The sequence below is a fragment of the Thermobia domestica genome, chromosome 3, assembly GCF_964235325.1.
Source record: "Thermobia domestica chromosome 3, izTheDome1.hap1.1, whole genome shotgun sequence".
In the NCBI taxonomy this organism is placed as follows: domain Eukaryota; kingdom Metazoa; phylum Arthropoda; class Insecta; order Zygentoma; family Lepismatidae; genus Thermobia; species Thermobia domestica.
In genome coordinates, this window is record NC_137456.1 from 68,412,399 (window position 1) to 68,700,756 (window position 288,358).

General features: G+C 35.6%; 2 protein-coding genes across 3 annotated transcripts; one reads left to right on the top strand and one right to left on the bottom strand.

The window, feature by feature from the left end:
- Positions 1-8,454: 8,454 nt before the first annotated feature.
- Positions 8,455-229,856, bottom strand: Tsp5D (Tetraspanin 5D). Of its 2 annotated transcripts, XM_081751041.1 has the most exons (8): positions 229,583-229,856; positions 169,835-169,873; positions 79,499-79,594; positions 44,494-44,685; positions 38,792-38,971; positions 35,686-35,797; positions 31,397-31,521; positions 8,455-12,642 (listed from the first exon to the last, which is right to left on the bottom strand). In XM_081751041.1, exons 3-8 carry the CDS (start codon positions 79,559-79,561, stop codon positions 12,550-12,552), a joined length of 765 nt encoding a protein of 254 aa, XP_081607167.1. In that variant the 5' UTR covers positions 79,562-79,594; positions 169,835-169,873; positions 229,583-229,856; the 3' UTR covers positions 8,455-12,549. The 2 variants fall into 2 exon arrangements, with proteins under 2 accessions (XP_081607167.1, XP_081607168.1); XM_081751042.1 differs by lacking the exons at positions 169,835-169,873; positions 229,583-229,856 and adding an exon at positions 89,747-89,766.
- LOC145680473 (uncharacterized) lies at positions 17,524-28,342 on the top strand. Its single transcript, XM_081751040.1, has 2 exons — positions 17,524-20,938; positions 23,818-28,342. Exons 1-2 carry the CDS (start codon positions 18,973-18,975, stop codon positions 23,838-23,840), a joined length of 1,989 nt encoding a protein of 662 aa, XP_081607166.1. The 5' UTR covers positions 17,524-18,972; the 3' UTR covers positions 23,841-28,342.
- Positions 229,857-288,358: the final 58,502 nt, after the last annotated feature.

Here is a 288,358-nt window from a genome sequence, read left to right on the forward strand (position 1 = left end):
GTCTGCAGAAACTGGTTAGATATGCGGTACAAGACCTAAAAAATATGAACACTTACAAGAAGACCTCCACCACCAAGCCTGAAAATCCCGAGTACTTCAAATTTTGTCTTTCCATATTACTACATGCATCATGCACGGATTAGGTTCATGGAGTAGCTGCTTCATGTAGTCTAAAGACTAGACATAAAGAAATGGCAATTTCGAAAAGAAGATAAATCAAGCGTGAAGAAAGGAAAGGAAGACATCCAAAAGAAATTGAAAGCTGAGTTAGGTTTCACTGTTGATGAGTCAAGGCCAGGCGGCAGCGGAACATCAAATAAAGGCAATACCGTTAAGAGTTTTTTTTTTTTTTTTTTTTGTGGAGAATGTGGAAATGGTGACCACGATAAAGAGCCACCATGCGAAACTCATCAAACAATGTTCTGTTTTATTACAGGCATTATCCTCAGATCTAGACATTGACGCAGACAGATTTGAAGAGTAAGCAAATGATATCCAAAAACTATATATTGCAAATTACCGGTGGTTCTACACGCTAGCATCAGTTCATAAGATTCTTGATCATGGGCAGTCCATCATCGTCCATTGTTTGCTTTCGATAGGACAAAGTTCAAATAGGCCCAGGAGGCTAGAAATAAGTACATTAAGCAGTACCGAGAGCATCACTCAGAGAAGACAATGAAAGATGTTATACACCGTCTTTTATGACATCTGATCCCTTTATTTCAACCTTCTGCCACCCATATTTCAACAAAACAGAAGAAAGGCACTATATCAGGAAGTCCGTTCCCTCCTGAAGCCATCCATGCTGCCTGCAACAAGTATTGAGTCTGACTCTGAATAACTAACAATGTAACTATTTTTCCAGTTTCTTTTACATTCAATCTTGAGGGTAATACAAAGTGATAAATTCTATGATGTGAAATGAGAATGTAAAACAGGAAGCACGGGAAATCAGACACGTTTTTTTAAAAAAATAACATGAGAAGCAGGTGAGGAACCAAAAACATAATTTATAAAGACAATTCACACAGAAGAGACAGACTGTTTTGTGATATAGATCGTATAAAAAGTCGCTACGATATTTTGAGGTCTTTTGAAACATAATAATGTATGACAAATATGATTTCACTTGTTACTGTTTTCACATCCTATTGCTCTGTATTAGGTATACTCATATCACACATATATACATATTTTTGCAATTTGTATCCGCCATTTGGAATTTTCCCGTTTTGGTATCAAATTCTCACTGCGCGATTTTCTAAAATTATGTATATCAAGTTTCATAACAATTAAAACACGACTTCCTATTTTGGCCAGGTTTTCGTGGTTCCTGGCCCACCGTACATTGGTGTAAAGGTAACTGTGCGATATATTTCTAAAAAATATAATAAAAAGTTACAGAGTTGCATTTAATTCCTCTGTTTTACCTACAACAAACACTTGGGACTATGCTACCAAACCGCCGGAATACATAATCTGACTTCCCTCAATCAGAATAGGGGAGAGTCTGCTGGCCCCTAAGCCATGACAGGCCACTGCATTGCAGGTCTTGGAGGCGTTACCGTTGTGTCGCTGGTTTATGGTCCCTTTTCACTACTACGGCTATATGAGTAAATAGGAAATTAAACTAGAGATAAGAGAGTTCCTTAGCAAGAAAGCTCGCCCCGTGAGTGATGCACCAACCTATATCTACGTGCACCTTCTACATGTAGTTAGATCTAAAGCAGCGTGTCGAATGTTGTGTCGCGTCGTGGTTTTTACTCTAAGACATTTACCGAACAGAATGTGTGTTAGAGAAGGAAAGAAGAGTAAAATAAAGAAGATAGGGAAGGGCGTGAAGAATTTTGCACCTCACAATTAGCTTGGGTAGTAGGAGGAAAAACCTCTTAAACATGCTCAAGTTATTTGCATGGTAAACCACACAAAGGGGTGGGAAAAGCCATGTAAAAACCATACTTTACTGTTTGTAGTCTATCTTAAAGATTGGGTGTGAATTAAGCTAATATGTTGGTTGAACAGTGAAACCTGCCTATGTTGGCCACCATCGGTTCCATTGAAAAGTGGCCAATTTAGGAAGGTGGCCAACTTACAGAAAATAAGTGTGATTGTTGTATTTTTACAATAGGATTCTAGTAATACTTGATTGTAAAATTTTAATAAGCAATGACACAACAAATACTTTTAAATAATGTATATAGAGTAATCATAACAATATACGGTACTAGAAAATAATTACTACAATATGTTTAATATATGTACAAGTCTGGTACACTGAATTATTCGTATTGAAAACACATTAACACAAACAACCATAAAATAGAAATTGTACGCAGTTTATTGAAATTGATATTGTAGCACTCTGAATTATTCAGATTGAAAATAAGTTAAGCAAAATTATACATTGGACAATTTATATGCAGTTTATACCTTTTTTCGACAGTAATAAATATTTTCTGTAGATACCTTTCGAAAAAAAATAGCAAATCATTTATTACACAAATTTATTCATGGTGGTTCATTCTAAACGTATTTCTTTTATTCTTATCGGCACATATGCACATTCTAATTTTGTAGTTAACTACCACTTGTTAATGAGCTACAAGTGTTTCCCTCAAAATAAAAGATGTTTTGAGAAGGATGGTAAGGAAATTCATATCTCAAAACCTCCGCCACCTTTCGACAAGGCGTCAGGTGCCAATACTTGACAATTGACATGATTAGCTTTAACCTTGAGATTTTTTCAGAATTACTAAAGCTCCTCACTGATGAAAGGAGCCGATATAGCTAACGGTTTCAACAAAACAGAAAGGGTAAACAAATACGTACAACCATTCCCTGAATTCCTGTACTTGCTTTTTCTTATTCACATCTTCCTTCACCACCCCTTTATCAGGGTAGCGTTCTGATCATTGACCTCTAAGAACAAATCGTGGAAATCCACGCTTCTTGTCTCCAGTCACAAATACAGAACATCTGCCTCTTATATGAGAATACGAAAGAGTTTTAAAAAATAACAAAACAGTATTTTGTGTGGCCAAGATACGCAGGTAAATTTGTTATTATCATCACAGGGTAAACATTGCTTCAATGCGGCCAACTTCCAATATAGACAGGTGGCCAACCTACAGAGTAATAAGTAACGAATGTCTTATGGGAAAATGCAGGTTCAAGACGAATCAAGCCAAGATAAGCAGGTGGCCAACTTAGAGAGGTAGCCAAGTTCACAGGTTTTACTATATTTGCTACGCAAGTTGGTTAGTGAGACTTTGTGTTATTTTAGTTGTCTGTATGTGCTATGCAAGGTTGGTTAGTGAGGCATTGTGCTATTTTTAGCACGCATGCTGGCACCCTCTTCTCTTCCTAGGTTTGCATCTGCTTCTTCTGCTTCTTCTGTAGTTGTCTGGTAGTCCTCTGCTGCGATTCTTCTGTGAGGAGATGAACACTTGTCCAGTTGTGTTGGTTATGACATTTACTGCTATATTAACTATCTTCTGTGTGTTTGACCGGACAGTCTTTATGACTTCTGGTCTATTTGCTTGCTGGGTTGTAGAGAACAGGATAGATGTAAATAATGTTACTATCTTATTAATGATATCATCTATTACATCTCTAATTAGTTGTGAGACTTCTTCCTTTGTAATTGATTGGATTACTTTTTATTAGAGGTTGTTGTGTTCTTTTTCTTGTGGAATTTCACCTGTTGACAAGTGAGGGCCGCTGAAATGTTCTTCTTATTGTGTGTGGGCCTGAAAAGGGCCGCTTTGTTTCTCATGTTTGTCACATCTCTGACGATAACATTCGGTTTGTATATTTCAGTTGCTTCCTTCAGTCTAGATGAGCATTGGCAGCTCCCAGCTTTTCCACATCTTCTATGTGTTTTGAAAAGAACCGGATGAGGGGAGCTGGGCCATTTGCGGTCTGGATTCTGGTAATAGTAGTAAAACGAATATGTTGGAATTTAAGAGCAGTTTTTATATCTTGTATGTTGTTGGTGGTAGGGAGACCTGAAATAGCACAAGTGTAAGTTGTTCTTTGATTGTTGTGGATTCTTCTTTGTCCTTTGCGTCCACTCGTCTTCGTTGCATCATCAGTCCTCCCTTCAGTTGTGTTGTCTACCTCTAGTGGAGCTTGTTTTTCTTCTTGTGGTGTATTTTTCTTCCACTTCAAGCACCTGTGTGTGGGTTAATTTTCCTCTGTAATCTTCTGGAATTATCTCTTCTAATTTCTTGCTTTGTGAAGTGGATCAACTTAGTGTGAATGATACTTTTTCTGTGGCTCTCTCTCATTCCCTCTTGGTTGGTGACTGGATGTCCTCTTCTTTTCGTCTTCCTTGACTTTACTTCTGTAATGCCGGAGTCTGGGGATTTGGCTCTTCTCCTGAAGAAGGCCAATTTACTCCTCTTAATTGGAGCTCTGAATTTGCATTTCATCCTCTGGAATCTGCTCTTTCTCTCTGATTTTGTCTTCTTTCTTCTCCTCTCTTTTCTGTTGATTTCTTTCTTGGTTACGGCATCTTCGCGGGGTTTTTCATTACTGTTGATTTTCGATTTGAAAAGGGCCGAGGTATTAAATTTAGAAAAGGGAGCACTGTCTCTAAGTTAAGTGTTTTTTGCCTCTAAGACACTCCAAGAGGAATGTACTGCGTTCACGTCTGTAGACTGTCGGCAAAGCCTGTTCAACCTATATAACCAATGCGAATCTTGGTTCACAATAGGGGGACAGACCGACACAAAACAATACTATTCCTCCCGGTGGTGTTGTGTATTTTTGTGTGCCATGTTTATTATTATTATTATTATTATTATTATTATTATTATTATTATTATTATTATTATTATTATTATTATTAAAGCTCTCTTTCTTAGAACAACTTATCTTAAAAGATTAGTTGTCGTAGATTGCACAGTTTCACACTCGTTTGATGTTCTCGAAGATCTCGAAGTTCTCGGAGTTTAAAACTGAACACTAAATCTTCTTCCTGCAGAATTGTGGTTTAGTGATGCTCTTTTTCAGGCGTCTTCACTCTTCAGTACTCTGTGTTTGACTCAAGATGAGACAGAATGTATTGTTTTAAATGGGATTCCGGCAACTACAGAACTCGGACTTCTATCCCAGGCAAGCACCTCTATGATACTTGCTGTAATCAACTATACTTCGTACAGTGGGATAATGAATGCTCAATTCTCACAGATATGCAGTTATTAGCTTCTAACATAGTACTACTTAAAGAAGTATCATACAGTGAATTTGGTGAATACAGTAAAAAGTGCAAAACTCAATTTAGCTTGCACTACTGCGAAGTATGGCTGTAATATTCTTTTTTTTTTTTCAATATTGAAAAGCCCGTCTCTGACACTTTATTTCACTGACAGATTAATTTCTGCCATGATGCTCCAGAATGTAGCATAGGTAGTAATTTTTTTTAAAAAATTTATTCGTTATAGAAATGCATGTAACAAGGATCTGCTGAACATATCGTCCTATGACAACCAAAGGAACGTAACTCCATTTTCGTAGGTTAACAGGGGAGAGGAGATATTTTTTGCCAAAAATGTTGTCTAAATAAGATGGTAAATACGTTATTGCCTAGCAGACAATTCATGACAAAGTCAGGTTTAATAACACTCAAATGACACCAAATGGGGCTTTCAGAATTATGTTCATAATTCAAGCAAACGAAAATCCTATTCTCCGAGTTACGTTCCTCTGGTTCTCACACTACGACATGCTCCCATCTATTAGAATATTTGAAAATCTCATATTGACATAAATAGTGCTGAAATAATTCCTACAAAAATTAACACATTTTACAGCAGAAGCATGTAGCAGCAAATCCTTTAGTATCATTTTGTGAAAATAACCACTTGTATGTTTTTTTTTTTTAAATATAATTATGTCTCTATTAGTCCTATTTGTAACTAGTAGGGTGGCAAACACGTAAAATAAATGTTAGTCCTGTTGGATCTACTATTAATACTGTTAAGTACCTACGTTATCTTTGCTGTTTTTAGTTCATTGATTTCTATGAGGAATTAATTTTCTATTTTCTTTGAAATGAACTGAAAATGTATTGATGTGATATTACTGATATATTCTTCTAGTTTAGTTAAATGTCTCTTTGTTCCTTAAAATGAATTTGCATTATTTATAAATTTAGCTCTCTGTATCTTACGTCTTGATGACACTGAAGACGTAAATTGCTCGCCCTGTTGGCACCGACATCAGCCCCAGGAAGAGGTAGTTGTGATGACTACGAGAATTACCCAAGATGACATAAAGATTTGTGAGGTCGTTATTAAGGTAATTTTTAATGAAGAACTCAAGAGAATATCACCGAACATGACAAGACAAGATCGGGGGACAGATAGGTCTGTAGTAGAGCGCTTATCTCTGGTGCATGGGATGGATACCTGGTTCGATCCCCTGCCAATAAATTTGTGATGGATATCATATTTTTCTTTAGCATACTCCGTTTCCTCTCACAATCTTATTCCAGCAATCTCTTAGCTCTTAATCATCCATCTCCCTTAGCCAAGAGAGAATAATCGAGGGATGTTAGACCGAAATATTTCATTTCATTTCATTTTTTATAACAGAACAAGAGAGTTGACTAGGATAAGTTAGGAGTTGGGTTTTAATTTGCACCTCTTCCACTGCCCAAAGGACTTGATAATCGAATGAGTGTTTTGTGTGCGTATAGTACTAACCATGTGTGCGTAAGAGGATCATGAACAACCAACAACAGAAGTATACGCCTTAGATTAAGTTGACTAAATTCCCTTCCTTACCTATGCTGCTGTCGAATCAAATCAAATCAAAAGCGATCATGTTTTATTTCAAACATTGGACTTACGCTCTACCATCTCTAGATTAAGAATAAACTATGTTATAGATGGACATGATGTGTTATTTTATAAAGATAAATAAGTGTTGCTCTGCCATTTTAAGTTCTTATGCTAAGTGTTAGAGCTGCAACTTGTCCTATTTCTCGACAGCCATTTTGTTTACACTGCCTACAAAGGCCATATGAATTTTTAACACCAAAATTACTAATTTACCTTTTCCGATTGAGACTCATGCCAGTAGAACAACAAGAATGTATTATTATAACGATCACTTTCAGTGTTTGTGAAAAAATTAGAGTTATTTGTTTGATTGAATAGTGGTAGCATTCTTTGCCGTAAGTGTGGCTGTATAAATGAGACCTACAGTTTAAAATGAGATCTTAACCACTAGAGTGCATTAGATGCTCTCTTCTCTTACTGAAATGGAAGCAGAACCAATTACACCAAAGGCATGCCACGGAACTAGTGATGAGGAAAGATATTTGCGTTGCAATCTACAAACATTCTTAAAGAAATTTATACAATATTATTTAAATGCATGTTTTAAAATACAAGCGGTTAAGAACTTTAAAACATTAGTACATAGAATTACTGGTTAGGTAATTTGTTTCTCAGACAGTGGATTGAAAGAACAAAAAGAAAATGATTCATGGAATGGTTACCTGACATAATCTCATGGATTCTGCCATACAGAGAAATCTGAGGTGTTTCACCTCCTCAGAATTAACTACTTTGACATGTTCTCGTGTTGACGACAATTCAAAGAAACATTCTGATGGAACGTTTGAGAAAGTACTAGACTAATCCCATCTATTTTTCTACATAATCGCAATGTTGGTTGACTATTTTTGTAGGCGTTGTGGCTGTGTTTATATGCTCATATCATACCAGTTCGCCGCCGAGTGATTGAGAAAGCATTGAACCTGATCGTTTGGGCGATACGGAATGCCGCGACTCACATGACTGTCGTTGGAACTCAGGAGTGAAGTGGGATTCACAAGTTTCGACACCTATGACAATCAACTTCAAAATGTTGTTCATTTCATCTGCGTAACGGCGAAGAAAAGTCGTCATGAATTTCAGTACAACTTGCAAACGGCTTTGATATCCATGCACGACTCGCAATATATTTCCAATAATCGACGATGAATTTCAATCGATTTTTGCGTTGCGAAACCGAATAACTGTTCGAGTTTCGCACTTGGTAGTAACGCTAAACAGGAACTCCATTGCCAACGGCTATCAAGCTAAGACTGGGCGTTCCAACGAGGTGCGTACAGGCTTGTTTGAAAGCTGGGAAAAACAACACATAACACGATGTTGCCAGCAGCAGCAGGAACAGTTTCTCTGTGACCCCAGTGCTTTGAAGACTTTACTTTTGGGGTCTCTCCATGTTCAGAACAGTGGTTCGTATGTAGACAACGAGCTGTTCACGCTTATATTTCCGAAAACATGTTGAGAATGGTTATGCATATGTAGTTGTTCATGCTACTATACGATACAAAACACAAGAGGGAAGAAAATTTCCAGTAAAAACTATAGAAATAAAGAGAATACATATTCTCTTCAAAACAACATTATCAACAAAATTAAAAGTATAAAATGATGTACACAAATATTTATTGTGGTTCTATAAATCTTCTACTATAAAGATAACATACAAATTGTTATGGAGCAAAAAGGGGTCTTTTTCTCGTTCTTAAGAAAACAAATCAGATCACATTATCCCCTTTTCTTCATTTTACAACAAAACTGCTCCCGTAATCAGAAACAGCAGTTAATTATGAAAATATTAACAAGTATCTTAACGTACACAAGTTATATTTATATAACAGCTAAGTATGACAAAAATTCTTTAACTAAACTACACACTAACATTTCAATATATACACACAAGTAATATTTTGGTTGTAAAGAAAAACAAAGAACACAAAATATAACATTGTAAATTAATAATGTTACTAATATCAGATAACGTTCATTCTCAAATGATTTTTTTCTTTTAAGTAGGTACTAGATATTTAAAAAAAAATGTATCTACACAATATTGTAAAGAACACTTTTAATAAAATATAATAACATTCATGGTTCCTATCGCATCTCAGGACTGCTTATTATATAGTTTTATATAAATTATTCCCTCGTATTTTTTTTAATATTTGTATTATTCTTTGCAAAGAAAACCAGAAAAAACTAAAAGAATAATTTGACATAATATATTGCCAATGATTTTTTGTATTGATTATTATCTAAAATATCTATACCTACCTACACGATAGGTACAGAATTTTTATTTTTCTCATTTATGTACATCATTACTTTTGTTACGACTATATGAAAAAAGCAACGTATTATACATATGTATGTATACAAAAGTTGTAACCAACCGAAAATTTTCTTATCTGCTTTTAAAATTTTACAAATAGCTAACCTTTAAAATATTACTACAAATATTTTTTTGAATAAATATTGAATTATCAATTCTTATCTTATACAAGGTGGATGAAAACAAAGTTGTAGTTTAGATATTGTCTAGAACATTTTCTTTTTTAAAAATACATTTTCTAAATAAAGTTTGCTACATTTTTTTAAAAAATTGTCTAAGCTTTCATATTTTCTGTTGTATTATTACGAAAACATTAAATTATTGAATATAGTATCCATTCTCAGTAGGACCAGTAACTTCCATTTTATATTTATTTTACTTCCTATCTGTGGGATTTTTTTCTATACAAATCTATATTCTAACATTTAAACACATTTCATCTTTTGTATGGACAATAGCAAAATATAACTCCTATCCATTAGCAAAATGTTGCAACTAGGGTGGAATTTTACGATCCCATGAAAGCAAAATTACTTTTACATTAAAACTGAGATAGATACTATTGACATTTGAAATTTCGTTTATGATTCGAAAATTCATTTTTCAGGTGACGGAATTTACATGGATTTCTTCAAAGGACTTTCAAGAGAATACTAAGGATGTTCTGGTTTATAAATTCACAAAAAGTATTGATATATTACTTTCAAAATCTTTACAAATAAAATAAATTTTCAAATATATATGTACTATATTTTATTATTAGATTCTACATTATGTATATTAATGTATTATCAATGTTAATGTACTACGGTATTTATGTTATATTAATTTTGTTACTTTTCTATTTTAACTATAAATATAAGTGTTTGATAAATCAAATATACATAAACAATAATTGTTACGCCTCTATGCTTTTTAAAATAGGGTTCTACATACATCTAATTTTCTTTTCAAAGTGATAAATATGATATACAGATCTATAATTTCTGGCAGTGTAACTAAAAATTATTTGGTTTTCTTTAAATAACACAGCCGCACTGCATCATTTTTTTGGATTGAAATTAGTATTATTTATTATTTTATAAATAGTTACTTTTATATATAAAATATTCATACTACATACACACTTTACATATTATTTCAACTAAATATATCGCTTACATTGATTTTAAAAATGGAATGTTTTAGAAATAGTCACTAGCATAGTCTAGGAACTTCAGCCATACAATTTAAGAAGTGAGAATTATCAAATTGGCCCCTTGGTTTATATATATACACCTAAATTTCTACGTTTCTGAACCTATAATTACATTTTCTTCAGCTATATAGTGTGATAGTCTGAAATCTTGTACCACTGTGCAGCAAAAGAGAAAAAAATGTACTTATGTCATTAATTGGTGTTGTAGAAAAGTGTTGTTTATATCATGAACAGAAATGAACTTCAACGGAGGCATATTACAAGAAGTAAACAAAAATTGGTGTATTTTTGGCTGCGCTAGGCAAAAAGGTAATAGGTAGTACGGTACCTATTAAACAAAATTAGTATACCTGGAAGTAAAAGAAGAGCAAAGAGTTGAATTGGAAGATCAACAGAGAATTATTTGGATCATATCAAAGGGAAGTCTTAAGAGATCAAATAACTGATATTGAATAAACAAAGTAGTAGATATTCATTGCGCTCAATATTGAAAACAAAATCAAAAAATGCAATTAGGTTCAGAAATGAAAATAAAGTAATGCCAAGAATAAAAACAGAAAAAAATACATCTTTACTAAAATGTTTTCAAAAGTGAATATCTTTGTCTAACTCTGAGGTAAATAAATGGTCCTTCTTTGAAAAGAAACAGAAACATGCATATTTCAATTATTAATTTAGCAAAAAGTATTTTTTGTAACATCAATAAAACACATAAGAAAAATATATATGTTATGGTCTCAAGAGAGGAAGCAACTATATCTTTTGCATTTGACTCCTTTTGTATAGTTGCAAGAAGAAACACAAAATACAAGAAATGGATTGCTTGAAAGCTGGAAAGTATATTTTATTTACATTGCTAGTTTATGCTTTATAATCACACACACACACACACACCAATATGCATACAAACCCAACTTCAACAACATATACGCTCACGAAAGCAATAACGATTTGGAATGTATTGCAAAGCCTTCCCGACTCTTAATAACATATTTATATTTTTTGAGTACAATTAATATTATTATTATTATTATTATTATTATTATTATTATTATTATTATTATGGCAAATAAATTTATAACTGATATAAGTCTTCGGTTAACCTATGTAAACTTACATATTAAATATGAAACAACTTTACTAAATTAACATAAAATTTCAGGGAAGAATGAATTAAAACTCATTTATATAATAATAATAACGCGCAAGCAATAAATACGTACTTTTCATAAATTCAGCTACATTTTAATTGCATCACCTATGGCTAATGAGCAAATAATGCTTCCTCAGTTTTCTATTAATTTGCCTGATAATGATAATTGGTCGAAACTTTCACAGCTAGTATTTTATTTTTCTTTATCCAGACTTTGTGCGTCGTCTTCTTTTATATATTGTTATGTAAGCATATTTCATTTCTTTTTTCTAATATTTATATACATGCAATAACAGCATATGTATTAATAGGAGCAAACATAATTGTTTTCTTCACAACCAATGAAAAATGCATATACATATTTGAAACATAATAAACAAATTAATTGTAATTATTTATGAAATATTTATAACTTTACATTTTGTTTAGCTCTTACTGTAAAACATTGGCTTATTTGTAGATTTAATAACATGTGTTATTATTCAACTCAAATGAACAGTCTCTTTTATAGGATGTTCGGTCCGTGGCACATTTTAACAAAACTTCATATTATTTTCCACGCATTAATCACACAACAAAATATGTGTTATTATGCTTTATGTATTTTATAACAAAATTATTTTACAAACAAATTATATGAATGTTTCCTGTAGTAATAATACAAATTCATTTTCACATTTTCTTCTTCGTTTCCACTTCTTCAAATGCTACTCTAAAATTTGGATTTTCTTCACAATTCTTTATCGATCATGTATCAGACACAAAATGTCCTACATATACAACAAACGATATTCACAACAATAATTTACTAACACTTTATATAATCTTTCTTGTCCAAATATTATTTTCAGTCCGTTTGAAGTTCTTTTTCAGGAAGACATCACTTTCACATCTTCAGTCAGATTATTATTATTTTTTAATGATCAATCAATGTTCCATTTTTATTATAAATTTTTGAACTCTGATTAACATTTTGACCGTAGAAAATTAAACCTCATCAGAGCTCATATTCCTGTAATGGTCAGGTGGTCGGATCGTATGATTTGTAAGTTGATGACGTTCTTCGGTGTCTCACAGTGCAGAACAATAGCATCGATGATATAAGACCAAATAGCTGGAAAATAAAACAGTTAATAAACTATAAATTGAATTTGTTACGACTGTTTTGTGTTTTTAAATAAAAAGATACTGTTTCTGATTTACTATAAAAAAATACTGTTACGAAAAGTAACAAAATCAATCTGGGAATCTTCACAAGACAAGTGAATATGTGCAGGTAAGTAAGCGAAGTATGAGTTAACCCTGTATGCATAATCTACTGGCTGGGAATTGCTTTCCGTCTCAAACATGATGGCTGAAATAGATACTTACAAGCATGTATCTTTACTCCTCACGCATGTATCTTCCCACAAGGACCCAAGTGTTACTTTTGATGAAGAACTCACAGGTACTGAACACGTCGAATTCTGTACTTCAAAGACTATGAAGCTACTTAGTTGCTTTATACTGAAACTTAATACTTTTCAACCTTACTTTTACTAATGAAATAATATACAAGTGTCCTACCAGAAGAAATAGCGTCCCATGTAGTACACACAGAAACCGTGATAACGAATGGTTTCTAATACTGCGAGCAGGATGCAATTGATTTCCATATAGTAGACATACATAAACACTAGCAGAAATCTCATTGGTACAATTTAATGTTATTGTTCTTAACTTATCAACTTTGAAGCCAGGTACGTTGTATTACAAGTGGGGAAATGTGCTTTGTTATCGTATATTTATAAATAAGTATAGTATATTTATTTTTACTCCAATGTAATTTGTGTCCTTTGCAAAGACACTTGTAATATTGTATTTTGAAAATGTAATGTAATAATGAGTCGATGCGTAAGTTCGTGCGGTTTTCTTTTGAGTTGAATGAAGCGTGAAGTGATTGTTTATCGTTATTCCGTTGTTTTACCGTAGTTTGGAGTTTGTGAGTTGTGAAACACAGATTTTCTTAATTGTGAACGTATTATTGCATATATTTCAGACAAACTAATATGGAGTGCCAAGTTGAGAAAAGTGATCATTTCCGTCACATTTTACTTTTCGAGTTTAACCGAGGATCCAGTGCAGCAGAAGCTGCGAGAACAATTTGTGGAGTGTTCGGAAATGAAGCAATTGCTGAGAAAACAGCACAGAAAAGCATTTCTTGACCAATGTCAAACAAATTTCTTCCAGTCAAAACCAAAACAGTTCTACAGGCGAGGCATTGAACTGCTACCTGAACGTTGGCAGAAGGTCATAGATAGTGGAGGTAAATACATCATTGAGTGATTGTGAGTTACTGTGAGTGACAGTAAAGTGTATGCAATGTATTGTTACACTCGCAGAAAATGTTAATGTTATGTCTATGTTGTATTTGTATTTGAATTAACAGAACGGCAGAATAAAAATAAAATATCAAATATAAGAACCGTACGAACTTATGCATCGACCCAATATTTCTTATTCTTTATTAACTTTACTGTTTGTATTACTATATTGAAACTAATAAATATATTCGAAAAATGAGAATAATATACCAAAAATATAATAACAGCAAAAATATTATAATCCAAATATTTTCCCGTCCTACTAGCATGATATTTGTCCTGCTAGCAGGGTTACCATATCGTTCTACCAAAAAAAAAAAAAGGGAATACCTGGATGTTTAATCATTAAATATTTATCTCTCCAATCAAAAGTGCTCTCCTCCTGTGTTGAGTATAGGTGTCCCTACAAATTTGGCTCAAATTGATACCGCCCTAAATTTGTTTCTTGCAGTAGTCCGGTTCAAACTTATGCCATGTCCGATATCAAACCTTGAGTCTGATGTCTGTATTGAATATTAAATCCTCAGAAAGATGACATTGTATGGATAACTTGCCTTATTATTCAAGATTATGAAAGGAGAAACATGTCGGAATTTCTGGAGCCTCAGTCTAATATGTGAACTCCTATTCCGTCATACATAGGCGCTCCACATTTTACACTCTTTGACCTAACTTCAATTCTTTGTCACAGGACACAAGTTTCTTCACCACTAATAGTGATTTTGAAAATTAGATAAACTTATGCAAATATGATACTGTGTTGTACCTTTATTTTTTGCTTTACATTTGTTCAAAATATTTGTGGAAAGTTGATAGTTTTGCAGATTTCCCACTCTTTAGGAAAACAGACACTGAGGTATGAGGTTGTGGAAAATGCACGAAACGTCTTGAGTAACTTCCTATTTTGTTGCATACACAAGAAATATAACTTACGATACGAAACCTGGTTACCAAAATCAACATTTAAAAAGGAAAAGATGATTAGCTGGAACTTCTATTTAGGATTGATGAATTGACTTGCATAAAGATTAGGGAAAATAAAGCAATTGTGTTCTTAGTAAGTCTTCTCGGGTTATCAGCCAGGTGAATATATTGATATCCGATGTTTCGAATACAAACATCGCATTCGTCTTCAGGGATTGTAATGAAGAGACGGAAGACGTGAACATGTATATACAGTGACTATTTAGAGGAAAAGCTATGAACAAGGGCTTGTGATTGTCTGAATGAATGAAAAATAGTCACTATATATACATGTTCACGTCTCCGGTCTCTTCATTACAATGCCCTGAGGATGAATGCGATGTCTGCATTCGAAACATCGGATCTCAATACCTTCATCTGGCTAATAGCGCGAGAAGACAAACTAAAATCACGGCGCCAGGAAATATTCAATTCTTTCTTAAAGGCAATTGTGAAATAGTTGGATTATCTTCTTTTTATGATGCGAAACGTCATATACATACTACTTTGTAAATATAGCATCTAAACATCAGATTTCTAAATCTTACACACTCAAATAAGTTTATTATCTCTCAAAATCAGACTTGTCACATTGTAACAACAGAGAAATGTAACTATATTGTAAGTCTTGGCGTAATACTATCAATCAGGCTGTGTCCAACACTCGTAATTCGTTGGGATTTCCTATATAATAACATGGCATATTTCTTTCCAAAATATTATGAAAACTACTTAATTTATATATTTCGAAATTCGTCCAAATGTTTGTTAGTATTAATATTGCATGTTCACTTTTACATTTTCTTGCTAGAATAATATTAGAGCTCGCTAATTAAAAAATCAATTTTCTTCCATTTAAACGCTGTTTAATTTATGGTCTTCATGTTACAACATCGCAGACACAGCAGATAGGAGGCTAACCAGGTAGGTTTCTTTCATTCTCTGCTCCCCGCTAGGTCACGTGCGTAAACTTCGGTTTTTTTTTCCGGAGAAAAAGAAATCGATGGAATGCAGATTGATAGCAGATAAAACCAAACTCTGTTTTCTCTCTCTGCATAGATCGTAAAGATTCCATTGATTCTACTTAAACATTTCCGCCAATAATTACCTATAGTGGCATATTGGAGCTAACAACGTACGAAAGTTTCTGAAAATCTGTCTATGTTGCTTATGTGTTCATCTTATAAAAACAGTTTGGAACTGTATAGTGTAGAGTAAACTCGTTTATTTGTCGCATCAACTGACAAAAGGTTGCATAGAAATTAAAGACGATTTACCCTGTTATGATGGATATCGAACTGCAAATAGTAATACATGTGTAAGAAGAAAACGACTGAGAATTCATTATTCAAAACTGCCAAAGAAAAAATCTCGCCAAGGATCTGTTCTTCAGAGATATTGGTGGAGAGATTTCCTTCATTCCACCATTTCATTCATTCTCATCATCACCGTCTCCTTTAGCCTAGCCGGCATAACTGTGGGACGTAAAACTCAAAAGATTTCACTTCATTTCTAAATAATAACCTAATGCATTCTACTGTGTTCTATTCTTGGCTAATACCCCAATAATAGCGTACAGATTGATGATACGCTTGCAGATTGATATGCCATAAAATCGATTATATTCATGCAAAAAAATGTAGTCACTACAAGTAAGAGTGATATCTATTTCGTTCAGATAGTGTTCTCCATGAGACGAGACGAGACAAGAAGTAAGGTTTATCGTCTCGTGTAATAAATTTAATAGGTCTCGTTTAGTGTCGATCTTAGAAGGCTTCTTTCGCTCTTGTCTCGAAATTTTGTTGTTCCGTTTTGTTAATTTATGTAATAAAAAAATGCCCTATTTTTTTCACAACCTTTCCGCATCACGATTGGTCCACAAATAGTGTGATATAACAACATTTAAACCATCCTTATTGTGTAATGACTTGCGTATTTTCAACGTAGATAATTGTTCTTCATTGCTTTCGTACCGTCATTTTATCAATTTGAAGTATTTTACATCATATGTATACTAACACTAAAACAGTATCCAAGACTGGGTGACTTGTTCACGAGACTAGAGAAATTACTCGTCTCGAAAATGAGACGATAATTGTTGCGTTTCCTGTCTCGCCTCGAATTTAAAATGGTAAATAGGTACAATATCCAGTTTTTGTTTTTCTTATACCATAGCGAAATATTTTCCAGTATAAACTGACAAGGCATTTGTAGAGATGCTAGTTTTAAATGTAAATTAACAAGTATCTCTGATACTTTCATTCAAGAGGTCAACCCTTTAGAAGTTCGTTCGACAATACAACTACACTTCCTAACATAAAATGTGTTCTTATTTCTGTGATAATTCTGTGACCGGGGCTTGAGAACCAGTAAGAAGCATTTGTGTTGTACGTATAATGCGAAAAAATAATAATTAGATTATTTCGGGGGCCTTGAGCTCGATAGTCCCCTAAATATGCCACTGATCAAAACATTATTGTTATAATTATTAGTGGAAAAATGTAAATTACCCTTCAAAATTTTACTAAACACGTTTGTTCATTGCACTGTTCACACAGATCAATATCACGGTGATGGAGCAAACTTTTCAGTGTTGTTGAGTAACAAGTTATCCGCCTACTGTAACCCACCCAAGTTTCATAATAAAATGAAAAGTTGTAAAGGAAAAACTTTTGTGAGGTGAAACTCCAGTTTACTGTTAAGTTGGTTCTTTCTCTTGGAGTTGGAAGCACTGCTTAACCTTCGGTTGGATTTGCGCGAGTCGTCGATCGGGATGACGTCACGTTGCAGCCGAGGTTCTGGCTTTAAGCCTGAAGCGCTTTGCAGTGTATAAAATGAGGTAAGAGTGATAGGTCCTCTGAATGAAAATGGGTCGTTAAAATTAATATTCTTTCCGTATAATCGTATAGTTTAGTTAATTTCTTTTGAAATCTATAACAATTCCTGACTATGGTTATTATTTAGAAGACATTATTATTATTCAATATATTTTGGAAGCACTTATTTCTAAAACATTGCGAAAGGAAAAGTAAGAAAGTAAAATAGTTAATTGAATAGTTCATGTTACTGGTTTTGTGTAGGCAGAATTAAGCCTTGAGTTAAAACATGTTGATTCTTGTTTTTCCTTGATAAAACTAAAGAAAAGTCGCCAGTCAGGAAGTTTAATATATTGAAATTACGGAAAATATTAAGGCTAGTGGAGACTTCAAATGAATGATTTATGTCTTTAGTCCGCTTTGAAAAGGAAAGAAAAAAAATAAGAGGAATCTATAGAGTTACAGATGAGCTGATGCTCGTAACTCATGTATTTTGACCCATATTTAAGGAATCTTTTCCTCCCACATTTTCATTCCAAAGAAAGCCACTTTGCAGTAACTTCGAGTTCCATACATTTTAATGATATTGTCATATAGGTTTCTAAATTCTATATTTTGGATTTACGATTGGTTATAGTATTTACTTCAGAAATTTTGTTACTTGGAAAAAAAAAAAAATCCTTTTGGGAAAAATGTTACTTGCTAACGGCGATTTCTATTAATGATATTATTACTTGTTAAAATTGTTGAATGTTTTCTATATTACTATTTATATAACACGTTTCGGATTTGTTATAATAAAATTTTCCATTTTGTTAGAAAACTTTTTCCATTTTCAAGTAGTTGTAGACAAATTCCTGATTATCTTAATAGTGATATTTTTGCATACAGTATAAGCCTTTTCCAGTATTGAACCTCACTCTTCACGTCGTCATTATTCTCAGCCGTGGGGGAGTGGAATTCTCCTTTCTCTCTCCTTTTAAAATTCTTATATTCTAAAGGGGGAAGTGGGGTGACGTCCGTTCTCGCAGGACTGTGGGTAGTGGGGGCTATTTAAAGATTATATGTGTATCGTTCATCCGTTACATATATAATTTTTAAATTAAAAATAAATTTTATACACTGCCCTGGAAAGGCAAATTTATGCTGGCTTCGAGGTCCGGTTCGGGGAGGTCCAGCAAAAGTGTTCCCCTTTATATTCTAAAATTTATGTGTATTTCTTTGGTGAAATTAACCTCTAAATTAAATAATATATTTTCATTATACTATGCCTTTCTTGTTGAGTTAATATAAAAGTTGTTTATGAATGTTAATGTAAAATTCTTAATACAGTGTTGCCGGGGTCGGATACAAAATTTATGGTTTAGTAGGTCATTGTGTAATAAGCAGATAATTATTGATAAGGTTGTAAAAATAGTAGTAATTATTCTTTTGGTTTCTTTGTGCTTAATATTTTGTGGTGTGCTTGTAAGGATGGCACAGTCAAAGGAGACGCATGTAAAGTATAGATTTTCGGATTCTTCAAGTTCTAGTGGGGATGAATTTCTTGGATATTCTTATGAATTTAGTAATCCTATGTTTGATCATTTAAGGCCTTCAGCCCATATTCAAGTGAATCCTCACGAACCTTTACTAGGTGGTCAAAGTAGACCATTTCAGAATCAAAATTTTAACGTGGATCCACAAAGTAATGTGGGACACAGTACACAGTTTGCGAATTCCTCGCCTAATTTAAGAGCAGGAGGGAGTCAGAGCTTTCAAAATAAATATAGAGATCGACCATTTAATATGGCAGCTTCATTAAATTTAAATTTTGATAAATTTGCTTCGGAAGGAATCTATAAATCTTTGTTGCATGATATTAATAGTCTACCTATAATAGATGGTACCAATACTGAGTCTACATTTCAGTTTTTATTAAAACTTGATAGTATTGTCAGAGGTAAGGGTTTGCCTTTAGATCTTGTGTTAGTAGCTTGTCTTTCTCGTACAAAAGGAGAAATGCAAGAAGTTATACAATCGTTTATTGGGGACGCTTCCCCTTGGCAAACAGTTTGTAGACATTTAGTGGTGCGATTTATTTCCACTATTGGTAGAACACAATTCATGCGACTATTTTTCTACGTTCCCATGCGGGAGGATCATTCATTATATGAGTTCGTAGATAATAAATTATCGATTATTCACGTACTTGATATGTCCTTTGATGAAGCCACCATTTGTAGTTTAATCACTAATATGGTAACGCCTTCTGCCCATCAATTTCTAGCTGAAAGAGGTATGCCTATCGATTTAAATCAATTGTATTTAGCTGCAGAACACTATGACGCCTTGCATAGATATAGGAAAGATTATTATCGATTACGTAATCAAGGTAGTAGCGTACGGGACTTGGTACCACCCCGTAAATCATCTTCCTTTATCGGAGCGAAAAACACAAAACAGCAAGTAGTGTTGCAATCTCGTGAACCAATAAATTTACATAAAACTTTAGTTTCTCCAGCTATGTATTCTTTACCATCTAACTATAAAAATCTTGATAAGGCGGAATTTTCTCATAACCATAATTTAGAATCTCAGTACTTAACTCAAAATAATTCAGATGTAAATCAAAATGGTAGTAAATTGGAAAATTTATTAGCGATTCCTGTTTACATTACGGGTATGCGTTTTAAGTGCTTAATTGATACTGGGAGTACGAACTCTTATTTGGCTCGACATCTTTATGATGAACTTAGAAAAAAATGTAAAATAAGAGCAGAAAAGGTGAATGTTCAGACTATAGGCTTAGGAAATGTACAAGTAACAGTGGATATGAGAGTAAGACTATATTTTAAAATTGGAAGACACCAATTTAGTGAAATTTTCTTCATCGTGGACTCTAATGAGTTTGGTCTTCTGCTTGGAAATGACTTTCATACAAAATACAATTCCGTGATAGACATTGCTGGTAATTTATATAATATAAAAGCTCGGAAGTTAGTGGTTCCTATGATCCGAGCTGATGAACTTTTGTGTGCCCAGACTTCTCTCGCTTCTGCATATACTTCTAGGAATGGGGTGAGTGGAAAGCAGCCGCTATGCGACCTTGGTTGTCCGAAAGCTACACCTCAGCCTAGATCTTTTGGTAATTTCAATCAGAGTTTGACTCCATCGACATCAGTAACCAGAGACAGCGGAGTTAATACCACGTTTGACCCAGGAGTGGAATTCGTTTTTGATCAGTCCATATTGCATCCACCGGAGACTAAACCGGAGGAATCTCAAGGTAATTATACGGTTCCTGATCAATTATTACTATGTGATTCTAATTTACAGGAATATGTTAATAACTTGTTAACTTCATATTCTGATGTTATTGGAAACAAAATTGGTAGAGTAAAAAATTTCACTTACAAAATTGAACTTGCCGATAAAACTCCCATTCGATTGCAACCTTATCAACTTCCAACGCATAAGCAAAAGGAATTAGATTCTTTTATTGCCCAGCTTTTAAAAGACGATATTATAGAGGAAGTAGATTATTCTCCCTACACGTCACCCTGCTTTCTAGTAACAAATTCAGACGGAAGCAGGCGGCTTGTAATTTCATACGGAGAAGTGAACAAAAAGGTTATGGTAAACAGCTATCCTTCTCCTAACATGGAGAATGTAATATCTAGTATTTCGGACAATAATATCTTTTCAAAACTTGATTGTAAATCTTGTTTTCATCAAATTCCTCTGTCTGAAGAGAGTAGAAATATTACTGCTTTTGTGACAAAAAACAAAATCTATCGATATAAATCGGTACCAATGGGATTAGTATTATCACCTTTTGTTTTAAGTAATTTGATGTCAAAAGTCTTTGAAGGGTTAATTGGTAAGAATTTAGAGATATATTTTGATGACATAATTTTATTTAGCAAAGATATTGAGAGTCATAAAGCTCTATTAGAGGAGGTATTATCTCGACTAAGAAATTGGGGAATTACTATTTCAGAAAAGAAGTCCTGTCTATTTCAAACTAGTATTAAATATTTAGGGTTTCGTTTTGAAAATGGCAACATGTCAATAGACCCTGAGAGAATTAAAGCTATCCAGGAGATACCAAAACCAAAGAATAGAAAAGGAGTGAACAGAATATGTTCATTTTTCTCGTTCTATTCTAAATTTATTTATGGGTATTCAGAGTTAATTGCTCCCCTTCAAGAATTAAGATCTGTAAAAAAGCCTTTTAAATGGACTAAAGTTCATGATGAAGCCCTACAAAAATTAAAGGATGCCTTTTGTAGTCAGGTTATTTTAAAAGTCCCAGATATGAATTCCAACTTCGTAATACATTGTGATAGCTCTTTGCGTCATTTTTCTGGGGTTCTCAGCCAATATGATTTGGAAGGGAATCTTAGACCTGTATCTATGTTTAGTCGGGCAATTCCACAATCTGATTGGAGTAAAAATATATACGAGTTAGAACTTAAGGCTCTTTCTTTATCTTTGGAAAAATTTGAATATTATTTGGCAAATCCCTTTGTAGTATATACTGATAGTAAGAGTTTAACTTGGTTACTTAATAACCATAAAAGACAAAGGAGATATGGAACCATGTTAGAGAAAATCTCGAGGTTTAAATTTCGTATAGTCCATGTAAGATCAAAAATAAATAGTATAGCCGATTTCCTTTCAAGGGTTGGAAACCATCTAGAATTCTATACAAAAGATGAAAATACAATGGAAGTCGTAAAAGATCATAATAAAACAGTAAATTTGTCTTTCATTAATTTTTGGCAAAATCCTGTGTTTAATGTGCCTCTTACAGATCACCAGAGGAAGGATCCTGAATTAAGAGAGATTATCAATAGGTTAGAGCAAAAGGAAGAAGTTCCTCCGTATGTATTAAGAAATAAGATCTTGTTAAAAAAGACTAAAGGTAAAGGGAATAATGGATTTAGAATTGTAATACCTAATTCTTTAATTCAGTCGATCATTGAGTATTCTCATTGTCCAATAATTCATGGTGGGCATATGGGATATCGAAAAACCATTGCTAAGGTTGCTGAAAAATATACCTGGCCTACTTTATATCCTGACATTAAGAATTTTATACAATCTTGTCATTTGTGCCAAACCTGTAAAGATTCTAATCGAAAACCTATGGGTCAATATTTTACAAAAAAGGTAATGCACCCAAATTATACTTGGTTTATTGATATTGCAGGGAAATTGCCGAGTAGTTCTGGATTTGAATATATTTTAATTGTCACTGACGCCTATAGTCGTTTTGTCTTTTTAGAACCTTTAAGACGACTAACCTCAAAAATCATCTGTAATAAGTTGCAGGAATTATTTCTTCGATACGGCTTTCCTGGTAAAGTCCTAAGTGATGGCGCTTCTTATTTCGTGAGTGATTACTTCTTGAAATTCTTGTATAGCTATGGTATACAGAGTGTAAAATTCTCCCCATATAACCCACAATCGAACAGAGCCGAACGCACGGTGAGATCGGTTAAAAATTTAATTCGTATTTATGTTGATAAGTCTCAACAGAATTGGGCCCAATTACTATCTAAAATTGCTTTTACTATTAACATAAGTATGAATGAAACTACTGGGACCAGTCCATGTGAACTTTATATGGGACGGAAATTTTACCATCCATTAGATGTTAAATGGTTGATGGATTTAGATCTTTTAGACGACGACCAGAATAAAGAGCAAAAATTAGTCAATATAAATAATAACATTGAACGCGCTTGGAAACATAGTGCGAAGGTATATAGTCAAAAACATAATCCTGTTAATTTAAATATTGATGATTTAGTATTGGTTAAAAGGTTCATGAAAATTTCAGCAGAGAAACATTTCAATCCAAAAATCGCCCCTCAGTGGGAAGGCCCATATCGCCTTATTTCTAAACCTACACCAAATACAGTTTGGCTAGAAAATATTGAAAGACCATATGTTCATATAAAACGCCATGTTCGTTTTTGTAAGAAATATTTTCCACCGAGACAAGTTAATCAACCTAACCCATAAGGTAACACAGAAAAAAAGATTTGATATGAGAATTGAGGTTAAGTAAATTATTAATATTGTACTTATTTATATATTTTAGGATGTTTGTTCGAACAAATTTTGTGTTTTGTATATTTTTTTTTATTCCTGCAGGAATGCCTCGTCCGAGAAAGTGAGAGGTCAACCCTTTTCATTTTGTAAATACCTCATCATCATCCTTTGTGTATGTTATGTAAGGAATTGGAAAATTTACTGTAGAAGTTTGTAAAGAAGGCGTTAGCATTTGAATATTTATGGAAGATTTGGTAATGTATTGAAATTATTTTATTATTCAACTTGGGATTTGTTATGGTTAGGAATTTTTTTTTGACCGACCCTCGGATATTATGTAACCCACCCAAGTTTCATAATAAAATGAAAAGTTGTAAAGGAAAAACTTTTGTGAGGTGAAACTCCAGTTTACTGTTAAGTTGGTTCTTTCTCTTGGAGTTGGAAGCACTGCTTAACCTTCGGTTGGATTTGCGCGAGTCGTCGATCGGGATGACGTCACGTTGCAGCCGAGGTTCTGGCTTTAAGCCTGAAGCGCTTTGCAGTGTATAAAATGAGGTAAGAGTGATAGGTCCTCTGAATGAAAATGGGTCGTTAAAATTAATATTCTTTCCGTATAATCGTATAGTTTAGTTAATTTCTTTTGAAATCTATAACAATTCCTGACTATGGTTATTATTTAGAAGACATTATTATTATTCAATATATTTTGGAAGCACTTATTTCTAAAACATTGCGAAAGGAAAAGTAAGAAAGTAAAATAGTTAATTGAATAGTTCATGTTACTGGTTTTGTGTAGGCAGAATTAAGCCTTGAGTTAAAACATGTTGATTCTTGTTTTTCCTTGATAAAACTAAAGAAAAGTCGCCAGTCAGGAAGTTTAATATATTGAAATTACGGAAAATATTAAGGCTAGTGGAGACTTCAAATGAATTATTTATGTCTTTAGTCCGCTTTGAAAAGGAAAGAAAAAAAATAAGAGGAATCTATAGAGTTACAGATGAGCTGATGCTCGTAACTCATGTATTTTGACCCATATTTAAGGAATCTTTTCCTCCCACATTTTCATTCCAAAGAAAGCCACTTTGCAGTAACTTCGAGTTCCATACATTTTAATGATATTGTTATATAGGTTTCTAAATTCTATATTTTGGATTTACGATTGGTTATAGTATTTACTTCAGAAATTTTGTTACTTGGAAAAAAAAAAATCCTTTTGGGAAAAATGTTACTTGCTAACGGCGATTTCTATTAATGATATTATTACTTGTTAAAATTGTTGAATGTTTTCTATATTACTATTTATATAACACGTTTCGGATTTGTTATAATAAAATTTTCCATTTTGTTAGAAAACTTTTTCCATTTTCAAGTAGTTGTAGACAAATTCCTGATTATCTTAATAGTGATATTTTTGCATACAGTATAAGCCTTTTCCAGTATTGAACCTCACTCTTCACGTCGTCATTATTCTCAGCCGTGGGGGAGTGGAATTCTCCTTTCTCTCTCCTTTTAAAATTCTTATATTCTAAAGGGGGAAGTGGGGTGACGTCCGTTCTCGCAGGACTGTGGGTAGTGGGGGCTATTTAAAGATTATATGTGTATCGTTCATCCGTTACACTACGTAAATAAGTTCTTAGGTTCTGAGTTAACACGTTTTACTTGTAAATTTTCCAAAAAGAAAAAGAAAAAGAAAAAGAAAAAAGAAAGAAAGAAAGAAAGTGGCACCCGTTCTTTGTTCTGCACCTCTACTTAATTAAATTATCTGGTGGCGTTAACTGTGAAGATCTCTTTTCGATGCAAGTGTTATATTAGTAATCCAGGAACTAATTATTACCTATCTTTTCCTCTGTTAAAAATTAATAAAATCACTTATTATGTTCTGTCTTCTCGTTTATTTATAATAATAATTATTACTTTCCAAGTGTACAGTGAATATTTTAAATATATATTTTAAACATTCTACACAGAAGAAATCACTACTGTAAGATTTGGTCCCGCGAGATTTTAGATGGCTAAGTTTTTATCTTGCAAGGCTCTGCCCAGGATAGATTTCGCCCGGCAAGATTTTGATTACGCGAGATTTTGAACCGCGAGGTTTTCGCCAGGCGAGATTGTAGGCCGCGAGATTTTGGTTGAGATGTTTCACCCGCAAATCATCAATAGATCAAGTATTAACTCTCTTGTGATGAATGGTCAACTACAAAATAGAAGTATGCACAAATGTGGATATATAGACAAATATAGATTTGTGTGGATATATTTTTATTGATTCCGTGCGATTTGTGATCATTTCAATTTGTGACGAGGCCATTACTGTTTATCGGCCAAATTTGATTGAGAGTTTGATAAGATTCCTCAAAGAAAAATAATAATTTCAGTTTGCGACCAACCGATAATTGGTTCATTAAATGAATCAGGAGAGTTGGTATTATGAACTACGTAGAGGAAACAAGGTTAATCGTCTCTTTGTTCAAAAGTAACATAATTGTAGATTGCTAAGATGTAAGGTAACGTTGGTCAGGAAACTCAGTCGAAATACTATATAATGCACCAGTAAATCAAGTTTCAGTGAAAAATATGTGAAAAAATATTTCACTTACCTTTGGAATACCAATACCGGGTCCAAATGATCTAGACCCTCAGAAACATTGTAATATTTATTTATTTATTTTTGTATATTACTGTTACGCACACGCCTGAAATTCCATGATTTGTTCTTTCATCTTGCTGTTGGGTTCTTCCAGACCTGTGCCGTGTACTTAACCGCTGATTGTTTACTATTAAATTTATCCGTATGAATAACTACTATTGTACTGCCAAAATGTCTTGAGCCGTGGCAAAAATGCGAACTAAAGCTCACACCCTCACACACTCTCGCGTTGAGCCAATAAGGGTTCAGCTGTTGCTAAGCGAGAGAAAGTAAGTGGAATTCCTTCCGACGATAGCAGCGCTTGCAACGGAAGACTAGGGATCAAGTCAATGTGGTATAATAATAACGAAATTCTTCTCAAGCCTATTTCAATCTTTAATATGCGTATAAGTCTCTGGATAAATACACATACACATGACAACCACTAAGGTTCAGAGACATCAACTTCTCAAATAATACAATCTTGTATTTTATGCTTTGTAGCTACTCATCAAATGATTAATACTCAAATGTCTATAATCACTTAAACCTACTACCAAAACTTGCCAAATATTTCTTTTAAAATTATTAAGTTTTATATTTTAAAGTTACATTTCTTACTTTAGAAAGCAAAATATTGATGATAATGCTTTTTTAGTTTTGTGTTCTCTCTGTCGTGTCTCCTTTTTTCAGCGCGCAAGAATCAAGATTTAGGATCAAATATGGTTGAAAAGTAAAAATAGGGAAAGTGCACAATACAAGTAAAATACAAGTAAAAAGATGTGTAGGTAGATAAGGTTATCTCATTTCTGACAGCAGCCAGTTTTGCCTCCCGCAAACTTTTGTTCTTCCGACCATATGATCAAGTAGTCAATTAACATAACTTCGAACATATGCATTCTCCACATTTTTAGATAAACTATTTTATCTCATTTCGTAACTTGTTTCCCTTCCCTACCAACTTTTTGAAGATCAGTGAGGAACAATGGTGTTAATGAATCAGGTATCTGCACCTCCACGAACAGGAAAAGAAACCCTGATTATGTGTTTTCCAACGCTGGCATATTTCCTTGTAAAAAAAATAATATTAATGAACTATAACAGCTAGTTTAAAAATGAAAACGTGAACATGTAGTATTGGGGTAGGATAACATCTGGAGAAAGTTTGAACTGCATAAGACAAATAGTTTTCATAATACCGGTACTTTGGAAAGAAATTCACCATGTTATTATATAGAAATTGATGATTGCAGCTGAAAACGTTACATGGGCAAAACTACAGTCTAGCTCAGTGTTTACATATATGTCTCTCATTCACTTTCCATAGCCGGTGGTCGGTTCCCCTTTTGTGGAAAATTTATTCAGGTTCGTATCTAACAGAAAATATTATTAGTGTGACATCTCGTTGATTACATTTTGAAAATCTTGTATGTTGAAATCTGTTATCAGTTCTGTTGTTTTGCAATACTTCGTTGATGAACACACGATGAATGTTTTGTGGTAAGATTATTTTACTTTTTTCTGTAGTAATACATAGAGGAACATAAATGAATGAAAAACAACGAACATTGTAACAGTTTCACCCAATGGTGATGATGATAAACAACTATTGTATTTTCTCCACATTGTGTTTCTGTTATTTAAAAAAAATTATAAATCATGTAAGTGAAAGACCACTTGTTTGAAACAAATCCACCCATCAAAACAAACATATGTTCTATTTATCTTAAAATATAATGTTTAAAGATGTATTTCTCATATACTTCGCATAGTTACCTTTTTATATACTATCAGATGTACATTTTTAAAAATGCATGGAAACTGTAATTTGCATAGGTTACGTAAGCCTAAGTGGTTAAATATCTGGTTGTTAACTTGGTAAGAAGTTAAAGTGCCTTACTTCGAAAGAACATTAATTAACAAGGGCATCTAAATAGCTACATAATAAAGTCTAGTTATCAGTAAACTTCCTATTTTTGCATATTTGCATGTTTTTGTCCTAACGTGATATCGATGTGCTTATATATATATATATATATATATATATATATATATATATATATATAAAGATGTAACTGCCGAAAATTTGGAGTATTTTTTTTAGAATTTAGAATTTTTAATATTACATGTGATTACAAAAGTTATTTAACAATAAACTGATCATAATTCTATGCATATATAGAAGAAATAACAAAAATTTCATAGTAGTACATATAATGCATATTTGGGAGGTTAGTGCATATTTCTACCATCACTGCACATAAAGTCATAATTCATACAATAGTTACATTTGCCCATTTTAAAAATTTCATTCACTGAAATCAATTCATGGAAAGAAGAGTTTTGACTTCATACTTAGTCGATGACCAGGATTAGAAGTTCAAAATCTCCGTTTATTAATTGAAATATCTCCGTTGAATTTCTACAGTTTTGTTAAGAAGGGTAAAGGGTGCATGAACCACAAGTAGTGTCCAAAACAAGATTTATTATCTGTTTGATGGTGGGCATGACACCTCAATAATAGCAATATTTTTTTCCAGTTAATTAATTAATCTAGTTGATAAAATTGTTCTGTTGTGTATGTAGTGTACATCGTATTTGACATTACGATGGGAATGAAAAGTCTTTCAAATTATTGACTTTGAAGGAGCGGGTTGTTGGCAATGAAATTTTATCAATTCCTGGTGAAAATGTATTCTTTAAAGACTGTGATAAATAAGTATAGCATACTTCGGGAGCACGACATATAGGATTCCTAATTTTTGATAGTGTGTAGTACATCTGTCCTGCAGGCCGAAACATGTACACCTCTTAGGCGTCAAAAGTCAAATATTTTTTGAAGTCAAAACTCATAAAGTTGTAGCCATAATGTACCCACCCGCTCAAATTTTTGAAAGGTAAAATGTTACTGCCGAAAATTTAGTTTTTTTCAGCATTTTGAATTTATTAATATTGCATACGATTATAAAACAGTTATTTAAAAATAAACTATTCAGGAAAAGACCGAACTTCTACTGTTTCTGATTCCCCTTTTCAGAAATGTTTTACATATTATAGGATGGCGAGTAAATGCTTAGTAGGCCTATATGTAGCTAACACAAAATTACGTGAAGTTATAAATACTTAATAAGTTCATAATATCGGCATACTTGAATGGTAGTGTCTCAATTTTTAAATACTCCTTCAGCTGTTTTTTTTTTTCTTTTTTAATTTGCTAAAAGTTTGTAGTTCTCTGATTCTCAGTAGTAGGGCGTTCTAGGCCTTAATACATTGGTATCCAACATTTTTGATATAATTTAATCGTGGTCTTGTTTTTTAAAATTCTTTGTTTGTCTTTGCTCGTGTACTAACTGAGTGCCTTATTTTAACAAATTGTGGTAAATATATAATTGCATCTTTCTTGAGGATTCTGTACATTAGGCAATTTATCGTATAAAAATAAAGTTTATCCAGGAGCTAAGATAGCCCTACAAAAATTCAAGGAAGATGCTATTTAGGACTACATTTATATCTATAATTTTGAAAAGGGTGCGTTTGCCTAATAAAGCTCCAAGTATTACCGGCGGATAACAAAATTAAAAGAATGTGGCATAGAACTCTCCACCAAATTGGGAGTGTTTCGATCAGTAATAACGAAAATTCTTCTTCAAGAGGCAGTTGGAAAGAATTTAGACAAAAGGCATTTGTTTCAAAAACATTCGCGTCTAAAATTTATATCAGATGTTAATCATAATTGTTGCGAAGAACAACTACTCAAGAATTTCCTAATTTCTCAGCATTAGACATTTAATCATTGAAACATTGCCTTTTAACTATGTGTCAGACAAAAAAAAAAAAAATATTTTCTGACTATATAAAATTCATTAAGCGACATTGCAACTCAATAATTCAAAAATAAATGCGCGCGTGGATTTCAAGACCAATCGTTGTATTACCACAGATAAAGACACAGTTCTTTGTATTGGTTTTTCTACACATACTCCAATTTCTTGTGTTGTAACTCTGCATGTTTGCTTCTTTACTGCATTTTTTTTTCAATTTTTTAGACACAGTTCCATGCATATTTTGACGGTTTGTTTTTTTAGTGCATATCGATCCTAGGTTTAACTATACAGATTCGTATAGTATTCGGATATTCCCAATCAAATTCTCAATCTATGTCTGGCGGCAGCTCTCTAATTTCAGTTTTATATATATTCAGTTTTCAGGTTTACAAACAAGATAGAGATAGAATAATCAATTTTCAACTGCTACGGCTGCAATCTTCCTCCGAGACAATGCTAGGATGAGATTTGAAATTTGGATTAGTTTTGGACAATCAAATTTAGAATGACATAATTAACTGAATTTCAAAATAAATTTTGATTGTTAAATCCTAGCGGTGGGAGAGCATTGAATACATTATGTTGGTTTAGATTCCATCTTAAAACGTAGGTCCATGCAGAGCTGGATTAAAGGGGGGCTTAGGGGGTATCTAACCCCGGGCCTCCAGGTGGATAGGGGCTTCTATTCTGATCAAAATCTCAACTGGCTATCTAAAAAGAATCATAAAGATAGAATCATCATCATAAAATAAAATATGACCAAAATATGAAACTTATTCCCTTTCTAGCCCCGGGCCTCCAGATAGATTAAACCGGTCCTGGGTCCATGTCTCACATAAACTCAATGCTAGAAAGGGACTTTTTAACTTACACAAAAAGAAGAAACAAATCTATAATTCTACTTTCTTGTTATTATATCATTGTTTGTTTGTCGAAAGGAGAAACAAATAAGTACAAGAATTATAACCAGATAGGGTCGTGGCACTTAACAACTAAAATTATTTTGAAATTAAGTACTCTTAACATATTGTATACACAATTAGATTGAAAGCGAATCTAAATTCCAAAAATCATCCTATCATGGACTCAGAACGTAGCAATTGAAAATTTAATCCACTGTTTCAATACGACACACTTGCTATTGACAAAAATTCTATTTCGTTTTGCTATAATATGATCATACTTGTGTATGATGTATGCAACTTTATATATATATATATATACATACCTGAATAAATGCTACAACTAATCCAACAATGCCAACGATATGCAGTCGTTCAACAAACCACATTTGTACTTGTCCTGCACAGCCTTTTGGATACCACATATCAGCATCCAATGAGCGACCACATTCTAAAAAGGTAATAAATAAATAAATTTATTTATTTATTTATCAATGCAACAGGTATTACTCCCCAATTACAGTGTCTACATATGATATTTGAATACATAATGTTAAAACTAATGCTTGAATACTAAATATTAAAATATAATGATACTGATATTTGAATACAGAATATTAAATTAAAATAATACATATTCATTTGAAACTTTTTTCTACAAAATACTCAATATTTGTCTTTGAACGACTTTTCAAATAATTAAATATGTCTACATTTTTATAAACCTTACTGATTTTATTGTATGCAGCACTAATTATCCATGTAGGTGACATATGCAGTGCATTTGTGCATGCCTTCCTGCAGTAGAACAGACTACTATTTCTCTTGCATGTTTTGAAGGATGGTACCTGGATCAATAGCTTTGCATTTACGTCTGAACAGTCTATTTTGTTGAACAAAAGTCTGCATAAGAAAAAGAGGTCATTCAACGTCCTTCTTTATTCAAGTGTCTGAAGTGTAAGTTACCAAATAAATTATCATACGGTACGTACTTTAAGTAAAATTCTATCATTTTTGTATGTGAGGAACTTAAGAATTTGCTTTGTATCTGAATAGATTTTTTTTTGACTACGTGTTTTCACAGAATTGTTCCAAATAAATCGGCATATTCAAGTTTGGATCTTACGTAAGAAAAGTAAAACGCTTTTGAAGTGTTATTATTCGTAAATTCTTTAGTAGTTCTCATAAGAAACCCAAGGTTTCTATATGCATCCTTGGTGATACTTGCCAATGATACAAAAAGACTAATTTTTGGTTAAATATCACACCTACATCTTTCATTGTACCTATTTTTTTCTAAACTTATCCCATTGATAGAGCAAATGAAGTCATATACGAATTTCATTTGTTGTTTTTTGTAGTTAGTAGCCATAGAGTGTCGAATAACACGTGATCGTTATCTGTTTTCTGTACGGGTAGGAACACCATTCCCTATCACCCTGATCAACCATTCCCTATATTCCTAACGGAAATTCAAATCGTTCCCACAATGCAACAAAAGTGACTCTGCGACACTACCGGCCAGAGTTGTAACTAACTGCATCGTCTGCTACTGGCAGTAGCGAAGTGTATCATCAGCTAATTCTATCAGACTCGCACTCTGAATGATTTGATTCGTTCTTACTTTTAGTAGTTCGTAGTACCCAACTTCCTTGAGTGGCGGCGCCACAGTCTCTCCACAGTTTCAGCGGGAAGAGCAGCTGAAATCTCTTATACTATATTATTACTTTATGGGTAGGAATTCACAACATTCACGACATTTGTAATAAGTTCCACTATGACAATACGCTGTTCCGTCGTGAAGCGTTCTATTCCTACCCGTACAGAGAATAGATGACGATCATACCATGCACTATTCGGCGTTTCGTAACTGCTAACCAGAATGACAACAGACGAAAATTGTGTAACGTTCAATGGTGCCAACTTACTAGAAATGAAATGGCGTACATTTCAAAATGTGCGTTTTCTATGGGACACTCTTTACTTTAGTTTCATCTTAACAGATGGCGTGGTTATCGCATAGCGTAAATTCTTAGCTTTGCAGATAAATTCATTTCTTCGTATGATGATTTACACTCAGCCATATTATTTTGTACAGCTTGACGAGATCTGTTGATTGGTATTTGTCTCATCTTTGGAGTTCTTTTTACTTTGTTTACGTTAAATTCTAATAATATTCTAGGATTTTTGTTTTTCGTTCTGAGTATATGAAATGTGAAAAATAAAAAAGCATAGTGTCCAAAATTAAATGAAATGCTCTTAATGTAAAATGGATTCAATTCTTTCACTGAATCACTAAATCAAAGTAAGCATAGTATTATGATGATATAGTACATCTTTCAGAAAACTGACCGATAAAAAAATATATATATCTATTAATCCTTAATACACCAAGCGTGGTCCTCTAGGGAACTCAGAGGGTGATATTTGGTGATACTGCGGCAACTATAAGAATCTATTTATTATCGATTTCTATGTGTGCCCTGCATCCCTTTGGGATATCTGCTACATAATTAGATCAATGATACGTTCGTTAAAAAGTGCAAAAAATAAGTTGAAAAATTAAAATAATACTTGGGGTCCCTAGAAGACCCCAGCTTGGTAAACAACGTTGACAATTTAGGCTTAGTGCGTTGAAGATTAAAGTGAATATTTGATTGTTCATTCACAGACGATTCTTTCATATTTGGTCTAGGAATTAATTCGTGCGGTTGGTACGCACACATTGAAGCTGTAGTACAAACACAAAATACATAAATACCTTAAGAAAAATATTGTCCATCGCTAGCCACCACTTTCGCCCATCTGTCAGGCAATGTACGGATTCCGTGGCGAAAGAAGTCCTCATCCTTGGAAGCGATCCAGTCAGAGACCCATGTTTCGATATCTTCTGAAGAAGTAAACCGCTGTCCAATCAAATCGTTGTTCATGCAATCGAACAAGTAGTAGTCCGAAGGAGCAACGTCTGGTGAATACGGCGGGTGGGGTAAAACTTCCCATCCGACATTTTCTAAATAGGTTTTGACCGGTTTTGCGACATGTGGGCGAGCGTTATCATGTTGAACAATAAGTTTATCATGTCTGTTCTCCCATTCTGGTCGTGTTCTGGCCAGAGCTTGCTTCAAACGCATTAATTGTCGTCGATAACGTTCTCCATTCATAGTTTCACCCGGTTGCAGCAGCTCATAGTACACCACACCTTTTATATCCCACCATATGCACAGCATAACCTTTGCACAGTGAATATCTCGTTTTGGTTGTGATGGACGTGGTTCACCTGGTTTCACCCAGGCCTTTTTTCGTTTAGGGTTCTCGTAATGGATCCACTTCTCATCACCCGTAATAATTCGATGCAGAAACCCCTTTCTGCTCTGTCGTTGAAGCAGCAATTCGCAAATGGTTTTTCGTCTTTCAACGTCTCTGTCTTTCAATTCATGTGGAACCCAATGTGACACCTTTTGAATCATTCCCATGGCTTTCAAGCGTTTGGAGACAGTTGTTTGATCAACGCCTAATGCTGCTGCAAGTTGTTCCTGCGTTTGACACGAATCCTGCTCGAGCAATGCTGTCAATTCTTCGTCTTGAAATTTTTTTGGCTGTCCAGCTCGCTCTTGGTCTGCCAAGCCGAAATCACCACTTCTAAACCGTGCAAACCACTTCTGACACGTTCGCTCAGCTACAGCATGGTCACCATACACTTCCACCAAAATACGATGACTTTCAGTCGCACTTTTCTGCATGTTAAAGTAATGCAGCAGGACACCCCGCAAAAACACTTTATCAGGCACAAATTGCGCCATGTTCACTTAACTACAAACTGGTGTTGTTGACGCTTTAATCCACTGCCCTATACTACGAACAATACGCGATGACAGGGGTTTGCAACACATGTGTGGATACACGGAACTGTGGGACGCTCCGTTCGTTGCGCCATCTCTTGTCCACCCGCACGAATTAATTCCTAGACCAAATACTATATGTTGTAAATTTTGTATGGAGTATTAATCGAAGATAGAGTGTTTTAACAATGAAATTTCACCAGCCCCGCAACCAAGGGCGCCCATGTTGTGGTTTCCAAGGGGGAGCAAATATAAGCGAGGTTTCAAATATAATTTCAAATTTTGCTATAACTAATGTAAAAAATTCTATGTTGTTGTTTCCAAGGGGGGGCAAATATACGCGAGGTTTCAAATATAATTTCAAATTTTGCTATAACTAATGTAAAAATTCTATTGGGCTTTCGATATTCCCAAGTACGATTTCCTCTTAGGGGGAATGAGCGCCCCACCTTGCCCCCCCCCTGATGGGCGCCCTTGCCCGCAACTAGAGTTTGTGTCACCAGGGACAAGAATAAAATTCGACGCCCCCAATTCATATATAGGCTTATAGTGCCCTTATAGGAGCCCTTCTAACCACGCGCCCGGAGCATGTACCCTGCCTGTTCCTTTCTAGTTACACTCTTGAATTTAACAAACTTTACTATATTATGTATCTTTTCATATTAATTGGAGTTGGCACTTATAAAATATCTACGAATTATGTATCTCCAAATTTAATTTATTCTCAATTAATTTTTTTTTTAAATCTAACTTTTTATTATATTCTAATATCTTACCTGAGTTATTTTTAAATTGAGGAAGACAGCAAGAATTGGGGACATATTTCTTGTCAGGCCAGGCACTTATATGATACCAATCTTCATAATTGGTTACTCCACAACAATGGAACTGGAAGAAGAAGCAAAAAAGTGCAAGATTAATCGCTGTAATAGCGAACATTATCTTCTAGAGTTATGAAATTTAATCTAGAAAATAAAAGAGACCGTATATTGCATGTAGTCAATGCAATGGCAGATTGCAATGCAATGTGTGATGGCATATTGCATGTAGTCATGTATAGAAAACAAATCACCTGATCAGCTGATGCCTAAAAGGGAGTGGTAGAAGACAAAGGCTATTTTTCTTGAAGGGGAGGCCACCTTATGCATCCTCTTGCATTTTGTTTTTAAAAAATAGATGGCCAAACATGTCTTGATGATGTGAACAGTGGCACCTTTAAGTACTGCAAGCCTTGGCGTGTTGGAGATAAACTACTGGAAACCCGAATCATATTTTGTTGTGAAAAGTCTGTTTCGTGTTTATTTCAGTTGCAATGTCAAATGACTTTGTTGCAACTAAGTCAATCAATTCAAGAAAGGAAATGTGATGTAGAAGACAAACGCTCGTTTTTAAGAGCAGTCTTATGCATCCTCTTGCATTGTTTAATATATGGCCAAACATATCTTGAGGATGTGAACTGAGGCATCTTTTGAGTATTACAAGCCTTAGCATGCTCGAGATAATCTACTGGAAAACTGAATACAATTTTGTTGTGAAATGACTGGATATTAGACCGAAGTAAGTTTGTTTTGTATTCGTTGCAGTTACAAGATTTTTTACAACTAAGTCAATAAATTATCCATTTTCCTGCAGGTATTAAAAAAAAAAACACATTAATCTTTACTAAACTAGATGTGAATAACATTGCTAATAACAGAACTGTATCCTACTTATTTTTCTGTATATTGTATATTGTAAGAAAAACTATAAATATGTACTGTACGTACTTTCCTTTGTTAAATAAATAAATAAACTCATGCCTGATTATCCTCACAACTTTTGATCCCAATTAATGTGAATAAATGACCCTCTACGTGTATATTAAAGCCTATACTAGATCAAGCATCCCAAACTTGCGGCCACCGACTTCTTTTCCCTGTACTTTACCTGTTTTAGCCCTGTTTTGCAACCCACGTTGAAAAAGAGCCAGCCCATTTACACGTAGAATTAAGGTTGGTTTAAAGGGACACGTTCTGCCGGTAGGTGTCACTACAGTCTTCGTATCTCTCTCGTGTATTTTTTACCTTTCACGAAAATTTACAATTTCTCTTACAAATTTCAACCTAGAGACTTCAATTTTTTTTTGGAGAAGGAACTTCATACCCTATCAAATACAACAGTCCGTGCCGATTTTTCATTTAGAATTTTCTTCATTGTTGAAATGGTTGGATTGTTGAAATGGATATTCAAACCTTTAACAATCCAGCCATTTCAACAATGAAGAAAATTCTAAATGAAAAATCGGCACAGACTGTTGTATTTGGTAGGGTATGAAGTTCCTTCTCTAAAAAATTTGAAGTCTCTAGGTTGAAATTTGTAAGAGAAATTGTAAATTTTCGTGAAAGGTAAAAAATACACGAGAGAGATACGAAGACTGTAGTGACACCTATCGGCAAAACTTATCCCTTTACACCAACCTTATTCAACGCTAAAAACAAAAAATATAGTGAAGTAGGTAGTATCAATGAATTTTACAAATATTTCCTTGCATGGTTCCCAGAAACTCAAAAACTTACATATTAATGCAATTTTCATGTTCGAAAGTACGTACAATTGTGAATACAAGTACTTTTCTCGTTTATGAATAAACATTCTCAGCAACAGTCATTTATCTTCAGTGTTTCTTTCAGAAAAAATGTTCCGGGGGGGGGGGCACACTTAGTGTTAGGAAGGGCACTACCGGTATTCTATTTATTATTACATTATAGACGTATTATTTTGGTCTCCACCTGGGGCGCACTCTCAGAGCTCCGGGGGGCAGTGTCCTCCCAAAAACATGTCTGAAAGAAACACTGTTTAGCTCTGATTTCTGTTTTAAAAATCGTTAGTGCAAGCAGCATCTCTCGAGACATTCGCAAGCTTGTTGCAGGAAAAAGACTTTTTTTTTTTTTTCGTAAAGATATAATAGATGCCCATCTACTTTCCGGATTTCCCTATGTTCCTTTTATTTTTTAAAGAATTTATTTGGTAAGATTTTATCGATTTATTCACCTTTTAGATGCAAAATTAGATATGATTTTTCCCCTTGTAGTGCGCCTTATTGTACGATAATGACTATTATGCCCAATTTATATACTGAATTTGACATAACTGCACTAGATTCTCTTGAATAGTACTAGAGAGTTACGTTATAGGCATACATACTAGATCTAGAGCTGGACATAGAATTTAAGAACCGGTTCCTTCAAACCAGATCAAGTCGGCTAAGTGATACCATTGTATGTACTATGTTATTTCCATTGTGCTTCTATAGTAATTACTAGCGTCAATTAACCGCTTCGGTAGGTTCAAATAAGAAAAAATCAGTAATATGTTTCGTTAGTCAGTCACTTTCTACTATTACTGAAGTGCTCTGTGATATCGGTCATTTCCGATCAATTTTATATGTTACTCCCTCCCCAAGTTGTGGGGCTAAATTTAGATTTAAACGGCATCGGAAGTACCACTGTTCGTCTCAGCCACAACAAAAACTATGGATTTGACACTAATATTAGTCATTTTCAATCACTTTAAAAAAAAAACTACCCCCTTCTCTGCCCTTAAGTTGCACCGTCAAAGTGAAATGATAAAAATCATCCCAGATTCGAACCTCATCTATATTGAAAATTTGATCGCGATCGTCGGGTGGTTTAAGAGATATGAAATGAAAAACGTAAGTCACTTTCATTTTTATTTAAATAGAAGATAGATAAGCTATGTGTAGGTCAACATATTATTATTATTATTATTATTATTATTATTATTATTATTATTATTATTATTATTATTATTATTATTATTTGTTAATTACTTAACTAATTTACTTGCAAAGTTCTAAATTCAAACTCCTTCCAAAATTCTTACCTCATTATGAATATGCGTCCATATAATTTCCAAACTATTTGATGACGAGGAGTTATAATGGTGTTCAATTCCTGCTTTCAATTCTTCTCGCAAGGTGTCGCCCAAATGCTCTCGGAAGACAAACGCTAGAGTCGCTATCGTGAATTCCACTACGAACATAAATATAACGAGACTGAAATACTGGAAAAGAAAAAAAATTGATTGGTTTTAATAAAATTATACATAACATACTCCTATAATGCACATACTGATTGCAATTTATTCATGTTTTGATTCTACGAAATAACTCAACAATTCGACATACCGTAATACTGTAAGTAACTAGTTTCACTAACCATACAGAAAACAACCTTCTAGAGTAGGGTGACCAAATCGTCAACTTGCCTCTCCGTTCTCTCTCTCTCTCTGTATCTCACAAAAAATTGCAAATTTACACTTTTTCGTTTTAAAACCTATTGAAAAGGTGTGGAATTAATTAAATAACAAGTAACTATCAGCAACTAACAAAAAATGAAATTTTGAAAACATTGCTAAAAAATATATGAAACATTCATCAATATCTGTCAATCAACAAAATCTGTCACCGGTAAAATTTATAACGGACTACTATCGGATTCCAACTCCCTTTATTTGGTTTTTCTTACTTTTCAACATTGTTCCACTTACAACTAGTTTTCTTTCTATTTTCACTTTTATAGTTCCATACTTTTGTTCCCCTTTCGTAAATGACAGTATGTTACGTCTTAGTCAAATCACGGAAACACTGTACTGTACTGATGACAGAGATTCAGGCTTCCACTGCCCGAAACAGTGAGTAAAAACAGTTTGTTTTTCATATCATCTGCGGAGTGGGAGTCTTGGAAGAGGAGGCCTGGGAGGAAAAATAGTGCAGCCACTACATCCAATATCGGAAATGTCGTAATGACGTTGCTCAGTAATTAGACATATTCGAATATAATCACATAGCTTAGAAAATAATAATATAAATTAGAAAATTTTAGATTGAAAAGTTTTTTTTGCTCCCAATTACGTAAATACGGGGACATTTTGGCGTCCCGAGAAAATTTTTCGGGACACTGGAAATGGTGGTGAAAAAACGGGACAATCCCGTTTTTACGGGACGGTTGGTCACCCTATTCTAGAGGTCAATATATTTTGATGAGAATCGAATTCCATTAAGTTACACAGAAAATGAAGTATGCAGTATTCCACATAACAACTTATCAACTTATCCTCGATCTGTACAATTTAATAAAATACGATGAGGAATTAAAGATGTTGAAGTATACTGGAATTTAAATGATTTCTCCTTCAAAGTATCCCTTGCTTTTTCACGATGATTTTGCATTATATATATAAACGGTTAAATATATAATCAACACTAGCAGAATACTAGCAGAATATACGTTTCATTTTGAGAATGAAGAGATGAACTTGGATTTAAACAGCATTGGAAATGTCACTGTTCGTCTCAAATAACCTTTAAGTTATTGATTCGTCACTAATATTGGTCATTTTATATATATTCCCCTCATCCTGCTCCAAGTTGCGGGGCTGAATTTGGATTTAAGCGGCATCGCAAGTGTCATTGTTCATCTCGGCGACCCCGAAAACTATGGATTCTATACTAATATCGATCATTTTGGATCACTTATATATATAGGCCTATATATATATATATATATATATATATATATATATATATATATATATATATATATATATATCAACTGCCCGAAGTTACGGGGTTGAATTTGGATTTAAACGGCATCGGAAGTGTAACTGTTCATCTCAGCTACAATACCCCGAAAAATATGGGTTCGACACTAATATCGGTCATTTTTGATCATTTTTAAATATATGCCCCTCCCTTACGTTGCAACGTCCAAGTGAAATGATAAAAGCCATCATATGCCCGAATCTCATCTATGTTGAAAATTTGATCGAGATAGGTCGGGTGGTTCAAGAGGTACGAACTCAGTAATCTACTGGTTAAAGCGTTTGGCTCACGTCCGCGCAGTCCCGAGTTCGATTCCCGGCTGGTTCTTCCGAATTTTCGTCGTCCACCTAGCATCGTGAGGCAAACTGGGGAGTCACGTGAATAAAAGACGCGACAGAGCCACTAGATCTAGAAAACTCCTAAAGACATACCACATCGACTTGACACTTAGTCTTCTGTTCCAAGCGCTGCTATCGGCTGAAGGAATTTCACTCCCTTTCGCTAAAGCTCTCTCGCTTAGCAACAGCTGAACCCTTATTAACTCAACGCGTGGGTGTGTCGAGGATGTGAGCTTTAGTTCGCATTTTTGCCACGGCTCAAGACATTTTGGAAGCACTATAGAAAGCTCCCGATACGGCTGTTAGAGACATGGCGACGCAGCGCGCTGACGACGTTTGTCGCTCTACTGAACGTAGTTCTGGCGTTGGAGCTGCTAAGGCCTACAAAGGGTTGTCACGGCAAATGGTTTGATTTGGTTTAGATCAGTGCTATTCAACTATTTTTTTCTCGTGTACTCCTAGATACAGTACGCCATCCAATTGTACCTCTGAAGCTGTGTAAGAGAAATTAAACCGAAATGAACTTATTAAACTTAGTACACATTTCCTGTTGATTAAAAAGGGGGATAAACAGAGACCAAATAAGAGGACGCCAACTCCTCGATTCTCAGTCAAATCTTCGAGAGTGGAAGAATCAGAGCTGATTCTGGACTTAAGCAATTTCTATGCTTCATTTTTATTGATGTTATCGCAGAGAAACCATAATTCAATCAATATTGGAAATATACATATTTTAGGATTATGTACCCGCAGAAACATCTTCGCGTACACCCCCAGGGGTGCGCGTACACCCGGTTGAATAGCACTGGTTTAGATCAATATTGAAACCGGAAACTGTAGTTGATTTTTTATCACTTCCGGTTTTAGTAGAAAGTTAAGGATGGTGATAAGATGCATGCTTGGGGCGGTTAATCAACTGCAGAAAACCTTCCTTGTTATATATTACCGTTTTTGCTCTATAGTGATCAACGCTAAAACCAGCAATGGTTGATTTGTATCACCTCCGGAGGATGGATCACTTGCATCAACGAACTCAATTCCTAATTTTTCATCTTGAACATCCTGAACAAAATGGCGGTGATCTTTCAAGTGGTTTCTGAATTTTTTTTATCTCTCCGCAAGGGCGCCGATTTCTCTGTAAATTTGGAGAAGGGGGGCATTCAGATGCAGAAAGCATATGTGAGAATTTTAAAACAAATTGCATTCAAATTATGACAAATATTGTAAATTTACAAATACAGTATGGGGGCCCACATGAGCTTTAGGGGGCCCGGACCCCCTGGGTCCTCCCGGGATCGGCGCCCTTGTCTCCCTCACAGACTGATGAACGGACAGAGTAAAGGAGTTTTGGTAAACCAAATTTCTTAAAAAAGAAGTTAAGGGTCTTCACTACAGCGAAATTAAACTACCGCTAATTTTCGAGTTTTTCTGTAATATCTTCAAAACAAATAAAAAATATTCGAAAAGCAGAAACGTAGTGAACTAGACAATATAATTTTGCATGTGATACCTTTACCATAATTCACTTATCTGCTTTTGGTATGCCGCTATTTACAGAACCCGCAAAAAAATGCTAAATCTATCTACAGTTGCAAATCGAAAGCAGATAGATGAGTTGTGACAACGGTATTATATGCAAAATCGTTTTGTCTAGTTCACTACGTTTCTGCTTTTCGAATATTTTTATTTGTTTTGAAGATATTACAGAAAAACTCGAAAATTAGCGGTAGTTTAATTTCGCTGTAGTGAAGACCCTTTTTTCACCTCCATTGCTACAGCCATGCCTCTTCATCGCAGGTGCGACCAAAGACGACGTTGACTTGTAGACTTTATAAAGTTAAAAATTTGGTTCTGGATGGCGCTGTCAATGCTCTCCAGATCCCCTGTATGTCAGTGGTTTACTGTAATATGATTTTTCTACGCGAATCTTATATCTCCGTTGAATTCCTTAGTGCATGATATAGCTAAGCAGTATATGCTAAGAGTGCAATGAAGGTAGGCATAAACGAATCATTTTAATTACCAATGTCATCCAGGTGAGCGTTTACCCTTTGAATCACCGACGTGATTCATCTTAACCAGGAAACTTCGCATCAGATCCACTATACCTATAAGTTAGCTGGCTGCATGCTCGACAACACAATATCTGAGTGCGTTCCTCCAATGTAAACATCACCGTGACTAATACCAGGGGTAAAAATGAGGGGGAACGCGGGGGGGGGGGGACTTTGTGTTCAAGATATTTCTCAACTCAGAGCGTAATGGACAAGTTACGACGGAGTTTTCAGCAGCTAGGAATCCTTAACGATTTATTCGTACATGTTTGTCATCGTACAATATGTTTCAAACTTCTACTGTCTCTCCGTAATCCATATATTCTGTAAGTAAATCAATTTTTAAATACAGAATTATTAATAGCTAGAATACAACACGTTTAATAAAATCACAGGATATATATTTGGGGTAACTTTCAACATGCCTTCTCCTTTTTCTATACTTTACTAAATTTTACAAAACATCTTTCGGAAACTATTACACATATTAAAGTACAAGAATTAATGATTTTTTTTTTTTTAATTTAAAATTGTTAATAGAAGAAAGGTTTGCTCAAAGTTAACTTAAATATTTCAAATTCAATAAAATGCAATTTAGTATAATGCCATCTTATGTTCTTTCTTAGTAGGCGACTATTTGAAGCGTTCGCAAAGCGTTTTTATTGCTCATGAGTACGCTTGGAATACGCTATGTATTTAAATGTGGATGACTAATCACAATACGCTGCAAAAACGCGAAAGCAATAAAAACGCGAGGAAAACGTCAGCTCGAGCGTATTTGGTGCGATTCGGAACAATAGACCGACTGCTGTTTCGGAATCAGTAAAAGATGTCTAAAGGAAGGAAAAAAGAAAAGACATGTTGCCAGGCAAGGTTTTTTTTTCTTTAGCAAGAAACAGCTGCTTGGAATATGCTTTGTGCAGAGTAATGGAATTCTGCTATTATAGACCTGGACCTAGCCTGGAAACCCTAACTGGCTCACACTATGATTTATAACTCTAACAAAAGTAAACTTACCGAGTAGCCACCTAGGTCGCATTCGCTGCGGGAGGTAACGTATCAAAAACGCATTCTCGAATAGCCATACGCTTATATAAATAACCACGGACAGTGCTTGATTAAAAAAAAAAAAAAAAAACATTAAATCTAACATTTTCTTCAAGGATGTTATAAAATACAGAATCTGTCCATATGTGTCTTCACCCTATTAACTTAACTTAATGAAGCCAAAAACCAGCAGAATATCGGCACGTGTGATTGATTACTCTCGTTTCCGCTATGACTATCTGCTCAAAACATTGCGATCTTATTGAGCGGAGCGCACAGAGTAGGGGTGGCGATCTGGCGAAACTCTGACGTATGGCTTCACAAATTTGTTGTATAGGCAGATCTATTTTATAACATCCTTGAATTTCTTACTCTCCGGGACGGAGCTGCTAAAACAAAAGTCAGAGTTTATTTTTCTGAAACGGTGCAAGCCCAAAATTGGTCCGTTACAATGTGATCACCATCCGTTACAATGTGATGTGTCCGTTTGTGACTATTGAACAGTTTATTATGTCGATATCTAATGGTTGTAAAGTAACTTACAGTTATGAGCATGCATCTACTCTGGAACCATGATCCACAGCATCCGAAGAAGGCAACAATAAACATGATGACTCCGACGGTGATGCACAAACTGTCTGCACTGATCATGCTGTACTGTGGCAGCAATGACGTGTAGCCCTCGTATGCCAATCTCAGCCATATTCCAACACCTAATACTCCACATCCAACCAGCTACAATAAATAATAAAGAAAAGAAATAAATTAAAACAAATAACTTAACTGTAGTAAATATAATTACAAAATTATTTTAAATTATCTACAATCAAGGAAAATAACAGTTCGTATCATACCACTGAGTCTGAAAATATAAAAGTAACCAGGAGAGTTCTGTCGCTTTTTGTGGAAGTTTGTGTTCAATTGGCCCTCACACCATGCGAATGGAGGTAAGGCGGTCATTTGTTGGTGTGGGTATATCGAACATACCACCTGGTTCTGGCAGTTCAGTTACACCGTGAACATAAGGACAGAGTGAACATGGGATCTCCATAAGGGCGTGTATGCTGTACGAGTTCAAACTGGGGTTAAAGCGGGGCGGAAGATATGCCAGGCCTTTGGTGAGGGAGTCGTGACTACGCGGCAGTGCAGCGGTGGTTTAATAAATTTAAGGACGGTGACGAAACACTCGAAGACGCACCACGTGCCCGAAGGCCAACACATGTGCAAAATGAAGATTTTCAGGCAACAATTGAGGCGAACAGTGACCTGACATATGAGGAACTGGAATTACAATTCAATATGAGTGAATAAACCATTCGGCAGCATCTCCATCAACTTGAACACTACAAGTTGGGTCAATAGTCCCACATGAATTGACTCCGGGCCAGAAGGAAACGTGAGCAGACATTTGGGTTTCTTTCATGTCTCGTCTCAGGAAGGAGAAATTTCTGGACATAGTGATGACATATGATGAGAATTGGGTCCTGTATGAAGCCCGACAGCGCCTTCATCATTGGGTAGCGTCCCATAAACCGGTTACAAAACAGCGGAAACCAGCACTGCACCAGAAGATGGCCCTCCTGTGTGTTTGGTGGACTACTCACGACATCGTGTATTGGGAACTTCTACCAGCTGGTCAGAGCATCAATGCAACTGTGTACTGTCAACAGTTGAGCCGTGTCCAAGAAAAACTCAAAACTCTGGAGCCAACACTTCTGAATTGCAAAGGGTCCTCCTGTTACAGGACAACGCTAAGCCCACGTGGCTAGAATGACCCGAGACACCGTTCTATGCCTTGATTGGGTAACACTATTGCATCCGCCATGCTCCCTGGACATTACACCGTCCGATTATCACCTATTCCATTCGTTGAACAATCACCTTAGATAATGCCAGTTTAAATCCCTAGTAGAGATGCAAAATGCACTAGATACCTTCTTCCCTTCACGGCTTACCAAGATCTACCGCGATGGAATCCATGACCTTTCAGAACTTGGCAGAAGGTCGTGGATGCTGGGGAACTATTTTTGATTTTCCAGATACGCCTTAGGTGACATATCGATGTTCGAATGTGGTGGGTGAAAAAGCGACAGAACTTTCTTGGTTACCTTTATATTTATTTCAACCCCCTGTGCCAAGCTGTTTTAGGTGGGAAAAGATTTATAAATGGAAATTATACTTAAAATTCGATCATCATTGTGGATGTTTAAACCATCTTATCTTTAAACCAGATCACAACGAATACATTGTTCCAAATTTTACACTTTTATTTACGGCTCAGAAGTTCTAAAAATGATGAAACCTCATAAAGATGCTGTTCAAATTTGAACGGTTTATTATTCGAATATTCATATATATTCGTTATTCAAATATTTATAATTATTCGGACAAATTATTTGAATAATTGTTCATAATATTATGACGAATATGTGAATGTTCAGCACGAAAATAGTGGATATTATAAGATTGCAATGTTATCAGGATCACGTTAGTGGGCCTTATAAGATTGTAAATTTTATTAGGATCACGGTAGTGGGCCTTATAACATTATAATGTTAGTAGGATCATACTACTGGTCCGTATAACATTATAATGTTAGTAGGATCACGCTAGTGGGCCTTATAAAATTGTAAATTTTATTAGGATCACGCTAGTGGGCCGTATAAGATTGTAAATGTTATTAGGATCACACTACTGGTCCGTATAAGATTGTAAATGTTATTAGGATCACACTACTGGTCCGTATAAGATTGTAAATGTTATTAGAATCACACTACTGGGTCGTATAAGATTGTAAATGTTATTAGGATCACACTACTGGTCCGTATAAGATTGTAAATGTTATTACTAGGTAGGATCACCAGTGAGCCTTATAATATTGTAAATGTTAGTACGCCAATTCGTTACTCTACACGATAGCTCTTGAATGAAAGCTAATATTATTAATTTATTTATTGCAATAGATAGATAGAGCGATTATTTTGTCTGTGTTTCGTTTATGGAGTCAGTCTGATAAGATCATCACCGAACGGTGACTTCAACGGTGGCTACCCACATCCTTATTTGTTTTGCATAATCCACTTCACTGTCCTTAGCAGAATTTATTATTTGAATAAAATGAACGCACCATCCGACACCAATAATTTCGAACACCGATTAAACGTCTTTCCTCTTGCTATGTGAATTAAGTTTTTGAGCATCTTTGCATATGAAATAAGAACGAACAAACAAATAAGCTGTATAACATTTGAATGTCATGTCTTGCGAAGGACGAAACGGAACCTACTACGTATTAATGGGAACAGACTATTAAATATTTTTCAAAAGCTAACAATTTTTCTTTTGCCCGTTTCTCGTAAATGAAAAGAGATAATGAAATGTAACTTACCACAATAACTTACATAAGTTATTACAGAATAAATAAATTATTACAAAATAAATACAAATATTATTTAAAAAGTAGTTAACAAGAAACAAAGAAGGCATGATAAATCATCAGTTGCAGTTGAGTTCATTTTTCTAGTCCCTGCCTTAACCTAGATTTTGGGGTAATTCAAATTCTGGTCACATTTTAATTTCTATGGGTGGCAACACTGAAAATTGTTCCTATTCATATTTTCGGGTATAGAATAGCATTATCTATTATTGTGGAAAGTTACATTTCAATATCTCTCTTCACTTACGAGAAATGGGCAAAAGAAAATTTGTTAGCTTTTGAAAAGTATTTAATAGTCTGGCGCCTTAACGTGGGTTTCGAAGCCCAATACTAGGGCTTAAATCCAATGCAGTTGAAAAGTACACAGACCATCATGCAAGATTAGCCCTCAAAATTTGGGTCGCTCCCCATTACACTATCTCGCCTCCAAGGGAGCCGTATTACAGGACCACGCGACCACTAGTCCGGGAATCTGTGTACTACGAATGAACAACTGTATAATGAATAAATTAAGTCTATTTTAATATGATAGAGTAGCGTTAAGTTATAACTATTCATTTCGATCTTATAACTAAGTTAGGGTGGTTCACTTTTCTTAATGCATATACATGAGATTTCTTTGTTGCTTCTGCATTTCATAATATAAGATCAATGCTAGAATACAGGGTGGCCCAAAAGTAGGTATACACCTCTGCATTGATCAATTTTGTATAAAATTCTAGCTTATGGGTTTATTTGCTTCGGCTGTTTCGGACTTAAGTTATAAGTAAAAAGAAGTTATAACAAATAATAAAGAAGCTAGGTCTACCTGTTTGATAACAATAAGAAATAATATGAAATACAGTGAGCTGATCAGTACGGGACAGTACCTACTTTTGGGCCACCCTGTACAATTTGTGTGTTCCACATACAGAAAAATATAGTATGAATATACAAGATGTAAACACAGGCCAGAAGCGGATCTAGTTCGGGACCGGGGACGCCTCCCCCCCTGTTTTTTTAGTGACAAAAATACTTGAAACTATTACTTATATATTTTTGAAAGTTATAGTAAATTCATGATATACTTATGGATTCTGGTTGCACCCCAGTTTTTACCTTCTAGATCTACCTCTGATACAGACAGAGTATATGTCACCAGTATCATGTGTGTCTCACTGTAAAAAAAAAAAAAGAAAAGAAAAGAAAAAAAGAAAAAGAAAAAGAAAAAGAAAAAAATAAAAAAGGCCAACAACAAAAACAATCTACTAACTTATTTAACAGTGAACTTTTTAAATATACAGTAGGGAGACCTGGGTTCGATTCCCGGTGGAAGCTCATGTGGTTCGGATCCTACGTTAAGCAATAGGTCCACGTCACGTATAGCCTTGCTGCTGAACGGGATGCTAACCTGGAAATGAAATCAAAATTAAATGCACAGTGCATAAATTTGTAATCTGTTTAAGAAGAAAAAAATACCAAAAATTATTAGCGATGAACGACATAGCAGCATAAGTTTTTTTTTTATTTTTTCTCGATTTATCGAAAAGTACGCATGAGAATCCACACTGAAACATCTCATTTTGTTCAAATCAACTTGATGCGGTTTATCGATTATGTCTTATGTTTGTACAACATTATAGTTAAATAAAAAAATTAAAGTTGAATTGCTAATTATAATTCCCTTCAACTATAGCGTCATGTTGCTAATGCCATAATGAAAAGATTGATGTGGGTAATGTATACTTCGGTATTAGTTTCGTGTTAATAAATGGTGTAGTTATCGTACAACTTCGGCTTTTTTAGGGTTAAATTACAATTCTCGAAAATTACGCATGTGGATTTACACTTACCCATATCATTTTTACAACTCAATGAGATCTCGTAATCATCATCATATTCAAACATTATCAATCCACTATTGGGTGAATGTCTCTCCAATTCTTCTCCTCTACGAGGGTCAATCAAAAAGCAATGGCAATTTTTGCGTAATATCTTTATATCCACACAAGAAGAGCTACATACACCATTTTCCTACATATGCCTCCTGCACGGCAATGCTCTTTTGGCATTATGTAATCAGATCCTGTATCCTGTTCACGAAGGTCTTGGGTTTCTCATGAAGCCACGTCAGCACCACCTACTGGACCTTGTCATCTAACCTAAACGGACGATCACGCAGCGTTTCTTTCAAAGGATAGAAGATGGGTTAAACCGATGGTACTAGATCAGGGCTGTACGGAGGATGGGGGAGCAACTCAAACCCAAGCCAGTGCACATTGTTTACTATTTGTTGTATGAGGCATGACACGATTGTGGAGTATGAGCAGCCTCTTAGACAACAGTTCTCGTTGATTTTGATGAGTTGCAGGTTTCAGTTTGTCTTGCAAGAAAGAAACAATAACTTGCACTGTTTACAGTTTCTCCGTGTGGGTATACGACACGCTGTTCCTCTGTGCTCCATTGGTGGACAGGTGAGTTTATAGTATGGCCTGGCCTATTTGTAATGCGACAATTAACTGAGTGCGGTAGTGGTGCATAGTTCTATTTTCACGTCACTCCAAATATACAAGTGGTGACGTCAGACACACCAAGTCTTGGTTTATTTTTGCGAAAACGCCAAATAACCTTTAGCTTTTGATTTATCTTCGTGTCTATGAAAATTCTTTTCTAGATAACTCAGCAATGCTTCTTGTATTAGGACGTTTCCTACATCGTTTCTTATCGCTTGGTATCCAGCCAAGTATTGATTCTGTCTATTGATCATTTATTCTTCTTGTAATATATCCAGACCATGCCTTTATTTTCATGATAATATAAGTCACTTCTACCATCCTTCTGATCAATGTGATTTTTCTATCTTTACGAGTGAATCCTAGCATACATTTCACCATGCTTCGTTGTGTCAATGAAATTTGTTGATTTGTGTAGGTCTCATCTGTCGACTTTTTTCTTTTCATTACAAGCCAATAATGTTGGAAGAAGTCTTCACTGTTACAACCGTATATTGTTCTTCAACGAGCGGGAAACTAGATTATTTTATGAAAGATGTAGAAAAACAGCGTATCTTAAGAAACTTTATCCAATACACTCAGAGGAAGGACTCTATTCCGCCTTTTAAATCGTTATTTGGTAAAGAGTCATTACGATGATATGTCATCCTAGAATAAGGAATAACTTCTAGTATGTAAAATAAATAAGCTGTGCTAAAAATAGTATAAAGGATTACGCGATTCGATGTCTAGTATATTCGGAGGGGCATTATGCAGTAAGACAAGCCACATATCCTTTGATCGTATGCAACCAACACTTCTTTGCTACTGTGCAGGTTGCATAAAACCTAAGGAATTTAAAGATTTATAAGCAGAATATGGATAGCAACGTTAACTGTGAAGATGTTAACGTTGACTCCATTAACAAAATGGGGTGAAATAATTGCTCTAACTGTCTATTGCAATAAATAAATAAATCGCTTTCGTTCAAGGGTTATTGTGCTCAGTAACAGACGGACTAACAGTACAATGTTATAAATGGCACTACTGAGACCCTAATAAAGTAATTTACAAATTATTAACGTCAGAGCTATTTATATTTGTGACGAAAGTTCCCATTTTTATTATGGAAACACCAAGTGAAGAGAGCATGCCAAATTGTTTAATCTCTTCGTGTCAATGATATCGACTGTAGGCAGGATTAAGCATATCGGCTATTAACTATGTATTTACAGTGAGACCCAACTGATCTGATTGATTACTGAATTTTTGGAGAATCTAATTATTTGCTTGTTTTATTCAGTAACTCTTTATTTCTCAGACTTTAATAACCACAGACATAGGCTACATTTCAATATCGTCTTTAATATCCAATATCACACTGTATAAACAAACCTATTATAGATAAAAAGTAATTTATAACTCTTATATCATACGAAATGACCCATATGACCCATATCAACTTATGTTCAGCTGCAAATATGATAAAACCAAGTTTATTGCGACGGATTTTCCATAAAAATCACTACGAATTACGAATAATGGATGATATACAACTTCGCTCTACTCACATTCCTCTTATGCTTTTTAAGCGAAAAAAAAATTATAGGCGTGATTTGTAGAGAAGAATTAGATTACATATTTCTGGTTGCCTAAAATGAACCGAAAATTAAAATAAAAACTCAATGAAGAAAAAAAAAGGATGAGAATTGACTTTTCAGCAAAAAGATGGAAAGAACTGGTCTGTATTAATCACGGAAGTAGGAGGAGAAAATGCAGAGGAAGGGATTATAAATATTAAATGAAATCTCCAATTTAACGTCCCATGCATTCTACAAAAAAAAAAAAAAAAAAAAAAGAAATGAAATCTGTAAGTTTTACATCCCACGGTTATGCCGGCTAGGCTAAAGGAGACTGTGATGATGAGAAATGAATGAAATGGTGGAATGAAACGGGTGAAACCCAGGAAAAATCAAGCACACGGTGTTTGTCCACTACAAAGCTCACTTGATGCGAGCTGGAATCGAACCAAGGACCCCATGCACCAGAGATGAGTGCTCTACAACTAAGCCACCCCGGCCTTGCGTTCTACATTTACAAGAAATTACATGCCATACCACTTAAAATTCTCAATTAGCCCACCGAGACCCTATGACAGGAGTACCTACAGGGTAAAGAGAATTCCCATTCGATACACTTTCTGACATTTCCCTATGTCACTTTTCGCTTTTGTCCTTTTATCTCCAGTGATTTGTGATTTACAAGCATTGTACGTTTTATCTGACTGTGCGAGAACTTATAATTAAATGAAGGCCATTTCGTTAACGGTATACCACAACAAAACTTTTTCCAACAAAAAGTTTCCATGATCTTTCTTACGATGTAAAAGAAAAATGTCACATACTTTTTGTTATTTAAAAGTTTTCGGATCCCGAAACTCCTCTGTAAAGGAAGAAGAGAACTTACTTGTTGCACCTACTCACATTTCTCTGTTTCACTATTTTTATATCATTCTTTCATCTCTAACTGCTTGTATTTCATACACACTGGATGTTTTATCTGAAACACCTGGTATGAACGAGTAAATCCCGATCAACAAACCCAAAAATATATTAGGCGTAGTACCTTGAAATTTTGAATACATATTCCTCATGCGCCCGGGGGCCACTGTGGCTCAGTAGTAGAGCGTTCACCTCTGGTGCATGAGGTCCTTGGTTCGATCCTAGCTTGTGTCAAGTAAGATTTGTAGTGGACAAACACTGTGTGCGTGGGTTTCCTCGGGGTTTTTCCGTTTCCTCCCACTTTCATCATTCCATCATTTCATTCATTTCTCGTCATCACCGTCTCCTTTAGCCTAGCAGGTATAGGCGTAGGACGCAAAAATTAAAGATTTCATTTGTTTTTTTTTTCTCATGCACCCCAAGCTTGACGATAAAATGGAGTTTTACAAAATGTGAATCCTAACGAAGGAAGTAATAGTGAACATTTTAAGTAACTCCAGTTGAATCTATTTTTTTTTTTTTTAAATGTATACCTATATCTTTCAAATATTTCCCATAAACCTTATTCTCCCATGCAAAGAACAAAAATTCTGCTACTAGATTTATGTATAAAGCGCCACGCAGAAAAAATTGAAGTCTATATAATATTAACACCTTATTAAGAGATATTAAAATAACTAAATTATACACGGCCGGAAGATAATCATTATACGTACAGTTAGACGTTAACGTTTATAAGTATTTATAATTCATCTTTTAAGTGTTAGCCAAGTGTTATTAAATGACATGAAGCTAAACAAGTTTAAGTTAAGAACTGAGGAAAAATAAAAATGATTCCGGAAGTATGTTCTTCATAAATCAATGTGATGGTGTGCATTTACAATTTAAATAATCAAGATTAAATCGTGACTTAATCCGATTAAAATCACCTTCACTTAATTATCTTAGAAATAAGTGTTATCATTAGGGTTTCACTCTTTAACAAGGTGGTCACTGGATATGCAATACTGGATGTTATTTTCTTCCTCTTTAATTTTAATTACGGAAGTCTTGTAATTTATTGAAATAGGTTATGTAATGAAAGCAAAGCTTTTTTTAATAGAAGTGGGTAAATATATAATGCATAATTTATATAATATAAAAGTTAAGTAGACCTCGAAGATTAGGATTCTACATCTGCAAAAATTAACTATACCGAAAATACAAGTAATTCTCTTTTATCAGGGATGTCATTTAGAGTTGTGATTTGACAATTGCCTCCATATATACATTTTAACACATAGTATAATAACAACAATAAACAGCTTGAAACTATTTATATGTGGGTTCGCTCACCCTCTCCCTCCTCTTCCAAGCAAAACCTGAAGTAAGATTACTTCCTTTTCTTACCAAATTTCCAGTTTATGTGGAAGAGAGCTCATTCGTGGTTCAGCGGTTAGCATACGTATGTGCCTTTGCAGTGGGAAACCCGGTTCCGATTCCGGACTTCACGTTAATCACTAGTTCCACGTCTTACAAAGCTTCGCTGCTGAAAGGGACACTAAACTAAAATCAACTCAACTCAACTCACAAGACTCTAATATGAACACTTGTAGTTATTACATGCCGTCCCTCAGGGCCGGCGCTATAAGTTTTGCCGCCCTGTGCGATACTTTGACATGTCTCCCATTTATTATCTTCTTTCTCAAATTTTGCCGCCCCTGTATTCTTTTCTTTTTCAAATGTTGCCGCCCGTCAGACTTGCCGCCCTGGGCGATGGTACGGCTCGACCCCCCCTCGCGCCGGCCCTGTCGTCCCTCACCACATTATATCACCTGAGCAGAGAGCTTAATCACAAAATCACGCATCGGTCCCTCTTTTCAAACCGGAAGTGGTAGATATCAACTGTTTTCGGCTTCAACGTTCATCGCCATAGAACAAAAGGGTAATAGATAGCGATAAGCAGTTTTCAGCAATTGATTTAGTGTCTCATTGTTAGGAAAACAAACCATCACCATCCACAACACAGTACCAAAACCTGCACTGGTTGAAATTCACTAATACTTCCCGTTTCAATACTTATTCCATACAGCGAAACCGGTTAGAGATGGCGAATAATGGCTTTTTGATGTGGATTCATCGTCCGAGGAACAGGTCTTATTTTTCAGCTAACTCCTTTATTGCGACCAGTAGTTATAGACATACTATCTTCAAATTTGAGTATTGAATTCACATAGTTTGGAAGTCTAGCATAATTTTGACACTGTGAAATGAAACGCACTTTTGTTTCCTTTTAAAGAATTTTTGTCACCGTCGGCACCTTCCAAACCACAGAGACTGGTATTCCATACTTCCAACCTTATTCCATATTTAGGCACTTCCCTATATTTGTGACATGATCTAAATAAACTAACATAATGTATGTGAATGTGAAAGTAATTTGGATTCTAGAAACCAAAAGAATCAATATACGAGGAGGACCCAAAAGAAACCGGATTGAAAGAGCACCGCCATTCCTAAGCGTAGTAGAGAGTTCTCCTGCTAGGTGGGTCTAGTAGAGACCTTCCCAAATCAGCTAACCAAACGGCGTCTGCGTAGAAGGTTAACGTTTGATCGTATTATTGTTTTTCTCAACTGTTCTCGTTTGCTGCCCGCAAAATCATTATAGCAGATTCAAAGGAACAAAGAGTGTGTTTGAAATTTTGCTTCCTACTTGAAAAATCAGAAACGAAAACTTACCAAATGCTTCAACAGGCTTTCAAGAAGGATACATGAACCGCACTCAATTTTTTGAGTGGTTTAGATGCTTTAAGTGTGGTAAGATAAGTGTTGAAGTTCATGTTCGTTCTGGGTGCTCTTCATCATTTCGAAACGACGAAAACATCGAAAAAATTCTGTCAAAAAATCAACAAGGATCGTCGTTTTATGATCGATGATATTTCAAAATAGACAGGAGTGAGTTGGAGCTCGTTCCAGCGTGAGGTTGTATAAATGAGACGTGTTGCCGCTAAGTTTGTTTCCCGCCTGCACACACAGGATCAAAAATATTCGTTTGAATTTGAGCCAGGACTTGAAAAATCAGATTAAAAGTGATCCAAACTTTTTGACCAACGTGATGACAGTTTCCGAGAATTAGACAAAAATCTAAAAGGAAAGTGTTTTGATGGTGTAAAAGCTGTACAAAGAACTTCGCAGAAAATCTTTGAGTTTTACGTCCCACGGTTATGCTGGTTAGGCTAAAGGAGACGGTGATTATGAGAAATGAATGAAATGGTGGAATGAAGAAAGTGGGAGGAAACGGGAGAACCCCGAGAAAACCCACGCACACGGTGTTTGTCCACCACAAAGTTCACTTGGCGGGAGCAGGGTTTGAGCCCGGGACCCCATGCACCAGAGGTGAACGCTCTACCACTGAGCCACCGCGGCCCACCAGAAGAACTTCGTAGAGTGCACTGGACGATATAAAAATTGAAGAGTTACATAGGTGCTTCAAACAGTGGGAAAGAGGATTGGAGAAATGAATCGCATTTAAGGAGAGGACTTTGAAGGAGACTGAAAGAATTTTGTAAAATAAATAAATAAATAATATTTTTTATTAGAACAAAAGTTCGGTTTCTTCTTTTGGGTCCCCCCTCGTATACTGAAAAGTCTACTCGTAAATTAGTTTTTTTTTTATTATTAACTTTTAATTCTCGTTGATTAGTCGCCTTAATTTTGTAAAAATAATATATTTTTGTTTGCGTAAAAATATCATAATAAAAAATTATGAATGAATAAGCTAAATTTCAACAGTATCATTCTATCGTTGTTAACGACATCCTATCATGTCGCCTTTTTTGTTTGTAAGTTGTTTTGCACATTCATTCTTTTGTAGCGTTATTTTCTTTTTTGATTCTTTGCCAAAGAAGTAACCACGCACCAAAAATGGGAGAATTACTTTTGACAACAGCCAGGTTCATTTATAACGAAACAACAACAACCAGAGAATCTACAAACAGGCAGTCTGTGTTGTACGTACGTACGTACGTGCTGCGCTGTGTGCCTACTATTCCTTACGACATTTTAACATATAAAGACAAAAGAAGATCACGCAGCGAACGAACACATTTACAACGAAAGCTTATGCATGCATGTTCGTTCTTTTTCATATCCAAATTAGGTAACGTTGCTTTACATAATAAAAGAAACGGATTACTAGTTTCTTTCTTTTCTTCTTCTTTATTCTTTTTGAGATTGTAGAGATTTCGACAAGGATATTAGAGATAAATTACTGTATGGCATAAAAAGAATTATCATTATTATACCTAGGTAATAAGACTCGAGTTACCCTTGCTGCTGGTCTAGTGGCCACCAAGAAAGCGTAGGCAAGTGGTTATTGATCTCCGTTTCACAATAGGGAGGTCCTAGGTTTGAATTCGATGGCCGGCCATGCTGTCAGTTTGCAACAATGGAGCTCGTGTGACGTGATTTTCGTGCAATGATCTTTTACGAATTTTAAGTACTGTTTAACGCAAGAACAGTGCCATGATCATTTAGAAAAGTGTTCCGGGGACTCTGCCTCTTCACGCGCAACTGCTATTAGTTGGTTTGCAGAATTTAACATGGTCGACAAAGTTTGACAGATGAGCCTCGCTCTGGGCGCCCTAGCACCGCAGTTACGACGAAAATGCCACAGCAGTAGGAAATCTTGTGAAAGAGGATCTCCATTACGAGGAAATTCAGTCAATCCAGAAGATTTGGTCAACTGCAGCCCAGTCCATAATAAAAGATTATCTCGACCTTTGCAAGCGTTGCTGTCGCTGGGTCCCACATGAGCTTACGCCAGAGCAAAAAAGATGACTGCATGAAATGATGCCGCTATATGTTTGAAAGACTTTCACAGGGGCAAAGACGTTTATAATATCATCACAGGTGACGAAACATGAATTCACAACTATGGCCCCGAAACGAAACAGCAGTCGAGAGTATGGTGTTTTCAAAATGAAACTCCATCTTCGAGAGTTAAACAAGCGCAGAGCGTGGATAAAGTTATGGTGGCTTCTTTTCTTCTCTAAGACTCGCCATGTAGCAACTATACAGTTGGTATAGTGACGATAGACGTACAGTGACAGCAGAGAAGTACGTTACTTATTGCCTTCTGACTGTCTTTGAAGCTTAGAGATTTGCTCACCGAAAGTCTTCACTATCTTACTTTCTTCTCACAACAATGCACGGCTACACATAACAGCGAAAACGTTGACGTTTCTACAGAAAAGTGGAGTCCCTATTCTACCGCACCTGGTTTATTCTCCAGATTTAGCTCCTTGTGCCTTTGCCTTCTTCGCAAAACTCAAGAAAAAGCTTCGAGCATGACGCTTTCAAACAAATGAAGAAGTTAAAAAATATTTGACTCGTGTTTTTATAAGAATGCGAAAGTGTATTGATGCTTGTAGGCATCTTTGAGAAATTGTAAATATATATATATATATACATTTTCATGTAAATAAATTGATTTTTAAGGCAGGGATGCAAATAAACAACAAAATTTTACTAGCCCACATTCCACAATAGAAATCATTTACTCACCTTCGGAATGATATTAAATACTCGCCCGCAGCAATGAACCACTCGCCCCGGACGAGTGGGCGAGTGGTCATTTGCATCTCTGTTTTAAAGAGTATCTAAAAAAAAAAAAAAAAAAAAAAAAACTTTTGCATGGCCCTAATAAATATTTTTTTTTCTAATTTTAGGATACTGAGTAGTGCAAGTTCCATTTCAGTTCAGTTATGTAAACCCTCACACAATTGTTCCTAAATAACTTCTCACAACGTCAAAGCTAAGGCAAATGATTTTCTGGCACCCCAAAGTACTGGTCTTATCCCAGTAAAAGGAGATTGCAGATCGGAATGACGTCCAACGACAATAATCTTTTAATATCAACGGTTTATTGGCCTCAATTATTAGAGCCGTAGCTCAGTCTGATCTGAAGTCACTACATAAGCTTACGATACGTTTCCAAGTTTAACACCTATAATATTTGCAAGCAATTAATTTCAACACAAAAGTAGAGTATTTAATGGCGTCATTTGCATTCAATAAATCTATTAAATTTTCTTCTTAAACTTCTGTTTGTTCATGTACGGACAGCCTTATCAATAGTGTGGGAAGCAACTCACATAACTATTCTAAATCTAAACTAACTTCTATAACAATTTTTGATCAAATATTATACTTTACAATGCGTTAGATGCAGTCTCGGACTGAGAAGGGGGGGGGGTACAGGGCCCCGGCAGGAGCCTCACTTGGAGGACCCCATCTTCCCTTCCCATGATGGTGGGGGAGCTGGCTTTTCTTCATGAAGCTGCCAGCTTCATTTACGCATGTGAATGGGACTCCAGGGGGGGGGTCTCTTTCTTTACGATATTGGAATAACTTGTCAAACAACTAACAGAAGGCCCTCAACAGGACTATAAAAGTCAATCCCATTTCGGTATTCAAAGAGCCCCCAATACACATTTAGAGAATATGATGCTGGGGGGCCTATTCTTCATATTGTTGAAATATATTCTTACTAGGTCCCAAACAAACGGCCCCAAACAAAACTTCATAATACTGTTAGTTTCATTCCAATAATGGGACCCCTAAGACTACACTTAATGCTGGGAGCCACCAAGCTCTGAGAACGGAACAAACTACAACGTGTAACTATAGAGAGGGCCCCAGCAGGGATCCCTGCCCTCCGGCCCTGGCCAGTCCGAGCCTGATTAAATTATGTACACTTATGTCCAAAATTGTTGTCGCATGTCTTTAGAAATTACATAAATAGAAATAACTCTCTTTCTTGTGATACAAAATGTCATATTTCTTCTTGGAAATAAGCAGAAAAACAAAACACATATTTCCAAAAAATATTTCAATAAAAAATTAAGAAATAAGCAAGTTATAATTTAAAAAAAGAAATCTCCGAAACTTTCATCGAAAAATTCTAAGTTCCATTTTCGTAAACGTGGCAAACGCGCAGCGAAATTTACAAAGAGGGAGGGAATTTTATGCTTTCTTAGTAATACAACGTAAATCTGTCATAAGGTTAGTTACTATACATGTGGCACAGCTCTAACAATCATTGCTATTAAGCATTTTACATTTAAACAAAGGACTAAATAGAAATAAGCTACAAAATGTGCGAAGCGATCAGGCATTTTGTGTTAGTGGTTTCGTTACATGCGTCTGCCAAGGTGCAGTTCTTACCGTGCTTTCGTAGAGTAGTCGGTTAAAGCTTCTTCTTTACATACTTTATTTTTCCACGATCATGACTTCGAATCCCATACCCTATAGTAACTTTTTTTTTTTTTTTTTTTTTTTTTTTTAGAAAAGCTTGATTCTGTGAATTCCTTAAGGAACAATGTTTTGTTCTAATAATGCTCGTTAGTATTATTCTCTTCATTCGAGTTTATTTGAATATTTCCAAATAATTTAGAATTATGTCTTTAATAACATTAAAACTGTCAAGAATTTTATAAAAAGCGGAAGCTTCATTTATAATCATTTTCATAACCGAAATGAGAAACTTACAAATAGTGGAATTTTAATTAACATATGACTAAACTTTCATAAAACAGTAATTAAATAAAACATTTACTCCGCATAGTTTCTGCAAGTAATATGCAGGTAATAGACAGAAATAATGGACGTAAACTATTAGATGTCGATTAAAAATTAGTAGGGATAGTTCTAAAGCCAAGTAGAAAATTCTCTCTGCTTCATGAAAATAATGAACATTTTACAAAAATAATGGTATTTTTACTATATCGGAAATTTGTTTAGTAAATGAACAAATAAATAAAATACAATTATATAATTGAATCACTCTTACTCGATAGCTTGAAGAGAAACTGTGTCGGCCGCGATCCTTCGGTTTTCTTCGTAGCACACGAAGGGACACCAAGTTGATCCGAACCAAGGGAAAGGGTGTAGAAAGAAATAGTGGCACGCTACAGAACGGCATGATATGTGTGAATGGTCACGGCAGCGACACGGACGGATCATGGCAGGGGAATGACATGGGCATGATACACTATGTGTGAATTGATCTTTAACTGAAAACTGGCACATTCAGAGCATGAGGGAGTCAAGTTCACTTTTGATATTTTAGACATGTTTAAGATCTCTACTTGAATCTCCTTTCAGAGCGCATAAGGTTCAAAGATTCATGTTCAGAAATTGTTAAAAATGCAAAGTATATCTGTCATAATGTTAGTTACTATACATATGGAATAGCTCTAATAATGATATTAAGCATTTTACATGTAAACAAAGGAATAAACAGAAATAAGCTACAAAATATGCTAAGGATCATGCATTTTGTGTTAGTGGCTTTCTTATATGCGTCTGCAAAGTAGTCCGCTCTTAACTTACCTTTGTAGAGTAGTTATTTAGCGCTTGTTCTTTGTACTTTATTTTTCCATAACCATCAGTACAAATCACATACCCTACAGTCTTTTTTTCTTTTTTTAAGAAACGCTTGTTTTCTCTATTCGTTATAGTGTTTTCCAACAAGTAGTAGGGTGATTTGTGAACATTTTACAAAAATAATGGTATTTTTACTATATCGGAAATTTGTTTAGTAAATGAACAAATAAATAAAATACAATTATATAATTGAATCACTCTTACTCGATAGCTTGAAGAGAAACTGTGTCGGCCGCGATCCTTCGGTTTTCTTCGTAGCACACGAAGGGACACCAAGTTGATCCGAACCAAGGGAAAGGGTGTAGAAAGAAATAGTGGCACGCTACAGAACGGCATGATATGTGTGAATGGTCACGGCAGCGACACGGACGGATCATGGCAGGGGAATGACATGGGCATGATACACTATGTGTGAATTGATCTTTAACTGAAAACTGGCACATTCAGAGCATGAGGGAGTCAAGTTCACTTTTGATATTTTAGACATGTTTAAGATCTCTACTTGAATCTCCTTTCAGAGCGCATAAGGTTCAAAGATTCATGTTCAGAAATTGTTAAAAATGCAAAGTATATCTGTCATAATGTTAGTTACTATACATATGGAATAGCTCTAATAATGATATTAAGCATTTTACATGTAAACAAAGGAATAAACAGAAATAAGCTACAAAATATGCTAAGGATCATGCATTTTGTGTTAGTGGCTTTCTTATATGCGTCTGCAAAGTAGTCCGCTCTTAACTTACCTTTGTAGAGTAGTTATTTAGCGCTTGTTCTTTGTACTTTATTTTTCCATAACCATCAGTACAAATCACATACCCTACAGTCTTTTTTTCTTTTTTTAAGAAACGCTTGTTTTCTCTATTCGTTATAGTGTTTTCCAACAAGTAGTAGGGTGATTTGTGAACATTTTACAAAAATAATGGTATTTTTACTATATCGGAAATTTGTTTAGTAAATGAACAAATAAATAAAATACAATTATATAATTGAATCACTCTTACTCGATAGCTTGAAGAGAAACTGTGTCGGCCGCGATCCTTCGGTTTTCTTCGTAGCACACGAAGGGACACCAAGTTGATCCGAACCAAGGGAAAGGGTGTAGAAAGAAATAGTGGCACGCTACAGAACGGCATGATATGTGTGAATGGTCACGGCAGCGACACGGACGGATCATGGCAGGGGAATGACATGGGCATGATACACTATGTGTGAATTGATCTTTAACTGAAAACTGGCACATTCAGAGCATGAGGGAGTCAAGTTCACTTTTGATATTTTAGACATGTTTAAGATCTCTACTTGAATCTCCTTTCAGAGCGCATAAGGTTCAAAGATTCATGTTCAGAAATTGTTAAAAATGCAAAGTATATCTGTCATAATGTTAGTTACTATACATATGGAATAGCTCTAATAATGATATTAAGCATTTTACATGTAAACAAAGGAATAAACAGAAATAAGCTACAAAATATGCTAAGGATCATGCATTTTGTGTTAGTGGCTTTCTTATATGCGTCTGCAAAGTAGTCCGCTCTTAACTTACCTTTGTAGAGTAGTTATTTAGCGCTTGTTCTTTGTACTTTATTTTTCCATAACCATCAGTACAAATCACATACCCTACAGTCTTTTTTTCTTTTTTTAAGAAACGCTTGTTTTCTCTATTCGTTATAGTGTTTTCCAACAAGTAGTAGGGTGATTTGTTAAAGCATGATTTAGTGCCCCCCATTTTTTCGATGATCATTAGTTTCAGCTCCGTACCTACAGTATTTTTAAAATTCTGTTCGCGAGATTTCGTTATACAGCTCTCTTCCATTAATAAAAGGTATTTGATATTATTCTTTTTATGTTAGTAATTTAAATATGGGCAAACAATTCAAATTTTTGCCTTTAAACGTGTTAAAATTATCAAGAGTTTTACAAAAGTAGCAGCTTCATTGTCATAACGCGAAAATGAAACTTTAATAAAACTTAATCAACATATCATTAATTTTAATAAAACAATACTTTCGTTGTTTTTTTTTTAATCACGAAGGGGCTAAACCATGGCTATACAAAGGATGGCCAAGAATTTCGCATGTGGGTCATACTCCTTTATTGGACAAGTGTCATCTTACTTTTCAAAAGGAGTTTATAAAGAAAATGTAATCTGCCTATTTAAAGAGTTTCGGAAGATGCTATATTTTTATCATAAATTTGGAGCCGATTTCTCCCTTAGAATACCGATTCTAATGAAAGCAATATGATAAAAAAAGAAAACTGATTCGACTATCTTCGAAGTCATTATCCGTGATGAAAGTGATGAGTACAAACTATTTCTCCCGGGGGAGAATTTCAATACACAGGGTAAAAGTAGCACTGCAAAAGTACTGGTTTCTTCGGAAGTTTGGACGGCAGTGGTAAGAATTTCATTGGTCCCAGGAGAAAATGTGTCCCTTTGCTACCCCCTGAAATCATCAGTAAGTGGTAATGAGGCAATCAACATCAACTTAATTTTTACAAATTGCCCTTTCTCCTTTTAGAAGCCAAGCTATGATAAACGCTGGAATAAGTCTTCACTTACTTCATTGACGAATTTATATAAGTAGATTCAAGTCCCTAATGACGGACTTGCAGGATATACTATTTTATCATGTATTTTGAATCTCCTTCTGCTTTAGGATATATATTTTGGCGACAGTGAGGTGGTGAAATCACGACTCTAGCCAAATGATTTGGCGTGGGAGACCTGGGCTCGATTCCCGGAGGGAGCTCATGTGGTTTGGATTCCACATTAATCAGTAGGTCACGTCTCATATAGCCTTACTGTTGAAAGGGACTTTAAACTCAAAATCAACTCAACTCTAACCAAGTGATTCTGATTTTCAAAAATTCGTTTTACATAGTTCAGCCTTTACCTGTGATCAGGAGACAGAAAACTTCGATTCATATTTATATGTTGAGAAAGTATTATATAAATTACCTTTATACCTTTTCCTGTAGATGCTGAATATTCGAAAACTCGATTACACCGAACCATTTATTTTAGTGAGGAGTTTATATATCAAACTTCATCTATATAACATGAGGGACTTTTGAGATGCTTTATTTATAGGTTAAATTTTAAAATTCCATTTCCCCCCTAGGATGCAAATTTTAACAAAACATTGACAAGACGACACTGCTAATTATGTTCAGAAAACCATTTAAATAAACTAAAAAATGAAGCAACCACCCCTTTTCGTATAATTTGTTTATATGTGTTATCGAGATGTATTTAATAAACTAGCAATGGTGGAGCAATCAATTAGTGTGCACCCACTAAATGTTCACGTATGGTGATGATCAGCAGTTCAAATCCGGCATACTAGTTTTTTTTATTATTATTATTTATTATTATGTTCATATTTTGTTAGTGATACTTTGTTAAACAACTCTCTTTTAATCCAGCGTGGGAAGCCCGGGTTCGATTCCCTTTGGGAGCTCATGTGGTTCGGGTTTCACGTTAATCAGTAGGTCCACGTCTTATATGGTCTTGCTGCTGAACGGGACGTTAAACTCAACTTAACAATCTCTTTTAATCCAAAAAATATTTCTCAATATTACTAATTTAATGCTATTCAATTTGAATATGTGCATAAAGTATAATTCAAACTTTTATATTTATCAAATATTACAATTAGCAAGATTTCAATAAAAGGAAGGAACTTGATTGTCACAACCTGAAAATGAAACTTTAATAAAAGTTTAGTCAACATACCCGCAACTTTAATAAAACATTACTTTCCTATTTATTGTGCTACTATATTTGTTGTATAATTCTGCAATACAAATTAATTTAAATATTCTAGAAAAAGTAACTACATTTGTTAATTCCTTTTGTACACAATGCTGTGATAAATCGATACATTACTACATAAACAAGTATGAAAGTATCAAAATTATTTTATCGAAAATTTCTTCTAATTCAATGCAGAATATTTTAAAATTATCATTCAATGTTTCGTTGCATAAAAATGACCATAATAGGATTGCTTTTTTTGTTTACTCTACATATGCACTGCAAGTTAAACGTAAATGTAGTTAAAATAATTACTATAATATAAAAAATATATATCAATTGGCGATTTAAAAAAGTGTTGGTCAATATGAAGATCTACAAGTATCATTTTATGCGAAGTTGTCTAATATATACGTGAAATTAAAATTAAATATTTTTAAAGACAGCACTCCAAGTTAATTTGTTCGAATGTAAATGTAATATTTAAAAAAAAAAGCGCTTAATACTCTTTGATGAGGGTGAAAAGGCGACGTAAATAAGTTTTCGGTTTGATGGCTGATCTTGAGTTTGTCGTCTCTTTGAGCACTGAGGCTATATGAGACGTAGATCTACAGCTTAATGTGGGTTCCGAAACGCATGCGCTCTCACCGGGAATCCGAACTGGATCTTTTGCGTCGAAAAGGCGTACGTGAACCTTATAATCACGAAGGAACAGTTTTCACTTCAAGGAGAAATCCCAATCGGAGGTGACTTGAAAGAGTTTATTTCGGAAGAAAGATTAAATATTTGCATAACTTCAGAATGGTTAACTTTTTCAGGTCTGAAAAACCTATTTAGTTGCGTTTGAACTTTTGGAAATGTCATTCTGAAGGTAGATAGAGTCTTGAATGTGTGTGTTTCATAATGTATTTTACAGTGACCTTATTGTTTCTCATAGCCATTCTCTGAAATGAAGTTTTTTAAGTGGCAATTTTAGTAGAAATCTTTTATTTTAAGGTATATGTATGAAATTAAGTTAGAAATCCCCCTTCAGTAGTGTTTGAAGGATTGACCTTAAACGCTTCATACTTAACACGTTGTCTTTCACCCAGTGCTTCTTCCGGACAAGCTCTGACAGTGCCCTCCCCGTAATGCTGACAAGGAGAAGACAGAGTTTGGTAAGTGAACTTAGGAGCCATTTTTTAGGGGAGGTGGTATGCACATTTAAAGAGTTAATATTACAAACTGGGAGAGCGCAATGGCCAAAAATAACGGAGAAAAACCGTCTTAAAGTTTTCTACTCGCTGCATATATCGTACGACGTACGAATTTACCAATTGACGGTGTGGCAGAATGAGTAAAATCTGTAGCTCGTGTGTAAAGTGTCCCGGGTTCGATTCCTGTTCGAGCCACACATCTCTTTTTTTTCTTCAACCAATAAAGTAGGCATTTGTAACTATAAGTAAAATATTAATTCATCGTAAGTTTATAATGAATAAAACAATAAAAATTTTCAAATCACTTGTAAAATCTTTGAATGTTCCATGTTAGCTGGCAAACCAAATTTAATCTATTCCGTAAATATACTGATATCACGAGTTATATTATGGTTACGACCAGTGGCGTATTTGCAATTTTATTTCGGGGGGGGGGGGGATTTGCCAACTTTAGTCCTGGAAATGTGAAAATTCTCGAAGATATTTCATTTACTTTAATATAGTAAATAATATTTCGGGGGGCTTAAGCCCGGAAGCGCCCCCAATAAATACGCCACTGGTTACGACAGTCGTTGTGTAATAAGTGTTCTTGACGCTTCGTATCTACATCTGTTGACAATGCACGAATTTCAAAGGAGTTGAGAGGGAAATCCCCTTTGCTAATACTGGATGTTGCTATAACCAAAGGAGATTTCCTCCTCATTCCCTTTGTAATTCGCACACTGTCTACAGATGTAAACACGAAGCATCAAGAACATTTTTTACACAACGACTGCGGTAACAATAATATTTACGGAATAAATTAAATTTTGTTTCTACCGTAGTTAAAATGGAACACTGAAAGATTTTACAAGTGATTTGAAAATTTCTATTGTTTTATTCATTATAAACATATAATGAATTAATATTTTACTTATAGTTACAAATGGCTACTTTATTGGTTGAAGCAAAAAAAAATGTATGATTCGAACAGGAATTGAATTCGGAACCCTTTACACATGAGTCAAACATTTTCCTCACTTTGCCACGCCGACACTTGGTAAATGTGTGTGTCGTACAATTTATGGAGCGAGTAGAAAACTTTAAGACGGTTTTTCTCCGTTATTTTTGGCCATTGCGCTCTCCCAGTTTGTAATATTAATTCTTTAAATGTGCACTAACAACTCGCAAAAAGTGGCCCCGAAGTTCACTTACCAAAGTCTGCCTTCTCTTTGTGAGTGTTCCTTCCGCCCGGAACATTAATTCTGAAAAAAAAAAAGTGCTTTCACCGAATACTGATTTTTGTTTCTAATCTTGTACTACCATACCTGCTGAGGTGGTAGTCATAATTTACGTTTTAGCGAAATACTTCTGAATAGAATTTCGTTCAGACAAAGGATGACTTCAAATCTATACTTCGTACACATTATGGATTACAGGGGATACCTAGTACTTTGCCGTACTATGTAAGGTATGCCGAACAATTGTATACTGATACAGTAATCAAATAATTTCCCTAATTTCAGAGATTCAGTTATCCAGATAAGATTGAATACTAGCATGTGCAATCCTTCTAGTTAGTGATTTTATACAGGGTGTGTGAAAACAACACCGAAAAAATATTTGGGATGTGATTAATGACACCAAGATAGGACAAAAAGTATAGACCAGTCTGGGTGCACAAATGCTTCCTTTCGGAGTTATAGTATGCCAAAAATATGAAAAATGAACTTCAAAGGTCCATAGGTCCAAACCTATGGCACCTACCGTGATCGGGTCAAGACTTCACTTAGGAACTATATGTGCTCTCTCCAAATATCCAACTTTCACAATCCTGCGGTACTTCCGCAACAATTTTTATAGAGGTAGTTGGTGAGTATTTCAAATTATATGCCTTTAGCCAAACTCCCTCTATAGAAATTGTTGCGTGAGTACCTTAAGATTGTGAAACATGAATTTTTGGATAACGCACATATTAGTTTCTAAGTGAAGTCTTGACCCGACTACGGTAGGTCCCATAGTTTTGGACCTATGGACCTTTAAAATTCTGTTTTTTTCATGTTTAAGGCAGCCTATAACTCCGAAAGGAAACATTTCTGAATCCAGGTTGGTCCATATTTTTTGTCTTGTATTGGTTCAGGAATCACCTCCCAAAAGTTATCGTGTTGTTTTGAAACATTCTGTATATTTGATACCAAATAATAGGTATGGTTCAGAAGTGTAAAAAAGATAATAATCAAAATTCAGTAAGGTTTATCAAATTTGCTTTGGAAACACGCGAAAATCTAGTTAAGAATTTCAAAAGTACTTTAAGAAATTTATCCCAATTTAGAGATACGAATCCACTTTATTTTAATGGCGTAGAGGACTCGGATTCGATTCCCGGTGGGAGCTCATGTGGTTCGGATTCCACGTGAGTTAGTAGGTCCACGTCTAATATAGCCTCGCTGCTGAACGGGACGTTAAACTCAAAGTCGACTCAACCCAACTTCATTTCAAGTTTGGTTATGAATACGAATTTGCTTAAATCACTTGCAAAGAAAATACAATTTTCGACTATTGCATTTTCCTTTTTCATCAGTCAATAATGAAGTCCTATGTTTTCAATGCAAGAGACGTCTTCTTAACAATGCCAAACAATGGTAGTAATTAGGTATCTCTCTTGTATATAGTTTTTAATTACGAAGGAATGTTACATATGAAATTTTGGCGGCTTGGCAGTAATTGTGCAAGGAATTGGTAGGTGTAACCGCTAGTGAGAGACTAGAGTAGAGGTAGCATTTCGGCTTTGTGTAGTGAGGGTTGTGACATCGAATCCCACTCAAAGAAAATTTTATTTTTTAAAAATATATTTCGATGATTGCATCACAATTTTTTCTGCATGCTTAATCACATATTCACATAACATTTTATGGATGAAATGTAGCCCTTAAAAGGGCTGTTTGAAACTAAACACGTTCTTAATATGATGTCCAGTGACCACCTGCTTCAACATCTGCTAACATTCGACGAGGCATTCTTTCTATCATTCGACGGACATAGCCCGTGCCATTCCTAGCAAGATCTTCCCAAGCATTAACGACCGAATCCCAGAGCTCATTGGAAGTTCTAGGAACTTCATTAGCCCATTTCTCCCTCAAACACCTCTTTACCTCTGCCCAGACATTTTCTATTGGGTTAAGATCTGATCCGCGTGGAGGCCAATTGATTACCTCTACATCATTTTGCTCTGCCAGACACTCTTGGACAACTCATGACATATGGACTAGTGGCCGATCGTGTTGAAAGTGAATTGCTCCCTCAGGATAAGTTCGCGAACAGATGGCAGCATAATATTCTCCAAGATGAACTTATACTGCGCACCTGTAAGACGCCCATCAATCCTGTGAAAATATCCAAATCTATCTGCAGAGATCCAGCCTCAGACAGCCACTGATATGCGCTGGAACGCTTGTGCTATATGTATCGAGGATCGAACCTGGAACCTCTCTCACGAAAGACACAGACTGGTCCATCATTTGCAGAAGAAAATATACATTCATCGCTGAAAATATCACTTGTCCAGTTCCGATGCATATTTTCCTCTGCAAATTGACATCGTCGTCTGATGTGTTCCGCAGAAAGAAATTCCTTAATAGCTGCACGCCGAGCGAAGAGATTAGCCTCCCTGAGTCGCCTAATAGCTGTTTGACGTGATCCAGGAAAGTCAGCGGCTTGTCGCAGTTGACGCGAATTTGAATGGGGAGTTTCCTTGGCTTGTTCAACCAGACGACGGTCTTGCTTGTTTGTGGTAACTCGCCGTCTCCCATTACTACGACGACGAATTGTTTCCCCGGTAACACGATATCTGTGTGCCCACCGCTGGCCTGTTCTAGGGTGAATGCCTACATGTTCCGCGGCTTGCTTAGCGCTGTAACCTTCATCAAGAAGCGTTATGAAACGAATTCTTGCTTCCTCCATGACGCCTACCACTCAAATGTAAGTGAATGTCTATCTAAAAGAAATCCCATGTATTACGTGGCATTTACTAGACACGAACTCCCTTTTATCGAATTTTGATTAGTTGTCATATCAGATATTTGGTAGTGTGAATTGAGTCCTTACTTAATAGCCCTACAGTATCACACGAAACACAGCCAGAGGCGTTTTCTTTCAGCTTTACCTTTGAATCTGCATAATGTAACTTGTATTCTCTAGGCGTTTCAATAACCAAACACACTTAACTTCAGAACTAGTAACAGTATATATGTATATCTCTCAGTTTCATTCAATGACATCTAGAGCACTGAGGTTATATAAGACGTAGACTTACAGACTAGCGTTTAATTTGAACAAATACACATTCACCGATAATCGAATCAGGCCCGTATCCAGGGGGTCTAGGGGGGATCCCCCCTAAATTTTAGCTTCCCCCTAAAAGTTTCACGGTAGGCTTGCAAATGAACTATAATATGGTTGGATCGGGCCTCCCCTAACTTCAGCCGGACCCCCTTTACATTTTTGGGCTGGCTACCGGTCTGAATCGAATCCAAAGAGCCCCCATTCCTTTCACAAGGATACCCCTTAGCCGCAAGTGAACGCAACATTCCTTTAAATTATATATACCTGAACCACATTAAATCACATATAGACTCTATTTGATTCATTTTTAATTTTTTTCGTAAGAATAAATTCTATTTAATGTATGTATACAAAATACCGGTAAAATAAGTACAACTGAAATAGGAAATAGCGATGGCCAATTCCAGAATTTTTATTTTCCGGAATCCGGAAAGTAAAATCGGAAACATTCTAGATTTCGGAAAATTCCGATTTTGGAAAAAATCGGAATTCGGAAAAATTCCGGATTTCAGTAAAATTCCGATGTTGAAAAAATTTCGTATTTTTTCCGAAGTCCGGAATATTTCTAAATTCCGGAATTTTTCAGACATCGAAATTTTTCTGAAATCCGGAAAGTAAACTTACCGATTCCGGAAAATAAATTTTCTGGATTCCGGATCGCGAAAAATTTTGGCCATCGCTAGGAAATAGTAGGCTGTAGTCTATTTATCAAGGGTGCATTTCGTGCTTGCGTTTTAACCTGCATCTGATTGCTTCAAAGAAAAACGTAAAATTTCTATATTTATTTCTTTAATAGCAAAGATGTCCGTTCATGGTACGGGAAAAGTAGTTTTATTTGAAAAATATTTTGAAGGTTGATTGGACCTTCTTTCTCCTCTCAGAATGCATATTTGAATTGAAGTGAACTGATGAAAACTAAGCTCGACTCAAGTGCTTACTATGTGCACAAATTCATTTCAAATGGGGGGGCGCGGTGGCTCAGTGGTAGAGCGTTCACCTCTGGTGCTTGGAGTCCCGGGTTCGATCCCAGCTCCCGCCAAGTGGACTTTGTGGTGGACAAACACCGTGCTCGTGGGTTTTCTCGGGGTTCTCCCGTTTCCTCCCACTTTCTTCATTCCACCATTTCACTCATCTTTCATCATCACCGTCTCCTTTAGCCTAACCGGCATAATCGTGGGACGTAAAACTCAAAGATTTCATTTTTCATTTCAAATGGTTGAGTCGTTTTTCGTGGTGAAACAGAAAATATCGATGCAATTTTATACTGTTTATTGCGAAAACATAGAGGAATAGTTGCGCTTCCTCCTAAAAGCGAAAATTTCGGAAACTTTGGCTCTTGTGTCCATCGAGTTTTAACAAGGAGTTTATATACCAGATTCCATACTCCAATCATTTGGGGTTCGTGATATACTATATATATATATATATATATATATATATATATATATATATATATATATATATATATATATATATATATATATATATTGCATAATTTTAAAAACCGACTATCCTTCTAGAGCATTTTAATGAAATTGACATGACAAAAGCGATGTCGAGTTAACTGTTCATAACTTCAATTTAAATACTTAAGAAATTTTCCTATCATGATGAGACTGTATTGTGTTCGAATGCGAAAAAAGTCATGGTAGAAATTGCTCCTTCCCTACGGGAAAACGGAATTGTTCAAAATACTAGAACGAGTGCCTATATATTTTAAATTAGGAATATATACGATGACTTTCATATTCTTAACTTAAAAATCTCGTAAGATACTTTATTTTTATGTATACTTTGAATCATGTTGCCCTCCTTAGTATATGTGTCCGTCCTTATTAAAGTAAAATAAATAAATAAATGAATAAAACATTGAGGTGGAAGACAGTGCTAACTATGCGTAGCTATTATCATGTTAGCTTCATTGAAATATGTTTGCTAAAAGATTAGAGATATTCAAAATGTATGCCAAAAATATATCTTGGAAATCACTCAAGTTTAACAGATGAAACTCAGTATATAAGATCCTTATTAAATCTAAGCTAGTATGAGTCCCAGCGCTTTCGAACATTTCGATTTATGGGTATGAGGATATCAATTTCTATATTATTCTAGTTTCCCATAGTCTGTTCATAAAATAACCAAAATGTGAAAATAGTTACATCGTTTAAAATGAATTTGTGACTTGCGTCTACCTGAGTTTTTATCATCTCACTTTAATTCATAGAGGCATCCTAAAAGGGGAAGAGTCCCCAAATATACCTTTCAAATATATTCCATACATCTAATCTTCCCGTGACAAGAACCGGCATTTCAACTAGTATATTGCATAAATGAAATCAACCTTGACTATATCGTCGAAACGTAAAAATAAAAGAAGAATTTTAGGAATGATCCAAAAAATGAATCAAAAGATTGCGATCTTGGCCAAGAATTAATTTCTGAATCAAGGGCACAAAATTTTTGAATGGTCCCTAAATCAAGTGTATTTTCGACAGAATAAGCACATTACACTGAGTTATGTGATAGTTTGGATTTGGCTACACTAAGGAGCATCATTAGAACAAAACATTGTTCCTTAAGGAATTTACAGAATCAAGCTTTTCTAAAAAAAAAAAAAAAAAAAAAAAAAAAAAAAAAAAAAAAAAAAAAAAAAAAGTTACTATAGGGTATGGGATTCGAAGTCATGATCGTGGAAAAATAAAGTATGTAAAGAAGAAGCTTTAACCGACTACTCTACGAAAGCACGGTAAGAACTGCACCTTGGCAGACGCATGTAACGAAACCACTAACACAAAATGCCTGATCGCTTCGCACATTTTGTAGCTTATTTCTATTTAGTCCTTTGTTTAAATGTAAAATGCTTGATAGCAATGATTGTTAGAACTGTGCCACATGTATAGTAACTAACCTTATGACAGATTTACGTTGTATTTCTAACAAAGCATAAAATTCCCTCCCTCTTTGTAAATTTCGCTGCGCATTTGCCACGTTTACGAAAATGGAACTTAGAATTTTTCGATGAAAGTTTCGGAGATTTCTTTTTTTTTAATTATAACTTGCTTATTTCTTAATTTTTTATTGAAATATTTTTTTGGAAATATGTGTTTTGTTTTTCTGCTTATTTCCAAGAAGAAATATGACATTTTGTATCACAAGAAAAAGAGTTATTTCTATTTATGTAATTTCTAAAGACATGCGACAACAATTTTGGACACAAGTGTACATGAGTAAATGACAAAAATATGATAGAGGAATAGTAATAAAGTGATGTTGGAAACAAGATTGGTCAACATGATATGTGTCTACCACCAAACGTGGCATGACATTAAATTTGCTCCTTCATTATCAGAAATCCTACTTGTTTCGATGTGCTCTTCTACTGTTAATGGCGTGCGTAGAAGTTCGTCAATAAGAGGAGGGGGGTTAAAGCTCCTAAGTTCATATAATTTCAGGTGTTTGTATACTTATCTTAATATATCTTTCTCAAAGGGGTTAAAACTCCGAAACACCACTTGCGTATGCCACTGCGTGTTGCAGTGAAGTCTCGGGAGGAGGCTTACTTTAATAATACATCTGGCACCAATTTTAGATGCAATATTCTTTTCAGCTTGACAGATAACTTTTTGGATTCCATTTAATTTGCGACGAACAGGAAATTATCCACCAGAAGGATTCATCTTGGCAACATCTTTCTCAGTGCATGCCATGAAAGTGTGCCATATATATATATATATATATATATATATACAAATTTCTTGTGTTATTTCTTTGTCTTATTCCAACGAATTGTACCACTGCAATCAAAACTAAAAGGAATTAGCTTATACGGAAGAAAATATCGAAAGGAGAAATGCTGATGCTTCAGAACTTCGTTTCATACATTACATTACATTTAAACTAAATATATGAGAGTCATTTATTTAAACTAAATAAATGGAGTTTAATATTCCACGATTATAGCTTAAGCGAAAGTAGACATAGATAAACAGAAGCAAATGAATGATTTTGGAAAGTTGATGGAGTGGGAAATCAGGATGAAATGAGAGTTTCTCGAGAAAACCTACCTTCACGATCGCAGCCGAGTGGCTAACGTGCGTGCTTTCTGTGAGCCTGGTCCTGGGTTCGATACATGGGAAAACTTATTACTTACTTCGGACTCTACTTTCAACAATAGGTCCTATATCATATAGCCTAGGTATTCAAAAAGGAAGTTAAATTCAAATGAACCAACCAACATGCTGACATGTCCTGAGATCGAACTAGCAGTCCTTTACACAAGAGATGAACGCCTTATTATTGAGACACCATGGCTTCCAGCAGGGGCGTCATTTTGGAAGGAAAGGGAAGCAATTGATTTCCCTGAGTTGAGTAATATATACATTTTAAGTAATTGTATACAAATACACTAGTAAAAGAAGTGAAACCTTTATGTCTGTGGAGAACCTTCCCCCCCCCCCCCGTCCACTCCCCGCAAGCAAAATCTGAAATTATGCTGGTGCTTCTAGCATTCTTGTGTAAAAGCGAGGCTATAAGAAAAACATGATTTATTATGAGAATGATTTCCAAATTAGTTCCTAGGATTTGTAATTCTAGTGGTTGAATTTTGCATCATGGTTTGAAACTGGTAACAAAATTCATATGAACCAATCGCGTTTGTTGTATGGCTACTGAGTAGTCTAATCTATCTCGTGTTTTATGTGTACTACCCAATTTAAATGTAATTTTACTTCCATATGCCTTTAAAACAAATACGTATAAATGGCACATTAAGATATCATGAGAACCTCTTTGTAGTACATTACAATTTATCTCTGTAAGAAATCACGCATTGTACAAGTACAAAATACTCTTGTAAAGAACAGATTTAACGTTGATACGTTGCTTTTGATACCTTTATATCGGATGAGAATGATCTGGACACGGTGAAGATTTATTACTCAGACTATCTAGAGATGGTTATATTTAAGATGAGAAAGACATGGAGAGAGAGATCTATTTTGAAGACAAATCTTCTCCGCCTTACTGTCGACCTAATTAGAAGCAAGAATGGCCTCGAGATATAAACATAAATAACACGTAATCAACATGCCACTCACAATGCAACAGAAAAAATAAAAAGAGATGAAACAAACATGGCCGAATTAATTATTCTGGTATTCGATTTCATTTGTAATTTTTTTGTTCCAAGGTAAAGAAGAAATGTGAGTAAAAAGTAATACAGGATCGGTTAAATAGAAAATATACTGTTCTATTATAACTCATGGTTAATATCATATACTCAAAGAATAATATAATATATATTCAATGAATGTAGTGATGTTCAACATACGCTACATATAGGAAATATAATGTCATATGTCAGAGACAATATTAAGTATAGGTTGAAGGTATAATAAATGATAGCTCCAACCCACTTAATATTGTTCCTGACTGTACATTTTACATGGAATACATATGAACTACAAAAGTTTTACATTGTTGTCACAAATAAGCTGAATTTCTATATTATAAATTCCATTTTTATTTTCATAAAATATGGGTATTTGTTTAAGTTGAAGATATAAAATTCAGTATCTAAACTTTTCATTAAAAATGACCAAACAAATTTCAGTTTTTTTTTCTTTAAATTTCGCTCCTAAGATCGGGAAATGCAACTTCTGTTATAATTTCCAATCTTATTTTAAAAACCGCCGATATTTAATCATCATCATCATCATCATAGGTATTCTGCCATTATTGACAGGTCACTTGCCGCAACTGAGAAGCTTCAATGTTCCACGGTCATCTGCTAATCTCTTCGTCTTCACGTACGATTTTTCTGTTTTGATATCGTCCATTAATTATAGTCTTCTTCGCCCCCTCCCTCTCTTTCCTGCCATCATACCCTCTAGCAGTCCCTCATGATATAGTTCCTTCTTAGCCAATGCCCCAATCAGTTTCTCTTCCTCTTCTTAATAATATTTAAAATTGTTCTTTTTCTGTCACCATTTCTAAAAAACACACACTCGTTTTCCGCTCGACTCAGCTAATTCTCTTAATTTTCTCCATACCTACATTTCGAAAGCTTCCTGTCGCTTTTCATCATTTTTGCGTAATGTCCATATTTCTGGCCCATACAGTACAACACTCCACACGAAGCATATTACGGGTCTTTTTCTCAACTCTTTATTCAAGGTTCCACAAACCAGTAATTATTTTCTTTTTTCGAAAGGCTTCTTCCGGCATTCCTATTCTTGCTTTTTTTTTTTTTTTTTTTTTTTTGACGTTCACACTTCATATAATCAGTAATAATACTACCTAGGTATCGAAAAACTAGTCACCTGTTCTATTTTCTCCCCTTCTATTTCTATATTTGACAATGACCCCTTCCTTCCCCAAGTTTTCTAACATAGGAACATTAAATTAAAAAAAAAAAAAAACATTGTTGCAAAATCAGAATATTGTTATGATTACTTATGAAATAAAAATGTACATTTAATATGATGTGTTACTTTCTTGTGTAAAGGTATCAGTGCATACTGTAAAAACTAGTGCCGTGCTTTTGATGTACGAGTCAAATCCGCTTTGAAAAAGGAAAAAAAGAAGAAAGAAAGAAAGAAAGAAAAAAGAAAGAAAGAAAGAAAGAAAGAAAGAAAGAAAAGTGGTCGATTGTCCTCAGTTTGGAACAATAATAAACATGATTTGAATATTATCAATAGCTAGAAGCACTAAGTTGCAACTCTGTATGGCGCAGAGCAATAGTTTAAATATATTGGCATCAGTCAAAACACGCTGCAATATGTCAGAAAATGATAGGCATGTATCACTATTCTTCACTTCTTATTCTTCGATGCATTTTGATGGATTTAATTCATTCCTACTCACAAGAAAGAACAAATAACAGAACCCTATTTCTCTTTGGTGTAGACCCCTATGTTGGCACTAGTGGTTGACACACAAACTAGTTTTTTTGGTTTTCGATTAAAAAAAAAAAAGAAAAAAGAAAAAGAAAAAACGCTGTTTGGATTTGTATAAAAATCGGCCTCGGTTTTCCAAAACTGGATCCCTTTTCTATTCTAACGTGCTTAGAAAAGAACAGTAGGCGGCTTCGGTGAAAAATCACACTGGCTTCAGTAAAATCTCAAAAACTCTTTAGGAGAAACGGAAATCAGTTTAGGGGAAAAACCGAAATTATATAGTGAAAAAACGATCCTATTTTTGAAGAAAACCGAAATCAGTTCCAGTAATGAAAAAGGAAGCCGTTCGGTTTTCGGATAAAGCCGAAACCGGTTTAGGAGAAATTGAAACGTCGTTTTTTTTTTTTTTTTTCAGAAACTGTTTCTCGGTGTTTATTTTAAAAATAAACGGTTTTGTCCAACGTTATCTACCACTGTGATGTCACTTTTACATTTTTGCTCTACTCACATGCAATCATGGTGATAAGCGCTCAAGTTTGCACTGTAGCCTGTTGGTCACTCCTTAAATCATACCTAAAATTATCGCAAAAAAATTGAGATAATCACGCACTTCCTCTCCCATTTTTTTAGCGATTTTTATTAGCCTTCTATTGAATCGCTCTAGCAACAATATTGGGGATAGTAAAAAATTACAATTAAATTTGAACCTTTAATTTAATGTTCTACGTTTATTGTCCTTTAGGCTAAAGGAAACGGAACAGGCAGTTAATGAAAGTAAATGATTCTGAAAGAATTGGTAGCATTAGAATGTAAGAGGAAACGGAAGAACCACGAGAAAACTCATAGACACGAGGTTGTCCACCACAAATTCTCATGGCCTGCCAACAAAGGCTAGGTTCCCTCTTGTACCAGAGAAAAGCGCTCAGCTACTGAGTTATCGTGGGCCACACTCAGAATGACTGTTAAGTTATTCATATTTAGAATCAACAAATTTGATGAATACCAGGTCCAGTGAAGGTCCAAAAACTCAAGTAATGTTACAAGGCCTTGGTAATAAGTTTAACCACAACTTTTTTTTAAAAAAAATAAAATATATACAGTATAGATACGTCCTTTGTTTGCCGAGTGAAATTTTGCCAATTAAGCTAACAATTATATATTCCACTTCAATACAAGAAACACATATTTGAATGGCTTTATATATTATGTTGCTAATTCAAATTAAATGAAACAACTAATCTAACTAATCTACCTTATAACAAGTAACAGCGTTGCGTGTACACCACATTAAGAAGTTTGGTTAGATTACTAGAACAATCTAACTTGAACTTTCGGTACTATCGGGTTGCATACTACCAAGGGACAATTCAATCTATAATCACCCTCTATAGCAGTGCTATTCAACCTTTTTTTCTCGCGTACCCCTAGACACTGTTCGTCATCCAATTGTGTGCCCCTGAAGCTGTTTAAAATAAATTAAATCGAAATTAACTTATTAAACTTAATACACATGTTCTTTTGATTAAAAAGGGGAACAAACAGAGACCCAACAAAAGGACAATCAGTGTGCCAATCAAAAGATTATTTACAGAGATGATGGCTTTCAAAATTGGGGGATGATTTACAGAGGTGCACGAAAATAGATTCATGCTGTGTGGGAAAAAAAAAATCTGATTGTGAGACTGTATGCAATAAATATTAACCAATTACTTGGAAATATTAGACGCGCTTCACGTCATCTGTAAAAGCATCCATTGGAAAGAAGAATTTTTTCTCCAACTATGATCATTCAATAAATATTGGAAATATTCTTATTTTAGAATTACGTATTCCCAGAAACATCGCGTACCCCCGGGTGAATAGCACTGCTCTATAGGAATATATGGGAGACCACATCTTCGGATCAACTGGATAAATCACTTCCGCTAATGAACTCCATTCTGAACTTCCGATTCTGTACACCCTGGCCAAAATTGATGGTGATCCCTTAAATATTCTTGAGATTTTCTTTTTTTCTCCCGAACTGACATATACACAGACAGACAGGGTAAATATGTAACGGAGTATACGAAACACCTTTAAAAACATTTCAACAACCGAAAGAAATATGATAAGTTTAACTTGCCCTGCTCACACTGAGAGAAGACATGTTTACGATATTAAATTGCTAAAACTGAAACTTGGCAACAATATTTTGTTGCCATAGTCCATCTGGTTCTTCCATTGTTATGAAGTACACTTTATAACAAATATCTTATATAGATATGAAAGTGGATGCACTTAAAACAAGATGACAACCAGGTTGAAGTGATGGTAGTAGGTGGCTTAAAAGCGATCAACACCCAAAAGGAACAGGTACCACTAGGGCGTAGCCACCATGTTAGTTTCTAAACACTTGGCATGCGTCTGTCTGTATAGGGTAAGAACAAAAAATAGAGAAAGAAGGAAAGTGTATATACATCTCCACCCAGATGCACAACACACACACACACACACACTAATATCGTATGGACATATGCATCTACTATCATATATACTCACCCACATAAGGACGTTCAAAGAACAGAAGGTGTGACGGACACAAGTGTAGCCGCTTCGACTCATCTTGCCGCTCTTGAGCTTTCTTTTAATTCACACCTGAAACGATTTTAATAAAAAACAAAATGTAAGATTTTGAGTTTGTAAGTACATACTTTCATTCATTAATCATGTGAGCTAATATCAGAAATATCCTACACAAAAATCTACAACATGAAACCTTTAGTTATGCGTTTGCGTACACTGTAAAAAATAAAACAGCATTTAAACACTTTTAGAACACATGTTGAGGGGAAAATACAGTATATATCAAGTGCGTATTTGTAAAGTGTGCTTCGTGTGTCCAAAAGTGTTCATTCTCCGAAAACAGTTTAAAACAATTCTTCTAGGCAAACAGTTCGAAAACAAAGTGATGTCATACATTTTACACATTTTGTACATACATTTGGGACATATTTAGACAACACAGTATCTACAAGGGGTCAATATGTTTCCTCTGGAGGTGTTTAAAGAGTGTTGGTAATGTGTACAGTGTCCTACTGTGTCTAAAAGTAGTTTCTGTATTTTTTATTTATTTTTTGCAGTGTACATTCAAATTAAAGACAATAAATAATAATAAATGTTAAAAAAAACTTGAACACCCATTTCTTCAAGTTAATCTCGATTCGCACTTGTACATAACTAGCAGAATATCCGTTCTTTGCCTGGGGGGAATAGGTTTCATTTCGGACATAAAGGGATGAATTTGGATTTGAAAGGCATTGGAAGTGTCACTGTTCATCTCAACGACCCCGAAAACTATGAATTCGACACTAATATAGGCCATTTTCGATAATTTTTAAATATCTCCTCATCTAAGTGGCACCGTCAAAGTGATATGATTAAAAAGCATCCCAGGCCCAAACCTCATCTATGTGACAAATTTGATTAAGATCGGTCGGGTGATCCAAGAGTTATTAAATCACAAAGGTAGTCAGTTTCATATTATATAATTTTATATATCCCTCTCCTCTCCCTACCTTACGTTGCACCAACAAAGTGAAATTATAAAAAACATACTAGGCCCGAACCTCTTCTATGTGGCAAATTTGATCGAGATCGGTCTCGTGGTTTAGGTTAAGTAACAAACATAATGACTTTCATTTATATAGTATACGTAGATAAGTTTTAACTGCCAGCTTTGGCGGAAAGTATGCGTTTAAGGAATAATGCGTTGTTATTGGAATAATTTATTAGAATTTTCAGTGTTGGAATAATTACGTGGATCTTTGTTATTGGAATAATTTATTAGAATCTTTGTTATTGAAATAATTACTTCAAACTTCGCTATTAGAATAATTAAATTAGAATCTCCATTATTGGAGTAATTACATGAATCTTCGTTTATTGGAATAATTACATGAATCTCCGTTGTTGGAATAATTACACGAATCTTGGTGATTGGAGCAACTACATGACTCTTCGTTATTGGAATGATTTTGTGATTTTTTTGTTATTGAAATAATTTATTTGAAGTTTAAATGTTGAAATAATTACGTGAAAATTCGTTATTAAAATAATTTATAGGAATCTTTGTAATTGGAACATAATTTATTAGAATTTTCGTTATTGGCATGAATTTTCCTTATTAAAATAATTGTTCGAGTATTCGTTATTAGAATAGTGTTTTCTATCTTGTTTGAATGTTTATTTATTTATTTATTTATTTATTTTATTTAACAATCACCAGATACAGCTCAGAGGCCATTTTATACTGGATATCTTAACAACAACAACAACAACAAAAATGGAAAGGATTTGGGAAGGTATCGGTCAGGGCCTATTTAGTAGGTACCATCCCGGCATTTGCCTGGTAGGACTGAGGGAAACCCTGGAAAACTCCAGTCAGTTCCAAAATACAACTTATTACTCGTAAATGATATAATTATTCGAAAATCGATTTTTATTAGAATATTTGAAAGAATAATGTATTATTAGATTATCTACAGCACTATAATTCAATGTGTAATTTCATTATGAATGAAAGATGTAAATTACAAACTTCCTTTCAAATGCTTATATTTTTTCTCTCTAATCCTCATCTTACTCATAAGAATACCTTTAAACCGCTTAAAGTATTCTATACGTCTGCAATAAATATGAAATAATAAATAATAATTACATTTTCGTAATTTATCCTGCTTGAAGAAGAAAAAAAATCCTTGCAGATGACAATGAATGAATGTTGTTATTAAAAACATAGCTATAAAACAATAAAGCCATCTTATTCTTCAACTGCATTTTTAAACGTTAATATGTGATAACGAACATTCCCATGTGTGACATACGTATTAAAAGAAAAAGAAATGAGTAAAAAAGTTATGAAGTGAAGGAAAAAAAAAAGACAAGAAAAATTACTTCTTAAGATTTACGAACAGATAGATGTCTGTAGTGTTCACACGCTCCATTTGATAGCGGAAGATTTTTTTTTTTTTTAAAAAAAGCAGAAGATTGCTTATAGCTGGCCGGATGATAGTGAAGAAATTAATGTTTTTTCACACACGCTCACACGTGCTTATACATTGACTTACGTAAGTTTTTCCGTATATGCATATAGTTGCAGGGAAGAAGGAAAGAATGTGTTCGTTTCAGCTTATGTTCCCTGACAATGTTAATACAATGGCAAATATACCATATTTGAATGTATTACACTTTTTTATATATATAAAAAAATGTCTTCTTGCAAACATCTTGCTATTCAACCCTTGTTAAATTAACCTTTACAGGACCAACGGTTCAGGGGCTGAGTCAGCAGTTTAAACCTCCGCAGCTCGGCTCCTAATTAACCTACAGCAATCATTTAAGTGTCTATCTCTTCAGGAGGGACGAAACTTTCCAACGGTGTGCATTTCATCCACATCGGGGATCCCGCGGAGGAAGGAAAGAGGGATAGTTGGATGCTTTAGTTAACCCTCCCTCTCAGCATTTCGGAGAAAACTGCACCCCCAGAGGAGCTACAAACATAGAAAGTGGTATCATTATAAAAGAAAACATTATTTGAAAATTATGGGAAGCTGGCAATACTGCTTGCTGTACGCCGAAAAAAAAATAATGTCATATGTACGCCAGACATTCGGAACAATCATACAAAACAATGAAAGACGAAGATATAGTAGCAAGAGAGAAAAAGATTCGAAACATCGTATCTAAGAGAATCATTTTGTATATAGCCTACACTTTTCGGTGGACCCTGACGTTGGCAGCCCTAGCGTCTCGTCTAACTGTCACAGAGACATGAACGGTACCTCGTTGAAAAGTTTATGGGACACAGATTCCAACAAGATATATTTTGTGCCTCCCAGGTCCAATCCCTAAAAGAAGAAGAAGAAAAATCTGGAAAAGTACACTTTTTCGAAGTTGGTGAGATGCTGGCAACACTATTATTTGTCGTACGCAGGGGGAGGGGGACATAAAAATTAGCTCGTTGTAATCTGTGTTCCATAAGCTTTACAACAAGGTATCGTTCATGTGCCCGTAACAATTAGAACGGGTACTAGGGCCGCCAACGTAAAGGTCTACGATTTTCTTGAAATTCCTGTCGGTCCTGAAAAGATTAAAGAACGCGTAACAACGGAATACGATTAATACGAGTATTAAAATAACAATATTTACTCTCAACCAGTGATAACATTCTTTAAATTCTGATGTGAGGCATAAATATTGCAACAAAAGTAATAAATTTGGCATTGCATAATCATATATATCTTACATACGGAATTATTGAACTTATTTTTTAATACTTTACTCAGCACAAAAGAATTAAAACAACACAAGGAGTGAAAAAACAATTGATTTTGCCAACGCTGTTCAACACACTTTTTCTTCATTTGAATTTCTCAATATTTTCTGTACCAAAAAATTTTAGTTATCTACCTATTAACATACATACTTAGGTCACTAACAGCATAATTTGAAACGAATACAAAGAACTAATTCATGATGAGCAGAAAACTAGCTTCATTTCTCGTGTATTTATTAGCGTATTAGCGTATTTCATTATTTATTAGCGTATTGAATATAATAGGTAATATTGTATTTTTATGATGCATTGAAATTCAAGTATGCATTCGATTTCGATTATTTCTAAAACAAATGAGTAATTCATTCGACTATTCACATTCAGCACCGGATCATATACTTGCTGTTTAACGTAGAATCTAAATCACATTCATGCTCCTACCAGGAATTGAACCCTGGATACCATGCCGAAGACGCGCTTGCTATCTATATATCGACAAGATGGCGTCCATTACAGTCAATGGTTTGCTGCAACGGCAATTTTCTTCATGTTACGTTTCGAAGATATTCTATGGTCTTGTCCTTCCCCAACTGTCAAAGTGTATCGCTGACGCCTGATATTTCCTGAGTTGATGGACGTCATTATTGAAGAGTTACAGCCATAGATGGTACATTGCTGGAACGTGTGTTTGCAAATGTCACGAAGCGATTGTAGGAAACCATTAACTGAAATGTACACTAACGTCATTATGTATTTCATAAGAAAGTTTGTAACTGTCAGGTAATTAGTAGACATAAGCCTTTGAAATTGGGGAAACGGAGGCGCACCACCCTGTATATGACTTATCTTCGGATTTTTTTTTCTAATAATATTGTAAAAATTGAATGTTCTAATTTGACATTATTTTCAAATCCGCATAATGCTTATAGTAGGCTATAAGTTGCACTTGTTACCAAAACATTAATAATAATAAACTTAAAATTGTATTACTTCTTACTGCTTAGAACTGAAAGTATCTCAAGAAAATGTCGTGGCCCTGCGTAGAGCAGTCGCTAACACTCTCGCCTTTGGTGCGAGCAGTCCTGGGTTCGATTCACGGCGGGGCGGAGAGATGTAACAGCTTTACCAGGCCAGCCATTATGAGTGACGGTTTACTTGGGTTTTCCTCATTCACACTAGACAAATGCTGGTATGGTAGCTTAAATATAGATCCCAGGCCTCTTCCTTCCTTTCTCTTTCCTTTCATCCTTCCCCCTTTCCCCGGATAGTGTACTCGCCGAGGGTAGGGTTGCCAAATGGCCAGTTTTTCACTAGCCAGTTGCTGTTATTTTGATTAAAGCTTGTAACCGGTACAAACTACTTACCAATCCCTTTTTTCATTTGTATCTAGTTCGAAGCAATTTCATCTAGTTTAAAGTATAGATTATGAAAGTCAGTTTCATTCTATCAATTCAAATCTGTCACTTTTCACCATCTAGCAACGATTAATATATTTTGTCCATCTGTTTAGATAATTTTAAAGAGATGACAGGGAACTGTATCAGGAAAACTTTCAAGTTTACTTGAAATGAATTTTATGCATTTATTGAGAGTGAAAAAAGGACTTTTTAAAGCAATTGCCTATAGTTAAAGTATAAGTTTAAAGAATAAATTTCATTTTCCAAATCTAAGATTTTCACGTAAAGATTAATATACTTTTGTTCATCTGTTTCGATAATTTTAAAGACGTGGCAGTTACTGGAAAATACAATAAAATGATCAATGCCGATTTCAGTTTCTCATTTATAGCACAATGTATCTATTAAGCTTATTAGTGAATGTACTAAGGATATGCAGAATACAGGTGCTAATACACTTTTGTTCACGATAGTAGTACATTTCCTTCCCATGGATGGGTCCAAACAGAGATACTTCACACTTAGACCTATATCATAGGGAATTTTAAGGGAGAGGCTGTTTTTTTAATTTTCCAGAGTTTGCAACCCTAGTCAAGAGACATCCCTCATATGTAACGGGCTTAAGGCCATAGACTCCGGTATACAAATAAATAAAGAAAAGAAAATGTCATTAAAATCGTGTCATTAAAACTAATAAATATTAAATGACGTCAGTCCTTCGTCGTGTTGGCCCTAAAGCAAAAGCGAATGGCAGACCTCCTCTGAATCCGACAAACCTTTATACACCCATGAAAATGAATAGACCTATGTATAAAACATTAAAATTTATATCTTGTATAGTGGTATATATAGTGGTACAAGTTTTGGGAAAATTATAAATCTTTTTTTTTCTATATCTACATCTCTCCTTTTAATAAAGAATCAATTCGTGACCTTCACTCATCCCAGCTCCACACCCGAAAAGCATTGTTGTGCATACGCGGAAGACAAAAACGCGAAGAGTAATGTCTGTCGTAGAAAGACGTGGTATGCATGAATATTACATAATATTACATGCACTTCACTTACCAAAATGTAAAGAAGTATATAATTACGAAGACACACATATACAGAGAGAGTGTGATAAAAGAGATAGTAATGCTAGATGTATAGATGATGTCATAGCGAGTATACTTGACCTTTTGTAGTCTATCATTTTTAGCCTCGCCTGTTTTTTCCCTAAAGTACAGGATGACATCAAGGAATATTTATACTTTTTCTCTTTTAGTTTTAAAGATCACAGGATATTGGAATGCTGTCAACAGTTTAATGTAATTGCGAAAAAAGTTATGATAATATTTTTCTTCTACTATTGGAATATCTCAGTTAGTGTTGTTAAAATAGCTTGGGTTACTATTCAAATATTCGTAATTCAAACTACTATTTAAACGGTTATTTATATATTCGAGTCATTCAAGCAATTCTTTGTTATTTAAATAATGGTTCTTCCAGCATTATTCAATTAATTATTCGAACATTTATTCGTTATTTGAATTAATATTCCAACACTTTATTGTTCGAATAATTGTTTGTTATTTTAATAATTATTCAGGTAATCGAATAATTATTAGAACAGTTGTTCGTTATTCGAATAATTATTCATTATTGGTCATTCGAATAACTATTCGAACAGTTATTCGTTATTCAAACAGTAGTTCGTTATTGGAATAATTACTCATTATTTTATTCTAATAATTATTTGAACAGTTATTCATTATTCAAATAATTATTCATTATTCGATATTACATCAATTGTTCATTATTCGAATAATTATTCATTATTGTTATTCTAATAATTATTCGAACAATTATTCGTTATTCAAACAGTTGTTCGTTATTCGAATAATTATTCATTATTTGTTGTCATTCGAATAACGATTCGAACAGTTATTTGTTATTTAAACAGTTGTTCGTTATTCGAGCAGCCCGTCCGAATAATTATTTGTTGGCCGTTGTTTCGAACAATTGTCTGTTATTCGAACAGTTGTCCGTTATTTGAAGAACTGTCAGTTATATGAATAATTTTTTTAAATAGTTATTCATTATTTAAACAACTATTCAAACAGTTATTTGTTGTTCGAATAATTATTGGAACAGTTGTTCATTGTTTCGAGAATTATTTCGTTCGAACATTTGAATATTTAAATTTTTGGATAATTCATTGTCGAAATATTATAATATGAAATCAGAAGGCCACGGTGTCTCAGTGGAAGAGCACTTACCTCTCGATCGATCCTAGGCCATGTAAGTTTGTGTTGGACAACATCGTGTTTATGAATTTTCTCGGAGTTCTCCCATCTCCTTTCGCATGATTAATCAGTCGTTCTTCCACTGTCATTCACTTTCATGGTTCGTTCTTCTCTTTTGTCCTAAAGGGCATAACTCTGGGATGTTAAAATAAATATTTAATTTCATTTTTATTTCGAATATTAAATCATTCGAATTTTAATAGAGTAAATTTTAATATTCGCCAATATAAATATCCGCAAATATATATACCCGCATAATTCTGAAATAACTACAGACACGTAGGTAAGGTGCATGGTTAAAATTAATACCAAGCTCCAAGGGAAAGAATATCACGGAACGAGCGTGGGTGAAGCACGATGAAGCACCTGCACACTTCATATTTTGCGCCAGCACTATTCTAAATGAGAAATTTCGAAGTCACTTGACCAACGACGTTACTATGCCCTTTGTCATGGTCCAACAATAAGTTTTGATCTTACCACACTGGATAGTTCTTTGAGAGAAATCATCCAAGTGAGGAGTATTTTATCGTTCTTACACACACAAGGAATAACGTGCATGATACTGTGGAAATAGCCACATTTCCGTTCCGTTGTCACGAAAAACGTGAAGGCGACTAGTTTTGTGTGTGGAACGACCGTGCACAGTCAAACCCACTTGAAGTTTTAACTTCTCGCCTACCCGACAGATGTAAGCTAATTTCTTTTACTCCTTTCTTCCTCTCTCTTAACTTTTCATAAACACACACACACACACGCACACACTCCTCTTTTTTCTTTTTCTTCTTCACATGTACATAACTACCCAAGAGACTATTAATTTGCCGCAGTCAAATAAATTCTCTTTTTCCAGTTTCAGTTTAACATGTTTAACAAGCTACTGCGTCCTCAAAGGTCACGCTGGAGGAAGGGTCGTTTGTTCTGGAAGAATACATGCAACAAGACGTTAAGAATTCCATTTTTTCTCATTAACTCTATACAGCCTTTGAAAGAGACAGTCGAGAAACACAGCTAAGAAGATTAAACTCTCAACGTATTAAATGTAACAGTAACAGCACCACATATTAATCCTGTAAGATCTAAAAGAAATGAACATCAAATCTTCAGGGATAATCCAGATCAATGAAGGATGTTTGCAGTGGCATAAATACGACGGGTTTGGTCTCCCTTTCATTCTTCAGAATTGGTTCATCTTATGCTACTGTATATGTAGGTTAATGATGACTGTAGCTTCCCATCTGAAATTGAACTCGGATTCAAGGACACTACAAGTAAGGGTATTGACTATGACTGGATTCCTACCAGAAGTCGAACTCGGATTCACGGGCACTACAAGTAAGAGTAATAACTATGACTGGATTTCCACCAGAAGTCGAACTCGGATTCACAGGCACTAAAAGTAAGAATAATAATGATGACTGTGGCTTCCCACCTGAAATCGAAATGAGATTTACGAACACTGTGCAGCTTCCCACCAAAAACCAAAGTCAGATTTACGGGCACTACAAGTAAGAGTAATAACTGTGATTGTGGCTTCCCACCACAAATCGAACTCGGATTCATGGGCACTACAAGTAAGGGTAATAATTATAACTCGGATTCACGGGCATTACAAGTAAGGGTAATAACTATGACTGTGGCTTCCACCAGAAACCAAACTCGGATTCACGGGCAATACAAGTAAGGGTAATAACTAATCTCCTACATTGGTATTTTTTCAAGAAATGTTTGCCAAATTATAGTGACGATAGTCTGACATTAAATTTATGTTCATGTTCGAAAATACATGGTCACTCCCGCTGAGCGAACTAACTACATTTCAGAATTTCCTCCAGAGGTGAGATGTCTCCATGCAAAGACCGTTGGTACAGATACTGCGACCGAGCCATTCCCATTAGTCAGAAAGGGAGAGATTATTCCTTTGAGATTATTCAATTCATTAATCTATCTACCCCACACACATTATTAAGACCGTCAACATTAACTTTGGAGGGTCTCAAAGTGTTGTTCCAGTTTTTTTTAAAAATGAAATCTTTCAGTTTAACGTCCCACGATTATAGCCTTTAGGCCAAGGGAGACGATGATTAAAGCAAGTAAATGACGATTGAAGAATTGGTGGAATGAGAAAGTGGGAGGAAACGGAGTACCCCCAGAAAACTCACGGACACGATGTTGTCCACCACAAATTTACTTTACCGGGGATCGAACTAGGGACCTCACGCACCAGAAGTAAGAGCTCTATCACTGACCTACCGTGCCCCACTGATTTAGTTTGAGGTTTGATTACAGAAGACAGCCGTGGCAGCCCGGCAATATAGTTGTAACTTCAGGTTAACCAACTATACACTTCCTTGAAAAGTTACTACCATCAAAAATTCACGAAAATACACAAACTATTTTTGAGTATTGTTTCTAATAATAATAATAATAATAATAATAATAATAATAATAATAATAATAATAATAATAATAATAATAATAATAATAATAATAATAATATAAAGATTTCAGTTAAATTTATTGAAATGAAAATGAAAATCTCTAGTCTTACCTCCTACTGTTATGCCTTTCTGGGTAAAGGAGAGAAATTATGAAGGTAAAAGCGGACCGGACAATTGCCCAGGTGCTGGAAAATAGCGTTAAATTCAGACCATTAAAATACACGTCTTTCTTCTAAACCAGTACATATCGTCTCCTAATTATTTATCAGATTAATTAGCCAATTAAACTTACAGTATTCCCTCAACAGAATTTAAGCAAAATTCTAACACTTACAAAAACCACCTACTTCGTTATGCGTTGTTGTTTATTTGTATCTACGTATTATCTTCGCTGTTGGTGTTCACTTGTTTTCCACACTGACAGCCATCACATTGTAGTCTGAAGATAAGCTGCATTCTATACGTAACGCCCCCCGGAGAGAGATCAGTGCTATTTATCACACAACACATTCTTTTCTTTCACATAACAAGTAACAGGAATATGCTAATGTTATATACACAACCTGTCACCAGTATTATACAAATATTCTATAACATTTCCCACTACACAAAAGTATTTGGTATAATCTTATAAAACTATCTAGAAAAAACGCAAGTATAACATAAAAACGATTGTACAGTAGATCACAGTAGGATTTTAAATTATGAACTAAATCCGTTAGTAACGTTGTTCGTCAATCAAAATTAATTTTCCTATTGAAATTAATGTAAACGCAATTGATACGATCTAGCCCAGTGGTTCTCAAGCGATGCGTCGCAACACACTTGTGTGTCGCGAAATTTTAGAATTTTAAAACATGAAGAATTTCATAATAATTAGTTAAAATCAAGACATACTGTACGTCAACGCCTCCAGCGGTAACAATAATGCTCAGTGCTATATAGAGTAGGGATGGCCAGAACCGGTTCCTGGTGGAGCCGGTTTTCGGGTCTGAACGGATCCGGTTCCGGAACCAGTTTTTCGGATCCAGGTCTGGAACCGGTTCTCAAGATCCGGTTCTGGAACCAGGTTTTCGGATCCAAGTCTGGAACCGGTTTCGGAACCGGTTCTGAAAACGGGATCTTCAAAAACCGCTGAAACCGAAAATTTGTGACCATCCCTACGCTAAACCCGAACTGCTGGCAGGCTGTGAACAGTGCTAGATAAAATGGTGGAATCGACAGGCAGGCTCCCAGGCGGCGGCCGCTTGTCTTCTTTAGCTAAATAAACTGGGTAACTGACAAACTCGTTGGCTAAACAGGCAAACTGACCAACTCATTTGGCTAAACACCCAATGGTGGACCAAATTTTTTTCTGGGGGCACAAGCGGGTCTGGGCGGGGAGGGCACAAACGCATGGTCCTCTTTGCAGTGTTTTGAAGGTGAACTTTGTGTCTCCTTTACGGGTCTTTGGGTGCTTTCGGATCAAGGTCTGGAACCGGTTCCTAAGATCCGGTTCTGGAACCGGGTTTTCAGATTCAGATCTGGAACCGGTTCTAAGATCCGGTTCTGGAACCGGGTTTCCAGATCCAGATCTGGAACCGGTTCCTAAGATCCGGTTCTGGAATCGGGTTTTCAGATCCAGATCTGGAACCGGTTCCTTATATTCGGTTCTGGAACCGGGTTATCGGATCTAGGTCTGGAGCCGGTTCCTAAGATCCGGTTCTGGAACCGGGTTTTCAGATCCAGATCTAGAACTAGTTCCTTAGATCTGGTTCTGGAACCGGGTTTTCGGATTCAGGTCTGGAACCGGTTCTGGAAACCGGATTTCCGAGAAGCAGTTCCTCGCGGAACCGGTTCCACCGAAATCGGGACTTTGTGGCCATCCTTAATATAGAGTCTTTATAAAACTTGCTGGTTTTACTGTTATAATATATTATTATTATTATTATTATTATTTATAATAAAAATGTCAAACAAGTGTGTCGCGAATTCCTGGACGTTCAGTAAAGTGTGCCGTCAGTCAAGAAAGGTTGAGAACCACTGTTCTAGCTACAAAAGTATGGTATCTTTTTCTTTTTTTCTATCTTTTTTTACATTGTTTTAGTATTTTTCCGTGATAAATAATATAGAATGAAAATAACGTTATTTTTTTAAAGAACAAATAAGAAACATTAGATTAAAGAAAACAGTATAAAGGCTTAAAAAGAAAGGAAAAAATGCAAGAAAAAGGACAAAAAGTAGTTTTTAAATACAAAACTTTTTTTTTTTTTTTTTTTTTTTTGCAGGAGTGTGAAATTCTCGGTACAGGATGGTGTTTGCGTTCGTGTCCCAAAATATTGTTCCTAAGCCGAAGGGAGAAAATTTTTAATGAAACTTGTTTGAAAACCGAGGGGTTCGTAAACTTGTGGTCTTGGACTTCTTTTTAAAAAAGTCAGTGTGAGTGCCTTTATATCGGAGGAATATAAATTGATTTGTTCAAATGGATTTTTTAAAAAAATGTAATAAAGTCATAATTACAGAATTCTTGAATACATTTTTATCTCCAACCATAATCTTCAAGGCTATTCCTCCACTGCAGTTGATTCATTTTCCGGAATCTTTGGAGAACAATCGGTTCCAGAAATTTCGTGCACATTTAAAAATGTCGAAGATCAGCCGAATTCCGGCGCTCCAGGGTAACAGATATGTGTGTGTGTGTGTGTGTGTATTCAGCGTTTCATGAATAGATTTCATATTCGCTATTGTTGCTCTATTGAAACTGAAAAATTGTAGGTTTAACTATAAATGTCAAATCCCAATACAGCAAAAATAAAGCGAGATTTTTTTTTTTTGGGGGGGGGCGGTAATTGATTCAGTGCCAAAAATATTTCCGATCTTATCCCACTGTCCGGTTTTGATATTCGATCTACATAGAGGAAGAATTGCGGGGAAATAGCAATTTATGCATACTCCCACTTTGATCTTTCTATTGAAAACGGATTTGCTAAACCTACATGTTACATTTCAATATTCAATCCCAATACAGTAGTTTGCAATTCCCGTAGACGCTAATTGCACAATGTAAAACGAAATTGATCTGTATAAACTTCACTCATTGTTCAGAGTGCTTTATTTTATATCTTAATAGCTTGCTTTCAATAACTAAAATATTTCAATGTGCAACAAAAGGAATATTGTCTTGATATTAAAAAAAAAAAAAAATAGCATTGGTTAATGATTTAATCCATCTTTGAGCAAAGTTTCAGCAAGTTGAAATCTGTTGGCAATTAGCAATTCTTTCCACATATCTTAATTCTGAGTTCAGTTAACGTTAATCTCGATAAAATCGTTGAACACAACACAGAATAAAATAATTCTCGTGAAGTATGTAAGTAACTATATGACATTATAGAAATTCCATAATATTGTCAGCAATGACGACATCATTTTTAATTTTTTTGGAGGGGCGGAATATAGCATGTCTGGGGGCATCCAAGGGGACGACGATGCCCCGACGCTCGCTTATTAAATCCCCCTCTTTCTAGAGTCGTCACTGATCGTTAGCGTCTAACGAAAAGACAATGACTCAAGATGAAACACACATCAATCGTTAGCTTTCATTCAGCTCAATACAATTATAAGGGCAGGTGTAAATCCACATGCTCAATTTTCGAGAAAATCGAAAAAAAACTTATTTCCTAATTTATAAATCTAAAATAATTGGTGCTGTACGATAACCACGCCATCTATTAAGAGAAACTAGTAGGCCCTACTAAAGGGTATCCTCATCAAGATTTTCATTATGACAATCGTAAGATGACAGTATACAGTAGACCCCTATAGTAATAAGATATAATACCTCCAAAACTATCATTAGCTCTTAAATTTAAAATTTTGGTTACATATATTGTCGGAAGATAAGGCACATATATCAATCCAATGATTACATTAAGATTTAAAAAAACTATGCGCTCGAGAGTAGCTTCTCATGCTAGTTTTCGAGAAAATCGACGAAAACTAATTTTTATGACGCTAAATATCATTTAGGTCTCTTTCGTTGCAAATAATAGTTGATACTTGTTGATACTTTTGTATTCTATTGGTTCAAATTATTTATTTATATTTAAAGTATATATATATATATATATATATATATATATATATATATATATATATATATATATATATATATATATATATATATATATATATATATATATATATATATAACAACAATACCGTTAAGTAACCGAATATTTATTGTTATTCTTCTTCTTATAGTGACATGATGTACTACTAAACAGTAACGCACACAACTTATGAATTATATGCAATGCATTAAAATAAACTCAAGAAAAGACAGTACAAAGGATCATGCAAATAGCCATATATAGGGTAGGGATAGCCACCATTTAAGGCCCAATTACCCGTTAAGATGTTAACGGATTGAATCCGTTAACGAATTGGTCCGAGATAGTCACTCTATCTATCTATTCCAAACATGGGATATTGACTGTATATAGCCACCGTTAGTCGTCATTAACCGTTAAGAGCCTGCCATACTAAAAATAATACAAAATTTACCATTTTTCTTTTTGCTTGTTTATTCCTAAGTGGAAGGAGATAATGAAATGCAACTTCCCACAATCATAGATAATGTTATTCTACAACAGAAAATATGAACCTGAAGAATTTTCAATGTTGAAATCCATACAAACTACAGTGTTGCCAGAATAACATTTTCCCCAAAATCTAAGTTAAGGCAGCGACTAGAGAAATTAACTCAACTGCATTTGTTTGCCTATCATGTTGTTTTGGTATCTTGTGAACTACTTTTTAAATAATAGTTGTATTTAGTTTGTAATAAACAAAATAGTTTTCACATACAGTTATTAAAATTAAATAATAATGTTATTTAAAAAGTAATTCACAGGATACCAAAACAACATCATACGTAATGAAATGCACTTGAGTTCGTTCCTCTAGTCGCTGCCTTAACTTAGATTTTGGAGGAATTGTTATTCTGGCAACACTGTAATTTCTATGGATGACAACACTGAAAATTCTTCAGGTTTATATTTTCTGTTGTAGAATAACATTATCTATGATAGTGGTAAGTTGCATTTTATTATCTCCTTTCACTTATGAAAAACAAACAAAAGAAAAATGGTAAATTTTGTATTATTTTTGCTCTTAAGATGTTAACGATATTCATTTTACTAACAAATTCAGCAGACATGGAAATGAAAAAAGAAATACTGCTCTCTGCAGTAGGTTCAATGAGAAACACAGACATTCGCAAATATTTTTAAAAGTCTACGTGAATTTTACGTATTTTACGAAACAAAATTCAGTTGCATGCGCCACCATTTGCTGTTACAAAATGCAATGGCAAGCAATGTGATTACTATTATGCTTATTCTCAATGGTGTCTTTGGTCAAATGATATCGTGACTATAATATCTCATTAACTTATCTCAAATCACGGTATGTAAAGCAAATAACCACGATTTTACAGTAATTGTTCTGATACACTGTAGCAGTGATTGTTCTAACAAGCATGGATTAACATACCACTGACCTTACCCTAATAACACATGTCATCACTCATGGTTTTGATCAACTTCAAATTTCGTTTTTTTTTTTTTTTTCTAGATTGGCGTTTTGAAAATGAAATGAAATCTTTGAGTTTTACGTCCCACGATTATGCCGGTTAGGCTAAAGGAGACGGTGATTATGAGAAATGAATGAAATGGTGGAATGAAGAAAGTGGGGGGAAACGGGAGAACTCCGAGTAAACCCACGCAAACGGTGTTTGTCCACCACAAAGTTCACTTGGCGGGGGCTGGGACCGAACCCGGGACCCCAAGCACCAAAGGTGAACGCTCTACCACTGAGCCATACCGCGGCCCAAGATTGGCGTTTTGTCTCACAGTTCAGTGTGAACCTGTATTATTTGCAGGGAAGCAGGGCTAAAAGTGGATCTGAAAAGATACCGGGACGCTCGACATGCCTATCTTTGCCCTTTTTTTTTTTTTTTTTTTTTTTTTTGAAAGTGGGGAACGCCATTTGGAAGTGGGAAACGACGTCCGCTTGTGTTCCCCCTCACTTTTATCCCGTCTATTAATCTAGTATTAACTCGGGGGATGACATGTTGCTTTGTGTATCGCAAAACCAAATGAGTTTAGAAGAAAAGTATACCCTCTGGGGGCGTCGCCCTCACCGCTCTCTCAGTGGATCCGCTGCATGATTCTAATAAAATATTACTACCGTATACTTAAGTGTGTCGCTTGACACACTTTGGTATTTAACCTATTTCAATTTTTTTTCGCTTGGAAACATTCAAATTAATACACACTATATCGCGTTATTTGAATGAAATTATTTCGCATGTATTTATTTTTACTGTATATATAATATTTTCATGTCTTAGTTGCAGCATACAGTACTTACAGTACTTTGACCTGTTATTTTTATTTTCTTTTTAACACCTTACGTTAATAAGAAACAAAAAAAAACATGTAAGTATTTGTAATCATACTCGCTGACATGACAAGAAAATGACGTCAAGAAATGTGCTACAAACAACCAGGAGACCGAGCATTAGAATCGATGAAATTCAATTCTCTTCACTTACGTCACAGATGGCAGCGTGCACAAATTAATTTGAATGTCAAATCACAGCAAGCAAAGTCCAACGTCGCACAAAGATATTCAAAGATGAAGCAGAAACTATATTCTGTAGCAACAGCACTTAATCTATACCGCGCAAGATTTATAAGCTTCTTTACGTTATGTTTGTGTGTAATTCACCATTCGCAGGCATTTCGATAAAAGTTGTGCTATTATTAAGTTAAGACAAATAATTTTCATGTGAAAACCCATATCACACATATTGGCGCGTCTGAATTTGTATTGCTGTTGGAGCAAAAGACAGTGTTCATGGTTAGAGAAGAATTTTGCAAGTGAATTTAGCAAAAAGGGAAAAAGAGGCTTTTTCACTAAAATGTGAAAATTCAGGAAAATTCTTGCAGTGACTGGTTAACCAATATAAATGTTTTTTTTTTTTTTCTCTCTCTCTCTTTCTTCAGAGAGAAATCTATACAACAACAACAGTTTGCGTGTACTTGTGTCTGTGATCAAAATAGTTTAAATTACACCCATTGTAGGCAGGGTGTATTTTTTGTGAAGGATTTTTCTTTAAAAAATAGAACCAAAAAGTAAATGAATAAAACAAATGTGTTTGGTATTTCCTATAACATAGCTAAATTAATCTTATCACATAAGTTCTGTTATAAGAACTGAACACTCAACATACTAGGTAAAATTTGATAAGAAAAGAGAAAAATTTTGAATAAGCTAAGGGAAATTTTCTTAAAAGAACGTACGAATACTGAGAAGAACATAATCCATGAATAACCATAGTTGAATAATGTACAATATACGAAAATTAAACTAAATAATAAATACCGGTAGCAGATGATGTCTGAACTTACGTGATTGTGCAACTACCTGGCTACTTCTAAACATCTTAAAACAATTCAAGTATTAAAGTAGTTTAAAACACTGCACTAGGCTAAAAGAAACGGATGATTCATGAGTGAGTGATGATAAAGAAGAGTGTGGAAGGAAATGGGAGAATTCCTCAGAAAATCCATGGGCACGACGTTATCAACCACAGACTCAAGAGTATAAAAATTTCAAATTGGTGCAATCGTCTAATAAGAACAGAAAGTAAAACCAATTCTCTGAATTCAAACTGACTTTGTAAAATTTCCAATCAGAACCATAGCCTATAAATGAGTTAGAGAAATACATGATGAACCTAATAGGAGTACTAAAGTTAGATGGGAAGGAAAGGGAGCAGTGCAACCCGGAAAGTTTATTTATTTTACGGGAGAAGAAATAAAAATCACCAACTAGGAACAGGGTTTTTGTTCAAAAACGAATAACATCAGCAATTAAACGGGCTGAATTTGTTCATATCGATTTCTGTAGGCAACATGATCTGGTGGTGATGAACGCGTGGTTTACGAAAAGAAAAACCAAGCTGTACACGTGGAAAAGTCCAGGAGATAAGAAACGCTACCAAATCGATTACATTCTTCTGAAGCAACGTTTCAGAAATAGTGTACGAGACGTGAAGACACTGTCAGAAGCGAACATTGATTCGGATCACAATCTTCTGGTGGCGGAAGTGCAAACCTGGTTGATCAAGAAAAATGGGAGGAGAAATCGGAATTGAACTTAAAGCGTCTAAGAAATACCGACGATGATGTGAAAGAAGAAATTGAAAAAAAAATTCTGTGCAATGGGCGATATGGTCGACAATATAGAAAATTGTTGGGGAAAAGTTAAACAGATTCTACTTGATACACTCCATAATAACATTGGCAGGATGAAAAAAAAAAAAAACACCGAGAAAAACATGGATAACTGAAGCGATGCTTAAGAAGATGGAGGAACGCAGAAGGGCGAAAAACACGGACATCAAACAATACAGAAGGCTGAATAATGAATTGAGAAGAGAAACGTACGAAACCAAAGAAAAATGCATAGAGCAGATATGTGAAGAAATAATGGAACTTCAAAGGCGCGGCAGGTATGATCTGATGTACAAGAAAGCACCAGAATTAGGAGGGAAAGCTAACAAAGGTATACGAACGTTTGGCATCGAAGATCAAGAAGGTAATGTAACCACTTATCATCAAAGAATTCTTAGAATTTGGGAGGAATACATAAAAGATCTATATGATCAGAAGAACGGCCCCAAGGATATTGCGATCGAAGCCGAGGAAGAGGTGGATGATGATGAAAAAGGACCCAGTATATTGAAAAGTGAAGTAGTACAAGTAATCAAAGACATGCGAAGGAGAAAGGCCACTGGAGACAACGACATACCAGTAGATTTGCTCAAGGGATTAGGAGACGATGCAATGAAAATGCTGACTTTACTTATTAACAAGCTCTACATGAGTGGCGAATGACCAAAGGATTTTCTTGATATTACAGTGATTGCATTGCCCAAGAAAAAGCAAGCAAAGAAATGCAGCGATCACAGAACCATTAGCCTGATTACCCACACTGGAAAGATTATTGCACGCATACTGAACAGGCGACTGGAAAGTAAAATAGATGAGAGTTTAGAAGAAGATCAATTTGGAATCCGGAAGGAAAAAGGCACCAGAGATGCTATTGGATTGATGAGAATCATATCAGAAAGAATTCTTGATGCAAAGGAAGAGTTGTGTTTGTGCTTCATGGACTGGCGAATAACTTTCGGCCGGGTCAATTGGACGAAACTTCTGAAAATACTTTTAAAAATCGGAGTCAACTGGAGAGATCGACGACTCATTCAAAACCTGTACACAGGACAACGAGTGAAGATGCGCTTAAATGAAGGAGAAACCAATAGTGTGGAGATTGGAAGAGCAGTCAGACAAGGATGTAGTTTGTCGCCCCAATTATTCAACATTTACAGTGAATGTTTAATGAAGGAAGCATTAAGGGGAATTGGAGATTTCAAGATTGGACGGCAGATCATTAACAAGATCAGGTATGCAGATGATACGGTTCTAATAGCTAAAACGGAAGAAGGACTACAGGAGATGATTGACAAAATAGTTGATACTGGGAAACCATATGGAATGGAAATCAACATCGAAAAATCGAAATTCATGAGAATATCCGGTGGAAACACGCCCTTGTACAATGTTTGAAAGTTGTACAATGTTTCCCTCTTAACCGAATCGTAGGCCTTCCTAAAAACAATGAATATGGGTCCAGTCTTGGTAACACAATGTTTTAAAGGATTTTATAAGATGTTGACAGAAGAGAGATCCTTCAATAATTATTAGAATCAGTTCTTCTGATTCTTCAAGAATCAATTCTTTCTTGTGAATTGGAACAATGATTGATTCTTTTGACTCTTATGGCAATTTCTCCTTGTTCCAGATAAGGATAATAATAAGTTCGTGTATCTTGTTGCACAATTTTTCCCTTCCATCTAAAATTAACTCAGCCGGAATTTCGTCTACATCGGGAGATTTGTGTTTCTTTAATATCTTTGTAGTAATTTCTATTTCTGTTGGGTTGAGTTTTTTCTGCTGAATGCTATCCCTAATTTCTACCCAAAATCTCTATAGAAATTAATGAGCACGGACTAAATTAGTGAGAGAGACCAGGTTAAGTTAGGTATACGCCACATTACTGTCCGTGTCATCGTTAAAGTGAAAAATTTGAACTCATAGACGCTTTATAAGTTGATACTGCCCTATACAAGGAGTGCCGTCTAGAGGTGTGGAGTTCTCTGATTGTATGGAGTGACATACTGGATCGTGTTGCCGCTTCTGATGAAAAATGGATCTGCTACGGCGATCGTACTTTGTCAAGACAGTGGTTTGATTGCGGTTTCCATAACTATAGTGATCGCGCGGAGTCGTGAAGCTTGACTTAGGTATAGCAATTTCAACACCCAATAGAACGCTAGGGTGTGTCCCGGTCCTCAACCCCCATCCAGGAAATTTTGTCAGTGTTGTTTCTACCTCTACACGGAGAACATCTGATTAGGGTACAGTGTGTCGAAATGCCGCTAAGTTTTGTTCCGTTTGTTTTATTGTTATCTTTGTTTTATATTTTTGCTATTATTATTATTGTTAACATTTAATTTTATTTAGTGTTTGTGTCTTTTGTCACACGTTCGTCATGTAAGTTTAGCAACACACTTCTGCAGTTTCACGTTTTCTCAAGTGTGCGTTCGGAAGGCAGCTTCACGAATCGTACCGAATTCTTCCGATGCATCACACATGAGGCAAAGCAGTTCCATGATTGGCGTAGATCCCAAGCTTCACAAATCGTAGCGGTCATTGTAACAGAATAATAAAATGGTGGCTTATTGTGACGTTGTCTCTGTCGAGATGAAACTATCACTGTGAATCGTTATAGTAGTACTGAATTCAAGTTAATGCACTACAAATTTGTCCTCAAGCTTTCAGAAATCATCAACACACGATTAGTCCACGAAAATGTAGAAGCAAAGAAAGGTACAGTCTCTCCAAGAAACTCTTGCTAAAATCGCATTTCCCCGATGTATATCTCATTATCATCACTTCGAGGATTTCGATCACTTCTTGGAAGGGAATATCTTCCCTAATGATTGCACGGTGCAACGTGCAGTTAAGCATTTCTGCGCATCGCAAACTCCTGATGTGTTTCACCATGGAATCCAGACGCGGATCTAGAACGTAAAAAAAAGGGGGGGGGGTTGGCAACCAGAACTGATTATGATAGGTATATCATAAATTTATTATAAACTTTCAAAAACATATAAGTAACAGTTTCAATTATTTTTGTTACTCAAAAAACTGAGGGACCTAGGCCCTCCGATCCCGGGTTTGATCCGCCTCTGACGAAATCCAATCTTTGGCTAAGCAATGACAAAAATGTGTGAACGATTATTTTGACTATTCAGATATTATATTTTTTTTTCACTTTGGAAATGATGTACCTAGGACGGACATTCCATTCGCACCAACCTAATACTTCCACCTCCTCATTTATTCAAAATCCCCTCCAGAGGAGGAGAAATCTGAAATAATTAATTACTGCGTTGATCTACAGTCTACAGTGATTCTAAGGTAAGGTGGGGGTACTAACTACCGTAATGTGTTCAAATTTCAAAGCTCTGTTACCGAAAATCGAAGCTGGGACACCTAATACTGAAATAAGAATGATCGATATAAAAAGAATGATCAAATATTATTTAATTCAAAATAAACAGTATTTCACATTATAAAAGCTGGCTACACCACTGGCATAATATCACAACCAAAATAATGGAAATTGTTATATTCCCACACTATTCTGTACATTTGTTTTCTGTTCGAAAGATAGCCTACGTTACGAGGGAAAAAAAGTTCCTTGTATACATTTAGTGGGCGTTACGAAAAGTAAAGGGTGTTTCACAATGTTCACTGTCAAGGTCGTTGGCGTATAGATGACGCGAAAGTGGGTTTGCGTTTTGTGTTTCCTGTTAAGGAACAAAGCCAGGTATTTCCGGTACATTCGTGGATTCAGGTAAAGCAAATAAAAGCGTTGTGGTTATTCCAGGACGTTCAAATAATAGTCTGTAAAATGAGAAAGAAGGGTTGTTTAAACACCAACACAATTTCCAGTTATTTTTGAATTAACTCAACTACGTAAAATTTCATCTATTTTATTGTTCGGTGGGAAACACGTATGATTTGTATCTAGATCCGAAATATGAAAAGCTTGTGTGGTAGATTAAATAAGAACATACAAAGTGAAATAAGTTTAAGTACTAAACGACTATGTCTTTTGGGTTGGTTCATTTCCGTTAATTCGGGTAGAAAAGAAGTGAAATCTTCCTTGTCGCGGCTGAGCCTTTGAAAAGAGAACGATGATACTAATGACTTTAATATGCTGAAGGGCACTCCAAGATCATTGAACACGATGTAATTCACCACAAATTCATGTACTGGATGAAGCTAGAAACCCTTCACATCAGAGGCGAATTCTTCGTCACTCACATTCACCATTGTCCCTTTAGAAACTCTTCACATCAGAGGTAAATTCTTCATTACTCACATTGACCATTGTCCCTTTAGATATCCTTCACATTAGAAGTGAATTCTTCGTTACTCACATTCACCATTGTCCCTTTAGAAACCCTTCACATCAGAGGTGAATTCTTCATTACTCACATCACGATTGTCCGATTAGAAATTCTTCACATCAGAGGTGAATTCTTTATTACTCACATTACCATTGTCCCTTTAGAAACCCTTCACATCATAGGTGAATTCTTCATTACCCACATTCACCATTGTACCTTTAGAAACCCTTCACATCAGAGGTAAATTCTTCATTACTCACATTGACCATTGTCCCTTTAGATATCCTTCACATTAGAAGTGAATTCTTCGTTACTCACATTCACCATTGTCCCTTTAGAAACCCTTCACATCATAGGTGAATTCTTCATTACTCACATCACGATTGTCTGATTAGAAATTCTTCACATCAGAGGTGAATTCTTTATTACTCACATTACCATTGTCCCTTTAGAAACCCTTCACATCATAGGCGAATTCTTCATTACCCACATTCACCATTGTACCTTTAGAAACCCTTCACATCAGAGGTAAACTCTTCATTACTCACATTGACCATTGTCCCTTTAGATATCCTTCACATTAGAAGTGAATTCTTCGTTACTCACATTCACCATTGTCCCTTTAGAAACCCTTCACATCATAGGTGAATTCTTCATTACTCACATCACGATTGTCCGATTAGAAATTCTTCACATCAGAGGTGAATTCTTTATTACTCACATTCACCATTGTCCCTTTAGAAACCCTTCACATCATAGGTGAATTCTTCATTACTCACATTCACCATTGTCCCTTTAGAAACCCTTCACATCAGAGGCAAATTCTTCATTACTCACATTGACCATTGTCCCTTTAAATATCCTTCACATTAGAAGTTAATTCTTTGTTACTCACATTCACCATTGTCCCTTTAGAAACCCTTCACATCAGAGATGAATTCTTCATTACTCACATCACCATAGTCCGATTAGAAATTCTTCACATCAGAGGTGAATTCTTTATTACTCACATTCACCATTCAAGATTGAAAAATAAAGATGTCATACGTACACAACGCAGTTATTATTATTATTATTATTATTATTATTATTACATTAATTATAGAACTTCTATATTTGGTACGTTTATGTACAGTACATAAGTATTTTCATTTACATATATTTCAATGTTGCCTGGCTAAACTTTACAATACACCCTTCCAGCTGCGTATCCTGTGATAATTAGGGCCGCTTTAACAGGGTATAGTAGTATAGCATAGAGAACGGAAAAAAGTAGAGTAAGTAGGGTATGGTTAGATCAAGGTTAGGATCATTGTCCTTGTCTGATATATAGTTTTATCCACTCCACTCGTAACACTGGAGTCAAAAGTGACGGGATAAGATATATATTTGCATATAATAAAACATCATATGACACTTCCAATATATTAGTATATCATATCTTAGTTGAGTCTTTTCTTTCTTTCTCCTTCAGTTTGACGACCAATGGCTATGGCCCTTTAAGCAAAGGAGACAGATGATTGTGAAAGAATTGGTAGAGGGTGGAAAGGAAGGATACTGACTGAAGAATATCGAGGAAATCCACAAATATGATATTGTTCACCACAAATTCACAGCCTGGAATGAAACCAGGGACTTCTCGAGCCAAAGGCGAGCGTTGTCCTATTGAGCCACAGTGATCTAGGCTGGAATAAAGAAACAGAGAGTTATGGGTGAAGATGACAGGAAAACGTGGAGCCGGGAGTCAATGTACTAACCTCGCATCATTAATGAAAGAGTACCCTGTATAGTAACTCCACTATAAGGGGACAGAGGAACTTTTTTTGGAGGGGATGAGTCTCCAAGACAGCAACGCCCCTAAACTCAAAATAAAAAAATGAAATGAAATCTTTGAGTTTTACGTCCCACGGTTATGCCGGTTAGGCTAAAGGAGACGGTGATGATGAGTAATGAATGAAATGGTGGAATGAAGAAAGTGGGAGGAAACGGGAAAACCCCTAGAAAACCTACGCACACGGTGTTTGTCCACCACAAAGTTCACTTGGCGGGGGCTGGGATCGAACCCGGGACCCCAAGCACCAGAGGTGAACGCTCTACCACTGAGCCACCGCGGCCCCTTAAACTCAAAATATTTTAAAAGTTGCAATATAAACCTATTTGTTATGGTGCACAAAAACAAAGACTACTTCCTTCAGCCCCATAAAATGATTTACCCTACCTTCCCTTCCTATAAGTTAAAAATAAGCTGACGTCATCAATATACTTGTACAGTCTTAAATAAATGAAAGTTATATTGAATATTACACTTGGGTATACTAAATTGCCTCCAATTTGTTTAAAATGTATTAAAATGACTCCATATGACTGCTATCCTAGTTTATATTATTGAAAATTCAATTTGATTAAATTGGAAACCATATTCAAATTGATCAAACCGGAAATCACATTCAAATTGGACACTGTATTCAAATTAGTGAATTTATTCAAATTTATCAAATTACAAACCTATTCAAATTGATCAATTTCCTCAAAACGGTAAAATTGGCCAAGCTCAGAATCATATTCTATGTGGTCAGTTTATTGAAATTGAAAACCATCCTTAAATTAAACAATTTATTAAAATTTAACAATTAGAAACCATATTCAAATTGGCCGAAATTTGTTCAAACGGGATATCATATTGAAATTGGTCAATTTATTCAAATTAGTTAAATTGAAAACAATATTTAAAATTCAATATGGCAAAATATAATCTAGCAATAAGAAAACAATGTTGCTTGGGGTTGGGACTGTTCTAAACATAAAATATATTATTTGAAAATGTGTAAATCAAGTAGCTCACATCATCTTCCCAGTGTAGCTTTTTTTAAAAAATACAAATTAAAAAAATAACTTTTAAATTTTTTTTCTAGTGTAGATAAATGTACATATAAGTGCGAAATCAATCACTACATCTTAACTGGACTTTCACTTCTTGACACCTTCATATTAATCACAAAATAACTACATTTACTTTCACAAACGGTTAAGTCTTCCAACAGACCGGTCTAACTGCGTTTCTATTTCACAAGGACCAAACGTTGATAAACATTTAGTAAAATTACATTGAAAGATCGCAAAAATACTGTCGTAATATCCTTGTAAAACAAATGTTTGCAAAACACGATTGGCTTTTATTATGAATGATTGTTCTTTTAATACCAATTGTAATTTGTTGGGTTATATTTAGTATGATTTAAGAGTGACGTCATCTCAGTAATATTTTTTCCTTCTTTTTTAAGTAGTTCGTCGAAATTTGATCGAAGTAGCAATAGGGCACTCTTTCAGATAGAACATCTCCAAGTAGCAAGCTTTCGGCCAGTTTGCGCTTGCTTGGCTTTTGGCTTTCTACGCTTGCCCTTTCAACGCGCGCTTTCATACAATCTGCCTTTTGTTGTATTTGCAAGCGATACTTCAGATCCTTGGCAGAGCGTCATAGCATCACTGGCCGTTTACTTGCTACTGACTTGCCGACAAAATAAAACGCTTGCATGCTTACAGGAAGCGATTTGCATGTTGTCTCTGCTACTACGGTCTCTGTGAAAAATATGACGTATTTTTATCTTGTAGGTAAGAAAACGTGTGTGGAAGATGAATATATCTGCAAAAGCACGTGGGATCCAGGATACATAAGCCTACAGTCTGGTCTAAATAAGAAGAAAACAGCGGAAATGGAATACAAAAAAACTTCAAAAATTGAGTCTACAGCATCTCGTGTGAATAAAAGCAAATATGGTTACATTGACTTCCTACGTCCCTTCTAGGGTTGCCACCTGTCTCAAATTATTCCAGTCAGCCCGAATTTTAAGATTGTCAGTGTCTTGAATTACGCCTAAGAGCCACATTATATGGCTGGATCTCATATTAACGAAAGATTTAAACATAAAACATGCGGCAGAATTTCTTAGTGACACTTGTAATTCCGACCTACGATACGTACCTACACTATCGAGATATTAATATGATTCTATCGCTAAACTTTATATTAATAACAGTGAATAATCGCTAATGATATTATCCTTTGTACCGGTTTATTTTACTTTCTAATGTTAGATATCCCATTTAGGTTTTAGTTTTTTCCATGAATATTTATTTTTCCCCTTTATTCTTAATAATTGTTCAATGTACAAATTTGGATATAAGGAGTTGGCGATCTGACCATGATAGACAAGTATGTTCCTCTTTAGGTTTTCCGAAAGATCAGACCATTTATGTAACTAGGCTATTTTGCTAGAGGACCATGGCCTCTTATTTCTGAGAAGTGAAAGAGCTTCTTATTGGCCATAGTTTCAGCCTGTTGTCCAATAGTATTCCAGGAGGGGCTTACCACTCTGGCCCCTTTCTAGTTACTCCTATGGTAGCAACCCTACTCCCTTTCTCCCAGAACCGTTATTTGGGTAGGGCAGGGAGATAATTGCTCCTGAATTTGAGAAACAGATACGAGTATTGTTAATAAATTGCATACTAATATACTGATTATAAAAAAAAAAAAAAACGTGAAATTCTTTATGTCGGAAACTCATACCCCCTGACAACATCTGAAACGACGCTACTGCTTCCTCCTCAAGCGGCTAGCGTGCTTGTTTTCTGTGTTTGTGTTCCCAAGTCTAATCCCTAATGGAGGGTACTCGAGTTCTATTGTGGTTATATGGGTAGCGCGCGCACCTTTGGCGCAGGAGAACTAGGCTCGGTTCCCGGCGGGAGCTCATATGGTTCGGATCCCACGTTAAGTTGTAAGTTCACGTCTCATATAGCCTCGCTGCTGGAAAAGACACTAAATTCAAATTAAATCAAAATTTAAAAAAAAAAAAGAAATCGAACTCGCCTCAGTTAAAATCCACACAATGGTTCTGATTAAAAATTAATTCGCCTCAGATGAAACAACCTACATAATGGTTCTGATTTCGTGCCAAATTAAAAACAATCAATCAATATGTAAGGGAAATATGATTATCCTAATTAATAATGGCTCTTTCATTGGTAAATGTTTAACTTACTCGCTGGTTGATATGCAAGACCCCAGTTCGATTCCCAGTGGGAATACATTTAGTTCAAGTTTACCACAAAATGTAAACCTACATCTCATCATAGGCGTAACTACAGGGAGCCAGACCCCCAAGAACCCTGTTCGCCCGTAGAATACCATTGGGCTACAAGATAAAACTGAAAAGTTCTTTAAATTCTCAGAAGTATGGGCCCCACCTCCTCTCCCGTTTCAAAATATCCTAGTTACAGCAATGCGTCTCATTGCCTCACAGTTGAAAACGGGGAGGTTATACTTCAATAAACAATAAACACACTACACGCATCAATCTGCTATTCGATGTTACAAAATAATAATAACTCGTAATAACAATAAATATACTTTGCCAAGTATATTGTCTTGTGGTAATGTATAAAATGAAAAACGTAATAGGTAACATAGCACTGCAGTAGATACGGAATTAAATTTATTATATTAAAGTGATGAGGAAATGCTTTTGCATTCAAGCGCATAACGTCTTCCAGGGAGTCAAGTTAACGGTACGTGGAGAAAAGTTGGAGGAAGAAGTAAGCCTTTGTGACTCAGTGACCTCAGGTCACGTGACTAGTGTTGTGAAGATCCGTTAGACGACGGCGCACTGGAGGTCGAATGACGGTGGCAGCAGTATAACGTAACAGAAGAGCCCCCCAGCGCGTGAGGTACTTATTCATTCTACAATTACCAATTTTTTAATATGTACTTCCATAGCATGCATATCATAAGATTCACGTCACTTCTTGGCTATATGGTGCTCACGTTGAGTTATGTTACACTGTTTTATATTCCCAGTCAGATTACTACCTTTCGCGCTGGTGTAGTCGCTAGCGCATGGACCTTTGCAGCACGTGGTCTTTGGTTTGATTCCCAGTGGGAGAGGATACAATTATTAACTTTCATTAATCATCCGTCTCCTATAAACTAAAGGGTGGGACGTTGAATTAAAATTTCATTTCCAGCCAGATTCTGTACGTATAAGATATTAGCTGAAATACCCGTTCTTCACACCAGAAGAATAGCTTTCAGGAAGTGTTTGAAAAGATATTCGAACAGACCTTTCCCCCTCTCCAGTTAGAGTAAATATTTGAATTGAAATGAAATCTAAGTGACTATGTTTAAGACTTAGTAACTCTAGAACCACCTGACCGATCTCGATTAAATTTTCAACATAGATGAGGTCTAGGATAATTTTCATCATTTCACTTTGACGGTGCAACTTAGAGGAGAGGGGCGCGGTGGCTCAGTGGTAGAGCTTTCACCTCCGGTTCTTGGGGATCCCTGGTTCGATCCCAGCTCGCGCCGTGTGGACTTTGTGGTGGACAAACACCGTGCCCGTGGGTTTTCTCGAGGTTCTCCCGTTTCCTCCCACTTTCTTCATTCCACCATTTCATTCATTTCCCATCATCATCACCGTCTCCTTTAGCCTAACCGGCATAACTGTGGGACGTAAAACTCAAAGATTTCATTTCATTTCATTTAGAGAAGGGGAAGCGAGATATTTTAAAATGATAGGCATTAGTTTCGAATCCAGGGTCGCTAAGATGACCAGTGACACTGCCGATGCCGCTTAAATCCAAATTCAGCTCCGGAAGTCCAGGAGAGGGAAGGATTTATATATAGAGAGAGGGGAAATCAATAAGGGTGATTTTTGAGTTATGACACTCTAAGCAGGCGAATATAAATGATAGAATATGACCAATATTAGCGCCTAATTCATAGACTTCGGGTCACTAACACGAATAGTGACACTTCCGATGCCGTTTAAATCCAAATTCACCCCTGTATGTCCAAAATGAAACGTATTCTCCCTGTGCGAAGAATGGGTGTTCTGCTAGTGAAATTATAGAAGTCCAGCTCGACCAAAGTGCTACCTATGTTCAAAAAGTTCATTTCAAACAGTGTAGCCATTTTCTCACTTTTGGAATTTAAGAATCAGAACAGGAAATTAAAATATTATAAAAATTGACTACCACCCCTTTCCACTAGAAACTGAATTCCCGAAAATGTTGAGATACGTTTAAGTTCATTTTTAGTGAGAGATTTATATACTGAGACTCATCTTTCTAACTTGAAGGCTTGTGAGATGCTCTATTTTTTGGCGTAAATACTGAATCTCCTCTCCTCTCCTTTAAGATACGTATTTTAATCAAAGCAAATGTTATCGAAGACACGAGATAAAAAAAAAAAAATCTCTCATCTCGTAAATTTTGTGGAAGTTTGGTCTCAAATTTACCTCGTCTCGTCTCGATTTTTGGAAAGATTTTCTCGTATCTTTAAGGTAAAAAGTAGCTACCTTCTCTTTACCTTTCACAATAATAATTTGATTCTATAAACTGAAAAAGCAATTGAGTTGAGTTCGGGTTTAGCATCCTGTTCAACAGCGAGGCAATATGAGACTTCGACTTACAACTAAACATGGTCGCGCTGGAAATCGAACACGAGTCTCCCGCGACGAAGATTCGTACGTTAACCATATAGCAACGAGAAAACTTACCTGAAAAACTAATAAGCGTGTCTTTCAGAATTACAACTTGAACCCAAAAGTAGTCACTTGGTTTTCTAACAGTAGAACCTTATCTTTAAGGTTAATTTTAAAAAGTAGCTATTTTGTCTCTCACAATAAATACTTTATTCTAACCACAAAACACAGCGGCTTTGTCTCTCTCTGTAGCAATTTTATCCTAAAGTATTGACTTGGTCTCTAACAGTAGCAACTTTATCTTTAGGGTTTTTAAAAAAAGTAGTTACCTTGTCTCTCGCAATAGTAATTTTACTCTAACCACAAAAAGGCAGCGGTTTTGTCTCTCTCATTAGTAATAGAGATGGACACTAGCGAGTTTTCTTTGAAACTTGGCTCGACTCAAAACAGACACATCTTTGAGCTCGACTCAAGAGCTAGGCTCGAAAAATTTCCTCCAACTCGACTTGAATTCGGGATTATTATTATTATTATAGCAACACTATGTATAAACATGAAAGATAGGCGGTTTGTATCTGAATACTAAAAACTAGTTGACTGCCGACCTCGGTAGTCGTCAAGTCTAGAAGGCAAGGACATCATTCACAAGGTTCTGGGTTTGAATTCCAAAGGAGCAAGTATTTGGGCTCGAGCCAAAAATTAAAAGGCGCCGGCCAAACATGTTCAAAACTACCCGGCCAGGGTTTATGGTTGTTAACAGCTCAACAGGCTAGGCTCACAGCTCATTCATTATCGAGCCGAACCGAGGAGTAAGACGAGCACGAGCCAACAGCTCACCCAACCGAGCAGGCTTGAGCCGATGGCTCAATTGAGCTGAGTCGATGGTTCGACCTATCGGCTCAATTAAACCGAGTTGATTGCTCACCTCAACCGAGTTGACTCAAGCCATCGGCTCAACTGAACCGAGCCAATGCTTTATCCCAACCGAGCCATCTCGAGATGTTCGCTCAGTTGAACGGAGCCGAGCCAAGCTAGTTGACATCACTACCCGGATTGGACTTGCTTGGGCTCAAAAATTCGACCGTACATGTCTCAGCCTTGATGGTAAGAACTGCAGAGTATATTTATATCAGTGATCACGACATTTGAGGCTGTCTCGTTATAAAAATCTGTTGCAAGTATGTCCTCTCTTGTGAGCAACACTAAAAGTATTCCACATTACTGCGCTTTCATGTCTAATCAGGCCATGATTTCAAAACGAGTTAAAGCGAGCTGAACGAGCGAGTCATTAATCAAACTCGACTCGACTCGAAACTCGACCTCAAAAACAGTGACTCGGCTCGGAACTGGACTCGAGAAAATTACCTTTAACTTGACTCGCAACTGGACTCGAATTCGAGTTGAGTCGAGTTTTAGCTCGACTCGTGCCCATCCCTAATTAGCCACTTCATCCTAAAAGTAATGGCTTGCCTCTAAAACAATAGCAACCTTATACTTAAGATACAATATCTACATTGTCTCTCACAATAGTAAATTTGTCCTAATGTGAAAAAGTAACAAATTTATTTAAATTCAAATTTTATTAGTTTGTTCCAGTGATTTCTAACAGTAGCAGCCTTATCCTTAACGTTAAAAAAAAAAAAAAAAAAAAGTATCTACTTTGTCTTCTACAACTTTGTTGAGAAAAAATTATGGAGTATTATTTTTTTTGGCGAAAGTAATATAATTATAGCTTATTTGCATAATAAATAAAGCTTTTAATATCAAGTGCCAAAAGAGAAATAGATTATAATACCAATTTGCAGGCGCAAATCAAAACAGGATTTTGAGTATCAATGCTTGGATTTTCAAACTGCGACAGATGGGTTATCTTTAAAGTTTTTAGGTCAGACTAGTTTATGTAAACAAGAACTGAAGATACACACATCGATATTTAATAAATTATATATGAAACAGTGGAGAAATAAAGGGCATCAGACGATTACATTAGGAACTAAATTCCTTTCCTTTCAAACAGTGGCGGATCTAGAAGTGGAAGCTTTCTTATTTTATATATATAAATAAAACCCATCCCAGAGTTTGAAGCTGTTAAAAGCAGCTCTAAGTAGAGTATGACACCCCCCCCCCCCGAAGTCGGTCCTGGATCCGCCCCTGCTTTCAAATATTGCTATCAGCCTTTCTATATTCAAACTCACAATTTATAAAATAATAGAAGTTTTTAACACATTTCGTCCAGACGTACATTTTTTTTAAAAGTTGAAATATCGTTTATCAATTATATCCTATTTTGCTCCCTCCCTCTTCTTCCCTCCATTGTCTCTTCTATCATGTCCCTTGTGAAACAGTTCCTTCTCAGCCAATTTTCCACCTAATGAGTTTCTCTTTTACTTTTCATTTACACCTAAAATAGTTGTTTTTACCCTTATTATTTCTAATATTTTTTCATTCGTTTTTCGTTCGACCCGATTAATTTTCTTCAATTTTCTCCACACCTACATATACATTTCGAAAGTTTCCAGTTTCTTTCGCCACTTGTTGTATTGACCATGTTTCTACCACATAAAGCTGCAATATTGCACAGAAACATTTTATCAGTCTTTCTCGTAACTTTTTTATTCGATCATCATCATAGTTTTCTGCTATTATTGGCAGGTCACTTGCTGCAGCTGAGAAGCTTCCATACTCCACGCTCCTCTGCTAACCACTTCGTTTTCACGTATGATTTTTCTGTTTTGATATCATCCATTAATTATAGTCTTCTTATCTTATCCAATATCCCAACCAGTTTCTCTCCCTGTTCTCAATAATATCTGAAACTATTCTTTTCTCCCTTACCATTTCTAACACCCTCTCATTCGTTTTCCGCTTGTCCCAACTATTTTTTTCCATTCTTCTCCATACCCACATTTCGAATGCTTCCAGTCGTTTTTCATCATTTCTGCCCCATACAGTACAATACTCCACAAGAAGCATTTTATGGGTCTTTTTTCTGCTCTTTATTCAATGTCCCATAAAACACTTTTCTTCCTCCTAAAGGCTTTTTTTTTTTTTTTTTTTTTACCTAAAGTATTTATCCAAAGGCTTATAAAATGTTTTTTTTTTCTTTCTAAATGCTACTTTAGTCATATCTATTTCAACTTTTATTTCCCGTTCGAACTTTAGTACATTATTTGTTAATAATACTACCAAAATACCGAAAAGTAATGGATTATAATTCAACAACTCATGACACTACAACTGTCAGTAGTTCGTTGTAAAATTTCACAGATATAATTGTACGATGTTTAACTTAAAGAACATTAGAGCAGTTGGTTGAATCTGTGTTTGAATAAAGGCTTGTTTTCACGCATCTTACGTAACTCCTTTCTGTTTACCTTTCTTGGATCATAAAATACGATTTATAACGAAAGGTTTGTTCCTACATTTCTTAACTATGCATACGAGGGAAATGTGAAATAAAAGCATAACGACCACTCTCATGATGAGCTCACCACCAACTTTTTTAAGATGACGTTACAATTTTCAGGTGTGATAATAATAATGTGCAAATATAGATAGTCAACTTTAGATGTTATACGTTTGCTTGGTTTGTTCGAGTTTAAGATTTGTTTACAGTACGGAGACTATATTGGACAGAACCAGCTGTTTTAAGTTCAATCTATATTTGAGCTTGTATTCAAGGCAAGTACCTTCACCGAGTATCGAATTTGGGAACACGTCTCAGCTGCTCAGTCATCAAGAGGCATACACATTGTTATGAGGAAATTCCTTGGCCCAATAGTATAGCATTGGCAACGACATGCTAGAACGCCCCCCCTCTGCTTCTAGGTGTTCATGATCCAGAGAGTTAGTGATATTCAACACTGTTTTCGTGAGTTTTCTCGGGGTTCTTCCATTTTATCCCACATTCTCATTTTATCAACGTTTCTTAATCATGCACCTCAGCCTAGAAGACATATGTGTGAGACGTAAAATTAGAAACAAATGAAAATAGAATGAAATCTTTTAGTTTAACGTCCCACGTTTATATCTTTTAGGCTAAGGGAGACGATGGCTAAAGCAGGTGAATGAATATGGAAAAATCTGTGACATGAGAAACAGGGAGGAAACGGCAGTAACCCGAGAAAACCCACGAGCACGATGTTATCCAATACAAATTTACTTGAGCGAGGATCGAACCAGGGACCCCACACAACAGAGGTAAGCTCTCTACCACTAAGCCACCGTGTCCCCAACATTAGTAAACAAGTGACAACGACAACTTTGATTTGTTATTATTAGGTGAAGCAAAGTTTATTTTTGGAGGAGCCTACATTTCTGTATACAAAGACGAATAGGCGTTCTTCAATCGTTTCCAAAACTTTATTTCTTTTCTAATACTTGGTAACGAAGAAAGAATAACGTGGATTGTTTGTAATTTACAATTCTCGTAGTTGGGATAAGTCTGTAAATTCAATGATAAATAAACATTTTCAAAATATTGCTCAGAATGTGGGGGATGTCAACGAATTACTCAGTTTTGTTTATATCTAAGGAAATTGGCGAATTCTCGTCATTCTTCCTGAATATGTCTGATTTTTTTAAATTGAAACTACTTTTTATTATCATGACTTTTGTTAGAAGCGAGCCAAGTCGAGGTGATGCTTTACCGAAGTAAGACAAGCCTTTCTTTTCCACGAGTTCTGTATGCCATTATCAGGGTTGCCAACCGTCCCGATTCTGTCGGGACTGTACCGATTTCTGACCTACTTGTCCCGCGTCCCGACCGGACACTCGTCGGGACGCATATTGTCCTGATTTATCGATTTTCCAAGTTAATTAACATTTTACTGGGCCAAAGATTTTTTATGATGGTAGACACAGAATAAAACTTGGTTTTACTAATGCCTTTTGTCAGTAATCCCTTAACAGTGCTATGAGATAAAAGAAAATGCTATGTATTTTTCTCTCTAAACTTTGTTCATATTAAATAAATTGCAGTTGTTTTAGTTTGAATTCGTTGCATACATTGCTTATGCCTAGTGATGACCAGTGGGTGAGAAAATAATAAAATAAGGTGCTGCATTTATTCAGGTTCGTGTTATTCAGTTGATTATTTACATTGTTTTCAACGACTCGCCGTACGTGTAGTTGTCTTCGATGGGAGGGGAGAAGGTTCTCCAACACTGATTGTCCCGTCCCGATTTTTTCTTAAGGAAAGTTGGCAACCCTGGCCATTATAATCTTAACACATTGCTGCTTAAGGGTCTTCACTACAACGAAACTAAATTACAGCTAATTTTACAATTTTTCTGTAATATCTTCAAAACAAATAAAAATATTCGAAAAGGAGAAACGTAGTGAACTAGACAGTACGATTTTACATGTGATACCGTTATCACAACTTCTCTATCTTCTTACGATTTGCAAATGTAGCTAGTTTTAGTATTGTTTGCGGGTTCTGTAAATAGCGGTATACCAGAAGCAGATAGGTGAATTGTGGTGAAGGTATCACATGCAAAATCGTATTGTCTAGTTCACTACGTTTCTGCTTTTCGAATATTTTTATTTGCTTTGAAGATATTACAGAAAAACTCTAAAATTAGCGGTAGTTTAATTTCGCTGTAGTGAAGACCCTTAAGATACTACATCTAACTCTAGCAGCAAAGACAGTAGGCCCAATAGTGGGAAACGTTAAGCTAACAAACTGCCAACATCGAGCCTACGTCAGGCCCGTATCCACGGGGGCTAAGGTGAGCCTCCCCCCTTAAATTTTTACTACCCCCTAAAATTTTCATGGTACTGTAGGCTTGCAAATGAACTATAATATGGTAATGAACTATGATATAGTTGGGTCGCCCCCCTAACTTCTACCGGGTCCCCCTAGATTTTTGGGCTGGCTACCGGCCTGGTCTACGTTATGAAGAGGGCTGTAGTTGAGGATACACGGCGGTATACGCCGTCTACCCCTGCTTAATCTTAGTCATGAGAGTATATCTTCTGCTTCAAAGATTATACTATACTTTCTACTTTTGTCTCCTTTATATTTATTTATTTAATCAAACTATAACTCCAATGATAAACTGACTATATCACCTTTCTTTTACATTCTTAGCAAGTGTTCAAATATACGTCATGAAAAATATCCGGCGCGATTTTTTTCCTGATCTTTCTCGGAGTGACTTGTTTCCCTCTCCATCATCAAGAAATTAGCATGAAATGCTTTTAGACATGTAAACAGTAATGTATTCTTTATATTTTAATTGAATTAATTAATACATACGATTTACATTGTTCATTAAAAGATGTCTTCAATGTCTCTTATCAAAATGGCTATCCATTTTGCCGACCATCTGCCAACCAAGTCAATGTCCAATGTGTTTCTTATAAAAGAAGTTAACTTGTGGTTGGGAGCAGTGTTTCTTCCAGACGTTTTTTTTTTTTGGGGGGGGCACTGCCCCACCCCCTGAGCTCTGAAAGTGCCCCCGGGAGGAGACCAAAATAATACGTCTATAATATAATAATAAATAGAATAGTACCAGCAGTGCCCCCCGGAACATTTTTTCTGAAAGAACGACTGCTTGGGAGTACGCGGATAAAATCCAACAAATTGTTGGTTGAGCAACATTCAGTTTAAATTAGATTGAGCAACATTCAGGCAACATTGAGCCAGCGCACTTTTCAAGTTTATTTTTGTAATTCCCAATTTATGCCGGACATTAGCCAACATATTGCCCACCATCTCTGTTGCTAGGGGCCACACAGATCGTAGTGTATATCTATTGTGTCTTAAATCTCAGTTGCCTGTTTGAAAATTAAAAAATAAAAAAGTTTTCCATTTTGCACCACTAATACTTGTCTTCTTGCACTTACGAACAAGTACTATAGGGTGAGGCAAAAGTCTGGATACACCTCTATAAAAGTCGAACGGTGTGAGCAATCATAATGTCGTTTGGTGTGGGATGTCTACAGGTAGGGGCGCAACTTATAGGTGCTACGGGAACAGCGGCAGCCATCTTGGATTTGGGTTACGTTTTTCAAATGGGAAGGGGTCATGTCGCACATCATTTTACACTGCCTTTTTCTTTTATACTGTCGTCATAGCTCCTATAAGTTGCGCCCCATCTATAGACACCATATACCAAACGACGTTATGATTTCTCACACCTTTCGACTTTTATAGGGGTGTATCCAGGCTTTTGCCTCACCCTGTACATAGCCACGCATGCTACTTAATATGAACGAACACAGCACAAACATAAGACAATTTCAGTGTTATTAAGTCCCAGCCACATGTTACGTATACGGATGTTTCCATTATTTTGACAACTGCCTGTATATCTAAGCAGACTGCGGAAAAAGGTTGAATATTATGTTCTCTTTTTATTATTGTTTTACTATGGGTAATCTTTCTAATTTTGACAGTTTTCTACGAATAACGCAAAGAGATATACTTAACAATGATCATATACTTAACAGATCATAAAGACATACACTTAACAGAAGTTAAAAGTTCTGCCTCAGTTAATTTTTATTTCTTTTTCTTTGACAGCAAACGACACCTTCGAAGTACATGGTAAGAATGATAGCCTAAAGAAGAAAAACTTTTGCAGTTTAAAATAAAATATGTCTATTTTCATACGTGATTTGAATTGATACTAAACTTTTGTTGTACATAAATTTAATTAAAGTATCTATTCAGACCTTCCTAATGTCGCTAGATATAAAGTGTTTGTTATGGGATATTTAAGGTACCTGGTTTCCCAAAGAGGATAAAGACAAAATTATTTTTAAGATCATGGAGAATTAGTTGTAAACTGGAAAGAAACAAGAGAAGGGGGAGTTAGTAAAAAAGTCTTCTTTTTCACTCTTTCCTCTCTGAAGCCATCTAACAACAAATTCAATGGAAAGAATGCTCGTCGTCTCAGATTTCACTAGCTTCAAAATAAAACAGAAAGAGTACATACATCACAAGGAGTGTGTGTCTCAGAGAATGTTCGTACAATACGAGTAATTTGAAACCAAATAAATTTACACACGTGCTGCAAGTTTTTTTTTTTTTTTAAGTCTTAGAAGAAAATAAATAAGGGGTGAAATACAACTGTTAATTCTTCACCTTCCTACAAAGAACACGCATCGAAGTTTACTAACCCATGGTACTGATGGCAAACCAAAGTCCAATACACAAATCTCGGAGAGTTTTAAACCGTCAAATATACGGTACTCTGTTTTGCATAAATTTTTACACATATTTGTCTAATAGCATACTGAACAGTGCTAAACATAAATTGTTTTCACTGCAATTATTCTTAGGACATTTTAAAATTATTTTTTGCTCGTGTTCTACCAGTGAACAAAAACTAACTACAATGAAAAAAAAATAAAATCTTTGAGTTTTACGTCCCACGGTTATGCCGGTTAGGCTAAAGGAGACGGTGATTATGAGAGATGAGTGAAATGGTGGAATGAAGAAAGTGGGAGTAAACGGGAGAACCCCGAGAATACCCACGAGCACGGTGTTTGTCCACCACAAAGTTCACTTGGCGGAGGCTGGGATCGAACCCGGGACCCCAAGCACCAGAGGTGAACGCTCTACCACACTAACTACAATGAGTCCTAATAGTTGTTTGTAGGAACTACCCTGTATTCAAAATGTGCCTGAACTTCTAAGTGATCATGATCAATCAGACTTATAGCGTTGACTCGACCCAGTGTTGCCACAGTCCAAGCTCTGGAGTGGGCTGAAAAATAGTGCCAAATTGAAACAAAAAGGGCTGAATTCATTATCCTATATCAGTGTTATAGTACATGGCTCTATAACACGAAACTAAAAGAGGTAAAGATATAGAACACTAGCTCCCTCTTGCAAGAGTTCAAATAAAGAAAGTGTTCTTTTAAAAATATCCCAGAGGATCCCGAACAACCGTGGAAGTAAATGAAACTTTTCCCGCACGTAGGAAGCACAACAGAGGCCGCAAACAATTATCATCTTCGGTACGTATTGTAAGGAAATCAAACGCGCCTCTATTTCAAAGTGACCAATACACCAAAATCGTGTTATGACCATATATGAAAAAATACATAAAAGTAGGAAGAAATCAATCATCTCCGAGTTCGTGTGTAAACAGTACATTATAATAAAATATTAAAATATAAATTATTGCACTTATTCTCTCTTATTTCACGACCGAAGGAGGATAGTAGAATGTAAGAAGAATATAAGGTATTCTGACATTTGTAAAAGGTATACTGACATTTGTAAAAAATGTAAAACCGGTCCAGGGTCCTAGAACCTTCCCTAAAAGATATCACAAAAAAGAGATGTAGGAAGAGTCTTACTGACATTTTTAAAAATGTGACAAGTATTTGTTAAATGGTGCTCAACTGGGTAGAATTGTACCAACTTTTTCACAAAAGGGGCTGAAAATGTCAGCGTGGTACCAACGGGCCGTTGAATGACAAAAGGGGCTGAATTTGGTACAGTTGTACCAAGCGTGGCAACAGTGACTCGACCTCACATTCACATCAGTCCAACATCATGCTCATTTACCCTCACACGCTTATCAATATTTGCGCGGAAGCTGAATTGACGTTAAACCACGTGAACAAATTAACGTATAACAACGTTGCCAACGCTGCCATATGGAAATATTTTATTCTATCACTCGATCTCATACTCACATCACAGGGGCGGATCCAGGACGGACTTCTGGGGGGGGGGGCGATGGGTTGTAATACTGCTACTTAGAGCTACTTTTAAGAGCTCCAAACTCAGATTGATTTTCTTTATATATAAAATAAGAAAGTTTCTTCTTCTTGAGGGGGGGCATCGCATCCTATCGCCCCCTAGATTCGCCCCAGTAGTAATCGCGGGACTTGAGGCCATTTTTACCGCCCCCTAGAGCGTGGCGCCCGCCGCCGCCGCCAAAAATTTGCGCCCCGGGCGCCCGGCGCCCATTTTTTGGGTTACGTGGCCCGGGGTCAATGACCACCCCAATAGGACCACCCCTTTTAGATTTTGGTAGGGGTACCATGGCCCACCCCCCTAAATTTTGGCAGGGGTACCTAGGACCATCCCCCTTAAATTTTGGAAATTGCCAAATCTAAAAATTTGGTGTGGTAGCCTAGGACCATAGTATGTACCTCTATCAGTATTGGGTGTCTATGTCGTTCCCTTTCATGGGTAAAAAATTGCCAAAAATTCAAATTTCGGGGTTTTTTGACCTAATTTATCCTCTTGCATGAGGTGTTATTATCCCCCCTTTGATGAGGTGTTATTACCCTATATGGATATATGTGCATATACAGGGTCAATTACCTTTCATAAGACATGGGTATATTTGTGCACCCCTTTAAAAATTTGGGAGGAGTACATTGGCCCACCCCTTAAATTTTGGAAAACGCCCAATTTAAACATTTGGTATCATAGTACTGGACCCTAATATAGATTACTATAAATTTGGGTGGTCTTTTAGGGGTATAAAATTGCCAAAATATAAACGTAAGCAATACGTTGTATCACGTGTTTGGTTTTTTGACCTAATTTATTCCAATGGATAAGGTCCTATTACCTTATATGGTTATATGGTCATGTATAGGGGTCCATCCCCTATTATAAGACATAGATACATTTGTGCACCCCTTGAAAATTTTTTTTGGGAATGATACCTTGGCCCACCCCTTAAGTTTTAGAAATTGCCAAATTTAAACATTTGGTATCATAGTACTGGACCCTAATATATATTACTATAAATTTGGGTGGTCCACCTCGTTCCCTTTTAGGGGCCATTTTGTTCCGCTTTAGGGGTGAACATGGATACAGTGGTCCACCTCGTTCCCTTTTAGGGGGCATTTTTGTTCCGCTTTAGGGGTGAACATGGATACCTTGGAATCATCCCGAGTTTGATTCTTGGAAATGTTGAATTTAACGTCCCCGCGAAAACGGTGAGAAATGATAGGACGAAACATGAACTTACTTGACTGAGGATTGAAGCAGGGACCTCATACAGTAGAGACAAGCGCTAAGCGACCGTACACGTGTGTTGATTACTATGCAATGGTCCCGAGTTTGATTCTTGGTGCTAGTGTTAGAAAAATTTAACGTCCCACTTGAAACGATGATGAGAAATGAGAAAACATCATAAACTTACTTGCTTGCGGATTGAAGCAGAGACCTCACACATCAGATATAAGAGCTGAGTCACCATACTCGATTGAGAAGTTGAGTTTGTTGATTACTATGTAATGGTCCCGAGTTCGATTTTTGTGTTAGTTTCAGGAAATGTTGAGTTTAACGTCCCCTTGAAACGATGATGAAAAAATGATAGGAGGAAACATGAACTTACTTCGTTGTTCATTGAAGCAGGAACCTCACACGTTAGAGAGAAGCGCTGAGTCACCGTACTCCATTCAGTGCGAACAGTTTCGCGTATGAAAAGAAGACGAGCAGATTATGTTACATTACACATTTCAGTGCGAGCAGTTTACACTAGGTTTATGTTTCATATAGAAAGATAGAAGATCTGTGTTGTCATCTTTTTACTTCGTGTGCGACTTTGACCTTGAAGAAAAACCTTGCTGACTCAGTGCTAAGCATTGACGTATACACATAATCTTATTGTTTAGTTGGCTATATTTAGAGATGAATCAGACATTTAAGGTTGTTGGTTCGAATCTAGTTGTGTTCGCTGTAACTCAGTGCCTGAGCGATACTTACCGAAATTTTTCCAGTGTTGCCAACACTATCAGGATGAATCGATTCATTTAGTCGGAGCAGTTTCGTGACGAAAACTGATTTTTGTTTTGTACACAAAAATTTTTCTGAAGCAGAATTTTGTTTGTACATAAAAAATTTTTCTGAAACAGCTTTTGTTTTGTACACAAAAAATTTCTGAAACAGAATTTTGTTTTCGTACACAAAAAATTTTTCTGTAAACATTTTTTTCGTACACAAAAAAATTTTCTGAATCAGTTTTTGTTTCGTACACTAAAAATTTTCTGAAACAGAATTTTATTTTGTACACAAAAATTTTATTTCGTACACGAAAAAAAAAGTTCTGAAACAAAAAATTTAGTTTGATTTTTTTTTCATAAAACATTAATTTATTTTACCGGTAAACTGATTCAGAAAAAGAAATTGAAATCGCAGTACAGGAAAAAGAATTTGATTTTAGGATGTGAAATAAAAACACAGAATCATGTTTCTGTACATTTATTTTAGCATGTGAAAGAGAATACAGAATTTCTTTTTCTTCAAACGAAGACGTGTCCGTGACGGGTACAAATTCGGTAAAGAGAAAATAAAACATATGAATATACATGGTAATATTTATTTTTTTCCTGTGAAAGAAGAAAAACAGATTATTAACATCGAACTAACTGATCAAGAGAGAGTGAGGTGAGAAAAAGAAAAGCAAATGTGACGTACCTGAATTCCTTTTTTTTCTCCACTGTTTTCTGCAAGGTGATGTCATCTGAGTTTTGTTTCCGCTGTGGCCTCGTTGAAGCATGTCCCGTGTTGCGGTTGATTCTATGCACCGTCTTTGGGAAGTGATGTTGGTGGAATTAGGGAAAAATATGGCTGTTATTCTCTTCTGGCTTTTTTATACCCATAGGGCAATGTCTCGTATGTGTCTGGTATTAATCGGCGTTTTTTATAGTTGAAGCTGTACTTCTTTTCTTCAGGTTTTGTGACAAGATGGTGATGGTGGGTTCTGTAAATTTTGTGCGGCGTGCTAATGGAGATTTTTTCACTCGATTGATTTATGATCATTTGCTCCAGACTATTGAAATTTAACTTTTGACTTGCAGTATAATTGAGTGTGAATCCACGAATTTTGCATACATAACTGGTTGATTTCGTGTCGGGGTCGTAGATTTCGAAGGCGTATTGTTTTGGGCCACCAGACACGAATTTTTAAATGTATGCTTTTGGTCCAATTGATTCCAGTTCATTTGACATTGAACCAAGAAATACTTCTGGTTCTATTGTGGGCTGTGATGGTCGCTGCGTGAATATCACAGAATCTGTATCGAAATATAGTACTCTTTCTTGCAGCAATTCTAAATATTTGTAGAGTTCCAGACGAGCTTGACACGTTGTAAATGCTCCAAGGACAACATTAGCATTGTTATTTTGTACTGGAACATCATCTTCATACTGCCAATAAAGGTATAACAACGAATCATTAACAGGTAAAATTTGGTTGACTTTTATATCTGGAGCAGTTAATTTCTGATACAGTTCTTTGGGGTCGTTAATGATGGTCGTTTGGCTGAAATTGTCTCTTATAGCGAGTCGTCCCCAGAAGGCATTCAAACAGAGTTTTGCAAGACTACGACGTGCTGAATTTGAAATTATATTTGCTGCATCCAAAGTTATGCCTTCACGTTGTTGTACCACTTGAATATACTGCTGCTTTTCTTCTTCGGTGATGCAATTGGCAGGCCAACCAGAAGCTTCCAGCTTAGATTTCAAAAATGTGTTAATGTATTCGCTGAATAATCCGCCAGTCTTGGTTTCTGGATCATATACGGTGATGTCGTAATCCCAAATTTCGTAAATTTCAATGACTTGATACCCAAGTTCAATGGCTTTTTGAATTTCATAGGACACCCACGTTCCTGTTAGACTTCGTTCACTGTCCGAATGTGTACATTCAGAATCTTGATTTAATGCTGTGGCACAGGCAGCACAAAGTGGAAACAACAACTTCTTATTTGAGCGAAATGGAAGTACTGGATGAAACACATTTCTGCTAGGCAAAATCTTCAACTTGACTAATCCGTTGACATCTTGAATGTCGGGCATTTCTGGATCTCCCTGTAGATATATTCGTGGATGCCCTATTGGATACCGTCCACATTTATTCACATAAGGATACAGGGAAACGATATCCAAGAATTTTATTTCTTCGCCTTCATTTTCATTTGCGACGTGGTACAATTTAATGGCATTAACACGACCACCATAGAAGCTGTCTCTTGGATTTAATGGTGTCTTATTAGTATAAGGATGTGTGCTTAAAGAAGAGGCCAATGCTGGATTGGATTTTAACACTTGACGAAATTCACATTCCCACATTTCATGTACTTTATATCCCATGGATCGTAATAACTTCATTTTACGTTGTGTTCTCTCGTAGCGATAGTTCATCGTTTCTTCGGAGTTCTCATAAATGGGCTGATCACGGCCTGTAGGGACACATAGAGGACAGCCATGATAAAAACAGCCGGCATGCTCATACACGTGTTCCTCTTTAGTGTCGGGATCTTTGTAGTAACCGTCCAGATGAAAACCAGCAACATAAACTTCTTTTCCTCTCGCAGCATGTAGAATTGGATGGCCCTCTATTTCCTCCATGTAGGCAAGCCACTGCAAGCAATCCGTGACTGATTGTTTCTGTGACGGTATCCTCGTGCAGGAAGAATGCTAATAGTATTGGGCTTTAAGAAATTTCGTCGAAATACTAAATTGCACGCACTCGCCAAAGTGATAGCCTCCAGGAAAGGATTGACGTGAGTTTCTTGTTCAAAAGTGGTCATGAAAGATATACAAGCCATTCGAAGTACGTTGACGTCCTGGACACAATAGTTCACCAATTCTTCTTGGAAAATAAACGTATCGTTCTGGTGTTCGTTATACCATGTCATGAATTTTTCTCGTTCATCCACTTTCATTTCATCTACACCATAATAATGGATGTCCGGTAATTTTCCCACATACGCTTGATTTGCAGCAGTATTAAAAAAGTGTGGAAAATATCCTTTGGTCGCTGGTAAATGAAATGCCTTGGATAATTTACTTAAAGCCATTGGCATGAAATTTAAGGAGTCAATAAACGATAAGTGATTCACTTTCATGCTTAAAATTTTTGCTCCGTTCAAGATCAAGGTAGGTTTCAATTCATGTTCTTCCACTAAAGATTTAAGAATAAAATGACCATCATATCCCTTAAAGTTATGTGCCAAAGATACAATAAGTTTGATGTGGGGTCGTGGTTGACGTAAATACGCAAGAAAGGCATTGATCGGATCATCTTGAAAAATATGTTCCCGCTGTCCACAAACTTCACACGGATGATGTATATCTTCATCTTGAACACAGTTGTAACATACTTGTTGGGCCACCAGTAAATTGGGCTTATGAATGAACGTGTCTTCATCGAAGAAAGTATCCTGTGTGGCTTCGATATCATAGAAGACAATCATAGCCTTCTTGGCATGTAACACTGATGGAACTCCAGGTTTTAATTGAGTCGTATCAGGCTTCATGTAGCATTGGTGGGTAGACGTAACGTGTTTATGGCACACATTACAAAAATAATCTGTACAATGATGTTCTCTTTCCCCTGTATGGACAAACGAATAAATGCGTAGACATTTGGCACACTGTTTTACCATCTTGCATATTGGTTGGCCCTTATGATATGGTACAGTCAGATGATTTATATAGCATGTTTCACCATAAAATTCACGATTGCATTCTGGGCACTGCTTCTCCGTATTGGTCTTACTGCATGGCGGTTTCTGCAAACATTTCTCACACATGGCCGAACAGTTCTTAACGTGTGCAATACGATGATCATATTTTTTGTGGCATGCAGCACAGTAATAGCTGGTAGGAAAAACAGACGTTAATGACGTGATGATGTCATAATGAGAACTGATGCACATTAAATTGATTGGAATCTTGTCTTCGCCACCCGGTCCTTCATACAGAATATCTTCTCCGGAGAAGCTGGTGTATACGGTAAGTTTATAATTTGTCAAGTAGCGTTGCAATTGTCGCAATTCTTCCACGGATCCTCCATGATCTAAATTCACTGAGGATCGAGACAAAAGTTCAAGTACGTCTGGAATAACAACAAACTTGCGCTGTTTGCGATATTGATTGTACAGTTTCTGATTTGTATCTTTATATTTCTTTAGGCCAATAGCAATCACAATTGCATAAGCCAAACATTTCTTGTCGGTGTTTTTCACTCGTAAAATGCCTTTCTTGCACTTTAATAATTCGTCGTTTGATAGAAGACCTCGACGCACCAATCCAAATCCACGGGGCACATCCACATGATGAAAATGTACAATGAACGGTCCGTTCATGAGAAAACTATCGTTACTTTGAAGGATGCGATCAAAGGAAGCCCATAAAGTCTCCAGTGTCAAATTACTTGCACGCCGAAAAGATAAATAAAACGGTTTGTTCTTCTCATCATGAGATAAAATCGACAATCCAACCATCGATGATTCGTCAACATTTTCCAATAAGTAATCTAACATCTGTTGAAAGGAGGCCTGAACCCATTCAACAATATCGGTGCCACTGGTCGGAGCATTAATTTGAATTTCCAGCATTCGTCCTTCAAGATTAAAACGCCGATAATGTCTATTGATTTCTCGCAAGACAGTAAAGCCAGAAGTAACCATATTCAAATAGGAAAAAGGTAAGGTAAGCAAAAAGGAATAGGCAAAGAAAACAAATATCTAAAACGAGAAGAGAAAAAAAGCACGAATTAAAATTGAATTCAGAGATCACTAACACGTTTAACGTTATCAAAATGACTACACGATCAATCCTAAAAGAATTATCATATCTCAAATAGTTCTACTACTGAAACGTTTTATTGTCGTCATACTGGAAATCAAACCCGGGACCAACATCAACATGTAAATGACCTAAGTTTCAGTAGTGATAAAAAGAATGAATGAAATTGTTTTTCTAACTGTGCTGAGAGAATCATTGTAGTAAGCATTTTTCCTCTGACACTGAACTTTAAAACGTATGACGAACATGAAACGAAAAACAAAATCTCATGTGCTTGCTTTTTTCGAGCTAAGACAAGAAAGACTCGAATTCGATTCTCGGCGGGAGATCAGATCCCACATTAAACTGTAGGTCCACCTCTCACTTTCGGGGAACAAATTCGTGCGTAGTTTCTTTGTTTACGTTAATGGTAACTTTCAGAAACTGAGCTAAGTGGTTAGCGTTACGCACCTCTGGCCCGGGTTCAACACCCAGTATGCACTCAGATTCAACATTAAGCTGTATTCCTAGACCCACTACTGAAGGGACGCTAAAACCAAAATCAACAAATTTCTCGTGCTTACTTCTAATGTGTGGGATGTGGCCCGGTTCAACACCCAGTATGCGCTCAAATTCAACATTAAGCTGTACTCCTAGCCTCACTACTGAAGGCACGCTAAACCAAAATCAATAAATTTCTTGTGCTTACTTCTAATGTGTGGGATTCCCGGTCAAGTAAGTGAGGGTTATTCTTCCATTTGCTAAATATTTCATGCTAAAATAAAAACAGTGATAACAATGTTAACCTCATGCAAAAGCACTCCATTGATATTAAGAAAACGCGGTTGATACTTACCTCAAATTCAAGGAACGGAGTAAAGTCACGCTGTCACTAGAGGTACACCTTCGTTCATTCACGATCTTCGTGGAAGTAGGACTTCAAACTGAAATTAAGAATTTTATTTAGATCTAAAACGTGTTCAACTATAAAGTGACAACACTATCAGCCAATCAGAAACGAGGAAATGAATCAATGACATCACGGAGACCCAATGAAAACACAGCTTTCATCATGTATCATGAGCCGAAACGTGATGTAAGAAACAATCTGATTGGTTGTGACATTATTCACGTTTTTCTCCTTACACATCAATCGTTACGACATCTAGTATCGCAATTTTGATCATGACATCATACCGTTGACTCGTTAGTTTCTTACGACATTCAAATTATACATCTAAAATGTGATTCAGTTTTCTTAAACTTGAAAAAATGTAACACTCATCGATATGTTACGAAACTGTCTTTGACATAAATGTAAAGTTGAGCTTTAAAAGTCCGTCAGCTGAGAAAAAAATGCTGATCTAGTATAAGCAGATTCTGCAATTTCACAATAACAAACTTCTATGCTTAACAACGAGCAGAAATGTGTAGTAATGTAACATAATCTGTCCATGTTCTTTTCATACGTGAAATTGCTCGCACTGAAGTTGGCATGGTGGCTCAGCGTTTTTTTTTTTCTGATGTGTGAGGTCTCTGCTTCAATCCGCAAGCAAGTAAGTTTATGATGTTTTCTCATTTCTCATCATCGTTTCAAGTGGGACGTTAAATTTTTCTAACACTAGCACCAAGAATCAAACTCGGGACCATTGCATAGTAATCAACACACGTGTACGGTCGCTTAGCGCTTGTCTCTACTGTATGAGGTCCCTGCTTCAATCCTCAGTCAAGTAAGTTCATGTTTCGTCCTATCATTTCTCACCGTTTTCGCAGGGACGTTAAATTCAACATTTCCAAGAATCAAACTCGGGACGATTCCAAGGTATCCATGTTCACCCCTAAAGCGGAACAAAAATGCCCCCTAAAAGGGAACGAGGTGGACCACTGTATCCATGTTCACCCCTAAAGCGGAACAAAATGGCCCCTAAAAGGGAACGAGGTGGACCACCCAAATTTATAGTAATATATATTAGGGTCCAGTACTATGATACCAAATGTTTAAATTTGGCAATTTCTAAAACTTAAGGGGTGGGCCAAGGTATCATTCCCAAAAAAATTTTCAAGGGGTACACAAATGTATCTATGTCTTATAATAGGGGATGGACCCCTATACATGACCATATAACCATATAAGGTAATAGGACCTCATCCATTGGAATAAATTAGGTCAAAAAACCAAACACGTGATACAACGTATTGCTTACGTTTATATTTTGGCAATTTTATACCCCTAAAAGGGAACGAGGTAGACCACCCAAATTTATAGTAATCTATATTAGGGTTTTATACTATTATACCAAATGTTTAAATTGGGCGATTTCCAAAATTTAAGGGGTGGGCCAATGTACTCCTCCCAAATTTTTAAAGGGGTGCACAAATATACCCATGTCTTATGAAAGGTAATTGACCCTGTATATGCACATATATCCATATAGGGTAATAACACCTCATCAAAGGGGGGATAATAACACCTCATGCAAGAGGATAAATTAGGTCAAAAAACCCCGAAATTTGAATTTTTGGCAATTTTTTACCCATGAAAGGGAACGACATAGACACCCAATACTGATAGAGGTACATACTATGGTCCTAGGCTACCACACCAAATTTTTAGATTTGGCAATTTCCAAAATTTAAGGGGGATGGTCCTAGGTACCCCTGCCAAAATTTAGGGTTGTGGGCCATGGTACCCCTACCAAAATCTAAAAGGGGTGGTCCTATTGGGGTGGTCATTGACCCCGGGCCACGTAACCCAAAAAATGGGCGCCGGGCGCCCGGGGCGCAAATTTTTGGCGGCGGCGGCGGGCGCCACGCTCTAGGGGGCGGTAAAAATGGCCTCAAGTCCCGCGATTACTACTGCCCCTGCATCACCAGCATCTTTTCTACATTACGCTTACTTGACCTCATGGCCATATCTCCAATCTGACATCATGTCCAGAGCATCATTTCGATTCCACGTTCATTTGATCTCAAACTCACATCACTTGTTCAACATCACCCTCGACCTCACACTAAAATTATCAATCCCAATCACGCTCACTCGACGTCACGTTTATACGAGCATCATAATTTTGTCAGATTAAAAATCGAGTGAACAAAGTTCCAAGTTTAGTATCTGCCAGCATCATGATTTCGGGCATCTACGCATCTATCACTAATCTATTACGTATGTATACACTATAATACAGTACAGCAATTGCTGAAGACTTCCTCGTGATTATTGTTGCTTCGTCTTGTCTCGGAAATGATACACGAGTCGACACGGAAGTACGTTTTCAAATTCGAGACGAGACTAGAAACATTAAAATTATTTTTCGAGACGAGACAAGAAGTTTCTGGAGTCCCGTGAGCAACAATAATTCACTACAGTCTTAGATCTTAAACAGTGGTTTAGTTTCATATGAATTATAGTGATTCATATAAATTGATGACGTGACTGTACGAACACAATAAAGAGCATTTATCAACATTTAAATATACGCAACTCATTACACAATATACTTCATTAATAAACTTGGTTTATATGTTGTTATATCCAGTGGTCGAAGTGAGACGGTATGTGGTGGTATGCCATACCGCCTCTGGTTTTTCAGTGGTCAAGGCATAACGTCTCTGGTTTTTCAATGATTAAAACATACCGTCACTGGAAAGTAGATGCTAAATCCCTTTAATAAATCCATATTTATGCACAGTAATTGCGAATAGCTTTGTACGTAAAAAAAAAAAACAAAAAAAAAACTTGATTTCTTACGTAGAAGTAATTTGTTGTTGACTACACTCACATTTTTCTTACCTTTTGTTTTTAAAACGAGGTGTCTTCAAAGAAGTTCATCTAGTTTATATTTTGATGCGCCATATTGAACTGTTGCTTTGTTATGTATGTATGTATGTGTGTGTGTGTCTTCTTGCCTTAATGCATATAAATGCCTTGTTTTGAGTATGGGCGGATTTATGGATTGTCTGCTGTGGGGGCGGACCTTCCGGGTATTTGGAATACCCCACATTCGAGTGGGAGGCCGGGTGTTTTCCCACAGAAAATTGTTGATGTCCTCATTCGGTTTTTGAGCATTTTCGTGTATAATTATCTATAATACAACGTAAGGGGATATAATATTTTTTTAAATTTTTTCAGAAAGTTATTGGAGGGGATCAAAGTCTCTCTATACCTCCCCCTTTCCCCCGCGTTACTACAGAGAAGCTCTCCAATGGTTTTTAGTCATTATGTAAATAGGAATGCAATCTTTTAGGCAACATACCCTCACTGCGTTTCAACATTTAGATAGCCGGTATGTCGAGTCAAAATCGTAATAAAACATACGGTACCGCCTCTGTTTTTTTTTTTTTTTTTCACTTCGAACACTGGTTATATCATATACTTTATGGACCTCTTGTAACACATAGGGATTCTGGTAACTTCTAGACGAAATTAAGAAAAAAATCAGGGCATAAATTTTGTAGATAAATTTTCAAAACGACACAAGACGAGGAAAACTATTTCTCTCGTCTCGTCTTGAGAGCAACATTACTTACATTCATATCATGATTTGAAACCGGTGCTCATTCAACCCCACGCTCACTTCATTAAGTTGAGGACGTGTGAGAGTGAGTACCTAGCTCGTGGCTACCGGCTTCATGACTTCAAACAGTTAACACGTATCATTGATTTATTAAGCGTACATTAATCGGCTCCCTTGTGATAATATTTTGAGATAAATAAAAAAAACTTAATCTCTGATTACAGTTAATTAAGGATGACAAGGGGATAAATAATCTGAGTGCCTCTTACGAAGGTTTGAAGGATTAGACATAAAAATTATTTTTTTAAAAAAATATATACTTCTCCTTTATTCGAAAGAACCGAGTAAGGGCGAAAATAATAAAGAAGTTTATGAAAGTTGAGACTTATGGACAAAAGAGAGGGGAGTTCGGTTATCTGTTGAAACAAGCAACTGTGAAATAACTTTCTGTTAAGCAATATTTTTTTTTTCCTTTAAGAAGCTAAATGTATGCTGAATAAAATTTAAAATAAATCATATTCGTCCCAAACTAACAGAAAATTAAAAAAAAAAAAATCTGTGGAACCTCGATAACTTGAAGGGAATAGATAAAAATTCCAGTTATCGACTTTTTCGATTAATCACAGTTCGATTTATCAAGGTTGCCTCAACAAAAATTCGAGATACGAGGTTCCGTGTTCCTCATGAAGAGTGACTATATAACCTCCATAACTCGAAGTTTTATTTATTCAAACTCTATAACTCGAAGTTGTGAAAGTTACTTAAATTAAATAAGATGACTAGTAAAAATAAAATATTAGACCTGAGTTACAGTACACATTAGCAAGAATGACAAGTACGTAAAAGCGCAGAGCTTCGAGTTATCGAGGTCATATCAAGAGAAATTCGACTTATAGAGGTAAACTTCGACTCATAGAGCAGAGGTTTGTAGATACGAAAGTTCGAGTTACCGAGGTTCTTAAATATGATTATGAAACCCTTAAAATTTGACTTATCGAGGTTGTTACTTTTAACCATTCGAGTTACAAAGGTTATTTTAACGTTGAGATTTAAGAAGAGTTCAAGGGAATGTGAAACAATTCTAGTTATCTAGGTCTAACTGTATATAAAGCCCTTAGAGATATGAAAATAGAATTCAGAAAATTACGAGAAAAATGAAAAAAATACAATGTAGTATCGTAGAAATAAAGAAATGTAAGTAATTTGAAAATTGTAGGATATACTTGTAACACTAGGCTACAGTTTAAGGCATACTCCCTCAACAATTGTTCCTAACAATACTATATTGTAATGTAGACTATGCATTGCATTTGTGCCATAGTAGCAATAGGAAGTTATTCAACCAAATTTCTGATTGGGTGTAACTGTTCCGTTTTTGGAATGAATAAAAGTATTAAAGAAATTTCAATCAAATATAGTGGAACTTTCGAGGAAATGTATTGATAACGAGGTGGTGATGCAAAGAAAATTTTACATTATTAAGTAGTAAGTATTATCTCCATTGTTCCATACTCCATAGCCATCCGTACCGAGTTCAGTGGAAAAATGATTGGAGCGAATCAGCCAGAGCTATCAGTGGTTATTCGGTACTTAATCGTTCATATCATCACATAAATAGGTGACTGTCACTTCCTCGAAAGAAACCCATCAAAAAATACTCTTCTCTCTCATTTCCCTTCAATCATTTAAGCTTGAGACCGGAAGTAAGTAAAGAAAGTCAATTTGAAATACCTGCATTAAAAAAAAAAAGATTAAGTAAAAAATAAATTCTCTAGTGAAGAAATAAACCAGAACACTAGCACAGAAAAACCGAAAAGACCAAAAAAATGTCCTTGTTACTTAACCACTGTGTTTCTCTTTTTCTTGTGTTTGGGTAATTTTGTGTCATCTTCAGATTTTTTTTTCGTGGCTAAAAGAAAAAAAAAGCTCTATTCTATTAACTTTCTTTTTTATCATTTGTGTAAAGGAAGTAAATGTAACAAAACCTGAAATAAGATAGCTTCAGTTGTTATATATATACTTAAATATACGTAATCAAATTACATAAACGGAAAACAAAAAGAACCAGTGGTGGTAATCAGTAAACTGGAACAAATGTAAAATTACATGTTAATGATCTCCACCCGATGCGAGTGAATTGAACGCACTCCAGATCCCACTTTAAACTTATCCGATCCATTTAGACTTTATCATATCCGATAATGCTTCCCTCCTAACAAGTGGATGTAAATATAATGCCAATCAACTAATCCTCTATTGGAAATAAACTTACATAGACAGCCTCCTTACAGACAAAAGGGTGTAAATACAAATCAATCCTCCATTGAAAACACACTTGTCTCGTCCTATACAGGGTGTTTCAAAACAACATCGACAAAATTTGGGAAGTGATTCCTGACCCTAAGATAAGACAAAAAGTACAGACCAACCTGGTTGCACAAGTGCTTCCTTTCGAAGTTATAGGCTGCCGAAAACACGAAAATATGTACCTTAAAGGTCCATAGCTCCAAAACTATGGGACCTACGGTAGTCGGGTCAAAATTTCATTTAGGAACTAGTATGTGCGCTATACAAATATCCATGTTTCAGAATCCTGCGGTACTTCCGCAATAATTTTTATCGAAGTAGTTGGTCAATGCTTCAAATTATATGTCCGTAATCAAACTGTCTCTGTAAAGGTTGTTGTGTGAGTACCTTAGGATTCCGAAACATGGATATTTGGATAGCGCACATATTAGTTCCTAAGTGACCCGACTACGGCAAATCCCATAGTTTCTGAGCTATAGACTTTTAAATTTCATTTTTTCATGTTTTCGGCAGTCTATAACTCAAAAAGGAAGCATTTGTGTACCAGGCTGGTCTATATTTTTTTCGTCTTGGAGTCAGGAATAATCTCCCAAACGTTGTCGGTATTGTTTTGAAACACCCTGTATAGATAGTCTCGTTGAAGACAGAAAGGCGTAAATAGAAAGCAACTATCCATTGAAAAGACGCTTATCTCGTTCTACCCTATATAGACATTCTCGCTGCAGACAAAAGGGCGTAAATACAAATCAATCCTCCATTGGAAACAAACTTTACTTACTCTCGCACTAGCCTGCAATACTTCTATTAAAGAATTTTTATAGCTAAGTCAGAAAATCCAATGTTTTTATCGTCTCCTGCAATTCTTGAAATTGTAGGTCCTATCTCAAAATTTCCTTAAACTCTTCACTCACATGGTAGCGTAGTCGCTAACGCTCTCGCCTTTGGTGCGAGCGGGCCCTGGTTCGATTCCCGGTGGTGGCACTCGGTCGAAAAGGTGTAAAACGCTTTTTCAGGTCAGCCACCCTGAATGAGGTTTTCCTGGGGTTTCCTCATTCACACCAGGCAAATGCCGGAATGGTACCTTACTTATAGGTCCTCCCTTCCTCCCTCAATCCTTTTTTCCTTCCCTCTCCCCGGATAGTGTGAGGGACGTCATCCCCCAAAACGTGACGAGCTAAATGGTCTTAGATGCCGAAAGCACAGAAATCTAAATCCCAATCCTAATCTTCATTCACATGGAAATGACATGAGAACTAATCAGGGCTAGGGCAGGATTTCCCAATAGGGAACTGTTGGATATGTGAAACATCATCGTGAAGAAGAACAACATTTTCTTATAAGGAGACCACAAGTTTTGGTCTTGATGTTCTGCTGCAATGATACAAGGGTACAAACTAACTCACTCTAAGAATACCGTAATTTCACGTCTCATAAAATCTCGATGCTGAAAGAGACATTTACTACAAATCAAATTTTCTTGTTTCTCACAGTTTTTCTTTTTATCAATATTTCCTACTTACTTTTTTTTTTGTATTCTCCCTCTATATAGTAATTTCGGAAGCTTCCAGCGTTTTTCTCCCTTCCAGCGTAATATCCAGCTTTCTCTCCTGCCCAGAACATGGTGCAGGGAGGTATACATCCATGCATTGATCAAGTATAACATTCTAGCTTATAGGTTTATTTGCTACGGCTGTTCCGAACTTAAGATATAAGTAAAAAAGACTAAGAATAAATAATAAAGAAACTAAGTCTAGCTGATGGATAACAATAAGAAATAATATAAAAAGCAACGAGCTAATCAGTATGGCACTGTATACCTACTTGAGCTCCTCCGTGACTAAGCGGTTAGCGTACGCGCCTTTGGCGCGGGAGATCCGGCTTCGATTCCCGACAGGAGCTCATGTGGTTCGGATTCCACGTTAATGAGTAGGTCCACGTCTCATATAGCCTCGCTGCTGAAAAGGGATGCTAAACTCAAAATCAACTCATGTATACCTACTTTTAAGCCACCCTATATAATACCGAAGACATTACATTTTAACACTCCTTTTTTTAATTCTTGGTCTAACGACCAACACAGCGTCTTTTCTTCTTCCTAAATTGTTATTTCACCATTCCTATCATTGTTTTTATTTCCCATTCACAATTCACAATTTCATGAATAATTCTATTTGTTGATCTACAAATAGTCATCTGAAGTTCACTTGTCCCCTTCAATTTTTATACTACCTAATATTTTTTTCGTTTCGTTCACCACTTTATTTTCAAAATACTAAATTGATTTTCATCGCATATTCTTCCCAGTTTCTCATGTAATTTTCTAAATATTCTGTTAACTTTTGTTTCAGATACTTCTTTAAAACAGCCACATCATCTGCATTAATTGCAGTAGTATTTGCGTCACTGTTTATATGTGTTCTTGTTAGCACGGGCGCCTTCAGCAGGGAGCAAGCGGGAGCAATTGCCCTCCTCTGGATTTTCGAAAAGGGTATGCATCTTCGAAATTAATGTAAAAATATATTAGATTTGCTTACCCACTACAGTATTTAATAAATTTATTGTAGTTAATAAAAGTATGCAAAATGCGTCAATAACAATTAATTTATATGAACTTTATAGGTCTATGCGTATCAAGTTTTGTATAGGTCTATTCACGATTTCGCTTGTGTGTCAATCTTCCCTCGCTGAAAAAATTCTGCGCGCGTTTCTGCCAGTTAGGGTTAACATATGTCCTCTTTTTCAAGGATATATCCTGTTTTCTGGGCCCTAAAATCGGTAAAATGTTCTCTTTTTGGGGAGTATGGATAACTGCTTAAACTTCAACATTCGTATTTTTTCGTCCTGTGAATTCATACGCATATATACATGAATGGGACATTGTTAAAAGATGATATGTTCCATTTGAAAATTACACATACTGCCACTTAACAAACATTGATTCATACGTATTTGTAAAGATTGTTATGCTAATATTGTTCGAATGTTCAATTTCAAAGGAAATAGAACACATCGAGCTGTAAATGCGAAAGAAAGAGACTTAATATTTCCGTAAACGATGTTCTAAAAGTTTAGCTCATGAGTAAACTGCACCATTTTGTTTCGCTGAATGACATATATCGATGTGTCTTTCTTTGGACTTTTGTTTTTCGTTAGACGCTAATTTAATGCTATATATGGCCTCTAAATCATTGAAGGCGGCAATATGTGAATTTTTGAATATCAAAGAATATCTTTTAACACACACACACACATTATATATATATATATATATATATATATATATATATATATATATATATATATATATATATATATATATAGGTGGTTCGTTCAATATATTTTCCCTAAGCTGCAAAAAAAAAAATGTAAACTACATATACATGTGTAGGTGGGTCCTTCTTCACTTCTCCACAAAATCCCCATTGAGACTCAGGCATTTGTCTCACCGTTGAACCAATTTGTCTAAAACCTTTGCAAAAAATCAGGGCTCTGGCTATTTAGCCCTCTCCTCACAGTCAATTTCACTTCATTACTAAAGCCTGTGACAAACATCTTGGCATTTCAGCTAAACGAATAAAACGCAAGCTCTGGCGTGACGTTGCCAAATGGTAAAGGGGTGTGGATATGGCTAAGCTAACAAACTACAGCGTGATCAGGTGATAGGGGATAGACGTGGATGTGTACAAAATAAACGTGGCAATACCGCTGGCCTCTCATTTGCTAGCAGCATTTAAAAGGAACTTGGAGCTCCACCTTCAAGTGCCACGTTTGTCACGCCGTTTAGTTTATAGGAGGCCAGATGTCTTATGTCGAACCTGAACTCTTCTTCGGAGAAACGCAATTCGACATAAGTAACTTGGTCTCTTCTTCTTGACGATAACGCCCATCCCCAGTTATCATGCAAACAAGACACAAAATTGAAGAATTAGGGTGGAAACAGCTGCCCCACTCTTTGTACAGCCTCAATTTTTCGACGAGTTACTACCATCTTTTAAATATAAACTAATCATTTGCTGAGCAAAACTATATATTTTCATTAAAATTGAACACGTGTTACAGTTTCGCCAACTAACTCTTTGGCTTTATCAGACAACAAGATGGAGAACGAAATGAAGGAGGGATAGGAGAAAGAAAAATGTGGTGGGGGGATGGAAAGTTTGGGAGAAGAAACAGAAATTATTAAAAGAATGTTGAAGAAGATGGGAGGCATATCAACATACAGAAAAGGAAGCAAGAGACTACTGGAAGTAATAAGGAATAAGGGAGAAAAGAAGGAAGAAGAGAGAAGAAGAACAAGGGACATTAATGGAGAAAAAAGGAGTGATATACAAAATTCAATGAAAAAAAAAGATAGTGTCTGATGAAGCCAAAGAGTTAGTTGGCGAAACTGTAACACGTGTTGAATTTTAATGAAAATATATAGTTTTCCTCAGCAAATAATTAGTTTATATTTAAGTATAACGAAGCAAAGCTTCCACTTATGGAAAATATTCCATCTTTTTTTAGATGTTAAAATCTGCATTGCAAGGTGGACGTTTCGAAACAGATGAAGAAGTCAAGCGGAATGTGAGAAGAGTCAAACCCTAACTTTCTGCAAAGGGTTTGCACAAATTGGTGCAACAGTGAGACAAATTGGTGCAACAGTGAGACAAATTGGTGCAACAATGAGACAAATTGGTGCAACAGTGAGACAAATTGGTGCAAGTGAGACAAATGGTGCAACAGTCAGACACATTGGTGCAACAGTGAGACAAATTGGTGCAACAATGAGACAAATTGGTGCAACAGTGAGACAAATGCCTGAATTTCAATGGGGATTATGTGGAGGCGTGAGGAAGAATCCTCCTACACATGTATATATTATTTATAAATGTATCTTTAAAAAAATAAATATTTTACAGCTTAGGGAAACTTATAAGCCTATATTGAACGATGACCCACGTATATCACGGTCGTTCAAGGTTTAAAGAAAAGTGCTTTATATCTCGTTACACATGTTTTCTTTCCTGAATCAAATGGAAATTCAACAGTCACGTTGAAATGAAATAAATAATTTAATATCTTTTCATTTTGGACTGCACAAATTAAGAAAGATTTAGATGAGAATCAAGCACAAAGTTGTTACAGAAATCTTTTCTTAATTTCGTGACTGGCATTCTAAAAAGTATGAAGCGCGTGTTGGTGTTGTGTGTATGTGTTTCCAGTGGCTGCTCCAGGTTCAAGGTCGGGGAAACAACCTTCTCCACACATATGTACGTACATGTGTAGCAACATATAAATAAAAACAACAATAACAGCAATAAACAAAAAATAAAAGTGATATTGTGTGTGTGTTTGAGAGCGTATGTAAAAAGGGGGAGGAAGAAGAGGAAAGTGACCGCTGAAATAAATAGAGGTCACTGTGAAAATTTCCCAACGATAATAATGACAGTGAAAAACACTATTCATGTCGAAATTATAATGCTTTTTCTATGTTAATATCTAAAACATTAACTATGAAAGGGAAATAATTCTGGAGGCCGTAATTACCGTAAAATGTAAACCTAATATACACTTCAAAGGTTTCAAATACTGCACCAGGTGTGTCCATATAATTAAGGTCCCCTAATTCTTTGTTTAGCAGCATATTTAAAGAATATTACAAGATGTTACTGGAATTCAAAAAAAGAAAAAGAAAGAAAAAAAGAAAAAGAACTGTGATGGATTAAAAAGAAATCTACTCTGTGCGTCATACTACGCATATCAAGTTCTCACAAAGCATAAAAATTCAAATTACAATAATTTATAATTATTGCCCACTGGCTATCTTAAGACTCTCATCCATTAATGTTTTATTAGTTAAATCTTCTGTGTGTTTGCTACTATTTAGCATCGCGAATAAGTTCTTTCTTTAACGGATATAAATTCCTGGGTCATCTTTGTTGCTTCGTCTATTCATTTGAGTGGAGAATTATTTTTTGAACTGGAATTTCTATTTTGTATTTCCATAAAATGCCCCCCCCCCCCAAAAAAAAATAAGGAAGCGGTCGAGATCAATTGTTGATCATATTCAGCACTTAGTTCGAGCTAGGTTATTATCACTTCCTTTCGATTGAAATAAGGGACCTAAGTGGGTAGAAGGAGATTCAAATATACCTTTCAAATATTTTACATAAACTTATACTTCCCGTGTGAAGTACGGGCGTTTGAAGTTGTTAGTAAATACATTACAACGTAGACCCTCTTAGTAACAGGAAGGTCATATAAAAATATATCTACACAATGCAAGTTATTTTTATTATTATTATATTATTACAAAAATACTATATGTTATGAAAGCCCCATACAAGATCATATGGAACTATGACGAGTGATACGTTTATCACATATCAACACATGAATACTTGCTTCATGCCATGGTTTTCAAAGGAAATGACCTTGGGTAATAGAAAACTTAATCAACATAGGAAAAAAGGACCATGTTGAAGCTGTAATATGCATTTCATAACCATATACTCTCTATGCGTTCATATCATTCGCATTTAGCCCGTGAAGCATTACACGCTGCTTTTAAGTGCACTCATCTCGTCAAACACCGTTTCAAAATCGTTTTTTTTTTCTTTCTTGTTTCTTCTTTTTCTAAGATTCAAGTCAGTTAAAAAAAATGTCCTTCAACATCTTTAGTGATGGCATATATGTAAAAGTAAAAACTCTTTTCCATAACGTTTTGAGCATGTATGGATCGAGGTCTGTGCTATGTATAGATAGTATAGTACTGTATAACAAAAATGATCACCCTTTTCTTTCTGTAAATTGTACATTCTTTTGAAATGTTAATATTGCAGATTTCTTTAGCCTAAACCTTACTAAATATGTAGTCTAATATATTCATAATAAGCGATTTTTTTAATAAAAAAAAAAGAGCGGGTTTGCGTGTTATTAACAATTGATGATACGATTCGGCTTGGCAGGTAGCAATCATCTTTAAGAAGTAAAGTCAATATAGTGGTTTTCATTGAAAGTGCACACTCAGGTTTATCTAGTTTTCAAATTAAAATATTGGAATACACTTGATTGACACTATTAAAAAAAAAAAAAAAAAAGTATATATGCATAAGCAGAAAAATGTCTTACTGTGACGACTATCTTCATCTTATTTGTGGAATCCGCCAATGATCTTACATGTCAAAAAAATGACACTAATGCTTCTCTCTTCCCGCCATTGAGTTTTGTACTGTTAGCTGCAGCCAATGAACGACAAAAATTTACGTGAGCTATTGAAACCAATCTTAAAACGAGATTCCCTCAAAGGCCTTCCAGTGTTGCCAAATTCTATTTCCTTCGATTCACGCATGGTAGCAATTTTGTCATTTGTGTTAGTTCACTTTGGCTCGTGTATTAGTTTGCTTTTTTATTTCCGCCAGTGAGTATATGAATTGTTTCTATGAATAAATTAATGAAAATTTCCTTAATCCTTCAGAGTTTTACGAATCTGCCTACAGCGTCACAACACCTAATATAAACCAATATTAGACTGCAATGGATTGACGTGAGGATACCAGAGTTAAAAAACAAGTCCAGGTTTAGGAATGTGCAGTGTTTGTTCCAGACATACTTCTGGAGAATCTTCCCTCCTCTCTTCCAGAGCTATGTTAAATTAAATTCAGTTTATACGCCACTCTTGTACAGGGCAGTACCTTAGAAAATAGTGTCCTAGTGAAGTTCCCTAACATTTTGATTTAGTTCCATTCGCACGTGTCGGACAAAATTTTCTGAACGAAAGTGGGAACTTGAGAGAGATATATTAAATGATCCGATTTCCTAGTTTCTTCTCCATATCCCTTCCTAGATCATATCATATACCCACACACGAGCACACCATACTCAACTTCCCTTGAATGTTCAAGGGACGTCAGTCATAGTCCAGTAGAGATCCAGTAGAAACCCAGATAGGACATCCTCCGGGATTTCTTTGGTACATTTCTGAATTTTGCGAAATATTTATGAACTCTCCGCAAGCGTTTTGGCACATTTAATTTTTGTCCTGTAACGGTAAATTCTACTGAAATCCAAGGAAAATCCCGTGAGTATTCCATTATCCTTAAGAGTCTTCACCACAGCAAAATTAAACCAGCACAAATTTTCGAGTTTTTCTGCTATATCTTCAAAACAACTAAAAAATAATCGAAAAGCATAACTTTACTACAACTCACCTATCTTTTTGGTGTGCTGCTATTTACGGAATCCGAAAAAAAAAAAATGCTAAATCTACCGACAGCTGCAAATCGAAAGCAGACAGATAAGTTGTGATAACAGTTTAACATGCAAAATAATGTTGTCTAATGTACTACGTCTTTGCTTTTCGAATATTTTTATTTGTTTAGAAGATATTACAGAAAAAAAACTAAAATTAGCGGTAGTTTAATTTCGCTTTTTTGAAGATCCTTGAGAAGTTCTAATATGAGTTTAAATATCCTGGAACAGGCATATGGAGTGGACAAGTTGTAATATGTGGGTACAAGAAAAGAAAGTAAATACAAAAAGAACACAAAAGAAACCATGAAAGCGAGGAAATGAAGACAAAAGTCTGTCCAGACGAAGAAGAGAAGGAACAAAGGTCATCCATCAGCTTTGTGTTTTGGTTTCATTGCCAGCGGGCAAAAAAAAAAAAAAAAAAAAAATCGCAAAGCAGAACAGAACAATTTTGTTGGTAGTACGTCGAATAACTCGGACGTGACGGAAAGAATGCTTTGTTATTCCGTTTTGACTAAAAAAAAAACTACAAACACATAAAGAAGTCTTCCTCTTTAAGAAAAATCAGTAAAAGAAACAGAAGAAAACTGAGTAAGAAAAGATTTTTTTCTATGCTGTGACATTTGAGACATTGACCTACAAAATATATATATATATAATTCTCTCCAGCAGCAAAGAGAAATGACGTACAGGAAGAATTGCAAAATGTCAAAGTGTGCTAATTTGTAGAACAAAACTATAGCTTTTTTTTCACCCTTTCCTTCTTTCCTTTTTTTTGCATGTGAATGTGTGTTTGTGTGTGAATTTAAGAGGAAGATGTGAATTAAAAAAACTCACACTAACAAACGAAAAATAAATAAAAAGTAAAGAAAGAATGTAAATTTTCTAAGATTTACAAAAAAAAAATGACAATATTCTCAACGATGATATTCGATTAGTGAAAGTTCACAAGAGTTCTTTATGTATATATATATATAATACATTAAAGTATGCAAATTATATAGGTACTAACTGGCAGATCAAAACTGTGTCACAGAGAAAGAAACAAAAAAGGATACAAATCGATTCTTGTGGATACTTAAATTTGAAAAGATAGTGTATAATAAGCATATATTACTTTTTTGTTCGTAGAAAATCAATGGGTAATACACAATTGCATCGACAAAGATAGAGATCGAAAACCAATTAACCTTGATTTTTATTTTGTTCTAACTAGCTACCTCGCCTGTACTTGTACAAAAAAAAAAAAAAGTTTCAAAAGTTTCATAGTTGTAACTTTTAAGCAACGGCACAATTTGTAAAAATACAAATAAAAAAATGCTTTGTATGCCCATTAATGTTTGACAGTGTAACTTTTTGCAAGGTTACTTAAGATCTTCTGAAAGAGCAAAACTTAAGCTTTCATTTGACACCTGGATGAGCCCAATAACTTCAAAAATAAGGAAGTTATGGTAATTTTAGCTCCATGATGCTGAGTGCCAGAAAGTGAAATTGAAGCAAAATTAACATTTTTCAAAAAAAAACTCTCCCCGGCCCATTTCTCATCCCCCCCCAAAAAAAAATCGGAAAAAATTAATTTAGCATAATTTCATTGGTATTAATGTATGAAAAAAATTTGAAGAGAATCTGAGACATTGAAGCAAGGTCATATTTTAAAATTAGGTGATTTGACATGGAATGACTCCCATGCGTGGTTCGACACCCATTTTCCAGGACGCAAGTTGGAACTTCGGGTTCCCTAGAATGGCCAACAAGGAGTTCTGATTTAACGTCCTGCCACTTCTTCCTCTGGGAGTGAGGAAAACAGAAAGTTTATCATACTAAACTAAAAACTCTTGATGCATTGGAGGAGCGAATTCGCCAAGTTTTTGCAAACGTACAGCTGAAGTATCTGCAAAAGTTTATTGCAAACATCGTCAACCGTTAACGAAAACTAATGGATAATTGTGGTGCTTATATCCATGACAATTTTACCATTGTAAGAAAGAAAAAAAAAACGCTTATTGTTCCAAGGAAATTGGTTAAGAGCCTGACATACTAAAAATAATACAAAATTTACTTTTTTTTTTCAAGTGAAAGGAGATAATGAAATGTAACTTAGCACAATCATAGATAATGTTATTCTACAATTTCAGGAAAGTATAAACCTGACGAAATCGCAAACCGGCTAGGCTAAAAGAGACGGTGGTGATGAGAAATGAATGAAATAGTGGAATGAAGAAAGTGTGAGAAAACGGAAGAACCCCAAGAAAAGAAACGCAAACGGTGTTGTGGTTTTCAGTGTTGCCATCCATAGATATTACAGTGTTGCCAGAATAACATTTTCCCCAAAATCTAAGTTAAGGCAGCAACTAGAGAAACGAACTCAATTGCATTTGATTATGTATCATGTTGCCTTGGAATCCTGTGAACTACTTTCTAAATAATAGTTGTATTTAGTTTGTAATAAACAAAATAGTTTTAATAAACAGTTATTAAAATTAAATAATAAAGTTATTTAAAAAGTAGTTCACAGGATATCAAAACAACATGATACGTAATCAAACGCAGTTGAGTTCGTTCCTCTAGTTGCTGCCTTAACTTACATATTGAGGGAAATGTTATTCTGACAACACTGTAATTTCTATAGATGGCAACACTGAAGATTCTTTAGGTTCACATTTTTAGTTGTAGAACAACATTATCTATGATTGTGGTAAGTTGCATTTCGTTATCTCCTCTCACTTATGAAAAACAAGCAAAAAGAAAAATGGTAAATTTTGTATTATTTTTAAAGTTATAAACAATTTTCAACAGGGAGTTAATTCCCGCCCGCCCTGTATACATGAAAATATGATTGTATTTATTGTTGTTTGATTTCTCTCAACATACTACTAATACTACTACTACAACAACAACAACAACTACTACTACTACTACTACTACTACTACTACTACTACTACTACTACTACTACTACTACTAATAATAATAATAATAATAATAATAATAATAATAATAATAATAATAATAATAATAATAATACTGCCAGAAATGAAAGAGCATATAAACGTACAGAACGGCCTAACCAATATTATTATCTTGTTATAGGTTTTATATACGAAGAAAGAAGATGAAGAAATTGTATAACGTCCTATAAGATTACTAAAGGACGTCTAACATTTCCAAGATACCTTTTCGCCACGGAAAGAAGAGGAAACATCTTAAACATTTAAAAAACAAAACAAAAAAAAAACAGGCGTTTTACTGCCAAGACGGCTGCCAAAACTAATAGTTAAGAGGAATGTTTACACATTACAATGTCTTGTTTATAGCGTATAAATTGCAGGGCTTCCAGTCAACCGTTTGAATTTTCAATTTGAACTCTTAAAAAAAAGAGAGAGAGAGAGAAGAGAAGAAAAAGAAAACGGAACGCTGTTTTGCCTTAGGTATAAAAATAATAGTTCTTTTTCTATTTTATTCGACTTTGGCGTTACTTTTTATATTTAGCTACAGATATTTATATTGGATACGAGAGAGAGAAAAAATATGAAAGTGTTATATATATATAACCAGAACGAACTTAAAAATGAATTCATTTTTCGTACTTTATTATTATACGCATTAAACAATACTTGTAATATATCTATCCATTTACAATTCCTTGAGCATTAAATTTTTCTCACATGTTTTGTGTACGAGTTCTGTTAAAACGTTCTACGATATGTTGTTTTACCCAGACAAATGCTCAGAATGGAGGTCACAAAACTGAAAAATTCGCAAAATATCGTCTCTCTATGACTTACGGTTCCCGAGATATGGCTTCTTAAATCTTCCAAAATCGGAACTTTTTTTTGACAATATCTGGGGAACGGTGGCCAGTTGACCAGTGGCCACCGGTTATTATTTGGTACCAAAATATTCACCATCCTCTTAAGTATTGATCAACACTAATATCATCTCTCTATGACTTACTGTTCCCGAGACATGGCTCCTTAAATCTTCCGAAATCGGAACTTTTTGGCCAATATCTGGGGAACGATAAGAATAACGAGAAAAATTCCATCACTTCTTTGGGTTAGTTTTTGATGCTCTATCGATGCTCAAAATTGAAAAATTCGCAAATAACACACACACACAGACATAGAGAATTCAGGAAAGAACTTTAAAGTTCGTTGAAAATGATATGTACCTAGGTAGATGGAACTAGAATGTATTCATATTTGGAATGTGAAAAGTAGAAAGCTATTTATGGTAAATAAATAGATGTCTAAAGTTGAGGAAACTATTAATTTCAATTGTAATGTAAAACTGGTTTCCTTTTTCTTTTCGTTTCATCTTTCGGATACATGGGAGTGTCACTCGTTCGATCTCAACCCATGACAGTTTATGGACAACAAAAATGTCAGAGGCGTTATTAGTGTGCTAGGGAGGGCAATCGCCCTTTGAGTTTGATTTAGGGCCTATATCAATAGTATTTATAATGATAATGTGAGATATAATCTCTAGTATAGTGTGACAAATGTAAAAGTCTTGTTACGTTAGCAGAGAATGTCCCCTCCCAATCAGTGTCGGACTTACATATTAGCTAAACAAGCTATAGTTTAGGGCCCCACTCTCTTTAATGGGAGCCCCAAAATTTACAGAAAAAAGTGAGTGTACATTTCCAAACTATGAGATGAAAAAACAAGTCATAAAACTTTCATACATCGACAGTATTTTGCGTTGTATAGGCTCCTATGATGTAAATAATGGGGCTACTCCTAATAGCCTTGTCCCAAAAATTATCCCTAGTTTTCTCATTTCGGCACATAGAGTGCCTACGTTCTTCATGAATTGATTGTGTGGCAACTTGTTAACATGCATTTGCACACTGCACTGCAGACTATTTGTCACTCAGAAAGTATAGCTGGACATATAAAGGGCCCAATTGCCTTCAATAGCTTAGTTGGGGTCTCATCCAATCTAAATCCTGCTATGCTCCCAATCAAAACTTGAAATGACGATCCAACTCTCCTGCATCGTGTCCGTAGCTTTACTCGGGATTCTCCTGTTTCCCCAACATTATCATTCCACCAATTTTACCATAATTATTTACCTTCATTAATTATCCATTTCTATCATATGGAACACACATTCACGCAGCAATGTATTTGTTATGCAACTAAGTAATTCCAAGCAATAATATCATTCTCGGGGGGGGGGGGGGCACGGTAGCTCAGTGGTAGAGCGCTTACCTCTGGTGCCTGTGGTCTTATGGTTAGATTGCCGGTCAAGAAAGTTTGTGGTGTACAACATCGTGTCCGTGGGTTTCCTTGAGGTACTCCCGTTTCCTCCCATTTTATATCATTCCACCTTACCTTACCATACCTTAATCGTCCGTCTCCCTTAGCCTAATAGGTATAAACGTGGGACGTTAAACTGAAAGACTTCATTTTATTTCACTTGAAACCTAAGTTATATGGTTATTTTCTGTCACTTCCAGTTTGATTATAGTGTTAACGTAGGGGACTAAACTTATTTTTGAGACGTTAAATCTATTTTGAAAAAATCGCTCCGTTTTTTTTTTTTTTTTTTTTTTCGTTTTTGTCTCTGATACAGATGGACGAACACAGCCCTTCTATAAGACCTTACATTGTATGAACAGCGTAGTTTGGAAATCTAAACATTTACAACAAATTTGTACAAAATGTACTGTCCTTAAATTGTAACCCACCGTATCAAGAGGAATACAATTGGTACAAATATAAATAATCATTAGATACTGAAAAAAAAAAATTCAGCACATACACCGCATCATGCTTGTTTGTAAAAATTTACATTCTGGCAACACATTTGTCAACATTTACTTGTAAATTAACTGAAAAACTTAATCATGTGTGGTACTACTTTTTCATCATATACTTTCCTATTTTGAATTGCAGTGAAAATATAGGAAATCTTACAGATACTTTTTTTTTTTTTTAATCATCAGAATCAACAGTTCATTAGCACAATGTTAAAAGTGAAAGTGGTATGTAAATATGAGGAAAAGACGGGTCTTGCACATTTACACTAATGAGTTTTCTCTCTCTCTCTCTCTCTCTTTCGGTAGCTTTATGCATTTCTCGTGTTAGTCCATCTGTTGTTACTTCCTTACTAACCATAACGAGGAACACTATGCTCTTACCCCAAGAAATAATGACTACCTAATATATTTAATTACTAGTATAAATCTCCAGTTCTCCACTGGGATATATATGTATATATAATTAGGAGGGAAAGATTGTATAACTTTCTTACTGAATTTCGAATACCGAAAATATTAATTAGATTAAGTACTTGTCCACATGCTTTCACACCGAGAATGCTCTGAATTGTTATCATTATTATTCAAGTTTGTTCTAGAGTACACTATAAGAAAAATCGAAGATGATAACCAGAGCCTTAGAGCTGAATTGCACTCACCAGGTTATGGCTTATGCTGATCATGTAAATCTGATAGGGATTGATATGAAGACAATAGAACTAAATGCAGAGGTTTTATTGAACTTCTGTAGGGACATGAATTTAGAAGTAAATTCAGAGAAAACTAAATACATAATAGTTCGCCATAATACTGCAAATTATAGATACGTTAAAATAAGAAATAACACGTTCGACAAAGTGGATACTTCCAAATATCTAGGATCAATGTTAACAGGCCAAAACCATATCCAAGCAAGAAATTAAATGTCGACTGAAAGCAGGAAATCCGTGTTACTATTCAGACCAAAATTTTTTTGACTTCGTGAATCTTGTCGAAGAATTTAAAGCTTAAAAAAGGTAAAACGATAATTATACCTGTAGTATTGTACGGTTGGAAAATATGGTCGATTACTTTAAGGGGAGAACGCAGACTGAAAATATTTGAAACTAAAATAAAATTAAAACCCAAGAGAGACGGGAACAAGGATTGCCGGAAACTTCATAACGAGGAACTACATAATTTATACAATTTACCAAACATTATTAGGGTCATTAAGTCTAGAGGGCTCAGGTGGGCAGGTCATGTAACCAGAATGGAATAAAGTAGGGAAGCTTTCAAAATTTTAACTGGAAACCCAATCGGAAAAGGACCATTAGGAAGACCTAGAGCCAGATGGGAAGATAATATTAAGATGGATCTCGCAGAAATAGGAATACAAAGTAGAGCCAGATGGGAAGACAATATTAAGATAGATCTCGCAGAAATAGGAATACAAAGTAGAGCCAGTTGGGTAAGAACAGAAGTCAATGGAGAGCTTTTGTGAATGCGACATTGAACCTTCGGGTTCCACAGTCCATAGTATTAGTTAGTGTATAAATTTAATCTGGAAAAATAACACCCAATGCTTATTTAGTAGCTTACTACAATTACAGTATGAGAAGCTAGTGATGTCCAACATTACAAAGTAACTTTTAATATATGACTCGCAACTTAAATGAATAATAATTTTAAAAAATATACCACCTTCACACTAATGCAAGACTATTGACCCAGTTCTTAGATTGTATTGTCTGATACATGTATTTGTTTAATAAATATGTGTTGCTGTTTTAATTGCTTAATTCCTCTGACATTTTCTCTTGCAATTCTTGTCGTGTTTAATTATTTAGCACACTCGATATAACTCTCTTTCTGTAATGTAAACCTATACGTTAACGTAATTTGTCATGCAATTTTTTAAGCGTGTTTACAGTGTAAATATACAGGGGAAGTCTAATAAGGAATAGGAATTTAGGTTTCGTCACCAGAAGTACATTGACACATGTTATAATATGCATATGTAAGCATCCTTGTTCCAATCTCATTTTCGCCTTGAATAGTTCTTTTTTCTTTCTTTCCTCTTCTTTTAATGTTCTTCTTTTAATTTGAATGAAAGTCAAATAGCCGTAAGCAGGAAGAGAATTTAGCTGACTAGGTCTGTAGTCAACTAACTCAAATGAAGCAAGATTTGTGTCCTTTGAGGTGAAGTCTTATTGTGGCGTGGTTGCTTTTAAGAAGTCTTTTTTCCTTCAGGGGGAAGACATAAGAAATTTTGCTCCGCCCCTTTGTAACTGGAATATCAAGCACGCCCTTAACCCAAAAGTAATAAGATAGAAAATTTTTCTTTTTGCTATAAGCAAATATATGTATATAATAAGGGAAAGTTACCCAAAGATGTTGATCATAATAGATCACGAATTCTTCTATCAGCCTTATCGCCATGTGTTACAGTGCTGAATTAGAAGTGCTGATTTTTCTCTTTTACTGATTCGGGGTGGTTTAGTTTTAGAAATTGCTATTAACAAGCTGTTGTAGGGGAAGATAACGCGTGTGTGGTTCCCCCCTTTTCTTTCACCAGTTAGGAACGCACTTTTTTTTTTCATACTTTGTCTAACGAATTTTTCCTCCCCATCAAATTTTTGCATAGCAGATGGACAATACCACAGTGAGTGCGTATGCCTTCTTATAGGTGATATAAAATTGTATTATATCACCAGACATTTTGTTTTAAGTAACCAAGGATCGATGAGGAGTAACAAAATAACTTCCAAGGAATTAAGATGTTTACTCCCGTTACACCAAGTCTTTATCCAGCAATCAAGGTGGACGTTTAATAATTAAATTTGTTATCTACTTTATTTTATTTTATTTTTATTTTTTAATACTTTTTTTTTACTACCTTAAGACTTGAATCAGCAGAACTGTTGTAATAAGAATTGTCGTATAAAAATGCACGAAGTACCTTTTTTTGTGATGATACAAATCGTCGTCTCATTTCAAATAATAATCTAGTAAATGCCCCCACGCGTTAAGGATCTTCACTACAGCGAAATTAAACTATCGCTAATTTTAGAGTTTTTCTGTAATATCTTCAAAACAAATAAAAATATTCGGAAAGCAGAGACGTAGTGAACTAGACAGTACTATTTTCCATGTGGTGCATTTACCACACTGCTTTTGGTATGCCGCTATTTACAGAACCCGCAAAAAATGCTAAATCTATCTACAGTTGCAAATCGAAAGCAGATAGATGAGTTGTGATGACGGTATCACATGCAAAATCGTGTTGTCTAGTTCACAACGTTTCTGCTTTTCGAATATTTTTATTTGTTTTGAAGATATTACAGAAAAACTCTAAAATTAGTGGTAGTGTAATTTCGCTGTAGTGAAGATCCTTAACGCGGACAATATTTAGCGTTCCTACTTCTATGTCTTTTATACAGAATTCGTTCAAACTCGAAGTCTTGCACGAAAAGTCGAAATACCAAATTTCATGTCAAACTTTTTACGGAATTCTGATATATAATCATTTTATAGTAATTGCAACATGCACCTTTTTTTCTCTCTCTATTCGAGCAAATATTTAGAAAGAAAAAAAAACGCTGAAACGCGTGTTTAGTTATTTTAAATGAAAAGTCTGCATACCAAATCCCATGCCACTAACCATAAGGGATTTCAAAATGTGGACATCTTCATATAATTATTGCAACCCGTATTTCACCTCCTTCCACCAATATTGTCTACTTTCTAAAACAATCCTTCCTTAGTGGCACCGTACGTCACAGATCTTATATACTGTTCAAATTTCAAGTTTCTAGCTTACCCAGTTTGATCTGGATGTTGATTACCCAGTCACTCTGCATCTTTTATGTCCATTCTATATTTTAAAAAATGCGAAAAAGAATTATCCCTACTTTAAATTAAAATACTGTATATGTATCTCCAACTTGTCAACAGTCATTTGTAGTGGAAAGCAGATTTCTCTTATTAATTACAGCATCTCAAACAAAATAAGAAGGAAGTTGGTAGTTTATTAACAAGAATTTGAGAAGTGGTTGAAATTGAGGTTATTCGTGACAAGCAGTTCCCTTGTTATTACACTGACCTCCCAGGAGGAGATGCTAAGCATGTGAAATCACTACAACAAATGTTTTTAAAAAAGGAGTACGAATTTTATTGGCAACAAAGTGGTGAAGAACAAAAGAGACAATGTAAGTAACAGTTATATCTGCCATTATCATTCAAATTGACAAACGCTATAGAATTACCAATTCGTGAGTTACCTTACCTGTATTTGACCTTAAAAATTGAATGATCATTGTCGAAAAGTTTTCTGTCAATAGAGAAAAGCGTATAATGCGTTAGTTGTTATACGCAAGAACAGGAGAGGATTAATTTTGTCCTAAACGGTTTTTTTTTTTTTTTTTTTTTTTTTTTTTTGTCGGAGCGAAGCTTTTGTTTATTCTACTAAAACGTTCATCTATCCGAGATGGCTCAATCTTTCTTTAACCAAATTTGATATGGTGATTCGAGGGAGCGCCCTGAATGTTAAAAGGGTTGCACGTCTCTATCGGAGTACCATGCAGGCCTACGAAGATTTTCCGGCAACAGCAATTTTATGTGACATACGTTAGACTTAGTATCCTTATGTAAAAAAAAGAAAAAAAATACCAGTTGTTTCATATCACGTAAAGATTTGCCACAAGTCCTTCTCATGTTTATGCTCATGCAGCTTCATTTTTGTAAATAAGGTTTGGATTGGGTATATGCAGTGATGAAAATTTTCCCGGAAAATTTTCCGATTCATAAAAACATACTCCACTTATTCCTACATCGTTGTTTAGTCGAGATGTGAGGTGGAAAATTTTCTTCCATATTTTTCCGGAAAATTTTCCGTTCTTAACAAATATCAGTGATTAAGTAACAATTCGTCAGTATTCATAAAATTGATTGAATTCGTATATAGAAACGTTAAAAAGTGAAAGATCGTTGAAAAAATCTGAAAATTTTCATGGCTCAGACAATTTTCAGTACGATGTAGGAACTAGTGGAACAATTTTTCATGAATCGAAAAATTGTCTGTCCTGTACAATGAAAATTTTCTCGGAAATTTTCCGATTCATAAAAACATACTCCACTTATTCCTAGTTGAGATGTGAGGTGGAAAATTTTCTTCTATACTTTTCCGGAAAATTTTCCGTTCTTAACAAATATCAGTGATTAAGTAACAATTCGTCAGTATTCATAAAATTGATTGAATTCATATTTAGAAATGTTAAAAAGTGAAAGATCGTTGAAAGAATCTGAAAATTTTCATGGCTTAGACAATTTTCAGTACGATGTAGGAACTAGTGGAACAATTTTTCATGAATCGAAAAATTGTCTGTCCTGTACAATGAAAATTTTCCGGAAAATTTTCAATTCATAAAAACATACTCCACTTATTCCTACATCGTTGTCTAGTTAAGATGTGAGGTGGAAATTTTTCTTCTATATTTTTCCGGAAAATTTTCCGTTCTTAACAAATATCAGTGATCAAGTAACAATTCGTCAGTATTGATTGAATTCATATATAGAAACGTTAAAGAGTGAAAGATCGTTTAAAGGATCTGAAAATGTTCATGGCTCAGACAATTTTCAGTACGATGTAGGAACTAGTGGAACAATTTTTCATTAATCGAAAAGTTGTCTGTCCTGTTACAGTGATGAAAATTTTCCGGAAAATTTTCCGATTCATGAAACATACTGCACTTATTCCTAGTTGAGATGTGAGGTGGAAAATTTTCTTCTATATTTTTCCGGAAAATTTTCCGTTCTTAACAAATATCAGTGATTAAGTAAGAATTCGTCAGTATTCATAAAATTGATTGAATTCACATATAGAAATGTTAGAAAGTGAAAGATCGTTTAAAGAATCTGAAAATTTTCATGGTTTAGATAATTTTCAGTACTATGTAGGAACAAGTGGAACAATTTTCCATGAATCGAAAAGTTGTCTGTCCTGTACAGTGATTAAAATTTTCCGGAAAATTTTCCGATTCGTAAAAGAATAGTCCACTTATTCCTACATCGTTGATGTGAGGTGAAAAATTTCTTCTATAGAGAGAGAGAGAAAAAAAAAACTGTGGTAAAAGTTTATTTCCCAACTTGAAATACAAAATTTTCCGTTTCCCGAAAGCTAATTGGAAAATTATAATTTGTTGCTGACTAACTTTCCTCTACTGAAATTCAATTTTGTAGCTCTATGTGCAGTTAAATATAGTGGAAAATTTTCCACCTAACATCACTATAATATACAAATTTGTCAGGCCTATGAAAAGTGTTTTCCACTTGTTTCTACAGAGCAATAAAACTTTCCGATTCAGAAAACAGTTGTTTTACTTCTTGCTTCGAAATGATGAAAACTTTCCGACTCATAAAAAATTCTTCAATTTTTCCATATAAGGCAGGAAATATTTCGATTCATGAATAATTGTTTAACTTGTTCCTACATAGTACTGAAAATTGTCTGAGCCATGAAAATTTTCAGATTCTTTAAACGATCTTTCACTTTTTAACATTTCTATACATGAATTCAATCAATTTCATGATTGCTGAGGAATTGTTACTTGATTACTGATATTTTTTTAGAACGGAAAATTTTCCGGAAAAATATAGCGGAAAATTTTCCGAAATGGAAAATTTTCCGCGGAAAATTTTCCGCCTCACATCACTAGGTATATGGAATGCAGGTATGGACATGTCTGAGATAAAGTATTGTATGTCCTCTGTTTTGGAAGGGATTAGGTAATTATCAAGTAACACCTGAACAACAAATATAACAGTTGTAGTTCGCACATGCGCAGTTCCAAACAAGGTCAATACGCCAAGTTGTTTTGTCTCAGAGAGGATTCTGGGAACGTGTATCACGCCTTTGTCTTTAAGTTACAACGTACTTGAAGTCGATTCGTGAGTCAAGTTTGTGTTAAAAATGGCAAGTGGCAGTGATGTTCGGAGGCGAAAATGTGTAAACAATCCAAACTCTTTCTGTTATATATGTGGCCATTATACAATTAAAGGCCAGAACTGAAATATTACGCCTTTTATAAAAAAAACTTGTACTTGGCATATTTTAACATGAAGTTAGATAATCAGGACAATAATTTTGCACCTCATATTGTGTGTAAAACGTGTGTAAAACACCTGCGGCAATGGTACAAAGGGTTGTTGCCATCAATGCCATTCGGAATTCCAATGGTTTGGCGGGAACAAAGAAATCATGTTGACGACTGCTATTTTTGTGTATGTAAAGTGTCCGGTTTCAATACGAGAAACAAAAACCATATTGTGTATCCGAGCCTTCCATCAGCCATAACCGGCCGTACCACATCGACCCGATATTCCTGTCCCAAAATCACCAATACAGTTACCAGAGACTGTGTCTTCGTCATCTTCAAGTGCGGAGGTTGGTGATGATGATACCTTTATACCGGATGTTGAAGATAAAACTCCACATCTTTATAATCAGTGTGACTTAAATGATTTGGTGCGTGACCTAGGCCTCACTAAAGAAAAGAGTGAACTTTTAGAAATCTTTTACTTCCTGGGACAAATTCATATTGTACAGAAATCGGGAGGAAGAATTCAGGCAGGTGTTTTTTTTTTTTTTTTTTTTTTTTTTTTTTTTGTTCAAGAAAAACTTGTGTTTTGCTGTGATATCCCTGGCTTGATTCGTCGTCTCGGAATAGTTTACCAAGCAAAGGACTGGCGTCTATTTATTGATTCGAGTAAAAGAAGTCTCAAAGATGTTCTGCACAATTGGAATAAACTTGCTTCAGTGCCAGTCGCCCATTCAACATCTCTTCATGAAAACTATCACAATTTATCTATGGTTTTGCAGAAACTGAAATACAATGAACACAGATGGTTACTGTGCTGTGGTTTAGAAGTGTGCGGTATCATATTGGGACAGCAAGCAGGTTATACAAAGTTCCCGTGTCTTCTGTATGAGTAGGACCCTCGGGACAAGGATAGATGCTGGTTAGTTTCTGAGTGATCCAAGAGGAAACAGTTCGTGCCAGGAGCAAAAAAACATTGTAAATAATCCATTAATTAATCCTCAAAATGTGTTATTGTCCCCCTTTACATATAAAATTGAGAATTATGAAGCAGTGTGTTAAGAGTTTGGATAGAAGTAGTCCTTGCTTTCGGCACCTCTGTCATAAATTTCCAGGACTGTCGGATGCCAAAATTAAGGAAGGAGTTTTTGAGGGTCTCAAAATTCGGAAGCTTATGAAGGATCCTACATTCACTACGACGATCAACGAAACACAGCTTCAGGCATGGGAATCATTCAAGGATGTTTCCTGCAAATTCCTGGGTAATGGTAAAGATGGCAACTACCAACAGATTGTCGAAACCATGCTGTACAACTTCCGGAAATTAGGTTGACACATGAGCTTAAAATTACATTTCCTGCACAGTCATCTCGACTATCTTCCCGCAAATTTAGGAGCATTCAGCGAGGAACATGGCAAGCGGTTCCATCAAGACATAAAATAAATGGAACGAAGATATTAGAGGCGATGGGACGTCTCCATGATGTCAGATTACTGTTGGTGTCCAGTGCGAGATAACCCTACTCAGGAACACAAACGCAATTAACACAACTTTCATTCCCATCAAAGCGCAGCAAAAAATAGTGTTCTTGTAGTGACATTCATACATTGTAGCAATAAACATGTTGCATTATGTAGTGCTTTTTTGTATATTCGTTACAATTTGATCGTGTTCTATTCACATTTCAGATATTGTCTATTATGGTGAACTTTGTGTTGAAATTAAAACAGTATGAAAAAAGTGATTTCATATAGTAGCAAACTGTATGTGGTAGGAAAAGTACAGTGTTCTTAAGATTTATGCCTTTTACAAATGAACCTGTTACTTAAAGTAGTGTGTATGAAAAATTCATTTTCCATTACTTTTATATTCGTTGCAATTTGATCATGTCCCATTCAAATTACACATATTCTCTATTATGGTGTTTTCTATCGAAATTACAATACAAAAAATTTCGATTGCAAATAGCAAAAAAAAAAAAAAAAAAAAAAAAAAAAAAAAAAAAAGTGATAGGCAAAAACGGCTTTGATATTTGAAATCAACACACCTAAATTAGGTTAAATCACCTCTTCAAGCTTTTGCCGGAGAAAAAGAAATTTATTTCGCAGGCCGGTAATCGAGAAACGAGATGCACATAGACTTAACCTTGGAAAAGTATTTAGCGCGCGAATTCTCATTGTAAACAACGGAAAATAAAACTTTCAGCATTAGAAATAGGGCGAAGCAATTGTCGTTTTTACTCTGCGAACACAATTTTTCAAAGCCGTTATACGTTTCGCTGATATGCCTAATTCAACTATTTGCCGATTGTGTTCCTTCACAAAAATAATTGATCCACTAAAAATTTCTATGAATAATCAACAAAAAGGGTGATTTCTACTTTAAATCGATAATGACTTGAACATTGAGTACAATATTTCAAGTCTATACTTAGATTTATAGCTAATTTTAAAAAATGTGTGTGTACGTATATTTGTGTCATCAGTTTTTCGCATAGGAAGAAGTGAACTAGAATTTTTCACACAAGCCAAATTTTTCACATAGATAGATCTTTACCAAATCTGTTCCTATACGAAAGTCTATATTTTTTTTCGATTTTCGACTCCCGGGGCAAGGGGGAAGAGAAGTGTCAGATTGGGCAGTGTAAATACAGGGTGTTTCAAAACAACACCAACATCGTTTGGGAGGTGATTCCTGACACCAAAATAAGACGAGAAGTATAGACTAACCTGGGTGCACAAATGCTTCCTTTCGGAGATATAGGCTGCTGAAAATATGGAAAAATGAACTTTGGAGGTCCATAGCTCCAAAACCATGGGACCTACCGTAGTCGGGTCAAGAATTCACTTAGGAACTAATGTGTAAATACTAAAAATACATGTGCACAATCCTCCGGTACTCAGAAAACAATTTTTATAAAGGGAGTTTGGCTACGGGCACATAATTTGAAATACTCACCAACTACCTCTGTAAAAATTGTTGCGGAAATACTGCAGGATTCTAGAACATGTATTTTTGGGTAGTGCACATATTAATTCCTAAGTGAAGTCTTGACCCGACTACGGTAGGTCCCATAGTTTTGGAACTATGGACCTTTAAAGTTCTTTTTTTTTTCATATCTTCGGCAGCTTATAACTCCAAAAGGAAGCATTTGTGCACCCAGGTTGGTCTATACTTTTCGTCTTATCTTGGTGCCAGAAATCACCTCCCAAACGTTGTCGGTTGTTGTTTTGAAACACCTTGTATATGAGAGAACATATGCACGTCTCTTCCAGTTTCTGGTAACATCGTGCGTGTATGCAACCCACGTTACTTCATAGTAGTGCGGGCTTATATAATATCACAGTGTAAATCCCTAGGAATGGAATAAGGATTTTTTCCTTTCTTTTAATCGATGTTCTGAATTAAGTCGGTAACGACGGGTCTTTATAGCTTGTACTGCATCAAATTGTTGGCAACAAGGGTCCTTATAGCTAGTACTACCCAAAATTATCGGCAATGAGGGGTTCTTACAGCTAAAGATATGCCACATTGACTTGATCCCTAGTCTTCCGTAGCAAGCGCTGCTATCGGCTGAAGGAATTCCACTCGTTTTCTCTCGCTTAGCAACAGCTGAACCCTTATTGGCTCAACGCGTGGGTGTGTGAGGGTGTGAGCTTTAGTTCGCATTTATGCCACGGCTCAAGACATTTTGGCAGCACAATAGTAGACCCTACTGCATAAAATTTTCGGCAAGACGGTCTTTACAGCCAGTACTGCATAAAATTATCGGCAAAGACGGGTACTGTACAAAATTACTGCATTAACTGTGAGTAATCTTGCGATACGGAATAGATTTTTGTTTTATTTTGCGTTCTGATTGATAGTTTCTAAGTATAATTTAACTCAATAATTTGTTTTAAATTACGATGCGAATCACCGTGGATTGTCTTTGACCTTCTTACAGTGATTAAAGGTTTATCTCCTGGTCTTTCCTAAATTTGATTAAGTGATCACAGTTTTGCATACTCGGATTCTACAAAATGAAAAAGAAAATGATTTTTTTTTTAATTTAACATCCCAAACATATCCCCTTTAGTCTAAACGAGATGGATGAGAAATGCAAGTGAATGATCATGGAATAATTTGTGGAATGAAAATGTAGGAAGAAAAGGAATAGCCCTCCAAAAAGAAAACCCACAGACACGATATTATTGATCAGAAACTAACATGGCTTGACATCGAACTAGGAACCTCTTACAACGATAATATGTATATGTTAATATGGACAATGGTCGGTAACGTATGACATTACTTTTTTTTATGGTCAGATCTGCTTATTTATGTTTTTTTTTTTTTTTTAGTTTGGGTCAGACAAAAATTTCTATGCTTTATACAGTTAAATAAAATGAAATGAAATCTTTGAGTTTTACCGTCCCACGCTTATGCCGGTTAGGCTAACGGAGACGGTGATGATGAATAATGAATGAAATGGTGGAATGAAGAAAGTGAGAGGAAACGGGAGAACCCCGAGGAAACCCACGCACACGGTGTTTGTCCACCACAAAGTTCACTTGACGGGGGCTGGGATCGAACCCGGGACCCCAAGCACAAGAGGTGAACGCTTTATCAGTGCTTTACACAGTTAGTTTAGAACATAAAGGATACGCCATTATGAAGGAGTGTATATTTAAAAAAAAAAAAGATATTCTGCAAAAATTATGAAGGTAAATGATAAAGTATTTAAGCAAAATACAAATTCGGATATATCGTATTCTGTGTTGCCATTTTGAACAGTTAACTAGTGAACTACGTTAAAGTGATTCTTTACTACATCAAAATTGAACTTAGGGCATATATATAACGAAGTGTAAATGGAAGTAAACGTGAACGTTATACTTTTGTACAAGAGATCAGCGCCGCTACCACTGAGCCACAATGCTTTCTCCCTAGTGCTTTACAATCATGTTATTTCCTTAAGAGTCTTCATCCCGGCGAAATTAAAATACGCTAATTTTACAGTAATTATGTGATATCTTCAAATAGATAAAAGATAATTGAAATATGGAACAAGAGCGTCCTAGACAATATTATTTCGCGTGAGGTACCGTTATCACAAGTCATCTAGTGGCTTTCCGTTTTCAGCTGTTTAGAAACGCGAAAATAAATGCCGATTTTCAAAATGGCTCGAAATCGAAAGCAGATAAGTGAGTAGTGATAACGGTTTCTCATGTAAAATAATATTGTCTAGGGCGCTCTTGTTTCACATTTCGATTATATTTTATCTATTTGAAGATATCACATAATTACTGTGAAATTAGCGGTATTTTAATTTCGCCGGGATGAAGACTCTTAAATAAATGAAATTGGATGGGACCACCTGTGCGTATCTGAAGTAAAATAACATTAAACATGGAAAAGGATAATAATAATAATAATAAAAAGTGAGTGATTGTAGGTAAACTTTAACATCATTTGTCACTAACTGTAGTTGACCACTGTTGTTTCCGGATGTTCTACTTGATTGAAGAAGGACTAGCTCTCTTTTTACTGGAACGTGTTGAAGCTGACAGAGGCAGAACGACCTCGAAAACAATGAATGGTGGAGAACGAAAAAAAGGTAAGTGTGAAGAAACAAATAAAAAAAGAAGACAAAGGAAGATTTAAATAAGAAGAGAAAAACGTGTCTGAAAAATAACATGGTACACAATTGTATATATCGTCTCACAAAATATTGTAAAGCATCAGAATATGGCTTTATTAATTCAGGAACCGTTAAAAACTAACTTATACGCTATTAACTCGTATGGATAAGTACAAGAACGTATGGTAGGAATGAGTCCTGGGAGTTCAGACCACTGCTCCCTGAAATCCCAACATTTTACATAAATTTATTCTAATTTTAGGTCTCGTTTTACAAATTTTAATATAATTTATCCTCATATTGAATGTGGACCCCACAAAAAGATTTGGACCCTTCCCGAAATAAATTCCTGTGTACGAACCTGGATTGGTATGACATGAAAAGAGATAATTATATCGTGAAACTCACATTATCTTAATTTAACATAGTAAATTTAATAATTTACTACTATTTCTATACTTAATTGAACATTTCATGCAAGTGCTATGCTATTCGATTGTCCATCGTCTTTGCTTGAAGTTACTAGTACCGTCATAGGCGGATCTAGAAGGTTAAAAAAAATAAAAAAGGGGGAGAGGTGCTGCCAGAACCCAGACTATGATAGGTATATCATGAGTTTACTATAAACTTTCAAAAATATATAGATAATAGCTTAATTATTTTTTTCACTCAAAAACTGGGAGACCTAGGTTCCCCGACCCCAGGCTAGATCAACCAAAAAATACCGCAACTATATGGGACGACTCTACGCTTTTAATGAGTAAATGCAACTGCTTCAATATCAAAATATACAAAGAAATTGTCCATATCAGTGCATTAACTACTTCATCCCTGTGTTCACTTTGTGCTCAGTGTGTAGAGTTTAATTTAGGATCTATATCACACGCATACACTTTTCAACAGTGGTGATCGAACCCTAAACAGGAAAATAACGGATATACATGATAAAACGATAGTGCAATTCATCATCTATAAACGTTGGAACGGTGTTGCAAAAAAGAAGCACTATTCCTATCAAATCGACTAAACTTCAGTAGTCGTTATGCAAAGGATTTCTGGTGATAACAATGGTAAAACTTCTCTTAGGTATGCAACACTGACTGATCTTTTCATGAGTCCAATTTCGTTGGATTCACCAGAGCAGCGGCAGCGGTCGGGGCAGTGCGACTGCGGGCTTTCAAATGCTGGAAGAAGGTTAATAAGCCATTTACTGCTGGAACTGAGTAGGGTGGGAAGTTGTGATACAATGTGGAACACGGGAAAAAGGGAGGAAGATGCTAATTTTGGTTCCTCTGACGAACTGATGGACCGAGAACGTTCATTGGGGGAGGGGGGATGGATGCTTGTGTGTGGAAGGGTTGTAAAGTAGTTTGGGTAACACACACCACAAAATGAGAGAAAGAGAGAGAGAGAGATATGCTACTGAAATGACGTTCAACATGGCTGCAGTGGGAAGAAAGGGAAGGCTGTTGACCAGATTCCAGATGGAAAGGTCACGCTCACTTGAAATGTACCGCAAATGCCATCCGAAGTTATTTCGGAAAGCAAATTCAATGCATATACTTTAAAAATTCATCTTTCAAATATATATACCATTTAAAAAAAAAATAGAACTACCTCATCGGTGAGTTGGTCATTTTTTATTTCATAGTAAGTCAAGACTTGACACGATAATGTATTGCATTCTCCAAGGGATTTCTTTCTTAACTACTGTTACGCTGGTTTAAAAAGATAATAATTGTATATATTTATAAGAACAAGCTTACAACTAGTTACTTTTAACCAGAGATCTAGGCCAGTTCGAATCTTGATGGAAGAGAGCATCAGTAGCGGATCCAGGATATGATCAAGGGAGGGGCTAAACCATAATTTGCCGTTTTATCCAGTGTAAAGCTGAATTGATGCCCATTTTATCCAGTGTAAACCTGAGCGTCAAGGGGGGGGCTACAGCCCCGTAGCCCCCCCCCTTAGATCCGCCCTTGGAGAGCATGAACCATTGATTGAAATTTCATTTTTAACTGTAGGTCTTCGTCTCATATACACTCGGTGCTAAAAAGAAACTTCAACAAAGAAATGAACGAACGACTTTTAACAATAGATGCATGCTGTACTGTACCCTCCATCAAGAAGGAATTATGAACATGGGTGTTCATATAGGGGACCAAGAAAGCCAAAAGCCTCCTAGATACTCCCAAACATTTTATGATACTTAAAAAAAATTGAAAGAAAATGCATGAGTACATGAGTAAAAGAATAATAATAAACTATTTACTTTCTTACTCCTACTAATATGTAAAATCTGCATTGTATGGATTGTCTCTATCCGAGGGTGTATAAAAAGCCAACACGAAAAATCTGAAACAAACTAAATAGCACAACTTTGCATTTCTCTTTTGATTAGGATCACGCAAAGTTGAATTATTAATACGTTCGTATGTCCGACCGTTATTCCTCACGATAACTCTTGAATTATTAGTACGTCCGTACATCCACCTATTACTCTTCACGATAACTCTTGAATTATTAGTATGTCCGTACATCCATGGGCGGCGATTAGGGGGGCAAAGGGGGGCAGTTGCCCCCCCTTTTTTGAAGCAACCCATCAATGTATACAGTTTTACTTGGAAATATAAAGTTTTTGTATGTATTACTGGTTCATAGAAAAAATCGTACCATATAATATTTGCCGTTGTGTGAGTACGTACTGGTCTTCCCGTGGAGTTAAGAAATCTACAGGAATTTCGTTTTAATTGCCACGGAAAATAACCCAATAAATAACCTATTGGAGCACAATTCCAGCATATTTTCACTTCTCCTTACAAGGGATTGATACGTAAGTCAGCCGCTTTGAAACTAATTGAGAGAACATTTCGCACAAAAAGAAGTCTTTCACAAGTTATTCTTTAATTGCACAAAAATCGACAGTTCCTAAAATTCTTTTCTTCTTTCTAATAGTAAGAAATATTGATTAAAAAGAGAGTAACGAGAAACAACTTCTACTTTTCCCATTGTTTTGCAGTATAATATACGAGTGAAGTGGTGTGTTTAGGAGTATACGAGTGCATACACAATTACATTTAGTGAATTCAACATAATTCAAGGTTTTAGGATTATTTTCTATAACTGGAGTGTGGAATGATTGTAAGTATTTTCATGTGTTGGAAGAAAGTGAAAATTGCACCTAATGGCAATGAACATGTTTCAGGAAGCTGTAAAAGCAAATATATCTTTAAATGTCGTAGCATATTAAGAATTTCATTTTCATTTTGTCTTTCATTTTCTGAGAGTAATAACATACATTTAATAACATGTGTGAATTAAAAATATAAATTGTTCATTAATCCGCAGTTTCAATATAACTATTGTAAAACAAACCTCATTATCATTACTATGATTAATATTATATTTTCTATTTATTTGTTTTGCAAATTTGTTATTATATAATCTAATCACACAATTTTCCAAACAGAGTTTTAAGATGCCCATGAGTAAGAAATCAAATATCTTGTTACATCTTCGTTGTTTAAGAGTACAAAGGGCTAGTAACTACTTGTGTTCCTCTTGTCAGTTTTACTTATAAAATATGCAATACGATATACAGTATTTTAACCTAAAAAGATAATATCCTATTAGTTATACAAACTGGGAAACTACGATTGATATACAAATATTCAGATCATGTCTTGCTCCCCCACTTTTAACGTTCAATCGCCGCCACTGCGTACATCCACCTATTACTCTTCATGATAACTCTTGAATTATTAGTACGTCCGTACATCCACCTATTACTCTTCACAATAACTCTTGAATTATTAGTACGTCCGTACATCCACCTATTACTCTTCACGATAACTCTTGAATTATTAGTACGTCCGTACATCCACCTATTACTCTTCACGATAACTCTTGAATTATTAGTACGTCCGTACATCCACCTATCACTCTTCACAATAACTCTTGAATTATTAGTACGTCCGTACATCCACCTATTACTCTTCACGATAACTCTTGAATTATTAGTACGTCCGTACATCCACCCGTTACTCCTCACGATATTGAACGGAAGACAATTTCTGAATTTTTTTTTTTAATAGACAGCTAGAATGATTATCTCAACCACGTTTGTTAATGGAGCCAATCCATTGACATTTGAACGCATGACGGTGATTTACTCAATCTGTTATTCTACACAATTCTTGAACAAAAGCAAATTTTGGATTTTTTATTTTTATTTTTATTATTTTATTTATTTATTTATTTATTTGTAATAGACAGGTACAACGAAAATTTCGGCCGAGTTCTTTAATGCAATCAATCCGTAAATATGTTTACGGGAATCGGCGACTTTAACGTAATGTATAATTTTAAAACTCTACCTTTCCTGGCTTATATGCAACCTGCACAACATCAGAACATTGTTGGTTGCCTGTAATAAAATGATATGTAGTTTTCCTGTTGCAAAATCGTTATTAGCCTTTAGTTTCGTTTAACCTTCTTTACTGCCCTTACCAGAGTTTAATTACATTTTGAGTTAAAGTTTTTAAAACAGCAACTTCTGCATTGTAGTGCAGGATTATATTTGATTCTATAACGTTTTATTAAGATGCCACTGTATACGCTATGCTGGATAAGTCCACTTCCCACAATATCAGTACAACTTCTAGTATATTGAAAAAAAACATTGATTTTGCGTAAAAATTGAACGGTTATCAAAAGGTCATGCCCTTATCTTAGCACAATATTACACTTAAAAGAAAAATTAAAATTTAAGATTTAAATCTTTTTTTGGGGGGGGGGGGCGCTATACCTTATTATTCACGCTGTCTATACTCCCCTCTCGCTAATGTCATAATGAGAAACTTTCATAAGGGTATACTTTAAGATCAGAAGATCGCGTTGTTATTGTACAGCATCAATATTTAGGGTTATAAAAGTACTAGTTTGTCTCAATTTTCTCAAAAACTGCGCATAGAGACTGACAATTCGCCCGTACTATTTTACTCAACTCAGTGAGATATACAGGGTGTTTCAAAACAACACTGACAACGTTTGGGAGGTGATTCCTGACGCCAAAATCAGACAAAAAGCATAGACCAATCTGGGTGCATAAATGCTTCCTTTCGGAGTTATTTGGATATTTGGATAGGACACATACAAGCTCCTAAATGAAGTCTTGGCCCGACTACGGTAGGTCCCACAGTTTTGGAGCTACGGATCTTTAAATTTCATTTTCTTCATGTTTTCTGCAGCCACATAGCTCCGAAAGGAAGCATTTGTGCACCAAGATTGGTCTATGCTTTTTGTCTTATCTTGGTGTTAGGAATCACCTCCCATTGTCGGTGTTGTTTTGAAACACTCTGTATATCAACTGGTATATGAAGTCATGTTGGGGGAAAATTCTCCCTCTCTCCAAAAAAAATTTTAGAATCCCTCTCAACATTTTTGAAAATATAGGTAGTATATAGTTGATGAATGTGGCCTTACCCCTTAAAGATTTAAATTCACCCAACCCCATCCTAAAATCGAGAAAACTGGATAAAAAAGCATTGGGTACAATGTCTCTCATCTCCCTACCTTTCTTCTTTTTTTTTCGTTAAATGCTAACAATATTGTTGAATTTGAATTTAAAATCTGTATATAAAGTTGGAACAATATTTTAAATGTTCTATTATAACTTATATTTGACATTTTTCTTCACAAAAACTATTTCTACTACCAGTGGCGGCGATTGGACGTTAAAAGTGGGGGGTCAAGACATGATTTGAATATTTGTATATCAATGTTAATATACAAATTTCCCTGGTTGAAACTACATACATTAATAGGCCATTTCAGAAAAGTTGGGGGGAAACTGCACCCCTTTGCCCCCCTAATCGCCGCCCATGGCAATATTTAGTAGAAATCCTCGAGAACGCTCTTGTTTTACCACCTTATTCACAATAAATTTTATCGACTTAAAAACCGTTTCCATTTTTCTTTCTTAGCCTATTTGTTTATACGAAGAATTTTATTTACCTGTTTTCGTTGAAATGAACTAGGATTTTAATGATGTCATTTCATTGATATTTTTTTCTTCAAGTTTAGTTAAATAACTCTGTTTGCTTTGTCCAAATTAATTTCTATTATAAATAAATTAAATATTACTTCTATTTCATTATTAAATATTAAAATTACATAACAAAATTTAATTTTCATAAAGTGAGGGACATAGAAACAAAACTGTCCCACATAAATCGGCGCAAGTATTCAATACCGTTACGCTTTTGTTCAATTTATCAGTCTCCTATGTTAACCTTTTTTATCATTCTTTATTATAAAACATCATGTGATAATAAGTTGCAATAAATGATACTGCGATCAATGCTAAAACAGTTATGTTGTGTTGTATGAATAGAGATGTTTATAAAAGCGATATAATACACAAAGATGAAATATGAACAAGGTCGACTATTTGGCCCTAAAAACTAAAAGGTCTTATGATTCATACCGTATGCACCACAAAAATACATTAACTCTTCTATGACGAAACGCAAACATTTTTCACTCACAAAAAAAAATCTTTCTTCCAGTTCCAGACACTCTTTCGTGCGGACCCTTCTTTTATTATAGTATTCTTTCATCTTCCCACCTGACCAGGTACACACTAAACTTCCCAATGTTGCCACGTTTCCCCATTTTTCTTTCATGCAACATTCTCTGGAATGCAATGCTCCTTTCTCTCTGTCTGTCTTGGTCTTTTCTATGTGTATATATGTGTAAAGGAATTCTTTTTGGAAATCCGGCAAAAAGTTTGATGCAAGTCGTTTTGTGGGTTGGTAGATAATATATATAATTCCCACCCCAGCCGTCTTCGCGTTCGTACTTCGTGTCTGGGAGTATGGAATACGTACAAAGGAGAATTGATTAAAAAAAAAAAAAAGGATTGCTTTATAACAATGCTTCCTGGAATGCGTAGGGAGAAAATTGTCCATAACGGTACTTCACTCGTTCCGCCACATTCATTAATCAATAGCTCTAAAGAATTTCGTCGAACACTTACTAAGACTCACAGGAATTTTTCACTTGTATTATTCATTCAACAACTGGCTTGCTCTTATTTACTGGAATTTATTACTCACAATCGTTTTACACAAAGCCCAAATACAGGAATACATGTTAAGTTGTAAATCGACTCAATTTGGTGAGTGAAATTGTATTGTAGAATCTACAGTGTTGATATATCCATGTGCAATTATCAATATCTGAACTGATCACATGTGTGAATTCGCTACTGTAAGTGAACAATGAACGTAAGTGATGGTAGCATTACAAATGTGATCATAGTTCCCTAAGATATATTATAGAGAGTGTCTTAGTATTTTTTTTTTTTTTTGCCTCAATTTCAAAAGTTCTATTGATTATATTTTATATCAAACCTTTCAAAGTATTGGGATGATAGTATTCTGTAAATTAATTCAAATACTCGAAAATATATGGACACCTTATCTTTAAAAAAAAAAAAAAAAGTGCATTTAGAGAAAAAAGTGTAACGCGAATTCTTCGAGATTTCTATTAAATTCAACAAACATTAAACAATACAGAGTCCATATACAGTTCTCCTAGGTAGCCTGAAACCAACATAGCTTAAGAACAGTTTGGGTTGCATAAAGGATAGGATTCGTAAGGATTTATAAATTCACAATAGCATGATTTATCACATTATATATATATATATATATATATATATATAGTGGCGGATCCAAGGGGCTATAGGGGCTATAGCCCCCTTGACGCTCAGATATACACTAGATAAAACGGCAAAATATGGTTCAGCCCCTCCCTTGATCATATCCTGGATCCGCCCCTGTATATATGTATATACTAGCCTTCGGTCTACGGCCTCGCACTTCTCATATTCCTTATATATCTCTAATCTCTACGGATTTCGAGATATGACCATCTTATAATAATTGCAATCTCCACTCTTTTTTTCTTCCCTTTTAAGGAAAACATAATAAAAAAATACTTCTCTACTCTTAAGAAATTTCGAGATAAGGTCATGTTATTTTAACAATTACAACATCCACCCTTTTCTCTTCCCGCCTTTTTCTTCTTTTCTACGGGAACACCAAAAAACGCTGAAACGCGTCTTTAATTATTTTAAATGAAAAATCTAAATACCAAATTTCATGTCTCTAATCTCAACGAATTTCGAGATATGGCTATCTAATTATAACAATTGTGGCCCATCCTTTTCTCTTCCTTCCTTTTTTTCTTTCCTTCTCGGGTAAATCTGAAAAAACTGTAAAACTCATGTCTAATTATTTTAAATGAGAACTCTAAATACCGAATTTCATATCTCTAACGTTTGGAGATTCCGAGATATGAACATTTTAAAATAATAATTGCCACCCCTCTTTCCCCCTCCTTCGCCATCGAATTTTCAAAAGTCCTTCCTTGGTGGTACCTTTCATCTCAAATCTCAGGTACTATTCAAATTTCAAATTTCTAGCTGAAGAGGTTTGGCCTAGGTGTTGATCACTCACTCAATCAGTCTCAGAACTTATTTTACATATGGAGATTAAAAAATAAAATAAATTGCACTTATTTGTTAAGAAACACTTTTTTTTAAAATGTCTTATTTAAGAAAAGCAAGTGAATAACGGTTGGGGTGATGGAAATAGTCGGATAAGGTGTTAGGATGGTGAAAACGATCGGACAAAGAGTTCGACTGTTGTTCAGAAGAACACTTGAAATATGTTGTTACACAGTTAAGAGATTTTTGTAATATTAGTGAGTTGATAAATTTAGGTTGTTAGAAGTCGAGTTGAACTGTAATGGAGGTTACGCGGTACATTTATGATATCATGTATCTGTAGTCAGAAGCTGCATGTTGTACGGAAAAAATAACTAATATGAATAATTAGCGGCAAATACTGTCCTGCCCTGAAATCGTCATGATTGTGACAAACTATTGTATCATGTGAATGACTACCAAGTTAATATATATATATATATATATATATATATATATATATATATATATATATATATATATATATATATATATATATATATATACTAGCAGCGTTCACCCCGCTTCGCTGCGGTCACCCCGGAACGCAATAAACTTTGTTACTTAGATAATTTTTACTTTTTCGCTTTCAAGTGATATGATAAAAACCATAGAAGATTGCACTAATGTTAACATTATATCGCCTGTCATTTATGTTAACCCGCCCCGCTTCGCTGCGGTCACCCCAACCCGCCCCGCTTCGCTGCGGTCATCCCGGAACGCAATAAACTTTGTTACTTAGATAATTTTTACTTTTTCGCTTTCAAGTGATTTATAGCGCCTGACATTTATGTTAACCCGCCGAGTCACAGGGTCATGCGGGTTGCATATAAGTACGTTTATTTTTATATGATGAACTAATAACAAAGGATTTGTACGTATGGACACCTGAATGGTCAATTATCTCAAGACACTGGTAATTGAAAATTAAAGTGATATGATAAAAACCATCTAGGGTCCAAATCCTAACAACCCCCCAAAAATGAAAGAAATCGGTTCAACCGTATTAGCGTGATGAGCGGACAAAGGATTTTTTCTACGTATGAACACCTGATTGGTCAATTATCTCAAGACACTGCTAATTGAAAATTAAAGTGATATGATAAAAACCATCTAGGGTCCAAATCCTAACAACCCCCCAAAAATGAAAGAAATCGGTTCAGCCGTATTAGCGTGATGAGCGGACAAAGGATTTTGTGCGTTCTCTTTTATATATATATATATATATATATATATATATATATATATATATATATATATATATATATATATATATATATATATATATATATATATACGTTTAAAGATAGTCTATCAATAATGTGCTGTTCTCTTGTGATGCAGAGAACACAAATATTGTTAATAAAATGGATACGGCAATCTGTAGGTCCTATAACAAAATTCAAAGTTCAGTTCCCAAGTTCCCCAGTTCACAAGTTCAGACCCCCAACATACTTTTTGTCTTATAATAATTTCAGAAGACAATTGAATAAAGACGAGACGAGACAGAATTCTTTAAAGAGAAAGAGATACAGTTTCCGAAGCGAGATATCAATTTCGTGACATCTTTCCGAGGCGAAATAGACATTCCTATTCACACTGCTCCTGGATCGTATTGGCCTATTTGGAGTAGGAGAACATAACCTTATTGTTTCTTTAAATTGAAAGCCAAAACTAGAGAAGAAAATTTAATGTTTCATCTTTGCAGTGCTTCTTGTCTCGTATAAAAGGTATATTGTCAAATTAATTTACGTACAGAATATAATTAATACGTATACTTACCAATTTTATCCACAAACGTACACTAGGACATCGGGGAGCCTGTAAAATAGAAATAAAATATGAGTGTATAAGTTTGCTTGCAGTTTACATTTACATGCAACTGAAGTCAATATAATTCTAAATAACTAAAAAAAAAAAATCGCACTATTCAAGCGTATTTTGTGAGTATTTTGCGAGTAATTGAGTAAAGAGCAGAAATATTCAAACAGAATTATTGAGCTCGAGCCTGTGTGAGAAGAAGACCGGAAGCTCTATGGCAGAAATGTACAAACAGAATTATTGAGCTCGAGCCTGTGTGAGCGGCAGGCAGAAACCTCTAGCTTGAGGCTGTGTGAACAGCAAGTAGAAAACTCTCAAGACAGAAATGTACGAACAGAATTATTGAACTTGAGCATATATGAGTAGCAGGCAGAAAGCTTTAGCTTGAGTCTGTGTGAGCGACAGGTTGAAAGCTCTATGGCAGAAACGTTCAAACAGAATCATTGAGCTCGAGCCCTTGTGAGCGGCAGGTAGAGAGCTCTATGATAGAAATGTAGAAACAGAATTATTGAGCTCGATCCTGTGTGAGCGGCAGGCACAAAGCTCTAGCTTGAGCCTGTGTGAGAGAGAGGTATAGAAAGCTCTATGACAAAAATGTACAAACAAAATTGTTAAGCTGAAGCCTGTGTGAACGGCAGGCAAGAAGCTTAATAACTATATAGCAAGATAGAGCCCAAGCCCGAGTGAGCACGAGCCCCAATGGTAGCCTATTTCATTTTATTTTCCTCGTATAGCAGCAGGGAGAACAAGAAAGGAGATAACTACGAGCTTACGCTCGGTACCATTAATGAAAATGTTTCTTTTTGATTCTGCTCTTGATGTCAACAAAACCACACACACACACACACACACACACACACACACAAACACTCATACACATACATGCAAAATCGACCTCTTTAAAACCCATTGCAAGCAGAAGAGAATATCATTTTCTCAAGTAATCATATATTGTCCACATACGCATAGCAGGATTTTTCATGTGCTCGTAAGGTTGCCCTCATTCACATAGCGTGTTTCCTGGAATTGAATATTTGGTTCCATTTACGCGCCAGGAAAGCGTTTAAATTTATCTTCTTCTTTTTTTGAAGTCTATAAATAGACGTCATAAATTAGACTTACTCGTGAGTTTCTTGCTTGTTTCATTAACTCTTATATATACCTATACAAAAACCAGTGGCGGAACTACGATTTCGGGACTTTTCGGATCCGCAAGATTCAATACAAAAATTATTGTCTTCAGGTCCTTTCCTACTGTGAATTTCCTCCAGCATCCCGTATGATCAGATTTACATTTTCGTGTTTCGTTAAGACTAAAAAGAAAAAGAAAAGAAAGAAAGAAAAAGAAAAATCCTCAAAGTTTAAGCACAAATAACATGAACAAGTAAGTCACTATCTTTCTTCTTCTTTATCTTCTTCTAAAACTATTTCCCAGTTAAGTGGGATATATCTTCGGATCTCTGTCCTTCACCTGTTTCTGTCTTTTGCCATATCCACTGCGACACCACACTGCATCATACCTTTCTTCACACAATCTTTTTACTTCTTCTTTGGTCATCCTCGCGCTCGTTTCTCACTCACAAGGAAACCGATTCAAGTGTGACACGAAATTGTGGACGAGTTTATGCGCAAATGAAGTGTTTTTGTGTGCAATTAAACCCATTAGAGGGAAAAAACCCTCGATCTCAACCGTTCCGGAGATATTGAGGGGTAAGGGGGAAGCTGGTGCTGTGATATTTTGTAAATTTTCGGCTATGCTTCGAGTGAATATGTTTGAAAATTGCATTTAAATGTTAAGAAGGATGCACCAGAGCGAATAAAAGTGTTGTTAAATGTTGAGGTGAGTGGCGTAGCTTTTATCCGGGGCCGAAAATAGAAGAGGCTATGAGGGATAAAAAATGGCATTGACACGAAGAACAAAACTGTACGATATTACTTGCTATTATTCTTCATTCTATTTGACCTGATGATGCGTTTATTCGATTCAGCGTACCAAGAAATCTATACATACACATCTTACACGCCTATTTCAGGCAACAATGGAAATCCTTTATTTTCGCCTTCTCCCTCCAAAACGTTCTTCCCTTAGAATTTGTATGGACTCTTCAATTTTGTAACCCTCATGTCTTAAGGCGACATATTGTTAAAGTTTCGTGGATGAAGGAACTCTTTATTTTTAAAAGTCTCTTTTACTTGTACTAACGCTACATATTCAAAAAATTCGCAAAATATCGGAGCACTAGACTTCCCTTTATTCCTCTGTATCTCCGGAACGGTTGAGATCAAGGGCTTTTCCCTCTAATAGGTTTAATTGTACACAAAAACACTTCGTTTGCGGATAAACTCGTCCATAATTTCATGTCACACTTGAATCGGTTTCCTTGTTAGTTCCATAGCATCTACTCGTGAGCTTCGTATTCCCAAAGACGTTTTTAAATCCTAACATGCCCTCTACTTTCCTCCAGTTCTTCTACTACTGGTCTCATCTACATTTTATATTATATTAGGCCCATATATGTCTATGTGTGAAGTGAAGATCAAAATAGACGGTAGACGGGCACAGTGACTCAGTGGTAGAACACTTACGTCTAGTGCATGGTGTCCCTGATTCGATCCCCGTTCAAGGGTTGGCGTGTCTTTGGGTTTTCTCGGAGTATTCCGTTTCCTTCCACATTCTACCCGGCCAAGTAAGTTTGTGAGGGATATCATGTCCGAGGGTTTTCTCGGGGTACTCTCGTTTCCTCCCACTTTCCTATTCCAACAATTCTTCCATCATCATTCACTTGCCTTAATCATCGTCTCCTTTAGTCTAACGGGCATAATCGTGGGACGATAAACTGAAAGATTTCATTTAATTCCGTTTCAAAATCCAATGGAAGCGATGCAGGAATTCTCTTATTTGAGGAAGTTAAATAGTAAGTGATAATACGCACAAACAAGACAAGATCTAGGAAGAGTCAAGCGAAGAAGGCATTTGAATAAAAACCAATGCTTCTAGCCGAAGATATCGACAGTAAACTGAAGCAAATACTGATTAAGGCATATGCATGGAGTGTGGCGTTTTATGAATATGAGTCATGGACTCATAATTTCTTCATATCTCTATTTTGTTTATTTCCATGTTGATTTTTTTTATTATGACTTCATATATGCTAAGACATATTCTCTATCAAAACGAATCGAACAACACCTTTGTTTAAATCGTCTAAGTTTCGGCTGTAGAAGATAACCAATTAATATACATACATACATCTGTGAAACTCACTTTCCGCGTTGCCGTAGTTGGGTAATTCAAAGCAAAATCCCAATTTCCCTTGCTGAGAATTTATGTAAGTAGCAAGCCGCAATATTTGTGATACCTCACAGCCATTTTGATTATTTCATTCTTCATTATATATTGAAGTGATGTGAATAAAAGAAAATAACAGAAAATTAACTGAAGTAATCAAAAAATACAAATACAGAAAAAGAAATAAGAATACACAACGCCTTGCCACTCACTGTAGCTAGATTGAAGAAACTTATTGAAGAAACCTATCAGCAAGCCGGCTCCGGTATTACCGGCTGCGTGTGCATTCACGCATAAGAAAGCATTGCCGCAGACAAAACTGTAGCCGGAGCCGACACCGACATTGTCGGCGGCTAAGCCGACTGCATTTGCCGGTCCCGGGAGTTCCACTGGCTTTTTTGCCGGGTCGGAAAACGTGTGCAAGCTACCATTTGATTACATTGCCGCCGATTCCATCGCCGGCATTGTCGAAACTGGAACCGGCATTGCCAGGGACGTGTGCAAACGCAGTAAGAGAAGAAAAACGGGGAAGAGAAGCCTTCGAAATGTGGTGCTCTAAAAGGATTCTGAAATTTAGTTGGCTGGATAAGGTATCAAATGAAAAGTATTGGAAATGATAGGAGAAAATAGGAATATACTGAAGAACGTTTCAAGGAGATAGGATGATTAGACGCATTTTACGGTGTGGAGGAATCACTCTATTAACTATGAAGAGAATGGTAGAAAGAAAAATATGCAGAGGAGGACAACGATAGTAATATGAGCACCAAATATTACAAAATATAGGGAAGTTTTTCTTCCCTATTCATAGAAGTGAAATGGCTGAGAATGGAAACCTGCATCAAACCAATGAAGAGATTGTTGCCGCAAGAAGATGTTTATGAAAAAATAAAAATAAGATATAGTGTAAATACATTATTTATTAAAACTTCGTTTAATAGTTGGTTCATTGCAAAAGTAGCGAGAAGATCTGTTAGTTTCACTTTAGACTAATTTTCTTTATTAGTCATACACTCGACATTAAATTTTCTTTTTGTAAGGGAATTAAAAACCTTATATGATGTCCCTGGAAGCTTCACATCCAGTGACAAAAATAGAGAGAGATTTAAATATCTGTCTGTTCCTCTTTAATCTGAGGACAACAATGAAGAGAAAAACAATACGAGATTGAGGCATTGAAGATGAGTGAAGAAGGAAAATTTGAGGATAAGTGTGAATGAAGAAATGATATGCACTTAACTATGAAAATGAAGACGATAGAAGCATCAGAGAATAAGAATAAATACTAATAATAAATGACACAATTAACTGAGGATGAATAAGGATGTGACAAGCATCTGATGATAAGGTGAGGCAAGCATTTAGAGATTAGGAGAGTCACAGTACCTATAAGGCAAGTATTTGATGGTGAGGGTATTCAAGATAGAAAGGAAACGTGATTTTTAAACTGGAATGTCCAAGTTCTAGCTGTAAATTATGATCAGTTTCAAGGACATTTTGAAGCCAAAAATCATAAAAATTGCGCCTTGATTAGAACTCTTCTTCTAAATTTGAGAAACGCGACAACAATTTATTAATTAATTACATGCTGAACGAATAAGGTGACACATAGTACAGAGAAGTCAGTCCCGGACATCGGAATGACCGTGAAGCGTCCTGGACATCTTGTGGAAATCTATGTGTCTACTTATCAATGTTCTGGAAACGAGACTTCCTAAGGAACATTTCTGGGCTCTTTGCAGGACATCCAAAGAACTGTCCTACGACTGGCACATTGAGGTCCAAGGGAAATCCTGTGGATATTTCCATAACCTTTAAGGTTTGTAATGAGATCTTGAATGTCCCGAGACAATTACATTACAATAAAACTTATTGTGTTTTGTAGTGGCAATATATCAGTAATAAAATTTTCGCTTTTTTTTTTTTTTTTTTTTGGACAATATTTTGTTCTCAGAACGGAACCTTCCCGATTAATCAGGGCATACGCTCACCTTATGTTGGTAGGCATGTGCTACGTGCGATATGGAGCCACGTGTTTGCTAGAGGCAGTTATTAAAATATAGCGTCATGCAAGTAAATTATGAGTTTAAAACGTGCCTTAACAAAAGCAGCAGTTTGTTTACCTACCGTTCTCAGTTCAATCCACGTAGGTACTTTTATACTTGTGAATATAGTATCATTCTTTAAAAACACGTCTTTCATAATGACCTCAAGTTACCTATACGAAAATAATTCGGAGATGGAATGGAATCTTATAGTACGTAGCTCAATAGGAAGGAATGGAGGTGGAATTTGACTCGTAGGTTGTGCTAGCTAAATTTACGACTTCGGCTGTGTAAACAATTAATACTCATATACACTTGCATTCAACGCTATTCTGCTACGTTGATATTGAAGCAATTTTAGGCTTTTTATCGAGACTACGAAATTCAAATTAAATTATTGCATAAATATTTTGTAAAATAATATCTTCATGGCTAACGGTGATGTTAACAGTGGCTTTTTTCATATTCCACTTTCTGCTATTGAAACAATGATGTAAATTGAAGAATACTAGAGGTTACAAATCGCACCGCTAGCTGGCAGCATTCTCCAGTGGTTGACATCTACTGGACGACACTAAAACTTCTAGGCATGATCCTTTTTCTCTAGCAGAGTTCATTATTGGTTTGGTTTGTTAAAAGTTAACGTCCCGTTTCAGCACCGAGGGTATACGAGACGTAAACCTAAATTTACGGTAAAATCCGAACCACCGTAATGTTAAGCCTATCATACGTCCCATAAAAACGGTACAGTTCCGATTTGGACCCGAGTGTCCCATGTCCCCGTCGGGACATGGAAATGTCTCGTCAAATTTCTGCTGTCAATATCAATTTATCGACTGGGAACTCTGTTATTAGTGAATGAACAATAAGTTGTAACATGAAACAACGTGGAGCAAGTTAACACTACATCACTCTCCGATTTCATAGCGAGCAAACAAATAGACTAGACTCGCAGTGCAGAGTTGCAGCTGTTCGTTGGCAGTTAAGAGGATTTGAAATCTTCGATTAAGTGCACGAGCTGGCGCTATTTTTGATAACACATCACAAGTGAAGTGTTCCAATTTTTTTTATCAACAAATATGCCTAAACGGAAATCCATTTTTTCTTCAAATTTGAAGCGTATTCAGATGAAAAAAAAAAAAAATCATGTAAATGCAAAACGTTCATATGAGTTCTTCAGAAGCATAAAGTTTCCTTGAAATGGATTGTACTACAGATTGTTCGTTACTTCTTTGTATCCATTTCAAATAAAATGGAAATCCATTTCAAATAAAAGTTTGGTAAACATTTCTGCACAATACATCTTTGGTGAACAATGCAGTGCAAATGTTCACCAAAGATGCATTGTGTTGGAAAGTTTGGGGGTGGGGGGGATCGAAGATGTCCCATATTCTCATGAAAAAATATGGCAGGCTTACGTAATGCTCTCCTCCGGGAATCAAATCCGGAATCCTGTGCGCCAAAAACACAATGGTAGCCAATAGGTCAGCGATGAGGCAAGGGATTGCATTATACTGGTTAAATTATACAGGTGTAGATTTTGTTTTGATTTCTTTACAAGGAAATCTGAGTACTGATGAACAATGAAAATTAACTAAACACGAACACACACACACATACAGCTATACAAACATAAACATGTACAAACTCAGCTAAATATAAAATTACTATTCTCTATTTTTTTTTTCTTAAAGCGAAGTAGAGTGTATATACTATACCACGTGGCTTATTTTCTGTTTTGTTGTGTTGTGGAAGATCAGCAGAAACAACCGAGGCTTTCTTAACACCAACTTCCATCGCAAACGACTGAATCTTTTTTAAAATGCCTCTGAATGTAACTCGGTCAACGACCTTTTCTCTCTCCTTTTTTTCCCTTTCTTTCTTCTTTCTATTTGCTCCTTTCTTCGAAATGCTTTATTCTATTTCCCGTTTTCTTCTTTAGAAAAAAAGAAAAAAAGAAAAGAAAATGCATCTCTCTTTAATAGAGTACGATAGGATCGAACACTAAATACATCACACGTTGGGACTTCAAGGAGTTACGTCATTCGTTCTCTGTTTCTCTCTCTCTCACACACACACACAAAAAAAATCAAACTATATTTATTTAGCGGAACTTCCAAGCATCTTTTTTTTTTTTTTTTAAAAAAAAAAAAAGATGTTTGGTTTACCAAAATTTCTATGTATATTTACCCTGTCTGTCCGGGTGTCCCCTTGATGAATCACCATCAATTTTGACCAGGATGTAGAAGGTCTGAAGTTAGCAATCGAGTTTGTTGAAGTATATGATATTCAAGCCAGAAGTAATAGAAATCAATGATGCATGTGATATTCAAATGATAGAAATCAATGATGTATGTGATATTCAAGTGATAGAAATCAATGATGTATGTGATATACAAGTGATAGAAATCAATGATGTATGTGATATTCAAGTGATAGAAATCAATGGTGTATGTGATATTCAATTGATAGAAATCAATGGTGTATGTGATATTTAAGTGATAGAAATCAATGATGTATGTGATGTTCAAGTCATAGAAATCAATGATGTATGTGATAGAAATCAATGATGTATGTGATATTCAAGCTAGAAGTGATAGAAATCAATCATTTTCGTTTTTCACGTTGATCACTATAGTGCAAAAGCGGTAAAAGATACCGAGATGTGGTTTCCTGCAATCGATGAAGCGTCCCAAGCAGGGGCGCACTCATGTGAGCGTCGACCATGTCCGACTCCCCCCCCCCCCTGCTTTAAAACTTTCTAACTCAACATACGTTTCATTTACCCTGTCTGTCCGGGTGTTCCCCTGATGAATCACCATCAATTTTGACCAGGATGTAGAAGGTCTGAAGTTAGCAATCGAGTTTGTTGAAGTATATGATATTCAAGCCAGAAGTAATACAAATCAATGATGCATGTGATATTCAAATGATAGAAATCAAAGATGTATGTGATATTCAAGTGATAGAAATCAATGATGTACGTGATATTCAATTGACAGAAACCAATGATGTATGTGATATTCAAGCCAGAAGTGATAGAAATCAATGATGTATGTGATATTCAAGTGATAGAAGTCAATGATGTATGTGATATACAAGTGATAGAAATCAATGGTGTATGTGATATTTAAGTGATAGAAATCAATGATGTATGTGATGTTCAAGTCATAGAAATCAATGATGTATGTGATAGAAATCAATGATGTATGTGATATTCAAGCCAGAAGTGATAGAAATCAATCATTTTCGTTTTTCACGTTGATCACTATAGTGCAAAAGCGGTAATATATAGCGAGATGGTTTCCTGCAATCGATGAAGCGTCCCAAGCAGGGGTTCTAGCTTTTAACAGCAATAAAAATTTAGGTTTGTGATTTTTAAAAAGAATGGCTTTTAAATTTTAAAAACTCTACGTTTCACAGGATTTTATAAATGTTTCGCAGGGAATGTCATGGTGATTCAACGTATAGTACAGTCCGCATTGGAAGAAGGCGAAGAAAACTCTTCTTTTTTTTTTACCACAGCTAGGAGTGCGGGGGGGAAGAGTGAAATTGAGAAATCGTGTTTTCCTCCCTGTGTAGACTAAACATATCTCGACGGAAATAATTTATGAGCCACGAGCAGGAAGCTATGTTATCTCCAATTCGTTTTAACAAGTGGGCTATATACACAATTTGCCCTCTAACCCCCCACCCCTCACACCCACGAGCTCAAACTGCGCTGTTTGTTCCTCGTGTACAAATCCATGTGGTTCATTTTCCGGTGTGTGTGTGTGGATGGAATTCTTTTACGCAGAAGAGAGTAGAATCAAGAGTAGTAGGTTCGCTTACATTTCGAGATGGCAGCAACAAGCCTTTCCAAAGAAGAAATTCAAGAAGCCCTCTGGGAGGAGACCGACACAGAAGATGTAGATGATTTGGACGTTAGTGACAATGACGAACCAGACATCGAACCCGAGACATTGAGTGAAGACGATTCCGACAGCGACGACGAAACACGTCCAGACTACAGGCAGTGGATTCGACGGGACAGATCTAAACCTTCCCCTACACCTTTCCCTTTCACTTTGCAAGCTGGACCAAAGACCGACAGACTGACTGCATCCTCAAACCCCATTGACGCTTTTTGTCTATTTTGTGATGGTGATTTCTTCAACATGTTGTTGACAGAATCGAATAGGTATTATCAACAACATGTTGCAAGACACAAGCCATCCAAAATAGAGCCACCCATTACGCTGGAGGAACTGTATCGTTTTTTTGCTATCCACCTTAGTATGGGACACAACAGACGAGACAGGTACTCAGACTATTGGAATCGGTCCGGCATCATGTTCTCTCCTTGGTACGGCGAAAATCTTTCCAGAAATCGTTTCTTTCACATTTTACGCTTTCTTCACTTCTCTGACAATAGCAGACCACCTAACGTGAACGACCAGTCCTATGACCGCTTCTGGAAACTGAGGGACGTTTTCGAATATCTACGTGACAAATATGATAAACTGTACCAACCGACAGAAAACTTATCGCTTGACGAAGCCATGATTCTGTACAAAGGTAAAGTGATTTTCAAGCAATATATCCCGAAGAAACGCAAACGATTTGGGGTGAAACTCTACATGCTTTGTGATTCTAAGGGGTATGTTGTCGATCAGATCGTTTACCTTGGCAAAGATAAGACCAGACAGACAACAGAAATGACTTCAACACACGCATTGGTCATTGAACTGACACAGAAAGTTCAAGGAGTTGGCCATAAAATTTTTATGGACAACTTCTTTTCCTCTCCTGATCTTTTTGACGATCTTGCAACAAAGCGTACGCAATGTTGCGGGACCGTCAACAAGAACAGACGTTCGATGCCTGACGACTTCAAAGACCGCTTTTTCAAAACAACACGAGGGGACATACATGTACGGACCAGGGATGACTTATGTGCGGTTTGTTGGAGAGATAAACGAGACGTTTTTCTTCTGACAAACTTTCACAACTTTCCTGTCGACGGTAACTTCCTTGACGAACATAAAAACGCGATCAAGCCGCACATTGTTCTGGAATACAATAAACACATGGGTTACGTTGACAATGCTGACAAGATGACGAACACGTATAACGTGCGAAGACGGACAATGAAATGGACAAAGAAGGTTTTCTTCTACCTTCTTGACCAAACTATTTTAAACTCTTTCATTCTGTTACGTTTCTTTCGACCTTCCCCTGCCTTACGAGACTATAGACTACAACTGATTTACGAACTGGTGGCTCTGGGGACACCACCAGTTCCAGGACCGTCGCACATAATAAGTCGACCTCCACCTCTAAAAATACAAAGGTTGGAAGCTGCCAATTCTAAACATTGGCCCAAGAAAGTTCACGAATGCAAGGACTGTGTGGTGTGCTCCAATAGTAAAAAAAGGAAGAGATCAAATTATGTGTGCTCGGAGTGTAAGGTTCACCTGTGCGTTGATCCATGCTTCGGGGTGTACCACACGCGACAGTGACCCACGTGACCCTAAGGGACCTGAGTGCATTGTACACAAGCTGTGACCAGGCTGTTGGTAAGTACAAGTACTAACTTTCATTTATATTGCATAATTTTACTTCTTTGTCAATGTCTATAATAAAAAAAAGGCATTGGATTGTTACTGGAGATATGTGCAATGTTTCAGAAGAAATATTTATAGTGAAAATACTATTTGATTTTAAGACCTAAACCAAAAAGATTTCGCATTCGGAAGGATGTACGTACATTTTCAATACAATTCTTTACAAACAATATTGAAAAGAAGGGGGTTGGGGGTGTTTTCACCCCCAAATTTAGCATTTTTTTTAGATTTTTTTATCTTTGGCGCCCCGTGGCGCCCCCTGAGTTTCTACCAAGAATGTCAAAGGACTCAAACATTATACCAGGGACCTTCCTTAAGAATACAAAAGTGATTTCATAACTTAGTCGCATTTCGTAACGTCAGAAAAAAATGTTTTCTGGTACACTGCAATGACATAAATTTTACACATTTTTTTCGCATTTGCAAGGTGTCAGAAAATAATTTATAGAAACATTACTATTTCATTCTAAGACCTCAACCAAAAAGATTTCGCATTCGGAAGGATGTACGTACATTTTCAATGCAATTCTTTACAAACAAAATTGAAAAGAAGGGGGTTGGGGGTGTTTTCACCCCCAAATTTAGCATTTTTTTAAGATTTTTTTATCTTTGGCGCCCCGTGGCGCCCCCTGAGTTTCTACCAAGTATGTCAAAGGACTCAAACATTATACCAGGGACCTTCCTTAAGAATACAAAAGTGATTTCATAACTTAGTCGCATTTCGTAACGTCAGAAAAAAATGTTTTCTGGTACACTGCAATGACATAAATTTTACACATTTTTTTCGCATTTGCAAGGTGTCAGAAAATAATTTATAGAAACATTACTATTTCATTCTAAGACCTCAACCAAAAAGATTTCGCATTCGGAAGGATGTACGTACATTTTCAATGCAATTCTTTACAAACAAAATTGAAAAGAAGGGGGTTGGGGGTGTTTTCACCCCCAAATTTAGCATTTTTTTTAGATTTTTTTATCTTTGGCGCCCCGTGGCGCCCCCTGAGTTTCTACCAAGTATGTCAAAGGACTCAAACATTATACCAGGGACCTTCCTTAAGAATACAAAAGTGATTTCATAACTTAGTCGCATTTCGTAACGTCAGAAAAAAATGTTTTCTGGTACACTGCAATGACATAAATTTTACACATTTTTTTCGCATTTGCAAGGTGTCAGAAAATAATTTATAGAAACATTACTATTTCATTCTAAGACCTCAACCAAAAAGATTTCGCATTCGGAAGGATGTACGTACATTTTCAATGCAATTCGTTACAAACAAAATTGAAAAGAAGGGGGTTGGGGGTGTTTTCACCCCCAAATTTAGCATTTTTTCTAGATTTTTTTATCTTTGGCGCCCCGTGGCGCCCCCTGAGTCTCTACCAAGTATGTCAAAGGACTCAAACATTATACCAGGGACCTTCCTTATGAATACAAAAGTAATTTCATAACTTAGTCGCATTTCGTAACGTCAGAAAAAAATGTTTTCTGGTACACTGCAATGACATAAATTTTACACATTTTTTTCGCATTTGCAAGGTGTCAGAAAATAATTTATAGAAACATTACTATTTCATTCTAAGACCTCAACCAAAAAGATTTCGCATTCGGAAGGATGTACGTACATTTTCAATACAATTCTTTACAAACAAAATTGAAACGAAGGGAGTTGGGGGTGTTTTCACCCCAAATTTAGCATTTTTTCTAGATTTTTTGATCTTTGGCGCCCCGTGGCGCTGCTCGGTTTGTACCAAGTATCTCAAATGACCCCCAAAATTATAGCAGAGACCTTTGGCAACAAAATGCTTTTTACTTTATGTCTCTATACGCAATAGTAGTTATTTTAGAAGCTTTTCTTTCATACACTACAAACTGTTAAAAATCATTTAAATTTCCCGCGGTACGGAGAAGCGTACACCCTGCTGGCCGGCGGTAAAGTAAAGGTTAAGTGATAGAAATCAATGATGTATGTGATGTTCAAGTCATAGAAATCAATGATGTATGTGATAGAAATCAATGATGTATGTGATATTCAAGCCAGAAGTGATAGAAATCAATCATTTTCGTTTTTCACGTTGATCACTATAGTGCAAAAGCGGTAATATATAGCGAGATGGTTTCCTGCAATCGATGAAGCGTCCCAAGCAGGGGTGCACTCATGTGAGCGTCGACCATGTCCGACTCCCCCCCGAATAATACTTGTTCAGTACTTCATAGACGTAGTGGCTTGTAGTACTGGACCCTCCCTCAAAGCTTGGACCCTCCCAACAAAAATTTCTGGATGCGTTCCTGGTCTCAAGAATACATTTTAATCTTTACTAAAACCGGAAATAGTAGAAATGTACTACCACTTCCGGTTTTAATATTGATTCTCATACGACAAACAGTGCAAGAGGTAAGAGGCAATGTGTGTGTATATATATATGAGGTGTGTTCTAACAGTATTGAACCTTTGGTTGGCAAATATACATTTATTGATTTGAAAATCCGAAACATTAACCCCCTTCAAAGCAGTTTCCTTGGTAGCACACACACACACTTCTCTCAGCGCTCCCGCCATTTTTGGAAACACTTCTGGAACGCAGCTTTTGGAATGATGAACAACCGTGCCTTCGCATTCCACATTATGTCTTTTCTTGACTCAAATTGGGTCCCTTTTGGTGCCATTTTCAGCTTGGGAAATAACCGAAAGTCACAAGGACCCATGTCGGGAGAGTAGAGAACCCGACAACACACAGGGATGTTGTGTTTGACGATGAAAGCCTAAATCAAATTTCGCGGACACTCCCCTCATGCTAAAATTCTCGTTTAAAATTGAATGTACAGACCCTATAGAATGGTTTCCGCTTGGGTATCACTAAGCTTTTGGGAAAATTTGATGTAACATCGCTACAACACAGTTTTTTTTCTGTCATTTTCAAAAAAAAAAAAAAAAAAAAAAAAACGAAATCCGACGACCGCTCACTACACGTCTTCACTCTTGGGCCAACTGCCAGTGATTGGCAATTTCTGCTGGCGGAAAAAAAAAATTCACGACTGCGCATGAGTGTCCCCTCTACATCTACACTGAAAAAAGTCTCTTACACTGAATTGGTTTACGCGCGAAAAAATAAGGTTCGATACTTTATGAACATAACTTTTATATAACAGTATTCCTCTATTGAACCGGAAGTAATAAAGCTAGAGTAGCGCACGGAGACGATAATTTTTTCTTGTCTCATCTCGAAAACTTGTTGTAGAAAATGTTTTTTTATTATTAGGAACTTAAAACAGTTTCACTTGATTTTTTTTTAAAAAAAGGGCAATTTTTTGTTTCTTAAAAAGAAAGCATATTTTAACCCTTCCCTCTGAATTTCACAACAATCACCCATTGTTGTGTATGTATCACTTTCTTTTACAGTATGCTACACGTAAAAGGAAGGGGGAGGGAAAAGAGAAGAAATATTATTGTCATAGTTTGTCAAATTAACGCAGATATGTAAACTTTTACCGTTTTAGCTGCTAAGGTGTGGGAATTTTAGATTTTTTCTTTTTCTTTTTTTTTTAAATTGTTCTATAACTGTTTACAAACAAGCTCAACGTAACATGGAGTTTCTCAACAGGACACAGTATCTGAAGGAAAGTAACAACAATGAACATTGTTGTCCCCTTTTTTGGTGTTGTTTGATAGTTGTTAACTTTTATAAACAACATTCAAAAGGATTAATTAGTGTTAAGGATAAGTCTACAGGAAACTGCTTTGGACATAGAATTTTGTTCCCGCGAAATATGATTATCATTTTTTCCCCCCTAAGTATTTGTTAAGGAAGACATGTTAAGTTCTTGTGTCAAAAGCTTTTTTTTTTAAGTGAAAATTTAAGAGAAAAGCAAGTAAACTTTTCTTTTAAAAATATATATCATTATGTAATTTTCCTTTTCATTTAGGTTAAGGTAGGATTTTTTTTTTTTTTTTTTTTTTTTTTTACTTAATACAACTGTGAATACAACTTGTTCAAGAACATTATGTTGTTATAATATGAGTGTATAAAACATGACATAGTCCTATTCAGTTATTTTAATGTTTGTTGCATTAATGACAATGACACATACTAAAAGTCATGTAGAAGGAATGTCTAACCTAAATTATATCTTGTTTTCAGTTTTTGTTTTTTTGACCCCATTCTTTTTGACGGATGTAAAAATGGTTTAAGAACTAAACAATTATCTTTCTTACTCTTAAGTTTCTCTGTAAAGGAAAGAAGTTGAGAACCAGAGTTAGCCAAGTCTCTCTTCCCGTGATCCCAATTATTAAAATCTGTGTGGGTTTCTTTTTATATTTAGGGTTGCCAACTGTTGAAATTCCGTGTTGAAACTGCCAACTGTGAACATGTTTGATGCTTCATTTATAATTTCATGTTCGTATCGTACATGAAGTAAGAAAATTTTGTCTTAAAATGGGCCCCCCTCGAACTGCGGGGAGCTTCCCTGGGAGGGCAGTTGACCCTCCTAAACACCACAAGTTACGACCCTGCATTGAAGACTGTTAAAAGTGGTACGAGCGATTGAAAAGCGGCAAGAAGTCGGTTGAAAATGAGCAACAATCGAGATGTCCTTCGAAAAAAAAAAAAAACACACACACACAGATGAAAACGTGCAAAAAAAAAATGGCACAAATGATTTGTTCAAACGCGAATGACTATTCGAGAACTTTCCGAAGGACTAAACATCTTGTTTGGATCGTGAAAAGCATTTTATTCGCCGATTAAATTGGCAAATAAATGGCTTGCTTCTTCACCACGAAAACGCGCCGTGCCACACTTTGCTTTTGATACCTGAGTTTTTGGTCGAAAAAGTATTCCTGTCTGTCCATATTCTCTGTGCTCTCCAGATATAGTACCATCCGACTTATCGCTCTTCCCAAAAATTAAAACCATGATTAAAGTAAAACGTTTTGACACCATTCCTAACATTGAGAGGACCACGACAGGGCAGCTGAACGTTTTCTAAAAGAAGCCTTCCAGAAATGTTTCCAGTCATGGACTCAACGTTGGGATAAGTGCATTGCTAACCAAGGACAGTACTTTGAAGGAGATTAAATCAAATTCCATGTAAGCTTATTCCTTTGTTTCCTAATAAAATTATTCACCGTATCTTTTGAACACGCTTCGTCAACATGTTTTGCTATCTCATCATTTGAGCTTTATGTGGATCCATTTATGAAACTGAAAGTGCTTAAGTTCATAGTTGTGCATGGAGATCACTGAATATATTACGAGTATTATAAATATGGGTTTTACCATTTTACTTTAATAATCAGATTATAATCTCCTAATGTGATTGATCACCAAAATCTAACTTTTTTTTTTTTTTTTTTTTTTTAGCGAAACTTGCAACAAGATTTACATCAAACACGGGGGACATGATGGCTTAGTGGTAGAGCGTTTACTTCTGTTGCATGGGGTCCCTGCCTCGATCCCTAGCAAGTAAGTTTGTGGAGGACAACATCGTGTCCGGGAGTTTTCTCGGGATACTCCCGTCTCTTGCCGCATTCTCATTCCACCAATTCTTCCATCATCATTTTCTTGCCTTAATCATCCGTCTCCCTTCGTCTAAAGGACATAATCGTGGGACGTTAAACTAAATTCATAACATTTCATTTCATTTAACATTAAAGCTCATGGCTGTGCAGAACTGGTTTAAAATTCTATTAGTGCCTCTCATGGTAATGTCATTATCTCTCTTAAGGTTGGTTTAAAGGGACAAGTTTTGCCGATAGATGGCACTACAGTCTTCATATCTCTCCCATGTATTTTTTACCCTTCACGAAAATTTACAATTTCTCTTATAAATTTCAACCTAGAGACTTCAAATTTTTAGAAAAGGAACTTCATAACCTATTAAAGAGAACAATCTGTGCCGATTTTTTATTTTGAATTTTCTTCATTGTTGAAAATGGCTTGATTGTTGAAATGGATACCCAAACCTTTAACAATGCAACTGTTTTAACAGTGAAGAAAATTGTAAATAAAAAATCTGCACGGATTGTTCCCTTTAATTGGTTATGAAGTTCCTTCTCTAAAAATTTGAAGTCTCTATGTTGAAATTTATAAAAGAAATTGTAAATTTTCGTGAAAGGTAAAAAATACATGGGAGAGATACGAAGACTGTAGCGACATCTATCGACAAAACTTGTCCCTTTACACTAACCTTAAAACACATTATATTATTAATTCTCTTAAACTTCATAACACATACATTTGTTCTTTCCTGACGGGTAATAGGACTTGTAGTACGGAATATTGATCTCCCCTTCCTCTCCCAATAAAACTGATCCTGTTAGATATTTAATAACATTCACTAGCGGGTACACTCATGTCCAAAATTATTGTCACATGTCTATAAATATGTTGTTGTAGGAATATAATTTGATAACGAATTCGCCCGGTATTTCTTATGGTGTTAGTATGTGTGTAATTGGCAAAGACATGTAGCAAATTTCATGTCAAAAGAGCAGTAAATAAGAACAATAAAACAAAAATAAAACTTTCTTGTCCATTTAGCAACATTTTGTTTTACTCATTCTAATTTTCGTAATTTATAATTCTTTTCCTATGAAATATACCACAAATACACATTTCCCAATTATACACATAGTATCAGTATTAAAAGTACCTTGCAAAATCATTAGCAAATTATATTCTTACAAGAAGACAGTTATAGATGTGCAACAATCATTTTGAACATGAGTATACATGTTAACGTTTTAGGTTTCAGTGTGTGACATCCAGATTCAATCCCCGATGACATATGTTTCGAATCCCACGAACTGTGTCATATTGCAACGGATGACAAACTACAAAGTAACTGATTAACCTGTTAGATATTCAAATTAAGTTTCGTTTATGAAATACAATACCTTGATTTCCCACGTCAAAGTATTTAACCCCAAACGCTAGCCATAATAATAATACTTTACACTACACTCTCATGGCGGTCGTTACAAAATGCGTTAACAACGTATCGTCGTCCAAATGAGATATAACAATCTTTTAACCATCTTATTTCGTTTTACACACACACTAGAATACTTAACACTTGTTTTTTAGAATATCAGCTCTTGGGAAAGAAAGGTGATCCTTTAGATCTTGTGTGTTCTCTTTCATGAGGTATGAAAAAGATGTTTATCTTCCTTTGAGGTTTCCCATAGCCCTGTAACCCGTTGCGTGTAGTTTTAATTCTTATCCTTGTCTCTTACACACATGAAGATCTAACTCTTTTTCTTAATATGCGCTGTTGACCTTGGTAAAAGCTCTTTCTTATAAGGCATGTACTATATGCGTTATTATTATTATTTTATTATTATTATTATTATTATTATTATTATTATTATTATTATTATTATTATTATTATTATTATTATTATTATTATTATTATTTAGGGGGCCGCGATGGCTCAGTGGTAGAGCTTTCACCTCTGGTGCTTGGGGTCCCGGGTTCGATCCCAGCCCCTGCCAAGTGAACTTTGTGGTGGACAAACACCGTGTGCGTGGGTTTTCTCGGGGTTCTCTCGTTTCCTCCCACTTTTTTCATTCCACCATTTCATTCATTTCTCATAATCACCGTCTCCTTTAGCCTAACCGCCATAACCGTGGGACGTAAAACTCAAAGATTTCATTTTTTAATATTATTATTATTTATTCCAGTGCCGCGAACAGCTTTTTCGCAAAAAAAAAAAAAAAAAAAAAAAAACCACGTCGTATCAGAGCACTACATTCCAATGGAATAATAATGTTAATGATAATAATAGTAATAATAATAAAAAAGTAAACAGTAAAAAGAGAAACACTAATATAAAATACATTGTAGATAAAAGTCAGTTAAACAGAAATAATTCCTTGTCAACGCTGTAAAAATTATCAAGCTCTTGATTTATCTAAAAACAACGAAAAGCTGAGCAGCAGTCTTAAAATTATATTTTAGCTTAATGTTTGTAAACGCTATTGCTTAAGAACTATCAGTCAAATCTCATAAAATTTTCATTTGCTTAATACAGTTTACTCTAAAATGTGCTTAAAGAATCTTTTTTTTTTTTTTTTTTTTTGAAATTTTACATTTTCAATTCAGAGGAACTAAAATCGTTTTTTAAGTGTTTGTTTAATATTAGGTCTCACAAAGCGGTTACTAGAACTATAATATCACAATATTATACAATGTTATTATCATTTAAACGGGAAAGAATTGTCTAAGGATGAGATATACCAACCGATAAATATTGCGCTGAACAAAAAGATGCTATGTACGTAAAAACATGTAGTTTTTAGACTTTAAGTACGACTGACTATAAGTAACATCCTGCAACAAATATATATTTTATAATATTTTCTGTATGAGTGTTACATTTATACATACTTTCCATATGAAACAAAGAATTGTATATAGGCGGTCAGGATCTGACGTACAAATGTACGTATATAACATACGTATACATATGTAATATACGGAAGACTGTTATATGTAAGACACCCTGCAGCGGCATAATGTAACATTTAATCGGGAAAAAACAGTACGTATGTAGCATATGGATAACGTATGCTCCGTACAGATTTTCGTAGCAAACATATGGATCCGTATGTTTCTACGTACAATATGCCGCTGTCCGGATAACGGATTTTTCTCAATGTATCTGTAAAAAAAATAAAAAAAAACTCATGCCTAGTTTCTGAGAACATGGATTAAAACTAATTTCTTTGTAAACGTAAAAATATTTCTTTGACACTATACGAGAATCATGCCACTTATTGATCTATGAATCTAAATACTGAGATATTCTTTCATTAAGCTCTTCATTATGGCAAAAGGAAAACCTCAACATGTAGTATGGTTAATAAGTTATAGCCTAAAACTGTATTTATCTCTTAAAATTCAAATTTCTCTCTAACTGAAATATTGTCCGAATACAAGAAATTACACTATGTGACAACGTCGTAGATATAGAACCATAAAGTTAGGGTGCCAACTGGCCGATTTTTCACCGGCTTGGCCGGAAATATTGATGTTATTGTGATTAAAACTTGTGACCGGTACAAACTTGTTCCAAGCCCCTTTATGACCACTTTTTTTTTTTTTTTTCAAATATGTATCTAGTTCGAAACAATTTCATCTAGTTCAAGGTATAGATTTAAAAAAGTAACTTTCATTCCATCAAAGTCAAAAATGTCACTTTTCACTATCTATCAACTATTAATCACGTCGAAAGTGGCCTGAAATAAGGAGATGCGTTGTCAACATTATTATTCAACTTTGTCCTGGAATACGCTATAAGGAAAATCAAAGATAGCAACCAGGGCCTAAAGTTGAACGGCATTCACCAGATTATGGCATATGCTGATGTAAATTTAATAGGGGATGATAGGAGAATAATAGAAAGAAATGTAGAGATCTTATTAAACGATTTCAGGGACATGGGTTTAGAAGTAAATGCAGAGAAAACTAAATACATGGAAGTGTGTCGGGACCGTAATACAGCACATTATAGATGCGTTAAAATATTAAATAATTCTTTTGATAAAGTGGATAGTTTCAAATATCTAGGATCAATATTAACAGACGAAAATCATATTCACGAAGAAATTAAATGTCGATTAAAGCAGGGAATTCATGTTATTATTCAGTTCAAAATCTCTTGTCGTCGCTAATTCTGTCGAGGAATTAGAAGCTTAAAATATATAAAACGATAATCATGCCTGTTGTTCTGTATGGTTGCGAAACATGGTCGTTTACTCTGGAAGAAGAACATAGACTGAAAGTATTTGAGAACAAGATCCTGAGACGAATATTCGGACCCAAGAGAAATGCGAATGGGGAATGGCGGAAATTTCATAACGAGGAACTACATAATTTATACGGTTTACCAAACATTATTAGGGCCATCAAGTCTAGGAGGCTTAGGTGGGCAGGTCATGTAGCTAGGATGGAAGAAAATAGAAACGCTTTCAAAGTCTTGACTGGAAGACCAATCGGAAAACGACCATTAGCAGATGGGAGAACAATATTAAGGTGGATCTCGCAGAGATAGGAATACAAAGTAGAAATTGGATCCAATTGGCTAAGGATAGAAGTCAGTGGAGAGCTTTTGTGAAAGCGGCATTAAACCTCCGGATTCCATAAGCCATAGAGTTAGTTAGTTAGTTAGTTATCAACGATTAATATATATTCTTCATCAGTTTAGATAATTTTAAAGTGATAACTGGGACTGTATCAGGAAAAATTTTAAATTAACTTGTAAGGAATTTTATACATTTATTGAGAGTGAAAATGGACTTCTTAAAGCAATTTCCTGTAGTTGAAGTATAAAGAATAAATTTCATTTTCTAAATCCAAAATTGTCACGTAAAGATTAATAGATAGTTTTGTTCATTCATTTCGATAATTTTAAAGAAGTGGCAGTTAATGGTAACTACAATAAAATGATCCAAGCCAATTTCAGTTTCTCATTTATAGCCCAATGTATCTATTAAGGTTATTAGTGAATGTACTAATGATATACAGAATACAGGCGCTAATGCATTTTTCTTCACGATAGTATATTTCTTTTTCTATGGATAGGTCCGAACAGAGATACTTCATACTTAGACCTATATCATAGGGAATTTTGAGGGGGTGACGGTTTTTTTATTTTCCAGAGTTGGCAACCGTACAAAGAAAAGATCTACCAATCCATCAAATAGTTACCTATATTCTTTCCAGATGGCAGTTAAAGTTGATAGTCGTTGACACTAGCACTATTTTATTAGCGTAACTGGTTGATGGATTCATAGAGTAATACAAATGGTTCCAAGTTAATCGGTGACGTTGCCACATAGTGAAATTTTGGTTCCCCATAGCGGCTGAACGAGACCTCGGAGGGTATATCATTATATAGTATTTTATTTGCGCTTTATTTTGACTTGAAGAATAGCGCTGTTTTCTGTGGGCGCCATTTTTAGCGCACCCGATATATATAGTCGATAGATCAACATCGAGATAAAGAAAATAACGAGCATATTATTATTATTATTATTATTATTATTATTATTATTATTATTATTATTATTATTATTATTATTATTATTATTATTATTATTATGATAAATCGGAATTCAAAGTGTGCGAAAAACACTTTTGCATGCTAAAGATCTGTTATTCGTGCAACAGTTCCACAATCTCTTCAAAGCTCTTTTCCCCACATCTATCGTCCTATATTTCCACCGAGACGTGTAGCAATACTTTTTTCTCTGAGTGAACCAAAACACAGCTGGTCTGCTCTCAAATCACAACACAACTCAAGCGTCTGTTATTGTATTTGAGCATAGACAGACGTGTGTGTGCGTTTCCCAACAACCATCTCCCGTTATCGCATCTTCGTCATCACCCACTTACGTTATCTTCTTTTCTCACCTCCGCCTCTTTCTTTTTTCTTATTTCTCCTATTCTCCCACTCCACTAATAGTACATCGCTCAACCCAGTTTTCTGTGTATACGTTTTTTTTTTTAAATACATTTTTGAGATGCTATTTTCTTCACACATATAGTGTATAAAAGCAAACTTTCAACACAAGGTATTCTACTATACATTCAACGTGCGTATTTATTGATTGTTGACACAAGACAGAGCTGAAATATTTATCTGCATGTGAAAAAGAAGACGCTATATGTATTCATGGCGTTGAATTGCCTGAAGAGAATATGCGGACTACGCGTCCTTGTGGAAAGTTTATTTTTAAATCTCGAGGTCAAAATGCCAAATTGAAGATAAATGGAGAACGGGAAAGAAAACAATTATGCATATAAGTGACCTTCGATTTCAAAAATATACATACACAGTGGCGAATCCAGGATATGATCAAGGGAGGGGCTAAACCATAGTCTGCAGTAGCAGTTATCCAGTGTAAAGCAAGATTGAAGCCCGTTTTATCCAGTGTATATTTGAGCGTCAAGAAGGGGATACAGCCCCTATAGTCCCCCTTGGATCCGCTTCTGTATATACATATATGATAGTACAGTCTTGTTCACAGAAAACTAACTGAGCCACCCACCTCTATTTGGCAAGCCTTATATTCTTACCTTCAGTTGGAATTAAATCAGTGGGGACGTTAAACTGAAAGTTTTTTTTTTTTAATTAAATCAAAAACCAATGGAAATCTTTATTTAGAGTCAACATATTACAATTTTCCTACGTACAGTTGCCAGAATATGGCCTATGGCCATTTTTTTCTTGAACGAGACTGTACAGTGAATAATAATAATAAATTACATATTACCTGTTGGGACATACGTGTAAATACCTATACTGACATGATAAGAAAACTCTTCATGGCACTCTTTCTGAAATTTCTCATGTAACGTCCTATGATTATGCCCTTTACTATCAAGCAAGGGTACTTCCCCTCTCAAGGGTTAAATCCTCCCAAATTTACAATTTTAACCCCAAATTTACTCCTCCTCTCCCCAAATTTATCATTCTGTCACCCTAAATATACCTTTCTGCTTAGGCCTCTTTCAGATTATGTGGCGTGATTATTTGATTACCATTATTATAAATTATTCTTTTCAGATTATCCGGCTACGGCGTCTCGCGGCGCCCTTCAAGGTGTGGCGCGGTGCCGCGCCGTACACGGCTTGTTGATTACTATGGTCGCTTATGGTTCTTTGGAGACAAGACGGCGTGCGCCTGACAAAATTCTTGTATTATTAATACTTTGGAGAATGTGATTTAGATACTGTTTTTAAAATTAAATTTGATATTGTATTACATGGGATATGTATTTTCATAACCAAGTTACAATTGAATATAAATGTATAATATCAACATCAAACATTTCCGAAACGTAGAATTTCCAACTATACCTCAGAGCTACGGCAAGTCTTTCAGTCGGTGAAATGGCATATCTTAAATGGGTATTTTGCATTAAAATTTGTCCCTTTATTTTCTCTAAAAACTCATCAAAGGTTGCTGTCGACATACGAAAATAATTAAAAGAAAAAAAAACTGTGCTTAATCATTTCTTTCACTAAATAAGAGCACAAATGTACCAGCTACAGGTTTTCGAATATTTAAGAAATGAATCAATTTTCTTCCTCTGAGCCTTCGTCTTTTAGATTTTAAGTAGAACCAGTACAAATATAGTAACCTATCTCGATCATCCATACTGTCTCTATTGTAAGAACAAGAAATCAGTTTGGCCGGCAAAAAAAAGAAGAAGAAGCCGTGATGTTCACGACAAAAGCCATATGTTTCACGGCCCGACTTTTGAACATACGGCGCGGCGCCGTACACGGCACGACGTATAGTGTAAAAGAAGCCTAACATTTCTCACACCATGGATGAGATCTACCACCAAAAGCGCGCCCAACCTTTTTTTTTTTTTTTAATTTTTGGGAGAAGTCTAAAATTTGGGTAGTCCAATACTACAAGACACTACATGTATATAGTATTGAACAGGTGTTATTCGACACCCGAAAAGACGATAAGTAATTGTTAAATACTCCCACCTATATTCTCAGAAAAAATGTTAGAACTAGAATGTTTTTTAGAGGAAATGAAAGAGAGTAGAGATTAAACTTTTCATTTCTCTGTGAAACAAATATAGCTTTATTAAGGAAGTGTACAAATGTATGTCGAATTACAGTTTTTTTTTTTTTTTTTTTGAAGGAACGGTCCGGATCTGGCAGACCCCTTCATCTGGGTGTCCCCTATTTACCACTGAGTCACTCTGCCCTCTGCCCTCTGGCAGGGTTTTATGTAGAAAATAGCGTTGGTAGGTATGATAAACAGAGTCTGTGATGGATTGTTGCAATAGTTAGAGATTTTAAAAATACACGAAAACTATTTACCATGTAATGTTTCCCACCTTGAACAGATTTCTATGAATATTTAATTCGCCATTACATAAAAGGACAATATGATGTTGTATATATATCTGAACATGAGATTGAAGAAGAGGAAGAAGAATAATCACTGCTGATGTAGTGATTCTTGAACCTTCAAAATGTCACGTATTTCAGTGGTATTCATTCACCTGTGGATGAATGCGAGGGACATCACCATATATTTCCTGCACAACAAAATAATCGAATCGCGTAAAAAGAAGAAAAAGAAAAGAAGTTTCTGAACGTAAATTTCAAACCAAAATTTTTCCATGATTGTTCCTCTTCGCTTGTTCTTAGCATACAACGCACGGACGAGCTCTGTGTCTGGTCTGTGCAGTCATAAGGAAACTTTTTTCTTGTTTCTCTTCTGGTTCATGTGGTTCTTTGCAGAAAATGTATTTTTATCGCTTTATACATACAACAGGAATATCTAATGAGGGAACAGTGGTGGCTGTTGAGGGAAACCACCATATCAGTGAAAATTATTATTTCATTTTTGCAAACTAAGGAAAGCAAACATACCTAATGTCCTAAGAATTGCTAGAGATGAAAAAAAAAAGAAAAAGAAAGAAAAAACAAAAGAAAAGAAAGAAAGAAAGAAAGAAAAATATAAAAAACTTGCTTTGGAAGAAAAGATAAAGGTAGGGTTTTTCGAATAAAACGGAAACGTTTGCTTTTTCTTTTATTATGTTTTTGTATTCAAGTATCGCCTTTGTTTCCTTGTAGTGGATTCTACAATCAAAAAAAAAAAAAAAAAAATCTCTTTACAACATTCGCTACTTATGGTGTCGTCCCACTTGCGACATTCCTATTAGCGACAGGAACTGTTAACTGTCCTATTTGCGACCGATTCGATCTTTTAACTGCTCTATGAGTCACCGATTCGTTCATACTAAGATAATAGAAGAAGACAAGGTTCTCTCTTCTTTAACTTGTTTCATGCTCATGCGATTTAGAACCTAACAAAATGTACTATGAAAAATTTCGCTCTACCTGAATTTAATACGTGAGACTACTCTCATTACACTAACAATATTTTATACGTTTTTCCTAATATTATATTTTTGAATTACTTTCTATGAATTCACCGACTATATCAAGGGGAAAACTAACTAAATATTTAGAGCCTTTGTCCATGGTTCTAATATAATTAAAAATTTCGTGTTAAAATGATGCGGAGCGTAAGTTTAGATTGAATATATTTATGGCATAAGAAAGAAATCAGAAAGAGATAGGGGCACCCGAAGAAAATTTTCTAGGGAGGGACATCTTCATGGTTGCTGTACCATGTCTGGTATATCTGGTATTTAATATACGTGCTTTGCTATATTATGTATACATTTTCGTGAGCCGGGGGGGGGGGGGGATGATCCCTGCCTTCCCATCGGGCGCCCATGGAAAGAGGGTGTTCACCACTTGGGAATATCAAAGAAATCTAAAAAAAATGTATTCGAAGAAATTATTACACAAGTTAAAAATCTCTCGCAGGACTTAACAGTTCGTCTAGTTATAAGGGATTATTTCAGATTGCTATACGACAAGCTTTTATGTATTAAGTCAAAACAAGGAAGGAAGGCAAATTAAGCAATTAGTTTACGTTTTAGTAGCTTACAATAGGGAGGAAGGTAGTTTAAAGAGTTTGTTTACCTTTTGGATTGTTTAGAGTGAACTGCATTGTAATTGGTGAGATTGGTTGAGAATAGCCAATCAGATGTAAAGGAACTCAAAAGCTGTCTTTTATCATGGACTTTTTTTTCATTCATTTTATTCAGTGTCTTTGGAAGTCTAAAAAAGTAGATAGTTGGCGAAACTGTTACACGTTTAAGTTTTTCAAACTAAAATATATTACTGTGCTTAGTAAGTAATTAGATTTGAATCAAATTGAGTACAGAAAACAGAGCTTTTGAAGAAAGGGGATTTTTACATCTGGATTTTCAATAATTACATAGGAATATACTTTTCATGGAAGTGTCCCTGTTGTCTCGCTAAGTTATTTGACATGTTTTATGTCAAATCTAACTCAAAATTAAAGTAAGTTTTATTTGCACTCACTGTAGAGGGAAAATATATTTGATGAACTGTATTACTGGCACGTACATTTTTCATAGCAAGATTGTTCGGGCGCTAATAACGCCACAGGCAAACATATTTCACGAGAGGGAATCATATCATCTTCCATCATCTCAATGTAAATGAATCGGTCGCTCATAGGACAGATAACAGTTCCTGTCGCTAATAGGACTGTCGCTTCTGGGAGTAATTCGCTACTTATGAGCCCTGTGTTCCGTTCAGGGCTTGCTATCATTATTGATTTTCAAACTGACATTTCATTGGTAGCCAGCATGTGTAAGATATGCAACCCAACATAGCACAAATGTTTTTATTGGTTGCCTAACCCACCATATCCATTTCCTTAAAGTTATACATCCTGTTATGTTTGTTGTACTCGTTGCCTAAGTTCAAACTGGCAGACAAGAAGAAAATTACCATTAATTAAGAAATACAATTTAATTACATTTTTTTTTCGGTACAGAATTTTGCTTATATCAGGAAATGCGTTAGAACCTTTACGTCATTAAGAATTTTGGATGCAGCTAGGTAGTACAGTACTCTGCAGAATTGTTCGTAATGTGAGAAGCCTGTCTAGCAGAAGATCTATGGTGGAAACTAGATGGGACAAGTGGTGAAAAGATTCGAAAGGAAATTACGACAATGCAAGTACTGCAAAAAAAAAGAAAGAAAAAAAGAAAGGAAAGAAAAAGAAAGAAAGAAAAAAGAGAAGAAAGAGAGAGAGAGAGGAACAAAAGTTGTATGCTGCGGACGTAAAGATGCTGTGGTGGATATATGCGGAAGAACAGAATTAAGAATGAAGTGATTTGGAGAACAGCAAAGGTGACACCAGCAGTAAAAGACTGGAAGAAAATAATCTGAGACGGATTGGGCATGTAAGAAGAAGCCCTTCGGAATGGGAAACGAGCGCAAGGTCTGCCACAGAAAAAGTGGAGAAACTGTGTTAAGAATGATATGGTACAGTGTGGGATCACAGTGGATATGACACAAGATAGAAACTGGTGGAGGAGAGCGATCAAACAAGCCTGTCTCAGGCAAAAGATTTAAGAGTCTTCATCCCGGTGAAATTAAAATACCGCTAATTTTACAGTAATTATGTGATATATTCAAATAGATAAAAAAAAAAACAATTGAAATATGGAACAAGAGCACCCTAGACAATATTATTTTGCGTGAGGTACCGTTATCAGAAGTCACCTAGCGGCTTTACGTTTTCAGCTGTTTAGAAACGCGAAAATAAATGCCGATTTTCAAGATGGCTCGAAATCGAAACCAGAGAAGTGAGTCGTGATAACGGTTTCTCATGTAAAATAATATTGTCTAGGGCGCTCTTGTTCCACATTTCGATTATCTTTTATCTATTTGAAGATATCACATAATTACTGTAAAATTAGCGGTATTTTAATTTCCCCGGGATGAAGACTCTTAAGAAGAAAAAGAATAAAGGATATTTTCTCTATATAAGAAAAAAGTATTTTCTAAAAATAGTGCTAGTAATAGATACATGTACAGTACCTTAAAACAAGCAAATACACTACTGTATTTTTTTTTTAACTTTCAAAGACAATTTTAAATCCGTTTTCAGTTTAAAAAGAAGTCTACTTTTGCAAAGCAAGGAAAATATCTCATATTGAAGGTCGTCTATGTCTTGGGGGCTACTAGTTTACGTGAAGTCACAATATCACGAAAAGCATATATTTTCTCTCTTTATTACAAACAAGAAAAAGTTAAAAAAGAAATAAGAAGGGAGGCGGAGTATCACACAACAATGAATTTTGCACGCATCTCATGTTTGTGTGAAGCCTCAAGAAACAGTTCAAAAAAAATTAAAACAAGTTACAAGTTTTATCAACAGGTGCTTTACTTAAGGTTAAAACAAGAAGAAAAATTAAATAAAACACATGATTCTTTTGTTCTGCATGTTTAGACTGTAGACACTGAACATCAAGGTGACCAAACGTCCCGTTTTAGCCATTCTACGCCTAAATGTCCCGTTTCAAAGTAAAAATGATGTCCCGTAATTATTATTCAAAATATAAATCGCCAATGAAAATTCTCCCTTCTGTACCAACGCTCGTTGCCAAGGTTCAGCCGTGAACTTCTCAATTTTCAAATGGGAATTGAGTATTCGTGGTTCAAGTGAGAACTGAATGGGAATTCTGAGTGTTCAACTAGTTTAAAGAATTGTTGGGTAGAACTTGCAATCGGGAACCATTATTTGTTGTGTGGTACACGCAAAGTTAGAAACGGTGTGTTATCACTCTTACGTGTGTATTTTGTAAATTGAAAACACTGCTGAGTCCCAAAATGCAATCTGGAAGTCAGATATCCCCCCTCCCCCCGTAGCCGATTCGTATGCGTCCCGTTTTCGCAAGTGAAAATTCTGGTCACCTTGCTGAACATAGTTTTGTCAATGTTGATACTTTAGCCCACACAAACAAGAAATATGAATTGAAACCATTTTAGGTTAAGTACTAATTCATTTATACTTTCAGTTGCACTAAAAAATATTAGATAATGACTTTTTATAGAGTAACTTTTGTTATCAACACTCCTTTGTGGAACATTGAACAAAGCGTTGAGAAAAAGACTCATAAAGTGATTCGTGTGGACTATTGTGCTGTATGGGTCAGAAACATGAACATTACGCAAAAATGATGAAAAACAACTGAAAACTTTCGAAATGTGGATATGGAGAAGAATGGAACGAATTAACTGAGTCTAATGGAAAACGTCGTTTTAGAAGATATGGTCGCAGGAAAGAGAGGAAGGGGCGAAGGAAACTACAATTAATGAACGAATATCAAAACAGAGAAATCATACGTAAAGACGAAGAGCTGAAGACAGTGGAGCATGGAAGCTACTCAGTTACAGCAAGTGACCTGCCAATAAAGGCAAAATACCTATGATGGTGATGAAACTTCGAATTCTGACCAAGAGTTTATTGGCTTCGACTGAAATGTGGATGCAAAATGAAATGAAATGAAATCTTTCAGTTTAACGTCCCACGATTATGCCCTTTAGACTAAGAGAGACAATAATTAAAGCAAATAAATGATGATAGAAGAATTGGTGGAATGGGGATGTGGGAGAAAATGGGAGTTCCCGAGAAAACCCATGGACACCATGTTGTCCACCACAAAATTACTTGGTCGAAGATCAAATCCGACACCACGCGCCAGCACTAAGCATCGCACTACTAAGCCACCGTGTCCATCTAAATGTGGATGTAAAGAAGAATGACAAAATAACTACTAAAGCCTGTCCACGAAAAGACAGATCTCGGTAAACATAGAAAATATCATGTTTCAAGAGGCATTATACCGAAATACAGAGCTCATATTTTTATGATATAATATATTTGTAATTTCACTTTTAAATCTTGTAAAATAGACAATGTAAATATCTACAACATTTGCCCTTCTTTGAATCTGATTGCGGGGAATGATCAAGTAACATATCTCTCAGTCAGTGAAGGACATATCAAGAACTGCGCGAAAATGTAAAGGAAGCCTTTCGAACCATAATCCCTCAGGTGGTGCGCAACATGTCAAAAGAGTACATGGAGATGTATATATCTATATTTACAGGAAAATGGAGTAGGAATGGTCACATTTTTTCGAAAAATACCTTTTCGAAAAATGAATTTTTCAAAATGGAAAAAATAAAAAACGAAAAACAAAAAATCGAAAAATAAAATTTCTGAAAACGAAAAACGAAAGATTTTTCGAAAATGAAAAACTATTTTTTTTCTCAAAAACGGAAAACAAAAAAATTTCGAAAAATGAAAAACGAAAAAAATTCAAAAAATTTTCTTCTTAAAAAGAAAAACTAATGTTTTATTTCGCAAAACAGAAAACAAAAAGTTTTTCGAAAAATGAAAAACCGAAAAATGTAATTTTCGATAATAGTAAAATAGATTTTTCGAAAAAGGCCATCACTAAGATGGAGGACATACAGTTCCACTGGATACATAGTTCGTATATGAAAACATTCAATTATAGTACAGTATATGAACTAAACAAACAAATTAAAATTACACTGACTTTGGTCTCTGTGATACTCAAACTTAGGAGTACAGGAACTTTTCGGACAGGCTCGGTGTAGGTTGTATTCATCTCTATGTTCATACTCGTCCGTGATTTCATTCTATAAAACAAATTATAGTTTTCTATGAATATATTTTTTTCTATTTCGTACGTTTATTTGAAAGTTCAAGAGGGAAATTTTCGAAAACATCGACACACGTATTCCTTTATTTTTAATTAAAAAAGTTTATATACTAAATTTCATGTTTTCAATTAAAACGAATCCTCAAATTTCGGTACATTTTGAATAAAGAAAGGGTAATTTTAATATTATAGAAGTTACCTTCCTTCCTCTACCCTAAAGGATGGAATTTTGAAAATGCTGAAACACGTATTCCCTTGTTTTAATTGAGAATTTATATACCTAATCTCGCCTTCCAATTTAAAGGAATCTTCACACTCGACACTTTCTGAATGAAAAAAAAAAAAAAAAGGAAAATTCGACTACTCTAGAAATATTCTCTCTTCCCTCCTTAGGAGTGAATTAAAAAAAAAAAAAATAACTGAAATTCGTATTCCCTTCTTTTTAGTGAAGAGTTCTATACGCCGTGTTTCATCTTCCTAACACTAGTAATTCGTAAGACTCAATTCGTGGCAGAAAATTTTAACCTTTCTTTAGTTCTTTAAGATATGAAAATGAAATGAAATCTTTGAGTTTTACGTCCCACGGTTATGCCGATTAGGCTAAAAGAGACGGTGATGATGAGTAATGAATGAAATGGTGGAAATGAAGAAAGTGGGAGGAAACGGGAGAACCCCGAGGAAACCCACGCACACGGCGTTTGTCCACCACAAAGTTCACTTAGCGGGGGCTGGGATCGAACCAGGGACTCCACTGAGCCTGAACGCTCTACCACTGAGCCACCGCGGCCCCTTCTTTAAGATATAGTATATGTTTCAATAAAATGTTTTCTCTTATCTTGCCTCTGTGTCAAAGTATTCTCTCCAAATTTCACGTTTCTATTTATAGTAGAATGACCTGAGTAAATAAATAAGTTATAATTTCTGAGTTTTCTAGTTAGTATGTTTAACTTGAAAAATAATAGAGTATTATTATTATTATTATTATTATTATTATTATTATTATTATTATTATTATTATTATTAATAATAATAATAATAATAATAATAATAATATTATTATTATTATTATTATTATTATTAATAATAATAATAATAATAATAATAATAATAATAATAATAATAATAATAACATAATTTAATTAGAAGAACTTCCTTATGGCAAAATGATTGCATTGAGGGAAAAAAAAGGTAAGAGCCGTACATAAAATTGAAGGTTTAAGGCATACATCCTGTAGTTTTTGGACTTAACGTACAACCCTATGTAACATCCTGGAGCAAAAATATAACAGAAAACGTATGTCTTATAATACTTTCTGTATAAGTTTCTATACTACGTACTTTCCGTATGAAAGAAAGATAAGTGGTAAGGTTCTCACATACAGATGGACGTATATAACATATAGCTGACGGAAGACTACTCGATGTCAGACATCCTGAAGCGGTATGATGTAACACCCAAAGGGGAAAAGGGAGGTGCGTATGTAGCATAGGCCTATGGATAACGCATGCTCCGTAGAGATTTCCGTAGTAAACATAAGAATGCTTATTTGTATATACAATATACCCCTGCCCGGATAACGGATTTTTCTCAGTGTAGCATTTCAATCTACGAAGTAGGGAGGCTCGAGTTCGATTCCCGGTAGACACATGTAGACCCGGTAGACATATTCCACATTATTCAGTAGATAGATCCCATTTCATCAACTTTGTAATAGGAAATATAGACAATTACAGTAATCTTACATCTAACTTTAAAAAAAAAATCGTTTCTCTATGTATGATGTTTATACTACCTATTGAATATTTGGAATCTTATGACAGGTTACTCACATACGTGTCCCAACACTCTTCACACTCCATTAAATATTAACAATTCTATTGTTTTAGATCAGTCCATTAGTAATATTCGCCCATTATTAGAACAAAAGGAGCAATTAAAAGCAGTGTGTAATAATCTGTATTGAGACAACTTCAGTATAGTTGTATTTAATATATGACCAAACACAAAGGTAAGTACAAACTCAGGCATTTATCTATGCATTTGTTTTGTAAGCGAGAGTGTATTTGATTTACACAAATGAATCATAATTTTTCAACTACAATAGTTACTTACATACGTGACTCAACATCGTTTAAGTTGCTCTATCCATCACGACTCTGGAACTTACTCCAAGAATAACTAAAACTTTTCTGACCAAAGTATATAAGTATACAAATTTATTACAACTAAAATTACGTATTACCGTTTCAACAACTTAACGTTTAATAAATAAGTTTATATACACTCTGGTCAAAAATTTTTTAGTTGTTCTTCGTTATTTAAAAGTTTTATTTTTAAATAAAAAAATTCCTTGTTGTTTTAATTGTAAAGTATGCTCTAGAGTGTGAGGGATGAATTTTCGTTCAACCTCCTTTTTTTTAAAAAGTGATCAGCAAAAATATGACATAATTATATTTATTTGAAACATACATACAGAAAATTAATTACCGGTACTCGAAGTAAAAGCAGACGCCTGAGCTTATAACCCAGCCTTTTTTTTTTTTTTACTTTACTTTGCTAAAAAAGGGGGGAAATCAAAATCAAAATCAGTCACCTAAGACGAAGTTATGCGTGAACATATAAATTTTAACAGATTTCAACGCAGCATCCGTTGATGTATTTCATACCCTAAATCCAAAGATTACAATCAGATCCTAAAATAACTTATATAGGACCACTGCGAAAGAATATTTTTTCAAAAGAGAAAAAAAATGAAAATCAAAATCGCTGCACCACCGACGAAGTTACACGTGAACATACAAATCTTAACAGACTTCAACACAGCATCCGTTGATGTATTTCATACCCTAACTCCAAAGATTATACTCAGATCCTAAAGAAACTTATATAGGACTACTGGGAAAGCATATTCTTTTAAAAGAGAAAAAAAAATCAAAATCAAAATTGGTGCACCTATGTCGAAGTTATGCGTGAACATATCCACAATATATATAACCCCCACCAGACGCTCAAGTATACACTAGATAAAATGGGCTTCAATCGTACTTTCTGTATCTGCATAAAGCAGTAAACTATGGTTTAGCCCCTCCATCCTGGAGCCGCGGCTCTCTCTCTCTCTCTCTCTCTCTCTCTATATATATATATATATATATATATATATATATATATATATATATATATAAACGGGTTAATACAGAACCTCTTGCTTTTTGTGTGAAATCGGTTAAAAAATATATAGGCGCCCTACTGAGATACGTCAAAACGTTTGAAATCCTGTCTATTACTATTAGATTTCAAGATAATAAAAAGAATACACAACTGTGTTGAAACTAATGTGTTACAGGAAGTTTAATTATAAAGGAATATGCGATAAATTACGATAACAATAATACACAGCGTCATCTAACAGAAAAAAGCGGCACAGGAAGAAATAATTTTGTCGCCATAACGGTTTCTGCAATAACCTTTATTATGTTCTGAAATATATAAAATGAAAAAGGGAGCTATTTTTATGATAAAAGTGATGTACATGCACCAAAAGAATAGCGTTTTAATGATTGCCTCTAGCACTAAATAATAATAATAATAATAATAATAATAATAATAATAATAATAATAATAATAATAATAATAATAATAATAATAATAGAACTTGAAACATAATTTTTAAAATATAGTTTCACAGATTTTATAAAACTGCTGTATACAGAAAACAAACTACAGTAAATACATTCAGGCACATATTCAGGAATTCAGGAATTTATTTCGGGTGGTGTTCAAATTCAATATAAGTGCAAATTGTATGTAAAATTTACCTATAAAACTAATTTATAGAGAAGTCGATATTTCGGGTGGCAGAATCCGGACACATAAACTGCGTACGTCCCAAAATACGTGTGGGGACGGGCTCTCCTCTATGGAAATTACTTTGAAGATTACATTTTTTTTAAGATAAAGATTAATAATGCTTAATGTTTTTTTTAAACGACATCACCATTGATCCCAGGGAAGCAGGTTGAATGAAGCTATTTTTTAAAAGTAAAAATGTACTCAAAACGTGTAATTGAATTGAGGGTGATTCAGAAAATGATGCTTCCAAGCCTACTACTGGGCCAATAGTATTGCAAACGTTATAAACTGTTTATCATTAATGCATTGATGTTTAAGCTATAGACTGTCACTTGTTTCACCTTCCTATCTCTTCTCCTTCCAGAGTAATGGACCAATCCATGGTATCCAGTGGTGACGTCTGGTTGAAACAGCGGGCTGGCATTGAATTTCTGACTGTGGAAGGTTTGCGCCCAGGAACATTCATCGCCGGCGACGAGTCGTGGATACACCATTACAACCCGTAAACGAAGTGTCAGTCGATGGAGTACCGCCACACGTCCTCTCCTCCGCCAAAAAATTCAAAGTTGTCCCATCTGCTGACAAAGTGTTGTTGACATTCTGTCTCATCCTCCTTTATAATTCGGATCTTGCGCCCTGCGACTTTTGGTTCTTCCTCAAACTTTGGATCATTTTAAGGGCCAACGCTACAGTTTTGACGCGGAGGTGGAAGCGACAGTTCGGCAATGGGGTCGCCAGCAACCACCATAATTCTTCGCCAACGGCATGAAAAACCTTGTTTCGCGTTGGCATAAGTGTGTGTAGCTATGCTGAAATATGATGCCACCATTGTGGCTGACACTGCAAGCTTTCCAGTGATACTTGTATCAGTGCTATTTGCCAAACGCGAATAAAAGTATTACCTTGGGTATCTTACTTTCTGAATCACCCTCGTACATTGTTCAAATATTTAGACCTATCTAGTTGCCACTACAGAACATCATAATGAAGTTTTATATGTTCATCTTGTTCCTTTTGTTCATATTTATCGAAGAAAGTGATCAGAAAATTGCAACAGTTTATGTATCTTCTTTCACTATTCATAGATTTTTGAATACTTCCTCAGACAATTCGGATAAGATTGGCGAAAATCATCTTTGTCTTTTAGAATGTTTTTAATCCCTTTCTCCACCATTGAGGTGGAAAATAACAAGGTAATTGTAAATTTGAAGTAATTACGAGCAAGAATATCGGGCAGATGCCTCACAGATATTCGCGAACAATCCATCCTTTTCTCTTCTTGTAACACGTTTCGTTGTGAGGCACTCTTCCAAAGCTTCTAACAGCATGGTCATCCTCAATTTTTTTTCCAGCCACGAAAGAAAAGAAAAGAAAATAATAATAAATAAAACTGGGTCACTTTCTTTCTATGCATATTCATCATATTGCGAGCCAAATAATGGACATGGGGAAAGTTAAAAAAAAAAAAAAAAAAAAAAAAAAAAGCTAAAAACTCTTTAGCCTCTACTACGTAGCTGCAATACTTTTCTCTCACTAATATCGTTCATCAATTTTGGTAACATAAATAACTGGATTTTCATTTGAAGTTACTCGTTTTAAGTATTAAAACTATATAAATTACTTGCTACATGTATAAAACAGATCTCGCAAATGTAAAATATAAGTGTACAAAATGTTTCGAGCTTTATTAGGTGAATTTTAAAGAATGTCTTTTCACACACCTATGCATTAATCGCATAATTAAAAAATCCCAAGATGTCCCTGTACGGTATATATCCTGCTACATACGGGAATGATCCAGCGATGTGTCATTAAGGTCTCCAGTGCACGGAAGGAAACGTCCCTGATGCGGAAGTTAGTATTGGTGAAGGGTGGAGGCCCCTTTGCTGCAACCGTACGTGGTATCTGACATGGTATCCACTGAATCATCGACGTATTCTGACAGGAGCAGGCGAGCACTCATTTTTTTTTTTTTTTTTTTTTTTGCTCAGAGGGGTACAATCTTTGGTGGGGGTGGAGGGTACAATATTACAAACCACTGCAAGTATGTAGTATTGAACGGGTATTATTCTGGACACGAAAACTGCAAAATACTTCCACCTTTATTTTCAGAAAAAATGATAGAACCAGATTGTTTTTATAAGAGAAAGAGTACAAATGAAGTGTAATATCAAATTTTAATGCTATCTCAATCATTTCTTTGTTAAACAAGTACAGTTTTATTGTGAAAGTGTACAAACGTATGTTGAGCTAGGAAGTTTTTTTTTTAGGGGGAGGGGGAGTCCGGACTCGATGGACCCTCCTCGTGAGTGCATCCCTGGAGAGGTGATATTATTCGTCACAGACTGCCTCAAGAAACTCTTCATTCACGGGGTTTTGTGACTATTTATGCAATTTTAGTTGAAGAAATGCCAAATGTTTGTTATAGGAATCATGTCTGAGAATTATCCGGGACAATTCAGAATTTGAGCCGAATTTTACCCCTTCCAACGGCCGTTAACTTTGCCCTATGACATGGTGGATCATTGTCTATGAATTGGGTGGCGTCACCGATAGTATGTATCTTGCAAAACTTTGGTGAATTTCACAGTACTGATGTCTCCATTACAACACAACAACACTTATGCCACCGTATGAACGTAGGGTGGTTGAATTGTGATAAATCTTATTTGTTGATTGCCCCCACACCCATTGTCGACAGCTGTCCGAAAATGGACAAAATCGAATTTCATCCGATACTGAAATATGTTTCAAAAGTGATATACGTGTGGTTGTTTGCACTCAGGACAACCACACGTTTCAAACAGCGTTCGATCTTTGATTTTTGCATGCCTTTCCATCCTGTTTGGATTGCACCATAATCTTGCTGACATTTGCAAAACGGTGCACGTAACACGGCACTCACTGGTGGTACGCTGACTTCTATCAAACTCTCAATGCCCAATTATGCGACCTCCAGTAAACTTCTCGTATCCATGTGCGTGGGGTATGGTGCTACTTTTTTCTGCATGCTTACACTATAACCTACATTATACCCAACGGTTATTCGCAATCGATCCGAGGTTCCACGACATCTGTTGCCCTGTTGGTGTCTATTTTCTTTTGGCACGGTAGTGTATAATGTAGCAGGGATTGAGTATGTACAAGTTTTATTTATTAGAGCAAAATCTGCAACACTGTTGAATCAATATTTCGGTCTGCTCACAAAACTTTACTGAAATGTTTTTTTTTTTTTTTTTTTCGGATTATTAAACAAGCTGGAGAATTCCGGATACGAACTGCTTAAAAAAAAAGAAAAGAAAAAGAAAGAGGCAAACACTCGTAAAACAATTCGAAACGGTAAAACTAAAGCATTCCCTTCACATGTTATAAGAGTAAACAAACACAATGCCTTTCTTGTTTAAGAAGAAAACTTGGAAAAGATATCGGCTCATCTAAGGCTATTTCTGTCAGAGCACCGAAAGCGTAGAGATGCTTGGAGTGTATAAGGGTAGACTGTGACTCGAGTTTTTGGAAGGAAGGGAGTTTCCGAAACATCTAATTGACTTTCTCCCTCACTCACAACAACTAAAAGGGGGGCGAATGAACGACTTCTGACATCTGGAGAAAGGAATTCTAACCGTGCTGGAGGAGATTAATACATCGAATGCATTATTATCTCCGGATGATTCACTTGTCATTTGTCATGTCACTTAAGAACGACGAATGTTCATGTCCAGTATTATTAATCACAGTTCCACATGCATACTTGCATCTTCAAACATGGTTATACAGTATTTCCACGTTAAACGCACAACTGCGTAAGTGTATATGGTATACTACACTTTATGATAACTCGATGAAGAGTAACACTCTTAATGGAGATATTAACGAACTAACTCTATGACCTATGGAACCCGGAAGTTCAATACCGCGTTCGCAAAAACTTTCCACTGACTTCTATCCTTAGCCAACTGGATCCAGTTTCTACTTTGTATTCTTATTTCTGTTAGATTCATCTTAATATTGTCCTCCCATCTGTGCCTAGGTCTTCCCAATGGCCGTTTTCTGATTGGTCTTCGAGTTAAGACTTTGGAAGCGTTTCTACTTTTCTTCCATTCACCAATATCATTTACACTCCATCAGATCTATCAACAGGTATATGATTCATCTTTAGATGCTAGGAACAGAATACCTGTTCTTCGCACGGGGAAAATACGTTTCATTTTGGACATAAAGGGCACCAATCAACTTAGAGCCCCCCAAAACTATGAATTCGACATTAATATCGGTCATTTTCAATTATTTTTACATGTCACCATTCCCTTCTTAGGAGTACTGAGGGATTGCATTGGATTTAAACGGCATCGGAAGTGTCACCGTTCGTCTCAGTGACCCTGAAAACTATGGATTCGACACCAATATCGGTCATTTTCGATCACTTTTATTTATCTCCCCCTCCCTCAAGTTGCGGGGCTGAATATGGATTTAAACACCATCTGAAGTTTCACTATTCATCTCAGCGACTCCGAAAACTATGGATTCGACACTAATATCAGTCATTTTCGATTATTTTCATTTATCTCCCTCCTCCTCCTCCCCTAAGATGCACCGTCAAAGTGAAATGATAAAAACCATCGCAGGTCCGAACTTCATCTATGTTGAAAATTTGATCGAGATCGGTCCAGTGGTTCAAGAGTTATTACGTCACAAACATAGTCATTTACGTTTTTACATAGGATCAATACAGAAGATAGATAAATAGATTTTGTTTCCATATACGCTAATAAAAACTGTGAAATTTTGTTTGATTTACCAACACGAAATCGCTTTAATTGAGCAGATAAATTCAAAAATAAAAAAAACAGGTAATTTATATTGTAGGTTTGATTTTCGTACTTGAGTATTAAAATGTCGTATCGAATTCACAGTACAATTATTATTATATATAGTGTCCGGAATACACCGGTTAGCATTGACGCTGCAGGACGTAGCTCATAAATCCATTTGGATTTCGTGATACAGGCAATTCTGTTCAATTAAGCAGAAGAGGAAGCCGACACAGAGAGGCTTAAATGGAGAAGGGAGAGACCATCCTCACAGACACATACATAGCTCGTATATAGAAGGGAGTGGATCACTTTTTTTTTTTTTTTAGAAGGTCCGCTCTGCCAAGTTTCGATTGCATGACGTTTTTTTTTTTTTTTTTTTTTTTTTTTTTTTTTTTTTTTTTTTTGTTTAGCCTTCATGCTTGATTACAATTACTGTATACACACGGCAATATGCTAATGAGATAAGTATTCAATTCACGTTTGCACTACCTTTACGTTACCTTGGTCTTGTGCAAAATCACTCTTAACACTTCACTCATTTTGCATAAATGCACGTACGTAGTGCAACGTAACACTATTTACATTCAAAGTTTCTTAATTTTAGAAGTAAAAAAAAAAAAAAAAATGGAAATGGAAAATATAAGCTGTTCTTCTTCACTGATTACGAAAGAAAAGCAAAATATCTTCAAAGACAACTGTTCCTTCATCTTTCGTCTCTACAGGACTTTTTTTTTTCATTGCGATTCGTAAATCTATTTGCGTCTTTTTCTCCTTCTCAAGGAAGTTGTTTTCCTTGAATTTTACATGTTATTTACAAGTTAGTTCCAAAATTCTCATGCTTATATGTTACTAGCAGAATACCCACTCTTCGAAAGGTTAAAAACATTTCATTTTGGACAGAAAGGAGTGAATTTGGATTTAAACGACATCGGAAGTGTCACTGATCGTCCCAGCGACCCCGAAGACAACGGATTCGACACTACTCTCGGTCATTTTCTATCATTTACTATAAATATATATCCCTCTCCCCCTACCCTAAGTTGCACCTTCAAAGTGAAATGATAAAAATAATCAAACCCGAACGTAATCTATGTTGAAAATTTGATCGAGATTGGTCGGGTGGCTCAAGTTATAAACATAGTTATTTTCATTTTTATATAGGTATATAAAAGATATATGTCCTAGGTAAGCCCTTAACAAATGGAGATTTTAGGGAGCTTTAAGCCCTATTTTTTTTTTCTTAATTTAATCCTAAATTCTCGTGGTTAATCTATAAAAATTTCTGCCCCTAGTTCCTATAATAATAATAATAATAATAATAATAATAATAATAATAATAATAATAATAATAATAATTATTATTATTATTATTATTATTATTATTATTATTATTATTATTATTATTATTATTATTATTATTATTATTATTATTATTATTATTATTATTTAGATATGATCTTAAATTGAGAGGGTAAAATTTTATAATAGGCTAATTTCTTACCAAAGTGCGTGCTTGTGCTTTTAAGTAGCCTATTGCGAGAAAATAATGGACATACTGTGGTTTTGTAAAACTGTAAAAGCGCTTTTTTTTTTTTTATTATTTATCTGAACGATCATGTCTTTGTAGCCTACCAGAATTATTCACTCACATCTTTACAATCGATATCAGACAATTTCAGCATTTTATAGGAAAAAGGGGCGTCTCTTGAGGGAAGTCACACCGAAAAAGGTCAGTAAGTTTTATTGGTATAAGTTAAAGTATGAGAGCTATCTTTACTAATTGTTGTGTACAGCGTTCTGAAACTTTCTGGTGTAGCTTTACAGTGAAAAATTTAAATTTTACTGACATGACATCCTTCATGACTTGAGCCGTCACTGGATATTATAGATCTTAATATATCTAAAACCTTTAACACACATAATATTGATTTTGTCCTTCATAGACTCTTCAATTCATTAGATATTCACGGAAGTCCTCTCTCTCTATCCTGAATGACTGTCAGGAGCATTAATTGTAACGAAGCCGATAGGTGTAAATTGGTTCTAATTGGGTTTTGGTTCCGGAATCATATTGAATTTGGATCACCCAAAACAGCTTTGAACCTTTAACGACATATCCTCCGTACCTGCCTAATTCTACATAAAACTAAAAGAGAGTTTCCGATATATTTATAAAACGATTTCAGAGCCGATACTAGTATCAAAACAAATCGATTCAGTGGTTCCGGGCTCTCAACCCAAACTGATTTTCTGCGAAAAATCGGTTCTGACTCGGAACTGAAACCGGTTTTTTTTTTCGGAAGGAATATTTATTATTTCCGTTACCGATATTACTATTCAAATGGAAAAGAAATCACAGATTTTTTTTTTAATAGGGTTAGTAACAAAACCGATTGTCCGTTGCTCAGTGGTCGAGTGCTTACCTCTGGTGTGTGCGATCCCTGGTTCGATTCCCAGCTAAGTAAGTATGTGGTGGACAGCATCGTGTCCGTTTTCTCGGATTAACTCCCCGTTTCCTCCCACTTTATCATTCCAATAATTCTTCCATCATTATTCACTTGCCTTAATCATCGTCTCCCTTAGTCTTTAAATAACATATTCGTGAGACGTTAAAACTGAAAGATTTCTTTTTCATTTCACATTTACAGTTCTTCAGGGGCGACCTGAACTTTTTTCTTTATCGCCACTGCTGAGATTCAATCCACTTAAAAAATCTCATCGGGAATCGAACTCGACTCTCCCGTGTAAATTGCTATTTTTTTTAGGTCAGAACCCGTGATATGCTTTTAGGCAAGAAAGTGTGTTAAGAAATGTCCTATATATTGTGACCGTTGATTGTAAATGATAGAGTGTACACTCACCAAGTGCACCAGATCGCACCACCTGGGCGTGGTTCGGATCCCATTTTAATGGCAGGTCACCTGTCTCCTTTCCTTTATAATCATTGTGAAATGAAATATTTCGTTTAACTTTCCACGATTATGCATCGAAGCTAAGGGACACGCAGATGATGAGAAATGTATGAAATGGTGGAAAGAAGAAGGTGGGAGAAAACGGGAGAACCGCGAGAAAACCCACGCACACGGTGTTTGTCCACCACAAAGTTCACATGGCGCGAGCTGGGATCGAACCAGGGACCCAACGCACCAGAGGTGAATGCTCTACCACTCACTGAACCACCGCGACCCCCCCCCTAATAATTGTGTTGCATAAGGACACAAGGCACAAACTTATATACTAATTATTCACCAAAGAGTGAACTCTTAAGAACAATTTTTCATTATCAATGCTCTATACAGGATTTTAAAAATGTATATATACAGGGTATCTCAAAAGTCCCCTGACAGGATGTTATTATCAGAGTTACAGAAAAATGTAAGAGAGGAAACCGTCTCCAAATATGATGTTTTCATCTAAAGTGAAGGATTTGTTTTTTATAAATTGGACGAGCCGTTTGTGGTGTACACTCTTTATGCACCCAATGTTAAATGAAAATGCAACATTGGCATTTACCTGGACCCATAACATAAGTGAATAAAGTCACTGTCTTTTACGCTAACGTGTCAATGGCCAGCCCCCATTTCAAGCATGCCCTTATTCAACATACTCTTACAAAATTTATGGTCCAGGTAAATAGCAACGTTGCATTTCCATTTAACATTGGACTCATAAAGAGTGTACAGCCCAAATGGCTAGTCCGATTAAAAAAAAAAAAAATCCTCCACTTTAGATTGAAAACATCATATTTGGAGATGGTTTAACCCTCTTACATTTTGTTGTAACTCAGATAATAACAGAGTTACCCTATACCAGGGGAATTTTGAGACACCATGTATATAGAAAGTAGCTTCAAATAGATGTCTTTGTAGTATATGTATGAAACCGGCGTACTACAATGTTTCCGTGTCAGTTTTTTTTCTTAAGATAAACTAGAACAATAATAGAAAAGCCACGCAGAAGTGCAGATGTTCAGCAACAAACCTTGAACTACTTTTTGTCATATGTGAGGGTGAAATGTGTTATTGTGAAAAATGTTTGTATGACGTTTTATCCTTGTTGGCAAGCGTTTTCCTCAACTTAAAAGTCCTAATTTTGTCAAAGCGATGGGAGAAAATAAACGTTTTAGCTTCTTTTTTTAAATAATAGGAATACTAAAATTAGTTTCCCACGTAAAGTTTTTTTTTTTTTTTCAACATATTGTATCCTTTGCCTTGGAAGAAATGCAGTAGCCACCACCCACAAGTTATGTTTTAAATGATTGCTCTCATTACACAACTAACGCAAGTGTACATGTCAGTGTCAGACAAGAGTTATATCCTCCAAACAACACTATTTGTTATTTTAAAAGTTTTTTTTTTTTTTTTCAAGAAATAACTCCACATTCCAACAAACAAGATTTAACGAAAAGAAGAAGAAAGGGTTTGTCTTAAATTCAAGGACGTTCAATATAGCTCTTAAGATAAAGGAATGGAGAACTTAGAAATAGGGGGAAAGGGGGAATCCTGTGTTCCTATAAAAGTTGAAAGAATCTTTCTTTAAACCCTGTTATATATATATATATATATATATATATATATATATATATATATATATATATATATATATATATATATATATATATATATATAAGCAAACCTACGATAATTTGGGCAGTGTTGCTAAGAATGTACAATTACAAAAATAACGTCGATATTTTTGCTTCCGAAGGTTAACACCTATAGACCCTATTTTAAAGGATCTCGAAGGTTCATTGCCACAAAATAATAACAATGGCTTAATCAGTATTTGTTTTAGTTCGCTACGATCCTTGAATTAAAGCTGCAGTGGTGTCGTCAGTACGGTGTTTACCTACAACTGGACGTCCTAGTTTTGATCTACTCGCGGAATTCACATTTTACCCTCATTCTATAGCGGCTCACTGTGTATAGGGAAATTTTTACTAGTAGCTTTCGAACGAATATTGCATAAACCCCCTTTGCACTTCGTACATAAGCAACGCGTTTCATGTCCACTTTAAGCGCTTCAATTCAATTATACATACCGGTGGTTCACAAAGCTTCTTGATTCACGGCGCCCCTAATGTATATAGGATTTCTACATGGTTCCCCAAATACAAATTCTAGGTGTAAAATCAACTGTCATTTCGGGGAGACCTTGTAAGCCAGCCACGCCACTGCTCATTTTGAAAAGTTGTTTATTGAAACTAACGTTTGGCCTGGCGTGTCGACTGACGTGTCTGTTCGCCTGCTTTAAGAAAGGGAAAAGAGTTCGAGCCATTTGCGCTAGTCACCTTGTCAAACGCTCCAGAACTAAAACATTACCTTCTGCCGTTACTCTCCTTATAGAGTGTTTGGTGACAAGCGACACACATGGTTTCTCTATCGGAGGATGCAAGGTCCCAGAAGAGGTTATCAATCTCCTAAACAGGTAATGACACGGACCATTGGGTTCGTGAGTACACGTTGTACCTCACTATGTAGCCGCTTCAAACGGAGGAGAGAACAGTTGGTGCCTCCCAAATGGGAATATCTGCCTGATGCAAATGGACTATATCACCTATTGGTACCAGTAATGTGCGATGCACCTCCTCAGTAAAATACAGTAGGGAGGGTCTGATACCCTGTCGTCCCTACTAGGAGAGAGAAATCTTTGGAATACCTACCAAATGGGCGATACCTGGGCGGTACCTCTTGGCACTGTGGAATGACAAGTAGGTAGGCAGGACCAGGATCCGAGGTTCCTCGAGTTATCACGAGGTTCCTAGTTGGGTTGGATTTTGCTAGGTTGTCATACCGTAGAATTCGGTAACTTGAATCTATATTCTCCAGGAGGTAGGTAAGTTTGCCTTAAAATACTCGGGTGTGTCAACGCTAATGATAGGGGAATGGATAGCTACTTTAGTTCGTAAGGACACAGCACAGAGGCATTCCAGCTCTATAAGTATCTGACAATTCACAGATTTCTTCTGACTAACCAACTGACATAAACGGTCAGCTTTGGATAATGTACAGAGCCAGTCTGGCGATTATCTATGTTCGTCTGCCCTACGGACATTCTTGTAAAATTTATCCAATTTTGATTTAACTTGGAATATGCTTTCCTTCCACTTGTAGAAGTAACTCTATTGTTTGAAGCTGCAATCCATCAAGTATAAGGGGGTAAAAGGGGAAAGGATAAAAAATAAGATAAACTTGTTTTCCAAGAGTACATGCCTCCCCACAGCGGGGAGCAATCGCTGCCGCTAAATTTTCAAAAGGAGTTCGGTCCTTCGGAATATATGCCAAAACATACTACTCACACACACACATTACAGTGTTTACTGTAGTTATTAAACGCTATGTAATGTGAGTGCGTTGTTTTTGGGTTCGTTAGCGTACTCTCTATGGGCTGGGAGACTCGGGTTCGATTCCCGGCTGAAGCTCATGTGGTTCGAATCCCACGTTAAGCGGTAGGACTCATATAGCTGCTAAAAGGGGTGCTAAATTCAAAATTAAATAATTGTTTTACAGAAAGTATTAACACAGTTATTACGTATTATCCGCATCAAGGTGTGCGTATTCGCAAATTCGGTTGTGTGCCAGTTTTTTTGCCACCTCGGCCCTCTTTCTCTTAAAAAAAAAAAAAAAAAAAAAAAAAAAAAAAAAAAAAAAAGAACCTGCTAGCGTTTCTGCAAGAGAACAAGAGTAGGGTGGTAAATGGTGCATTCTGAGTAATAAAAAAATGGTCTCCATTTGAAAGAAAGTTTGAGAAGCACTGCTTTACGTAAATAGCTTATATTTATGTATTTATTTATTTGTTTAGAAACCCGATTTTGCTTAAAATACGTTGAACTAATCCTGGTTTTGCAGAAACATCAGCATTTCAAATAGTACAGTCAAGGATAATATGTTGTTTTGTAGTTGATGAAGAAATGTTATTGAAGACTCATACTCTAACTAAATGAATTCTACTTAATAATTCTTCCGCAGACATACTTCCTCTGTGACATTTCTGTGTATTGTATGTGTGTGTGTGCATAACGGGATTTGCAACCTAAGGCTCGCTTCTGTCCTAAAACATATAAATCACAAACATATGAATGTCCATTCAAACTCATCGTAGTGTGTTTACAAAAATAAAAAAAGGAATCCTATTTTGCGTGTACTGAATCACTGCTCACAGAATTCATGAATATATATATACCTGGCAAAGTTGTGTTTGCATTTTTTTTTTACAAATTTTATTATTTCTCTCTATAAATAAGTTTATAGAATTCGTTTGTGGCAATAACTTAACGTCCATACGGGAAGAAAGTACAGGACATAATTTATTAATTTTTTTGGCCTTGCTTTGACATCGATGGATGACTGTATATTCAATGGATGTAGGCTTCGTGTTAATGAGATGCAGTGTTATAATCTAACTACCTAACTGTAATTTTTAGCAGCTATGCGTGTAAAAAAAAAAAAAAAAAAATCATTCTTTGAAACAGTTAAAATGAATCACGACCATTTTTTGTCGAAGTGTAACCTCTCTTCTTTCAAACACAAGTTTCGTTTCGTTTCTTTCTTTCTTTCTTCTGGTTGCAGTATGTGGAACAAATATATAATAGAGTACCGTTTCCGATTCTTAAAACTTTGCCTATAGAAGGTTGTTACGTATTTGTATAAATGTTGTTACATTGCATAAACAAACGATTGTATGTTATGTTTGAATTTGATCCACACGTCCACTGCCGTACTGTAGGCAAGGTGGCAAGCGAGGTGGCGGTCGCGGACGCTAAAGTAAGGGGGCCCAAAATTCGAGAGATAAAAAAAAGAAAAGATATATATAAAATGAAAGGGAAAAAAGCAATAAAAAGTGCTCAAAAATCACGGAAAAGCAGGGCTTACTTTTGAATTTTTGTTTACTCTTCGCACAAATCATGGTGGCGCTTCGCGGCTGGACTGTCGACCTCATTCATATGTATGGGGGCGCCGTCGTATACTCCCGCTCTGGGCGCTGATTTTCCTCGGCACGGCACTGCACTTCTTCCATTGCCGATTTCTCAAAATTGAATTTGCTTTACTAATGTTGGTGTATGAAAGCCTTGGAAAGATGACAGTTCATGCCAATGTGTGTGTGTGTGTGTGTGTGTGTGTACATGCTCAACTGGATTATTATATTGTCATGTAATAAATAAATTGGTTATTATGTAGTGCAGAAGGAAATTGAATTATCCATCGTGTTAGTGTTCACTGGCGGTTCTTGAGGAAAACCGTCTCGGTAAAAATTACAATTTTATCACACTTTCCAATATATGTTCGAAACAATTAGAAATAGAACTTTAAAATCTTTTATGAATATTGTACTTACACCTAAAGTGTACGTAAGATGGGATTTCGCGAAATGTGATGCGTAAAAGAGGATAAAGCGGATATATTTGTTTATTCTCCAGATCTTATATTTTTTGGGCGTAGAACTTTTGGAACACCATAAAAGTAACCTTCTTATACCTTAATTTCCAGGTAAGACGGGATTTTGCGAGATATGACCCCCTAAAGGGGAAAATGAGTTTTTCATCCAGATGTTCGAAATCATTTGGTGTGGATCAGTGTTTCGAAGTAAAAAAAAAAAAAAAAAAAAAAAAAAGCAGAGGCGGTATGTTTCATTACGATTTTGACTAGACATACCGGCTATCTAAATGTTGAAATATACTGATAGTATGGTGCCTAAAAGATTGCATTTCTATTTACATAATAACTTAAAACTATTGGAGAGCTTCTCTGAAGTTGCGGGGGGAGATATGGAAAGACTTTGGTCCCCTGTCAACAGCTTTCTGAAAAAAATAGAAGTATCCCCTTATGCTGTCTTAAAAGAAAATGTTCAAAAACCGAGTTCTTATATTAAAAATGTCCTAGGAGGGAAAACTCTCGGACCCCCGACTAGACTGAGGAGTATTGTAAACAACGGAAGATACGTCTCAACAGGAGACAACCTCTAAATCCGCCCCATGCTCAAAATACGACAATTATATGCATTAAAGCAAGAAAATACACATATACATAAATAACAATTCAATATGGCGTATCAAAATATAAACTAATGTAAAGGAACTACTTTGAAGACACCTTTAAAAACAAAAGGTAGAGAAAAGATAACAAAAATGTCGATGTTGTCAACTTAAAAATTATTTCTATATAAGAAATAAAATCTTTTTACGTGCAAAGCTATTTGTCAAGTACTGTGTATAATATGCATTCATTAAAGATATTTTAGCATTTACTTTCCAGTGACGGTACGTCTTGGTCACTGAAAAACCAGAGGTGGTATGCCTTCATCACTGAAAAAACAGAGGCGGTATGGCATACCTCCGCATACCGTCTCACTTCGACCACTGCCTAGTAGAGCAAGAGATATTATGAGATTCATTAACATTTTCAGAGCATTTTCAGAACATTTTCAGAGCATACCACCGCATACCATCTCACTTCGACCACTGCCTAGTAGAGCAAGAGATATTATGAGATTCATTAACATTTTCAGAGCATTTTCAGAACATTTTCAGAGCATACCACCGCATACCGTCTCACTTCGACCACTGCCTAGTAGAGCAAGAGATATTATGAGATTCATTAACATTTTCAGAGCATTTTCAGAACATTTTCAGAGCATACCACCGCATACCATCTCACTTCGACCACTGCCTAGTAGAGCAAGAGATATTATGAGATTCATTAACATTTTCAGAGCATTTTCAGAACATTTTCAGAGCATACCTCCGCATACCGTCTCACTTCGACCACTGATGTGAATCCCTGAAATGTTCTATATGTATTCCTTATGTACAGTAGGTTCACACGAAGATGTTTAACGCAATGTGAACTCTAAAAGAGGAAATAAAGGCGAATGTACTTTGCATCAACAAGTATTTTGAAACCAGAAAGAAAATGTATCTTTCAAATACACGTATTATTCATAAAGGATATTCTTCCGGTAAAAAGAGTGGACACTCTGGTAGTTCTTATATACAGGAGCCACTGTTAGTGTCGTAAGCTTTTTATTGATGTACCAAAAAAATTCTCTGTAAACCCTCAGTGTTCTTCAAGAGTAGAGATATCATTCCCCCTCTCCCAAGTTCCATGACGCACTCAACCCATGAATGTTATATATCCTTACAAAAGCATTAAATTTTCTCAAGGGACTTATAATTTCAATACCCTATTCACTAGAGCTTTTAATGTCCCTTTATCCCCTCAGGGAATCGAACGCGAGACAACGCTCTCAGAAACTTCGCACGTCGCCAAGTTGTTCTTACTTAAATTGTACCTAAATTATGCTTACTTAATTAAGCATTTAAATAAATACAAATGTTTAATTTGCTACGTAGCTTAAAATGTTTTATTTTCTACTCACCTAAAAATTCAAGTAAAAAATTAAATTAAATTTCTAGTCTTACTTTTCAAGGGGTATCGTTTAAGCTAAAGGAGACAGATGACTGATAAAAGTGAATGAAATATAATTAGTGAAATGAGAACGCTGGAGGAGGAGGAGAACCCGAGAAAACTTATGGACACATGATGTTCACCACAAATTCACGTGGTCGAGCACAGAACCAGAGACCCTTCGCTCTAGAGGTTACCGTGCTACCATTGTGCCACCGTGCTCCCACCTAAAATTTCAACGACGTACACTACGTCATGACTCTAATTTCTGTTAAGCGCCTCTGTTTCGGAAGGATTTAGCGATCAACTTCTACGTTTGGCAATGGAATAAGCTTTATACAGGGTGTTTCAAAACAACACCGACAACGTTTGGAAGGTGGTTTCTGACACCAAGATAAGACAAAAAGTATAGACCAACTTGGGTGCATAAATGCTTCCTTTCGAAGTTATAGGCTGCCGAAAACATGAAAAAATAAACATTAAAAGTCCATAGCTCCAAAACTATGGGACCTACTGTAGTCGGGTCAAGACTTCACTTAAGAACTAGTATGTGTCCTATCCAAAAATCCATGTTTCATTATCCTACAGCACTTCCGCAACCATTTTTGATAGAGGTAGTTTGTGAGTACTCCAAATTACATGCTCGTAGCCAAACTCCCTCCATAAAAATTGTTGTGAGACTATCACAGGATTCTGAAACATAGATTTTTGGATAGGGTACATATTAGTTCCTAAGTGAAGTCTTGATCTGACTACGGTAGGTCCCATAGTTTCGAAGCTATGGACCTTTAAAGTTAATTTTTTCATGTTATCGGCAGCCTATAACTCCGATAGGAAGCATTTGTGCATCCAGGTTCGTCTATACTTTTTGTCTTATCTTGGTGTCAGAAATTTCCTCCCAAACGTTGTCGGTGTTGTTTTGAAACACACTGTATAACTGGTTTGTAGTTATAAAAATTCTAAAACCATTCAATTATGAAGATATTACTTTGTTGTAACAATAGGAAAACTGACATATATATATGTAGGCTACGTGTAGGGATGGGGAATATGTGAATATAAATTACAAGAATACGTGCAACCAGTGGCGTTAATTTTGAGACCATTTTGAGGGAAGTATTCAGGATTAATAAGGACTTTAATACAAGTACGTAGGTCTAAGCAATCTTTAGGAGTGCCTGAGCTCACTCGGCCCTCAGGATCGGCGCCCAAGATCACAACTCTGAAAACAGTAATTGACAGCTATCTTTTAAAAGAAAACGATAACTTTTAAGCTACTGATCTCATTGACTATAGTGTATACTGCACAGCCCAATTATTGTGTCACAATGAAAGGTCTGATGGGGGTATATTTTAGTAACACTTTCACCTTAAAGAATGGCTTATTTTCGAGTCAGTTATTGTTGTATTTAAGATGGGAGGCATCATTATGATGTGTCCTCAAACATTTTCTCCTATCTCTATTTCCCCATCTACGTTGTTACTCTGGTTATATTTTGCAACGTGTACCACTTATTAGGATGTTTCCACATTTTGGACCATCATTACTTACATATTTACTCTGTCTGTCCGTGTGTTCGTTCGGGAGATACAAAATCTGAAGAACTACTTGATGGATGACCATCAATATTGGCCAGGATGTAGTGGTTCTAAAGTTAGGAATCGAGTTTGTTGATGGACCCGATTCATCCAGTTGATCCAAAGATATGGACAATCAAAAATCTCCAGAACTACTTGATGGATGACCATCAATATTGGCCAGGATGTAGTGGTTCTAAAGCTAGGAACCGAGTTCGTTGATGGACGTGATTCATCCAGTTGATCCAAAGATATGGACAATCAAAAATCTCCAGAACTACTTGATGGATGACCATCAATATTGGCCAGGGTGTAGTGGTTCTAAAGTTAGGAATCGAGTTCGTTGATGGACATGATTCATCCAGTTGATCCAAAGATGTAGACAATCAAAAATCTCTAGAACTACTTGATGGATGACCATCAATATTGGCCAGAATGTAGTGGTTCTAAAGTTAGGAATCGAGATTGTTGATGGACATGATTCATCCAGTTGATCCAAAGATGTAGACAATCAAAAATCTCCAGAACTACTTGTTGGATGACCATCAATATTGGCCAGGATGTAGTGGTTCTAAATCTAGGAATCGAGTTCGTTGATGGACGTGATTCATCCAGTTGATCCAAAGATGTAGACAATCAAAAATCTCCAGACTTACTTGATGGATGAACATCAATATTGGCCAGGATGTAGTGGTTCTAAAGTTAGGAATTGAGTACGTTGATGGACATGATTCATCCAGTTGATCCAAAGACATGGACAATCAAAAATCTCTAGAACTACTAGATGGATGACCATCAATATTGGCCAGGATGTAGTGGTTCTAAAGTTAGGAATCGAGTTCGTTGATGGACACGATTCATCCAGTTGATCCAAAGATATGGAGAATCAAAAATCTCCAGAACTACTTGTTGGATGACCATCAATATTGGCCAGGATGTAGTGGTTCTAAAGTTAGGAATCGAGTACGTTTATGGACATGATTCATCCAGTTGATCCAAAGATGTAGACAATCAAAAATCTCTAGAACTACTTGATGGATGACCATCAGTATTGGCCAGGATGTAGTGGTTCTAAAGTTAGGAATTGAGTACGTTGATGGACATGATTCATCGAGTTGATCCAAAGATATGGACAATCAACAATCTCCAGAACTTCTTGTTGGATGACCATCAATATTGGCCAGGATGTAGTGGTTCTAAAGTTAGGAATCGAGTTCGTTTATGGACATGATTCATCCAGTTGATCCAAAGATGTAGACAATCAAAAATCTCCAGAACTACTTCATGGATGACCATCAATATTAGCCAGGATGTAGTGGTTCTAAAGTTAGGAATTGAGTTCGTTTATGGACATGATTCATCCAGTTGATCCAAAGATATGGACAATCAAAAATCTCCAGAACTACTTCATGGATGACCATCAGTATTGGCCAGGATGTAGTGGTTCTAAAGTTAAGAATCGAGTTTGTTGATGGACGTGATTCATCCAGTTGATCCAAAGATATGGACAATCAAAAATCTCCAGAACTACTTGTTGGATGACCATCAATATTGGCCAGGATGTAGTGGTTCTAAAGTTAGGAATCGAGTTCGTTTATGGACGTGATTCATCCAGTTGATCCAAAGATGTAGACAATCAAAAATCTCCAGAACTACTTCATGGATGACCATCATTATTGGCCAGGATGTAGTGGGTCTAAAGTTAGGAATCGAGTTCGTTGATGGACGTGATTCATCCAGTTGATCCAAAGATATGGAGAATCAAAAATCTCCAGAACTACTTGTTGGATGACCATCAATATTGGCCAGGATGTAGTGGTTCTAAAGTTAAGAATCGAGTTTGTTGATGGACGTGATTCATCCAGTTGATCCAAAGATATGGACAATCAAAAATCTCCAGAACTACTTGATGGATGACCATCAATATTGGCCAGGATGTAGTGGTTCTAAAGTTAGGAATCGAGTTCGTTTATGGACATGATTCATCCAGTTGATCCAAAGATATGGACAATCAAAAATCTCCAGAACTACTTGATGGATGACCACCAATATTGGCCAGGATGTAGTGGTTCTAAAGTTAGGAATCGAGTTCGTTGATGGACGTGATTCATCCAGTTGATCCAAAGATATGGAGAATCAAAAATCTCCAGAACTACTTGTTGGATGACCATCAATATTGGCCAGTATGTAGTGGTTCTAAAGTTAGTAATCGAGTTCGTTGATGGACGTGATTCATCCAGTTGATCCAAAGATATGGACAATCAAAAATCTCCAGAACTACTTGATGGATGACCATCAATATTGGCCAGGATGTAGTGGTTCTAAAGTTAAGAATCGAGTTTGTTGATGGACGTGATTCATCCAGTTGATCCTAAGATATGGACAATCAAAAATCTCCAGAACTACTTGATGGATGACCATCAATATTGGCCAGGATGTAGTGGTTCTAAAGTTAGGAATCGAGTTCGTTTATGGACGTGATTCATCCAGTTGATCCAAATATATGGACAATCAAAAGTCGGTTCCGTCCTTGATTCACAGACTGCACGCAGTGCCTTTAAGATTGGCGGGTTAGAATAATGTTAATCAGTATACAAAATACTAATTTGTCATGGGAATACAAGCCTAAAATTGAACTAATTGTCTTTCTACTCGACAAATTTAAAAACTTACTTTCTATTTTCAAGTATTCATTCACCTTACTAATTTTTTAGTAGAGAATAGACGTTAAGAGGAAATGAAACATTCAAATTTCAATTTTTATTGTATGTTATGACATTACTATCTTTTTTAAAAAAAAATAATTATGCGTTAATACTATTGTAACATTAATGTAATCACTATACTCTATTTATCTCATTTTTAACAATCATGTGGCGACGACAGTCTGTTTTTCTTGTATCAGAGCAATATTTCAGAACCATGTTAACGGAAGTTCCTTCAAAATGAGGTCGCTGAATCAGAAACCTAATCAGACAGGGCGTTTAAATAGATTTTTTACGGTTCAACTGAAAACCTTCTCCGTTGATGCGTCACTGCTAACGAACAGAGCGTAGAGAGTCGTTCCGAAACGGGAAGTATACATCAATGGATGCGTATGCAATACATATTTTCATATATTACTGTATAGTAAAATAGGAAACGTTCGTATAGGACGAGCAATAGAATATCTTTTAATGGCTTTTTAGGGTTTATTATTAAAAGTGTTCTAAAATTTAATTAGAAGAGGAGAGCATGGTAGCTCAGTGGTGTAGACTGTAGGTTTCAGGTTCGATTTCTGGCCAAGCGAGTTTGTAGTGGACATCTTATCCGTGGGTTTTCTTGGGGTACTCCTGTTCCCTCCCACAATCTCATTCCACCAATATTTCTGTAATCAATTTAATCATTAATTTGCCTTAATCATCTGCCTCTCTTGCCTAATGGACATAATTGATGGACGATAAACTGGAAGATTTTATTTCATTTTTTTTTTTTAAATTACAACGGCAGTGGCTATTGTTTGTCACTCCAGTTGCGTACTATCGAGCGATTTCTCAAAATTTCCTCGATTCATACGCGTCCCGTTTTTGCAAAATAAGACTCTGATCATCATAAGTTAGGTACATATTGTTATTATTGTTTAATATTTGTACATTTTCATTACCTAACAAAACTATACGTACTTCTGTATATTGTAATCTAGTTGTGTTTTGTTCACATGTAACTTGTTTCACTACTATATGCCTACTCTTCACCTTTCAATATATGGTAGATGATTATAAAAAAGGGGTCTATATTTGTATTTGTGGTTGTTGTAGACTCTGTTTGTTGAAGTTTAGACCCTCTTTCAGCATCGAAGCTGTTAAACACATGGACCTAAAGTTTAAGGTGGAATCCGAACGATCGTAATGCGTTCAAATTTTTCAATGCTCTTCCACCTAGAATCGAACCCGAGACCACGTCCACCAAAGGCGCATGCACTAAGTGTGTGTCAGCTTGGACCGTCTATAAAGTAAACAAACAATAAAAGAAAAAGAACGAAAGAAGGAAAGAAAACAGATTACTATAGTGTATTGTTGGTTTGCGCTGATATGTCTCACCACTAGAAGCAACAGATCCCAATCAAATATTTAATGCGAAGTAGAAAGCACTTTTACCGGTGAACGTTGGGGGAAAACCAGAGAGTGTTGATTGTTGGCCGTACACCAGGTGTTGTGAGTACAATTGAAGAGCTATCTGAATGAAAAGCAGTCACTTCCGGTAAGAAAACCAGGAACAATGATTCTGGAACGCGTGATGCACCTCCAAATTAAATTGGCTGGTCTACTTAAGAGTTTAAATCACGAATTTATATGTATATGAAAGTTATAAGTGCAATATTTGTTTAATATGATACTAAGAAGAGGACGAACTTTAGAAGCCTCTTCCTTGAAACGTACAACGTATGTGAATATTTCCCCCCAAAATTTTGCAAAAATAAAAGATAATATAGATAACATTTTTGTAAAAGAGCTCCATCATGGCTAAGCGGTTAAAGTACTCGCCTTTGGCGTGCGAGACACAGGTTCGATTCTCGGCGGGAGCTCATGTGGTTCAGATTCCACGTTAATCAATAAGTTCCGTCTTATATAGCCTTGCTGCTGAAAAGGGGTGTTAAACTCAAACTCAACTCATTTTTGTAAAAAAGAAAACTTAATATAACTTTTAAGTACTATAAATTTCTGTCGGAATATCATAATGAATGACTGGCAAATATTCTGTCCTTTGCTCTACGTAAAATTATAAAGACATGTTAAACTATGAATTTTGGTATTAATATAAAATGATTATATTAAAAAAATTATACAGTAACAACAGGTATCAGGCATTATTCGTTTTAACATTAACCTTATAACTTGCTACACATTACTATAATGTAATAATGTTCATATGGAGGGATGTTTGTCAATTATTCGTTGTAATTTTACTAGGACAAATCGTAGATTGTATTTTAATTTTATAATCCGATTATAATGTGTAATTTTAAGATAATTTTATTCATTCTTGGACAACACGTCCAGTACAAATTACAAGGAGTACACGACTGAAATCCTCCTATAAGAAAAACGTCTCTAATTAATTAAAATTGTTGCTAGGGAGGTATACCACCACATGTCATTTTCTTCTCAACTTCATCTTCTCCCTACACAAAAATCACTTTAGTTCGAGCACTGACATCAGTTGATGATCCATCCATTAGCAACGAGACACTTCTTCTGAGTATAGACTTAGATTACATTACAAAAGAGAAAGTTGCAATAATTTAATATTTTATTTGGCTTTCCAACGAGATATAAATTATCACCGTGTGATAAATAGGGGATTACCAGGACCCTCAACGTGAGAGTCTACGATTTCGTTCAAATTCCTGCCTGGTGTATAAAGATTTAAAAAAAAATTCCAAACGAATCATTTGCATAATTATTTTTTTCGAAGAATAGTATTGAATAAATATTGAATTACTGTATTCGATTGATGATTTGAGTCTCTTTTCAATACCAAGAATATATGAGACGAAACCTAGCGCATTTTAAAAGTGGGTCCGAACCAGTGCTGGGACTCATACGCAAGGCTGATTCCTCTCTCCCTCCTAGAGAGAGAGAGAGAGAAAAAAAGTTTGTCAAAAAGACGAGACAGAGATTTCAATAGACACAGACACCTTTCGAGGAGAGACATCATATTCACGACGCCTTTTCAAGATGAGTCGGGATTAATTCTTGCTTCTTAGCAGTGGCGATTTCTCTACGTTACCACGTTTACCGCGGGTAAATAAATCCTTAAAGCATAATTTATTATGGAAATTAATCAACATACAACTTCCAAATAGCTCTCTTGCTTTTACGATGTCGTCTGTCCTTCAGTCCACAAATGAATACGTTTATAATGTTAAATCTATTACTTTCGTTAACACAAAATTAATTGTATTTATTATAGTTTATTATATTCACTAGTTAAATTTATCCAGTACCTGCTTTCAAAAATGTACAGGAAAATATAACTAAAACTGTAATATTTTGTGTCTTCCATACGTTCTTTTGGTACTACTTTTGTCCGTTTTTGGATATTACACTCCAAAATAGAACAGATCAGGTACAGAAGGGAGAAAAAAATACCTGATTTGCATTTACATCGTACATCAGCAACGAAGGTATATAAGGGGAGATCTACGTTTAAAATGGGATTTGGCCACTGTACTGAGTTCGATTCGGGACCCGAGAAACCAATAGCATGCTCTCTGGCCATAAGAAAAAAAAATACAGTAGAATATGTGACTGTAAGCCAGGGCCGAATAAAAGGAGAGGCCTAGGGGGGCTGTAGCTCTGGGCCTCCAGGTGAACGAGGGTCTCCACTCTGATCAAAATCTCTACTCACTGTCTAAAAAGAATCATGCAAGATATAATCATGAGATAAGATATGATCAAAAATATGAAACATATTCACTCAACTTTCATACTGTACTTTGACAGAAATCTATTAGGCGATATCAGCAGGGGTCACATATTTTGTCTAGCCCCGGACCCCCAAGTAGGTTAATCCGGCCCTGCTGTAAGCAATAGCGTACACAGGAATTTATTTCGGGAGGGGTACAAACTCAATAGAGGATATTTTATATAAAATTTCTAAAATTGCCCCTAAAATTAGGCTAAATTTACACAAAAGTCGAAATTTCGGGGGGTGTCCGGACCCTCAGAACCCCCCCCCCCCTGCGTACATCCCTTCTGTATGCGTGTGTTGATTACAAATTGTGCTGATAAGAGCTCGGTTATGTTCAAGTTTCAACTCAGAATTCAAGTATTTCTATGTCCGTGTCCCACTTTAAACTATAACATTAATTCGGATACGTTAAGAGGGGAGAAAAAAGGTTAGAAGGTGAGAGAAAAAAGGTTAGAAGGTGAGAGAAAAAAGGTTTAGTTTCTGAGGTTTATCTAGGAAGGATGTTCTGGGAGGAACCCTACAAAGAAATTCCAAATTTAAATTGTATAAACGTAAATTCTAAGCCATTTCAAGTTATTGGTTTTTCCTTCATTTAAAAAAAAATAAAATAAAATAAAATAAATAAGATACATCTTTTCGGAATTTATTTCTGAGTTCAGTGTTGATAGCTTTAGATAAAATAAATCACAACTTATTCGGTTCGACCTTACTTAATTTACAACTTATAGTAGATACATGACTGATAATTGCGAAGACAGTATTTATGAATGCGTTATAAAATATCAAAATATAATAGTAGACTATGTTTAGATTTTCAGGATACGCCCCTGTCTCGTAGCCCGCCAGGAATCGACCTCGGGCCGCACTATAGAAATCACCTCAGTAACTACTTAGCGATAAAGAGATAAGTTTAGATTCTTCGACAAAGGGCAGGGTGGCTTAGTGGGAAAGCGTTCATCTCTGATACGAAGGTTCCCTGGTTCGATCCCCACCTGCGCGAGTCTGTGATGGACAAGATCGTGTTTGTGGGTTTTCCATTTCCTCCCACATTTTCATTCTAGTAATTCTCTCATAATCGTTCACTTCCATTCCTCTAACCTAAAGGCCATTATCATTTGGGGCGTAAAATTAGTTTTGAATTCTGTAAATAATAACAACACTAGTCCTAAAGGGGAAAACGGTCCAGTCTGTCTTTCATCCTTTTCAGACATAGACATTTGACCAAATCCGGATTCTTATATTTATGAGATATAATGTACAGTATTAATTGATATAGCGTTATTGCTTGCTGTACACTGCGTTTTTATATGGTTGTACTCTCGAATGGTTATCATTTGCTATCTCCTGTGATAACTCTCCTCTTATCATCATTGTTAATGCTTTCTGCACGTAGAGTTAAAACACGTCTAAGAGGCACTATTAAGGGATTTCAACTGATTGTAACGTAGGCTCTGAATAGTCTAAAATGACCTTTATCACTTGCAATCAATGCAATGAAAAAAGAAACAATAATGTAAAAATACCTTATAGAACAATCGCTTACTTACCTTTTAACATTGGATCCCTGCAGGTCTGTATTTCCTGAAACACAGTTGACTTGATCAGTTCTTCCACTCAGTCAAAACTAACACTTCATCCTAATAAAATGTTTCGTTTGTTTAAAAAGAAATATAAACCTTTGGAGTACGTTCATATAAATATACGTTTTCTTAATGTTATTGTCGTTTGTATGTCCACGTGGATTTTCGTTTACATACGGAACGTTTGCGCGTCCTTAGCGACCAGTGCGGAACCACCTTCCCAACTGAGCCACTGAACTTCGGCGCTTTGCCACGGTTTAGGCCTCCGAGAAAAAGTGTTGCCAACTGACTAATCTAAGGAGCAACTAGGTGGGAGTTTTGGAACGTATACGCGGCAAAGCAATATATGTGACAGCGTTCTTGCATTATTATTATTATTATCGGTAGATTCGAATCCCGTGGGTGGTTGTTTTGATTGAGCTCTTTTAGAGGCGTTTTCAGCAGTACGTGCTGGGATTGCACCTTTAACTTCTAGTCCCTGAACCAATTCCAGTCCAAAAGTTTCTTCTTGAGTTGAGTTGATTTTGAGTTCAACGTCCCTTTCAGCAGCGAGGCTATATAAGACGGGACCTACTGATTAACGTAGAATCCAAACCACATGAGCTCCCTCCGGGAATCGAACCCAGGTCTCCCACTCCAAAGTCTCATACGCTAACCACTTAGCCACGAAGGAGCTCAAAAGTTTCTTCTAACTTTTATTATGAGCGTTGTCAATATTTTCAATGGCGCACCGCTATAGCAGTTGCATTTTGAACTTTTTGGTAAGTTGAACTTTATGACATATCTAGTTTTACTTCTGTGATTGTGTCCTGTAATGGCGGATCTAGCCCAGGGTCGCGGGGGACTGTCGCTTAGTTTTTTGAGGGATAAAAAAATTTTGTTAACGTTCATAGTAAACTCATGATATACCTATCATAGTCAGGGTTCTGGCTGCCCCCCCCCCGATTTTACCTTCTACATCCGCCACTGGTGCCCTGTAGATGAAAGAAGAAGAAGAAGAAGAAGAATTAATGAAAGTAAATGATTATGAAAGACTTGGTAGAATGAAAATATGGGAGGACACGAGAGAACCGCGGAGACGACGTTATCCACCACAAATTCACATGTCCTGGGATCGAACCAAAGATCCCTCGCACAAGAGGTGAGCGATCTACCAGTGAGCCAGTGCGCTCTAGTCTTTTCTCAGTCCTACTAGGTAAGTGCTGGGATAGTAACTTCAATATTTAGTCCATGAGCCATTTCTCGTCAAAAAAAAAAAAAAACCTTCTTACTTCTACTTGTTGCATTGTAAATCTAACCAGTTTTAGCAGTTAGATTTGGTACTTTGTAGATAGATTCTACAATATTATTCACGTATAACGTAACAACAATAAATCCAAAAACGAGATAATACGAATCAATAAATCTCATGAGCTGAACAAAATTATATACTTGAGCGTAAATCATTATGCGTAATTTTCGAGAAATCAAGAGAAACGATTTTTTGTATATCTAAATATTCATGCATAATAAACCACGCTATCGATTAACCTTTTCAGTGTCTATGTCTATTCCAATGAACATATAGTTTATATCGTCTTAGTTTTCATCCTTATAACGAAATATTTCGTTTGAGAACATCTAGGTACTCTCTAGATGAATATCAAAGAGTACTGCAACATATGCGTATATACGAGGGCAAGCCAATAAATATTTGTAATCATTTTTTATTATTTATTACCATGAGAGTACAGCGTTTTTCATATTTTTCACCATAGTCGCACTGCTTTTTAATGCACCTGGTCCACCGTTCCTCAAGCTTTCCGATACCCTGTGTAAAAAAAAGTTTTTGGTTGCTCAGCAAGGCATGAATGTCACTTCCTTTACATGTTGATCGGAGCTGAATCAAAGGCCTCTGAGAGCATCTTTAAGTGGACCAAACGGATGGTAATCCAACTTGGCGAAATTGGGACGGTATGCAGGATGCTCCAACACCTCGAAACGGAGCGTCTGAAGAGTTTGAGCGGTGTAGGCCATGGTATGTGGACGCGCATTGTCATGTAATGAAAAAGCGCCTTCCGAGAATCCACCTCTGCGTTTATTACAAATTACAGACTGCAACTTGCTTACTAGCGTATCACTGTACCTTTTACTGTTTATTGCTCATCCCATTTCCAGACAATATTCCAGAATTGGCCCTTCTGGGTCCCAAAACATTATGAACATCACTACTCCTGCAGAATGTTGACTCTTGAATTTCTTCTTGACGGGAGATCCGGCTTTGCTTTGGTGTTTGCGCTCTGGTTCAAAGTGATGAGCCCACGTTTCATGTCTAATGAGGATTGACCTGAGAAACGTTTCACCTTCGTTAGCATAACGGTCCAGTAGGTGCTGATAGATTTTCACACAGTTTCGCTTGTGCCCTTCATCGAGTTTTCTCGAAACCCATCTCGCACAGACTTATTTATTTATTTAACAATCGCCAGATAGCTCAGAGGCAATTTTATACTGGATATCTAACAATAACAATGGAAAGGATTTGGTGAGATATTGGCCAGGGCCTGTTTAGTAGGTACAATCCCGGAATTTGCCTGGTAGGACTGAGGAAAACACCAGTCAGGATGGTCGGCAGCGAGAATCGAACCCACGACCTCCCGAATGCGAAACCAACGCTCTACGACTTGAGCTACTTCGCTCGATGAAAGTTGAGCCTGTTATGTATATGCAGAACCATGACTAATCTGTATACTGGAGCCACTTCATCAACAGTCACTCGTCTGTTATTCAGAATTAAGGCACGAACTCATTCAATAATGTCACCAGTTGTTACGTACTGTAGCTGGATGCCCTTATCTTTCTCATTATTTAGCTCATTCGACCACTTTTAAACTGTTAAATCCACTGGTAAACACATTGTTTCCATATTGTGCTTAAAGTCTTCTATAAATTTCCGCTCCGGGTACATATTCAGCCTATAAAAAACTGGTGACCAGAACGCTGTTCTTCTTTGATGCACACACAGAGTGACGCGGCCATTTTCTTCGCAACAGCCCAAAGCGGACTGATGTGATAATGCTGCAACTTCCAACGGACGAATCCAAAGGTGACTTCTATCGTCTGTGGAGCAAATTATACCATAGAGTCAACTTGAAAAGAAATAGAAAAATATTTCAGTTACTTATTAACTTATCCTCGCATATAGATATAGATATAGATATAGATATAGATATAGATATAGATATAGATATAGATATAGATATACATATAGATATAGATATAGATATACATATAGATATAGATATAGATATAGATATAGATATAGATATAGATATAGATATAGATATAGATATAGATATAGATATAGATATAGATATAGATATAGATACAAAGTAGTCCTAGAAGTATTCGACCTAACGTATAGATGGTGGTTGTTATTTAAAATACATTATGGTCGAAAGTGTAATATTTATAAAGCTTAAGTTTGAAGGCGCTACACTGTTCAGTATTCGTTTGGAAGACATCAAAAGTGATCGCTCTCAGTGAATTTGTAAACATGGAAAAAATGGGTCACCGTTAGGTGATACAATACTTTCATTTGAAATGCGGGTGTCAGTTCAACCAGTATTAAAACAGAGCTTGATTCTACTCTCGGGGAGTCTCTACTCTTTCGTTCACAACAGAAAACTATTGGGTGGCAGAGTTTAAGCTAGTCCTTATGAGCATTGCAGTGGTCGACCAAATGAGGTGACCACTTCAAATACAGTAAAGAAAATTCATAAACTTGTATGGAATGACCGTAGACTGAAAGTGCAGAAACTAGTAGACATGGTAAGCATTTCAAAAAGTGCTGTACGTCGCATATTTGACTAAAAATTTTTACATAAGAAAGTTGTACGCGATATGGGTGATGCTTTTGCTTACAATGGAACAAACACAGCATCGTGAGGATGTTTCAATCGAGTATTTGACAATGTTTCTCAGCATTAAAGCAGAGTTTTTGCGTCAATTCATAACCATGAATGAAACAGAGATCCATAACTTTACATCAGAGACAAAGAAACAGTAAAAACAATGGCGGCTCCAAAGAAGGCAAAGCCAGTTTCATATGGTCACAAGATCATGTCAGTTCTTTTTTTGGGGGGGATGCGCGTGGGATGATTTCATTGATTATCTTCAAAAAGGAAAATCAATCAACGGCGAATATTATGCAAATTTATTGCAGCGTTTGAGAGATTAAACCAAGAACAAGCTTCCTCATTTGACGGAAAACAAAGTGTTGTTTCATGGAGACAATGCACCAGCTCACACATTCTTATCGCAATGGCCAAAGTCAAAGAATTAAAGTTTGAATTGCTTTTTCAGGCATCCTATTCGCCATATTTATAGCCTCCTCAATTTATTTTCTCTTTCCAAACTTGAAAAAATGGCTATTCTGAGGAGGTCGACGGTTCTCTCTATAAACAAAGTATCGAAGCAATTGAAAAGCGTTAGGGAAACTTTATCGAGCTTAAAGGAGACTATGTTGAGAAATAAAGATACTTTCCCCCCAAATTTTTGTGTTTTCTTTGTTAGGTCAATTACTTTTTGGACTACTCTCGTACGTATATATATATATATATATATATATATATATATATATATATATATATATATATATATATATATATATATATATATATATATATATATGTGTGGTACTAATTTTTATGGTACTTAAAGTATGTCGTTCGTTCGTTGTCAAATCACAATTCTAGCTCTATTTTATTATTCTACTGAAACATTGTTTAATTTACTTATGTACTCTACATGTAAAATAAAATATACACTTTTAAGTAGCAGATATTGTTTGTCTTCTTATGGTGACATACACATATTACGTTAAGAAAAAAAACTTTTAAAACCATTGCTGTTATTTCATTAACAAAAGTTTAGGGAAAATATACACTTAAAAAAGTAGAAAATAATTTAATTTGTGGGGTAAAATTTTAACAAATGGTATTAAAAGCAAAAGCATTGGATACTCTTCCTAAAGTTGAGGACTTAAGATTTTTATGAATACTAATTGTTCTTCCTACTCACCAAGCGTGTGGCTCGCCATATTTTCTACACTAAAGGGTTAAGATCGTCTTCAATTAATATATATAATTGTTTACGTACAACTCTTTTTTATAGAATTTTCCCACCAACTAATTTGTTGTTACTGAAATAATAAGCATAATCAAACAGCATTAGGTAGCATCAGTCAGCATCAGGCAGTATCAGGTATCAGGCAGGCAGCGCAAAAATTAGCGTTATTCATAGACTGAAACGTTCTTCTTTTATAGCAAGGCTTAGGGAAGTGGTTTGCGCGCTCTTAATGTCCCTTTCCTTCACTTTACCCCTGCAACAAATAAATAAGTAATAAAATTAAATATTTTTTCTCTTTTAGTCTATTACATATTTCTAAACTTTTGTTAATAAGCCAATAATACTAAATTATTCCACAGAAGGATTCTCATTTTTAGCACTTTTCATTAAAGCATTACTTTCAGTTTTTATACTTTGTTCAAGATGTTAAATTTCATTGCAGAAAAGGGTTGCTGTGGCTCACTTCTAGTAACGTTCACTTCTGGTGGGATCCCGGATTCAATCCCGGCAAGTGAACTTTGTAGTGGACAAACACCGTGTACGTGGGTTTCCTCGGGGTTCTCCCATTTCCTCCCACTTTCTTCATTCTACCATTTCATTCATTTGTTATCATCACCATCTCCCTTAGCCTAGCCGGCATAAGCGTGGGACGTAAAACTCAAAGATTTCATTTCATTTTTTTTTTCATTGCGGAATGCAAATACTGTGTAGTCTTTTTCTTCTTGTTACAAAAGGACTCACACTTGTTGATATGGTCAACAAAACGCCTTGTAGTCTGCAACCAGCCAAATTTTCATGATTGTTTGGTTGTATAAGCATCAGGTGCTATATCATTATTTGTAAATTATTTATTTTTTTATGTTTCAGCGAGAGAATTGAAAGTCTTAGGAAGATGAAAAGAATATGTTGAGGACTTATAAGAGAGTAGAAATGTAACATATTGCTTATAGGTTGAAATAGAAAATTAAGTAGGCGAGGATGAGAAAGGGTTTAGTATTCTTCGGGATGAGTTTGAAAAAGCTAAATCTGAGTTAGGAATAGAAAGGCAACCTTGATAGATAATATACCAATCAAATTCATTAACAATATTTGGGACAAGGGCAAAAAAGAATTGTTCCGACTTTGCAATGAAATATATGAAACAGGAGAATGGTCAGAATACTTCCTGAAGACGATCATGATACCGATACCTACGAAATCGAACCCAAAGAGATGTGAGAATTATAGAATTATTAGTCTCATATCTCATGGAGTAAAAATTTTGCTTCGCATTTTAAACAGAAGGTTGTATAGGAGAACAAATAAAGAAGTTGAGGAGAAACAGTTCGGGTTCAAGAGAGGTAAGTGCCCAAGAGATGCAGTAGGATTATTAAGGATGATCGGTTTATAGAAAAAGGGAAAAAGGTGAATGTGGTATTTATTGATCTAGAAAAGGCTTTCGACCCCATGAATTGGCAATTGTTGTTCGAAGTTCTAAAGAAAGTTGGGTTGGAATGTAAAAATCGAAGACTCATAAGAAACTTATATATGAATCAACAAGTAAATGTTAGAATAGGGAAGTAAATGACAGAGGGAAGTGCAATTGGAAGGGGAGTTCCCCAGGGATGCTGTCTCTCGCCCACACTATTTAATATATATCTAGAAGAGATAGTGAAAAAGAGCCTACAAAATTAAGACAGCATTTCAGATTAGATGTAGGACCATTTGCAGATGATATGGTGCTTGTTGCAGAATCTGAAGAGAAAATTAATAAGGTGTTAGAAAACGCGAGGAAGGCATGTGAAAAATATGGGATGAAAATAAATTTTAGAAAGACAAATGCCATGGTGATTGGATTTGGAAAGAAAGGAATCCGTGTCAAATATAGAAGTAGGAGGGGAAGAAATAGAACAGGTGAATAGTTTTCGATACCTGGATAGTATTATTAGTGATGATATGGAGTATGAACGTGAAATAAAAGCAAGGATAGGAATGACGAAAGAAGCCTTTAGGAAGAAGAAAATACTACTTTGTGAGACCTTGAATAAAGAGTTGGGAAAAAGACTTATAAAATGCTTCGTGTGGAGTATTGTGCTGTATAAATCAGAAAAATGGACATTAAGCGAAAATGATGAAAAACGACTTGAAGCTTTCGAAATGTGGGTGTGGAGGAGAATGGAAAGAATTAGCTGGGTCGAACGAAAAAAAAATGAGAAGGTGAGGAATGGTGGGGGAGGAAAGAACAAGTTTAGATATTATCAAGAAGAGGAAGAGAAACTGATTCAGACATTGGCTAAGAAGGAACTGTATCATGAGGGACGTGCTAGAGGGTATGGTGGCAGGAAAGACAGGGAGAGGGCAAAAGAGACTACAATTAATGAACAATACGAAACAGAGAAATTGTACTTGAAAACGAAGATGTTAACGGACGACCGTGGAGCATGGAAGCTTCTTAGTTGCAGCAAGTGACCTACCAATAATTGCAGAATACCTATGATGATGATGATGATCAATTTAATTTCCCGGAATGCACTATAATCTTCAAATGTTTCCAACAGATAACGGAATAGTTCGTGATCAGTGCTTTGTCTGAGTGTCGCTGTCATTAATGTACCTGCGAGATGAGAAATTTTCTATCTCTTTCCAGTTGTCGTATCAGAAAAGCGACGAGATTCGAGACGAAAAGCGAGCTACTATGAGACGAGAAACTTGGAAACTTCCGTCTCGTTTTCGGTACGAGAATCAAGGCGAGACCAAAAATTTCTCGAATCTCGTGAGTAAGACTAGTTCATCCAAATATCAATTGAGTTGAGTTGATTTTGAGTTTAACATTCCTTTCAGCAGCGAGTCCATATAAGACGGGACCTACTTATTAACGTGGAATCCGAACCACATGAGCTCCCGCACTCAAGTACAGGGCCTATCAGATCTCGAACATTATTTTAGTGTTACATGATTTATAGTATAATAAAACTATAAATAGATAAACTGATTATACGAACACAATGAAGACAATTCGTCAACATTTAAATATGCGTAAGTCATTACAGAAAATACTACAATAATAAATGAGGTTTAAAGGTTCTTGCTACACAGGGCCGTGCCGTGGGGGGGGCGAGCGGGGCGGTGGCCCCGGGCGCCGAAGTAAGAGGGCGAAAAATTCTGGAGAAAAAAGGAAAAAAGATAGGAAAAATTGTTTGGAATATATGCATGGGGCCGCCGTTGTATACAATCGCCCCGGGCGCTGATTCCACGGCACGACCCTCTTGCTACACACCCTTCGTGGGCCTCTTAACGCCTGGAAGGATTCTGGTAACTTCAAGATGAAATTCAGGGCATAAATTTTGTACATAAATTTGCAAAACTAGACGAAAATAAGTCGAAAGGAGACGAACAAATGGTTTCTCAGAATCGAGACGAAATGAGAAAAAAATTCTTCGAGAATAAAGACGAGGCGATAATTCTATAAAAAGAAAATTAAGGGATTAGATGAATAAAACATTTATTTCTCGTTTCGTCTTGTGGACAGCGATAATAATACTTGATCAGCGCTTTCTCCAAGTGTTGCTGTCATTCATTTAAATTCTCAAATCCATTTCTGTAGCTGAAGCTAGACAACCGGAAGAAAAATAACTTTCAGTCCTTCAGCATCTTTCTAATCTACTGTTAGCTCTTGTCGGCTGCAAAATTGAAAAAAAAAAAAAAATGTAACCAATTTTTTTTTTACCTCAACCAGTATAATACTAAAATAAGTATATACCACAATAGTATATTAGGATATAGCGTCCAAAGTTGAAGTATATATACAATTCGATACATCTTATCGAGCTGAATAAAATGACAGGGCTGAGTGTAAATTTTCATGAGTAGTTTTCAATAAAACCTCCTTTCGTGCAAACCCAAATACTGATGTTTTCGGCAACCACATTACCTATTAATATCAAAATGTTTCTGAGATAAATAATCGAACTTTACAATCTGACACTATGAAGCATACACTACACAGTATGGTTAATGAGATAAAGCCAAACTTGGTTAACGAGATATAGCCCAAAATTTGTTAACGCGATAAAGCCCAAAATTTGTTAACGCGATAAAGCCCAAAATTTGTTAACGAGATATAGCTCAAAATCTGTTAACGAGATAAAGCTCAAAATTGGTTAAAGAGATATAGCCCAAAATTATAATCTTTTGTTAAGTTTTATTTTATTTTATTTTATTTTATTTTATTTTATTTTATTTTATTTTATTTTATTTTATTTTATTTATTTATTTATTTATTTTTTGTTTCACTGTAATATTGTCCAAAGGTAAGACATATACCAATCATAGATGAGATTTTTAGAAGGAAATGAAAAGGATAGATCTGCCATGTGCAACAGCCGGCCTTCGGGCCGGCTTCGGCCCATTCATTCCTTCCATTCGCCCCGTCTGATCCATTAGACCGTATTTAAACTGTACGTCTTACCTAATATTTAAAACTGAATTGAAACTTCAACCCTTGAACACGCAGTGAGACTTACAACATGAGAAAACAATCTAGAAACTAGTATTTCTCTTCAACACCACCAGGCCCGTATCCACGGGGTGGCTAGGAGGCCGGGCCCTCCTAAACTTTGGTTGGCCCCTAAAAGTTTCACGGTAGGCTTGGAAATGAACTATAATATGGTGATGAAGTATAATATGATTGGATCGGGGGCCCCTAACTTCTACCGCCCCCCTAAATTTTTGGGCTGGCTACAGGCCTGAACACCACCCCTTCAAGCTTAACTTTGTGCTTCAAAACTTGCCATAAGTAAGATTGTTATATTTTTCTTTAGTAAGTAAATAAATTTGGTAAGCGAAAGAACAGTTTTAAATCCTTTGATGTTAGTGTACGAGAATGAGATTGTCTATTGAACATAGCTATTCAATTCTTGTGAAAATTTTATACATGGTCTCGTACGGCCCTCGACGCCAGTAAATGTTCTCTGTGATTGGCCCATGTAATTAGGATCTAGTAGCAGAAAAAATATTTTAAATATCATTTTGTTTATTATTTTATTTATTAATTTTCAATTTATACGTATTTCTGGACATCACTTATGGCCTTAAGCCTATCACGTATCAAGAATGACATATCTTGGCCAACAAGGGAAGCACTCTGGGTCCTGTATGTTAGTTACCATTCCAGCATTTGCCTGGTGGGGTAAGAAAAATCCATGAAAAACCTTTCTGGGAATGTCTCCCCTGAGAAAATTATTACATCTGTTTGACCGAGTTTCATTACCGGAAATCGAACCCGAGACTGGTCGCACCAAAAATATCAAAAGACAACACCGCAACACCACTATGTCATTTAAGATTTTGGCTAAGGGGGCGAGGGCAAGAGTCTCCACCGACATAAGAGTTTCACGTTTTCTATTAGTGAATTAATATACAATCTATTAAATAGTATGGATGTGTCAAACTCAGGGGGACAATTGCTCCTGGACTCCCCAAATGATCCCCCTCTACTCAACACCAAAACTCAGAAGGCATAAGTGAAATTTTAAACAAGGAACAACAATCAGCACTACAAATGATTGTAGATATTACTTTTATAAACAATTATTAAAATCTCATAATCTGAACAGAAAAGAATATTTAGGGTAGCCTAAAAAAAATGTTTTTACATATGTACAGAATCATCTTTGTGGCAAGTAGAAACCTATGCATTACCTACTCTGAGGAACAATAACTAGGCTATATATTAAGGAAAAAATTCTTTGCTACTTTTGCTAGGAAGTGCAGGTGAGAAGTGTATTTTCAACACTACTAAAAAGCTTTAGTTCTATAGTATTTAGCTGGCAATACTGTGAGGCTTCTCAGCGTCATCTGCTGTTGTAATGTGTTGAAGTTTTTTAAAAACTTCTGCGCCATCTATGAGCAATTTTACGAAGTAATACCTTTATGTCTTTTAACAATACATCATACAAAATGTATAGTATATACATTGCACAGTACGTTCCTTCATTAGATGAAGAGCACGAAGTGATTCATACACTGATGTATATTATTTTATACACTTATTTATGTAAAAACAAAATAATTTCAAAGTTCGGAGATCAGTAATACGTATAATTGGTTAAAACCAAGATAATAAGTAGTGAAGTGTTTCGTACTGAAATATAGAAACGCGTCATCAAGTAAATGACGCGCTTCTACTACATAAAGTTTTACCCATAAAGAAAACTTTAGCAAAGAGTATAATTTGGATCTGTCAATTATAACACCTCCTTTAACCTTCGAGTAGTCGCGCCGCGGTCAAAAGCACCGCAGGGAAATTATTTTTGATCGTATGTCCATTCTGTTTGTCCGACAGACTCCTCCGTCTAGCTAATCTTCCCCCTCACCTTCCCGAACAATCCTGCTCAATCACTCTGTTTTCCGTTGTTTGGTTTAACTACTAGTGATTGTTTAGTGATTCTGCGGTGCTTTCCACAACGCGCGACTAACCGTGTAAGGTTTTTTCTCAGTGTTTCGGTCTGCACGTGACTTTTGCTTTGGAGATGTTTTAAGCTTTATAAACATAAATATTATTTTAATGGACGGAAGAGAGGTCGACAGAGTTAACAAACTGATACCAAGTGTGAAAAAGAGGAAATTAGAAATGAACAGCTTAAAGAACGGAGGGAAATTATTGGAATGGACTATTTGGATTAATCAGCCGAGATGATCTAGTGGAAGCATTGTTTGAGGAAGATCATAACAAATATATATAAGTGAGTGAACACGAAAGGTCAAGTGAGGAGTCTGCGAGAAAGTCTGGAGATCTTAAACCCAGAAATGACCTGCGATTCCCCGAATGTAGTCAGAGCAAGAGAGGACGAAATAAGCGACGACGAAGTGTAGAAAAGTGTAATTTTGAAGATAACCTAAAATAATTCAATGTAGTGCGTATAGGTGAAGTTTCAAAATAACAGGACCGTAACTTATTTCAATGTAAATTTGATTTGATTTCAATTTAGCGCCGCTTTCAGCATCAAGGCTATGTAAGACGTGGACCTGCTGCTTAACGTGGGATTCGAACCACATGATCTCCCACCGGGAATCGAACAAGGAAGTCCCACGCCAAAAGCGTGTATGCTAACCGCTTAGCTACGAATGAGTTCTAATTGAATGTAAAATGCACTGTGAAACTTTGTTTTAGTGTTATGTTTATATAGTATTTATTTTACTAATTTGCTATTGCATTTCTAATTTTAGACGAACCAAAGAGTTGACAAAAACCAAAGATCGTCATCAGATTTAGAATTTTCAATAAAAACCAGTGCGTAGCTATCTATCGGAAGAACTATGTAACGAAAAAAAAATTATTCCAAATAAGAAATAAAAAACCAGTACATGTCTAATTAAAGGTTCCTCTATTAGTTATTACTGTAAAACTTGTTATAATAATAAAAATGTTATTCCCTCTTAATCAGAGAATATACAAACTTACGTTTCTAATACAAGAAAAATGTTTAAAACGATATTTGCAACACATTATGTTGTTGCGGTCCTTTTGACCGCGCGCGACTACTCGCGTTACTTTTTCAGCGCGACTTCTCGAGGGTTAATGTATTGTCATCTGACTTAACAGCAGTAAGATGAGGGTTGGAATTAAGATACCCAGGGCAGCTAAGAGAATTGGAACCCCTTTGGTAATTAAGTAAAAATCTTATTTTACTTTTATTTATTTGACATACTTTGGCTTTAGAGAATAGACAAGCAGACTTAATGAGATAAACGAGTACTAACTACAGTAAAACCCCGATTATCCGATTATTCAGATCTTTTCTTTTTCTTTTTTCTTTTTTTTCTTTTTTTTTATCTTGCAGCAGTCACGCTTAATTATTTTTCATAAGCAATAGCTGCAGAATGACACTCCGCGTGCAAATAAGTTCTGTAAGTTCTAAACCATAAAAATAAATTACATTGTTAAAACTAATATTTACAACAATAGTGTACGTTTCAAAGTGCAACTCAACTCTGACAAGGAGACGCCAACTGTTGTAAGGTATGAAAAACGGGAATTGAAATCACCGGTGGTGATTACAAAGTTGTTTTTGTTTTTCGTGTTTTTCGTGCACATCAACTTTAGTCTTTTTTGGGGGGAGGGTTATCTGCGATTTTAGCTATCCGCGGTGCCCTTGCCACCAAGGGCGCCGATTTCTCCGTAAATTTGGGGGGGGGGCATTCAGATGCAGAAAGCATATATATATGAGGATTTTAAGACAAACTGCAAACAAATTATGCCAAATATTGTATATTCATAAATAGCTTTTGGGGGGACGGGCCCTCTCGGCCCCCCAGGATCGGCGCCCTTGCTTGCCACCCAATTCCGTGGATAATTGGGTCTTTAATCTATTTTTTTTTTTTTTTTTTTTTTTACATATTATAATTTTTATATTTACAAGATTACATTGCCTTGCGATGACTTTTTTCTCTACAAAGGAACAGATGGCATTACCATAGTGCACGCGCACATCCAGAAAATTTTGTTGGAAGTTGTCCAATACTACAAGCCACTACATCTATGTAGTACTGAACAAGTATTATTCTGCACCCGAAAAGACAATAAGAAATTGTAAAATACTGTCACCTATATTTTCAGAAAAAAAAAAGAAAAGCTAATAGCGCTAGATTATTTTTATGAAACAAAGAATACAGATGAAGTGTAAGATCAAATGTACTGTACATGCTACATCAACCATTTCCCTATCAAACAAGTATAGTTTCATTTATAAAAAGTGTACACGTATAGCAAATGTACAAGTTGAATTAGAAAGTTTTGGAGGTCTGGACCCGGTGGACCCCCTTGGGTGCACACCTGCCATATTACGAGTGATATTATTTTCCGTGTCCTCTGTCCTCAGTTTCTCCTTCAGGCAGCATCATTGTAGACGAAGGAGGACAAGATACTCTACTTATATAGGAATTGCACATGTTTTTAGACAAGCTCTTCGGACAATTAGCACCTTTGTTGCACAGGGTTCTGGATTCGTTTCCCAGTGGGTCAATCTTGAAATTTCAATGGATTACGGTGGTTCGAATTTCAGAAGCATTTAAAGCATCTCGAATGGAATTTCCACCACTGAAAATATGTCTCTGTAGGGTATGTTTGATCGAAGTTTGAAGGTCTCAGTATACCGGCCAGTTGCGTCATTTTAGATTATGCTCAGGAGGGACAAGACTGTCCAATGTAAGTAGATTTTCATGTTTTTCGTTTTATAACTAGAATTAAAATGTGTAATAACTCAAATTTAGGAGGGGGAAATTGCACCCTCTGAAGGCTCCAATGACGCCACTGATGCCGGCCACCGTAGAAGCTTGAAGATAGTAAAGCGAATACAATTGTGTGTTGGAATGCATTGTGTGTGTATTAGAGGTCTGCACGGGCCAGAATTTTTAACCCAGGCCCGGGCCCGACCCATGAATTTATAATCTGAGGCCCGACCCGAGTCTGAAATATGTTTTGACATCTAGGTCCGGGAACGGTCCGAGCACATGTGATAGTAAATGAGCCCGAAGTAAGCCTGAATTACAGAGACTTAATAATTAACGCAAAATTGTATTTTTATTTACAGCAATTAGAGGTTTAATTTTTCAGTTGTGCTTTAAAAGTTCTCCAGAAAGGACGGCCAAATAAATGTCGTTGTACAGTATATTCACAAAGTTAGGCCCGAGAAATATGATCGTATACCGTATTTAAAATTTTACGGCCCGGGCCCGAAGTGATATATACTTTGTAGCCCATGCAGACCTCTAGTGTGTAATAGTGATGAAACAGATCACAGGATCCATTCCACTTGGATTTTTTTAAAGTCTCCAATTTCCCCTAGTTTGGCCAATTACTTTTAGACTTATTAAAGGGCAGTCTCAACTTTAGCTCTGCCTTTCTTATCTCTTACTTTCATTTCATTTTATGCCTTTTATCAGGTTGTTCATTTGTCAACAGGTTGACGTGAAGCAAGTTTTACAAAATGTCGTCTTAATACTTTAAAGCTGGCGGATCCACTACGTAGTTTGTATCAGTGTCAAGAGAGGTCACCTGCGTAGGTCGCCTCTAGCGCCTGTAGTGAACTTAGTTGGAACTAGCTTCTCAAAGTGTTTCCATCCCAACATACCAAATGGCAAATGTCCGCTTAAGATCATTCCCTTTTAGATATCTACACCCTTTATTGATTATTTATTTATTTATTTATTTTGGGTTCGCTTGGATCAAGACATTTGTTCGGGTGATCCGGATCAGAGTGTCAGAATCGGTCTGGTTCGGTAGTCTGAACAGACGTGGGAAACCGGATAGATCCACTGACCCGGAAGCAGCCAAAATATCATCTCTACACGGCATCCTCCAGAATTTGATAGTGGATTGATGATGCCCACTAATTGACACGAGTATTCATGTGTTTAATTTGACATTTCTTAATCAAGGTACCATGTCTTGAATATGTCAAATATAATTTCGTGTTTATTCGTCTTCTCACACTGAAAAAAAAAAAAAAGAATGCACTGTTACGTGACCTGTACCAATAATATGGAGATTATGTTGAAAAAGAACCTAATGTATGTATTTGTATTTATTTACTCCATTTGAAACCAAGATACATTTGGTATTTGGAGTTGGCTGTATTGGTTGTATGAAGTAATAAAGGATGTCTAAAAAAAAAAAGAGCGATAAATCGAATTTATTTATTTATTTCGAAGGAAGCAAACGAAACACACCATTCACTTCAGGAGATGTTGAGGTTTAAACGTAAAACTCAATATCGGACATATGACAACCCCTACACGCGATCACTCGGTCCTTTAAATTAACCATCCCCTGCTCACACATTTCCCCAACTTCATCAAGAACACGTCGAATTAGTTCCTAGAGCACCTTCGTGGCTAAGCAGTTAGAATACGCGCCTTTGGCGTGTGAGACCTGGGTTCGATTCCCTGCGGAAGTTCATGTGGTTCTGATTTCACGTTAATCAGTAGGTTCACGTCTCAATGAGACGGTCTCATATAACCTCGCTGCTGAACGGGACGTTAAACTCAAAATCAACTCAACTCGATTCAACTGGTTTGAGTTCCAACAGATTACGGAATTTGTTCTGGTAAACTCGTGACTTAACGTGCCCCACAGGAAAAAGTCACAACGTGTCACGTCATAAGTTTGAGGTGGGTAGGTTTAGTCTCTTCGTAACGAGATTAGTCTGTCCGGGAACTTTTCACGCAGCAGAGCGATTGTGTCTCCTGAAGTTACGCCGTTTTGTTGGAACCGTAAATTGTCTATGTTCATTTGATCCAAACGGGCCAAAGAAAAACAATGAGCATCAGACGATAATTCAATTCACAGTGACAACCCTTCCTTGTTCATCCTCGAAAAAAATAAAAACCGATTAAGCCCACACCAAACTGTAACTCGCTGAGGATGCATGTGTTTTTCGAGAATTACTCTTCGGTTCTCTGATCCCTATATTCAACAATTATGCTTGCTCACAAAGACGTTTAAATGGATATAAGCTTCATTCCGGAAAATGATGCGCTTTGTGTAACCATTTCCAGGTTTCATTGCACAAATTGTCGTCGTTTTCCATGATCCGCTGGTTTAAGTTCCTGTGTTAACTAGACTTTGTACTGATGTAAGTGCAAATCTTTTGTTAAGATTCTGTGCATTGTTGCTCAACATATGCTCATTTCTTGAGCACGACGACAACATTGTTTTACCGGACTCATAATAACAGAATCACGCACAGCAACATTTGCCTCACTCCGGCTACTTCGAGGGCGTCCAGGGCTTTTGATGTCTACTGTTTACCTGTTTTGTTCAAACTTCTTGATCAACCTAATAACAGTGAATTCACTTGATGTATTGTTGTGTCCAAAAATCATACGGAGTTTCTGGACAGTTTCCGCGGAACTTATACTTACAGTTTTAACAATCAACACTTGCTGTTCCGTACTGTATCTTTACTGACCTGGAAAACAAAAGCACACTATTAAAACATAACCTCAATGATCATTGGTCAAAAAACAAGCAAAAACGATTTTGCCAACAACAATAAATAAAATAAAGGGATTTTCAAATCCAGCGTTCTTTTTGAGACACCCTTTACATATACGTTTCACTGCAGGTTTTGCAACTTTACTTTCTGATCACCGCTCGTAATAGTAGTTGCCAGCCGGCCCGTAACCAGCCCAAAAATGTAGGGAGGATCCGGTAGAAGTTAGGGGGATCCAGCCATATTATAATTCATCACCATATTATAGTTTATTTGGAAACTTTCCGTGAAAATTTTAGGGGGCCAGTAAAAAATTAGGGGGTCCCGACCCGCTAGCCCCTCGTGGATACGGGCCTGGTTGCTCAGAACCGTTTGATTTTCTTGCGTTGTCTTATAAAGTTTATGTGTCTTATAAAGTTTTGTGTGGCTTCTATAAATAATATTTAGACATTATTTATCCTCTCGTTTACTAATGTAACTTGGGTAAAGATGCCCCACTTTTTCATTATTACCCATTTTCCACTCCTGCAATTGAGGTGAGGTTGTTGAATTTATGATCAATTAGAAGACTGATATCTTGTTTGTAATATCTCGAAAGACAATCTTATTCCAGTAAATTTAATAACTTAAAATAAACAATTTACAAAAAAAAAAAAAAAAAAACTTTAAATGGGGCATCTTCGGCATGCATGTCAGGGAAAGATGCTCCAGTTTCACATTTTTTCAAGATATACTCATAAACATCTTAGAAATAGGCAACTTTGCTTTTGTACCACTAATATTATTAACTTTAATTTCTACTAACTCTCTATCTATCTAATTATAAAGAAAATTTTCAACAAAATGACAAATATTCTCTCTGAATATTTTCTAGATCCGTTTGTAAACAATGGAAAAAATTAAAGAGAAAAAGGAATTGTGGACCTTACATATTATCATCATTTGCTTGTTGTTTTCAAACTTTGATTCTTGCGATCACAATTAGTGCAGTGGCATGCAGTGAGTGTACAGTTTAAATCCAAACCATCGTAATCGTTCAAATTTTCTAAGGCGTTCACGCCGAGAATCGAACCCGGGACTTCGTGCACCAAAGGGACACGTATTAGCCACTAGACTAGGGTGACCAAATCTTCAACTAGAAAAAACGGGACATTTTTTTACGTTTGGATAGGTTACTCCCCTAAATATATATTTTTGCCTCTCTGTTCGCTCTCTCTCTCTCTCTCTCTCTGTATCTCTCACAAAAAAGGGCAAATTTACACTTTTTCATTTTAAAACCTATTGAAAAGGTTGTGGAATTAATTAAATAACAAGTAACTATCAGCAACTAACAAAAGATAAAATTTTGAAAACATTACTAAAATATATGTAAAACATTCATCAATATCTGTCAATCAACAAAATCTGTCAGTGGCAGAATTTATAACAAACTACTCTGAGCATCGGAGTCCAACTCCCTTTATTTGCTTTTTCTTACTTTTAAACATTATTTCACTTACTGCTAGTTTTCTTTTCACTTTCACTTTTATGGTTCTATACTTTTGTTCCCCTTTCGTAAATGACAGTATGTTACATCTTAGTCGAATCATGGAAACACTGTACTATACTGGTGACAGCACCTCAGTCTTCCACCGCCCGAAACAGAGAGTAAAAACAGCTTGTTTTTCATAAGACTTTCAGCCCCTTGCACTGTCGTCTGCAGAGTGGGAGTCTTGGAGGGAAAACTGCAGCCACCACATCCAATATCGCAAACGTCGTAATGACGTTGTTCAGTAATTAGACATATTCCAATATAATCACATAGCCTAGAAAATAATAATATTAGTATTTTCTAAGCTATGTGATAAGAAAATAATAATATAAATTAAGAAATTTTAGATTGGAAAGCTTTCTTGTATTTAATGTACGTAAATACGGGACATTTTGGCGTCCCGGAAAAATTTTTCGGGACACCGGGAATGGTAGTGAAAAAACGGGACAATCCCGTTTTTACGGGACGGTTGGTCACCCTACACTAGACCAGAAGGGAGGACGGCTTTCTTGCTCCCTGAAAAAGACAACTTGCTAGCTATAACACTGCTACATCTATAATGATGGATTAGTGGAAATTTTCTTTATTTTGAAATGAAGGTATATTTGATTCATTCAGAGATTTACCTTTTCAAAATAATTCAAAAAGACAAAGGAAGTTGTGACAAATCAAGTGTGCCGCAGGACCCCAAGGATATTTTTTAGTATTTTGAACAACCCTTATATTCATTCAGCTCGCACAAATGGCTTAAAACTCAACCCATGCACAATCTTTTGATACAGCTTGCTAGCCCAACTAGTGTCATATACATATATGTAAAATTCATTCAGTCTAATGTTTATCATGTAAGAAGCGAAAAGAAAAAAAAAAGTTAATAAATAGAATATTACATCATTGAAAGCAGCAACCCAGCTAAGAGACCAAACCCTTGCTCTAAACGGAAATTTACCGTTCGCTTCTGAGTGAACAATTAATTACAGGTTATTACAGAACAATTAGTGTTTCATATTCAAACCAAACATCGTTTGAAACATAAGGAACGTACAAATCCTTGCAACACGTCATAAACTGGTTGTTCCGAACAGAAATCGTAAACCTTTAGTGTTATAAAGTGGGGCATCTTTGCTTCGATTTCACTGGGGCAACTTTCCCAATTTTGTAGCAGTCGATCAAGTGACATACTCATGAACGAAAGAACACAACAAAGCATATTAGTGTTTGTAAAAGACTGAAGTTCTTAAGCAATTATGTTTTATTCATGTACTTCTATTTAACAACGGTCAAGAGCATTACTACATTTCGCTCTCTAAAATTATAGACAGTGAAATAAGAGTAACTTAGCTTTGTGAACAGGCCTGAACAAAAGCAGCTTCTTTCTCCGATGCAACTCCCACATATATTTACTCAAGAATGTATACCCTTTCACGCACATGGCAAGTACTGTTACTACAAGTCCCAGGCCTTGAGCAATTCGAGAAGGGCGTCTTCACTCTGTGGGGCATCTTTACCCAAGATACTACATATATATATATATATATATATATATATATATATATATATATATATATATATATATATATATATATATATATATATATATATATATATATATATAGTATATAGTATATATATAGTATATATATCCTTTAAAACCTTCTTTTCCAGAGCGACATGATTTTGTTTAATTACAATTTCCACTTACTCGTAGACCTAGAGCATGTGCATTTTCAGCTGATAAGAAAATGTTAGAAAGTAACTTCATTAAGCAACTACAATTGTAAAGCTTAATACTATAAAGCAAAATTATTATTAAACATGTCTTTCTGTGAAGACTACATGATTTAGAGTGTTTCTCCTTTGATAGTAACTCCCTTGTATGTGATCATATAAAACAAATAGTATTATTGTAACAGATGGCCCAAAAGTAGGTATACACTTCTGCATTGATCAAGTATAACATTCCAGTTTATGGATTTATTTGTTTCGACTGTTCCGGGCTTAAGATATAAGTAAAAAGATGTTAAGAACAAATAATAAAGAAACTAGGTCTACCTGTTTGATAAAAATAAGATACAAGGAGTTGATCAGTATGGACTGTATACCTACTTTTGGGCCACTCTATAGTTTTTTTCTTCTTCTTTCGCACACGTTCAAGAAGTTCTTATAGTTTGCGGCAGATGGCAGCAGCATTCACTTTCCCTACCACTGTGTTATAGATTATGGTAGAATGGTTATGTATGTAAAATCTCTTATGAATCACGAATCTTAACGCATTTTTTCCCTTCTATTTACACTTTCAAACAAAACGATAGACATAAAAGATCCAGGTGAAAGTATCATCTATGCGTTAACAAAGAACTGGGACAGAACAACTTTCATGTTAGTAAACATGCCCCGCAGAAAAGAAATTTGTTTAAATAACTAGCGTCGTGGAAAAAAAAAAAAAAATACTCACATGTACAGTTACGTGAAAACTTGTGACGGACACATCGTGCTGTTTTGAAGGAATTCAATGTGAATATTGACTACTGAAGTACTAGTCTAGATAAAATATGTTTTTAGCAGATCAATTCGTAATTAAATCGAACTCCCCTTCTGGATCCCAGGAAAATCAAAGAAAATTAATGTAGAGCAGAGAGCGTTAATCAGCTGTCATCTTTCCACAAGACCTGTAGTCAAAACACAACCCAAGGGAAGTCGATATATTTTTTGAGTGGGCTAACTTACCTTCATTTATAGCGATGATGTAGGCTAATACTAGAATATTTGGTGGGTACACTGGAAACCGTTTTCAAGAATATAGTATATACTCATCACTCCCCAGGGCATTTTTTAAGCTACCTTTTTGTATTCAAATGGATACCCAGTCCCAGCACTTGGATACCAGGCCCAGTGCACTCCATAAATCTTTAAATTACTGGAAGAGTATTTGAACAATAAAGTGCCTATCTGGTTTCAATGATGTAAGCAGATCTTGTGGGAGATGGCAGAAATTCAACTTAAATGTGGAAGAGACTATGCAGATTCAAATTCGAAAAGCAAATTGTCCTAAAATGGATGGAACATACTCAAAAACAGCACGAAACATTAACATTAATGTCAATGGAAAATCTACAATAATAATAATAATAATAATAATAATAATAATAATAATAATAATAATAATAATAATAATAATAATAATAATAATAATAATAATAATAATAATAATAATAATAATTCCTTCACTTATCTCAAAAACCAAAACAGGAAGATGGCTGAAATTAAGCTCAAATGTAGAAGAGACTACGCAGATTCTATATTTCTAAAGCAAAATCAATGGATAAAAAGTATTTCCTCCACTTATCTCAAAAACCTAAAGAGGGAGATGGCTGAAAATTAGATTAAATATTGAACAGACTATGCAGATTCTACATTTAAAAAAAAAGAAAAGAAAAGAAAAAGAAAGAAAGAAAGAAATTGTCCCAAAATAGATGGAACATAGTCGAAAAAGATTACGAAACATGGAAAAGTCAAGCCAAGAGAAAATCATTGAAAAAAAATGAAGTTTCCACATATCTCAAAAACAGTAATAAGGAGATGGTTAATAAATAGAAAGCTTATTACAAAGACGTAGTGAAGAGCATTACATAGAAATGATGTATAGCACATATGGTAAATATGGATAGAACATTGTCAAAAGTCAAGTTGTTTGAGTAAAATCAATAATAACGGTAATAAAGTGTATGTATCTTCTTCGAATTACCCAGGTCACCCCACGCGGAGGTTACGTGCTTGAAATATCTCACATCTTGATTTGGAATCTCCAGACTCGATTTAGCATGCAACGTGACTTTTGACCTGATCACGTGACATAGTCTGGTACTTATGGCAAATCGGATAGGCTCTTAGTTGAATTACTTGGTTCGCTTACCAGAGATTCCCAAATTCTCATTATCGCCCATTTCAGTCTTCTCAAAGATTGTTCTCTTTAACGTATCCTGGCCTAACATTTTCTGGCAACCAAACACTTGTCTGCTCTGGGCAATATCGATAATTGAGATTTGTTTAGACAATTTTTCTGACATAATTAATAGATGCCACAAACTTGCAAGAAAGTAAGAGATTATCCATTAAGTACAAAGCGCTATTTTAAACAATTTTTGGCCCTCTTTGTTGCACGGTTACCTTCAGTTGCGGGGCTCCAAAATTTTAGGATTTCTATAGGAAACGAATCAAATGTTACTCATAATCTCGTTCTCGCGAGCCTCTTCTCTAAAAATTTAGGATTCCTGTACATGAAATATTCCTAGGAGAAGCCCCTACCAAAATATCTTTATAAATCTGTCACTGTTACCTTTGTGCCCATCCCCCTTTTCCCGTATACTCAGATATTAGAATCTCTAATACTGAGTCACCGTATACTTTTCCGTTTTTTCTTCAGCGCGAGTTTTCTTAAATATTGCCAGAAAAAAAAAAACTCTATTCTTTGGTAACAAGTCAGTGCCGTTTATTCGGTGATAGTAGATCGTGTTTAAATTCCGTGACAGTAATACAGGTATTAAGACTGCTAGTGATATTAACGGCTCCGTGAAACCTGTGGTGACTAGATGAGAAACTTACTCAATTACAGTGGTAGATCTAGAAGGTAAAAACTGGGGGGCAGCCAGTACCCAGACTATGTTAGGTATATACAAACTTTTGAAAATATATAGCTTAAATTATTTTGTCACTGAAAAAACTGGGTGGGGGGGCTAGGACCCTGGCCCTTGCCTTGATCCGCCACTGCTCAATTATATTCTAAACATATAAGAAACCAAACAATGCAATTGAAGTGTGAAAATAATACTATAAATAGACCGCATTGACTTGATACTTAGTCTTCTGTTCCAAGCGCTGCTATCGGCTGAAGGAATTCCACTCTCTTCCGCTAAGGATCTCTCGTTTAGCAACAGCTGAAACCTTATTGGCTCAACGCGTGGGTGTGTCGAGGGTGAGAGCTTTAGTTTGCATTTTTGCCACGGCTCAAAACATTTTGGCAGCACTATAGAAATTAACCAGTTGCAAGTGGAATAACACACTTTAAAACAGGAGAGATTTAAACCATAAAGATAAATTTTTGATTACATTGTTTCTTAAAAATAGTATTTAATACATACGTATACACCTAAAACGGTTTTGTTAGGGAAATGTTTAGTCAGGTTCAAATATTGTTATTTCTTTGGTGAGTGGTTTGTGTCTTGTATTGTGTGTTTTTTGTCCTCTACATCTCAACTAGTCGCGTTTCTTTGTCCTTGTCCTGTCTATGTCCAATTTGAAAATATGGATATAAAAATAAATAAATAAATGAAGGAAAATATCCAATCATGATAGCACAGTATGGTTTTATCTTTAAATACCGACCTGAGGGCGGATCTGAGCCAAAAAAAAAAAAAAAAAAAAAAAAAAAAAAAAAAAAAAAAAAAAAAAAGCCGCTCTGTATTAATGGCGATGTGTTAAATCGGAAGTGAAACGGCTAGCAGAAGTCTGACAAATACGTCATTTTGTATGTCATTGTTTCAAAAGTGTATATTATAGAAAACTACCCTTTAAAATCTGTGCGTTTGAATTTTGCTATATGTGTGTAAAGGGTCCTTTTGTTCCTGGATACCCAGTAGCGATTTCTTAAAAAATGCACTGTCACTCCCTACACTTTCGTCTATTCGTAAATTTAAAATATGTATCGGTATACGCTGAGTGATAAAAGTATTAGATAGATATACACCGTCAGGGCCGGATCCAGGATTAAATTTAAATGTAAATGTCTATAGACATCTGTGGCGTGTATGAAGAATTGACTTAAAATATTGTTTTTGCAAAGTCCCGCTTTCTTTTAAGCCCGAAACGGAAACATGACATTAAATTTTCCGAAAGTATTGCTATTTTCACTGCTAGCTTCTCACTTTAGATAGTGTATATTCACAACGGAGGGGGGGAGGAGTGCATGTGCTCCGGTGCACCCCCTAAATTCGGACATGTACACCGTATACTCTCGTACAGACGCATACGCAGGAATTTATTTCAAGAGGAGTCCAAATTCAATATGAAAATGAATTTTATTAAAATTTGTAAAAACGTCCATAAAATTAGACTAAATTTACGGAAAAGTTGGGATTTCGAGAGGTCTGTGCTCCCTGATTCATACTTTCTTAGTAAATAAATGTTATTATTTTGAAGTACTATTTTCCCTAATCAGCTACGTAGAAACAAACAAACAAAAAAGGCTGTTGTGGCTCAGTAGCAGAGCGTTCACCTCTGGTGCATGAGATCCTGGGTTCGACCACAGCTTGCCCCAAGTAAACTTTGTGATGGACAAACACCGTGTGTGGGGGTTTTCTCGGGGTTCTCCCATTTCCTCCCACTTTCTTCATTTCGCTATTTCATTCATTATTTCACCATCACCGTCTCCTTTAGCCTAGCCGGCATAACCGTGGGATGTAAAACTCAAAGATTTTATTTCATTTCATTTTCAAACAAAAAAAAAAAAACATTTTAAGTGAATAAATAATTAGCATAGTTTATTGGAACATTTAAAAAAACTTCTAAAAATTAAAATTGGTTACCAAGTGAATGCGCAATCAAATTGATATAAAGTATTCCCCTATGCAGTAGACTAAACCCTGAGGAGCTTTCATGAAAAGATGAAGAAGAGAAAAATAGAGATACCGGAGCTGATAGATCAGTATAGTAAATGAAATACAGCTTGGGACAAAATACTTGAAAATCTGAAAACACGAAATAATTCATAGGCTATATCTTTTCAGCAATCACGAAATCGTTGTCAAATCTCTATTGAGCGGTCAAGTTAAATAAATGCTAGTAAATAATGATTTTTTTTTTTAAATGTTGCCTTCTCTAGGAGAAATAATGGGCCGGAAATACCAACACTTTAAAATAGATTGTCTATTCCGTAAACACAACCGAACCGGACTATTTTTCTTTTTACGCGAAATGCGCAATAATAATTGTTGACTTATTATTATTATTATTATTATTATTATTATTATTATTATTATTATTATTATTATTATTATTATTATTATTATTATTATTCAGCACCAAGGTTACATCAGACATGGATTTACTTTCAGGTTGAATCCGAAGAACCATCGCAATGTGTTTTAAGGTACTCCTACCAGGAATCGAACTTCGGATCCCATGCACGCTAGTCACTAGATCAGCGGTGGTTATATTTTGGAAATATATCTATTTAAACAAATGGCTGAAAACTTCAGGGAGATTAAAGATGGTCGCAAGTGGGCTCAACGCCCTTAGCACCTATGGGTTGATTTTCCTGGCTCTCATATAATTATTATACGAAAGTAATTTACTTTTATTATTTTTTTTTCGCAGTTCAATACAGTATAAAACAATATCAATAGCCCGGATGTGTTCTCCAATAGCTAGAACGAATTGTTTGGGAGATGCAAAGAAATTTCTATAAAGTTTTCCGTTTCGCTTTTAATATACGAGGATCATTCAATAAGTAAAGAGACAAAGTCTATATTTTTAACACTAATCAAATTTTTTTGTTTGTTTGTTTCAGGGGTGTTAGCTGGCAACCTTGGGATATGCTCTGATCTGCTGTTTCGTAATTTTATGTCAACATAACTTAAAAAATATCAATTCATCATGGCAAGTCCTCTAGAAGATTGCACCTTAGAAGAACAGCGCTCAGTCATTAGGTTTTTAGTCGCAGAAGGTGTAAAACCAAGTGATTTTTTTTTTTCTCGAATGTTGAGACAGTACGGTAACAGTTGTATGAACCGTGCGAATGTGTACAAGTGGGTTGATCGGTTTAAAAGTGGCCGAACAAGTATAGGTGATGAACCCCGATGTGGAAGTCCAGTGGTAGTATCTGGTTCTTCGTTGGAATCGAGGATTGACAGACTTATTCGTGATAACAGAAGAGTTACTGTTGAAATGATAGCTGAGGAAGTTCAAGTAAGTGTTGGAACTGTTCACAATGTCATTAGGAACATTTTAAAGTACAGAAAAACGTGTGCCAGATGGGTTCCCAGACAGCTTACTGACGCTCATAAAGAATCAAGGCTTTCCATTTGTCAAGCCTTAACGCAACGAAGTTTGATTGAAGGAGACACGTTTTTGAAAGAATAATGACTTGCGGCGAGGCCTGGATCCATCACTACGACCCTGAGAGCAAAAGGCAGAGTATGGAGTGGAAACACACTAGCTCTCCAGTTCGCAAAATATTCAAGGTTCAACCTTCCGCTGGTAAAGTGCTGCTGACCATCTTTTGGGACTCTCAGGGTCCAATCTATTGCGATTTCCTTGTAGATCAGCGAACTATCAATAGCCTATACTATTCTGAGATGCTAGAACACAAAGTTAAACCAGCTATCAGGAGCAAACGCCGTGGACTCTTGTGAAAAGGAGTCGTTCTTCAGCACGATAACGCCCGCCCTCATACAGCCCAGCTGACCCGAGATAAGCTTCAAGAATTGGGTTGGGAGGTCTTACCTCATCCTGCCTACAGCCCAGACCTCGCCCCATCTAATTTTTACCTGTTTGGACCACTCAAAGACGCCCTACGTGGAAAAAGATTTGCTAACAATGAGGAAGTTAAGGCAGCGGTGCAAAGGTGGCTTCGGGGTAAATCGAAAGATTTCTTCGCCAAGGGAATTAGGAAGCTGCAAGAAAGATGGCACAAATGCATAACTGTAAAGGGTGATTATATTGAAAAATAGCCTTAGTTTTGAAAGATTGAAATAAAACTTTATTGAGCTATAGCAATTTGTCTCTTTACTTATTCAATGCCCCTCGTAGTTTGTCGTGATTCCCTTTCTTGCTGCCACAATGAGAAAAGCAGTAAGATGTAATCTACAGTATTGACAATAAATCATGTGAGCCGAGCTAGTTACAAAGTATTCCAACAGATGGCAGCAGAAAGAAAAAGAACACTACGCAACATACTGCTATTTGCAATTTTCCTCATTTCTCAGAATAAGATTCTTCTCCCTCCGCCTCTCCACACACACACACACACACACACACACACACACAATCACTCCTCGCTGTTGGTTGTTGCTTCTGCTCCGGCTGTAAACATCAGAAACATGAATCTCCTCATTTTACAGCGAAATCTTTGAATAACAGACACCGATGAGAGATGTTCATTGCAAATAGGTTACAGGCAGGGCCGGATTAAAGGGGGCTTATGGGGGCTATAACTCCGGGCCTTCAGGTGGACAAGAGCCTCCACTCTAATCAAAATCTCAACTGACTATCTAAAAAGAATCATGAAAATACAACCATGATCATAAAATAAAATATGACCAAAAATATGAAACAGTCCTACTGTACTTTCACAGAAATGTATTAGGTGAAGTCAGCAGGGGCCACATTTTTTTTCTAGCCTTGGGCCTTTAAATGGGTTAATCTAGCCCTGGTTACAGAAAGACTATGCTCAGTTTACCTGGCAATTGTATTTAATAAACAATAAATATATTTGCCATAAATGTAATATAAACTAATATTAGAATATTCAGTGCTCGTATTATTGGGGGATGAGGGAGCAAATATTCAGTGGCGGATCTAGAAGATAGAAACTGGAGGAGGAGCAGACAGAATTCAGAAATATGATAGGTATATCATGAGTTTGCGCAAATCATTTTTATTTGAACACTCCATTTACACACTTCGTTAACAGAAACTAGGAATAAAAAAAAAAAAATGAATCATTCTTTTCACCAGTTACAATTAAAAATGAAGTACGAGTTAGTAATTAATAAGTTGTAAGCATTTACAGGTGCCGTAGCTAAACGGATGAGTCACAAGACACTGTTTTATATGTAAAAAAAAAAATGTAATTAACATTGAAGTTAGAAATTTTCGGAGAAAAAAAATGTTGGATATAAATATACAACTGACCACTATTAATGTTATCCTAGAAGTGTCCAATAAAGAATAAAACGCAATGCTTACTATAAACTTTCAGGGTCTATAAATAACAGCTTCAATTATTTTTTTAAATTAAATAAACTGGAGGGGCCTAGGTCTCCCCATTAAGGGCTAGATCAACCACTGGGAAATATCTTCTATAAAGAAAAAAAAACGTATTGCTGAGGGATGTGTTTACACGTGCATGTACTAGAAAACGTACTTAATGTGTGGTAATTTTCTTCTCAAGTACAGAGTGGTCTTGGGTTCGATTCCCAGTGGGGACAGTCAGTCGAAAAAGTGTAACAGCTCTTTCAGACCAGCCATCCTGAGTGAGGTTTTCCTGAGTTTTCGTTATTCACATAAAGTATATGCCAAGAAGTAGTAAGAGGGTCACCTGAGGACACTTTTGGCCCCTGGGTCCCTGCCTCAGGACCCATGGTCTCTGGCTCAGGGTCAATGACCTAGGGGTACTTAGGACCACCCCTCTAGATTTTGGCATGGGTACCTTGGCCCACCCCCTAAATTTTTGGCAGGGGTACATAGGACCACTCCCCTTAAATTTTGGAAATTACCAAATTTAAAAATTGGGTGTGGTAGCCTAGGACTAGAGTATGTACCTCTATTAGGCCTAGTATTGGGGGTCCACCTCGTTCCCTTTCATGGGTAAAAAAATTGCCAAAAATTCAAATTTCGGTTGTTTTTTTTTTTTTTTACCTAATTTATTCCCTTTGATGTTTTATTACCCTATATCAGTGATTTATTTGTGGATTTTGTAGAAGGGGGAATATTTATGCAAGATTGTGTTCCGTATAGCAGAACAACTTTAAAGTGGGGTTGGAACAATGTTATTTTTAAACCTACCTACTTTGAAATAATGGTAATAGTTTGATAGGCAACCCCCAAGTTCATCATTTTTTCCAACTTTTTTTTTAAACCCATTATTAGTGCATGAAGTTTCCTAGAGGTAATATTTGTGTACAATTTGTTATTTTAAGGTATGTTTAGAGCACTTTAAACGACTGTAGCGAATTCTACCTGAAATATTCGAGTGTAGTGGGCGGTAAGAGCAATAGGAAATATCACATGCACAGGAAATTCTTGACTAATAGACGATATTTCACCAATGTGTTTATTAAAAAAAATATGTTATTCTTCACACAACATTAGCACTTGAGTTCTTTGATTAACGGTTTTAGTTATTGACAATGAACTCACATTTCTTTAACAGTCATGTACTTGGAACATTATTGATATTTCAATAACAATGGCCGAATGTGAAGGATTTGCTCTGTAAAACCAAAGTGCCAGTTTTTTGAGAACAATAACATCCTGTCATGATTGTTAAAGGATCGAGCAACAATGATTTGTTCGCAAAAGTTATGGATGTTAGGTTATAATGAATTACAATGTAATTAACACATCCGATTTTTCCGATCATATGCACTAATGGGTTGATGCGGTCTATAATGCGGTTTCAGACGTTGCACTACCTTCAGACGAAAACCTGTTACTTTGTGTACCGGAATTACTTGCCTTTTTATCCTCACGAGCTTTTCTTTTATTAAAATATAGTCTAATATCCATTTCCTTATAACGTGCTTATCAACGAAGAAGCTACCAATTCACAATTGCAGTGACTGCTCACTGATAACTGAAAATGCTTATTGTTATTATTATTATTACTGTGTTACTCAGATGAAGAATGATAAGCAGTGGTATCAGCTGCAAGATTTTCCTTCTAGAAACAATTCTATAAACAATAGTAAAAATAGCACTTTTCACGACAATAAACATAGACCCCTACTAAAAAAGTAAAAAAAAAAAAAAAAAAAAATGTTACTAAAACATGAACTTGAATCATTGTATTTTAAAACAGATTCTAAGGAAGGTGGAAAATATCTTCCCAGGCTGGGAAGACTAAATTAAACTTAAAGACAGGGAAACCAAAACTTAGAAGGGGGGAAATTTCCAGGCTACAAATAAATCCCTGCCCTATATGGTTATAGGAGCGTATACAGGGATCCATTCCCTTTCATAAGATATGGGTATATTAATGCACCCCTTTAAATTTTTGGGAGGGGTACCTTGGCCCACCTCTTAAATTTTGGAAATTGCCCAATTTAAACATTTGGTATCATAGTACAGATACTTAATATGTATTATGATAAATTTGGGTGATCCACCTTGTTCCCTTTCATGGGTAAAAAAATTGCCAAAAAGTCAAATTTCGGAGGGTTTTAACCTAATTTATCCCCTTTCATGAATTGTTATTACCTTATATGGTTATATGAGAGTGTACAGGAGTCCATTCCCTTTTATAAGACGTGGGTATATTAATGCACCCCTTTAAATTTTTGGGAGGGGTTCCTTGGCCCACCCCTTCAATTTTGGAAATTGCCCAATTTAAACATTTGGTATAATAGTATAGGACTCTAATATAGACCAGTATAAATTTGGGTGGTCCACCTCGTTGCCTTTTAGGGATGCAAAATTGCCAAAATATAAACGTAAGCAATAAGGTGTACCACGTGTTTTGTTTTTGGCCCAATTAATCCCCTTTGATGAGGTCCTATTACCTTATATGGTTATATGGTCATGTAGAGGGGTCCATTTCCTATTCTAAGACATAAGTACATTTGTGCACCCCTTTAAAATTTTGGGAGGGGTACATTGACCCACCCCTTCAATTTTGTAAATTTACCAATTTAAGCATTCGGTATTATAGCACAGGACCTTAATATGATTCATGATAAATTTGGATGGTCCACCTCGTTTTCTTTTAGGGGTGCAAAATTGTTGAAAATTATTACGACCATGTATTTTGTTTTTGGCCCAATTTATCCCCTTTGATAAGGTCCTATTACCTTACGTGGTTATATGGTCGTGTATAGGGGTTAATTTCCTATCATAAGACATGGGTACATTGATGCACCTTTTTAAAAATTTGGGATGGGTACCTTGGCTCACCCCATCAATTTTAGAAATTGTTCAATATAAGCATTTGGTATCATAGTATAGGACCTCAATATGTACCACTATAAATTTGGATAGTCCACCTCGTTCCCTTTTCATGGGTAAAGAACTACCAAAAATCAAATTTCGGAGGTTATTGATTCAGTTTATTCCCTTTCATAAGGATTTAGCACGTTATATGGGTATGTTCAGAGGTTTGTTACCTTTATATGTTTATGTTCCCTTTTAAATTTGGGAATTATCAAATAACAAAATTCGGTAAACGTTTTCTAGGACCCATTGTAAATGTTGGTGTCCCTCTTATGGTCAAATATTCAAATTTTAAAGGTTATTGACCTATTTTATCTTTTTTGATACGGCTTTGTTATTGAATGAGTACAGGATTCATTACTTTTTTATAAGACACAAGTGTATTTGTGTACCAATCTTAAATTTTGGGAGGGGTACATTTCTTATTGTTAAATTAATAATTGGTAATTGTTCTTAGAATTGGGTGGTATCTCATTCTTTGGGTAAATCATTGTCAAATATGAGTATGGTCACGTGATCTGTTATTGACCTATGATGGGATTAGGAGTCCAGGACATTGGTACATTTAAATTTTGTAGGATAATTTGAGAATTGTCAAAATGAAATTGCGTCATTAGTTTTGATCATTCCCGCCTATGGGCCAAATATAAAAGTAAGCAACACGATGTACCATGTGATTGAATAGTGTACAGGGATTTATTTCCTTTTCAAAATTCGTGGAAGTTATCAAATAACACGTTTCTAGACAACAGTTGGTTCTCCTAAGGTAAACAATTGACCTAATTGAGACCTAACTACAACATGTAATTATATTATTAATTCTAAGACTTAGGTATATCGAGAGAGGTACGTAGGACCATTCTTTAAATTTGGGAATTGTGATAAACAAAATTTTAGTATGAGACGCGAAAATTTGAAACAATACTTTGAACTTTAGTCATAGCTCATAGTCTAAGATCATTGGTGGTGGTTGATTTTACCTTGAGTTTTCAGAAATCTGATAGGTAACCTTATTGAATCTTATGACTCATAGACGAAAGGCAATACATGCTACAACACTTTGAAATTTAATCACAAGGTGACGTAATTTGATTCGTTAATCACTAGCAAAGTTATTGTTGATGCAATTTGATTGGTTGATCACTATCTTTCATGCAATCTGATTGGTTGATCACCATCTTTCATGCAATCTGATTGCCTGACGATTTTCAAATCTTTGCTGCATTGTTTTAAGTTTTGTTTAACAATTATTAATTACTGTTTTAAAATCTTGGTTTGAACACTTTCGTTCAACATTTTGCACTCACTGATAAATATGATCAAAACCGTTTATTTGTTAATCGAATAGTTAAAAACCCGATAATGTTTGACGGTTAACCGTGAAACTTAAAATTATTTTAGTTGAAATTTTTGGTTTGAAATTTTTTTCGTTTGAAACTTCTTCGTTTGAAAAATTTTTGTTTCAAATTTTTGTTTGAAAATTTTTGTTTGAAAATTTGGTTTGAAATTTTTTGTTTCGAACTTTTTGTTTGAGAAATTTTTGTTTCAAAATTTAGGTTTGACATTTTTGTATGTTTGTGCACTCATTAGTAAAGAGCTGTTTAGAACAAAAATATCTGACAACATTGTGTATCATGATGCAATAGTACACGTCAGAACATGGGGTTGTACTTGAAATGAAAAAACACAAATCATTGAAATGGATCATTTTATTATACTGCACTGGTTAATCACATACATCCATACCAGATATAGAATCTGGCAGGGACCATGGGTTCTGAGGCAGGGATCCAGGGGCCAAAAGTGTCCTCAGGTGACCCCCTTACTACTCAAGATGGTACCTAAGATAATACAGGTTCCAGACCGCTTCCTTTCTTCCCCCTTTACCGGATTGTATGCTCGCCGAGGGACGGCATCTCTCGTACGTCCATGGTGAGCTTAAGGTCATAGATGCTGTAGTGCCCAATCCTCTGTAAAAACTTAATTCTGTCAGGTTCACATTGTATTGTATTGCGAAAAGTAAAAGTAACATGATTATTAAATACAGAAAATGTTTAAAAGAATTAACCAATCATTCTGCATTTCTTGGGAAAAAGGTCTGCAATAATTGCTGCAGTGCACATCCTTTAGACATTTTTTGAACCATACTAGATTATGAGAAATTTACGAAAACAAAACTGAGGTCTGCGTGAACCTGCAATTTTGTTTTTGTTTAAAATTTCTTATAATCTAGTACGGTTCAAACAAATCTTATTGCGGTACAATTTGACACAAGTCAAGTACATTGATATTATATATACAAAAGTAATGTGCACCAGGTGTATTGATACCCAATTTGAACTACTCCAGCTTATTAACTTTTCATCAGTGGCGGCCTCTGAGGCAGTGACGTCGTGACATGTCACTGCCTTGAGAGGTAGAAGATTCAGAATATTAAAAGAAAGCAAGTTAAATATCATAACTGCTTCCGAATTTCTTCCTTTTTTCTGCCCGCTGCCGTATCTATTTAGTCGCAAGACCTAGCGCGAAAGACCTGGCGGTGGCAACTCTGCTTCGGTGACTGTCACCAGGCCCTTGCTTCTGAATGCTGCTTGGCATAGTGGTATATCACCATATACGCGCCCTATCAGCTGTGTACGGGAAAGGCTTTCCTTTCCATTGCTTCTAGCTCGTGACAACGAAAGCTTGTCACGCAGAATCCGAAAGCAGCCGATATTTCACGATCTCATATATACTGCTTGGGGGTTGCCGCGGGTTTCTCACACCAGGTGGAATTTTCAGTCTCGTGGAGTAAATACAGTTTACGAGTATCGGAAAGATCTAATTGATGTTATGTTAGCAACAGGAAACTGTGAAGATATAACAGTACAAACCACCTTAACTCAAGCTTCCGCGTACAAGCTATTATTAAATGAAGAAAATTTTGTATTTTGGTTGACTTTTTTCCACAAGATTATGTCACACGTAGAAATTATTTTCAGCCAACTACAGAAGAAATGTACTGACCCTGTCAAGGTTCGAGAACATCTGCATAATTTTGAACTTGGTATGCAGTCAGCCAGAGAACAAATTGACAACATTATTCAGGAAGTAGAAACCGAATTAGAAACTGCAAGAGACGGACCATGTGCAAAAATATGGCGAAGTGAGGCGTTTTATAACGACCAAAAAAAAAAAAAAAAAAAGACAAGCATTAAAAGTTTGTATGCAATCCTAGTGGAGATCAAATCTAGATTTCACTTTCACTTCACTGAGCACCTTGTAGCTATGAGATTATTTGCTGTAGAAGAATTTGACAATTACAAAAAGGAGTTCCCCGATAATTATCTCAGTGAGATGGTTAAAAAATATCCCTTCTTGGAGGAAAAGAAATTAAAAAGCGAACTTCAAGTGTGCTATTCGAGACCCGAACAGAGAACGGTGTCTGGCGCGGTGTCATTCTTAATGTTCATTATAGACGATGAATTGTGCGACACGTTTCAAGAGACAGGTAAACTCTTAAAGTTATTGATAACTATGCCAATGTCAACAGCAAAAGCAGAGAGATGTTTCCCGATGTTGAACAGAATAAAAACTTTCCTAAGAAATACCATGAAAGAGGAAAGATTAACTGCGTTAGGCATGTTGTTATGTGAAAAGACATTCGTTAATGAGATAGATAATTTTAACAAAAGAATTATCGACGTCTTTTCCAGCAAGAAAAATCGTCGCATGGAGTTTCAGTATCGTGCATCTTAACTAGTCAACCAAACGTGTTCAGTTGAAAGTTCGAAGAGAATAAACAGTGCAAGTGAAGTGTTTCTTTTTAAACAGTGTACTCGTGTTTTATTCAATATCAGTGTGTATGTGTCCTTTTTATCAACAAGATAAATAACAAACTTAGTTAAATAAGAGCATCTCAAGGTTTATTCCCCTAATTTGATTTCTGAATTCACTCCAATATATAACTGACTGGCATGAAGAAGAATAGAACTTCAGTGAAAGGAGCAAGAGAACCAGTACCTACCTGATTACTGATAATGTAAGCACAATCGATTATAATTAAATTGAAAAATGAAATCTTTAAGTTTTACGTCCCACGGTTATGCCGGTTAGGCTAAAGGAGACGGTGAGGATGAGAGATGAGTGAAATGGTGGAATGAAGAAAGTGGGAGGAAACGGGAGAACCCCGAGAAAACCCACGAGCACGGTGTTTGTCCACCACAAAGTTCACTTGGCGCGGGCTGGGATCGAACCCGGGACCCCAAGCACCAGAGGTGAACGCTCTACCACTGAGCCACCGCGCCCCCTATAATTAAATTGAAATTCTATATATGTTATAATAATAATAATAATAATAATAATAATAATAATAATAATAATAATAATAATCTAGTTCTGTCACTACCTAATAAATTGTCACCAGCCGCCACTGCTTTTCATAATCTAAGACGGTACACAAACAGAACAAATCATGATACTATCCGGTACAAACAGAAGTCTTTCAAATGGGCCAATCAAATCGTCTGTACAAAGTAGTATGGTTGTCAAGTTAACACCCCAATTTTGTTTTCTTAATTTCTCAATCTAGTTTGGTTCATATAAAACTCATTACTGTACCATCCGGTACATGTTAAGTACTTTCATATTATATACAAAAGTAATATGTATCCGATGTATAAATACCTAATTTGAGGGTGTTTGAACTGGGCCCCCAGTTTGCAATGTTAATTTCTCATAGTCATCGGCAGTGTTCATCTTGCAGACATTAGTTTCTGTACGAAATTTGTTGTACTTTCTACTGAACGGTATCGCAAGTTTATTTTCAAGTTGCTGAAAGTATTTTCTGTATTCTAAACTGAGAATAATTTATGTTACAAAGAGGTTTCTAAAATGCTGGGGGTAAGGGAAAAAGAACATTGTCTGAGCCTGTATCTAAGAGTAGTTGTGTGCTTAGAGTTGAACGGAATCGACAGCGTTCACTATTGGACTCAGTGATTTCGAAAACTATTGATCAAACACTAATATCATTCGTTTTCGATTATTTTCACGTGTCACTTCTCCCCACCCTACCCATTACCCCTTTTCCCTTTTCTCCCTCATCCCGATGATGCGATAAAAGACTAACTTAGACCATGGTCCACTCATGTTCCAAAAAATGAACGAATTCAGAATAGCATTCTAGGAGTGGTTGCCCACTAAATATTGCTACATTCATTTTTATTTATGTAGAAAAGGCCATTCTGCCCCCTTCAAATTGAAATCTTCAAAATTTGCTGGAACATGGGTCCCCTTATTTTTAATGAAAATAATATACCTATGCGGAACTATATCTTTCTAACTTGAAGGACTCTTGAAATACAATATTTTGACATTAATGCCTGAATCATTCTACACCCTTAAGATAAACTCTTTCAGAAAACTACGAGGGTGGATGAAATATAAGCGGGATTTTATTTTTTATTTAAATTTATTTATTGAATTCTACAAGGCACTTACAATTTATTTTTCCACATAGTTTCCTCCTTTGGAAATGCATTTGTTCCAGCGTATGGGAAGCTTTTCGATGCCCTCATCGTAAAAAGAACAGGGTCGTGTCACCAGCCAGTTGCGCACGAACTCTTTCACACTCTCGTCATCTTCAAATCGTTGCCCTCCTAGAGCTTCTTTAAGCGGTCCGAACAAATGGAAATCGCAGGGCGATAAGTCCGGACTGCAAGGAGGATGTTTAAGTGTACTCCAGTGCATTTCCTGTAGCTTCGAGACAGTTCGAGCTGCAGTATGGGGTCACGCATTGTCGTGCAGGAGGAGGATCTGTCGAATCGATTTGTCTCGTCTTTTGCGGCGATATGCAACTCTCGCCTTGTTTAACAGCTCGCAGTAGTATTTAGCATTTATTGTGCGTCGTTCATGTAAGAAGTCAATCAGAAAAATGTCTCGCCGATCGAAAAAAACGGTTGAAAGAACCTTGCCAGCTGACAGTCGAGTCTTGGCTTTCACTGGTGCTGCCTCCCCTTTCCTCCGCCACTCCTTACTGGCTTGTTTGGATTCAGGAGTGTAGTGGTGAACCCATGTTTCGTCGCAGGTGACGATCCGACTTAAAAATGCATCACCTTCTTCCGCAAATCTTGTTTTAAACCTCTGGCAGAAGTCCAAACGTCCCAACTTCAGATTTTCGGTCAAAAGGTGAGGGTCCCATCTGGAACACACTTTACGGAGCTGTAGGTCGTTTTCGATGATTGCTTGACAACTCCCATAGCTGATTCCGACTTGTTCTGCAATTTCTTATACTGTTACTCGTCGATCGTCGTCAATAATGCCTTTAACCGCACGAATGTTTTCGTCCGTAATGCTGGTCCGAGAACGGCGATCGTGTTGCTGATTATCCATATGTTCTCGTCCTTCCTTGAACTTTTTATGCCAGGCATACACACGCGTCTTGACAATGTTGATCCCCGAACTGTGCAGTCAATCTCTGGCAAATTTCTGCCGCTGTAACTCCTTATGAGCAAAAAATTTTATAATTATGCGTTGCGCAGTGGAGGGGTGCACCTGTTGCTCCGACGTCATGAGTGGTACTGACGAAATGGTGGGAAATATCTAACAGCACGCTCTCTCCCAGCGATCCGGCCTAAACATAGCAGAAGCGCGCGGCCATTCGTACCAACTGTTGATGTTCAGGAACAAAAATCCCGTTTATATTTGATCCCCATTCGTAATATAATAAAAGACGAGGGTCCGATTTTTCTTTTAAAAGACAATTTATATTTTAGGTAGTGAAAATTGTTCAAATTAGTAATACATTCAGAAGTTAAGAAGAATAGAAATATGATAGCAGAGAAAGACCATGTCCAGTTTCGTAAAAGAAAAAAAAAATCGTGGCTAAGTGCCGTGTTTTAAAAGTCAATATTCTGGTAACTATACATCGGAAATATTAATATTTTGGCCCTAAATGAGGATTTCAATTGAAAAAAAAAATCCACATTTATTTGGTTTAATTTGAGCTATGACTAAGAGTACAGGGCTTTTCAAAAAGAACTGGATGGTCAGCTAAAAAGAAAAAAGACAGTACATGATAAATTGATCCAAAAATAAGAAATCATTCAGTTTTTTAACGTCCCATGATTACATCCTTTAAGATAAGGGAAACAATGATTTAGACAAGTGAATGATGATGGAAGAATAGGTGGAATGAGAAACGGGAGTACACCGAGAAAACCCACTGACACAATATTGTCTCCCATAAGTTTATTTTGTAAGTCCTGGGCGGGATAACACCATCCAAAATGTAACGTTATATTTATATGTTACATTTTCCAGCCCACAGTTCGTGTAATTTTTAGATACGTCAACACGGTCAAAATACATTAAATCAGGCACGACACCTTATATCAATATTACTTTTATTCTCCAAACTCCATTAATTATACTTTTCTTTTTCGGTTGTCATAGCAACGTTTAAATAAACCACTATCTGATGTTACGGTAACTAAGAGTATCGATCATACATATATAATCAACATATATCTTCAACTACTAAGATTAAATCTTATTTCTTTCTATATAGAATCAACAACATTATATTCTTTTCTTCTTCTTCTTCTACACGACAGGTTGTGTACTTTTAAGCACCGTTGCCCAAAACCAAGATTTAAAAATTCACAAAATTCACAAAATAGATATACAATATCGTCGTAGCTTGGTCGGGAATTGAACCAGGAATCCAACGCACCAACGGGTAAGAGCACTACCATTGAGCCATGAGTCATTCCCCCCGTCTAAAAATATGGATTTTTCACTCAATATCCACAGGAAATCATTGCTACCACGGTTATTCTTGTTAGGTCTAAGGTAACAGAGTCGTAATATTTAAAAAAAAAAAAAAAAAAAAAAAAAAAAAAGTTGTTTCAAAGGTTTTGTCAATGAGTGTCGCATTGTTCTTGAACAGTCAAAAAGATAGAAAGAAGGAAAAGTAAAGGTAATAGTAGGTCATTAGATATAATTAGTTCGAGTAGGGCTGTTACATTGCGCATGACGTGGAACAGGATTCCAGAACAGGAAGCATGCTATACAAAGAGATTACTGTCATCTTCAGCAGTAACACAATGTCATTGAATACTATTCTCCCGTTCCTCTTTGATACTAGATTTTGAATCCGTTCAAGGTCGGCCGTTACGTAAGATGAATTTACTTATTTTTTGAGAAGAGTGAAATATCATATATTGACAAGTTTATTGGAACCTTAATTATAACCCTTTATTGTTGTCTGCCAAGTATAATAGTATTTGCTTTTCAGCTGTACATGAAGTCAATGTCTTTATGTCAGAGTAATTTTAATTGACGTGTGAAATGAACATTTGTGAAATCAAGCCTTAATTACTCAGTTTTTAAATACGTAAATTATGCCCCAAACGCTAATTCTGAATATATCTTTTAGCAGAGCTCCCTCACGGCTATACGATTAGAGTATGTGCCTTTGACACGGGGGATCTGGTTCTCTTCCCGATGGAAGCACATGTGGCTCGGATTCCACAGTAAGTTGTAGGTCCATGTCACATATAACTTCCATGTGATAACACTGATGATGAACTCCAAATCAACCAATATTGAACCGGACGAATACTAATTGCCGGACGAATATTAATTGCCTTGTGTAAGTGAATATTTGAGTAATAAAGTCATAATTATTCAGTTCATGAATAAATGGTGTTCCACATTTAAATATCGGTCTATTCTCTATATCGGAAGAATATTAATTGACTTGTGTAAGTGAATATTTGAGTAATTAAGCCATAATTATTCAGTTCATGAATAAATGTTGTTCCACATTTAAATATCGATCTATTCTTTATATCGGAAGAATATTAATTGATTGTGTAAGTGAATATTTGAGTAATTAAGTCATAATTACTCAGTTCATGAATAAATGTTGTTCCACATTTAAATATCGATCTATCCTTTATATTGGAAGAATATTAATTGATTGTGTAAATGAATATTTGAGTAATTAAGCTATAATTACTCAGTTCATGAATAAATCCTGTTCCACATTTAAATATTGATCTATCCTTTATATTGGAAGAATATTAATTGATTGTGTAAGTGAATATTTGAGTAATTAAGCTATAATTACTCAGTTCATGAATAAATCCTGTTCCACATTTAAATATCGTTTTATCCTTTATATCGGAGGAATATTAATTGACTTGTGTAAGTGAATATTTGAGTAATTAAGCCATAATTATTCAGTTCATGAATAAATGGTGTTCCACATTTAAATATCGATCTATTCTTTATATCGGAAGAATATTAATTGATTGTGTAAGTGAATATTTGAGTAATTAAGCTATAATTACTCAGTTCATGACTAAATCCTGTTCCACATTTAAATATCGATCTATCCTTTATATTGGAAGAATATTAATTGAATGTGTAAGTGAATATTTGAGTAATTAAGCTATAATTACTCAGTTCATGAATAAATCCTGTTCCACATTTAAATATCGTTCTATCCTTTATATCGGAGGAATATTAATTGACTTGTATAAGTGAATATTTGAATAATTAAGCCATAATTAACCTACTCAGTTCATTAATAAATGGTGTTCCCCATTTTAAATCTTAATATATCATTTATATATCGGAGAAATATTAATTGGCTTATGCAAGTGAATATCTGTGCAACGAATTCAAAATTATTCTGTTCTTGAATAAATGTTGTGTCTGAAATCCTAATTTTCAATCTTATCTTTCCACTCCAGTGCTTAGTTTCCAGTTTCCCATACGCAATACCTTCTTTTTCAAACCATATTGTGCAGCATCCAAGGTCCCATCAATGAAAACAGATATAATAAGTTTTTCGACCCATATTCCACACCATACCACCACATTGCCTGCAACTTGCATCTTTGATGCATCTATTCAATTAAGATTTATATCAGTCCGGTACCGGACATTTTGGTTGTTAATCTTACCTGTTACATAGAAATTTGCCTCATCACTAAAAACAATGTTATGAAGAAAAGCTGGGTCACGAGCTATCTGGGCCAATGACTAATCACAAAATTCCATTGGTCTATCAGAATCATGCTTTGACAGTTTTTGTTTCAACTGTAATTGTTTAGGGTGCCACCCTCCCCTTTTTAATATTCTTTGAACACTTTTGGCACTAACATTATGTTCACTTGATTGAAAACACTCACACCCAACAGCTACTAATGTCTCTGGATTAGTTGCATTTCATGGTCGTCCTGATGAGGCAAATCATCAACATTTCCCGTTGCCCTGAATTTGCGGATTAGTTTTCGTACAGCACTGTCTGTCACATTCTCGCGATTAGGTTATCGCTCTTTGAAGATGGCTGTTACTGGCTGAACTGCGTCCTCCAGCCAAAAGGATAATTTCCATTCTTTCCTCTCGAGTTAGCTTCCTGTCCTACCTACAAGAAAAAAGGAAAGATACAGTCTATATAATGTTCCACACATATTAAAATTAAGTCTAAGTGATAGCATAATCTACCCTAAATCCATTCACAACTTCAAAACCGTTCAAGATTAAAAAAAAAAAAAAAAAAGAAAAGAAAAGAAAAAAAAAACTTTACCGTAGGATTTCTCGGTGCTAAGCAAAATGTTCTGTACTGGACTAATGCAAATCTAAATTGGATAGATGTCTCAAACATTCAAGCTGCAGGTAAGGTAATGGTGTGGTGTAGAATAAGTGGCGAAAAATTTATTGGACCTATTTTCATTGATGGGACCTTGGATGCTGTACAATATGCAGATATGCTTGAAAACACTGTTATGCCACTTTTGTTGAAAGAGGAAGGGTGATTTCATCAATATTGACAACAAGATGGGGCACCGCCGCATTATGGTCATAATGTAATCAATGGCTCAATGAACACTTTCTCGGTTGCTGGATAGATCGGCATGGACCATTTGAGTGGCCAGCAAGGTCCCCCGACCTAACTCCGTTGGATTTCTATCTTTGGGGGCAGTTTAAAGCTATTGTGTAAAATTAATGACATTGGCTACCTGAAAAGGAGAATCATTACGGCCTGTGAACAAATATAACCAACTATTCTTCGCAGGGTATACAAGTACTGGGTCGCACGGTTAAGGATGCGCATAGAACAGAACGGTGGGCATGCTGAACATGTTATGTGATTGTAATTGTCTTATATGTGTTAGCTCTCTCTTTTCTTGGCTATTAAAGAATACGTAATGCGAAATGTTACAAAGCCTGTTTTTTACTTTATCCTTCAATTCGAAACTTCTCAAGCACATTTTACAGCATTTCACATATGACATATCCTAAATCTATTCACAACTTCAAAACCGTTGTAAGGTTTGGAAAAATAACGGGTTTCTCTTCGAACGAGGATGTTGTTTAATATGTCACACGATCATGTTGCCATTTAAAATAAACAAGTTGATTCCAAGATGACGGCCACCAAGATGGCGGATGACAATTTTAAAAACGTCATAATGTTTCCCCCTCCCACCAGCTTTAATCCTTTAATTGACTTCGGATCGACTGCATTTACAGTTTTTCAAACATTTAGCCCGGTCCAGATTTTGTATTTCACTCAACAAAATATCTTTCAGTTACTTCGGACATATGGACATTTTCCAATATGGAGAACGAAGAAGTTGTGGGATTTTAATATGTCATTTAAACAATCTTTATCAAGATCTATGTCAAATTTTAATTTGTTAATAATTAATTCCTAAGTTCAATAAAATTTTAAATCAGTATGACGGTAGTTTTCGGAATTTTAGAATTTAGATCTAAATATTTCTAAAAGTATGTGTTTTATGAAAAATTATTTCGCTATAAAAATATTGTGTTATCTATGTTCTATAAAATAGCACTAAGTTTATTTCCTTATGATCAACCATAGCGAAGATATTGCTATTTTTATCTGGGTATTGTTTATTTGACGCTTCCATTGGCCATTTTCCAATATGGCGGCGAAGATCACGAGGGGATTTCAGGGGACTTATAATATGTTGTTTAGAACATCATTCCCAACATCTGTACCAAGTTTCAGCTTGTTACTAATTTGTTCCTTACTTTTTGGTAATTTGAGTGCACCATTAGAACATCTTTGTAAAATAGTTATATTTTTGTCATAAAAATGAAAGTTCGCTTCGTGGACTATGCAATGTCATTTTCCCATTTGTAGACGAAATTGTGGATTCAGCGCTTAATAAAAATCTTCAGAAGATACATTCAAATTCAGATACAAACTTAGACAATCTATAAAAAGTTAGTACTATTTTCTATTAAAATTTACTGTAATTATTCTTTCCTATCCTTTTCATTGTCGATCATGCTTGTGATATACAAAAACTGTTCAATATTTATTTCATGTTAGCAATACACTAAGTGAAACATACATTAATAATAATAATTTATTATCACTAGTAACATTTTCTTTTCTAGCGGAAATGCAATTCAAAACTTATAAACTGCTATGCAAATTTAAAATTTGTTGTGTAATTTGCCACTCAAATTATTACTAATTTGCAAAGCGCTGACATGTAGTGAGCATAAAATTCAAGCTTTATGTAACTAAGGATCTAAAGATTACGGTACGATTAACAGTACTCAACATTTCAGTCTCAGAGGATGATGTTGATGTAATTGGAAGACAAGAAATATGATAATTTAACCTTGGTTTTTAATATTTTTAATCTCTGTCTCTTTTATGTTTCGTTTCCGGTTAAGAAAGCGAACGTCAGCTATTTTGTTTTAATGGTCTTTGCCATCCAAGATAACGAAATGGTCACACTACCATTCTACAATCACTTATTATATAACGGCGATAATAATCAATCATACACACTATTTTCACATATGAATAACTTCTTGTTGCTTATTTAAGTGATTTTCTCTTATGTTATACTATTATTGTAACACGAAACCAATTGAGAATTTTAGAGATAAATTATTGAGAACTACGAGATCCATATCTGAAAAAGAAAGGAATACATTTATAAGGAACATTAATATATCACCAAGAACTTGCTTTGACTTAAAGTGTAATTATATCTTTCACTTCCTTCCAATGAGTATTATGGTTGGTTATTCGATCAGTTGAACGCTTTTTTTGAGCTCCGAGCTTTATATTACGTGGGCCTATAGCTTCACAAGGGATCTGTACCATCATGAATTCCGATCGGGAATCAAACCGGACCTCTCGAGCCGAAGAAATATACGCTTGCTAAAATGGTACTATTCACGTTGTTAATTTTAGTTCTAATCCTACTATTACAATGATGCCAACCCGTGGGAAAAATTCCATATTATGGGATGTTTTTAGAATGATTTTCCCAAATGGGATAAAGGAAACTTTCGTAAAAACTGGCAGGATATATGGGATTTTTCATATATCTATTCCACCGACGTCAACAAAATTGTTAATGGGCGAGGAGTAGACAAATGACTCTTTAATAAACTTGAAATTAATTATAATTGTCAAATTTTGTTACTACCCCTAGTAGCAGAGACAGCTTGCAAACCGCTTGCTGTAAGCTTGAATTGCAAGTCGACCAAGCTTGCATCCAACTTGATTGGAAAACGTGAAAGCATGCCCGAAGCTGGAATCATGTAACGAAATTACATGGGAGCAACCTTGCATTTAGTCTTTGATTCAAGCTTGACTCAAGCTTTCCACAAGTCAAGTCAAGTCAATAGCCAATGAACGGCCAGTGATGCTATGACGCTCTGCGAAAGGTCTAAAGCATCGCTTGCAAGTACAACAAAAGGCAGATTGTATGAAAGCTTGTGTTTCAAGTGCAAGCGTAGAAAGCCAAAAGCCAAGCAAGCGCCAACTGACCGAAAGTTATCTTGCTATTAGGGATAAAATGCATGTTAGTGTTAAAGTTATTTATGCATGACTTGTGAATCTCAAAACAGAAGTACCAAGGAAAGATAATTCTACTCTGGTATTAAAAAATAAGAGAGAGAAATGAAAGAAAGGACAGACTGAACGGAAGAAAATAAAACCAGAATCGTCCAACTTCCAAATCGTTACATACGAAATGACCGAAGAATGAAAATAATCTAGTTTTAATGGGCCTTATGCAGAGTCGTTCTAACGCGTGATTATTGTCATACTAAAGAGTTTGACTAACATGTTTTCTGCAGTAGTCAGGCCTTTAATATGACACTAATCATACGTCAAAACGACTCTGCATAAGGCCGATTACGTTCAGTAGAAGATTATGGCACAAAAGATTGATGGAAGTACTAAACTCAAAACAAAATGTATTTATTTTCATCGGCCTATTCAATTGTCTCTTTCAATTAAGAAAAATACTTGTTCATAAACCGTCGATTGGAAGTTTTGAACATTTCACTCATATATTGAAGAAAATGGGTGGCATACACTGTTTTCACTGTTCATGTGTTCTAAAATTAGATAATTTTGTTATTAGTATAGCGTAGGAAATTCAGGAGTAGAGATGCAAGGGCTCGGAAGAAAACCGGCTTTTTTGAAAAAAAAAACTCGTTTTTTTCTGCTTTGCTTTTTTGCTTGGGAAATTTTGGGCTTTTTTCAAAATACTGCTTTAAATTGATAAAACAGACTTTGTATCGCTTCTCTATAACACGAAAAATCATTTAATTAGTGGTTGATGCTGATAATAATATAAAACATCGAAAATAAACTATGAATTTCGAAAAAATATTTCAAACAATTTTTCTTCAACATATTTACATTATGAATTCCACAGGATTAACCAATGTATATAATAAGAATTTTTTAACCTCCTATATACAAAAGTAAGCAGAGTTGGCAAGAACCGTGGTTGTTTTTGAAAATGCCAAAAACCCGTTTTTGGGGGGATGTTTAAACCAGGCTTTTTTGGTTTAAACCAGGCTTTTTTGACTTAGATTTTTTGCTTTATGTATTTATATTAGATATTCACAGAAATAAGTTTGTTTCGCCTTGATGTTATTATGCAACAGGGGGGTTATGCCGGAAGAACTCCCATAAGCTTAAAGAAGTGCGGTCAGTAAATTTCTTAAGTTGAGAATCTCCCGCCCTAGTCATTGGGAAAATCCCGTCATTACTTGAAATGTAAGACAATAACGGGAAAATCCTGTTATTGCTTTGCTTATAAAATTTAAAGGTCAACGTACCATAATCAGTACGCTAAAACTGAAGTATTAAATTACAAATTTAGTACCGGTACGTAGATATCATTGAAAGTCCAATCCAAGCTAATGTTGGAAGCTACGTAGGCAATCGATAAATTTTGCCAATTTCTATCAATATATTTAAGCAATATTGGCTTCTTTATAAAACAACACGCATTTAGGCATGCAGAAATATACAATTTGGTTTGTTTCGTATATTTAGGCTTAACATCCTTACGAAATACCGAGGTTATCAAGGAGAAGACTTTCGCTTAAACTGACATCCGAACCGCTACTTGGGTTACGCATGAAAGAAGGTTTGTGGTTCGACCGAGAATTGAACATGGGACACCTTGATTAAAAGGTGAAAGGGAAATTAAACTATTGCAGGTGGTTTGATATCTGGAAACGTCACCATGAAGTTCACACGATTCGCATTTTTCATTCTTTTTATTTTTGTGGTTTAAACCAGATATTAAAAAAAGAAAAAGTTGGTGTTAACCAGCCAACCCTAAAAGTAAACACTTCTTTTTAAAGAATACACAAATAACTAGCAAAATAGTATGTAGTATTTTTACTTCAAAATATTCCATACTCTCTTTTTGAAACAAAATAAAATTAAAATAAAACATAAGAGAAATACTTAGATTTATATTATACACTTAAAGGCTGCACATCTAGAGCTTTTGGTTCTGTATATTCTTGAAATTCTACAGTTAAGTTTTATAGAACCACCATCACAGTTTACCCAATCCCCAAGTTTTCTGAATTTTTAACAAGAGGGATTCAACATATCATTACGGAACTCCCCCCCCTTAAAAAAAGACTACGGAATATATTTAAGTTAAGCTAAATACAACTGCACAACAATGACTGAGTGATTAGCTTTTGCGCTTCTATCGGGAAGTCCGGGATTCAACCAGCATTCGACCATTCTGACAAAGCTTTTCTTCATTCCGTCTGTGAATGTAGAAATAGTGCGTGTACTGTGAGTTGGGCGACTTCCTTTTTTATTGTCTTTAAATCGTTATTATTACTAATTACCAGCAGTGACGGTTTTGTGAAGGTTAGGGGGGCGGTCTTTTGGACTGAAGCCCGTTCCCCAAAATTACGGAATGTCTGCAACAAACGAAATATCTATTGTTTATGCCTTTACTCATAAACTTTAAGCTCCCGTCAAATAAAAAATACGAATGTTTAGAAAAACTAAACATTAGTAAGAAACCCTTCCCAAAATACTTTTCTAAATCCGCCACTGATTCTCAGTATACAATGATTTTTAAAGTTGTATCCGGAAGATTATTGCTAAACATATAAACGAAACGAAATATTAGTTATGCCTGTACTCATAAACTTCAAGCACTTCCCAAATAAAATTAGGACTTTTTAGGAAACGAAACAATCAGAAAAACCCCTCCTAAAGTACTTTTCTAAATCCGCTACTGATTATTTGTATAAATTGGTATTCAAGGTTGTGTCCGAAAAATTATTGCTAAATCACTTCACAGCTACAGTATAACAGAAATGTGGAAGTACGGTTTGACGGATATATTGAAAAACGTACACTTTGACGGATAAATAGAAAAACGGGCAAGTTTAACTTTTGCGCTAGAAGCTAGAGTACTAAAAGCTCTTAGAAATGAAACACGGATGACAAACTAGAGAAGAAAAAAGATGTCGATAACTCAAAAGTTAAAATAAAGTTAAATAGCCTCTAAAATTACCCTCAAATACTACATTCTTCATGTTAGCTTTAATTCGTAAAACATGTGCTCCATCCATGTTGATGGTGAATTTCAGAGCGAAATATCACATTCAGGTCATGGAATTCTTATCTAACTATAGAATATACTATAAGAAAGCTATTTAGATAGAAAAATCATGAAGTTGAAAAAAGCCAAAATTTCCAAAATTCTCGTTTTTTTCCCAAAAAAGCCGGCTTTTTATGTGAAAAAAACCATCGATTCAAAAAAGCCGGCTTTTTTGCATCTCTATTCAGGAGCAAAATGGGAATTTCTACCTCCAGGGATGGGATTTTATAACGTTTCAGGTCGGCATCGTTTCAGTAGTGCTTTTGCGCGTTTGCCGTAATCATTATCTGTCAGAATGTTGAGTTTAAAAAAAAAAGAAAAAAAGAAATTTTGTTATTTTCCTTTACTTCACCGTCGTTGTGTTTTCTAGCCCTCATGCTGTTTTGTTTAATTTAATGTTACTTAATTGTCTTTAAAACGGATACTATTATTTTTCATTTTATATTCTTTATCACAAAAAAAGAAAAACTTAAAAATATAAAAAATACGCGTAAAAAGAGATGTACAGTACAGTACTATGTTTCTGAGGCAAGAACAGATTAATTGTATTTATATAAACTTCAATGATGAAAAAAAAATGTAATATCGGTTTACGAACATTTTTGTACACGAGCAACATTACAGTTCAGAGTAAGCTCGTATCTCGTGGACTCCTCCAGTGGCTTATGGACTCCTCTGCCACAATTCGATTAGCCTGATCCGGACGACGAGCATCAGTCAACAAAATCGTACCTTCTGTGAACTTTTGCACAACTCGTAGATTTGGCGCTGTACAGACCAAGGATATTATAAAATAGAGGATCTGCCCATACAACAAAATCGTGAAGCCATACGTCACAGCTTCGCCACACCTACTCTGCCCATTCCGCGCCACTAAGATCGCAATGTTTCGAGCCAACAATCATGACGGAAACGAGAATAGCCAATCAGATGTGCCGACTCAGACGACGCTCGGTTTTTTTTTTTTTTTTTTTTTTTTGGCTTCATCGAGTTCATAGGGTGAAGATACGCATGGGCAGATCCTCTATTTTATAACATCCTTGGTACAGACAGGCATCTCCATACTTTCTCTTCATTCCCTAATAAATATCAACCAGTTTCATACCTTCACTATACAAAAATCGAGTAACTTGACTTCACACTGTTCCTCCTTGATGTAACTACGTAGTAATGCCGCCATATTGAATCAGCTGTTACTCAGCTTCAATCCCATTTACTGACAATTCTTCGTATTACCAGCCCGTGAAGACGTCAAGGACTGTCTCTGTAAATTTCCAAATGCCTATACCCAGAAAAAAAGATTTTAATGTCACTTTTTGCGATTTTCATTTGATATTAGTGTGTGTTAATACCAGTACACTAATATTTTTAAAGTAGCATTAATACGTATAAAATTATAAACTTGTTTTCAAAGAGAACAAGATGATTGTGTTGCGTAAGGTCGTTATCCCTGTAACATTTCCCCTACAGGGAAGAAATTTTCCTCCCGAGTGAAATGAACATTTTTGTCGCTGAAATATCATAGCCGTTGCTGAAAATATAGCTACATCTTCTGCTTCAAACTTGACTTCTAGTGCTGTCAAAGCTCCAAACTGCACATTTGTTGAATTAAAGATTTTGTGAACTCTAATCTGAGAAACAGAAATTAACGACTATGGAATTGATGTGCTGACCATACATCATCAACAAGAAAGCCATCTATTTGGCCATAGATCTTTACGGGTTGTAAAATGTTATCATGTGTCAATTAGTAAAATAACAAAAAAGTAACACAAATATCAGAAAATAAGTCGACTCATGCAAATTTGTCACTATTTTCAGTATTGTTTATTTAAGACAAACTTAGTACTAACCATCCAATTAAAATAAAGAGGAAAAAAGGTCTATTTTGTTCTAATGCAGAAAAAAATAGCTTATTATTTGACGTCAGCTCGCCCTGTGTTAGAAACTGATAACCTGCTATATGCTGAATATAACTTGAGTAAACAAAATTGTTATTAAACAAACACAAAAAAATGTTATTCCTTATATGATATAAGATTGGAATTTGGAATAGATAAGCTTAAAATTCAATAGATAAAGACACATACACAAACATTATATATATAGTATGTGTGTGTGAAAGAGAGAGAATGAAAATAGAAAACAATTTTCAAATAGCCAACCATACTACAAGACTTGAGTTATCATTGTAAATAAACAAAACAAATGATTAGTTTAAAATCACAATTCTAGGAACTTCTTTTGCTAGAATAGGATTGTAACAAACTCAATACCACTCTGCAGTGGCGTATTTACGATTTTGTTTCGGGACGGGCTTTGCTAACTTTCGGGAGGGGCTATGCCTGAAAATGGGAAAATTCTGCAAGATATTTCATATACTTGACTATAGCAAGTAAGATTTCGGGGGGGGGCTTAAACCCGGAAGCCCCCCTAAATACGCCACTGCCACTCTGGATATAATACATATATACTACACAAAGTAAGTCAAGTTGAGTTGATTTCAAGTTTAAATGTTCCTTTCAGCAGCGATGCTATATGAGAAAGGACCTAATGATTAACTTGGGATCCGAACCACATGGGCTCCCGCCGAGAATCGAACCCGGGTCCCCCATGCCAAAGGCGCGTACGCTAACCGCTTAGCCACGAAGGAGCTCACAAAGTAAGTCAAGTTATGAGTATACACTAGTATAGGATGTACCTCGAAATAGAGTAGTTAAGAGTTCAGATCAATGTACAGGTATTTTAGTCAATGATCGAATTGGAAATAAACTATACCAATATACTGACACACAGACCTGTCTTAGGTATACTTCAATATTCATATAATTAGTGCTCATTTTTATTTTATTTTATTTTGATATAGCTTGTATGAGTTTCGTCATTTTCGTCCTTTATTCACTTTTTCCCTGAAAAATGAAGAACGTTATATATCGTACGGTTCAAATAAACCCATCCAATTAGAATCAAACTTGGTATAATGATAAACTTAGACCTTGAATAATAACATGTGATATATATATATATATATATATATATATATATATATATATATATATATATATATATATATATATATATATATATATATATATATATATTGCACTCATCCGGTCAGAATAAATGTCGGCACAGTGGAACACCTTAGCCTATGTGAAATGTGTTGTGCAAGTTTTTGGTACTCGAGTTTTGGGAAGTCATATTTTGCGTCATATTACAAACAAAAATCGAAATTATCCGATCGAAATGAAAGGCCATAGGTGAATACGGGGATGATAAGTTCTCTTACACGGATTGCTGTGATATTTATACCAAAGGTACCATATATTCAAAGATAACTATGGCCCTAAAATCAACTTCAAATCAAATTCCTTCGAATTTCAAAGTTATTGTTGAAAATTTCAAAATCATAAAAATGTTTACATCTTGGAAACGACTTGAGTTACAAGGGTGAAACAAAATATGAATATATTTTGCTTAAAGGGCCTTACAGAAAACAAGAAACAATATATATATCGCCCTTCAAATTTCTAGCGAAAAACATGTCGGAAATATTCGAATACTTTTTTTGGGGGGGCAAGGGCGCCCATGTTGTGATTTCCAAGGGGGGCAACTATAAGCGACGTTTCAAATATAGTTTCAAAATTTGCTGTAACTAATGTAAAAATTAGTGTTGCCACGAGACGAGACATTTCTCGTGTCCCGTCTCGTCTCGTCTCGTAAACGAGACGAGACACGAGACGAGACGGAACCCTTTTAGACGAGACACGAGACGGGACAGACTACTTGTCCCGTCTCGAAAACGAGACGAGACACGAGACGAGACGGGACGTCTCGTGAAATGTCTCGTCCCGTCTCGTGTCTCGAAAATGCAAACGCTGGCGGGAATGGCCAAGATTGAAATTGCCAGTGGTCATATAGATTGCAAAAGGAAAATCCCCTTTGTGAGAAAACATGTTGAAAAGCCTTCATAGAAAAGTGTCCTCTGTCTATTGAATGAATCAATCGTGATACATGAGCTTCCAGGAATATCATCCTTAATGTCTTGTCCCCAATTCCCCTTGCTGTAAACTGAGGAATTCTCATTTCTTTTTTTTTTATTTCTGGCTGGAATGATGACAAACAAAATCAAAGACAGGGAAGATTTTTACAAGGTCAAGAAACCGAACTACCACCCCATCTATTCAATTTGAAAACTGGATAAGGTCTACACTCATTACAGGCTGTAGTTGAAAGTTCTGGTTGAGATGGCGGATTCTCTGGTGGCGGTATTCTTTTTGCTATATGAACCGAAATTAACCGAAAACGGCAATTGAAGTATGTCATCTTGCAACTAATATTTTGTCTTCTCTCTCGTTCTCTCTCTCTCTCTCTCTCTCTCACACACACACACTCACATACACATAAAAATATACTTTTACCATTTTACCAATCGCTCGCTTATTATACAGCAGTCATGTTGTAAAATTCACCTCTTCGTTTGGAAGGCGGGCGCAGGACAAAAAAAGCAGATATTATCGACGAACCCTTCAAATTGTTTGCTTTCAGCAAATTTATGATACTAAAAATAACACTTTAAATGAAGAGGTTTTACAGGAGGACCTTCGTTTTGTTACGCGGAAATGTTTGATCTGACCAGTGTGCGAAATTGCCCTCTGCTTCCAAGGTTCGCCGACCCTACTGTTCCTTTCCTCTTTTAAGGTCGCGTCATAACTACCCTTCTTTGAAAACCGAAGATGCAGTAAAATTGTGACGTCACGGCGGGAGCAGAAACAGCTTTCGCCCAAGGTCCTTGTCATTCACCCTTGTTTGTTTCTTTGATTTTTGCAGGAAAGTGAGTGATTCTTGCTTTCCTGTATTAAGAAAACATTAATTACTGTAGTGCTCGTGTTAGCCTATAAGCATGTCGAATTCTACACTAAGTATTTGTCGCAATTATAATAGAAATACTACGGGTTCCAAAGTTATTTATCATATATTTCCCTCGGTTCCTTTGCGGAAAGTTTGGCGAAAGAAATGCTGTCGGAAAGATATCTTTAAAGTTGAAAACGCCAGCGTCTATTCCGATCATTTTATTCCCGAAGCTTATGGACATAATTTAAAATGTGAGCTTCTAAATATTCTACCCAAGAAAAAGTTTAAACAAGACGTGCCTTCACTAAACTTACCTTTACTATACGGAACCGTGTTGATGTAAATAATGAAAGAATTAAATGTAGGGAAGTTAGGTGTTTAAAGAAAAAACAAATCAGACATTGGGGTGCAGCCAGATGAAATAACTATTGTGACTGAAATAAAAAATAACTCTTTGTTTATGTTATTTTTCGTTTGTTTTGTGGAGAGTGAGGGGCATAAATCAAAGGAAGAGCTCTCCTTTTTGCGTAAAGAGAACGAAAAACTGAAGTCTAACAGTATGTACAAAGCCAAAATAATATGTTTATAAACGAAGTTAAAAGAATTGGAAAGCAAATATAATAAAGAATTAATTTCAAAGGCCAGTTCTAAAATATAATATTGTGATCGTTTCAATAAAGTGGTTAATAACCGGTGGTGGATATATTACGAAAAAGTTTTATACAGGGCCAAGTAAATATGCTAATGAATGGCAAGAAAAAACTAAGATGGATTGATTAAGATATCATTCGTGCATTAACACAACATGCTTCATTGATAAATTATACAATCATCTGCGGTTACAAGTTCGAATCCCCGTACCCAATGTGTCCACATTTCGACGTTGTATGATTGCGAATAGATCACGACAATATAAGAAACTTTAATCCAAAATGGCCACCCAAAAATCAACTTTTTCTAGACCACTAGCTAATCTGGGTGTACTGTCATGAGTTTGTTACACAAACGGGGCAACCACCATATAGTGGCACACACCCTGCGGTTATGGGAACAGATTTGTACCATGGAGGTGAAGACTGGCCCCAAGCATTCTTTGGTCCGATGTGTCGTTCAGCTCCCATTACTATGGCACTTTAAGTAGAGCTTACTGTGCAGTAACATAAAATTTCAATCAAATACTTTCCATTACTCAATAAAATTATTTGGTTCCGAGCTTTTTTTTAAAAAAAAATAATTGCAACAAATCTAAACATGCTAAAATGAAAAGTAGTTTTTGGATTGGTATGGAAACCTAAAGGCTGGAATATATGAAATCAAAGTGTACACACATATCTATCTCTCTATCTCTCTATTTATCTATATATCTTTCCATCTCTCTGTCTCTCTGTCTGTCTCTCTCTCTCTCTGTCTGTCTGTCTGTCTGTCTGTCTGTCTGTCTCTCTCTCTCTCTCTCTCTCTCTCTCTCTCTCTCTCTATATATATATATATATATATATATATATATATATATATATATATATATATATATACATATATGTATGTATGTATACAGACACTATAAAGCAAGTGGGCTGATAGTACACGATAGTGTCGGGGATGGTGACACCTTTACATCGAACTTTGCTTGTCGTGTAAACATTATTTGACATTAGTGTCTTCATCTGCAACGTACCTATGAAAAATTTACTGTATATTCGTGTATTGAAACTGGTGAAACAAATTTCAATGTTTCAGAATGTAAAAAAAAGAAAAAAAAAAGCAAGGGTCGAGAAGCCTCAGACAACTAACAGCAGAGATATATTATCTTGTAAACTATTTGTCCTTGCCTTGTGAGCTTATTTGAATTTATTTTTAAGACCTTTAGGCAACTTTGGCCCACCCCGAATGGATGATGATGGGAAAATTAGTGGAATGAAGAAAGTGGTAGGATACTAGACAACTTCGAGAAAACACACACATTCGAAAAATGAAATGAAATGAAATGAAATATTTGAGTTTTAGGTCCCACGGTAATGCCGGTTAGGCTAAAGGAGACGGTGATGATGAGTAATGAATGAAATAGTGGAATGAAGAAAGTGGGATGAAACGGGAGAACCCCGAGAAAACCCACGCACACGGTGTTTGTCCACCACAACGTTCACTTGGCAGGGGCTGGGATCGAACCCGAGACCCCAAGCGCCAGAGGTGAACGCTCTACCACTGAGCTACCGCGGCTCCCACACACATTCGATGTTTGTCCACCACAAAGCTTACATGGCACTAACCGAGATCGAACCGACTTCCACATACACCAGAGGTGAAGGCTTCACGGTGTAGTTACCGTAACATTTCTTGTCTTTGTGTTCTGGTTAATACTTGTAACTTAGTTGTATCTTGATTAGCATGGGGCAGCCTGCTACATTTAACTTTCGTTCCCATGGTATGCTGCCATATTTTTTACGAGACAAGACGAGACAAACGAGACGAGACGAGACGAGACGGGACAGAACCTCTCGAGACGAGACACGAGACGGGACGAGCGCATTTTTTCGAGACGAGACACGCTTTACACGAGACGAGACGAGACAGCCTGAAGTCTCGTCTCGTCTCGTCTCGTGGCAACACTAGTAAAAATTATGTTGGGTTTTCGATATTCCCAAGTAAAATTTCCTCTTAGAGGGGCGAGCGCCCCACCTTGCCCCCCTGATGGGCGCCCTTGGGGGGGGCTTTATGTTTGAGTGACCAAATTCTATTTTCCACCATAGAAACAGCAGCAGCCCACCTATAATAAATATATTTTGACCATGGTTTGATGCTTGCGGTGGCACTTGATGTAAAATGAGAAAAACCAAAGTTGGAACACTATAGACTACTTTCGTCTGGAAGATAATCAATCCACGTTACGCCATACATGTTTTGGCTACATAAACATATGAAACATAATAGTAGTCTATCATGCTGTACAGATTTTTGGTTCCCGAGTTACGAGCGATAGATTTTTTTTTGAAAACCAAATTCAGTACACCGAACGCATTTGAACGCAATCAAATTTAACATGGTCCTAGACCTTGATCTGCTATACAAGTGTGCGAAATATTATTAGATTCCAGAGTTACAAACGGTCAAATTTTGCTTTATATATTCAAAACCAAACAAACAAAAGGTATACACCGAACTCATTTGATCAGGATGCAAGTTGGCATAATGATATACATTGGCCTATCATATAAGCACGTGAAAATCTTCATTAATGTGTTTTACATTAGTTCTCAAGTTATGAACGATGAATTATGAGCCATATTTTCGAAAATGAAAAACCAGCAAATTCTTCTGATCGGGATCAAACTTGTTATGGTGATAGATCCTGAGCTGCTTATATAAGTGTGTGAAATATTATGGATGTAGGCTCCTGGTTACTAAGTTATGCATAATCAAAAAGTTCTAAATCAGCTCAGTGTGCATAATGCCATAAAACGTAATAAATATTGTTTAAGTAGCAATTAAAGATTAGCCTTGAACAAAAATAAATCAATAAATAAAAAGTAAAATAAAGGACGAATTTTTCCGACTATATGTATTTTACTTGTAATTTATTATATAGTTGCGAATGAGGTGTGGACTTTGGCGTCTAGTGGGAAATTCTTCTCAGCAATACAACTTAGCTTTGTAAAAATTTCGGTAATTTTGAACCAGCGAAAAAAGTTTTTTCCTGTTTTTTTTTAAATCGAAAACGTTGATTTAAAAATAACGCTTGTAAACCATTTTTTCCAGATATATATTATATTTAATGAACTTAAAAATTTAATACTTCTTGTTTCAAATAAGACAATTATAATAGATGCAATGCTTCTTGCCAGTAATAATGGAATGAAGGAAGAAAGATCTTGATTCGACTTTCAGAGTAAGTCTGTTGCCAGATCCTGAGATCCAAAAGTAGAGAGATTGTGCTCTAAAAGTAGCGAATTTGAACTATTTTTAGCCCAAACATAAAAATGAACTGTTTTGCAGCTATACATTTTACTAATTATATATATATATATATATATATATATATATATATATATATATATATATATATATATATATATATATATATATATAGATAGATAGATAGATAGATAGATAGATAGATAGATAGATAGATAGATATAGATATATATATCCTTATCGATTTTAATAGAAACACCTGGAGTTGGAAATACGTCCTACGTCTGGGTTGAGAACAGTCAGGCGGCGACCGCAGTTCCGGACTGTTGGAGAGGGTGTTAGGGTAAACTGCATACTACATCAAGAGCAGTAGAATTACAGTGTGGAATGAACTGGGTAGACGATGATAATATATTAGTTGGTGATCTTTCTGATTTTCAAGAGGGCATGTTTGCTTAAATCAGTTTTGTAGATTCTTAAAAACATTTTACAACGTTTATGCTTTATCACAGAAATGTCTCACTCCTTTAAGTCATTTACTAAATTCTTTATCTACGAGTCATGAATTTTGCAAGATTTCATTGTAACTCCATTTCCTCATTATGCTACTATGGATAATACAGTAACACAAACTTGAAATGTTCACGTTTACACAGCTCCATACAACTACTAGGCGTAGGTATTAACAGTGTCAGTGATACTGCAACAGCAGGAACTCAACAAAAGTTACTGTTGTCAGATCTGGAAGTTAAAAAGCACTAAAATAAGAATTAAACCAGTTTTGAACATATTACTTTTGTTAAAACTATTATTCGTTGTGAATAGAATATTCAGCAAATAAAACTTTTATTGTTATATATAAAAGTAGTAATTTATGATTTCATATATAAAAGCAAAGAAGTAGCGTATTCTTAACAGTTATAGCCTGCAGATAATTAAAAGTAGCCCAAAAGTAGCGTCTCCCGCAATTTGAAATTTTGGTACCGAGAGCAGTTTAAAACGTTGCCCCAATTCGCTACTTGTAGCCCAATCTGGTAACACTGATTCTTTCGTTTCTTGATCTCCAAAACTATTAGCAATAGAGACTTAAACTTTCATAGAAATTATTTCCTTGTAACCAAGATTACAGATAGGGCGGGAGTTTGCGACATGCAAACCCCTAATGGGGAAAATGGTGTCTTGAAATCGTTGTTGCTGTTCTTTGAATCTCCAAAATTCTTAGACGTAGACACTTTAAACTTTTATAAATATTCCTCATGTACCCTAGGCTGACACTAAGATGGGATTTTACGAAATGTGACGCAAACCTGTTGTTTAACCCTTAACATAAAATCCTTAGATAACTCGGGATTTTGATTTGTTGAGGTTTTTAATTTTTACAAGAAATCAATATCCCGAGAATATTTGGACGTCTGGAAATATTCTGTAAATCTTGTTTAAACCACGAATTTACCCTTTTTGTTGTATGTATGGCAGATCCGGATCCGGACCCCCCCCCCAAAAAAAAACTTCG

Excerpts from the sequence above, each read along its gene's own strand:
- LOC145680473 (XM_081751040.1), top strand. The coding sequence starts at position 18,973 with ATGAATGTTAATGTAAAATTCTTAATACAGTGTTGCCGGGGTCGGATA. Across the intron at positions 20,939-23,817 it reads TAAACCGGAGGAATCTCAAG|GAATGCCTCGTCCGAGAAAG; the intron begins GTAATTATACGG and ends TTATTCCTGCAG.
- Tsp5D (XM_081751041.1), bottom strand. The coding sequence starts at position 79,561 with ATGAGTCGAAGCGGCTACACTTGTGTCCGTCACACCTTCTGTTCTTTG. Across the intron at positions 31,522-35,685 it reads TCAATTTAAAAATAACTCAG|AATGTGGTCGCTCATTGGAT; the intron begins GTAAGATATTAG and ends TTACCTTTTTAG. Across the intron at positions 12,643-31,396 it reads TAGTTGTAGCATTTATTCAG|CTATTTGGTCTTATATCATC; the intron begins GTATGTATATAT and ends TTTATTTTCCAG.